A 278,982-nucleotide genomic window follows, 5' to 3' on the forward strand; every position below is an offset into this window, starting at 1 on the left:
TGCAGAAGAAAAGGGTCCAGAGGTCACAGTGGGTGCCAGCAGGGGCTCGGTCTGGGGGACAGGCTCAAGAGGGGAGGCAGGGTTGGGGTCAACATTCGGGGGTGACTATGGGGGCGAGCGTTGGGGTCATGGCGGGGTCAGAGTTGGGGTGACAGTGGGAGCAGGGCTTGGGTCACTGTGGAGTCATGAACTGGGGTCAGGGTGCTGAGGTCAGTTTTGGACACTAACTTCGGGCTGAGCCAGGAGCTGCAGACGCAGGACCCGTCTGTGGCCACTCCTGGGTGCACATGGTGCTGCTGTGGAGCTTCCAGTTCCCCCCAAGATCATTGCCCAGACCAGGGCCCCGTGGGGAGTCAAGGGGACCCCGAGGTGCAGGCTGGCACCCAGTCGCTGCCATCCTCCGTGGGAGCCAGGGGGCAAGCACATGCTCCTGATCTAACCACAGCCCAGATGATTCGGATATTTTGGGGTGGTCTTTCTCTTGCTGCCACACCAGGAAGTTGCTCAAGCAGCTCTGGAAGCATCCGCAGCAGTCCCAGTGGGACATTTCACAACCCAGATCTCCAGATCCCAGGTTCCACAAGGACTGCTGCTCTCTTCCCTGTTGGTTTTTTTCTGGAGGTGGAAGCTGGGTTACAGCTCTGCTGTTTCCAGCTTGGCCAAAGCCAGGGGCACAGCTTGCCCTGACCCCACTGAGCAGCCCCACGGCTGTGTGGGGTCACCCCAGGCTGGGTCCCCTCCCTTTGCCTGCTGGGCACTGGCACATCCAAAGTCACCATCCTGACGCCGTCGCTGTGTTGACGCTCGCTCCAGAGTCAATAAAAGACTTGGGGAAGGTCCAAAGTTCGAGCTGGGCCTGGCAGGCACCTGAAGAGGTGTGAGGAGGGGGCACAGACCGAAGAACACCAGCCCAGGGCTGCAGGGACACCCTGTTTCCTGACAGCATTTGAGCAGAGGGTCGAGGGCTGTGAGGTCACCTGAGTACTGGTGCCACTCCCGTCAGTTTTGGGATTGACCCCGTGGAAGCTCCCTGGCGTGGCTGGTCTGTGACCGTACCCCATGGGGTGAGTGGACATGGGCTGAAGATCCCAGTGGCACTGAGGGGATGGCAGGACAGAGCAGGTCCATGGCTGGGGTCATCCCATCAGGTGCCCAGACTGGCACTATGGCACAGCCTGTCCCCTTCTGTCCCCTCAGGGAAGGGGCTGGGAGCTCATCACACCCAGCCCAAACCCCCCAGGGGGAAGCAGCAGAGTCCTGCAGCCTACAGATACTTGTTTGGTCAGCACTTTGTCTCTCTACCTATTTCTCCCACCTCTCCAGCTCTCCTCTGTTCCCAGCACAGTTTGAGGCTGAACTTTTGGCCACAGAACCCTCACAGTGCCAGCAAACAACAGGAGACACCATGGCACAGCCATGGAGGTGGTGTTTGGCAGTGTCCTGGCCCTGGCACAGGGAACCTGGCCCCAGTCAGGATGTCTGCATGGGTGTGCTTGGCCAAAAGTTAATGACAGGCAAACAAAGAAACACAGACCTGTTTTCCTTCCAGCATCAATGTCCCCTGCCAGGCCTCCCCACTTTGTGAGTCCCCTCTCACCCCTGCATGGGGCAGCAGTGGAGGTCCAAGTCAGTTCTGCTTTCCTTGTGTGTCCCTGATTCCTTTTCCCTTGCACCATGGTGGGAGCTGAAGAGCAGAGGGGATGGACTTGGACTTCCAGAGAATCCTTCCCACGGCAGGACCACTTCTCCAAGGACAAGGAACAGTTGGCTCTGCTCCCAGCGCTGTGCCCAGATTGTCACTCTGCAGTGACCCTCTGAGGACATGGGAGCAACCCAAGAGGCTTTCTGGACTCTGCACACCCTGTGGACAGACACAATCCTGGCATGGAATGCAGTGGCAGTTTTACTAGGAATGAGCCAGAGGCACAGAGTAACAAACCTCCAGGGACAGCACGTTCCCAGGGGCAGCCACCCCAAGGGCAGCCATCCCAGGCTGAACTGGGAGATTATTGATTTTTTTTTCTTTTCTTTTTTTTTGTTTTTTTTTCCTGCTTTAGGAACTTTAATTCTCTGTCTCCCCGCCAAGGAAATGAGCGGGTACTGCAATGTGTGATGAGTAACATTACTGTGAGCTTAGTTAGGCAGATGCCAAAGCCCAGCAAGCTGATGACTTTTACCTCCCTTCCAAATTTAAATCCTCTTCTCAGCCTTAGGCACCTTTACAAATGTCTCATCCCAACCTGTTTCCTCCCTCTCCGCAACTTCACTTCCTTGGGTGATGAGTTCTGAATTCACCCCCAGCCCTGAGGAACTGGGACTCGTTGGACTCCACTTGTCCAAGAGCATTTCACTGTGGAATGGATGCCCTCAGAAAAGCAGGGAACAGAAAATAAATCTCCACAAACATCCATCTGAAGGGTACTGAAGAAAAGTCCATCGTATTACACGTGACCAGTAGGTGCAGCTGGGCTCAGAACACTGGTGGGGACATGGTGGAAGCTGTAGAAATCAGAGAGACCAAGTGATCTGCCACGGTCACCGAGAAGCTCCCAAAAGATCTTTGTGCTCATCCAGCATGTCCTGTGCTCAGGGCTCACCTGGAAGGCTGTGGCAATTGTCTTGTCCCAGCACAGAAAGCTTTGTGGCTGGGACCTGCTCCTTCCCTCTTGGAGGGAGGTTTGCACCAGCTGGGACCGGGGCTGTTCCCGCGGTGACTCTGACAGGGCTTCCTCTACCGCTATAAAGGCAGGAAACTGCTCCCTGGAAACACACCATCCCTCTGACAGCTCTGCGGGGAGAGCGACTCTCACCAGATCGACTGATAAGAGTTGGACAAGGAAAAACAACCGGATTCCAGCGTTTTCCAGCCTGCAGTACCGCTTGTCCCCAGTGCTCGTCCTCAGTGCGCGTCCAAAGCCACCAGCCTGACACGCAGCTGCGCCCATCCCGCCCGCAGCCCGTCCCACTGATCCCGTCCCACTGATCCCATCCTCCTGATCCCACCCCACTGATCCCACCCGATTGATCCCACCCCACTGATCCCATCCTCCTGATCCCACCCCACTGATCCCATCCTCCTGATCCCACCCCATTGATCCCACCCCACTGATCCCATCCTCCTGATCCCACCCCACTGCCCTGATCCCACCCCACTGATCCCATCCCCCTGATCCCACCCCACTGATCCCACCCCATTGATCCCATCCCCCTGATCCCACCCCATTGATCCCACCCCACTGATCCCACCCCACTGATCCCATCCTCCTGATCCCACCCCACTGATCCCATCCTCCTGATCCCACCCCACTGATCCCATCCTCCTGATCCCACCCCACTGATCCCATCCTCCTGATCCCACCCCACTGATCCCATCCTCCTGATCCCACCCCACTGATCCCACCCCATTGATCCCATCCCCCTGATCCCACCCCATTGATCCCGCCCCACCGATCCCATCCCACCCATCTCCCCGGAGGGGCATGCTCCAGCTCCCCACTCATAAACAAACCCAGAGAAAACCAGTCCGACTTTCAGATTCTATTTCAAGTTCACAGTTTGGAGATACCCAACATTTGTGATTGCTATTGATTCTCATCACCCTTCTGGAAAAAATCAGTGGTAAAATTCCTAAGTTTACAGGCAAGGACTACACAAGGAGGAAAATCAAGGCACTAACAGGAGTGGAGTGTCAACATTTCAATGTTATCTCTAGCATTTCTTTCCTGGTATTAAAAACATGCTTTTAAATTTCAAACAAGCTCCTTATCCTGCTCTTGCTCCACACTAAAAGTATAACAATGCAATTGCTGTCAGCAGGAAAAACAGGAGCATGAAATCAAGTCCATTTGTGATCCCACAGAGGAGAGAAATAATCAGGTACAAAACAGTTGCCCCCCAACTCTTAAGTTGGTTCCCAAGTTGCTGCATCCTCCTGCTGAAAGCCCTGCCTGGGGTGCTCACCTTCACAAGAAGAGCTTCTTACTCATGTCTTACTTCTGTGAGGTGCAAGTTCTCAGCATTGACTTTGGTCTCCTCCAAAAGGAAGCCCCTGCATCCCACATGGGACCACGGCAGTCATTCCAGAGGGGCTGCTGGAGAAGTAAAGCAGCTGGATGACAACACAGGGTTTGTTCACACCCTGATGGTGGAAAAATGAAAGAGGCAAGGATGTGGTTTGGAACGTGCAGCTGCCAGAGCTGCCTCTGGCCAGGCTCACCGAGAGCAGGGAGGAGTCCTGAGGCTGTTGAGTTTCTGGGGATGGGTGAGGCACTGCAAGAACATCTCCAAGAGCAGGAATGGCACTTTGTGCTTCATGGAGCACTTTTTAATGCAGCACAGCAAAACTCCAAGTAGAGGCAAGGGCAGTTGTTGAGATCCTGGCTGATTTACAGACACAGAGACAGCAGATTCCTCCTGGCACTGTACAGTGGGCTACACAGCTGGGAATAAAGCTCAAATCCCAGCAACTGGACCAAACTCCTTCATTACAGCCTCAGGCACCAAACAGTGAATCCTATTGTAAATCCCTGGCTGAAAACTCCCCTCTCCCACACACCTGCCCACCAGCTCTGAAAAAAAGAGAGATTGTGCTAATATTGGTAGGTGGGATTTCTAAAGCTGAGCAGTGTGAACACCCCCAACAGCACTGCTACATTCCACTTAATTCTTCTAACCCATTGTTAATGTCCCTCCCAGCTCCTTGGATTTATAAATATTTGCTCCACAAAGGGTCAAAATCCCTTACTGAAAAGTCTCTCACTACTTCACAGGCATTTGAGGTTGCCAAGTGCTGGTGACACAGGCTGAGCTGGTGCAACGCTCTCAGAAAATGAAGGCAATCCACTGATGAAGGCACAGGACCTTCAGCACTTTAGAGCTGTGTTTTGGGACAGAAGAAAGTACTCTGTATTCTATCCTCTTGCCCCAGGTTGGTGCAACAAGCCCCCTGCAAGGCACTCTCTCAAGTGAACAAGTCACCAGTAGAACATTGTCCTCCTCCATTGAATTTTAAGTTACAAACTAAGACTTGTATGATTCCCACTCTTTTGGGTTCTAGATACTTCAAACCTGTAAAAAAAGACAGGAATGTCAATGGGAAGTGCTTATTGCTGCAGCTTAGTTAAACCCCAGATTTGCTCAGTGTTTTGCCACTGAGGTTCCTACCCTGGCCTGGGGAGCTGGTGCACTGGAACTCCAGTGGACTTGTGGAAAAAGGCAGCTGCTAAATGCAGCAAAGAAGAAAGACTTAAAAAGGATGAGAAGTTCACAGAGGTGATACAGTTCCCATCCTCCAGCCACATCAAAAAGTAAAAAAAAAAAAAAAAAATTATAAAGGAAATACAATTCAAGTAGACTGTACCAGGGAGCAGGGGAATGGCCTTCACTGGAGCTACCAACACTCACCCCAGACACAGCAGTCCTGCCCCCGTGTGAGTCCTGCTGCTCTCTGGAGGATCAGTACACCTGGACTCTGGTAAATTCAGCTGGAACAGGGGCCACTGGGGCTGCTGGATACCCAGGTGCTTGCTGAACACCAGCCAGCAGGCCCGTGGCTGTGGGTGGCTGTGGCTGAGCTGGGCACACGCGCTGTGGGACGGAGAATTCGCCCAGCTGGCAGCACTGTCCCGGCGAGGCTCCGGCGTGGGCCTGCCCAGGGCACTCTCCAAAGGCACCTCTGCCTTGGCAGTGGGAAGAACTGAGGCTGTGTCCTGCAGCATGGCCCTGCTGAGGTCCCTGGTGTCCTGGAGCGTGGCTGTGATGAAAGCCCTGGCTCTGAGCACTGGGCTGAGCAGGAAGAGCCAGAGGTGAAGGGCAGTGGTAGCTCTGGGTGGGGTAAGTGCCAGGCACCGCGTTAATCCTGGGCAGGAAGAAAACAGAAGGTTACACTGTGCTCAGAACTGACAATGCCTAATTAGTGCTGGAAATACCCTGGGGGCAGATTTCCTCCTGACCAGCGCTCAGAGAGGTCACTGCAATCCATCAGAGGGATTCACTACAACAGAAGCTCTGATTATAAGCAGCACTTGAGTAAAAAACGGGTTTAGTGACCTCCCAGGACAGCTGTTCCCAATCCCAACCCACTCTCACTCCACACCCACTCTCTCTTGGCCCCAGACTCTTTCTGCAAGGAATACACAAAGCCAAACTGCAACATGCTTTGAGATCCCTGTGCACATCCTCCCTGCCCTGTGAGTGACAAATCATTAATCAGAAGAAGTTACAGTTATTTATCAAGAAAACACAAAGGCTTTTGGTGCGAGTAAGAGCCCAGAGTATGGAGCAAAGATTAAAAAAAAGGAAGGAGGAAAGAGTTAGAAATGAAAGAGTTAGAAATAAAGGAGTTAGAAATAAAATTAATCATTCAGAAGCAAGGGCTAGGAAGTGTTTGCCAGCAGAAGGCATGATTCATCCTGCCAAAACCTATCAGGAGAGAGGTAATCTGCCTGGAAGCCTCAGCCTCTGGGACTTCAGGAGTGCTGCTCAGCCCACGCACATGAGGATGAGAGCTGAGAATCCAGGCAATATTCATGAAGCCATGAGTGCCAAGTTCCCAGCAAGAAAAAGAGACTGGCTCATCCTGGGTTTTTCAGGCTTGGAGATTTCTTTTTAATTATTGGATTTTTTTTTTTATTTGTGGACGCAAACACGATGCCAAGGCCTGGACTTCAAAGAAATATCTCCTGTCTTGCAGCCACTTAATGCCTGAACCTTATGAAAATTTAAAATTAAAACAAATCCCAAACTATTAAGAGCTCTCGCTTGGAAATAAGCATCAAAATAATAAAATTAAACTCCAGAAGCGCTTACAGAAGTTGTATCTAAGACACAGACATGCAAATTCAGCTGCAGCAGTGGAAGCATCCTAGAAACACCTTCCCACGCCCTGCTTGATAGTCAAATGTTCATGTAAATACCTTTGTGTCACAACAGTCTGTGTCACCTCAGCAAAGGAGGCAGGTTTAGACACTGAGGTGCTGTGCACAGCAGGATGGGACTGGTGCTGACACAGGCTCAGCAGGAGCCAGGCTCCCTCTCCTCCCAAAAGCTGCACTTGCACAGGAGGGAGAGAGGGAAAACACAAATTCTGGGTGTGTCTGGCCTCTCCTGCAAGCACTCACACCTTTTGAGTGTCCTGATGGACCTGGGGGACACTCCTGCTGCAGGCAAGGGTTGCTTTTATGGTTTCCCATGGGTGAGGGCAGTGCAAACACCTGGGAATGCTTCCACTTCAAATAAAACTTTACAGCAACCTGTTGGCTTAAACAATACACAGAAAGTAACCCTGAATAGAAAACTATTTTTCCTCTGTGAAACTGAAAGGACACCTTAGAATAAGTAAATATTTGACCTGCATTTTCAAGCTTTTTAGAGTACAAGTGAATTCTCATTGTTTGTGTTAAACTTAAAACCTTTCCTGCACATCAGCTGTGGGCCCCAAGGTTTCTTTTCTGTAAAGCAACATTGCTTTGACACTGAAAACCTGCTGAAAGGTTAAAAGACACCAAAAGGCCTGCACTGAACTTTTTAAGTGCCATCCTTAATTTACAATGCTCTGGTCCTAAGTAGGTTTGGACACAACTCACTTCACAGCATTCCTGGCAGGAGAGGTGGGGCAAATAAAGATAAGGATCATGGCCCAGGGAGCCATATAGCCAGGATCAACTGCCTAAAGCTGGGGCAGAGTTACACAACTTAGCTTTCCTGTCAGCCAGAGCTGCAATACTCCCATGTGTACAGGCTGCCCTTGCAGCAAAGGAGAGGTCTTTAACCTCCATTTAGCTTTCACTAAAAACCAGGTTGAGTTAATGTGTCATTCATTAGTCACACTAATGTCAGCAGTGTAACATCCATGGGTGACTCTGCTCCCCATGGCACCCACGGTGAGAACAGGAGAGGCACAATACAGCTTTTAAGGCCTCTACTCACACCTCAAAATTCCCCTACAAGATGTTTCACAGGAACTCCTGTACTTACGTGCTGTTTTCAGAGGCTCTTCTCTGTGCTAAGGACCCTGGGATGTATTTCAGCCCTGGTATCCTCTTCAGCAGAGTGAAAGGGAACACCCGGTCCAGCTTAGAGCCCACTGACTCTGGAAAATCCAAGCAGAAACAGTAGCCAAGACCATCTGAAGTCAGGAGCTTGTTAAGGAGAGCTGAGGACAAAGCACACTCATTTCTGACACAGCCACACAGAGTCCCCCTCTGCTCCCAAACCACTTTCTCTGGAGAATTCTCCCAGCTCTACCCAGCACCACCCTCAGAGACCATCGTCCTCCTCAGCTCCACGTTCTCTGCATGCACTGAGAAGGGGCAGAGTGAGGTCAAACACAAATGCAGAATGGGATGGGATGAGCATGAGAAAAGCCAGTGAGGGTTTAGTGCAGGGCAAGGAAAAGCCAGTGCACCTCAGCAGTGAGAACTACAGCGCTTCCTTCCCACCACGATCCCCCTCTGGGCCAGGGCTTCCCACTTGGAAAGGATACAGGCTTCCCCAACCAGGAGCCCACACAGGTTCCCCAAGAGAGAAGAGTGAGGGACAAACCACGCTAGGCAGAGCCCAAGCCACGGCACCAGCACCACAGGAACTCTGCACCCAAAAAGCAGAGTCCTCTTCATGCGTGAGCGGGTGGTGGAAACCCCCAGCATGGCAAAAGCCACTGGCATGAACCCCTTGGCATCTCCCACTTCCAGCAGCCCGGAGACAAGGGGCTCGAGGAACAGGTACAGGAGGGCAGAGAGCACGGAGAAAGTGGCAGTGAGGATGCAGTGCTTCACTGTGCCCACGTTCCTCTCAAAGCTGCCAGCAAAGTACCAGATGATAACAGCACCGCAGGCCAGGGAGGCCAGGTCCTCGTAGATGAAGATGTAGGTGATCAACCTGTGAACTGAGCACAGCTGCACCTCAGACAGGCACAGACAGCACCGGGCTTGCTACAAAACAATTGCAGGCTCGAGCAGAGGGAGAGTGAGCCCACGGGATTAATTAACAGCTCTCATTTCTATCCTGGTGTAGAAGAGAAGGAACCTGAGGCCTTTAAAACCAAGCATAAATAACCAGATAGAGTGAAAATGAGTGCTGTCTTGGGTGTCACAAACATATGGGCTGGCTCTTGCTGCTTCCTGGGAAGCTGCCTGGAAAAAAGCAACAGCATCTGTAGTAAATTTCAGTCTCATTAAAAGAGAAGGCAAGAGATATAAAAATAGCTGTTACGATACTGACAATTTTGGCAAAAATATAAACATTTCTTAAGCTGCTGGCAGGCTGATTTTCATCACCAAAAATGTCTGGAGGTTATCACACCTCAGAAGTGCTTCTGGGCCCTCTGTTTAGGTGTTCTCCTAGGCACACTGCTGAGACAGACTTCTCCACATCCCTCCTATCAACCTCAGTTCCACAGCCAGAAAAATACCAGCGAGAAACAAAACAACACAGTGCAACCCCTGGAGAGGAGATGGTGGAATCCACCCATCCACTCAGAGCCCTGTGCTGATCAAGGAAATCACTGCACGGGGGTAAGCTGGAACACGGGAATTAAAAGTGTGATAAAAATCATTCTGGGAAAACCACAGGGACTGAGAAACGCAAATCCCTCAAGCTCTCAGTAGTGTCATCCACTGGGCTGACTGTCAAAGGACAGAGATGAGGGTGCGGGGGAGCAGCCTGACGTCGAGGGACTGAAATGGGTGCCCAGCAGGCTCGGTGCAGGTCAGGGGAAGCGCACGGAAAGCGAGAAGGGACGCGGAGAGCGGGACAGGAGGGGAGCAGCGGGCTCGGAGACGGGCTTGAGGAAATGCACAGAAATGGGCGCTGGGGAGGGACGGGTACCACGGGGTCCAGGGCAGGACAAGGAGAAGGCAGCAGAGAGGGGACACAAAGGCTCCTCTGCGGAAGGCCGGAGAGAGGAGACACAAAGGCTCTGTTGGGATTTAGAGAAGGCCGGAGAGAGGAGACACAAAGGCTCTGTTGGGATTTGGGGAAGGCGCGGATTGGGGTGGGCAGAGGGGCCAAGGAGGCAGCGGCTTGCGCCCGCCGGCAGCCCCGCTCACCTTCCCCGTCGTGCAGGGCTGCGGGGCGCAGCGCGGCGGCGGAGCGGGCGGCGGGGACATGCCGCAGCAGCCCGGGCGCGGAGGCACCGACCGACAGCAGCACCGTGAGGGCAGCGGCAGCCGGCGGGGCTGAGGGCGCCGCCATTGCTGCCCCGCGCGCCCGCCGCTTCCGGGCGCCGCCGGAAGGCCTGGCCGTTACCACGGCAACAGGAGGCGCTGTGGTCGTTACCATGGAGACGGGGCGGTCTTTCTCGCGCGCTCTCTCTCCACCCCCCCCTTTTAAATTTTTATTTAATTATGGTTATCTATTCCCTGTTCAGAAAGGGGAAACCATCCCAGCGAGAGGTGTGAGGTCTCGCTGGGAGCCCGCCCAGGGCTGGGTTACAGCCGGGTGTTCCCGCACGGGGCGCCCCAGGGTGTGGGAGGCCCATCTAGGCCCATGCAGCCACTCTCCCCCGAGCCGCGGGGTCTGGCTGCTGGGAAGCAGAGAATCAATCAGGCCGGAAAAGATCTCTGGGATCATCGAGTCCATCCCGTGACCGATGAACACCACCATGTCAACTAGACCGGAGCACTGTGTGCCACATTCAGTGTTTCTGCAAACACCTCCAGGGATGGGGACTCCACCATTACCCTGAGCAGCCACTTCCAATGTCTTATCACCCCTTCTGTGAAGGAATTGCTCCTCATGTTCAGCCTGAACCCGCCGTGACTAAATCCTCTCACCCTGTCCCTTGAAGCAGAGCACAACTGTCCCCCCCCGGCTACAACCTCGTGTAAGATAATTGTAGAGCACAAGAGGGTCCCCTCTGAGCCTCCTCTTCTCCAGGCTGAGCCCTCCCAGCTCCTTCAACCATTCCTGGTGCTCCAGACCTTTCCCTTCTCTGGATGTGCTCCAGCCCCTCAATGTCCTTCCAGAAGTGAGGGCCCCAGAGTGGACATGGACTCAAAGGCTGAGTGTTTCCCTTCAGGTGGAGAGGAATGTCCACACCACAGCTGCTCCTGCCATGCTGATACCAAAACCTGTGGGAGGTTTGTATTGTCTGCCTTCAGTTCCCCAGAATATTGGCTTAATTGTTTGGCCAGTTCTAGTCAGATCTAGGAGAGGGATCAGCAGCTCAAAAGTGAAGATACCAAACTTCTTGCAGGTCTCGTGGACATAAGGAGATGATGAAATGTGGGAAATAGTAAAGGGAAGTTTGGCTGCTGCTGGTTGTACGTGAGCTTTTGCCATCTTTCTATTGTCTCAACCATGCAATGAGGCTGATGCTGCAATAAAATCTCAAGGAACCCCCCCAGCAGTCCCATCATGTTCGTGGAAAAAAAAACCTCCAAACACAACGAAGCAGGGAGAACTTAATCTGATTCCTTCAGGGTAAAGCTTCCCTGTGATCAAGACCATTGGCTAGCTTTACACACAGTTAGCACTAACCACAGTTGCACCTGTCCTTGAGCTTGTAGCTGGGGATGTGGCTGTGGATATTGTAGTAGGAAAAGAGCATATTTGCACAAAAGGAGAAAATTGTACATCCCACCTGGACGTGTTCCTGTGTCACCTGCTCCAGGTGACCCTGCCTTGGCAGGGGGGCTGGACTGGATGATCTGCAGGGGTCACTTCTAGCCCCAAGTGATCCTGTGAACTCTGCTGTGTGCCCACACAGTCTGGCTGCTGGCCCACAGAATCCCAGAGGGGTTTGGACTGGAAGGGACCTAAAGGCCACCGCCCTGTGAGGTCTCAGTTACACAGGAGGGATCAGAAGAAACCCACCTTCCCACACCACCTCTGATTTTGCAACGTGGAGAAGGATTTGAAGCAGCTGGGATCATTTCCAACCAAGGGGAAAGAGCAGAGGGTTGAAGGGCTGATGTTTTTCCCACATCTCAGCTTCCAAGTTTTTGGCTGGGACCACAGCACAGCTCTATCAGCAGGCAGGCAGACACACAAGCCTGAAACACTCTCTGAATTAATTCCATTTTCCACGTCTGAGAAGCCTTCAGTCCCTGAGGAAAGCACAAACACCAAGAGGCTCTACCCAGAGCAAGACCCCCCTACGGCCCCTGCCTGGGGAGCATTGTTTGGGACCTGCCCTAATCCCAACATGGCACGGGCAGCCTCTGTGAGCTCCCAGGCTGTCACAGAAAGGCCCACGGAGCAGGAGAAGACATCATGGCTGGAGGAGATGAAGTTTCTCAAGGAGAAAGGCAGGGAGCTCAACCCCCTTTTTTTTTTTTTTTTTTTTTTTTTTTTCTTTTTTTTTCCTTTAATTAATCATTCCAGTCACTGCTTGTTTTGCAGAAACTTATTTTCGGCTGTGGCAGTGGGATTTGCCTCCTGCTGCTACGCCCAGGGGGGAAAGAAACAGCCCAATTCCTCTGTAAATCTGCTCAAACCATTCAGCTGAAATCAGAGAGAGCTCCTCACTGCCTTAACCATTAAAAAAAATGTTTTTTTTTACCAGGGTAAAACCTGGTATTCCTGCAGGAATCCTTTCATTCAAGGAGCAGTTATGAACCTATTTACCAGGGTAAAACCTGGTAAAAAAAGTGAGGATAAAACCTCACTGTTCTCTGGATGCATGTGCAGACTGTCCCTAGACAGAAAGGTCCAACTGTTAACTTACCAACTCCTACAAGAAGGCAGTTTGATGTGAAACAAGAAATACAACTTCTAAAAATAATCAGATTAAATAAGCAACGTCACTTTTGCTGTCTTCTCATTTCATCACTCTTTCTCTCTGAAGCAAACCCTCAGGTTTCACAGAAGTGGCTCCCAGGATCATGACCCGTCCCTTTCTTTGGCAAACCATTCTCCAAGTTGATATTTGGCTTTTTAGCATACTCAGAAACGCTGGCAAACCTTTCTTATTTTTCCTGTGGGACCCAGATTTTGGATGTTTTCTCTAACCCCATTTAGCATCCGCTACAAACAGTGATGCACAAGTGGGGTACTGAGGGAAACAGGGGGGCTGCTGCTGCGGAAAGCCGGGCGTGCAGACCCCTCCATTTCCCTCTGCGCACGCCTGCCATGCCCTGCGCGTTTATTAATTAAATTAATTTAATCTTTGACGCCATCCCCGCTGTGCCCGCACAGCCTCGCACCCTCTCCCCTCGGTACAACCCCCCCCTCCGCCCGCTGTACCTTGGCACGGCCCGGCTCACCTCCCCTCCCCCCCCCGCTTCCCCAGCGAGTGGTAGGCGCCGCGAGCTCTGATTGGCCGCCCGGCCCCGCAGTCCGCGCGAGCTGCGGGTGTCTCAGTGTGCGCGCGGCCGGCGCGGCGGGCGGGTCGGTCCCTGCGCTCCTTCCGCTCCCTCCGCCCCTCAGCGCCGCCGCCATGGCTTCGGGTAGGTGCCGCCAGCCCCGCCGGGCTCAGCGGGCAGCGGCGGCTCCGCTTCCCGCCAACGAGCGCGGGCGCGGTGGGGCGCGGGAGGGCGGGCGGAGCGAGCGCCATGTGGCGCATGTGGGAAAGGCCGCGGCCATGTTGCGGGGGACGCGCCCGCTTTTTCCCTCACGCCCCCCCCCCACCCCTGCTCTCGGTGAGGGGGAGGGGAGCCACGCCCCCGCCGGTGGCCCCCGTGGGCACGCCCCCCTCGGCCGAGGCCACGCCCCCTCCCGGGGGAGCCCCGGTGCGCGAGCCGCTTGGGTCACGCCCCTTTAGGCTCGGGGGCGTGGCCTGGCGGGCGCACCCCCCACCCGTGTCGCAATGGGGGGGGGGGCCGTGGGGGCAGGGGCCCTTTGGGGTCTTGTGCTCGGGTGATGCGTGGCGTGCACCCCTCCTTTTGGGGTCTAGAACCCCCACCGCACGTGTGAGCGTCCCCTTTAGGCTGTGCCACAGGCCCCCAGAGCGAGTGTGGACCCCATTTTGGTTCATACTTCCCAGTGGAGACCTCCCGCCTTGGGTCGTGTACCCTCCGTGTTTGGGGTGTGAGCCCCATTTTGGTTCATGTCCCCCACTTTTGGGTTGTGTACTCTCCCCTCCGGTGTGAGATGGAAGCTCCCCCCCTTCTGGGTCACAGCCCTTCCCCTCTGTGGACCCCGACTTTGGCTCGTGGTTCCCCCCCACCCCCATCCCGGTGTGAGATGGGGATCACCTTTGGGTCGTGCCCCTCTCTCTACCATGCTTTGTGTGCTCCCCCTTTGGATCAGCACCCCCCATGGAATGCAGGCACCCCCTCCCCTTCTTTGGCACGGGCAATGCCCTCCCCACGCCTTTGTGTGCTGGTATGTGCTGCCTCTGCTCTGCACTCTGCTCTTCACACAGTGAAGTGGGGGGGCTCACACCCCCTGCCCTGGCTTAAAACCGCCCTGCCTGGGCTTGTTTTCCAGCGGGGCTTCAGTTGAGCAGGGAAGCAGGATCTGCTCTCCCGGCTGAGCTGACACAGCCCAGCTTCTCCTGGGGCCTCTCCAAGCGCAATGTGCTGTTTCTTCATCCCCTTTGAGGTGTGGATGGTTGCTCCCCCGGCAGTGAAGCCTTGGCTAGGTGTGGATCTACCGGTGGGAGGAGGAATTCCAAGGCTGGCCGCGCTTTGTGGAGCGAGCCATGTTTTGTTGTGCTCGAGCCATTTTGGCGTTGTCTCGTGCTGCGTGTGAGTGATAGACAATACAAACAAAGCAAGGTGCAGCAATCCTTTCATTCAAGGAGCAGTTATGAACCTGGAAAAGCAAATGTGTCCAAAGGTACTAAAGTGAGTCCAAATGAGGAATTTTTCTACTAAATGAGTAAAGCATGGCAGTAAATTACATCCACTTTTACCCTGTCAGCTACTGACCAGTCAAGCACCTGTGTGTCTCCTCTGTTTTTAGTGATGTTCAAACATGAGGTTCTTTTTCTTTGGAGGATACTGAGAGGCACTGCTGTTTCTTTATATGAATTACTTAATAAGAAAATCTCAGTTTTCAAATGTACACAGCAGATTGTTCTATCTTGAGAGGAATAAACCCCCTGAGCAGTGCAAGGTGATTAGGCTGCTATGTCCCACTTCGTTAACAGGAAGTCTTTCCATGACCTTTTTAAACATTCAAAGAAAAAAAAAAAGTCAGTAGGAATTTCCTGAATAAACTGTTATTTCCAAAAATCCTTACAGATTCTTGTCCCCATTGAGCCCACAAAAAGAAATTGTTCAGAAGTCTGTAAGAGGTCCAGCAGAGGATGTAGAAAAATATATAAATAAAGGAAATTCCTCTGATTGCATGTTCTCATATTTTACAGGCTCCTTATCTGGTTGCTTTCAATTTTTTTTCCAAAATGTTGTGGTTTGGTGGAAGTTTGTTAAGGAGAAGCTAAGAAGATTAAGTGCAGTTCTTAAATTTATAGCTAGTTACATCCTTACTCAAGAATTTTCTGATACAACCACTAATATTCTTTAATTAGCAGCATTAATGGCATATAAATGTTAGAATTAAACCACAACCGTGTTTCACAATGTGAATAGTAATCTTTGTGATCATTTAAATGGAAACTGTAAAAATTTTACCTTACCCGTTTAAAAAACGCTTGAATTTCACCTCTACCTCGGGTTTTTAATTGCTTTACAATATGAAAAAGCAATGAAATATTTGTGTAGCAGTGCAAAAGGAGGAGAAATTCACGTCTAAGTGAAACTGCTTTATAGGACGTGTGAAATTTAACCTCCTTTCATCCCGTGTTAGCGTTTGGTAAATATTTCTGTTACAGAATGTGAAATTTGATACTTTGTGTTGCCTTGAGGAGATACGTCACCATTAATGCTGCTTGGTGTCCGAATATCTCGGGTGATGCCCCCTCGTGTCACATCCATCACCTCAGGTGATGCCCTCATCAAAGCTCTGGTTAAGTGTCTGTGTAACCACTGGCAGGATTGGATTTATAACCTGCTGAGGGAGGTATAATGAGCAGATTCAGCAATCTGATGAGTGTTTTGATTGGAAAATGGTCACAGTCGTTTATGACATTTACCCTGCCTTGTAATTAATTCTCAGTGTCAGCGTTTTAGGTGCTTCTGGGGATAGAGGCTGGAGAGAGAATGTGGGGGGAAGGGTGAAATTGGGGATGAGATGTTCCTGATAGATTTTATTAGACCATGGCACATGCATATTTATATAAATTCCTGAAGTGATTGGAAGAGAAAAATTGCAGGGCTTATCCAGAATGTTTGGGTTTTCACAAGAAGGTGGGAATTCCAAGCAGATTTCACTCCTGCCTAGGAAGTGAGATGGATGGAGGCTGAGCAGTACAGAGGCTGGAAGGGCAGGGAGCAGAGTGGGATGTGAGGAACCTGTGCAGAGCTGGGGTTGGGATGGATGTGGGGCTGATGGAGTCGTGTGTGTGTGTTCTGTGTGCTGCATCTGTCACGTGCTGCTGAGCTCTCAGCTGGGTTTTTCCTCCTGCAGTATGAGCAAAGGGAAGTGTCGTGGCTCCTCCATCGCTGATTTTTCATCTCCCATTCTGCCTCTGTTTGTGCCCTTTAGCTCGGCAGAGCTTTCTTAGAGCATCCCAAAAAGGGGTTCAGCTGCACTGACCTACTTAGCTTGGATTAATTAAGCTGCTGCATTCTGCTCATTGATGATGGCACTGTACTCTATAGCCACTAGAGGGGTTGTACAGTTCTGGATATTTGAAAAGACTCCTTGAAAACAGAATTCAGATCCTTCAAAAGTGTGTTGTGTCCCCCACACCCTGTGCTGCTGTCATTCCAGTCTTCATATTTTCACTTTTGTTAATGAAGAGGAAGCTTCATTCTGCAGGGATAGTAGTTGTAATATCCAGTAGACTTGAACCTTTCTCCCTCTACCCAGATTTTCTCCTCTAGTAAGTAGAGACTAAAATGTTCATTGGAAATTCTCAATATGACTTATTTATTTTTCTAGATTCTGGAAGTTACAGTCAGTCTGGGGGCCAGCAGAGGTATGTGAGGATTTTTGTTTTGCTGTTAGCAATTACATCTGCAAATGAAAAGACCATTTAATATTCCCAGCATGATGACTGATTGTTCAGGATAGAGTATTGATAGGTTTTTGGAATTAAGGATGCAGAAAGCTTGCACCTGGGCCTTTCTCAGGATGTCTTGTAAAACAAAGAGAAATCAGTCTGTATTCTGAAAAGAAGACAATAGTCATGTAATGTCAATGGATGTAAATTGGAATGACATCTTGTAATAGTAAGAACTTTTGAAATTACATTAATATAGAGAAATACTTTTCATGTGATTGCCTTAAGCTGTTCAGTAAGAAAGCCAAAGCTTATGATATTTATTATATGGCCCAAGGCTGCAGGGCATGTTTTAATCAGTGAGACAAGTGTTTTTATGGAAGTATAAAAATCATGGCTAATGCTGCCTGTGCTAATGAAGATCATGAGGTTTTGTGCTTGTAGCACTGCCTGAGTTTGGGTTTGTATCTCAGTATGATGAGCTTCAGCACATGCTGCTTCTGTCAGTTCATGAAGGCTTAAAGTGGCAGAATGATGAGTAAGTATAATATAAAATTACAGCAAACCCAGCTTTTATGTCCTTAAAATTTATATTTGAAATACAGCAGAAATTAAAATAAGCTCTTCTGGCTTCTGACAGTCAACCATTAATTCATTGATGCAGTATTAATATGCCTGGAACTGCAGTGCTTGGATTAAACACCTATTTTGGAATGAAGAGAAACTTAGAGACACCAAAAATAACTTTACTTTCCAGCTTGTGTGGAGGGTACTCTAAGCATTTCCTAAATGCATTTTTCTCTTCCAGCTACTCATCCTATGGCAATCAGAGCAGTCAGAATTATGGACAAGGACAGGTATGTTGAAAAAAACATTGTGGCTTTCAAAGCAGATGTTCCTTGAGTGAAAGTAATTGTTCATGGGCCAGGAAGAATTCCAGTCTCAGCTGTGCTTGATGTTTGCAGTTGTGTCTAGCCAAGGAAAACTGTAATTTACTGCTGTGGAAGTTACACTTACTTGAACACATTCTTGAAATTACAGGGATATTCTGGTTATGGGCAGAGTGGAGACAATTCCTCCTATGGACAGAACTATGGAAGCTATCATGGGAACTATGGACAAAATCAATCAGGTTTGGCTAGCTTGTTACATTCATTGGCAGGATTTAAAAGGTGAATATTGACTAAAAATTTTCTTCCTCGCTTTCCAGGTTATGGACAAGATTCCCAGGGATATGATGATGAATCTAATTATGAAAATCAGAATCAGAGCTCCTACAACCAGCAGTCCTATGGCAGCCAGGGGCAGCAGAAAGGGTCATCCCGAGGGTAAGGAAGCAGAGTTTACCAGTATCTATTTAAAGTATTGTCTAGTAGTTGTACATTCTTAACTAGAGCTATAACATATTTCTTGCTAACATTGCTGAGAAAAAGACAAATGTTTGAAGATCCACATCCTTGAAACATGTTTAATGTCTGAAAGGAGATACAGGAAGAATATTTCTTTATGTGAGAAGGATGGATGTAGTTGTTTTGAAGTCAAGCTGTATGGGGACATAACACTTTAGAAAGCCTTTGGGTTGTGGCTACAATGAAGAATGGACTTGGCAGAGTGTTTTGATTGGGAGAAAGGCCTATCAAATCCCTCCCAATCACATTCTTTTGTATAAACTTACAGTGCTCTTTTATTAGCTTCAAATAAGCTCTTAGCAAGGGAACTCTCAGCTGCTCTCAGATTGCAGACTGCTTATCTGGCTCAGAATGCCTTTTCTTGAAAGAGAAAGGATTCAGAAATGTCATGTAAGAAATATATTTTGGTTTTCCAACTAAGTAGAGTTCTCAGAACATGGTGGGTTTATATCCTCATCAGGAAATTAAATGTGCCCATGCATGCTGCACTCCGTGCTATTGCAAATGTATTTTACTTGTGATGTTGTATTGGATTCAATTTCAGGAGGATTAATGATACAGCTTTGAAAGTATGTTGGAAAATACAACCTAACTTGCCTTTAATGACTTAAAAGGCCACTTAATGTTAGAATACCTCCACTGTGCTTTACAGGCTTTGTGCCTCCACCCGAGGTCACTGCTTGTGTTAGAGCTTTACTGAGGATCATGTGACCTCTTTGAAATACTCTGTTGAGTACTAAACCTCGTTCTTGTGTCCAAGGTCCAAATGATTCTGTATTTTTTGCAAGGTGATAAAACCTCTACTTGGTTTCTGGTTTTGTAGTTCTTACTGTAAAACATTTTAATATTAAAAAAAAAAATCTTAATCTGCCAGCAATAGGAGCTTTCACTCAGATGTCATTTTTGCTTCCATAACAAAGGCAGGTGCACAGTTAAGTTTTGTTTTGCTGTGTTTTCTGAGTATTTGAGCTGTACAGAAGTAATAATGTAGTTTTTAACATTGTAGATGTCCAGTAGAATAAAAATACAGCACATAGGTTCTCCAAGAAGTTGTTTGTGATGTAGAAAATGAAGAAAAGACCTTGAAGGGAAGCTTCTCAATGTAGGGTTGTAACAAATATGGAGAAACTGAGACATTAAATGGTAGCAGCTTTGAAGAGGGTGGCCACAAAACTGTAGCTGTCACATCCTAGGGGAGGGAAGGGAAGACAGTAAACAGTGGATGCTTTCAACAATGCTTCCTTTGTTGGTAAAGGTGCAAAGGCTAAAGCAGAGCTGACTTTTTTGAAGTGAAGATAATAACAAAAATCTTCACAAGCTGTTTGCCACTGGGATTAGCAAGGTTAAAGCTGAGATCTAGGCTAGAAGTGGGAGAGAGCAGATTAAATGGTATTTACACTGATGGGATATTTTGGGATTGGTTAGACCAAACACACTACTTCTGAAAGTGCTTTGAAAATCTGGTAGAAACTTCCTGGAGGCTCTTGAATGTTTTTTCCTTTTTCTGAGATACTTTGAGTAGCAAGTAGAATTGTCAAAGACTGCAGAGTGGCAGATCTAGTGCCTCATCCTTCAAAAAAGGGTGGAAGCAGGAAGGGGGAAGGGAAGAAAGAATGGCAGAGGTCAGAGATTCTTTTCAGTTACTGAAAAAAATAAGATAGCTAAGGCACAACTAACTACCTGTGAGGAAACATAGGAATGAGTAACAGCCAGTGTTCCCTGTATGCAATTTAGTTCTCATAAATCTATATTATGCCTTGCCATAAAAGGCTAAGAGAACTATTGTCTCATATATCTAGATTTTCAAAATACTTTAGTTTCTACTTCAGATGCTGAAGTAGCTTAGGCAAGTGTGGTGTAGGTGAGATTCCCTTGTGGTTGCTTCAAAGTTATTAATCTTAATCTTAGAGGAGATTTATGACTCCCTCTTGGAATGTAGAGCTGCACTGTGTTGGAGTATCCTGGATGTGATACTGGCCAGTATTTCTGATGAGGGCTGCTGGGATAGTGTAGATGGCACTGAAGTGAGAAGAACCACAGGTATGTTACAGGCCACCAGAACAAAAATTCTTGATAAATTGTAGAATGCCCAGAAGAAGAGAGGTTGCAATTCAGTGAAAGCAAAATTTTGGGGTCTTTTAGGCAGCAAGTCTCAGCTGCACTATACAACATGAGCACTGAGGCTCTGCCCTGCAGGTGCAGGGGAAGGATTTGGTGTTGAGCAGGTCACAGGCTCTCCATCAGCCATTGATGGTACTGGGGAGAGAGGGGAAAGCAAGTGTTGGACTGGGACATGTGAGAGGAGTGATGCTCCTAAGTTATGTAATGAGGTAACTGCAATTAGGAAATTTTAACAATGTCATGAATTTTCAGCCGTTATTTTGCTCTCTATTCTGTGAACATTTAGCTATTAATTCAAATTCTGTTTGTTTTAAGTGGAAGAGGCTCTTATGAACAAAAGTCAAACTATGGTCAGCACCAAAGCTCTTATGACCAGCACTCAAGCTATGGACAAAACCAAGACTCTTATGACCAGCAGTCAAGCTCCTATGACCAGCAGTCGGGCTATGGCCACCAGGGCTCCTATGACCAGCAGTCGGGCTATGGCCACCAGAGCTCTTATGACCAAAAGTCAGGCTATAACCAGCACCAAAGCTCATATGGCCACTCCCAGCAATCCTACCAGTCTCAGAAGGGAAGCTATAGCCACAACAGCCAAGGTAAAATTGACAGCTTGATTTCAGTATTGGCTAATAAAATTGAGCAGAAGCTCTGTGAAATGGTTGGATTTCCTTCTGCAAGCAGTTGATTTGATGATTAGTTAAATTCTTTTCCATGCTGATGTTCATGGGGGATGTTTTATTTGTTAAGATTTTGAGAATATTACAGGGAGATTAAAATCTCTTGAGACCCCAAAATGGTTGCATTTAGGTATGTTAGAACAGCCTTGCAGAGACTCTGTCCCTGAGTTCTGCAAATTCTAGATGGACTTTTTCCCCTGGCTATTTTGAACCCTCTTCCTGCACGAGGGTGACATGTCTTGATCAGTCATGAAGAGCTTCTGCACTTCACATTCCAGCTTTACGCTGTGTAGGTGAATTGTGAGATAGAAGGAGAAGTTTAAGATGAAGCCGTTTTTTGCATTAACTTCACACCAGCAGCACAACCCACTCTATTTATCCTTGTTCTGTCTTCAGTGATGTCTTTTGCAAACTGGGAGGACTGCATGGAAGTCAAATGGAAAGTATATTTTAGACAATATGTGTTCATTGTTTGGAAAGTGGAGTGTAATTACAGAGTGGTTTTTACATTTTGATATACTCAGTGGCCCTGGAAGCCAAGGGAGATAATGGAGCAAAGTTTGGTTTGTTTTTTTTTTTTTTTTTTTCTTTTTGGCACAGAGAATGTCAGGGAGATTTAGGAATTGATACATCTCAGATGTAAATGGCAGAGTTAATGAAGAGGAGGTGGGAATTCCAGGCTGTGAATTTTCACTGTGCTGCAGTTTGCACTACAATTGACTCTGTTTGGTTTGACTCATTCTCCCAGATGATCGCCGTGAAAAGAGCAGGTATGGAGAAGATAATAGAGGATATGGCGGGTCACAGGGAGGAGGTAGAGGGGGATATGACATGGATGGAAGAGGTCATATGTCTGGATATGGGTAAGTGATCTCATTCCAGTGCCTGCAGCTCCTTACCCTTGTTTCCTATTATTTAGCTGGTTTTCATTTTTTGTTATTATATGTCTATTCCTAAGGTGGTTCAGGTTTAGATTTCCAAAACTGGAAGGTTTCTAAAATTAAACCTTTCTGCACTGTACAGAAATGGATTTTGCCTAGGGGACCAGCTTTTAAATTCACATAGATTGAGACCAGGCATTTGATTATTCTGACACACAGCTGCATTTTATTTGCATGAGTTGCAATACAAAAAACTGCCCCAGCCCATTGCTTGTTTTCAATGACAAGAAAACCAGCAGCCAGTGATTGAGGAAAATGTATGAAATTCATACCTAGGGTAGCTCATGTTTTACCAGGCAAGTATTTTGGCCTTGAATAATTTAGTAGTAACATTACTTGTTCTTTGTTTGTTTTTTTTATCAGTTTTAAACTTCTATTAAAATACACATCTTTTATTATTGATTTATTTCTCAGTCTGAACACGTTTATTTTGGGCAATCTGAAATACTAATAATGCTGTCACCCCTTTCCCCATTGCCTTAGGCCCTGTACTGTCAAGAAAATTTATGCACATATTTAATTCTGTGCTTGCAGATGATCTCATGCCAAGGTCTGCAACTGGGACTTTGGCTTTAAAGCCTACTGAATTAAACATATGACATATTATTTATTAATAGCTCACACAACTGGCTCCCCTTTGTGTCCCTCTGGGTGGTTGGAGGTGCAGAGGGCTCACTGATGCAGGGCAGGAATGTTGAAGCTTCCAGAGAGCTTTGAGGTGTTGCTTGTCAGCACCACTTACCCTACAAAAGGCTGCACAGCTCTGGGTTATTCCTAAACTCCAGATGAAAAACTCTATAATTATGCAGTGTTTTCTGTTGGAACTGATCTGATTTAAATAAAATAATCCACTACTTGGTTACTTTTAAAGGTACTTATTTTTAAATCATATTTAAAATCTGTCTGCTTCTGAGATGCTCCTAAATTGTATTTAATCACTTGTTTATAATGATGTAGGAGGATCTTACCTCTTCCAATTAGGTGTGATAGCACAATTAGAAAATCACATTAATGTTATTTTGTGTTTGCTGGGGTTTTATATAATATAAACTGAATGTATATTTTTCTGTAGTATTTTTTATAATAAGCACAAATTTATATACTATAAATAAGCATAAATATAGAAAAACTAATTTTGTAATATATAGTACCTCACATAAAATGAAAATAACAAACAAAATAATTTCTAAGTTAATTTTAATTTTAATCTAAGTTAACTTTTTTTTAATTAGATTTTCTTTGTGGATGAGGACTTTCCATATTGCTGTGATAAAAAAACTTCTATTAAAAAAAATTCCATAGCTTAGCCCATTCCAATAATAGCAATGAATGTGAGCTTCAAAAAAAAACACTGCTGATAGAGTTTGTCACTTTGAAACAAACTTGGGTCTTTGCAAGATAAAGTCAAATGTATTAATGTCTGTGAAAATAAAGCCTCTTGCCATATTTTTCCAAAATGTAAGGAAACTTTTACTGACGCATCCATGTAGATCATGGAACTTCACTGAACTGGGAAGCCAAAAGAAGGGAAAGAGGGAAAGTGAATGAAGAAGTTGAGGAAAATTCAGGGCAGTGGGAAGGCATTTATTAAGAATTCTGTCTGCTTCTGTTAAGTGATGTTGGCTTTAATGGTAATTTTTGTGGAAATTTTCTGGATTTACACTGTCATATATCTCTATTCAGTCTTTTTGCATAATTGTGACAGAGGATTCTCCTTCTGACATACGTATTTTACCAGACATGCTTATTAGAGAAGTCTAAAAGGTTAAATTCAATAACAAACTCTGTAATGAAGGGGAAAATAACTTGTAATAAGGTAAGAAATCATGTTTAGTCCTGTGAAAATGTGGGGTTTTAGGGTAGGGGTCCTTTGCAGAGTTTTACTTTAGGATACTCACCCAAGCTTTTTAGAGTCCTCATCTGAAATCCAAGGAATGGATTGTTACTGTGGCTGTGGGACTGAATTGTTTTGGTTAAGGCTGTAAGTGGGAAACACAGGAGCAAACAAAGCAGGTGAGGAGAGCTTTGCTTTTGGCTCTGCTCACACAGACTGGGCTGGGGGGAACCACAGAGATGCAGTTCAGAAAGGATTTGTCATAGAAATCCTGATTTTGCTCAGCATAGGTTATTTTTTTCTCTCTTGTGCAGATTTATGGTGATCTACTATAAACACAAGCTACCTATGCAGCTTAATTTATCAGTGGGAATTTGTGTGATATAAAGAAACTGCAGCATAGTACAGATGTGTTTTACCAGTGTGGTTTGTGTTCAGCATTAATATTTTGACTTGTAACAGATATGCTTGAGCTTAGCCATAATTATGGATACTTTGGAAAAATGTGAAGAGAGGCAATAAATATAAGCAAGGGAAAAACCCCATCTGTCAGTGACTGTTGGTGCACTAAATATTCCTTTCTTGTTTGTAAAATACACTTTTAGGTGTTGGGACACACTTGGTGAGACAGATACACGTTGCAGGCTGAAATTTGGTCCCTGAATTCTAAGTGCTGCTTCTGCCAGTATCTGATATTTATAAAACTGCATTTCTTGTATGTTGAGCTCCCCATATTACCTGTACTTTAATTTAAGGAGATGTTCCCAGCTGGATTAAGCAATATCCAGATGAAGCCCAGTTACAGTCTAGTAGGGGATGATAAATCTATGATTGAATATGGGAGAAAAGAGCAACTGAGGACTTCTCTTTCATAGCAGCAAGTTCACACACCGAGTGGTGCCTTGTCATTTTCTGGCTGCCTGCAGTTCAGCCTCTTATTTATTATCTTACTTAGTGGCACTGCTGAATTTTAACTGCCTGTTCATGTTTCTAACACAGGATATTAAGACTCCAAAATCCATCTGGTCACCCATCTCTGAGGTCTGTGGGCAGGCCTGGTAAAGCAGTGGGCTGTGAAATGCTGCAGTTGTATTTTCCACATGTTTTCTGCCAATAATGTGGGAACTAATCCAGTTGATGAGGTTGAATTTTGGGTCTCAATGAGGGGCAAATCTGAGACTGTAGCATCAGCTGCTTGCAATTTCTGTGTTTGACTTGCTGCAGGATATCTGCCTGATCCAGGGAATCTTGGCTAGTTTTGAGCAGCAATTGCAGGAAGGTAACAAACTGCAGCTTTATATATCACATATCAAATGCCACATAAAAATGTAGGAAAGCATGAATCCATTGTCAAAGGTGTCTATCAGTAGATTGTTCCAGATTTTTGTTGGGTTGGTCATGTGTGACTAAGCAGAAGACAACATGCTGAGGCATACTTGGGCAAAAATGTATTTCTGTAGACATTAATTAAAAAACTAATTAAAATTATTGGTGACACTCGTTAGTGCAGAGTGCAGAACTGCTGTTTCACAGAATTACGGCATTGGACTGTTACATTTTGTATATTCAACTCCTACTGTTCAGGATTATGGTGCACACATTTTCACCCCAGCATCCTACAAAACCCTCACTTCCAGCAAAATCCCAGATGTGTTGACACAAACTTACTTTGTGTACATTTTTTAATTGTTGGGGTTTTCTAACTGCTTTACACTTCCACATCAGAAAATATATTTGTTCTGGATATTGCTGTCCTGATGAGCTGGGACCATAATCTGGGGTTAGAAAATTTTCATAACATTTAAATGTTTGATATTATTTACTGTTGTTGTTTCTGAGTTAAAATCCCACAAAAACAGGCATCCTACTAAAAATTGTTGTGTCATAATGAAGTTTCTTTTTTAAGCTGAAGTGAATTGGAGGTGGCAGAAAGGTATTTACAGTAAATTTTATCATCACCATTGTGTTTTTAATCATCAGTCCTTGAAAACAGACAGCCTTAAGTAAAGATCAGCCCTGATTCTGCATGCAAAATCTTTAATGAGCAAAGTGAATTAATGAATAAATGACACTGCAATTTAGCATTCAGATTTCTTCTGTGGAACAGCAATAAAATCTGCAGCAAAAATTTATTTTAGGAAAAGTCCCAGTAAAAGTGATACTGTCTGTTGTGCCAAACTGTCCCAGAATGTCAGTCACCCTCCAAAGAGTGTCTCTTAATCCAGGTTTGATAATAACCTGTTGAAACTTTATTTGGTCCTCACTTTGGGCAGATTTCCTCTCATAAATGTTAAGTATTGGCAGCTTCCATTTATGGCTTTCCATTTGCTGTAAAGGAATGACTCCCTAATTTTACTTCATTGCCTCTTGATGGGTGTCTGTGTGCCCTGTTTGGACTGATGTGTGAGCAGACAGATGGAATTAACACCTGCAGTGATTTCTAGTCACAAAGTGCTTTGGTGAAGAGGCACAATAGCTCCAGAGGCTGGAGATATTTCTCTGCAGCAGGGTTTGAGCTCACACTGCCTTTATAAAGAGAAAGCTCTTGGGATTAGTGATCCTGCCTGATTTTGAGGTGGCAGCTGTGTCCCTCAGGACGAGGAGGACAAGCAGACAGTTGTACATGGAAGTATGAGAGAGTCCTTCTGACATTTGGTTATTGACTTTCTAAAAAACCCAGTGGTTTTTTTCTGACAGCTCTGAGTATTGATTATCTTGTGTTCATACCATGGATGCAATTAAAAATGCTATTGTGAAAAATCCTTCCAGTACAAACCTTTCCAGTGAAAAAAGAGTGAGGGTTTATTTTCATGCACATAATTGGAGGCATAACAACCTGTTTTAAATCCCCTTCTAACCTTTGAAAATTGATGTGTGTATTCTCTTAACTTGGTCTACATTTTGTGCCACAGGTTTCAGAATGAATGAAATAAAACTTCACGGCCTCTGCTTTTGAAGCTCACATACACACACACCTTCTCTGTAATGCCAAGTGCTGTAGTACAGTAGGTCCCCACAGACCCTTGCTCAGAGAATGGCTCATTCTGCTAATTTACCCCCTCTATTATTGAATGCATAACAATAGAGATTAATTTTAGCTCTTTTGACTTCTAGGAAAGTACTAAAGTACTAATTATTCCAAAGTAGCAATTATGTCTACAATTAAAGCCCACATTAATCTTCATGAAAATACCATTTTTGTTTTAAACCCCAGTTTTGAATAGCTGTTATTTTGGCTGATGGGATGGGAAAAGGTATTGAACCAACCACATGTGTATGGGTTAGTTTAAAATACTCCTTAGGGCTTGTCTTCTCCAGTGCAGCACCCTGAGAGATTTTTTTCTTTGTAATTTAATCTCTGAACATGAATGGGTAGTGAGGAGAACGTAGACATGGTGCTTTAGCTGCCAGACAGTAATTCTCAACTTGTCATCAGTTAACTGTAGATTGAGCCTTGGGCTCAGCACGTAGAGACTTAAGGAAGAAATCATTTCTTCAATTTTTCCTCTGCAGTGGTGGTGACCGTGGTGGCTTCAAAAATTACGGTGGTAAGTGCCGAGTATCCAAAAATGTTTCAGTGGAAATTCTTTATAAATCTAAAAGCCACCAATATCTTGTTACTATCTAATAGAAGCATTATAGAGTTTTGGTGAGGCTGGTGTGATCACGAGTTTTAATAGCCAAACTTGTAGCAATAAACTGGATTTCTACTTTGTCAAATTGCATGAGAGAATTTGTGGAAACAGTGACGTTCACCGGATTATTTTTTTTTCTTTTCTTTTTTTAATTTTTGTTACAAATGCTTCTTAGAAAGGTACTAGAGGTAGAAAAAAAGTGGGAAACTGCTTGGTGATGTGACAACCAGCATTTGCAAGCAAACACCAGCACAGCATCAGTGTGGCAACTGCCACATGCTGCAAGTTAAAGAACACGTTAACGTCCTACAGACGCCTTCTGTTGAACGTTTAAATCTAAATATTCTCTAAATCTCTGGTGAATGTCTTAGATCTTAGATGCATTGCATACATTCTTTGTATATTTTCTTGTTGCTAAAAAAGTCACTTGGATGTGTTGTGATAAAAATAGTCTGTTTTCTTTCTTTTTATTTTTTTTTTTTTTTTGGTCAAACCCATATCATAGGTCAAAGGGATTATGGACCAAGATCAGATGCTGGTAAGGAAACAAGTAGTGAGTGGGAGTGGATTGTAGCTCTTAGGTCACTGCTTTTTTCTAGACAAACATTTTAAAATGTTTGTCTAGAAATATGGATGTGGCTGCAATTCCCATGGCTCAAAAGAAGCCTAGCTAAAGCATGCCTTCCTTGAAAGAAATATACTTAATTAAAGTGCATGTGAATTTTTGGATGTTAATGCAGCAAGTAAGAATTTCCTTTTGAATTCTGAAAGTGCTTGAGGCAAGCAGCTGCTTTCACTGCCATCACACTTCTGCTAAGCTTGTGTTATTTAAAACACACGCTGCTCTGGTGGGTTGGGATGCACAGCTGCATGAATGTTGGGTATAAGGCAGGTCAGCTGTCCAGTGTACTCAGTTGATGGTGTTAACCTCAAAATTAAACTCCCTGCTCCTCTTTTATTTCACACAAAATGTCTCTGGGATTTAAGAGTCTGCTACTGGGGCAGCACAGAGCTGAGCTCAAAATACTGCTGCAGTTGCTCCCACAAAAACACTTGGTAAATGTAGCTTAATTTTCCACAGATTCAGAGTCTGACAACTCTGATAACAACACCATCTTTGTGCAAGGACTCGGAGAGGATGTTTCAACAGATCAAGTGGCAGACTATTTCAAACAGATTGGTATCATAAAGGTATGTGAAATGAGAAATCATGGGTCAGAAAGAAGGGAACTGGTGGAGCTGGTGTACTGGAAATGTACTGGTATCATTTAAGGCAGAGTTCTCTCTGACTCCCCAGCAGTTGTAGATAATATTTTATCTGAATTCCCCGCTGACAGCTCATTTGTAAGCTGGCAGCACTAGCACCTTTCTCCTAGTGACATTTAGATTGCTTTGTGTCTCTTCTTTAGTCTTTATAGCCCTGACACTCTATCCATTGTGCCACCCTCGTACTGCAGCACGTGTGCCTCTGTTCTGTGGCTGCTGCTCCTGGTTCTGCAATTCTAAATTAGGATTTTGTGCACTTGACCTCATTTTTTTGTTAAAACTGGGCCCATCATTACTTCATGGAGAATGGCCAGTCAGTATCCTTCAGTCAAATCCCTCTTTTTTGCAGGCCAGCTCCAGGAGAATATTCTCACTAAAGATACTTAGTGTTACAGTTTATGCTCTGAACTAATTTCACCACTGTTTCTGCTATGCCAAGTGTACAACCTTTCTTTTCAGACCAACAAAAAGACTGGGAAACCCATGATAAATCTGTACACAGACAAGGATACTGGCAAGCCAAAGGGAGAAGCCACAGTATCTTTTGATGACCCTCCTTCTGCTAAAGCAGCAATCGACTGGTTTGATGGTGGGTGAGAGTTACCTGTTCCTTTGGCCATTCTTGAATCTAACAGGCAGTGGAAGAAGCACATCGATTACCTTTTTGGAGGGCCAATGCTGCTATTTATGTAGCTTTTGGCTTGGGTTTTTTGGTTTTGTTTTTGGTTAGGGTTATAGTTGTTTGTTTTTTTTTTCCTTAAACAAAGACCTATATTTCATGGTTTCTTACGTGTGTTGGATTTCTCTCATTTCATTAAACAGCAGATAGTGATTTAGACCAAAAATGTGCAGTGAAACTGAGGATTTCCTGCTGTACCTCAGTCATCCATGCACAAGGTGTGAGAGGTGGTGTTTGTGTCACTTCTTGTTTAGACCAAGAGAGCTGTAATCTGTGTTAGCAGCTGGAGGGATTCCCTACAGTCTTGCGTTGATATTTTTAGTGGTGTGGAAGCATTCTTAGAGTCTGGGAATGGTTCTGGCAATCCTGTGCTGAGTGCTCTGTATGGACACAGTGAAAAACAAGGGTTTAAAATTATGGATTTATCCCAGAAATATATTGATGTAAAACTCCTCAGACTGCAGAAAATACAGTGACACTCTTGTAGTAGTAAACTCAAGGGGATGAGGGAAAAGTAAAAAGTACCTTTTCCTGCCACCTTGTGTGTTCACAGAATTTTAGTGATGCTGGGTAGAAACAAAAGGTTTCTCTGCATCTTCTGGGAAATTATACTGCTTTAAAAAATTGGCATGGCATGCTTGTCTGATGTTTGTATTTGCTAATAAAATGCAAATTGACTTTGTTTAAGAGGGTAAGGCAAATATGACTATATTAGGCACATGTGCAGTGCTGTTTGTGTGTGATAAACATTGGATCCGTGAAGAATCCAGTCACTGAAAACCATGAACTTTATTTAAATACATTGGGAGTTAGGTTTTGGGCTGGCTATTGGGTGGTACAAAAGCCTTGTTGCCTTGGTGGAATTACAGACAGTTCAAACATCCAAGCTACTTCCTCATGAGCATGGCCAAAAATCTTTTAGACATTCTTACGTCTTTAAGTTGCAACTTACAGATCTCATTTAAACTAAAATATCTGTGGGTTTGTGGAGAGTTTAGCAAGTAGATCAGGGTTTCCATCTCACCTTTGGACCAGTGCTTTCAAAACCAAGAGATTTACTGCAGCTTCCCTGTGTCTCAAGAGTTTTGTGTTCAGACCAGGTTTGCAAATGACTTCTGCTCTGCTGGGCTTGCTGCTGTGTTGTTGGGAGCTGCATTGATCCTTTCTCTTCTCCCACAGGAAAAGAATTCAATGGCAATGTTATCAAAGTTTCTTTTGCAACCAGAAGACCTGAATTCATGAGAGGAGGTGGAGGTGGTGGGCGTCGAGGTGAGATTAAAGTCTGTAGAGTCCTTGGTTTTGCACAATTAAATACCTTTTCACTATGATTGATTTATTAAAGAGAAGTTGACTTTGAAGCAGTGATCCATCAAATATATGAGCATTTGGGATTCTGCCAGGAAAGGGAGTAATAAGGATTGAACCCAGTTAAGTAAACTGAAATCTGTAATCTCTTCTGTACAACACAGAATTTATGCTTTCCTTTAGAACTGGATCTCCACATCTTGTCTCAGCGTTGCTTTTAAAGAGAAAGTATAAGAGGGTTGTTGAGCTGTGCCAGCCCCACATATACAGGGGAGAATATTCCCAGTGAGTATTTGCTTATTGCAGCAAAGCCTTGAGATACTCTGTTCCCAGCTGGGATTAAGCAGGGTACATAATTCAGCTGCTGCTGATTTGGAGCAGCAGTTAGATTTCTGATTCCTTTAATCAAGGCTGTATCAATCTCCCTGATTCTCTGCCTATACAGTTTTGTCAGTAATCCACTGGGTATTCATTACCATTTTCCAGTAATTATGCTTTGGGCAGTGACTGTCAAATTCTGGTTCTGAAATCAGGCAGTTCTGTAGGCTGATGGAAAAAGAACCTTGTTGGCATAAAAGTTCTTATTTTTGTGATGCAGAAAGCAAGAATGTTGTCCCTCTGCCTGTGTCAGAGGCATCCTGGGATTAATCCAGACTTTTATTGTTAAATTTTTCTTCTGTAGCTAAGTCTGGCCATAAGTGACTGATCTTATACCTTGTTAAGTCTTTTTGAAATTTTATTAATGCATGTAGTGGATTTATATTTACCCAAGCAGATCAGGTTTCCCTTTACTGCTGAAAAAGAATTTATAATAAATAGTGGGAATATATTTGCATTAAATACTTCTTCCATCTGAGAAGTCTGTCTGTCACTGGGGGTCTGAAGGCAGTGACAAACTTTGATACCTGTTTGTCATGTGCAGTTCACAGAACTTTATTCTGATTATAATTTTGTCTGCAGGTTCACGAGGTGGCTATGGAAGAGGTGGGGGCTTCCAGGGTAGAAGTGGGGAACCCAAAAATGGTGATTGGGTTTGTCCTAACCCGTAAGTGTCATTTTAATTGGGATGGGAATTTTCATGTGTGCTTCACCATCACAGCTCAGTCTGGGGAATCCTTGTGTGTTCCAGGTCCTGTGGCAACATGAACTTCGCTCGCAGGAATTCCTGCAACCAGTGTGGGGAGCCCAGACCAGAAGATTCACGTCCACCAGGAGGTGTGCAAAACCAGCTACACCTCTTAAATGTTTCAAGTGTTCATATCATCTGCATCTTTCTGAAAAAACTGATGTATTTCCATGTTTTTCCCCAGATTTCCGTGGTAGAGGTGGCTACGGAGGAGAGCGGGGCTATCGAGGGCGCGGCGGCCGAGGCGGGGACCGGGGAGGTGGCTATGGGGGCAAAATGGGAGGAAGGTAAGAGGAGCCTTTGTCCTTGCTTGGCTGTGGGATTGATGGGGACTGTGGGAGAAGCGTTGTTTATTTGTAAGTACAACTGCCATGAAAATATTAACTACAGACAGGAGCATCCAGAGAACCGCTCAGTCTGAGTTGTGTGAATGTTTCTGGGTGAGGCTCTATAAAAACACAGATCAGCACACGGACGTCATTGTAGAAATGTTTGACTGAAGGGACTGTTTGTTATTTCCTTCATCTGTTACTTGCTTAGAACCCTTTCTCTCCCCTACAGAAATGATTTCAGAAATGATCAACGCAACAGACCATACTGAAGACCACTGTGAATGTTTTGTTTGTCTTCTCGATGCATTTGATAGTGAAATTGCCTGCAGCTTCACCCATGGCCTCTTTCGATAGTGGAATTGAGTGAAACTAGATTTTTATTTTGGTGGGAGGGACTGGGGTGGTTTTGGAGGATTTTTTTTTAAAGCAAGACATTGAAATTTAATCCTAATTTCCATATTCTCCTCTTTTCTTCCCCCCATCCCATACCTTTTCAACAGGCCCCAAGAAGGAAAAGGATAAACTGTAAAATATTGCCAAAATATGAAGTGTTTTGTAATACAACAATAAATGCTGATTGTTTTATTTGTGAAATCGTACTGTTTCACAGTTACTTGAGTTGCATGCATTTCCTTACAATATTCCCAGTGTTCCTGTGGGATGGCTTAAGGAGTAAATAGGCACTTGTTTGGAATGGCACTGCAGCTCTGACCCGAGCTCTGTGTGTTCACAGAATCTGCAGGCAGGTCAGTGAGCCTCCTTGCTATCCATGTCCTCTATCCTGGATTTGCAGACTTGTCTCCTGCTCCTTTCCTTTTCCCTCCTGTGGTGCTTGCAAACCTGCTTTGGTTGCCCTGCACCCTGAGGGGAGCAGGCAGAAGCAGTGTGAGTGTGTTCTGCTGCTGCCAGGGGGCAGAACAGCTCAACATCCAGTTGGTGCATTGTGAGCTTTTGGGATTCAGCTCTGCAGCCAAGGGAGAGGAAAGAAGGGAGGTTAATCATCCCTCCTGCTCTGATAGGTCACTGCAGGGGTGAGCAGTCTGACCCCAGTCAGGTCATGGCAGTGCTGCGTCTGCATCACAGGCCTTTGAGAGAGAACTGTCCAGTATTCCAGTGGGCAACACTATAAATACAAGTCTTGGGGTCTGTGGTTACAACTGGGCATAGAGCTGGGCCATATCTCACTGAGGAATGAACAGAAATGGCTTTTGTTAAGGTTTATGAGCTGTCGCTGTTGAGCAGGACGGAACAGAGAACTCCAGATCAGAAGGCTAAGAAAATTAACTCTCTCTCCTTATTTCAAATGTACCACTCTATATATAGAGAACATCGAGAAGACTCATTTCATTGGTCTTAGAGTAAAAACATGTCACACCATTGGTGTGCAGTGAATAACACACAGTAGCAGAACATATCTATAAACAATGTGAATAACAAGATAGATTAGAGAATTATTTATATTCTTTCCCAACTGTTTCCCAGGCTCTTGTCTGGTTAGAAAACCTTTCTCTTTCTCTCTGACTGAGCTGAGAATATCCACATTGAGCCACCTCCCCAGCTTGGTGTGTATTGATGGTCATGGTAACAAAGTTCAAACCAGCATTACACAGGGTTGTAAATGTGAGAACTGGGCCTTTTTCAGGTTTCTCCTGGAAAGCATCTGCTCTGTTAGGAAAGATATTTGTCACAAATTATAGACAGCTTGTTCCTCTAAACAGTGGAATTTGATTATATATGTACTAGTGACAGTATAATCCAAAGTATGGCATGTGAGGGTTCAGAAAGTCGATGAATTCAGTATCTGTTGTTTTACTGGCCTAGAAGAGTTGGATGCTGATGGTTTTGAAGCTGGGGTTACTGTTTGGAGGGAAGAGGCTAGAGGGTGCTCTTGCCCACTGCTGTTCTGGCTGATGCAGAAATGGTGCCAGCTGGATGGGATGGAAGGAAAGCAGGAATCAGCCACTGAGAACAGCCTCAGTATCCCTGCTGAGGTTTGTTCCCCAGCAGAGCTGACACCTTGCACTGCACAAACAGCTCCTGAGGATGCAGCTGGAGCCCTCAGAGGTGAGCACAGAATTGGGCATGGCTGAGCTGAGCTGAGCAAAACCCAGGGCTGGTGCAGCACTGCCCCTCTGCTCCCTGCAGTTCCCTGGTGGGGCTCTGGCTTTTTCCCTCCTGGAGAAGGGCTTGGTGCTTCAAACAGCTGGTGCTTCCAGTATTGGGAGCAACAGTTGTAGCTGCCTTTAATGCCAGCTCGGCTTCCAACCCTGCTTTCTCCCCCAGGCTAAGAGTACTTTCCTCTTCAGTCCCTGGCAGGATTACCAAGTAGATGAGTCTTCAAGTGAGCCACAAAACTGGAGCTGTCACCACCTTCTCAGCTTTTCCAGCCTGGCAATTATGCTGAGCACTTCTTGTTTATGTTCTGTTCTGCTCTGGGGAAAAACCACCTGAGTTCTTGCATGGTTTTAAGACACCTTCAGCAGCTGCTTGATCTTTCAGAAAATCAGCAGGACAGAGAAACTGTACTGGCTTTTGATGGGTTGTTTTACTTGCCTTTGGTGCAGTGAGTTAAATTAGCTCAGAGAGGCTTGGGAAGATGTTCTGTAAAAAACAAACCTCGATGATTTAACTATGTCATTGCCCTCCAACTGCTTCTGCCAAGTCCTTTGGTACTGCAGGTTTTCTCCACAGCTGCCTAAAGTTTGCCAGGACAACCTTTAATTGAAGTTAAAAGGAAAGTAAAAAATTTTTAAATTTAGTGTATTAAGGATTGAATTAATTGTAGTTCTTCCCAGTGCTGTGTGAGGATTTGGTAGGACTTCCTATAATAAAATTCCAGACTAATGAGGGATAGGACAGTAGATCTGTCCTGTCAGGAGGTGGAAAACCGGGAGAATCTTTCTCAGCAGAAAGGAGCAGTTTGGGTTGTTCTCAGCATAGCTGGGAGTAGCTCTGCTCTGCTGCCTTCATCTCTCTTTATGCTCCATCTTCCAGTACTACATTTTCTTAGTGGCGAGGGTTTCATTTTGGAAATCAGTCCTGTGTGGAATGCTGGTGGTTTATTTATAAAAACAGGTCTAGCACTTGCCAAGCTCAACAAGGACTTGGTGGAGAAAAGAGGGATGCCAATGCAGGAGTGGCACGTGATCCTTACAGAGCTGAAATGCCACTCCTATACAAAATAATAGCTAAACATTTTCAGAGACAGACAAATAGTTTCCATGCCTTTGCAGCCAAACCCACCTCACCCTGAGAAGAAATGCAACTTTAAGTTGCTCAAATACCACAGTCCTAAAGAGAGATATGGGGGCAGTGACTGAAGCCAATCTCTCATGTCTCCAGGGGTTTGAGGCCAGGATCCAGCCAGTGCTGCTTTGCCTAATCTAGAACTGATAATTCCCATTTCCAGGGTAACAGAGCCTGTGTGATGATGTCCCGGTAGATGATGTTGCTAATGCTGCTGTAGCAGTTGCTTGTAAAGCTGTTGTAATAAAATACAGCTGTCAGAATGCACTCAAAACTGCTTAAAACTCCCCTTTTCATACCAAGGTGCTGATGTTTGCTGGAACTCGGGTGCCACCCTGATCCTAGAAAGAGATGCATGGTTTTGGCTGTTAGCCAAGCAAATAGCAGTGAGATTCAAACTGCTCCAGCAAATTGGTGTGTTCGTGGGAGGGCTCATCAGCTGGATGCAGCTTCTTGACCTCATCGACTTCCAGGAACTCCACACACAAAAGGTAAAGCCAAGGGAAGTCTGTGCAGACTTTGCATTTTGTCTTTAACATCCTTGTGGTAAGTGTCTGTTCTTGGCTCTGAGACAGGATGCTGGGCAAAACGGGCTTTCTAACACATTTTAAGGACACAGGAAAGTCCTTTGACCTGTAAGAACTTAATGTGCACGAATGAAGTACCCAGAAAAGAGTTTCTGAGCAGAAAAGCTTCGCTCCTGTGACAGCCCAAGGAACGTTAAGCTGCTCATGCCTTGGTAAAGAATTTGACTCTTGCAGGCTGGGGTTGGGAGGGAAAGCTGTGACTGTACCCATCTGATCTGATCTGAAGTCCTGGCTCTGGCCACTTTCCAGCAGCAGGATGAGGATTCTGGACATTTCCTGGCACAGCACACACTGAGCCAGTGTACACACACACTGTACAGCAGCAAACATCTGAAGAACGGCTGTTCTCGGGAGGATGAAAGGGAACAACCTGAACCTGCTCTCAGTGCAGAGCTTTAAAGGTTTTTGATGGTAGCTTCTTGTGCATCACACCCATCTTGGGTAGGAACTGCCACAGAGGAGTAATGGGGTTGCTATTTGCTTATCTGTTACGATAAACACTCAGAGCTGCTCTGTGAAAGCTCACGTCACCAGAACTGTTTCATAATGTTGGTTTATGAGCTCTTGGATCTCCCCTCAGACAGGGATCCACTGGTGCTTCAGCTCTTCTCTCTGCAATGCTCAGCTGCTCTTGATGTGCCCCTATGGACAAACCAGCCTCCCCCACTTCAGGCTCCACGCCTGTGGTAATGGCATTCAGTTCTCTGTGATGTTTACAGGTCAATATGCAAATGGTATTAAATTAGGAACACTCTGGATCTGGAGCTGGGACGTGTCCTTAGGGAAGGGTTTGGAAATTGAGCTCAGTGAGTGTGCTGAGATCTTTTGAGTTAAACTCAAGGGAGGAGGGATTTTCTCTAGAAACCCAAGAAATCAAGAATGATTAGGCAACCAGACCTTGTAGAGATCTGTTTATCATGCTCTTTGTGAATGTTTTACTAAAAGACTTCGTTCGTTCTCTGCCACAGGCTTGTCAGGTTTCAGTTTTGGGGTAGAAGTTACACGGATTGAAACTCTTTTTTTTTTTGCCCCATTTCTGATCTTTCACCTAACACCGTAAAAACCAGAAATCTGTTCACCTTTCCATGAGATAATATTTCTGTTCCTGATACCGCTCTGATTACAGCAGCTGCATAAACATCTTTATACTTCCAGCCAAAAGTCTGCAGAGAACTATGATTTGGCATCCCCAAGGCTGGGCTGAATTCTTCTCCATCTGAATGCCAAACCCCCGAGGACTAAGGCAGCAGCCCCGGGAAATGCCCGGTCGGAAAGCTGGCGGCTCCGGGGGCTGCAGGTGCCCTCCCAGACACTTCCCCACATTACAATGAGCAGAGGAGGGAGTTTCCTGCTCCTCCTGGAGCCCAGCCAGTCACTTTCTCATCATCCATACTCTTAAGTGGAAGAGCAGATGGATCAGTTGCTTCCTAGATACGACGCAAACACGGATGCATTTGCAGACAGAGCTGTTCTTGTTTTGAAAGGAAGCGTGAAGCTGACCTGTGTGAGGAGCGGCCATCCCTTGGCTCTCCCTCCTGCCAGGGCCAAGTATTCCCCTCACACCATCCCTCAGGCTGTGCCAACTGCCCACTGTGCTCTGCAGCAGCTCCTCAGTCAGTTCTTACTGGCCCAGCCACAAAACCTTCGTTTCTCCCATATTTTTTATCTTGTAGCTTAGTGCCTTCCCTATTTTTCTGTGTTATGTGGATCACTTTTTCCCTCCTTCAAATTCTACTTCCCTTCCCTGCATCCCTGTCTAGCTGTAAAGCAAAGTGTCACGGGCTCTCTGCAACTCTTTTCCAGTTGCTCTCAACAGATGCTTCTGTAACTTCAGGTTTTGGCATGATTAAAAAGTGGAGGAAGGAGCCTGGGAGCTTTAAAATAGGTGTGGGGTTGAAGCTGGCATGAAAACAAAAGCAGATACAAGTCACATCCTATTTTTTTTCCCCTTGAACCAAAGCAGAATCAAAACATCCTTTTGCTTTAGTCAAATTAAAACAAAATAGTCAAACAAAACACTGCTGTGAGTAAACAGAGCTGTTGACTTGTCACTGCAACCCTCAACATCATCAGCTGTGTGTGAGCTGCAGGAGAGCTGTGACACTGACGGTGCAGCAAACAGCCCCTCCTTGCCCACGGGCCACCATGTCCCGTGCCTGGGAGGGAAATTTAAGCGGAAAGAGTGTAAACCACAACGATGAGGGTGTAAACCACAACCCGGAGTGTGTGGTTATTGTGTAAAGCTTGAGAGAGCACTGCTCTGATGTGTGGATTTTGCCAGAGCCCTGAAGAGGGGCTGCACTGCTGGCCCAGCCTTCCGCGCTGCCGAGCTCATGGCAAGTGCTGGCCCCGGCCTCCAAACCCTGCACCCGCGTGTGCTGGGCCGTGGGTGAACACCGGGTTAGGAAAACCTGAAATCGCCTTCTCCTCTCCTCCACAGCTTCAAACCGGGCAGAGCCACTGTCCCACCTGGCGGAAGGAGACACGCACGGGCAGCGGGATGCTCCCGGGGCACAGGGCACGCACGGGGTCATTCCCTGCTGGCAGCTCCGGGCTGGGTGGCACGGCTGGGGGGGGGCCCCGAGCAGGGACAGCCCCAAGGAGGGACAGCCCCTCCGCTCGGTGCTGCTAGCGGAGCCCGGCCCCCGGCCGGAGCCGGGGCTGGGGCCGCCCCCGGGGCCGGGGCGGGGAGAGGCGGCTGGGGCGGCGGCGCCCGGCGCCGAGCGGAGCGGCGGGAGCGGAGCCGGGATGGCAGGACCGCTGCGGGCCGCCCTGGCGCTGGGGCTGCTGGCGGCCGCTCAGCCCGCCCCGGCCGCGGGGCAGCGGCGGCAGGCAGAGGTAGGAGCGGCACCGGCAGCGGGGAGGGGCGGGAGCGCGTCCTGGGTGTGCGTGTCCCTGGTGTGCGTATCCCTGGTGTGCGTGTCCCTGGTGTGCGTGTCCCTGGTGTGCCCACGTCCCCGTGCCCCGGCTGTGTGTGTCCATGCCCTAGCTGTGCCCTATGCTTGTGCCGTAGGTGTGCCCACGATCCAGATGTGACTGTCCCAGGTGTGCCATAGGTGTGCCCGTGTCCCGCCAGGTGTGTGCATATCCCTGTGTGCCCATGCCATGGGTGTGTCTTTGCCCTGGGTGTGCATGTCCTGGTGTGTCTGCGCCATAGGTGTGTCCATGTCCCTGGTGTCACTATGCCCCTGGTGTGTCTGTGCCATAGGTTGTCCATGCCCCAGGTGTCACTATGTCCCTGGTGTGTCCATGCCCCAGGTGTCACTATGCCCCTGGTGTGTCTGTGCCATAGGTGTGTCCGTGCCCCAGGTGTCACTATGTCCCTGGTGTGTCCATGCCCCAGGTGTCACTATGTCCCTGGTGTGCCCATGTCCCTGGTGTGCCCATGCCATAGGTATGAGTGTGTCCCCTACGTACACGCTCACCACAGGTGAGTGTCCCTGAGCTCCTGACGCCTGTGTGTGCACGTGTGCCCTGGGTACACGCCGTGTGTGTGGCTGTGCCAGCTTGGAGATGGGGCTGTGCCACAGGATTGTGTTGGAATGCCAGGGTGTGTGGCCACCTGTGCTGTGTGGAGCTGTGGCAGTGAATCACAGACTGGTTTGGGTTCGAATGGACCTAAACCTCATCCCATTTCACCCCTGGCCTTGGACACTTCCAGGGATGGGGCAGCCACAGCTGCTCTGGGCACCCTGTGCCAGGGCCTCACCATCATCACAGGGAAGAATTCCTTCCCAATATCTAATCTAAGTCTGCCCTACTTCAGCTTAAAGCCATTCTTCCTTGTCCTCTCTCTCCTTGCCCTTGTCCAAAGTCCCTCTTGAGCTCTCTGGGAACCCCTTTGGGCACTGGGTGGGGCTCTGTGTGTCCCTGGAGCCTTCCCTTGTCCAGGATGAACACCCCCAGCTCTCTCAGCGTGTGTCCAGGTGTCCCCACAGGTGATGTGCATCTGCAAACCTTCCCATCTCCCAGCATTTTGTCCCCAGGAGGGGACAAAAGCCAGTCCTTCCCTTGCCTGCCTCTGCCCAGGGCTGTCCCCATCACCTCTGTTTGGATTTCTTCTGTTTGTCCTGCTGTCATTGTCACCCCCTGCCACTGTCCACTCCTGTTTGTTTTGGGAGGACAAGGTATGAGATTTGGCTGGTGAACAAAGGTTCATATTGGGGATTTTTTCTTATTTAGGCCTCGATCCAGTGTACATTTGCACAAATGCTTAATTTTCAACCCCAGCCAGCAAGTCCTGGTGAATTAATTGGGATTTTGAACACATGCTCTGAGAGGAAAAGGACACAGGAGTGCTCAGAGGCTTGTTTTGATGTGCAGGCTCTTTCTGCTGAGAGATGCTGCTTCAGAGAGGTCATTAATAGTTGTGCTTTTCCCACTGTGCACAAACCTCAGCCCAGCCCCTCATGCCACCTGGAGAAAATAAATTTACAAATATTTTAATGCTGAGAAAACCAATAATTTAAAATTCACTTTAAAAGAAAATCAACTGATTGGGAAGGACTGGTTTAACAACACGAACTGCCTTTCCACCCCTCACTGGTGACTTCTGAGTTCTTTTCCCTTGAAGCTTCAGAACAGATCCCAGGATTGTGGCAGGTCCCTCGTGAGGGGGTGCTGGGTAAGTGGCTTTCCTGTTTCCCTGCCTCAGTTTCCCCAAAGGGATGTGCTGTGCTGACCAGGGGCTTTGGGACAACACGCACAATGGAAGTGCGGAGACTGGGCTGTGGAACTTGTCTAAATAAGCTGAGCAGTTAATTTTCTTTTAGGAGGAAACTGAAATTCTCACATAACATCAAATAGTTCTGGTGATTTGTGGCTTTCGGAGCACTTCCAGGCTTTGCTTCTAAAGCTTTTTTTTTTTTTTTTTTTTTAATTCTTTTTAAAAAGCCACAGTTAGCAACAATATGTTGTGTAAACTTAGATGCATAAGACTGTGAAATGTCCAGTTGTGTGCTTTTCCTGGCTGCTGTCCATGTTTTCACTGCATCTGTATCAATTGCAGCTAAAAAAAAAAAAAATAAAAAAGGAAAATTCGAAAATTTAATTTGAAACATTTGTATGTGAAATCATCTTATCATCTACAGATAGGAGAGGGCTCAATGTGAGAGAGCACATTGTTTGGCAGAGCTGGTGTCTGGCTGGGATGTGCTCAGACAGCAGCTGGGGGGTGGTAATGCCCGAAATTCCCTGATCCCGGGGGAATTGTGTAAAATACCCGGGGCATGTGAGATCTCAGCCCGTGGTGGGAGTGAGGAGCAGGGTGAGGTGCTGGTGCAGCCAAGGACAAAGGACAATTAAGTCCTTGCAGAGATTTGTGTGAGAAGCTCCAGGTCTGTTTTGGTGGAAATAAAAACTGAGGAGAAATTTGAGAGAAACAGAATGGGAACAGAGAGCTGGACTAACAGACTGAATAATTCTCATTTTGGATTTTTTTTCCGATTTTTTCCCCCTGTCCTGCCCTTCTCCTTCCCATCTTGCAGTATCTGGTGCACACTGACTTCTCCCCCTTATCAAACCACATTTTGGGCTCTGGGCTGTTTGTGCTGGGAAATGCTCCAGCATTTCTGAGCTGCTTTAGGAGCGGGATGCTGTTGGGATGCAGGATGCTGAGCACAGCTGGATGGGGGGAGGCTCCCGGCTACCACGCACACACAGTGGGGCTCGGAGCTCGGCCGGGGCACAGAGCATCCCACATTTTCCTTCTGAAACAAGGCGGAGAAATCCTCCTTCCTGCACAAAATCCCTGCTGCTCAGCCTCAGCACGATGGAAGGCGAGGTGGAGAGGAGGAGGAATTACCCCTTTGAGGCATCGCTGGGCTCTGCAACACCCCCGAGACCGCGTCTCTGAGCCGCTGCCGCCGGCGCGGATGTGGCGAGCGGCTCCGGGTGTCCCGGCGATCCCCCGGTGTGATTTACACCCCGTGAGTCACCGCAGCACAAACAGCCCGGCTTTCTTCCTGCTTCTCCCCCAAAACAATCCCCACTTGTTAGGGCAAATCTCGCCCGCCGGGCAAGGGGCCGCGGCCGCCGGCAGCGGGGACGGCGCCTTCCCCCGGCTCCCACCCCGGTGGAGGGCAAGACTCGTTTCCTTTCTCTCCTTAGACACGAAAACACAACCAGTCTGCGTGACCAAACTGGTTTGTCAGCCGCTCTGGTATTCGCAGGGGAAGGTTTGGCCAAGCCCAGTGTTCTTCCCTGTTTTCCCCGAGTGCTTTGGGTCGCGTTCAGCAGTTTTGGTGCTGCGGGTGATGAAGCGCATCGGGGTCTGGGGTGCTGGGGGAGCCGGGGCAAAGTTGCTGGCTGCTCCCCAGCGAGTTAGCACGGATTCATGCATTGGTTTGGGTTGGAAGGACCTTAAAGCTCATCTCATTCCACCCCCTGCCACGGGCAGGGACACCTTCCACTAGACCAAGTTGCTCCAAGCCACAAACGATTAGTGAAACCAGGAGGGGTTTTAATTAGACCAGGCTTACTGCCTCTCAGCTTCAGAAGATCCAGTGTGCAAATAAAAGGAGTTTAGAAGACCCCAACTCCACATCTTTAGTGGCAAATGGATTATTTGCTGCTAAAGTAGATTTTAGGAGTGGTAGGTGGGACAGGAGGTTCCTCCAGGAGTGGGTCAGGCACAGCAGGGGAACATCCCAGCAGCCAGGCAGTGCCTGGGGCTTTAACCACGCTCCATCCCCAGTGCAGAGAATCAGCTGAGGTTTCCTTGCCTTCCCAGCGGGAGGACAGCCAGGCTCTGTGCTCACTAATGCCCCTTCTCGTGTGTCTCCCTGTGTCCATAGATATAATATTTATAGAGATACTTATACACACACTTAAACAAAAGCGGCGCCGGGGCTCTGCCTGAGGCTTTGCAGGGATGAGCGGAGGCAAATGAGCGTTTTTAATTGATGTGACATCTTCTGGGGGCAGCTCGCAGGCAGCAGGGACCCGATGGGCAGGAGGAGCCGCTGCTCCTTCTGTGACCACGCCAAAACAGGCCCCGGGCCAGCTCCCCTTGTGTGTGCGCTGGGGGAAACTGGGGCTGAAAGGCAGGAGCCACTGTGTCCATTTTGGTGGTGAGATGATGTGGGATGAGCCTGCGGATGCTGGAACCAGGGTTTAGGATCCACCTGGGCTGTCTCATGTTTTCAAAAGACTTTAAAGGTGCAGCTTGTGGTGGCAGCACCTGTAAACGTGACACAGAACACCTGTGTCGGATTAAGCCCTTTTCAACTGAGAGGTGTTTTAAAAACTTTTATTCCATTTTCAGTCTCATGTGAAGGGTGAGACGATACAGATGTTATAATCCACAGCATCACAATCAGAAGCCAACTATTTCTTAATTACAATACATTTTAAGCATTTCTTGGCCTTTGGCAGGATGGGATGGAGGGGAGGGATGGGGTTTGTACCCGGCAGAGCAGAGGGACCACGGTCAGCAGGAGCTCAGTGTGAGGCTTCTCCAGTACTCAGCTGGTGGAAAGGAGCCAGAATGGGCGTGTCTGGAGGGGAGAGCAGGCAGGAGCCGAGCCTGCTGTCTCGGCACTCTCGTTATCCCAGTTTCCAGGCAGGGAGGGCTAATTGTGTTTGCCGCTGGCTGTCGTCCACCCGGGATGCCTGTGGTGGAGGGCAAGGTGTTTCCTTGGCTTTAGCCAAGGCAGAGATGATTTCCAGGGTTGTAGCAGGCTTCACATCAGAGCCCTGAGATGGGAAGGGCTGCTCTGTCTCCCCCGCGACTCCTCCTGCTGTCCCTGCTGCAGTCCCCGAGGTTCTCTGCCCCAGCACTGGCTCCAGGGCAGCCAGATCCATCCTCCTCTCCCTCCCTCCCTCCCTCCCTCCCTCATGCAGAGGGGGAGCTGGGCATATTTCATATTAATGCTTCTCTTGGTTTCCTGCTGTTTTTCTTTTCCCATTGTATGGAAAAGAGCATTTCCCCGTCTGGGGCAGGAGGGAGGGGGTTTTCCCAGCACGGCCAGACTTTGCATTGCAGCCTCTGGAGAGGTTTAATGGGCTGGTGCCAGATTCCAGCCAGCCCTGCCAGAGCCTGCCTGGCCTCTGGGGGGTTGTGCAGTGCTGGGGGAGCCTTGAGCACTGGTTTGGGCCCAGGACATTGTAGCATGGGGCTCTTGGGTTCCCTGGACCCCAAAAACTCCCTGCATTTGTATGCTGTGTGCTCGGATAAATTCCTGACAGAGATCAGCACACCCCTCTCCTGCAGCTCTGTGTTTCCAGGACCACCATCACCCTTAGCTGACAGTAGCTGTGTCTAGAAAATGTAATCAATTTTCTCCTGATGGTTTTGCAGCTGGAGAATTGGTGCCTGTGTGTGAGAACCTCCATGTGGCACAGGCCAGAAACCACAGAGAAAATGCTGCTTTGCTTGGACTTGCAAAGCTCTGGGCAGGAATGATAAAGCAGTGGCCTCTGTGCCTTCTGGTGCTGCTCAAGAGCAGCTGCTGGGACAGGGGCTGCTTTCTTCACTGCACTCTGATGTGTCCAGATGGGGTTTCAAGCCTTCATGAGATCATGGTGAGGAAAAACCATTTTCATGCTTTAAGGATGGGATTGTGTTGGGTTACAGGCAAGGAAAGAGCTTCAGGTTGTGCTGAGTGAATGCAAAATCGTGTTAGAAAAGGTTCAGACCATGATGTGAGAGCCAGGACTTTCCATCCAGGTGTTCTCAGCTCACATTTATCTGCAGTGATGTCACCACTGGCATCTTCACCCTGCACCCTCACATGTAACTGGTGATTTTGTGCTTCTGGAGGAGAACTTTATAAAAATACAAGCACAGGGGGAAACATTTCTTCTCCTCTCCAGATATTCTCAGAGGGCTCCAAGGCTCCCCATCCTGAGGATGCTCCTTCATCCCTGCATGCTCATCCTGAGCTGCTGCTGGATTTTTCCTCCTGGTACCTCTGTAAAGGTGGGGTTATCCCGGTGTGGCTGGGGAATGGCAAGTCCAGGCTGGATGGTAAACCCAGGGCAGAGGTGTGGTGGCTTCTGACAAACCTGTGGCACCTGCCTGATGTCTCCTGACTCACTGACCACTCTGGGGTGTCTGGGGGACTCTGGCCATGCTCAGGCTCTTGCTGCTGCAGCCTGGCACTGCCAGGATGAGCTGCTGCTGCCTCCAGCTGAGACAGGCAGCTTTGGTGGGAAAACCAGCCAAATTCTTTGTGTGGGGCTGAGTAAAGAGCGTGTCCAGGCAGGAATCTGTGCTGCTCCTCTGCCAGAGGGGGATGCTCCAGGTAGAAGGGGTGTAAAGGAGGAGATGAAACTGGAGGAGATGAAACTGGAGGAGATGAGGTCTGCAGAGCACACGTGGATGTGCCTGCCCACACGTGGGGTGATGTGTTTGGGGATGACATGAGGATGACTGTTCATGGCAAGCAGAAGGTTTGGGCAGGAGGAGGAGAGGGAGAGGCCCTGGCACACCTCGGGACTGCCACATCCACCAACCATTCCTGCTCCTTGCCAGGTGACAAGGCCCAGGAAGTGCTGCTGCCTCCTCTGCAGGGACATAAAGGAGAACTGGGTCACCCACAGTCAGGAGCAGCACTGAGAGGACGTCAACCCTCCAACCCCCTCCTTTTCCCGGCTCGAGATGAGCCGGGAGGGAAACAGCTTTAAAAACACCCAGAGGGCACCAGCCGTGCTATCTGGGCCAGCCCGTGGCATTCCTGGAGCTCAGCACACCTCTCCTCTGGGATGCGGGGAAGGGAAGCCGCCACTTTCACTTTTTATTCTGATTATTTTTCATTGCTGTAACTGCGGCTCTGCTGCACTAACAGGATGCTGGGCAGCTTGTTTGTCTCCCGCAGACATCCCTGGCGGCGGGGCAGGCGGGCGTGGAGCATTCCTGTGACCCCGGCTATTAACTCCTCCGAGAGCCGGGGAGCAGCCCGAGCCGTTTATTTTCTTTAACATACAATTTAATGCTGGAGCAAGTTCAGAGAGGCAATCTCCGTCCGTGTCAACGGCCGATAAGAAGAAGAATGGTTTGGCAAAGCAAATTACGCCCGGAGCGTCCCCGCTTTGCAGCAGCGCATCCTGCGTGGGAATGGGGGAGGCTGAGCCTGACCCCATCTCACCCCGCCCTACTCGTGGCCACGGCACTTCGGCCTTTGTTTGAATCCCTGCGCTGAGCCGGGGCCATCAGAGCTGTGGGTTTGGTCGCCTCCGGCTGCGGATGAGATGGCAGCAGAGGTTTTTGATCTCTGTCTTTCCTCCATCGTGTCGTGGCCAAAAACCCCAAGAGCCATCCAAAATGATGGGGAGGAGACACACAGGAGCCTGTACGGGCACAGGAGGTGCAGAGCCCTCAGGAGCAAAACAAGTGGGCACTTTGGGTTTGCAGCACTGTTTGCCACCTCATCTCCTTTCTCCCCCCTTCCCAAGCCAACACGTGCTCTGAGCTGCGCCTTTCCCATTTTTTCTTGCAGCTCTTCCTGGAGAAATACGGCTACTTCAGCGAGCCGGGGGCCGGCACACACAGCCCCGCCGAGTTCACCGAGGCGCTGAGGTAGGAGCCTTTTATTCAACGCTGCGCTCCAAACTCGGCAGCTCCAGCTGCAGGGATGCTGCCAGCGCTCCGAGGGTCTTTTTTTTGCAGCCAGAGGGGTCTTTGTGCAGCTGGAGGTTCGCTGTCTCACGGTCTGATGCTAAAGCACAGCCAGTCCTTTTCGGAAAGGCGGGTCCGTGCCCGGCTCCCGCAGCTGGGTGCCGGCTGCTGGCACCCGGCTCTCGCTGGTTTATTTGCCTTTTATGGCCCGCTGCTCGCCTCGCAATAAAATCTGCGGGGAGGCCGAGTTTGGGGACGGCTGGGAGATGTCAGGGGGGGTGAGCTGCCAGCTCCTGCCTGGGCTTCTCCTAAGGACATCACCTCGGCTCTGGGAGCATCCCGGGCTTCACCGTGCGCAAAGCCAAATACAAAATTAAATGCGACGTCAAATAGCTGGGGTTAAAAGCTGGAAAAGGCACTTTCAGGCTCTATTTTTAAGCTCCTTTACCCTGCTAAGAGGTGACTTGCAGGTCAGCTGTGGTTGCAGAGCCAAATCCTTCTTGTTTCACCACCTGAAGTTCTGACGCTGGGGTGTGAAGCTTGCGGGGTGAAAATCCTGGCTCGGGTCAAACCCCCGGCACAAACATACCCAAACCCTGCCACGGGGGGGTCTGGATGTGGCTGCTGCTACCTCCCTTCCTTTCGCAGGGATTTCCAGCGGGTGACCCACCTCCCGCTCAGCGGGGTGCTGGATGCCCCCACCCTCCATCAGATGGCTCTGCCGCGGTGTGGCACCGACGACGGGGACAGCCGCGCTGCCGGGGCACGCCGGGCACCGCTCGCCCGGCGCCGCAGGCGCACGGCACAGCACGGTGAGCACCGGCGCCGAGGCTCCCGGTGGGGTTTGGGGTCTGGGGTGCTCGGCTCTGCCGTCCTGGACTCGTGGGGAAGCTGCTGTGCGTGGGAGGTGCAGCCCCACTGGGCCCCCACACAATTGGAGGTTATTTTTAAATCTCTTTATTTTCAGTTGGTCTCTGTGGCTTGATGTCAGCGGTGATTAGAGATTCGACTCCCAGTTTTGGAAGAATTCAGCTCTCTGGGGTGGTTTTACTGCTGTGGGAGCCAGGACATCTCCCAGAGAGTGCTCAGGTCACCATGGCCCCACACCCAGCTGTGCTGGCATGATCTGGAGGGCAGGGGCTGGCACACAGTGAAGTTATCTCCAGGTTTTGCTGACCTTTGGGACTTCTAATGCATATTAAGGACACAGCAGTAACCAAAAACCTGCCAGCACTTGGCAGCCTGACCCGAGAGTCATTTCACCCATGTTAAGGGGGTTAACTCTGCTCCAAGCATCCTTCTGTGCTCCTGTGTGTCCAAGACTGGGCCTCTCATCCCTTGTGAGCTCTCTTTGGGCTTGCAGATGAGTAACTGGATTCCTAGAGAGCAAGAGGGCCAGGGCCAGCTGTGCTTAGGACATGGGAAAAACGAAGGGGAGATTAAGAAAAGGCTCTGTGCCGTGTCAGGCTGTCTGTGCATCTGGCAGGGCTGGCCATGGACAGCCCCAGGAGAGCCCTGTCATCCTCCTCCAGCCTCTGGATTTCCTTCCAAAGCCCCAGCATGTGTCCCTTGAAGGAGCCACCCTGTGCCCAGGACACGTGGGCAGTGAGCAGAGGAGTAAGGACAAGAAGCAGGGGGTGGGCAAGCAGAAGTAGCCCGTGCCCTGTGGCTCATGGGGCTCCTTTTTGGGGATCACAAAAGTGGGTGGGTGGCAAGAGATGCCCAGAGTCTCAAGGAAAGGGCAGGAAAGGGCCCAGTGTGGCACTGGTTTTTGCTCTGGAGATCTGATGCCACAGGCAGCAGGGATGGGACAGCAGCACATCTGTACCCATGGGCTGGATGGGAGACAGGGGGTGCCTGCAGGGCTGGTGGCACTGGCCAGGAAGGCTGGGGGAGGCTTTGTGCTGTTTATCCTGCTTGAAGCAGGAAACCATGGCAGCTGAGCCAGCAAAGTGCTTTGTTATCCAGCCTTTCCCAGCGGGATCTTCCTGGGGCAGCCCCTGTGTCCCTCATCCCGCTGCCTTGGGCACACTCAGAGCCCAGCACGGGGGCAAAGCCAAGCCCTGCTCTTCCCAAGAGCCAGCCCAGCTAAGCCAGCCTTGCCCATCTTCCTCTGCTGGTGGTTGCTCTGCTCCTGTGGAGGGAAGGATGGGATGCCAGGCTTTGTTTTAGGGCTGCTTTGAGCTTTTAGCTCTTGCTGTGCAGAGTGGAAGCTCATCTGTGTCCCTTTGGAGCTGGAGGCCATCACTGCACTGACAGTGGGAACTGATTCTGTCCCCAGGAGTGTGACCAGCCAGCCCAGAGTGTCCCCAGCCATGGGGAGAAGGAGGCAGAGCTGGGGTGGGATGTGTGCCAGGTTTGCTGGGAGGCTCAGCTCAGAGCCAGAGCAGTGAGCCCCGGCGTGCTGCCGGCTCTGTTCCCCCTGTTTTCCTGCACATCTGGAGCAGAGGCAGATGCTGGAGTTCTTCACCACTCCCACGCCTCAGCACTGCCTCTGGCACCCACATCCCCCCAGGGCCCCACGGCTTTTTTCCTGCTCCCAGATGCCTCCAGATAAATCTAATCCCAGGGCTCTGGGGTCCCACAGCTGCTGAAGGGTGCTGGAGGAGGAGGAGGAGGAGGAGGGGGCTGTAATGCTGCTTAGCAACTATGTGAACTCTCATCTTTGCCCTCCTGTGTGGTAGGGGGGATGGGGAGCTTAGAGGGAGTCACAGCGCTTGTCCCCTTCATCCTTGTCCCCAGCTGTCCTGGTAGCATCAGGGCTCTGTCTCCCCTGACAGCTTTTAAGGAGGCCTTGGGCACTAAGCTGTGCCCCACAAGTGCTGCTGAGAGCCCTTCCCACTCCTTTACCTTTGTCCCACCTTTTCAGAGGTGGCTTCGATTGCTCTCCCTGAAATCCAGCCCTTGGGCTGCACCTTCTGGACTTGAAGCTGCCATCAGGCAGAAGACCTCCTAGCAGGGACCCATGCTGGATTTGGCTCTGGGAGCCAAAGGCTGAGTTCAAACTTGGTGCCACAGCTTCTCATCTCCTCACAGAGGTTTCAGGGTTTGGTTGCAACTCCAGCCTTGGGTGATCTCTAGTGGTGGCACCTTCAGAAGGATTTAATGGTGGTGCTGCAGCTGCCTCAACTTCCAGGTTTGCCTTGGGAAAACCACAACATTTCCATGAAGTTTTCTTCCACTCAGGCAGCCCCTGGGTGGAAGGAGAAGCCCAGGCTGCCACGCTGAGCGTGTCCTGTTGCAGGTGGGCGCTGGTACAAGCGGCACCTGACGTACCGGGTGGTGAACTGGCCGTCCTACCTGCCGCAGCACGAGGTGCGCCTGGCCGTGAGAGCCGCCTTCGAGCTCTGGAGCAACGTGTCCTCGCTGCGCTTCTGGGAGGCGCAGCACGGCCCCGCTGACATCCGCCTGACCTTCTTCCACGGGGACCACAACGATGGACTCAACAACGCCTTCGATGGGCCAGGTGCTGGTCGCTTCCCCCTCGTAAGCTTCTCTTTTACAACGTGGGCTCTTCCCCGGCAGGGAGGAGGGCTGGGCTTGTGAGGAGGGGGTGATGGAGGCTCTCTAGCCCAGTTTGCGCCAGTTTGCTGTCTGATTTGGGGTCCCTCCTCCTGACTCTGCAGCTGAGGTCTGCCAGCAAGGTGGCCGAGACGTTCCCTATGGGCCCGCAAGGAGCCCTACAACACCCTCCAAACACGGGCTCCTCCAAAAACACCTAAAACTGACGCACATTTAGGCAAACCAGAGCTGCGTGTGCCGTGGTCCCTGATGGCTCTCGTGTCCCCAGGAGGTGCCCTGGCTCACGCCTTCTTCCCCCGGCGAGGAGAAGCCCACTTTGACAGCGCCGAGCGCTGGTCCCTGCACAGCGGCAAAGGGCGCAACCTCTTCATCGTGGTGGCCCACGAGGTCGGGCACACGCTGGGGCTGCAGCACTCGCCCGTCAAGAGCGCCCTGATGTCCCCCTACTACAAGAAGCTCAGCAAGGACTTTGTCCTCAGCTGGGATGACATCCTGGCCATCCAGAACTTGTACGGTGAGCCTGGCTTCCCTGAGCATCCCTTGGTTCCTCCAGGGTTGTTCTCTGGGATGGAGAGCGGGCAGTAGGGATGGGAGCAGGTCCCTGAAAGGGGAGAGGACTACAGTCACATGGGCCCCATCCCTGTGTGTGGCTGGGGAGGAAAATGCAGGAGGGGTGGGACAGGTAGCAGGGCCTCCAGGGCAGGGAAGGTTGGATTTGCTGCCCATTTGTCTGCTGGTGCATGTTTTTTGGGGTACCAAGGGATTTTTGTCACTATCATGTAGAGTGGGATAGGAGCCCAACAGTGGGACAAGGAGTCTTTGGAATCTTTGGAGTCCCAGCCCTGTGCTTTGGGAGAAGTTGTTTCTCTGTCCCTTCTCCGGGCCCACCACCCCTTGTTCCATCCCAGGAAAGCCCTCCAAGGGCTCGGCTATCCAGCTCCCCGGAAAGGTCTTCACTCACTTCCAGGACTGGAACACGGACTTTTACAGCAGGGACCGACAGCAGAGGAGCCTCAGCACCTACTACTGCCACTCCTTCTTCGATGCCATAACCGCTGGTGGGTGTTGGCCAGTGTGACCCTCTCCCAAAACGTGCACCCCTACCCCTTGTCCCAGTGCTGGGAAAGGTGGGTTTGGCTGATCCACAGCTCCTGGCACTGGTGGCATCACTGATGGACAGTGAAGCAGTGCACCTTGAGGGCACAGTGGTGTGTCAGGAGCAGGGAAAACACCCTAAAACTTGGGCCATGGCAAGGATTAATCACTGCAGGAGCTCAGCTGTGCAAGATAAGCCTTGAACTGTGGCCAGCATTTGTCTTCCCATGCCTGGAGGGGAGGCAATGAATTCTGGATGCTGAGGGGGTGGCTGGAAAGGCAGGAGGAAGCATCCAAACCCTGAGGATCCCCAAAGCACCGCGGGGCTGCACGGGGAGGAGAGGGGCTGTGGGTAGCAGTGAAGGGTGGCTCAATAACATTTCTCACCCGGGGCACCCTCCCTCTGCCTCACAGACGGGGATCACAACCTCTACATCTTCAAGGGCAGCCACTACTGGGTGGTGTCAGCCAGTGGCAACGCCAGTGACCCACGGCCACTGCAGCCACGCTGGCCCGGCCTCCCCGCCGGCATCGACGCCTGCGCCTGCTCCCAGCTCAGTGGAAAGTTCTACTTCTTCAAAGGTGGGTGAGGCCCGGGCAGGGGACTCCCCTCGGGGCTGCCACTGCTCCTGCCTGGGTCTGGCTGGAGCCACACAATTCTTGTTTGTGTCCCCTCCCGCTGGTCCCCTCCCAGTGCAGAGCTGGGGCATTGCTGGGCCATTGCTGCATCCTGGGTGTGCAAAACCCTGGGCTGGGTGCCCTGTCATGGGTGAAGCACATGGCCCTGGCAGCCACATCACCTCCTTGTGCCTCGGTTTCCCTATCAGGAGAGCAGCACTCACTGGTGTGCAAAGCAAATCCAGGTGCAGCTGTGGGTCTTGGGGAGAAATTGCTCCCCAAAACAGGAGGTGCAGGGGAGTCCGTGGGTGTTTCATGGTGCACATGGATCCCTGTGCTGTGCCTGGAGGCTGAGCTGCCCCAGGAGCTGGGATACAACCCCTCAACTGCCCCAGGAGCTGGGATACAATCCATGAGGAGCCCCAGGAGCTGGGATACCATCCCTGAACTGCCCCAGGAGCTGGGATAGCATCCATGAGCTGGGATACCATCCATGAGCTGCCCGGCAGCCAGATGGGGAGAGGAAGGTCAAACCAGGCAGCCTGGCTGCCAGGGTCAGCCCCAGCTTTTAATGGAAACCAGTCACTGGTTGTTCAGAAAAGGGGCTTTGTGCTGCAGCTGGGTGGGAGCCAAAGCCCCTCTGCCTCCCCAGCCCTCGCTGCTCCCTCCGTCCTCCCCAGGGCTGCGTCAGGCTGTGCCTCATGAGCAGAAAGGGGCTTTTGTCTGCCCTGTTGTGGGGACAGGGCGCTGTGGGGACAGCCAAGCCACGGGTCCCCATGGCAGTTCCTGCTGCACTGCTGGTTTTGGATGTCCCAGCCTCGGCTGGATCTGTTTCTGTCTGTCCCATTCGCTGTGAAGGGTCAGGGGGGAGGTTTGACAGAAGCAGCATGGTGGTGGCCTTGCTCTGTCCCTGGTGGTCCCTTTCCATGCCTTCAAGTCCCTGAGCTGCCGTGCCTCAGTTTCCCCCCAGCCTGGTCCTTGGGGCCGCCCCACAGTGGTTCCAGTTGGGTCACCAGTGGGATGGATGTCACTGGCCACCACAAGGCTGGTCCCGTGGCCGAGCCTGTCCTCATCTCCTGCAGCTCGTGCTGCCGCGGACCCCACTGGGGTGTGCTCTAACCCCCCCCGTTCCCCGTTCCCCGCAGGTGGCCGATGCTGGCGCTACGCGGGCTCCAAGCTGGAGGCGGGATTTCCCCGAAAATGCAGCGCCCTGGGGCTGCCTCGGCACCCGGACACCGCCCTCTACTTCCAGCAGCTCCGGCGGCTCGTCCTCTTCAAAGGCCCCAAGTACTTCGTGGTGGGCGAGGAGCCCCTGGGCGTGGAGCCCTACTACCCGCGCAGCCTGCGGGACTGGGCAGGGCTGCCCCCGGCCACGGCCGGGGCTCTCACCCACCGCGACGGCTCCGTCTACTTCTTTCGGGATGACCAGTACTGGAAGTTTGACCAGGCCAAGCTGCAAGTGGTGGCCACCGGCAAATGGGCCACGCAGCTCGCCTGGATGGGCTGCTGGGATGCCAACAGTGAGCAGGGGCTGTTCTGAGCACGGCGTGACGGGACGAAACGGGGGTCTGGACCTCACCTCGCTCGCTGCTGCTGCCTGGATCCCTCTAGGTGTGACTCTGGGGTCCTGTCTGAGGGTGGTTAGGCAGGGACTGGCTGCCCCGAGGGCAGCTGGAGCCGTGGGATGGTGGAGCAGTGACCCAGCAGAGCTTGGATGCAGCTGGGACAGGTGTGCCACAGCCAGGTGGCCTGCAGGCTTTGGGACAGTATTTTTTATAACAGACCACAGAAAAATGTATCAGCCATGGAGACTGCAAACACACCCATTTCTCTTAACTTCCAGGATATTGTTACACACGTTTTTCAAACCAGGACTGGGGTTTGGTGATACTTTTTGATATCTTTGTTGATACTTGTTGATATCTGTCATTTTCCCACAATCAGGAGGAGAAGTGTCTTGCTGCTTGCTTTGGGGTTTGGGTGGTTTTCAAGAACAGACTGACAGCATCTGCTTAAAACTAAAAGAAAAGAGACATTTGGGCAAAAATTTGGGTCCATGTGGAGCTTTGCCCCTGCTGTTTGTTCAGACCCTGGGGTATGGAGGCTTGGGGATGCTTTGCTGGGCTGTGCTCACATGCCAGTGCTCTGCTGAGGCACCACCACGGTGGGATTTTGGGGCTGAAAGCAGCGGGGTTTGGTGCAGGAGCCTCTTTGGGGTGGAGAGAAAGGCGGGGCTCAGCTGAGCTCTGGCCCTGTCACTGTGCAGCTCACAGGCAGCAGGAGCATTGCCTTGCAGATGGGTTTGGGGTGCCTGGGTGGGTTCTCCCGTGTCTGACAGGGGCCATGCTCACCTGGCAGCCCTCACTGTGTGCACAGAAAGTGCCTGTGCTCCGCTGTCTCTGCAAGGGACAGGATCCGTGAATTTCTGAGTCCCTGGGCCCCACCCGGATGAACGGGAGTGACAAATCACTGGGGGAGGAGGGCAAGAGGAGAGGGTGAGCAGGACAGAGGGACGTGTCTGTGCCTGCAGGCCCACAGGGACAGTGTGGCTGCATACTCCTCATTCCTTTCCCAAGGCAGACTCCCCACCTGGAAACGCTGCAGGCTCCTGGGCAGGGCCACCAGTCCTGTCTGCAAAGGGCCATCGTGTCCCAGGGCTGGGGGATGGACTCAGCTTCCCAGGGCTGGAGTTCTGAGGCATTGGTGCTGAACAAGACAGGGCTCAGCTTTATTAAATGATTTATTGAAACCACTTATGCAGGTTCTGCCAGGACTCAGAGCCCAGCACCTCTCTGCTCCTGCTGTGCCATGACAGGGTGCTGTGCTGGGGTGCCACGTCAGGGTACCCTCCTGATGCCAGCAGCTTCAAGGATTCCTCTTTTCCCCATCTTTGCCCTTTCCAGACCTTCCCTGCAGAGCAGGGTTTGCCCTAAGCAGGGTGCCAGGGCTGGTGCTTCCCGAGGGCTTTCGGTGCTGCCAGATGCCAGCTGAGCTGTGGGTTTGGCAGGATGGGGAGCCAGCACTCTTCCCATTCTCCAAAACACTTGTGAATGAGCCCTTCATGTGCAGACACAGACACAGGGTCTTCATCTGCCCAAAACCTCAGGGGACTATCCACATTGCCAAAGAAACACACATTTTCATAGGAATTGAATGACAATAGGGTGAGGTGGCCTGCAGGGAGTCCCAAGGGCTTGGAGACCTGACAGCAAATAGAACCAACCTCTGGATCTGTGGCATTGGGATTTGTGCTTGTTTTTATGTCACACTTTGGGTTTGGGTTGTTTTTCTCCAAAGCAAATCTCCAGTTTCCTGACAGGGCTGTGTTTAAGATGCCTGTGGGTGTTTGGGGTTGGAGAGGGGATTGCTGAATTTGGCCGCAGCTTACATGCTGGCAGGATCAAAGAGGGGAGATGGATCGCACTGAAAACTCACTGATGGCGATGAAAACATGGAAATTCTCTTCCTTTCTTCATCCCCAAATTACTGAGGATTTTTCCACATTTTGTGATGTATTAATAGGTTTTTTCCCTAGGCTGAATTAATTCCTTATCCCTTTTCCTGTCCCCTTAGGAGAAAGCTAGGCATCCCATCTGCTGTGTGACTGGAGGCTGAGGATGGGGCTACCTCAAATCCTCTCCCCTTTTTGGGTTTTCCATCTCTTCCCTGGCTTACTGCCATGTGTTTCCTGGGGCTGTGTCCCGTGGGATGTTTTGGGGCCCTGTGATGCTGCCAGGGCTGGGCTGAGCTCAGCATTGCTGGCAGAGGCAGCAGGGATCACTCTACTGTGTCCCCTGTACCCCGTCAGTCTGGGGGGGTCTAGGGGAGGTGAACTCACACCCTGAGCCTTTCAATCCACTCCCCTGGGTGCCCTGGATGGAAATCCAGCTTCTCAGGGGTTCTTTTCTCCTGCTGGGCTCCCTGGCTGGGCACATCAGGCGCAGACTCCTCCAGCCTGCCACACATTCCCCAAACAGAATAGCTGGGATTCCTGCATTCCCTCCCCCAAAATGACCCCGGCTGGACAGTGATCTGCAGTGACATCAGCAGCTGGCTCCTGCGACAGGATGGGTCCCCCACCACAGCAAGGAGCCCCACAAAGCCCAGGAGAGGCTCTGTGTTGGTCTCAAGGCATGAATACTTCCCTGGTAGATTTGTTTTTTGCAGAAGTAGCTGGGTGCTGTGGCAGCTCTGCAAGGCCCGGGTTAGGGAGGGAGTATCCCACATTCCCAGAGGTGCCCACTCATGTGCAGTTATTTCCTTAAAGCCCCAACTCCTGGAGTCACTCCATCCCTGCAGGAGCTTGGCTTTTCCCAAAGACCTCACTGTTGTGGGCAATGAGGGAAGGAGTTTGCAGAGGAGCAGAGAGCTGAGAAAGCCCAAAGGTGGGTGTGAAAATAAACCCTTCTCACCCTGAGGTTGCCCTGAACATGCACCTTGTGGCCCTCAGGTCACCTCACCTGTGGTGGAGATCGGCGTAGGGGTTTTGGGAAGGGTGAAAATCTCCCTTGTGTTGTTGGGAGCAACTTGGGTGCTGAGGAGCTGCTCTCTAACTCCTTCCTGCCCCAGAGCCAGGGCCCCTGGGGGGAAAATCCACCCCTGGCATGGCTGGGGAGGGGCAGGGCTGTGAGAGAAGAGCAGGTGCTGAAGGGTTAACGGGGAGTGTTTGCAGCCAGTCCCTTGTCACCAAGGAGAAGCCATCAGCACTTGGGAAGGAAACAAAACACCCTCTGCCCAGGAGGGTGATTTCCTCTCGCCGGCAGCATTACAGCCCTGGGACCCCAGAAGGGCTCTGGACACCACCAGGACACTGTCACCACGCCGTGTGGCAGGGAGCAGGTGGCACCAGGTGAGTGTGGCTGCCGGGGAAGCGTGCTGGGGACAGGGCTGGGGCAGCTCCCCATGGCCCCATCATCCTTTTCCCTCAACCTCCTCTCAGTCTTATGGCAGAATGTGGGGGACACCGGGCACGGGGGCGCGGAGCATCCGTCCCTACCAGTCCAGCGGGCAGTACCTGTACGCCATGAAGGAGGACCTGGCAGAGTGGCTGAAGGAGCTCTACGGCCTTGACATCGAGGTGGGCACCTTCTTGGAGGTGCTGGAGACGGGGGCTGTGCTGTGCTCCCACGCCAACCACGTCACCCAGGTGGCCGGGGAGTTTGCCCGTGCCTGCCCCGAAGTGGCCCGGCACCTCCACCTGCCCGCCGCCGGTGTCACCTGCAACCTCACAGCACAGCCAGGCACCTTCCAGGCCAGGGACAACGTCTCCAACTTCATCCAGTGGTGCAGGAAGGAAATGGATATCAAAGGTAGGATGCCAGGCTCCAGCTGTCCCATGTCTCCGTGTTCAAGTCCCCTCCAGCCACTCCATGTTTTGCCATGTGTCCCCCAAACCCAGCGCCACCCCGTGTGCAAGCATCCCTGAGCTGGCATCCCTTGTACAAGGTCCTCCAGGCTTGGCAGCAGCTTTGCAGGGTGCTGGCACGTGGCTGGAGTGTTTGCTTGGGTGCAAATATGCACAGGAGGAATGGAAAAGGAAAGGGTGGATGGCACAGCGTGTCCCTGCCAGGCACGGCATGATCCCAGCCCTAAGGACAGCAGGAGAAATCCTGGCTCTGAGCAAAGCATCTGTCACCCTTGTCCTACCACCATGGGTGCCCAGGAAGGGGAGTGGCACAGAGCAAGACGTCCTCAGGGCTCTCAGACACTGAGTTTTGTGGCTTTGGGGTGCCATGAAACAGTTGTAGATACCCAAAAGGAAAGGCTCTTCCTCCTTTATAATTTCTCCCAACTCTTGTTGAACCCAGCCATATTCCTGGTGGGATGGCTCCAGTGAACCCACCCTTTTGGGTGGGTTTTGACTCCATCTGTGCCCCCCATCCCCATTGTCCCCATCCCCACGTGCCAGCCCTGGCTCAGCCATGCCCTGCCCTGCCCAGACGTCCTGATGTTCGAGACAGAGGACCTGGTGCTGAGGAAGAACGAGAAGAACTTCGTGCTGTGCCTGCTGGAGCTGGCACGCCACGCTTCCCGCTTCGGAATGCGCGCCCCGACCCTGGTGCAGATGGAGGAGGAGATCGAGGAGGAGCTTCGGCAGGAGCTGGACCTGCCTCCCACAGACCCCGCCCTGCCCCGGCCCCCCAGGAGACCACGGGACCTCAACAACCTCGACCAGATGGTACCGAGGGGCATGGGGTGGCATGGAGACGGGCATGGAGATGGAAGGGGATGGATGGGGATGGGCATGGAGATGGATGGGGATGGGCATGGAGATGGGTAGGGATGGGCATGGAGATGGGTAGGGATGGGCATGGAGATGGATGGGGATGGGCATGGAGATGGGTAGGGATGGGCATGGAGATGGATGGGGATGGGCATGGAGATGGATGGGGATGGATGGGGATGGGCATGGAGATGGATGGGGATGGGCATGGAGATGGGTAGGGATGGGCATGGAGATGGAAGGGGATGGGCATGGAGATGGATATGGAGATGGATGGGGATGGCATGGCCAGCACAGGACCTTTCCCAGCAGCCCTGGTGAGGACCCATCCCTGCCACCCACAGGTCCAGCACCTGGTGAGCCGCTGTACCTGCCCTGTCCAGTTCCCCATGATCAAGATCTCCGAAGGGAAATACCGTGTGGGGGACTCTGACACCCTCATCTTTGTCCGGGTGAGTCTGCTTCACCCCTGCTTTTGGGGGAAAGGCATCAGGAATTCTGCTCTGCTGCCATGACCCCTTTTCCATAATCCCCCAAAGTGGCCCGTGTGGGAGTTTTGACCATTATTCCCAAAGCAGGGCAGCAGGGGAGCTCAGCCCTGTGATAGATGGTGGTATGGATTTAACCATCCATGTGTGTGGGACAAAACCTGACATCCCACAGATCCACAGCTTGGTGTCACCCAGCAATGGGAACACTGGGATGCTCTGAATCCATCCCCAAGCCTGGCCAAAGAATTCAGCACGCGAAGGACAGGGGTTTTCCGAAAGGGTCCCCCACCCTCCTTGTGTAATAAATAATATAAATATATTTATAATAAAGCTGTCGGGATGGCCGCAGGAGCTGAGCCAGGGGCGCAGCCGTCCTTTGGGACAGCTGGTGGCACTTAGGGCAAGCCCACCGCTCTCGAAGCCCGGCCGAGCGTGCCACCCCCAGGCTGCTGGTGTCCCCTGGCATGGACATTCCCGTGCAGATCCTGCGGGAGCACGTCATGGTACGGGTCGGGGGCGGCTGGGACACGCTGGAGCACTACCTGGACAAGCACGATCCGTGTCGCTGCACGTCGCTCTGTGAGTCCCCGCGTCCCCAAACCCCGCGGCTGGCTGAGGGTGGGTGGTGGCGTCTGTGGCTGGTCTCGATGCTTCTCGGGGACATTTTCATTAGCGGAAGGCTTTGGTACAGCCATGCCTCGTTGTTTTGCTGGGGAATGTCGGGTTTTGGGGAATTTCTTTGGCTTTGGTGGCCACTAGAGGTCATGGAAGACTTTTGGATGGAGCCGGACCCCAAAAGCCACTTTACAGGGAGCGCAGCTTTCTGCCGGCACCCTCGGGGGGCTGGATGCTGAGCGACGGCTGGGTGGGCTGCACCCGGGGGTGGGTGCAGGGGACAGGGGTGCTGAGCCCCCCTCGTTGTCCCCACAGCTCACAAACAAGCCTGGAAAGCGCGGAGCCCGCAGCAGCCAGTGCAGCACGAGGTGCGGCTGTGCCCGGCCCCGAGGGCGGCCGCCCGCAGCCCCCAGCCCGCGCTGCTGGTCAGCCGCTCCCAGAGCCCCCTGCCCCCCGTCACCTGGGGGGCTCGTGTCCCCCCTGGCCCCCGGTCCCCTGCCACCCCCTCGCCAGAGGGCTCGGGTCTCCAGCCGGGTGCCAGCCCTCACCCGGAGCCGGCGCAGCCCCGGCGGGTCCCTTCGGGCAGGTAAGTGGTGCAGAGATGCTTCGTGCCCCAAACTGCCTGGCTTCAGAGCAGTTTTTCTCACATCCTTGGAATTTCCCCCCCACTTTCCTTCTGGAGGTGCCCAGCACCAGGCGGGATGGGGGGGATGCAGCAGCTCCCTGGCCCCTCTCCGCTGTCTCTCCCTGCAGGATGCGGGAGCCACCCGCTGTCCCTTTGGGGAGGCAGCCGCCACCATCCCGGTCACCTGCTCGATCCAGCTCCCCTGGGCACGGGGCGAGGGGCCGGGCACCCGTCCCTTCCCGGCTCAGCTTCCCGAACGGCGCGGGGGTCCCGCAAGGGACCAGCCCAGGGAAATCCACCCCTGTGGCAGCGGCACGGGGCAGGTCCGCAGCACCCAGCCCGCGGACGGTACCGGCACCTCCGAGAAGCACCCAGCAAGGAGGAAAATCATCTGGGCTGGCTGCCAGGCCACAGGAAACGGGGACACCCACCACAGCGACACCCCGAGCCCCCAGTCCCTTAAAAGTCCGTGCCCCCAGTCCCCTAAAGCTCTGTGCCTCCTCCTCGCAGCGGGATGCTCCGGGAGACTCCCAGAGCCTGAAGAGCCCACGAGAAGGGAGGCAGGGAGCCCTTGGCCGGGGCCGACAGCCCTCACCCCGAAATTCCTCCAGCCACCCCCCGAAACTGGACAGCAGCGTTAAACCCCGCAGCAAAGCCAGCCCGGCCGCCTCCCGGCCCCCCACCCCTCTGGGCCGTTCTGCAGGGGGGTGCAAGGTCTGTGCTGCTGGGGACGGTCCCCAGGGGACACGGCAGTGCCACCCAGCCCCCAACCCAGCGGCTGGGGGTGCTGAGGGACCTCGGGTGCCAGAGGATGAAGCCGGGGGAGCCTGTGGCCCTGGCAATGAGGCCGAGGGGCTCCGGGGGTGCTGTAGGAGCACGCAGCCCCCCGGCTACGACAGGGTGCTGGAGGAGCTCTCCCGCGGGCGGCAGCCCCTGCGCCCCGTGGGGATGCGGAGCCAGGTCCCCAAAACACCCGCAGGAGCTGCCCCGCAGCTCCCAGCCCCGGGGGAGGCAGAGCAGCCGGGGGTGGGGGGCCAGACCCCGCGGGCACCCAGGGCCAGCAACGTGGCCAAGCCCCGGCGGTGCCTGAAGAAGCCCGAGCGTGTGCCCTCCATCTACAAGCTGAAGCTGCGGCCCAAGGCGCGTCCCCGGCGGGACCACAGGCCGGGCAAGCGCCCCTCGCGCATCCCCACCCCGCTGGGGCATCGCCCCCCTGCCCCCCGGGGCCAGCACCGCCCCCCGGGGCCCCCCCGAGCCCCCCAGACCGGCAGCACACGCCCCACGGCCAAGTCATCCCTGGGCGACAGCGGCACCTGCCTGACCGAGGATGATGAGGAGTCGTGGGTCTGAGCCCACCCCGAGAGTCGGTGGGACAGACGGACGGACAGACCCCTCCCTCCAAAGGTGGGAGCGATGCTGAAGCTGAAGCTGGAGCTGCAGTGCCCGAGGTTTCCCGGGGCAGCACGATGGAATCGCTCCCGCACAACCCGGGGGGTTCCACCTCACTTTTCAGAGCTGCACCCCCTCCTTCCCAATGGATTTTGTCTGTACTGGTAATCCTGCTAAGCAGACACTTTTGTACTGGTTTGGGTGGAAAAAATCCAGCCCCAGATTGAGAGAATGGGATATTTTCTGCAGGGGGAAGGGTTTAGCACCCCTGAAGTGGGGACACCCCATCCTTGACATCCATAAAAAACATCTCATACCTCAGTGCTCCCCATCTGCACCATGGGACCAGTGAGCCTCGTGTCTGACAGCTCCAAGAGCCTTCATGAGCCCCTCAGGTGGGGGGGTCACGGGAGGGGACCCTTGCTGACCCCCGTGGTCGGGGGGGAGGTGATGGATGTCACTGAGGGTCACAGCAGGCACTGCTGCACCCCCAGCCCCCGGCCACGGACCCAGCAGTGCTGTTTGTGCAATAGAGATGTGCCAAAGCTCTTCCATTTCCACATCTTTTCTGTGTGGGTGGGGAGGGAGAGAGGATAATCCTGATGTGGGCACAGCAAACGTCCCTCTGAGAACCCCACGATGCCCAAGAGAGTCTCATTTTCCATGAGAGGATGAAGTCAGCCCCACTTCCCCGCTGAGGAGCAGCAAATGTGAGCGCTGGGACTGCGGGAATGCAAAACCTGCTGGCAAAAACACTCCTGAGGCTGGTACAGAACAAGGGGGACAGACCTGATTTTTAATTCAATTTCAAAGAAGGAGGTGCAGGGCGTCACAGGCGGTGTAGACACCTCGGGAATCTCCGACAAGGAGTCCAGGGGGGAAAGGAAAGCCAAGTCCAGGCAACTGGGGTGCTCACTGGAGCAGGAGGAGAGGGACAGGGAAGCATCCTTGGTGGGGCCGAACCGAACCCAGGCATCACCTCCACGAGCACGGGGGCAGAAACCTGGCACTGCCCTGGGCACAGCAGTGGGGACACCCCAGCCCGTGCCAGGCCCAGGTTGCTCTCAGCAGGAGCAGGGTGGCGTTGGGTGAGTGGTAAATCTGTAGTAAGGTGTGAGTAGGGCCGCAGGGCGCTCGTGGCTGCTGCCGTGCTCCCGTGTGCTCCAACCCCTGTGCCTGGACACCTCGGATCTTCCTGCCTGGGATTCCCTGCCTGCACCCAGGGTGCCACCACCACCTCCTACCCCTTCCTGGGCTCGTGGGAAAGTAACTCTTTGTAGCCCTCGTTTTCCCGGGAGCTGGGAAATGCTGTCGAAGCAGTGAGAGTTGTTATTATTACTAATATAACTTCCTCTGTCTATAAAGTACAATAGAATATAACAATTATATTTATAACTTTTTTTTCTTCAAAATACTAAATAGATGCTATAAAAACCTGTAACTAATTGTGCTATAAACTGCAGGCTACAGGGTTATAACAAACAATGTATTGGCTTAGTCGTTGATATGTGTACGTCGGAGCACTTCATAAATGCTTTATTATTAGCATTTACCAAGGAATTTCCTTCTCAGACAATTTGGAGGGATAAAGCTCTAGCCAGAGATCGATAAGTGGACTTACATGTGTTAATAAATCCTGACAGGGTGAGCTTGGATGGGGGAGGCAGGTTTGCCATGAAGGCGAGGGATGGTGACAAGTGCCACTGCCCTTCCTGGCTGAGATGGACCCGTGCCCCCCCCCCCCGCCTTTTGCCTTTCCTATTTTTTTTTCCCTTTTTTTAAATTTTGGAGCAAGGAGTTTGATTCCCTAAGCAGGGAGGGAGGAGCAGGATGTACCCCCAGCCCTGGCACAGGGATGGGGCAGTGAGAGGCACTGGAGCTCAGCTGGAGCTGCCTTTAATGGGAAGCATTTCCAAGAGCACAGTGGAGCTGCTGGGCCATGGACACCTGGCTGTGGTGGCAGAGAGGGCTGGGTGTCCTGTTTTGCTGCCCAGAGCAGTGCTGAACCCCTTCAGCTCCTTGTGACAGCGGGAATCACGGAGATGGTTTTGCTGGAGGATGGGTCAGACACAGATCCTGCCTCAGGAGATGAGGATGGTGTTTCCCTGTGTCTCACAGGGATCAGCCATGGAGAAACCACGACCCTCTTGGCATCTTGCTCTCCCTTCACCACCCCATCATCACTTCCTAACAGGGGCTGCCCTTTGCCAACCCGCCCTGCAGGGCAGGATGCAGGTGAGCTGCAGCTCTGGTGCAAACATAAACCAGAAGATTAAAAAATAATAATTAAAAAAATATGGAGGGCTCACTTTCCTATTAGTGATATGCAGAGAGAAAAAAAAAAAAAAAAAAAAAACAAGAATGCAACTGGAAGTGCTGCTCCAGCTCCCTGTTGCTGCCGAGGCAACATCCCTGTGGGAAAACCTGGCAGGGTCGGACCTGGTGGCGCTGCCGGGGGCTGCGGGGGCACAGGGGCTGCCCACCTGCCCGGGACACCCCAGGGACACCCCGGGGGCACAGGGGCTGCCCACCTGCCCGGGACACCCCGGGGACACCCCGGGGGCACAGGGGCTGCCCACCTGCCCGGGACACCCCGGGGGCTGGGGTGAAGCCATCACCTGCTGAGCCCAGGACGAGAGGTAGCAAAGGGGTGACCTGCCCGGCAAGGAGTGTTCCCGGATTATTTGGTGTTCACAGGCTTGGGGGAGAAGAAACCTTCCTGTGCTGGGGCTGTGCTGGGGCAGAGGGGAGCTCAGAGCCCTGGGAAGGCAGAACCCAGCTCCCGGGGATATCAGGAGCAGGACTGGGACTTAGGTTTTTCCCCCTTTCTTGCTTTCATCCAGAAATTCCACCTGGAACTCTGACCCGACCGAGCCAAAAGACAGCCACGTAACCTGGCTGCTCTGCCCTCCACAGGGCGAAATCCCAGCTCCACAAGGGGAAAAGCAGAACTCCTGTTTCCCTCTGCCCCAGAGACAGAACCAGCCCCAGAACACCGGGATACAGGTGCTGGATAATTCCCTTCCAGGAGCAGGCGACGGCAGGCAGGCAGCACCAAGCACTGCCCCTGTGCTGCCAGGGCAGGAACTGGCAAGGATGAACCGACAGCCAAAATCTGGCACCCTCTGAGGGTACCCCGCTGTACAACCCCCTGGGATGGCTTTGGCCTCAAGCACTGGAGGCTTGGAGAGAGCTCAGGGGTTTAGCCAAGGCCATCCCTCACCCCTCAGCCTGGCCACCCCCTGCACCACCCCGCCCAAGGCGCCCCGTCCCCAAATGTCACCTCAGCAACCCCCGAGGTGCCTCCAGCACAGCTCCCACCGCCCGGGGAGCAGAACCATCCCCGAGTTTGGGCGGCCCCAGCGGCGGCCCCGGGGTCCCTGGGGGCAGGGGGCTCACATGATGGTGCAGCGGTTCCTGCGCAGCGCGCCCTGGAAGCGGATGGTGGTGTGGACGTGCTTGCAGCGGGCGCAGCCCACGCTCTTGAGCAGCTCGCTGAAGAGCAGCAGGATGTGCCAGTTGTACTTGGCCGAGCACTCGATGTAGCCGCACTTCCACGTCTTCTTCACCAGGTTGGAGACGTTCCAGCGCGGGATCACCCGGCCCCGCTGCAGGTCCCGCTTGTTGCCCACGATGATGATGGGCGTCTCCGAGGTGCCGATGACCCTGCGGAGGGCGGGCGGTGACAGAGGGTGGCAGGGGACGGAGCACAGAGTGACAGCCCGCCGGCCACAGAGCTCAACCCATCCCAAATGGGCTCTCTCGGCTGTGGCTCGCCAAGGGGAGCGTGCCTTGTCCCCTTATCCCCCTCCACAGCCAGCCACCCCTCACGCATCTCCAGGGCTCACCCACAGGGGTACCTGCCTGGCACACTAATGCACAAATCCATAGCCAGAATTAAAGCCAGTTCCCAGGCAGGCTCCTCAAAGCTCTGCCAACCTTAACCCTATTTTTCCTCTCTTGGAGTAAGAGTGAAAGGTGTGGATGTGAAGTGAAGGGTGTTGGATGTGCTGCTGGTGTGGAATCTCATAGAGGGCAGCTAATCCTGTTTTCCTGGGAATTCTGTCAGGAATGAGGCAGGAATTGTGACCCTTTGCTGGGCATTTTGCAGCTCATTTTGGAGGCTGGCAGCAGAGAATCCTCCAGCCCTCCCTGGGTTCAGAGGAGCCTGCTTGGGGTCCTGCTCCTCTCCTGGTGTTTGGGCTCCCATCCCTGCAAAGGGGCTTTGTGCCAGTCTGGTACCCCATCTCTGATGCCAAGATGTACCCCCTTGGTGCCAAGCTCCCTTGCCAGGAGCCACGGGGCTCTGCCACCGTGGGGATGCACCATCCCAACCCATCCCTACCTTGTTTCCAGGATCTGCTGGCGGATGGTTTTGATGTACTCGAAGCTGTCAAAGCAACAGATGTCATAGACCAGGATGTAGGCATGGACACTCCGGAGCCCCCTGCAACACACGTCTGCCCACTCCTGCAAGGTGCAGAGAGGGATCAGTCCTGGCTCAGCCCCGCGGCTGTGCCTGGGGGATGCCCTGCCCTGCCCTGTTCTGGGGGTGGGCACCCCAAGGAGGCTGCTGTGGCAGCAGGGGGCTGCACATTCCCCAGCCCTGCCACCCAGCACCCACCTCTGCTCTGCCCTGGCCCATCTGTGTGTGCCCCCACAGCTCTGCAGCCGTCCCCCCATCTCCAGAGATCCCTTATCCCCCCCTGTCAGTCCAGGGGAGAGGTAATGGGATTTGTCAGCCCCAATTCCACTCCTGAGGGAGGATTGCAGCCTAATTACAGCACAGAGCTGAGCTGGGAGTGGGGCTGAATGCAGCCCCCTGCCCTGGCTGTAAGAGCTTCATCCTCCAGAGCTGCTAACTAGCTGTGTTAATTAGTGATGCACCCCGGGTTTTGGGGCAGGGCAGGTGAGGAGGATGCTGAGCCCCATCTGAGGTCTGAGGGTGATGCACCAGCAGCTCTGTGGGTCAGAGGAGGAAGGTGACAGCAGGTCTGTCTGGAGGGGACACAGGGACAGAAGAGGAGCAGAGGCTGCTCAGGAACTGAGTCTGTGAGAGCAAGATGCGGATCCAGGGCAGAGGCAGGCAGGAGTGGCCTCTCTGCAGCCAAAATCTGGAGCTGTGAGAAATTCATGCTGTTAGGAAGCCCTTGGGTTTATGGGAACAACTGGATTTTTTTTTTTTTTTTTTCATGCTATGAGTGAAAGTCTGCCTCACTTCAGGCACTTTCCCATCCCAGCAGTGAGTCTGGGAACGGCAGCCCCTGCAGGCAGCACTGCAAAACCCTCCTGGGTGCCTCTGGAAAGGAGAAAGACTCTCCAGGGAGGAAAGGCATCACTTCTCCCTGAGCAAACCCCTTCAGAGCCATGATTCAGCCCTTCCCGAGTTTATCATCAGAATGAGACGGGGAAAGGGGAGTTTTGGGATGTGGGTTGATCTCCATCACAGAGGGCAGCAGGGGAAGGAGCTGGGAGGGAGCAGAGTGGCACAGAGTGACACAGCCCCTCCCTGTCCACCGAGGGGAGATGCTGGGGAAATCCTCGGGCTCAGAGATGCAGGGGGATGGAGCAGCAGCCTCTGGGTTCCTCTGAGTCCTGATACATCTGGGAGACAAGGAACTGCAGCTATTCCACCGTGCTGGGGGGCAGCTTGCTCAGGCCCTGCGATGTCAGGATGGTTTTCCTCACGCAGTGCAGGTTCCCTGGGATGCTTGAGCTGGAGAAGTGTTGCACTGCAGGAGCAGGACGTCAGAGAGCCACTGGCTCCAGCTCCTCTTCCAGGACAGCACTGCAGGGATGCTTCTCCTGGCACGGAGCTGAGTCCACGATGTTTCCCGGCAGACAGAGCCGTATCCCTCACCATGGCCCTCTCCTTTCCTCTCAGAGCCATCCCTCTGATCACCCTCTCTTCCCTGGAAACCTCCATCTGTTCCCAGAGGCCGCCTCCTCTGGAGTGCAGCAAGGCAGGGAGTTAATGGAGTGTGTGAGCATCGGCTGCCGTGTCAATAAATTACCCTTTGCTATTTCAGACTGCTTCTCATGCTGACCTTTCGTTCCCTGCACTCACCCATTAATTTTTAAACCTTCTCCTCGCCCCTGGAGTGCTCATTTCACCTCCTGCCTGATGGTACAGGGACTTTTGGAGCACTTCATGGCCCCTGTGACTCTGGCCCTGTTGGGGACAGGGACACTGTAACTAATTGAGGTGCCCCCACTGGTGGCACTGCCCTCCAGAGTGGCTGCAGCCACAGCTGGGAACCTCCAGCTCCTTTCCCCACGGTGGTGACACAACTTGTGCTCCTGGGAGTGGGGTTATAGCATGAGCTTAACACCCCCTTTTCCCCATTAACTCCATCCAGAAGTTGTTGGCACTGGTGGCAACACTCCCCAACCCCACACTGCCTTTTGGGGGTGCTTTGGAAGCGCCTGAGGGGGTAGAGGAGGAGTGGTGGGTTCAGAGCTCCAGGAACAAGCCCAGGCAATGCTGGAGGGGGTGATGGCCACTCCCAGGAGTGGACAAGCTCTGCCTGGCTTGGGCAGTGGGTACATCAGGGCTCTGGCTCTCCAGGAACCCCTGGGTTTCACCCAAATGTTCTGCTGTTGGCTCTGAGAGCCACGGAACCAGATCCCAGTGCTCCAGGGCCCCAGCTGGACATGGCTGTGGGCAATGCCAGAGCCACACTCCTTGGAGTGGGATGCCACCTTTCTTGTGTTGTCACCAGACTTCAAAACACACTTTATCCTGGACCTGCTCAGCCAGTATCCATGAGGACACAATCCCTCATTTAGCAACCAAACCCTGACGTGGAGGGAGAAGCATCCCCACAAAAGGCAGAACTGGAACCCCACAGATTTTAACAGCAAAACCCCACCACAGGGGGGGGGGGGTCACCGCAGACCCCCAGAGGTGGAAGCCCCTCGGGTGCCCCCCTACCTGCAGGGTGTTGACAGGGAAGGCGGTGATGGGGGGAAAGTCCATGATCTGCAGGTCGTGGACGTGGCCGTTCATGACCACGGCGGGCAGGTAGACGCGGCGGGCCGTGGTGGGCACGCAGACCTCGCTGAACTCGTTGTACAGGAACTGCCGGACTATGGCGCTCTTGCCCACGCCCTGGGCTCCCAGCACGGCGATCTTGAAGGTTGCCACCATCCCGCCGCACGCCGGCCGCTGCCCTGGTGCTGCCTCCGCGGTGCCGAGGCTGCATATTCCCGAGCAGGGGGCCTCAGCCCCATTCAGGATGCATTTCCCCTCCGGGGCTCCCCGTCACTGCAAGGCCAAGGAGAAGCTGGTCAGGTCCCAGAGACACCCCGGAGTTACACTGGTGGTGCTTCAGGGGATGTTTTTCCGAGCAGGAGCTGACAATGTACCCAGGGGCCTTGGCACTGCAGGACCTCAGGGTTTCCCTTGGAGCCTCCCACCCCAGCAGCCAAGGAGAGCCAGGATTTGAGTGAACTTTGTTCCAGGAAGGTTCTCACAGGCTCATTCAGCTCGTTCAGTACCAGAACAAGGAAAGGCTCTGTCTGCGGCTCAGGGTTTGCTCAGCCCGGCAGCAGCAGGGTCCCGGGCTGTGCTGCGGACTCAACCCACGGCCACTGTCACCAGCTGCTCCTTCCCGGTGCTGTCCCAAGCCGGGGAATCCATCTTCCCTCCGCCTGGACAGCCGGAATTGCCTTCTGCCGGGCGGGGGGAGATCGCTGTGCGCCTGCGAGCGACAGCTTGAACGTTTCGTTTCAGGCTTTGAGCGGCTGGGCAATTAACTTGATGGGAACTCATTTGCAAGCCAGCTGACAGGGTGAGCCCAGAGCCACCGCGTGTGCTGAGGCCGGAGGGGCCCCGGGGCAGGGCCCACGCGTGGGGGGACACGGGGGGACAACCCACATACAGGGATGTGGGAACTGAGTCCGAGGAGTCCAAACACCTGCTGGCACGGGCTCCCGAGCAGGAGCTGTGATGGGGATGGCACAGGCGAGGGGATGGGTCCCACTTTCACTCGCTCTCATCCCCAGGAAGCAGCTTGTGCTTTGTCCCAAAGTGTGGATGCTTTGACCAATTTCTGATGCTCTGGCCCATTTTCCCTGAAAACCATCCCCGAAGTGCAGGGCGGCAGCTGGAAGTGTCAGGTTCAAACACCCTGTAGTGCTTGTTTGATGGAGGTTATTTACCCCAGGGGGAGCCTGGGCACAGCGGTTCCCACTGCTGGGTGCTGGAGTGGCCAAGCTGCCCGGGGTCCCTTCGGCTGGGCCATGGCTCACACCATCCTCACCCCCCTCACGCCAGGACCGGAGACCCTGTCCCCCCGTCCTGCTGGCACTGTCCCCCGGGGTGCTGGCTGTCCCCAGCCCCGGCAGTGGGAACATTTCTGTGCCGGATGCAGGGAAATGGGGGGTGCGGGAGCCCCCAGGCCCGACCCTGCCAGGGCCTTTCTCCGCCAGCAGACAGCACCGTCACTGCAGGTCCCGGGGGGCCACTCTGCTGCAGGGACAACCCCGTCCCCACAAAGCCTCCCTCCTCACAGCAGCGTCCCCAGCTCCTCTGCGGGGCTGGAGGGTGATGGAGCGACACAACTGGAAACCCAGTGCCCGCAGGCGTCCCTGGAACGCGGGCACAGGCTGAGCCCGCTCTGCCTCCGCCAGAACCTCATCGCCCTCTGTGCTGGCACGCGGGGACGGCGCACCCCAAAAACATCAGAGCCCGACCTGATGGTCCCCGGCCCTACAAGCAGCTACTGTGGGAAACTGAGGCACAGCTGGGGGACCGTTCGGGGCACCCCACGGTGGGGTGGAGGAGCAGGGACCAGCCGCGGGTCCTCGGGCGCTCAGCACCAGGCCGGGCTCCGCGGGCTGCAGGGCCGGGCGGGGGCTCGCAGGGGGCTCCCGGGAAAGGTGGCTCCGGTCCCCGCCGCGACCTTGGCCACGCTGCCACGCCTGGGGCACTGGAAGGAGCAACCCCTGAGCCCCGTAGGGCGGGGGCGGGGGCAGCTTCCCTCACCCCACATCCCGCACCCCTCGCTCCCCGCACCCCCCGCATCCAGACCCTCCCGGCGATGCTCCGGCCGCGCCGGGCAGCGCAGCACCCCCGGCCCCGCGGGGTCGCTGGAGGGGATCGGGGGATGCCGAGGGGGGACGACACCCGCACCCGCCGTGCCGGCGGGCGAAGGGGAGCGGAGAGCACCGGCGCTCAACTTTCCCCCTTGTCCCCTCACGGCAGCCACCCCCGGCCCTGCCCGGCGGTAACTTTGCCCCCCCACCCCGTCCTGCCCTTGCCGGCGGATCCCCCGTACCTGGCAGCGGCGGCCCGGGCCGGCGGCGCCCCGGCGGGCGGCGGAGCCATGCGGCGAGCCCGGCGCGGGGCGGGCGGCCCCGCTGCAGAGCCCCGGCCCGGCCCGGCCCCCGCCCGGCGCGGCCACACCGGGGGGCGGCGGCGGGGAGCGGGGAGCCCGGCCGGGGCACGGCGGGGGGGCCGGCGGTGTCCGGGCAGGGATGGAGGCGGCAGCGCCCGGTGGGATGGCGGGGATGCCCAGGCGGGAGGCGGGCAGCGCCTGGGGAGGGATGGAGGGAGGGATGGAGGGAGGGAGGCAGGCAGAGCTCAGGCAGGGATGCAGGCAGCGCCCGGGGAGGGAAGGAGGCTCTGCCCAGGCGGGGATGCAGAGGATGCCCGGGGAAGGATGCGGGCAGTGCCCTGGAGGGAAGGAGACAGCACCCGGGAAAGGAGGCAGGGAATGCACAGAGCGAGCCGCAGGAATCCAGCAGAGACACCGGTTTCTCCCGGGGCTCTGGGGAGGCGCCGATGGGAAAAGACCCTCCCATGTCCCCCCTGCAGTGTGCTGGGTGCAGCGGCGTCACCCCTTCCCTCCCCGGCGCCCAGCGGCATCTGGGCTCTCATGCCCACCCCGGACGAGTCCCACGGGCCAGACTCCGGGGGAGGTGGGCAGGAGCCCTCCCAGGGAGTCTTTCCCTCCTCCGACACTGCTGCTCGCTGTGCTCTTGGGCACATCGCTTCACCTCCTCCCATGCCGGCCCCTGGCCCGCGGGCGGGGCTGGGGGTTTCTCTGTGCCCGGGGGGACCCTGAGCCCAGGCTGGTCGCGGGCCCCACCAAAGGAGGGACATTTCTGTTGCAGTGTCTGCATTTCTGGGTCACCCCGCACGGAGCGTTTACCTGCGTGCTGGACAGAGGGAAGATGCTGGCTGAACCTCCAGGAACATGGTCCAGGCCCCCGGGACACGCTGCTGATGGACTCCCTGCACCCCTCTGCTCCTCGGAACAGCCCCCAAACCCCACTCCGGCTGCCTGTGACACCAGCGAGCACCGAGGTGTCTGCACAGGTCTGGCTGCGATCACACGGGCTTGGCTGAGCCCGAGCACCGGTGACAGCTCGGCCGGGCTCCCCCCAGCCTCGTCAGCACCTTGGGCTGGGAAAAGACATCATCTCCGGGGTGAGGAGGGGGTGCAGGGGGAAACACAATGCCACATCCCTCCTGCGGGACAAGGGGACGGCAGACACAGCCCCACGGCTGGGGGGCACAGGGCAGCTGGTGCAGCCTTTGTGCCACCCTGGCACCAGCACCAGGCAAAGGGGGTCACAGCCCCCTGCCCGTGTCCCACGCTGCACCCGGGCTGGCAGAGATCTGGGCGTTATCTCCCTGCAGAGCTGCCCGATGCTCGCGGCAGGGGAATATTTCTGTGTCCCTGGGGTTATCACCAGCCCGAGACGCTGCTCCCCTTCCCCGCATCGCCTATAGCAGCGCCGAGCCCTGGAATGTTTCTGGGAGAGCGCAGGGATCGGGCTGCACATGAACTCTCCTGCACAATTCAGGTTCCAGCCTCGTGGCTATTTTTAGCAGTTCCCTCCGAGATGCTCTTCAGTTGCAGTTTTATGTGTGAAATTTAATATATGAGGAGGGGGGGGAGGGGAGTGGGGCTGAATCCTGGCATGTCCCTGCTGGCTGGGAGGTTTATCCCAGCCTCAGCGACACGAGTCCAAGGCAAACCAAAAATCATCCATCCAAGAGTTCCTGTGTCCTGATGTGCAGGTGGCAGCAGGGGACAGCCAGAGCTGTGGCTATGGTCAGCTCCTGCCTCAGCCAGATCCAAAATCCTCCCCTGAGTCCCTGTCTCCCCCACAGCCCATCAAGGGCTCAGGGACCTGCTGTCCCTGGCACGGAGCAGGATGGGTGTGAGGCCAGTGGGAGCAGCAGGGATTTTGGGAAGCCCACCCAGCACAGTAGGATTTGCCCCAGCTCCAGCCAGAGCAGCAAGGAACAACTCAGGAGGTCCCTGTCCCACAGCGTGGCCTCAGGAACAGGGAAGGCTGTGGGGACCAATTCCCCCCGGCAGTTCCCAGCTCAGGGAGCATCACCTGCGTCCCCTGAGCCCCACGGGTGACACTGCTAATGACAAATGCAGCTCCCAGGGGGCTGGTGTGTCCCTGCTGACAGGGCACAGTGTCTGCAAGTCCACAGCAGAGCAAAGACCAGTTTGTTCTCGAGGAGTCTCTGGCAGAACAGGGAGGGAGGATGAAACCTTTCCCTTTGCCACAGGACATGAAGGGACAGCAGCTGACAGGGCAGAGCCCTGAACATCCCACAGCAGCTTTTGCTCCTGTTGGGCCAAATGCTGCTCCAGGCTCACCCCAGCAGGGAATGATGATCCCATCCCAGGCATCCCAGGGATGCATGAAGGGACACAACAGCAAGATCAGGGACCCCAAGCCAGCCTGTCATTGTTGTTACTTGACAGGTGCACCTGCTTCTAAAACAAAACCATCCCAGGGCAGGGCAACACTGGTTGATATGGTACCTGCCCTCCACAGAGGGTAGAAGTTCCCAAAATCCAGGTGCTGCTAAGCCAAGGCTGGGCAGGGTGAGGGAAAAGGTTACCCTGCTCCAGAGCAACACCCCCCCAAACCTGCTGCTTGTTCTGTTGGATTTCTGGCCACTTCAAGTACTGAGTTTGGGGCTGCCCAAGCTTGGCTCTGGCCTGGCACAGAGGTTTTGCAGCCCAACCCATCTTGCTTGACATGGGACCAGAGATGGCAAAGCCCTCTTAAAAACAACAGCAGCACTGCAAAGCAATCCAAACACATCACTGACTCCCAGGATTTTATCATTTCTCCACAGGGAAAACAGGTCACACTACACAGAGCCCCCCTGGAGCCCCAAAAGGGCTAAATGGGTACATCTATCATCTGCTCCTCATCTGAATCTGTCCCTGCTGCCCTTTGAGATGAGAAGCAGCTGTTGGGGCACCAAGGAAACTTGCTGGGTCCTCCTCTTTGGGGAGGTCTGTGTTGTAGAAGTGGCTGGTGGAAAAATAAGCCTGGTGAGCAAAGAGTCTCCTTCCCACCAAACGCAGCCTTCAGCCCTGCTGCTCCCCTGGGCAGAGCCAGCATCAGGGGAATGGCTCCTCTCCCCATTCCCACAGAGCCACACGCAGCCAGAGCCTCGTGGAAATGAGTTTATTGACACGGAGGGCAGGCAAAGCCTGAAGAGCAACACGAACGGGAACACTCGAACGAGCAGGGGCGGAGGGAACGCCACCAGGAGCCCCGGCTCAGCCCCGGGGTGAGACACCCATCCCAAAAGCTGGGAAGGAATTTAGCAAGAGAAGGGGGTGCTCAGCAACCCCTCCCCACCTCTAAGCTGCTCTCTCCTCCCTACCCCACACAGCACCGAACTCAGTGCCACTGGTGCTTCCTTAATTGCTCTGTTAATGATTTTTACACTCCACCCGCAGGGCTTGGAGCAAATCACCTCCCAGCACAAGGCAAGGCTCAAGGGCTGGGTTGCTCCAGCTCTGCCCCACTTTCTTACCCCCAGCCAGAGCACAGGGGTTCCTACACAGGGACACCACCTTCCTCAGGATTGTGCAGCTCCTGGGTCCTGCTGGAGCCTCTCCCAGGACACTGTGACCTTTTCCCAGCACTGGTTTCTTGGCTGCAATCAGTGCCAAAGCCCTGATGAACGATCTCCCACCGTGAAACGTTTACTGACTGTGAAAGTGGCATCTAAAAGGACAACAGGGGGGTTGCTACACGCAAGAGCTTTGTTAGCTGGGGAGGAGATGTCCAAGCATGCTGGGGAGGGAGAGGCTGCTCTGGATTGGGGCTTGGATTAAGCAGGACAAGCTATGGATGGAGCAGGGACATGCAAGAGGCTTTGCTTTCACTGCTGTTGCTGCAGCACTGAGTGGTTGCAATGGGGCGACTCCACAGCTGTGGACTGGAAGGGAAACAATCCTGGCTCTAAGGGAGAGCTTGGAAAAAAGGGTCCAGGGCATGGGGCTGCTTGGGACAGGGACTCGAAGCAGGAACCTGGCTGGCTCTGGCCACCGTGTGTCTCTGGGCACAAAGAGTGGAGCTGCCAACGGGAGAAACCCTTCCATGAGCTGCTCCACCCAGCCCAGCTGGAAGCTGAGTGCCCCACTGCCAAGCCCAAACCATCTCCCACCATGCCCAGCCTGGGGTCTGGGGGCAGCATGGCAACAGGGAGAGTCACTCCACTCCCCTGGCATCCTGGGGCACTGCCAGCAGCAGCCCCTGTCTGTGGGGGCCGGGCTGACACTGCAGCCCCGCCGGGGAAGTGGCAGTGCCACATCTGGATGTGCCACCACGAGCCTGGGAATTGCCAGGGCCAGCGCTGGGACAGGGGGGCACAGCTCAGGGATGGCTGAGGAGGCAGCTTGGCCTCAGCAGGCACAGAAAGAACAGGAGGAAGAGGGGCTGCACATGGGTGAGGATGCAGAGACCACACCTGGAGCTCTGGCACGAGCCTTTTGCTCTAAGAACAGGCTCATTTCCTTCATTTCATCCACCCCTGCCCTGTTACCCATCCAGGCCTGCTGCTCCTCCCCACACAAAAGCAGCCTCACTCCTCAAATCACCAGCTCATGAGGCAGGGAGATGGCTGGAGTGAAAACACCATGGAAGCCAGCACAGGAGTAATAAAAACCCCTCCTTAGGGCTCCATCCCCCTCCTAGGACCCAACTGATGGCTCTGTTCCTAATTCCCCGAGGCCGTGCTCACCCTGCTAGAGCCCCATGTCCCTGCAGGGCTCCCAAAACTTCCTTGCAATCACCTTCCCTTTCAGCCAATTACAATAGAAAAACTCAAAAAAAAAAAAAAGTATAAAAATATAAAATAAAGTGCAGTGTTATGTTTTCGACACTTTTGCCTTGTTTTAATGAGCAGACGTGTGGTTTTTGCTCGGTGTTTTTTTGTTTTTCCAACGAGCAGTTATTTTACAAAATCCAAACTACACCTAAAGCCATTTAGAAAACACTGAACATTGGCACAAAATGGAGAGAAGCCCACGAGAACGGATGAGTGAGGGGCGAGGGGGACACGGGAGTTGTTTGAAGCAGTGGTTACAAACTCCATGGATGCTAAAAATACCAAAGGGGCTTGTTCCCTATCATCGTTAGCACGTGGATACTAATTGCTACCTTGTTTAATCAGTGCCTTTGACTGAAATCCTACACATGAATACAGCTGCTTCCAGTTACGAGTGCTCTTCCCCTGCGCTGGCGGTGAAGGAGGTTCTGGGGACCCCTTTTCCCCCCCTCCTTCTGCAGGGTGAGGCACAGGCTCCACCTCCTGTTAGTTTTTCAAGATGGCATCGTAGGCCTGGTAGATGTACTGGGACACTTCTGGAGCTCGGCATTTCAGGGAGAGCTGTGGAGAGGAGAGGAGAGGTTAGTGCTGGGGCTCCTGCCACGGCCACAAGGGCAGCTGGGAATGGCTTGGACGTGGCTGCTGACAATCACACAGAATATTCCTCCTGCTTTCTTCATCACCGACCTCAAACTGCCCTTTCAGAGCTTGCTGTAAGCAGGAGGAAAACAAAAGCAAACTCCCACTGTGGGGTTCCCACATTCTCAGCAAATGTAGGCGGCCCCACAGGCAGGAGGAAACTGAGGAAACTGGTCCCAAACTGAGACAAGGGACCTGTGCTTGTCCTCAGGCTGCAAATCACAGCACTAAACCCAAGGGCTTCTAAGGATCTGCTGCTCCGTCCTGATGGACACAAACTTGGCTGTCACTCCTCTCTAAAGCAAAGATCAGGCTGAGACCAGGCTTGCAGCATCAAACCTTGTGCAAACACTTTAAATCACCTTCCAACGCTCACACTCACCCCGCAGCTCCCCAGACCACAGACTTCTCTCGAAACTCCTGGCACAGCTTCCAACAGGAGATAAATCCTCTAATACCAGAGACACACAGGTCCCTCAGAAGGGCAGTGAAGTCAAAGAGAAGAGTCACAGGGGTGCATGAAGCAGGACAGAGAGCAGCTTCCCACCAGCCCCGGGCTGGTGCCAGCACAGGGCCACAGACAGCCGGAACACGGCGGGGCATAAATTTCCCCTTGTCTCTAAGAGGGGGAAGGGCACCCTGGCAATGCTTCCTTGCTAATATCTCTTGGCTTTATCTCTGGGTAACCTTGGCAAGTCACTGCTCATTGCTGAGCGGGCACTGTCCCAGCTCACTGGTGACAGAGCAGGGGAATTCTGTTGCTCCTCACTCTTCCCGTGTTAGGCACTCCTCAGCCCTGCAGCCAAATTAACAGCATCTCCCTCAACACCGAGCGAGCAGGGAGGGAGGAAGGGCAGGGAGGAAGAGCTCAGTGTGTGGGTGAGGCAGCAGGAGCCCAGGCTGTGCCCTGCCCTCTGCTGTGACCCCTCACCGTGTAGTTGGGGTTCCCGGGCTGGATGCGCAGCTCGGCCAGGATCCAGATGCCGTTGGTGAGCTTCAGGGACTGGTAGAGCATGTCCTGCCCCTCCACGTTCCTCTTGGCAATGGTGTAGACATTGTTGTTCTGCAGCTTGCTGGAGACAGTGTCTTTGGAGGGAAGGGAGAAAAAAGACGTCTGTTAGTTCAGATCCATCATCTGCAGAGACAGGAGAGCCCTGGGGAGCATTCCCAGGATGCAAGGGCACAGGGAAATGCTGGCTCCTTCCCTGGGGACAGGAGCACACGTGACACAAGGAGAAAAGAATTCCAGTTCTCTCCACGGACCCACCTCAGTCCCTTCAGGCTGTGATCTCTTGGTAAGTATCTGCCCATTTTGCAGGGCTCTCACTGCCCTGGGTCACTCAGGACTTCATCAAGGTGAGACTTTAAAGGCTGCTCAGAGGGGAAGAGGACTCTGCTTTCTCTACAACCCCCATCCACCTACAGGCAGCCAAAAAGTCAGAAGATGAAGGTGGAAAAGAACAAAGACAACAGCCTGAGGCTTGCTCAGGTTCTGAAGTCCTGTCCCAGCCACAAGAGCTCCCTCCTACGACTCACACACAGACACTTCTGGCCAAGTCAATGTCCTACAAGGCAGTAAAAATACTTTCCCTTTTTTAAAAAGCAATTAATTGAAAGGGTAAACCTTCCTCCCCCAGACACTGTCTCTAGACATCACAGGGCTGTGGTATAGTTTTAACACACAGCCTGACCTCAGCCCTTGCAGAGGAGGTGTGATTTCACCTGCACACCTGGATGGGTGTCATTGCCACACGCATTATTTCTAAGGGACTTTTTGAGGAAACCAGAACAGGCAAATACACAGAACACCAGGACCCAAACCAGCAGCCCCTGGATGCCAAGGGATTCCTCAGCACAGAGCAAACATCAGGCTGTGGATGTCTGTAAAGGGGCACAGTCACACTTTGGGTGGAAGATGCCAAAGCATCATTGGCAAATTCCCATTCCTGGTGCCCAACAGGAGAAATTGAACTCCCTGCTGGGGCAGGTGGAACACTTTATCTATGCTGGGTCTTTCAGAGCAGGTTGGGCACTACTGACAAAAAATGAGGGAGAGAAACAGTCTTAAACCAACTTGCACTGAAAGGCCAGAGACTGGAAATGTGGGATCCACCTGAAGGAGCACAGGGAGCAGGACAGCAGCAGAGGAGCAGCACAAAGTGACCATGCAGCTCTAATCCATCCCTGCACCTACAGACACGGAGATCCACGGGGTGCCAGACCTGTCAGTGGACACCAGTCTGTGCTGAGGGACTGGAGAGAGGACAGCAGAGCCTGTTCATGCCCCAGGGAATGGAGGGAGGAGGAAGCAAAGGGCAAATCCACATCCTGATGCAGACACCTGGATCCACTGCCTCTCCCCAGGGCAGCCTGGACCCTTTGCTGCACCCCTTGCTCCCTGGGCTCCAGAGCAGCTCCCTGCAGGTCCAGGATGGTTCAGGCATGCAGCTACCCAGACTCACTCAGATTTAGGCTTCCTCTCTTTCCCAGTTACTATGGAAACTGGCAGATATATGTAACTAATGAGATCTTTTGCTTAAAACCCCTCATTGCCTGTCTCCTCCTCCCACCCATACTCCTCCTCTCCACAATAAACTCAGCCAGACTTGGGAAATGGACAGTGCAGAGCAGTCCCCTGCTCACAGGGAGCCTGGCTGGGATTAATCCATGCTGCAAGGACATCACCCACCAGGAATGAAGCCCCAATTCCCATATTCTCATGCTCCCAAGCCATCAGCAGGAGCCTCCAGGCCTTTGGGAAGGCACAGAGTCCAACACGAGCACAGGTTCAGACAGGACATCCTTGTCTGAGAGGGTTGTTGGCATTAAATGGGATTTTGTTGCCCCATTTTGACAGGCTGTGGTTAAACCTCACCCCTTTGAACGTGCATCCTGAAGATGGAACTACTGGCAAGGACTTGCTCCAGCAACACTGACACCTGCCACAGCAGCCTCCCCTCTGCTGGGAGATGCTGTCAGAGTAAAGGCATTCCCTGGGGAGCAGGGATGCAGGATTGGAATGAGAAGCTGCAATTTTGGCTGCTACCCCATATCACAGGGTGTGATGGCACAGCAGGGGAGCTGTGTCTAGGGAGCTCAGCAGGTGAGACACAGCCACAGAGAAGCTGCTCTTACACCACAATCTCCATGTGATGGCTCCTCTTGCCATGGAAACATCCCCAGCCTCTGCTGAGGAGCAGATTTCAGAGCAGGAACGTGCTTGTAGGGGGATACAGGGAGGGAAAGTGAGGCAGGGCAAGCCCTAGGAAGCCTGTTTTCTGCTCCCCTGACCTCAGTTATTCTCCAAAGAGCACAAAAAGCCCCACCAAAAGATGCCCTGCCTCAGCCAGAGCAATGGTGAGCAGGCTGGAGCTGATGCTTGGCTTGCCTGACCCTCCTGCCCCCTCTTCAAGCACAGATTTGGGGCCTGGTGAGAACTGAGCCCCTCTCCCCCCAGGTAGCAGCTCCCATCCCTCCTGTGCTCTGGAGTATCAGCAATTTGGATTTTGGAGATCATCAGAGTTGCTAAGCAACAGTGGCAGGCTGTGGCTGGCTGAAGGCAGGACCACTAATGCCATGTGACAGCACAGCCTTTATTAAAAAAAAAATAAATAAAATAAACCCAGGCAGATCTTGCTGGGAGCAGGGAGCTGAGCCTGGGCCCCCAGAGCCCAGGGAGGCAGGAGCAGGGCTGGGTGACTCTGGGGACTCTGCAAAGCAGAGCACACAAGTCCTTCAGCAAAGCAGCACAAGCCACACCTGGCCCTGCACAGCAACCTTCTTTGCTCTCAAGTTTATTCTCAGAACCCTCCTGAAGCACAAAAGAAGGACACAGGCAGGTCTGGCCATCACCAAGACCAGGGAAACCTCTGACATCAGCCCAGCTTTCAGGGCTGGTTTGTTTTCCTTGTATTTTCCTTTCTAAACAGAATTCTTGACCTCAGTCCCACAACCAAGCAGTGCACATGGAAACACAGGCACACAGGGAGGAACAGCTCACAAGGTCTCCTCCTTGGCACTGAAGGGACCCAATCCCTTTTTAACAGCACTTTTCTCCTGGGTAAAGCAAAGGATGAGCTTCAATCTTCTGCTCACCAGCTTAAGAACTTCGCATCTGAACTCAGAGAGCCAAGATGAGCACCTGGCAGGGAGTGTGCACAAAGGACAGGCACAACTCAGAGCCAACACTGACCACACACCTTGTCTGACCTTTGTGGCAATCTGCAACAAGCACTCCGTATCAGAAAGCACCACTTAATGCTTATATTTTATGCTGTGATAACCCAGAACATCCCTGTGCCATTTCTAGCAGCACCTGAGTGGTTCTGAGCATCATCCAGCCAAGAACTGCATTCAAATACCAAGCACAGGCTGATCCAGTGGGGAGGCACTTGGGGCAATGTTCTGACAGTACATTCATTTCCAAGACATGCAATATGCACCAGTTCTGTAATTTATTAAACTATCAGCTACAAGATTTGCACATAGAGAAAAAAATAAACATACCATGCAAGCTTGTGTATGGATTGTCCCCCAGGTTGTTTCATCAAAATAAAATCCAATTTCTCCTTGTTCTGGCATTAGCAAATTATTTGGGGGAGAAAAACAAAGTGACCACTGCATACCAATAAAGCCATGTTCAACTCCAAACATGAAAGCTGCTGCTTTACACCAAATTGTGGACCAGTAATGAACAAGTAAAACCAAAATTCCTGTGCTGGACAGCACAGCAACTGATGGAGTACCATTAAATGGGAGGCAATCTCCATGTGCAAGTCAGCTCATCCTCTTTCACTCTGTGGGTTTGGGTAAGCAGTGTTGAGGAAAAAGAAAAACATTTAGCTCATCTGATTTGCATATCCTAATGTAGTGATCCTTTAGAATTTAGTCAAATTTAGCATGTTGAATAAAACCCAGTGTAAACAAGGCAAACTGAGCTTCAGTGCACACTCAGTTACGGGGGAAACCTCAGTTGCACCAACAGCACCCAGAATATTTGAGCTATAACAGTTAAGGAATCTATTTTCATGCACTACATTAATGTATTCTCATTAAAAAACCCCAAATCAATTAATTTAGCACTGGATTAATAAGAGAGAGAATGCTAGGCTATAACCATGACCTTGTGTTTTCATTATTTCTGAATGAGGTTTTCTCCAGGGAACTTTCCCAACCTCTTCCTAAGAGGCTGATGCACAGAACAGCTCTGATGAATTCAAGATGTGCAGGGCATCCCAAGCACACCTTGGCCCCATGATACAGCTCCAGAGGGACTTGTTCCTCCACAGCCAGAGAGCTGCAGCCCTCAGGAACAGACTCACACCAGGTCCATCTCTCACCACTGGGAACCTGAGCCCCAAATCCAGAATTAAGCACTCCTCTCTCCCTGAGTCACTGGGGAATGGTGGAAATACCTTCAAAGGTCCAGGATTTGCTTTTTTGGGAAGCAAAGATGGTGGAGACGCCCACAGATCAGACCCCACTTCCCACTTAGAGGTACCTGCTCCTCATCCCACAGCCTGGCACCTTCTCCCTGGCTTCACTTGCCATGCTCTGGGCTACCTGCAGCAGCCAAGACTTTCTGGTCGCTCAGTGCTTTGGGATGAGCTGCCAGGGACAGGAGCGTTTTTTGCCATCCCTGTTGCAAGCCACCAAAGCTCAAAGCAATCCTATTTGGCTTGCCCTGTGGGCACAGGATGGGTCTTTCACCTACAAAGGCCTGGGAGCACAGACTCCCACAGAAGCTTCTCTGCTGTCTGTGTTTATCTCGTTTTTGTTTGAAGGAGGAAAAGCAATAACCTGAGAAGTCTGCAGTTTGCACAGGAGGTGCTGTAAGGTGATGTTGCACTGTGACAGACAGCTCTGATGCACAAGAAACTCACACACTGCTTTTCTGACAGATCAAATCCCAGCCTCCAACAAATCCCTGTTCCAACAAATCCCTGTTCCAAGCCTAACTCACTTCAGAGCCAGTTCCACTCAGGGGCTCACAGCAGCATCCTGGCTCTTTCCTGCTCTTGTCCAGCCCTTCCCTCTCCCCATTTCCTAACACCTCCCAGGCACATCCCAACCTCTTGGTTGCACACAGCTGCTATCATGTCTGTCATATCGACCATCAGCTTCTTCATCACCCACTCTTGTAATTCCCCAGCTCCAAACCCCTGAACAGCATTCTTCATTTTCACCTTCATTTTCTTATTTCTTCACCTGTTTGATTAATCCTGTCTCAGTCCAGACACTTTCTAGAAAGCCTCAAGTGGGTCCATTGCCTGCATCTTCCTTGCAGCATCTCCCAGGATTCCTGCCTTTCCCTCAGTAAAATCTACATAGGGAATATGTGCAGGGTGTTTATAGAGAAAGAAATTCAAATTTCAGTTTCTCAACTGAGGAAGAGCAGCACCCCCTGCTTGACTGCTCTGCAGGGCCTCCAGGATATCTGCACAGAACTTCAGCCCTGCTCCTCACACAGCACAGATGTGAGAACTCTGGGCTACCTGCAGCAGCCAAGACTTTCTGGTTGCTCAGTGCTTTGGGAATGAGAACTCGGGAAAGCAAAGGCTGTTTGCAGCTGGGAGAAGGAGAGCCAGGCTCTGAGGGTGCAGGGATCACATTCCTGACCAGCCTCTCCCAGCACAGCAGCTGCACACAGCTCCCAGTGGCTGCTGGAGCTGTGTTAGGGCACAGCTCTGGGAGCAGAGTATTTTTAGCTCCAGCTCTACTCACGTCACTGGGCTGGGATCAGTGAGGCTGAGGCATGAATGGTGTCTCTGAGCACTCACCACCTGGTGGGTTGGCTCAGGCTAGAGATGAATGACTGATCCCAGCAGATCCCAGCAGGGATAACAGCTCATTCCAAGGAGCCAGCAGTGCTCCAGAGCTGTTCCCTGTGCTGGAGGGCTGCACAAACCCAGCCTCTGCTCAGGTTTGGTGAGGAGCTGCTGAAATCTGCAGAGTTTTGTGCATTGCAAACCTGCAAAGAGCACCACAACCACTGACAGCCTAAATGGAAAGCTTTATTGGGGTTACACATCTCCTACAGGAGAAGAATCAGCCCTTCCTCCACAAGGATCAAGTTCCTAAAGATTTTATATCCAGACTTGCTCTTCTTGGAAGAATGGATAGTTAAGACTATTTTCACTGGATTTAAACAATCAAGATTGTGAATCTTGAAGAATTATCACCCTACTGAGGCACATGGCCAGGCACACACCCTTGCTCTGGTGTAAACTGGAAGATGGACTCAGCTCCTGCCAGATATCACCCAGCCTGTTCTGCCTCTGCCCTAGTGCCTCACTTGCCATGCTGTGAGAAGTCTGCACCCCTGAGGATGCTGGAATCCCAGCACTCCAAGGGGTTTGGATTTGGCTGACCCTTGTGCAAGCAAGGCTTGGTGCTCTAAGGATGGTCTGAGCTAGAAAAGGTTACTGCCTGTAGGAAATCAAGGTGACCAGGCTGAGTCAGGGCTGCACTGGTAGAAAAAATACAATGGGCAAGCACACAAGATTTCCCTGGTTTCCCCTCCTGCCAAGCTCTTGGCCTGCCCCGTGCCCAAGCCCAGCTGGTCAAGCAGGAGTTGCAGGAGGGAGGAGGTGCCAGCAGTGGAAACACAGAAACAGAAGCCTCAGTGGCTGGAAGTGTTTGGAATCTGTTTATGAGGCGAGACCCACCTTCTGCCAAAGAGACTGGCAGGTCCTGGCAGATCCTGGCAGGTCCTGCACTCCCCCGAGCACCCCAAGGGATGGATTGTGCTCTGGAGAGGCTCTGCAGCCACGTTCCTCCCTGGGAAAGGCTGCAGATCCCACTGAGAGGAACTGCCTGGTGTTCCTGAGAGCTGGTAACTTGCTCTCCTCTGAGCATCCCAGACCCTGAGCAGTCTGGCCCTGAGCTGGCAAACCCCTTTGGAATGGGGAGCATTCTGTCACTCCACGTTTCATAACATCCTCTTCCAGAGGGAGGAGGGGGAGGTCAGGCTGCAGGACCACCAATCTTCCCAACCACATCCCCTTCCAGGCAGCACCTCAACACCAAAATGAGCAGCTTCCAGCGTTTCTGATTGGAGATAAAGAGCCCTGCATGCAGCCAGGGCATGGCCAGGGCAGAAGGCAGCAGCAGCTCTGCAGTGCAGGGAGAGAGGCAATGCCAGGCTCGGTCAGGAGCAGAGGCAGGACTGGGGGAGGCACAGAGGTTGTTCTTATTTGAAACCCCACAGTGAAATCAAGTCATAAGGTCCAACAGCTGCTATTATTCCCCTCCTCTTGCGTGCTCCAGCTTTTATACTCCAAAATAGTAATAATTATGAGTACAAAGAGACCCATGGTTTCTGTCTGCTATTGAAGCACGAGGGTGTTCATTGTGTAATAGCAGGCATGAGAGAATAAAAAGGTTACAGGGTTGGTAATCAATAGGGACACTTTCATCTGTGAAACAGAGCAGCTTTTGGTAGAATCACCTGGCTCCTGTCCAGAACCTCCAGAACAGGAGCAGAGCTGCTGAGCTGGCCCCATTCCACTCTTTTACACTCCCTTATCCTTCAGCAGTAGTAAGGTCACACGTACAAGATGCTCACAGAGGCAACTCTACAGCCAACCAAACATGATGAAAATGCATCAAGATCTCAGCTAACAACAACAGACCCTTCCCATATGGCCTGTCCTCCTCAAACACCCAACACCCTCTGGTATCTGTAGGGTTAAAACTTTCATAACAGAAAGAAGAAAGAAGCTGCCAAAAGGTGAAGTGAGTGGCCCAGGGTGATGCAGTAGGGCTGGAACACTTTGATCAAAACTCACAGCAGCAGGACAGGGTTGCTGAACAGCCCCAACACCATATTCAGTTCCATTTAAAGAGCAGATTTGCAGGGAAGCAAAGTATAAAAGGGAAAACAAGAATACAAGGCCCAGAATGAAAGGAAGACACACATCAGTCAAATCAAAGACTTGGGATTTTAGATGTGCTTTTATGGAGACCCAGCTAAAGTTTTTGACTGAAACAAGCCCTAGGATCCCAGGCTGTTCTAGTGAAAAGTGCAATACTTACCTCTTCATTAGCCATCAGCCTGTTTTATTAAGGTGATATTAATAAGGTGATTTTTAATGGCAATACATCAAAAGTGCTCTCAGCATGGCAGAATGAAGCTACTCACCAGCATTCAGGTGACAGTCCTTAATCTGGAACTGAAGCTCATTTTCATTTGGAATATCTTTCCATGTTGCAAGGAAGACCTGGCGCTCTAGAAACAAAAAAAAAAAACCCCTCAGCACTCTGGGATCCTCACAGGACCCCAGCAATAATTAACACACCACAATTGTTTCAAGCTAGACACACAAAAGGGCTTTTGGTAAATTTTTGCCCTGATGGGGACAGATCCAGGATTTATTACTGAATTTACCTCAGTCTCTTTGTAAAAGCAGCAAAGCTTTGATGGATTTTGGCCTCCCCCAAAAGAGAGATAGTCTTTGCTATATGAGCTGTTTACAAGCCAAGAACATGCAGGATTTGACAAGAAGGAAGGAGATCTACACATTTAGGATTATGTTAGTGAAAGCTGCTTTTCTGGCAACTTCCAGCTAATTCAAACAAAAATGTAATAAAGGTGACTAGGAATACACAAATTCCAGTGAAAATGGTATGGGGCAAATTCTAGACCCATTCAAGTGAATCAAACCATCAAAAAATCCCAAAACTACAACAACCCCAACCCAAACAAATACCAAAAAAAAATCAGCTTCAAATAAAACAGATCCACCCCTTGTCTGGCAGAGAGAATGAGAGGAGGGGACTTGGGTTCTGGCAGTATTGGAGCTGGAGGACAACAGGGACAGGCCATCAGAGCAGAGCTGCTGAGGTGCAATGGCTTGAAGGTTAAGGCACAGGTGAAACTGAGTCAGGAGACAGCTGCAGCCAGCTGGGCACTGGGAGCACAGCCTGGCTGAAGGAGGCTCACCACACACCCCAGAGCACTCACCCATTTTGCCATCCTCCACAAAGAGCACGTTGAGAGGGATTAGGCAGCTGAAGTAAAAGACATCAATGTTGTTTTTCACAGCCACCTGTCACAGAAAAAACAGGGAGGTTAAAGAGTCTCTCTCAGCTGGAACACCAAAGGGATCACACACAATCTCATCAGCCTGGAGTGCTCTCTGAGCAGAGGCCAGCTCTGAATGGGATGGTACTGAACTCCTGGGCAATTTCAGACAAGGACCAGTCCCTGCTCCATTTTCACTGAAAGCTGCCCAATCTTCTCCTGTGAACCTTTCATTGTGCTGCTTCAGAGCCAGTTCCACTCAGGGGCTCACAGCAGCATCCTGGCTCTTTCCTGCTCTTGTCCAGTCTCTCCCTCTCCTCATTTCTAACAGGCACATCCCAACCTCTTGGTTGCACACAGCTGCTATCATGTCTGTCATATTGACCATCAGCTTCTTCATCACCCCTCCTTGCCATTCACTCTTGTAATTCCCCAGCTCCAAACCCCTGAGCAGCATTCTTCATTTTCACCTTCATTTCCTTATTTCTTCACCTGTTTGATTAATCCTGTCTCAGTCCAGACACTTTCTAGAAAGCCTCAAGTGGGTCCATTGCCTGCATCTTCCTTGCAGCATCTCCCAGGATTCCTGCCTTTCCCTCAGTAAAATCTAAATAGGGAATATGTGCAGGGTGCTGATTCCTGGAAGAAGAAAGCCCTGCTACAGAGCAATCAGGTAACAAAAGATCACTTGACAAAAGACTTAATTCTCAGTGTCATTAAACTCCACCAGCCAGGGAGTTTGCCCTTATCTGGTTTGCCTTTATCACACACACTTGCCACGTTCCCGACTCATCTCTGCTAATAGTTTTCCCCAGGCTGAGAGCTGCTGGGACAAGCAGGAGCAAACGGGAGGTCTGAGAGGTGCACTGTCACAACACAGCACAGGAAAAGGCAGCTCTGGGCTTTATCTCCATGCCTCTCATGCCCTCCCCACGTCAGCCCACACAGTGGGAGCCTGTCATGGGAGCACAGCTCAGCAGACACCAGCCATTGCTGCAAGGAAGGAATCTTAAGCCTTGTAAGGAAGACCCAGAATTGAGGCTGTGTGGGGAATTTCAGGAGCCATTTGAGCTCCTACTTTGTTTGAAAAACCTCAGAGGGAGTTCTCTAATTTGTCACCCTGAAACACAAACCAGACCATGCTAAATGCTGAGCCAAAGGAATAAATTTGCTGCTACAAAGATTTATGGCAAGACAAACCTCACTGACATTAATAATTACATATACTGATGTCCTACTGGGAAAATCTATTGTCCCACAGGGGCAAGTTGAGAAGGACACCCACAAATGTTGGTAAAAACCAGCTGTGGATAGACAAGGAAGGGGAATAAAGCAGTCAGCTGATCAAACACGCATGCAAGCCAGAAACAAGTGGAAAGAGATCAAGTTCCCAAACAAACTTCTGGCAATTGCAAAGTCTCAGAAGTGCAAAGAACTGCAGAAAGGTAAATGTGACAATCTGTGGCGTTCCTACTTTTCAGCCATCACTAAAGGTAGCAGCTTATATTTAATTCCCACAGTGCAAACCAGCTTAAGAAGGGATTAGTCTAAAGCCCACTAAAACCACGTAAATGATGGTGCAACTGAGGAAAAAGCTGGGATTGGCTCTCTGTAGCAGGGAGCTGTTACATGCTCTGATTGCTGGCGTCATGCTCACAAGTTGGAGTGTTCAGTGTTTGAACCAGAGGGGTAAAAGCAGATTGGTGGGTGGACTTCAATGATTCACCACTGCAAAATATGATGGAACACATTGGGTGAGGAGCCAAAAATGCACCTTGGAGTCTGGGAGGGGAGAGCTGGGGGAGGGACAGCAGTGTAGCCATTCCAGATGCTGTGCTTGGATATAAGTCATGGAGATGAGCCAGAAGAGGGAAAATTTAGGCTAAATGTCTGGGAAAACCAACAGTGAGAATTATTAAGCAGCACTAAATTCCTCTGAGGAAGAGAGAAGCTCCAGTGCTTGGACTACCTAAAATCAGCCTTGACAATGCTCTCAGTAAGAGGAACTGTAGGAAAACAACAAAGCATAGCAGGGACTACACTGCACGACCCAAGATCTTTTCCAAGTCTGATTTAATGATTAATTGCCTTGCCTCAGAACAACAGAGATTACTTAGCTTTTGTAGCTAATTGTTGTTGCCATACAACAGCAGTTTCTTACAAGAGGGGCTGGAAGGCAGCTCCTTCTCTCCAGTCACGGTTCTAGAGGCACACTCCAAATTAATATGCCAGCCCTGTCCCTGCAGTTACAAGGATGCTATAAAAAGGTATCTGCTGACCTGCTTCTCAACTCTGCAGAAACACACTGAGTAAGCTGCTTTGGCTATCTCTGGAGAACTACCCAATTAAGATGCTCTGAAGTGCAATTTCTTCCCGGTAAAGAAAAATCAAGCCACATGGCAGCCTTCCTCCCAAACTGCATCTCTGGGTTCAGGAATGGCATCACGTGTCACCTTGCAAGCAGCTGTAATCATGCAGGAATCAGCTGTCACAAATAACTTTTGCACACAGGGTGGAAAAAGCTCTCCTTAACCTACAGCACTGGGACATGACTGGGGAGCTCCTCAAAATGAGCTTCTGTTGTTCACCAGCACACACTTCCCCCAAACTGTGCTCCACAAGATCTGGTCCATCAAAAGGCACCTGCAGACACCTGGATGGGGAAACTCACACCAAGAAGAGGCCCCCTGAGTTGGTAACAGCTTCCCAAGGTCATGCTCCACATCAGGAGCATCCAATGCCATCTGACAGGCTACAAAAGCAGCCACAGGCAGAGAGCAGATCCACAGCAAGAAGCTGAGCAGGTAATAACAGTGACTTTCCAAAAAAATCCAGTGCTCCTCAGGTGGGAACATTGTCCTGAGACAGGCAATGACATTTGATGTGATAGCAGGAGCCGAGGAGGTTTGACATGCCTGTAAAGGAACTTCTGCTTGCATTCAACAAATCCTCCTGTCCAGACTAACTTTGCTCATGGCTCTGCTTTAACCTGTTGACCTGGACATGAACGATTAAATCTCTAGCTAGACCTTTAGCTTCAGACATTTCAGAGTTGAAACAGAAGCAGTTTTAATAAAAATGGCTTTCCATCTGTGATATTTTAGAGAGGGAAAAAATATTGGTACCTTGTGAATTTAGTCAAGCAGCCTACAAAGCTCTGAGGGATAGAAGTCAAAAGGTGTCAGATTTTCTTGTGATGCTTGACTGTTGAAAAGGTGTGAGCCCATTAAAAATTGGCTCAGGGTCACAAGTTACTTATGTCTTGTTCATGATCTGACTAGAGGAAGCAGCACCTCTAGAAATAACCCCTGGAATATATTTGCTCACCTCCCAGCACGAGCACCCTTCTGAAGAGCTTTCTTGCAGTCCAGCCCTCTAACAGCCCAAACATGGTATTTTAGGGAAGAAGCACCTCATAAGAACAATGTCAAGTTATTTTCTTCAGTAGTGTAGGTTTCTGATGCTTTAAATCTCAGACTTGAGCAATAGAACTGACTTTCAAAGTCAAGTCTGAAAGCAACACAGATGCTTTCCATCAGCAGCAAGTACACAACATACCCACTTGGAATCCCATTAGCACCTACACTAAATTAAGGATTTACTTAAGTTGAGTTTTGCTTTAGAGCCTGGTAACAGCCAGACTGTTAAGTCAAGAACAACTTTCCTCTGCAGAGCCTTTTTTACCTCAGCAGGTCATGGCTTGCTGTGTGACAGTCTGCTGCTCTGCCCCCAGGGAATGCTGCTCCTCCATTTCATTTGGTGTGACAGGCAGGGTTCTCAGGATCCCAGGGGTGCTTGCAGCCTCTGCCAGCCGTGTGCTCTTCCCACAGGGATGAGCCTGGAGCTGTGCAGGCACAGCAAGGGTTACATCAATGGTCAGGGAACACAGACTTACTGGGAAGGTTGTGCTCCCCTGTGCCTTGCTGCACTTCAAGTTCAAAATGTACAATTTATAAATGTGCTGTACCATGTGGCAGACGTGCTCTTAACCTCCAAACCAACAGCTTTCCACAGCTGAGTGAGGAACTGGCCACAGATGCCAAGCTGTGATCCAAGTCCTTAATTCAGAGTGTTCCCAGGAGGATTCTTCGCTGAAATAAGACTCTCACAAGCAGAGACTGTTGAAGAATAACCCAGGCAACAAACCCAAGCAGAATCTTCCCCATCTAGCTACCCACAGGTGTTCTGTGGTGGCTGGTCAGGGATTCTGACACCGCTCACACACGGGCAGATATTGTGTCATTTATCAAGCAGGCTCTGGAGGGTGAACATCTGCTGGCTGGAATTGCTGCTCACTACCATTCCCACAGAGAGCTGGATGTGTGAAATCTGTCTCCAAGTTCTGAGTGGTGTGTTTGTGACCTGAGATACATTAACAGCTCTGATGAATGAGAGCTCCAGTGGTTCTGCACCGCGAGACGCCGGAGCGTGGAGGAGCACAGGTGATGAGTTAGAGCAGAGCTGAGAGTGGAAGGATAAGCATCATCCACTGCATCAGCAACACTGATATTTCCTCAGTGAAGAAGCTACAGCTTCCTCCTCTGTCTCTATTAAAAGGTTTTGCCAAAGTGTCCTGCACCTCATGCTGCCCAGCAGCAAGTCTGTGTTTCCAAGTGCCCCTCCTCAGGGAGAAATGCGGCTGGCAGATCTTTCCTTTCCACACTCAGATGATTTTACTGAATTAAATAAAAAACCAGTTTGAAACATTCCAGCTTTTTTCAGCTGCATGCTCTGTAGCTGCAGCAAGCAGGGCTGGCAGCTGACAGCAGGATGTGACACACTGATGGTGCATTCTGAACGTGGATCCCAAGAGAGTGGCTCCAGCCTCAGGCAGACTTGCTGCTACTCCAGGAGTGCCTACAGCTCATTTTCACCTGCATTGTCTCCTGCAAGGGGCTATAATCTCACAGAAGAGATGATCATATTTGTGCCATGACAGGCCAGGCCTGAGCTCTGAAACTCTGGCTGCAGGTTGGGTCCACTTCAGCCATTTCCAGGATTAGGGGAGCAACTCTCGTGTGCTCCAATGGCTATTCCAATTTCACATAGCTGTTAAAATGCCAATTCTTAGGAACAGTGGTTCTCTTTAGCATAGAAAGGCATTTTCTAATTCCAAATTCGACTTGAAGAACTATCTGGAAAGACTTAATATTCTCACCAGTGCAAATCTCTGTTTTAGGAGGCACCTTCCTCTTTGAGAGCTGAAGGTCTCACACACGTGGTGGCAAAGATACCTCACCCAGCCACCTCTCCCACCTGGTATGGCCCTAGCAGCCCACACGTCACCAGCAGTGTCACCACTGCTTTGACTGTAAAAAGGCAACAGTGCAGGAGCCAGGGAGACCTGTACAGCTCCCAGAGGTGTCTCCATGGCTATCAAACACCCAGAAAGGTCAACACAGCCTCTCACAGACCTTTGGGCAAGGGCTTGTTGTTATTTACTGGTGCCATGTTCTGAGCACAGCACCCACAATCACCAAGCAGCCCCAAAAATGCTGACAAGGCACTGCAAGGGTGTCCCCCACCAGAAATTAGAAGCACACAAATAACTATGTCAGATTTTCTTTAGCAACAGGCACACTCCCAAGGCAGCTTTTTAATCTGACAGCAGCTTTTTAATCTAACAGAAGTGAAAAAGATAAACCAGAGAGCAGGGATTGGGGTTTGTTCAGCCCTACAGTGCTGTGTCCAGTCTAGCTTTACCCTTTGGGTAAATCTCTGCTTGACTGGGAGTTAAAGCTGAGTCAACAAGTCATGAAAATGATCATGATTATTTTGGGATGCAAGAGAGAAGCCTGGCATTCAGTATCACAAGATGCAAGGTGACTAGCAAACACAAGATTCTTCAGCTATATTTTACCTAAGTAAGCCTCTGAAAATATTTCAGTCCTCCTCATTTTCTTGCAAAAATGTCTTTTTTGTTACCTTGTCAAATATTTTAGTTTCTCTCCATGATTACAAATGTCAAGATTAAGTGAGCTGTATTGGGTGAAAGATTAGAAATGGTAATAAAAATAACCTGAACAAGACATGAATTCATTACCTCTGAAGTAGTTGCCTAAGGAATGTATAACTAGTCTTTGAAGTGTATAATTAACATGACAAAAAGTTGAAAGCTATCAGTTTGGTTACTTTAGGACTTATTTTTCTTGTTACTAAAAACAAAAAACTCCCACCAGAATAGGAGATGAACATAAGGTCCTCAGGTTGAAACCAGCCCTACATCTGCTTCAATGTTCCCTAGCTGAGGAAAAAAACACATTAAATAAATTCAACCTGATGAGTGTTTTGGTTCTTCAATGAATACAGGAACATTTGTATTCTCTACTCCTATATTATGCTATAAATTGTTCCCTATGTAGGTCACCAAGGCGATTTCTGAACATTTCAAGACAAATCCTTTCCACATGAACCCACAAAACAAAACCAGAGCCTTGCCTGTCAGGGCATTGATAGATCTCCATCAAGCCCACTGCTGTCAAAAAAGTAAGGGGAGTGCTCTTTTTAACTTGGCATCTGCTATCATGATTCAACTCTTTGCAGAGAAATATACTATTACTCCATATGGCAGCTTCCCCAATTGTAAAAGGGCAGCCAACTTCTATGGCAATGAGAGCGTTAGCAAATTAACAACTGAGTCTGGCACTAATGAATGCTCCACTGTCTCAATAGAAGGTAGCTGGAGGTTTCCTCACATGTTTTCTCTTAGCTTTGTTCTAGCAGGAGATGCTACAAGAAACAAACTGTGTTCCAAACCCTTCAGAGATTTAATAACCCAAATACTTCACTTCCCTCCTGATCAAAGGAAGCAGCAACTTGAGAGTGCCTTGTTGAGAGTCCTCAGTGCTGCGGAGGCTGACTGGGACTGTCACCTCCACATTCCCCTCAGAGCAGGAGCCAGATTTTACCACAGCTGACCCAAATGCCTTCATGAGCTGGTTGCAGAGGGAAGCCAGCTCTTCCAGAGGCTGGAAGGGCCAGTTGTGGAAGGCAGCCCATGGAATTCATTCACTGTCTGTGCTCCCCCATCGCATGACTGCGCCTGGAGCCCGAGTGTGGGACTGCTCCTTTGAGTGCCAGAGGAGCTATTTCAAGCTGTTAGCCCTAAGACTCATCAATAAGTCATAAGGCCCAGAAAGGAAGTCAAAAGAAGGGGAAAAAACAGTTGCTGAAGCAGAATAAATAGTAACTTCCATTGCATTCTGTTAAACTAAAAGGAGAATGAGCTGCTTAAAAATATTCCTCTCTATGGGCTGCTACAATGCAGGAATCCAACCCAGTTCCACCTCCTGGAGACCTGAGGTGAGAGAGGCAGCTGCAGTGCAAGTTTAACTGCATTTTGGGACACTGGGAAAATCATCCTGGAAGACTCAGAGCAGAAGCAGGAGTTGCTGACCTCCACTCCACAGCATGGCAACAGTGGGGAAGAGCCTCCTTCCAGGGAGAATTGTCTGCCTGATGATTTCCAGACCACCGGAGACAGTCTCTGGTCCAAAGCAGAGAGGAACATCTCCCTGGATCTGTCCTGCCTTTATCAGATTGACAGCCCAATCTGATAAAGAGGCTCCCCCAGGGAGTGCTGTCCCTGCTATGCACCAACACTCTCATTAATGAAACATTAGCTGCTCGTATCATTTCTCCTCTGCCTTTCCTGGAACACACAGTCTGCCTTGGATTAAGCTATCTGGGGCAGGGATGTGCCTCTGTGAAACACCCTGGAATTTAAGAGCACTAGAGAATATTAATCACTCAGCAGTTGCCATATTTCCTGCAATTCCTTTAATTGCCTCAATTCTTACTGACAGCTCTCTCTGCCTGCTCCACCACAGGTACTTTTTCTGTTCAGATCTGCTCCAGTTAAGTCCAGCTAAACCTCATGCCCAGTTTACAGAACAGTGTTACTGCAACAAAGCCCTTAGTCTACACAGATGCAAGCAGTTGGTTTGAGGTGTTTGAAAAGTCATACATTTCAACAATTTCAGTTTTTCTGGGAAAAGCTTGGAAAAGGAAGAGGACAAAGTTTTGGCCAGACTTGAGGCCAAAGTTTACACGTGGTATTGTGTGATTAGAGCCTTACCACACGGTGTTGGGCACCTGCTGAGCTCCCCCCTGCCCAGAACGAGACAATCCTCACCTGGAGGTTGTTCAGAGGCTCCATTTTCATGACTGGTCCCAGAGTGTTGAGGGGCAGGGAGACATCAATACTTTGGTTTGGCATCAGAGGTGTGTGAATGGCCAGGGGGGTGCTTGGGATGACTCCAAAGCTGGGCAAGAGAAAAACAGAGGTGATGAGAGCAGCCTTGCATTGTCTAAAATATGTCCAAAATATAATGTTCCTTTTGGCAAGCACCACCTGCCCCATCTTCCCACTACTCCTGAGGTGCCCCTGCTGCTGCTCCAGGGAGGGAACACAGCTCAAATGAGCAGACAAAGTAGGATAAGACATGGCAAACTCAGTCATTTGCTGACAAATTCACCACGCTGCCCCAGGGACCAGCTCCTGGGAACTCTCCCATTTCCCACGTGGCACTGGTCTGTGTGCTGAGCACCAGCCTGCCCAGCAAGGAATGACCTGCACTCAGAGCCAGGTGCTGTTTCTCTGCTCCTGAGCTCCAGAGCACTGCAGGTAGGGTGCATCACACACTGCATGGCTGCTGCAGTGGCAGAGGGACCTGGAGCCAACCCAGAGCAAGCAGCCAGCCAAGGAGGAACATGTGGCTTGGAACAGCACTGCAGAACAAATGAATCAACACATGCAGCTGCCTGGTCCTGAATGACAGCACCTGGCCCAGCTGCCTGGTTGGAGGCTCCTTCACTGGGAATGTGTCCCAGCAATGTTTACTTGCCTCTTCAGTCCAAGGAACACTGAATTCCACAGGCACCTCTGCTGAGCATGGATAAGAGAGAAAGCATCTCACATTTAACACAGCACTCCTGTACTACAGACCAGCTGCTTTCCAAAAGCAGATGGAAGCCCAGATGTTTTGGTGTCCACTCATAAATGCATTTCTCTTTAGCAGAATTCACATTAGCTCAGAGGTCTCAGGGTGTTTGCAGGATGGATAGGTGTTTATTTTTATTTTACTTGCTAAAAGCCTGATGCTGTCTCTGTACAGTCAGCCACATTTATCAGGTTTGTCACTCTCTCAGAAACCATTCTTGGTTCTCCTTAGTTTTCAGCTCTAGGAAGTTGAAATAGGAATATTCCTAGCAAGGGCTAGGATCAATCAACCCACATGATTTGCCTTCTGCAGCCATTTCACCTTGGAGGACACAAACCCTCGTGTTTTCCCTAAGACTCAGGGGCTGTGATATTACAGCACACCAGAGCTTTAGCTTTCTTTTAATTTTTTTTAATGCTTTATCCCAAGACTGCAGTGAATACCATTAGCAGCAGCAGGAAAGGAGGGAAAAACAATAGAAACTTCCCAATCACAACCTTCATATTTACACTTAAAGAACCAGCCCTCTGCAGCTCTTTCTAATGCACCAGGCACAGTGGAAAACATTGACAGGAGAACAGCATTTGTAAAAGAGTAAATAAATAGTAGTAGGTTGTGTATGGAGCTTGTGCTGCAAGATGAAAAACTGCTGGTTTATTGTACAGTGTTTAAACTTTTTACATCCTCAGAGTAGGTGTGGCTAAAACACAGCTTGATGTATGGGGGGGGAAAAATCACAAAAATAATGCCTGTTCTTCCAGGTTAATTTGCATGAAACATTCACATACAGCAGCTTAGAAAAACTCTCTAGAAAAGATGGCAGTCCAGGGAGAACATTTACTAAGACTTATTCAGCATAATGACTTTTCTAAGTAAATCTTATTCGTCCCAAGAAATCCTGAATTTGCAACAGTGAAATTAAAGAGATGGTTTCAGTGGATCTTCAGCAGAGAGAAGCCTTTTCCAGTGAAGTGATATTAAGGAATATAGAGAACATGTCAGTCACAAGATACTCTTTGCAGTCTTGATAAGAAGTAGCCTGGTCCTTGCTGAAGAGAACACACAGCAAACCACAGGATAAGCTCTCTGCATAGGGTATTTGTGGGAAGACACCGTGGCTGTGCTGCCATGTCATGTACTTTGGCTGAGATGGGCTTCCAAGAACAATCTGAATTCTATCATCCAGGCTCTGAACTTTCAAGTGGCTGCTGCTTCTGACAGAATTGTTCTGCTGCCTATTACAGGGAGAACATGTGCCACAGGCTCCAAACTTGCAGCTCCTTCAGAGACAAGCAGCTTTATTAAAGAATCTTGTGCTTCCAGACAGTCTGAGGGGCAGCAGAGCAATTAAGTCAGGAGGCAGAGGCATCATGGGTTGATACTTGTGCAGCTCAGATCCTGCCTCTGTGCTCCTACTTTGCCCAGGGCACTTACAGGCTATAAACCCACCAACCTGCCTAACAACTCATGAGGCTGCTGGAGAACTCCACCGAGGTTAAATGGGGCAGATGCTGTTTCAGAGCTGGGAGAAGGATGGCATTGTCTGCTGCCTGTTTCCTCCCAGATTTATCAGTCTGTGTTTTCAGCCCTTTCACACAATTTTGGTGTGATGGAGAGGTCAGGCTGTATCATCCAAGCTATTTCCATAACTGCATTATACACCTAAGCACAAGCCCTCCTCAAATTTAGCAGCGTAGGCACAAACTCCTTTCCCAGGAGAGTTCAATCTGTTGAACACAGTGCATTGCTAATTACTTCTTACCTGTTCTTATTGAACTGAATGGCAAAGTCAGTCATGTGCTGCAAAGCCTTATTGGTAAAGTTCATCTCCATGTAGATGTGTCCCTGCCTGTGGCTGAATGTGCCTGAGATCTCCAATCCTTTAGCCTTCACTGCAGGCAGCCAAACCTTGAACACAAGAGATGTCATTCAGCGTGAGCAGCCTGGCCTGAAGACAACAAACAAGCAGAGTTTTCCAATAAACACAAGTCCTGAGCTCAGAAATCCACCTAGACTGGCACACTGAGCCCACAAAGGCTAAAGAAACACTGCAGGGAAGATGGGACATGGGGTGTTGAAAGGATGGAGCTCACCACTGAGGAATAACCTTGCTGCTCCCAATCCATATTTGTTCACAGCACCCACAGAAGAAATCAAATTATTACAGCATTCATGTGCACAAGAGCAGGGACAGCTTGTGTTCATCACAGCAATGTGAGACTCACCCAGTCTGCTGCTGGACTTCTCTGAGGGCTGGTTGGGCTATTAGAGGCAGGACAACACTAAAGTTTGAACCAAATAAAATCACAGGGCTGATACTATTATCTGTTGGGTTCTGGATTCCCAGATCTGAGTGGTGCAAAATGAGGCACTACTTAACTGAAAATTACTGAATTACTGTGGGTTTTTTTATATAAGCTGCAATAATTGCAAGGACCAAAATCTTTGAGTACAGTCTGCTGTACCTTGAGATCCTCAATTTCAGAGGATGGTTTAAAATTATCCACCCATGGAGTGCTAATTTTTGTTTATTCCCTTTCAGGAACCTGAGCTCCCTGTGGCTGCTCCACAGCCAGTTTCCAGAACCACGTTCTGTGTTTCATGATCTCTCCCAACTCCATGCTTCAGCCAAAGCCTCTGTGATCTCTGTCAGAACATTTCTCTGCATTCCACTGCAGCACCATCATCCCAACCACGTGATTTTATCTCCACTGTCACATTGGATTCCTCCAAATAAACAAACAGACCTGTGCTAGGGAAGTTGATGCAAATTCTGTCTTGCCCTCAGTTTTCTGGGGAAGCTTGTTAAGAGGTAGGTCTGCAGGAAAGCTGCTCTGACACAACAGAAAGTCTCGGATCTTATCTAAGCCATTCTTTAGAGAAATGCTGTCACAGGTAAAATGAGGAACTGCTAAAATGCCAGAAGTCTGTAACTAATAACTAACATGGTCTCCAACACGTGGTTACCCTACTTGGGAAAAGCCCAGGGCACTCCTAATGGGACCGAGTTGAAGTTTTAGCACCAGAAACCCACAATAAATGGGACAAGTGAGCAATGTCAGATTTGTAGCTCAAGGGGAGGCAAGAAACTGGGGATGATTGTTTTTCCTTACGTACAGACTTGGGAGCCACGTATCCTCCAGGAGCCATCCCTATGCCAGATGAGAGCTCAAAGAGATCGTTGAGTCCACTGCTGACCACTGCTGGGGTGGGAGAAGGGGCAAAGGTGGCTGGCACAGAGGAGGGAATGTAGGTCTGTCCCACCTGGAGGAGTCAGAAAGAACAGGCACTCATTAACATCACGTGTAGCACTGCTTATTAAATAAACCATGAACTTGGGCAGTATCCTAAATATTTTAAAGCCATTTGCAGCTTCCCCACTGATTTATCAATAGTGCTAAATTATGCATTTGAATTCCAAAGCTCTTGGCAGCTAATCCCTACACTCGGCTGTCACCTCCACCAAGCTTCCACATCATTTTTTATAGCTCCAGTTATCTGTTCCCACTGTAGAGGAATCTTCTCCATATCTCCTTCTCATAAGACAATATGCTTTGTGGATCTACAGAAACCCAGGGAAAAGAGGAAATGCTTCAAACCTACTACGTCAGTCTTGAGGAATCTGCAAGATTTTGCATATCCAGAGATAGCAAGGGAGTCATGACCGTGTTGTGTACTCCCACCCAAAGCCAGAGCTCTGCATTCTCAGCACTCAGGCCCTAAAGGTTCGTTACATGAAGCAGAGTCTGCCAGAGGACAACCTTCCTGCAAGAAGGGCAATCAGTCCCTCCCAGGACTTAAATGAGGGCATCAAAGCTGGAATATTAACCTTTAGGTGCCCAGCTTCAGATGGGACAGTCACACTCAAGTTACACTCCCAAATTCTCTTCCTAGCAGGATGAATGCCGTGCTTGAGAACGGGATTCTCCAGCCAGCAGCCCAAAAACAGGCAGAGTGACCAGGACAGAACTGCCTGGTGGGTTTTTGCTGGCCCAGGAGGGCAGAGACCTGGCTTTGTAGGTATGATCACCACAGGGAAGCATCTCCCATGTCCTGCTGTGGGCTGCCTGGGTGTACAGGTGTTCTGTGCCACCAGCTCTCCTCTACCCTGTGCTGAAGGAAGGAAGGAATGCCAGATTTGCAGGGAAAGGAGGAGAGAGAATGACTGCAGCCATAACAAGGGTCTCTGAAAAGCCCTCCTTCCAGAACTGAGCATGCTTTCCTCACTGAATTACTGGATACAGAGTCCTGGGAAGAGGGATTGGAGCGTTCTAGGGGACACCACTTCTGGCTGTGGCTTGGAAGCACACTCCCTCCTGCCCACTGCATCTCCAAGCCATGTTTCATTCCCTTTCCACGCTCTTCTGGAAGAAGCTGCTATGAGCTTGAAGCCAAGGCTACTTTAAGAGCAGGCTGAAACTGTCCCATGTCCTGGCAAGAGCTGTAGGCAGGAGGACACCCCCAAAGCACAGGCACAGAGGAGATGGCCGGTGGCAGCACTGACCACACGTAGTAGGAAAGCTCAGAGCACCTGACCCTGATGTCCAGGCAAAAATCTTACGTGGAGTGTGGGAGGAGAAAGCACTGAGTTCAGGCAAGTCTGTGGTGACACTGGGTTAGGGTTACAGACCAGGCTTTGTGAGTAGGGATAAGCATCCTTGGCCTTTCAGCTGCTAAAGCAGTTGCACAAGGATGAGGCACTGCCAGGGTTAACGCTGGTGCTCCAACTAAAAGCTCTGAGGAAGAAGAGCTAAGCAGAGAGAGTGAACAGCTCTGGCCCTGGGTGCTCTTAGGAAAGCCCAGGTGGCAGCTGGACTCAAATCGACATAGGTGGAGACTTGTGTGTTTCAGTTGCATTTAACCATTTTCCAACATCTTCAGGGCTTTAAAAAGCACCTTCCAGCACGCAATGGGTGAGCTTACACTGAAAAACCCTGAGCTTTGAGCAGCTTTGGAAATTGGGGAAAAAAATGGAATGGCACTTACTGCCGGGCTTCCTCCAATGCCCCCGCCAAGGTCACTGCCAAGCTGAAAGAGAGAAGGAGAGAGAGGAGAGGAAGACCGAGATCATTTCAGCCAAGGGTCAGACAGCCAGGGCGGAGCCCGGGCACTGCGAGCTCCTGCAGGATGGCTCCTGCACAGGACAGATGGAAATGCAGTGCTGGGAAAGCACAGGGAACAGAGGGGCTGCTTGCTGCTGTGTGAGCAGAGCTACTTAGAGAACTACCCCATGCCTTCACTGTGGTTAATAAGAACCAAAATCCATCCCTTCTTGTGCCTGTTGTCTGCACCAAAACCTCCCTTCTTCACGTTTCATGCATCGGTGCTTTCCCCTCAGCCCTGCTGCTGCCAGCAGGCCCCAAGCAGCTCCACAAAACCCAGTGGGGTAACTGTGAAATGGCATAAAAATAAAGCTGACAGGAAGGCTCACTTCCTGAAAGCTTTAGTTTTCTAGGGAACGGCTACGAACCACGGGCAAACACAAAGCATCTTGGCTGTGTTCCTCCGATACGCGGCTCCTTTCAACAACGAGGAAGAAAGAGAAGGGGATCTGTGCTGGCTCTGACAACAGCTCAGAGAGGGGGGCTTTGAAGATGCTCCCCTCCCTCAGACAGGGAAAAAACAGCTTCATCATCTAATGGGCATTCCAACAGCAAAGAGACCTCACAGTGCACCAGGCTATTTCAGTACCAATTTCTGCCAAGCTACACAGACACATCTGAGGTGACCCAAACAGCCCTCCAGAAACACTAAATCCTCTCTGGGGCCCTTCTGCAGCCCACCTAGAAGCTCTGCCCACACAAGTTCCCTTTACAAAACACCCAGACCACATTCCCGGTGACAAAGCCCATGTTTCAAACCTCCACATCATTCTACACGCTCAGGAGGATTCAGAGATCAGGACAGGCTCCAAGGCTTGGCTACAAGCGCTGTTTGCAAGTACAACATCACTCCTGTGAACATTTAAAATGCACTTAACTGATAACCAGGAGGAAACAAGCACAGATCTGCAGTGGTTAATTCACTGCAGAACCATCTCCAGGCTTATCTGTGTCCCAGGCTTTTCTTCTGAAGACCAGGGTAATTTCTTTTTGCTTAGAACAGGGGTTTTTTGGGGTCAAATTCAGACAAGGAACATGAACTGACAACATTCACAGAGGATGATGCAAGGGTGAGGTAAGAGCCAGCCCCATTAGGAAAAGGCTGGACTGGCAGAGTAGAACATCACAGCTCACCAGAGATTGTTTTACTCTTCCATTTGATTTGGGTTTGGGGAGTTTGTTTTTTAAAAAGCATGTGACAAACTGGGTCAACGAAGGCTCTGGATATGTTGTTCAAATAAGTGCTGGTGTGTCAGAATATTGAACAAATACACCATATAGGTGATGCAAAAGCTTCCAGGATTGCCTGTGCTTAGAGCCAAAAAGGCTCTGACCTTTTTCCTCTGCACAAAGAACTTGGAAATTAACTTTGCTCTGATCCCCTCCAGCCTGTTCCCTGAGAGATCTCACAGCAAATGTGTTTTATGCTGGTCAAGAAATACCATAAAGCTTCATACCTCTCTCCATCAGAGCACAGATAAAAAGGATAAATAGCCCTGAGAAGAGCAGCAAAGGTAAGACAGTGACTTGCCAGATGATAACTAGCCTCCATAAAACCTGTAAAATGTGACAAATCCCTGTGCTTCCTTGGGTCTCTCTCCTATTCCCAGGCACCCCTCCTTCCCCTAGTCCTCACAGGAGCAACATTAACCACTCTAAGTAGGTGTTAGAAAAGAACAAATCACACACAATTTGATTTTTGTTGAGAGGCCTTAAGAGCTTTTTTCCTGGGTGGGACTCAGTTTATCCCTACTTGAGGCCATGGCAGAAGCTGAGGAAATTCCTCATCTTTTTCAACAGCCACCTCTCCATACAGCAACCCAGTCTCTGGCTGTCCAGTTTTGCTTAGCTGACTTAAGAAATAACAGATTAAAGTGAGTGATTCCAAAGTCAAAAGAAGGATCAGTCAGAGACCAAAGGAAGCCAGCCAGAGGATGCAAATCCAATTAATATTGAGCTTATAAAATAAGGCTTATTACACTGTCAAGTCTCCCCCACTGAAACAGCCTGACAGAGGAGAGTTTTGTTCTATTGACTTCCCTCTAAGCCAAGGCATGGTTTAGATTAATATATCAGATCATTTACATCTTGTTAGTGGCTCACTGAGGAGTAATAAATGCAACTATTACACCTCATCCCTATTCATAGTCTTGCATGCAGATGAACTTCATGCTTTATATTGACAGGCAAAGAAGTCTGGGGGAAAAAAAAGAAACCAGTTCATTCCCAGATATTATTGTATGCACAGAGGATTTCTGGTTCTGTTGTCTGCAGCAGCAGAAAGGCTGGTTTATCAAGCAGCAAGCATTTTACAAAGGGTGTTATGGAAATGACTGAATAATTCTGCATAATCAAGCCAGATGTTAACTATTCTACCATTTCCTACTACACTCATCAGAAGGAGCTGCAGGGCAGTAGGAACCCAACAAGCAGCTCATACACTGATGTTGGCTGCAAGGGACAGGGAATGACACATTGGGGTTCCTTGAGCTATCCACAAGTCTTCCATTTTCCCTAAATGTCAGGCCTTGGGGGGGAGAAGTAGAATGTGGATTTATTGCTTTAGTTAAGACTCCAGCTCTCACAAAAAAAGGAGAAAAAAACCCTGACTGGCTCAGAGAATTTACCAGGAGCCCCTGTGTGTTTTCAGATTGGACCCATCATCTCTTCTCCATGCCAGGAAGCTCTGAGCTGCTGCAGCCCCTCTGTAGTGGCTGGAGGGCTCTGCAGAGCACAGCCTGAGCCTCTCCTGGTTCCTGTGCTCGGGCCCAAGCGCTGCAGACGTGCTCCAGAGCTGCAGAGCCAGTGCCAAGGAGCTGCAGCTCCTCCAGGTCCCTACAGGCAGAGCTGGCTCTGCCCTGACTGAAGAGAGAAGCAACAGCATTTCTACTGCACCAGAAGTTACAGGGGGGGAGTTAATAAAGAACTGATCAATTCTGGGCTGCATTTCCCATTGCAGCAGCACAAAGTCTCTTTTTCTGTTTTTCCTGCCTGTCACCCTCCCATGGCACTGATGCTTTCCCCATTCAGGAACTGTAGGTCTGGTTTTCCTCCTGTGGGATGCCCAAACCATAACTTTATTCCAAACTCAGAGTGATGGAAGGGACTGTAACAGTGATGTGTGTGAGTAAGAGGGAAGGAGGAAGACAGAGGGAACAGGAACCAATTACCCACAGAGTGTCCTCTCCCATCTGGAGTGACAGGCAGAGTGCAGAAGGAAAGAAACAGATATTAGTCAGGAGTGAAGTGCTGCTGAAGCAATTCCTCAGGATTGGCAGCTCTGATTAACCATTTCCATTTGTCTCATGGGCAGACAGACACTCCTGCCTGGATCTGCCTTACAGGAGAGTCAGGAACAGCCCCACAGAGGAGAGGACCACGTTAATACAGCAGTCAGCCCCACTCACTGTGAAGGTGGGTGGACAAGGGCTGGCTCTTGATGGTCCAAAGGAGTTTGTGGCACTGCAAACTCCTGATCCTGATCCTACAGTTGGCAGCTTTGCCTCCTGCTGAAGAGCACAAAGCCTCTGGTTCAGGATGAAGAGCTGCCAGCTTCAGGAGATGAGCAGAGGATGGACAGGGAGTCTCGGCCTCCAGAGGCACTAAAGTTCTTCAAACAGGAATTCTCTTTATTCTCTCCAAACCTATCCTGCCATTACAGCACCCAAGCAGCCATATGGGTTTAAAGAAGAGGCTGTATCAATAAAAGCAGTGCCAGCCCCTTTTCCCAAACTGCATCAGCACCTTTACTTTGCACAAGTTGGCTTGGATGGTGCCGCAGCTGCTCTGCAGTTGGAGAGCCTTTGCCCTGCAATTCCAGCCCTGTGGAAGCAGTTATGCTGACTTATGAAGTGTAGCAGTGCTGGAGTTACTGCATTAGGAGGGTTTATTTGCATCTTAAGAGCAGCTTGTAATGAAGTGACTTTGCTGAAGTGTTCATGTGATCCTGAGGGGCTACAATCACTTCTGCAAAATGACGTGAGGCTTTTGGAGCACCAAAAAATAACAGGGAGGGTGGAGCCAGGGACAGAAGCTTCAACAACCACTGCTCAGCAACTGCCTTGCCTTGTGCCTACAGCATAATCAGGGCTTCCAGGGCAGCTGTGCATATTTCCTGGACCACAACTCATGGGTTAACAGGGGCCAATTGCCTTCTCGCTGCCTCACACCACAAAGCAGGAGTCAAGCACCAGCTCAAGGTGCTGCCTGCACCCAGTAAGACAGCAGCAAGGAACACAAGGCATCTACCCAGCAGAAATGGGGTGAGATGCTGAGAGCAGGGCTGCTGGCAGCCCCCCTGGGGCAGGCTAACCCTGTGAGAGAGCCCTGGGCTGCAGGGATCTCACTGCACACACCACTGTGGCTCACACAGAGGCAGTTCAGTGCCTGTTTTGTGTCTGTTTGCACACCAAGCCAGGATGGCAGAGCACAAGGGCTGCTCTCCAAACCAGGGACAGCTGTGTCAAAGCTGCTGGAGGACAGGTCACACTGCCAATACCACAGTCACCAGTTTCATGCACTTGCTGCTAATGCTTTGCCCTGCTGAGAGACTTCCATCAGCAAGCAAAACTGAGTCCTAACCATTTTCATTCTCCAAAGTATAAAAAAACCAAGCTGCTCACAAAGCTCTAGCAGTCCTATGACTGCCACAACAGCTTTGAATCAGCTATGAATGAGTGACCCACCAAAATAGCTCCTTTTCCACACCAGCCCTGCCCCAGCAATGGATTTGTGTCCTTTGTCAGAAATCTTAACAGATTCCTTTATAGCTCATCAAACCTCCACAGCCCAGATGAAAGGAGTCACTCAGCTCCTTGTCAAAGGCTGGAGGAGCACTCTGGGAAAGGATCATCACATCCACTGCATAAATGGATGTTGGGGCTGACCTGGCACAGCATTGTGCACTCACATTGTACTTCCAGGAAAAGGTAAATGAAGTAACTTTCCTAAGATTATACACAGCAAATCACTTGCAGAGCCAGGAGAGGAATGTGGCACCCCAGGGCAGATTGAAGGTCACTTTGGGGCTTTTTTATAAAACATTGCTGAGTCCCTTATCAACCCCAGCACTCCAGGATGTTGTCCATTGAGGCCAGACTTTGAATTCTCCACTTGAAAGCAGTCAGACAGGGAGGGAGGGAGGGACAGCAGCAGCCCCTGCTCACAGCCTTGTGGATGAGGCAGGCACTTCAGACTGCTGGAATAGGGGTTTCCTCCCAGGCTGCTGAGCCTGTGGTGCCTGGAGCTCAGGGTGAGCTGGTGCTCAGCTCCCACCCTCCATGCCACTGCAGTGATGGGACACAGCCCTGAATGGTGTGGAACAGACCTTGGGGTCTTGGGGTCAGACCCCCCCTAAATCCATCCAGATTACACAGAGGGGCACAGCCCCACCTGTGACAGCCCAAACCAGTGCAGGCATTACAGAAAACTGAGGATATTCAGTGTTTATCAAACAGCTTTTCAATTTAGGACATAAATCAACCTGACCAGCTGCCAGTCTCGAATCAATAATATTCTTGTAGATGAGTGGCTAGAGCATTAAATAAAATCCTTACATAACAGACAATCCAAGCCTGTCCATTCCTGCAGATTTACTGCTCTGCCCCCGGGTTTCAAGCCAGCCTTCCTGGCTCCTGGCCACAGTGCCCTGCTCCCAGACAGTGCAGGAGCTCCCAGGAAGCACAGAGCCCTCGTGCTCTGGGGATTTGCAGAACAAATGAACGCACAGAAAGGTTTAAAGGCAAAAATGTCATGTCAGCACAGACAGACATCCTGCAAAGCACTGCACCATTGCACAGGAGTTGGGAGAGTGACTGTAACCTGCATGAAATTCAGCCACTTGAGGAAAAATAACATCAAACTCCAGCTCTTGGGATGAACAGCTCTGCACCCAGCAATCTGCTCTCCCACATGTTTTGTTTCTCCCCCATTAGTGACTGCTATGGCTACTTTACAGTGTGGAGCTGGAGATCCTAAGTAGTTTTGTAAAGTGGGTTTAGTCACCATTTTATAGAAAAAGAAAATTGAGCAGAGAAGAACAAGATCTGCCCATGGTGGCAAAACAGGGCACAACCTGTTCCCTAGAAAAAAGCTCTCCAGAAGTCCTACAGCAAGTCTGCTCTGCTTACAAGCAATGCTCTTGTACCAAAGGTCCTTTTTCTCCTCTTTTTAATTGTTAACACATGCTCAGCATCTGTGCATGCATGTTACATTTAATGCCAATTACAGAACTCACTATGGAGCTAAGATTTACTCACTAAGGAAATTAACCTCACAAGCAGCTGGAGTCTCACTAGTCATGGGCATAAATATCTGGCAGTGCTGAGGACAATTCAAATGAACAATATTAATTTGGTGTTTGTGCAGCTTTACACCATTCAGTCTCTATTTAAATAAGAAGAAAAAGAAAAGCCCACAGTTTAAGGAATGGAAATAGAATGGCATTTTCCATGGAAGTTAATGCTGCTGTTGGTCTTTCTGGGTCAGTCCCATTGGGATTTTCACTGCAAGAACATCCCTCTGATGAGACAACCCCTCCAAAGGCAAGGGGGCAGAAGAGGGGATCAGCAGATGACACTGAGTGGGTGTGACAAACTGGCTGAGATCCTGCCAGCAGCCTCTTGCAGAGCTCCAGGTACCTTTGAGGCACTCACAGGACTGAGGCAATGTCACCATCACAGTGTCTGTCAGTCTGCCCAACAAAGCAGGAGAAGAAATGCACTAAAAAAAACCTTAAGGGTAACAGAAAGGGAAATTTCAAAGCAGAACAATTCAGACATTGCTGGCCCCCGGGTGTTTTTGATCCCTGGTCAAGGGTGAAGAGCTCAGCCCTTCTTCAAGGGGCACACTGGGATGTGTCTCACCTCCTTCCCACCCACAGCAATCAGGCCTGTGGGATCTGCAGTTTGAGACTGATTTTGGCATGGCACAAACATGGTTTAATATTAGCCTGAGATCCAAATGCCAATCCTCTTGGCAAGCCCTGCAGCCCAGGGCACTTCCCAGCAATTTGGGTAATACCAGGTTAGGGTTAACCCAGCTTGAGACTTGTTAAACACATGCCCACAGCAACAAACACACAGATCACATTCACTCACTAATTAAGCTTATTATCCTAGGCTCATTTAGGTTGGAAAAGACCTCCACAGCATTCCACCAACACTGCCAAGGCCACCACTAAACCATGTCCCCAAGTGCCACATCTAGATGATTTTTAAGTGACCCCAGCACTGCCCTAGGGCCCATTCCAGTGCTTGAAAACCCTTTTGGTGAAGACAGATCTCCCAATATTCAATTTAAACCTCCCTTGGCACAAGTAGAGGCCATTCCCTCTTATCCTGTCACTTGTTACCTGACAAGAGAGACTGACCAAGAGAAGGAAAAGCTGGAGCTGAGCAACAGCCCTCCAATAGAAAGCATCCACCTTCAAAAACCACACCAGGATTCAGATTTTGTTTTTTAGTGCTTCCCCATTTACTCAGCTTAGAGAGCACTGGCCATGCAGCCCCAGGCACTCCCCATCCAGACAGGATCATTTTGTCAGATCACACTCCATAACCCCATGGATGTGCTTAAGGCTTGAGAAAAATATTAAGTGAAAGCCTGCTACCATTTCAACTAACAGCTCCACTGTCAGAGCAGGTCACTAAATTAAGCCCATTAATGCCAGCTGTGAGACAGCTCTTCTCCCAAAACCAAGTTTTACTTCTACTGTGTCCATTTATTTGTGTGACACTAATGAGGAACAAAGGGTTACTGTGAGAGGCCTGGAAGGCAGCAGAGAGGAACTGAGGTGCAAATCATGCTGTAGTACCACAGGCAGCACCACCTTCTGCAGTGCCTTCATTCCTTAATTCCCAGTGCCAGGTTTTTAGAGGCACGACTTGCAGTGCAGGGAAAGGCTGCACAGCTCACTGCTCTGGCCTCACTGCTGCTTTCCCAGCAAGTCCAGCTTGACCATTTTGTTAATCCCCAGTAAGAGCAGTGTCCCTGCTAGCCAAACACCTGTGGTTAGAGAGTGCAGAGCCTACAGCACCTCTGCCCTCTGTGAGAGCCAGTGCCATTAAGGGTTAATTGTTTCCAGCTCATTAGGCCATGAAACACTGGAGCTGGAAATGTGTTTAACTTTTGCTTTAGTAAGCTTATGGTGGTTTAAAAAAATAAATATTTGACCAATAAGGATTTGTTGAATTGGAGGATTGGTTCATCCAGCTGCCTCCTACCTCTGTTATTCAGAGCTTGACTCAGAACTGAAAGTGCACCTGAACCAGGCAGAGAAAACCCAGCCCAACTTATCACAAGCCAAACCTCAAGCAAGATAAACCCACTCCAAGTCTGAGAAACACCCAACTATGCCTGTCCCCTGGGGCAGTCTTACTTGATTTACATGGTGCAAATACACCCAGGAGAGCTTCTTCCCCCTGTGGGGAAGCCAGCAGGGAGCTGGGCACGTGTGTGCTGTGCTCCCAGGCTGACCCTTACAGTCAGCACTCCTCACTGCCTGCCTGCCATCAGCCTCAAAGCACAGCACTGACCTCTGCCCTGCTGCTGGCTCCCTGCTAAGTGATTTTCTCACTGCAGCTCATGCCCAGCTCCCTCCCCAGAGCAGAGGGGAGGTGTGATTGCTCCCACTGGAGCCTGACCCTGTTAGTGCCAGGGCAGGTGCCTGGTGAGCAGCTCTGGCACAGGGAGGACTGCACAGAGAGCTCCCTCTTGACCTCACTGCAATTAAAATGTCACTGATATTAAACCATGGCATGCTCTGGAGAATACACAAATGGGAAGACACAGGGTTACAGCCTGAGAGCTTTAGCACTGAAATTCAGGAGGGCTGGGAATCGGGTGGAATAAATGCCTTCTTGAAAGGGAGCCTGATTCAAACAGAAAGCAGAGAAACACCTTTACAGCCTTAAAGCAACTTTTTGGTTTTCTTCTACAGACAGAAAAAGCACAGAGCAAATATATCCACTGACCATGGGGATGCTACAGCATGCAGCAACATTCACTGTAGAGCAGGAAAAGCCTGCTGAAAGTTAGTACAATAACTCTGGTTAAATCCTCCTGGAGTTTCAGGACTCAGCACTGGGAGCTCAGCTCACTGAGCATTAAAAATGATCAAGGCTTTGCAGAGATAAGCACAGCTCTAATTATCTCCCACCAGCTAAAGAGGATGTGCTGCTTACCAAGCTGTCTAGCCCTCCTCCCAGGAGGTCCACAGCACCCATCTGCATGGAGGACACTTGGGGCACATTCACAGGGGGCCCCAGGTCCAGGTTGAGGAGGTCCCCCAGGAGGTCACCCTGGGATGGGATGACCTGTGGCTGCTCCAGGTTTGTGGTGGTCGTGGTGCCCACGGGGCTGTCACCAGCATCGGTGCTGTGGGGGGAGAAAAAGAAACAGAAAAGACAAATATCAGTCACCTCTGGTCTCCAGCTCCAGGTTCCCAGCATGGGGAAACACAGCAAGAGGTGGCTCAGCAGCAGAAGCCAGGCAAAAGGTGGTGCTCTGGCCACTGTCCTGCACCAGGCTCTTCAGCGCTTTGAGCACAAAGATTTTCCCTGCACTGGATGTGGTTTTCAGCCCAGCAAAGGAAATCTTGCAAGGGGTGAATCCTACCCACCCTGAGAATCAGAGACCCCCTCCAAAACAGAGAGCCATGGGTACCACATGGGCTACAGAACTGAAAAGAAGCATTTCCTACCTCACATTAAACCTACAGATATGATTTTCAGCCCACTAAGCCTGAGAATGACATGAAAACAGGGAAAAATAAATAATCCAGATTTTCTCAGAGATCTAACACTGATAAAACCCTTGAGCCCTTACTCTAACCAGTGCAAACTCCACCACTTCCCTCAGATCTAGATTAATCACCTTCTCCTGACCAGCAGCAAGGTCCATCAGTCTTTCCTAATTGAAAAACTCAATCTAAAATTGATTCTTCCCTTCTATCAATAATTTCCTTTCCTCTGAGTTAGCAGGCATGCTAATTACTAGTCTAGAAACACTCATTATACAGCTTCCAAAATTTATCATCATATGCAGTCTGGCTACCTTTTCTATCTTTTATATTCACTTGTCACTGAAATTGATAACAAGGAGAGGGTAAAAAAATAACTGTAGCTCCTGGAGAACTCACCACAATGTATTTATTCTTTAAATCCAGAGATGCTCATATTTTAGATAATTAAAATCCATTTTATATTCTGTTTCCAGCAGAAACAGAATAAAAATTCCACTGATAAAATGATTTCTAGCTGAGGTTACTGCAGCCAGCAGGTAAGTGCCCACAATTGCTGTGGGAATTAGTGTCCTGACAAGGTGTTAAACACTGGGGCTGCTCTGCAAACACTGCAGCTTCTGATTTTGAGTAGCCAAAATTCTCTTATCCTTATTCAGCTATTGAGGGGAAAGATTCAGTGACAGAGGATAAGCTGCTCCCAATGCCAGTGCCAGGAGGAGAAGATGGAGCATAAGGAGTGCAGAATGAATTAGTTACCAGGCAGCAGCAGGAAGGCTTGAGAGCTTCTTTGCATTAAAAGCTTTAGAGCCCCAATAGCACTAATATTAGCTGTCCTTTCTGCTGCTGCCTTCAGCAGGGAGAGTGCTGAGTGTGCTGAAGTGCTCACTGAAGCATTCCTGAGGAGAGGTGGTGACTGTGATCCACCCCCAGCCTGGGAACAGGAACAGCCTCTCTGAGAGAGGCACATCACAAACCACTCGGCTCCCTCCCAGGATATAATCCCTCTAACACTCCACCCCTTCAACACTTACTCATCCTTCTCCTGATGGAGACACAGAAGTCCCTCCATGTCTTGTGTAACTGCTGCTGCCCCAAAGCCCAGCAAGAAATTGGGGAAGGACAAAGCTCAGTTGGTTTGTTTGAAAAAAGCAAAACCCCAGACTTCCATTTGTAAAGAATCTCTTTAAGGAGATTCCTATAAACAACTCTGCATTTTCTTTGAAAGAAAATAAATTGATAAAGAGTATGTGGGTTAAAAAGGGCAAAAAGACTTGATATAAGCTTTCCCCCTAACAGTCTTGGGTTTGGCCATGGGAATTGGAGATTTGGGCCTGTGAGTTCAGCCTCCAGCAGCTCCCAGATGTTGGAGTCACAAGAGACGCACAGCCTGAATCAGAATCAAAATTTTTCTGCAGCCACCTGTGAAACGGAAACAGAGACTCCTGCCCAAGTCTAATCAGACTTGCTTCTCCCAGGAGCCCTGTTAACATCTTCCCAAATTTCCCTGCTGAATTATGGCTGAGCAGAGGTGGTGGGAGCCACCACAGGAGGAAACATTGCCAAGCTATCAGATTTCTCCCCCACCCTCAGGACACATCTGCAGCTCTGTGACACTGGGGCTCGCTGGAGAGGCAGGAACATTTCACCATTTGTGAGCTGTCCAATGGGTGCCCCCATCAGCTGAGAGCTGCAAGAAACCTGCCCTACAGTGCTCTGAATGGAAAATGAATGAATCAAAATGCCATGTAGTGTGTTCTGCCAACCAGAACTCCTGGGTTTATACCCAGGGAAGCACCACTCAAGGCAGTGCTGTCTTGACCCTCTTAAACCACATTCACTGTGGACATCTCCCCATTCCCATCAGTCTCTACCACAAGGATCAGCCACCACAATGGTCACTGGAGTGCAGGACTTGTACAGAAAATCACCTCACCTCACTGTTTGGACTTAACTTTCACTGGGAACCCTTTGCTTGCCTTAAACTGATGCAGAAAACCCCAATAATGGGGCCTCTTGAGGTGAGCTCCCATCAGAGAAGCCTGGTGTGCCATTAACTAACCCCACTCATTTTTAAATTTATCACTGCATCAGTGTGATCAGTGTGCAGCACGCTCTGCTGAGCATCCCTCAATCCTTCCCCCAGCTTGCACTGCTGACTGAGGCCTGGAGGTTTGTTTTTTTTTGAGGTTTTTTTTAAGCAATGGTTCTGCCAAAGTCAGAAAATACTTAAGGTCAGCAGACTGAGCATGAGCAACCAGAGTCACGCACACAGACACTACATGCAAGAAGATAATAAACTGCTCCTTCAAAAAGCTGAATTCTCTGAGCTAAATCCCCATAAATGCTATTTGCTGTAGTGACCTGGAACAACAGCATACAGGAAGGCTGGTAACACCAAAAACCAGCTCATTTTGAGACAAATCTTTGATTAGGAGAACTAGGAAAGTGGTCACTGCTTTTCCTGTCCAACTGGTACATTTGTACTTGCTGATTCTAGGTCAGTGCAGCCAGACTTGATTTCAGGCAGGGAGAAAACAACTCAGCTTCCCAAAGCCAGCCACCACAGAAATAGCTTTAGTTGCTAAGAATAGCAGAGAAGTGGTATCAGAAAATAGAAAAGAAGCAGCATCGCACACTGATTTATCAGTGCAACAGCAAAAAATAGCACTCCAAATGTCACTTTGGGAATATTATTAAGAGGTAAGCCTGGCTACTCTGCCTCTTGCTGCAAAATACACTCATTTTTGTAATTAATACCGTTAGTGCAAATAGCAAACTGCTCACCTGAATGAGGGACCATGGGAACAGGCCCAACAGCAACACGGCCCCAGCTGGGACTGAGGCACTGCCTGCTCTTGCAGAACTAACCTGCTGCCAGAACTGAGATCCCAGGGAGGCACTGAAGCACCAGGCAATGAGCCAAAGCATTTCCCCCACCTCACAAAGGTCAGACAGACCATGTCAGTCCAGCCATCTTTTTTTGAGCCCTAACAGGCTTAGATGGATTTTGCACTTCCCTTGCTTTACAGGCACCAAGTGAGAAAGGGAGTTTTACTAATCTTTCTCCGTTTCATGTTCCAGCAGTGAAGGATCCCTGTGCTTGCCTGTTCTAGGAAAGTGATACTGCATTCCAGGAGACAGGCTCGTAAAGCTGAGCTGCTGCTGAAGCAAAGCTCCTACAAAATCTTCTTCTGAAAGATGCCTGTTCTCACTCTAGCCCTCCTTGCACCAGTCATCCAAAGCTTCTGCTTTTGTACTCAAATTCATATCAAGAGCACTTATAACCAATGTCTTCTCAAAAAACATCCCAGCTTCTCCTCACACAGGAACTTTGATACGTGTTGTGTCTTTTGATCCAGGAACTTGGACAACTCCATAGCCAGGATGGCATTCTGCAATGAAACAGCCCCTTGAATGACCTGCAAACTATCAACAAAATCCCTCTAGGGTCTTCTAAAAGATCTTGGCATCCTTTGGACTGTTTGCTAGAAAGAAACAACCAACCCTGCCCATGACCCCCAGGGCTGCCTGAGCTCACCTGCCATGGTGGATTGGCAGGTGCTTGCGGTGGATGCCGTGGCTGCCCTCCACGAAAGCGTTGGGTGGTTTGTGGTACACAGAAGCCAGAGACCCAATGTGGCAGATCAGCTCATCCAGCAGGGTTGGCTCAATCAGATCAGTCTCCTCAGAAATCAGTGGCTTTTCTGAGAGCACCACTTCCTTGGCAGTCACTGGATCCGTGGAAAGAAGGCGCCAGTAGATGTAGCCACGATCCCGCAGGTCTGGGTTGTCAGAATCCTGAGACAAAGCAATGCATCACTCACAGGTCTCAAGTCAACTAATGCCTGTAATCATTTTATTCTTCTGGATTAAAAAACCCCAACCACCCAGCAGCCACAGCCACCAATTTCAAAATGATGTTACAAACTGCTTGTTGAGATGAACATCTTAAAATTAAGAACAAGAACCAAAGTATTAATGCCTGGCTTCCTGCTCAGGGAGGAAAAATTCCAGAATTTACATCCCACAATTGCCCCAAACCACAGAGCTGCCAACTGTTTTCCAAACTTCCCTGCCACTGAGTGTTAGGAGAAATCCAGAGAAAAGAGCATGAGTGGCAATGACTGGTGCACACTAAGAGCAGACACACAGCACTGCATAATGTCCAAGATTCCTGGAAATATGACATACCCAAGGCACTGCTGGACAAAAAAGATGCTGTAGAGCCACATCTTAATAAGCCATATTCTTTATAGCAAAAGAGATCTTAATTTACCCTGCCTTTTAGTTATCTAATGAAGTATGGAGAGATGCTAATGATACACACTTAGGGTACTTCATCAGTTCTCCAGCTGTCAATAATACTTTGTTTTATTGCAGATACTTTTGCCTCTGCACGAAGTGCTAATTATTTCTCTCGTCTTTGAGCAGCTCTGCCCAGAGCAGCAAAGTGAGTGGGGATGGTTTGCTGATAACGTTCTAGGGAGAGGAAGGTGCTGTGACTTTATGTTGTAGTGAACTGTTCATGGAAACAAGAGCTTGGAGTTTTAATCCTCACATTAGCAGAATAATAGGGTTAGAAGGTTTTTCCCCCGATAAAATTCCAGCAAAATATCGCTAGCCCTCCTCTTGGCATTTCTTTTTCTCTTCTGTGCTCTCATTACTGCCCTGTCAAAATCTGCATCTGCCATCTGCCTCAAGACATTCTCAAACCTCTTCTTGGAATGAGACTCAGCTCATTTTGCTTGTAAGGACCTAAATTAATCTCTCTGTTGTCTCACACATTATCTCTGCAGAGCTGGTTTCGTGTGATGGTAGAATTGTGGACTCTTTACACTTTAACAATCCCTCCCAGACTCTGCACTCAGGATCAGGCAGGGCTTCTGCAAGGGCACACATGAAAGGCTACACTCTCCTACTGCAGGCACCTACAGATTCAAGGCTGACTGTTTCTTCTCACAGCCAAAAAACCACACTGGAAACTGGTAAACCTACTGAAACAAGAGGCTCAAATCTCTTCCAGTTTCTCTCCCAATTCTCCCCTCTCCAGGGTCTGCATGCACACCTGTGGAGCAACACCAGTGAACCCTGGCCAGCCCAGCTCCCCACCCATGCAACAGCAATGGGGATGCAGAGGCCTGAGACCTCAATTCCTGTGTTTCTTCCAGCCCCAGCTGCTCCAGTGCTATTTTTACCAGAGCTGGCTGGATGAAGCTGGCTCCTGCTACAACCACACCTGCAGTCTGCTGTGCAGACAAGCTCTGAGACACTCAAAGTGCAACAATACCTAAGCTAGGGAAAGAAACACACATGTAATTACTCTCCCACTCAAGTGAAGAACACCATCTCTACCTAGAAATTAGACCTTGAAGCATAAGGTTTTTCAATATTTTACAGCCAGTTATCCTACATTGACTTATTATTCATATAAAATACAAAAAGCCAGACTGAATCAACATTTGTGACAAACAGAGAAACAAACCCAGACACCTGTTATATTCTGAGGGTGCCATTAAATGTTTTGTGAGTCAGCACAGTGGGTTTCAGCACTTAGTACCTTTCTTCTGTTGGCTCAGGCAAATGATACAGCATGCCCATGGCCCACTCCTCTCTGAAAAGCAGCTCAGATCCTGCCTAACAGCAGGTTTTGAAGCAAGAAAAGCAGGTCATGGGTTTGTTGCTGCTGACCAATGCAACTCCCCAAAGGAATGAATAAAAGTTTTAAGTGCAGTAAATCCACAGCTGTGATTTCTTGCAGCAAAGAGGATCAAAAAGGCCAGCTGATGATTGACTCCAGGTTTTCTGCTCAGAAACAATCACAGCCCATTCAGCTGGCAGACTATTTTTATCACTTGACACAGCAGGTCTGGAGAGGAGCTGGTTTTTTTGGGCACTTTACCCCAGTCACTGCAGCCAAGGAGTGTAGGAAGATCAGCTGAGCTCTTACCCACCCCTGCCACCAGGACATCACCTCTGTCCTCTAGAACTACAGCAGTTGTGTCTGCCAGCTCAAGCCCAGCCTTGCCTGCAGTGATCTGAGCTCATAACTCAGCACCTCATGCATAATGAATCCATGATCTTAACTCACTGCTACAGCCTCCAGCAAAGCTGCCACATTGGTTGACAGCATCCAAGCACAAGGAAAAAACCCCAAACCTCAGTTCTTTCTTTTTTAAAGCACTGCTTAAACTTTGCTGTTCACAGAACCAAGTCTTTGCCAGGCCTCTATTATAGCTCCAGATATTTAACTGCAAACCACCTTCAAGGAGAAAGAATTTTGGTTTCTTGATAATTCTACACTGTCCCTAACTTCCATTTAGTGTAGTGCATGGGGAAGGAATTCAGATAAAGCAAAAGCTAAGAAGGAGAAAGCAGATTCCAGATGGTAACAGGCACAGAGCAGTTTTTAAATAGAGTCTCTCTGGGAGAGAATGAAACACCCTTGAATCTGATCTACTGCAAAGCTGCCTGGCCTGGCAGCTAGGAGACATCACACAGCAGGACAGCAGAGTGTCTGCAGGGCTCTGGGTCACTGGATACCTGTGTGGCCAGGCTGAGGACCTGCTGCACCAGCTCCTGTGTCTCAGAAGGCTTTTTCAAGAACAGCTTCACTATTGCAGTCAGGAGGGTGAGCTGCACCTAAGAGAGAGGGGCACAGGAGAGATTAGAAATCTCTTTACTGATGTAAAACATGGCTTCAGTTTTCTCACAACATGACACTATTCTTTGCCAGTGAAACCCAGTATAATGAGACTCAGACTCTTGCCTGCTGCAAAACACCTTCACAGAGAAGTTCCTGAGCAGCAGGCTAAGGTTTGTGTCATACCCCATCACTGTCTAAGTTCTGGTCCCCAGTACAGCCATCCCCCCAAGAAATGTGCAACCTCTGGAACCCCCTCCAGTTCTGTCTTGTCCTTCCAAGAAGGGAATTTTTGGAGACACAGACAGCAATGCAAAACTGCAGTTTCCCAAGAGTTTTATTCTAGCCTAATATTGAAGCTTTTATTGACAAGTATTGTCTGACCACTGCAATAACATTTACTGTCCATCCCATAAACACACTGCACGAAACACTACAGATAAAATGCACACTGCAACTTTACCTGAGTGCTTTCATCATGGAAACCCTCCAGGAAACTCTCCAGCAGCTCATCTGCATTGTCAATTCTTTCAGCATATTCACCCACTATCCAAATCATGGCAGCTCTGGCATCTGGCTCATCCAGGGAATCCAGGTTCTCACACAGAGTGGCAATGATGCTCTCATACCTGGTTTGTCAGAGTACAGGTGGATTACTGGGGTGAACTGGATTTGTTTCACTCTGTTTCTGCCCACGTCATTCTGCAGAGAATCCTGCACTGAAGTCATGTCTTGGATTTCTACACAACAAGCAGCATTTCATTCAACTATTTTTTTCCCCTCCCAAAGCTGAGCGCTGAGATCTCACAGGGTCTCTGCAGTTTAATCCATCAGCAAGGCCACCCAGATGTGGAGTTCAAAATAAAGCTGCCTTCTGTTCTGTTTGCTGATGGGAATATTTGATCCAACAGTTCAAACCATGAGTCTGAATCAGATCCTGCAGCCTTTCTGGAGACTCCAGCCTACTAACTCTAAACTGGGTATTAATACTCCCCCCAAAGCTTTACTGTAAACCAGACAATGTCCCACACTAATTTAATTTCCCCTATTCCCACGTGTGGGTATTCCCACAAGCAGAGACTGACAGCAGAAATTGCCAGGGAAGCCTGCAGATGTCCCACATTAGTTTTTGGGTGATCATGAAGTCTGTGCTGAAATACATTGCTGCAATTCTGTGGCTGAGGAGACAAAATCTTACTGCAGAACCAAGAGAAGCTGAGTTCTGCCCAAGCCAGAGGGAACACTTGGTGGGAAAAGCCAGCAGTGCTTTGTTCAGCACAACCTCCCTGGATCTCAGACCATGGGAACCATGAACTTTCACAGCCCTGTATGAGGAGACTTGTACACTTCATGGATTTTTAGAGGGGATTAAAACCAGGATAGCCTGATGCTGTAAACTTGGCAAAATTTTCCTTCTTCATCCTGTGCAAGAGCTTTACTGGCTGTTGATCCAGGCTTCAGTATGGAGTGGTGGGGCAGGAAAACCTTTCAATTCAAGCTAATAACAAGCCAGGCTGACCCCTCATCTAGAGCCAACACCTGAATCCTACCAAACCAGGAGTGGGATCACTGCTTCCACCTTTGCTTCAGAGCCCTGGGGAGCTGAGGTCTATTCTGATGATGGCAGCCAAGTGCTCCCAAAGAAACTTCCACCTACTTGTTGGGGTACTTGCGGAAGATGTCCCTGATGACCACGATGGCCTCCTGCACCACGTAGTTCACCTTGGTCTGGATGAGGTCCAGCAGTGTGCTCACACAGCGCTCTGCAGATTGCTGGAGAGAGCAGAAAAACACTATTTAAAAAGCTGAAGAAACACTCCTGCTCCCACAGCACTGAGGAACATGGTATGTGTATGAGAAAAGGTGCAGAGGACAAGAACTACAAACTCTGTCCAGAAATGAACAACAGAGTAACAAAAGGTTGGTTGTTACAGTGGGGACACCAGCTGGCTCCAGCTCCTCTAGAAAGTAAGAAAAGCAACTGTGCCAGCAGAAAGTTGGGTCACCACATGAGAGAGCTTGAGAACATCACCTACACTGCTATTTGTACCACCCTGGGGGTGGTACAGGCCACTGAATGAGCTCTCTGGGGCTTCCCATGCCAGGCAATCAGAGCTGGGAAAGTTCTGATAGGGACTGCAGGAAAGTTTCTAGCAAAGCCAGAAGGCAGGAGAAAACAGTGTTGTCAAAACCAGAAACAAAAAGCAGCTCCCAGCAGCAACAGGTTCAGTATTTTTGGGATGAGGTCACTAACAACATGTGAAATGTACAGCTAAAAACAGAAATTCAGCTGCTCCTAATGCAGCCTTCAATTAATTAGTTCAATTCACAGGCACTGCAAGATAACAAGGACTGGACACTGTCATGCTCCAGGAACCAGGAGTGGAATTAGAGGCAGATAACTCAGGGAGGTCTATTCCCAAATAGCACAGCAAGGCAGGACATCACAGGAGCAACCAACACCAGCAGCAGAGAGTCTCAAATAAGGGCAGTGATTTGGTTATTAGCAGAGCACACATGAAGCCTCATTACACAGCTGGTGATTAATGTGAGAAGCAGACTGCTCCCAACACTGCCTTCGGAACACTCATAAAGGATTCGGGCTGGAGACAAACACTGTGGGGCACAAACAACAGCAATGTAGGTGGATTTTTCAATTCCAGTGAGTTAACAGCTCCCTCGACTTACAGAGCACTTAAAGGTTGGGCAGAAGGAGGAGGAGTGAAATGGCATTTTAGTCACAGGAATCAGTTCTTTGAGAATGGGCAAGAGTCTCAAGGACAAACCTCAGGAATTTGGGTCAGAGACTAAAACCTTCTGGCAGTTTCTTCCCCTCCTGGGTATCTCACACAGGGCCTGTCAGCACAAACAGGCTGACATGAGGATCAGCCAAGGGAGGATCACCACAAACCAGCACTTGCTCTGTCTTTGCAAACTGGCAGTAAGTCATAAAACTCTCCCCTGAAATTCACACCAAACAGAAAAAAAAATCCAATACAACTGGTGTCAGAGAGGCATCACATAAAAATGGGTGATTGCTGTAATATTTTTTTATGATACCTCTCCCTCCTCAGCTCAGCTTTATGGGTACTATGGCACTACAGGGGCACTGAATGGCAACCTGACCATGTCCTGCTCTGATCCCTTCTGCTCCAGAAGGGATTTGAGGCTGTGACCTGGAAGACACTTCCACTTCATGGGGACTGACCACAGACCTGGCTCCACACACTGACCTGGCTCACAGTGAGAGCCCTGCTCAAAGTCCAAGAGAGATGCTTCAGAGCTTCAAATTTCATCTCTTCATCTCAGTAACTTTCACCTGATATTTTAACAAGTGACCTGATGGGGGTAAATCTGCCCCACATCCATTCTACAGAATCTACAGCACCAGTCACTGCTGGCAACAAGCAGTGCAGCCCTGTCAAAGCCTACAACTAACAGAGCTTTAAGAGCTGTACAATTCAAGGAAAAGCAAATTAAAGTTTAGTTTTCTTTTCTTCAGATGCTTTGAAGAGTAATTTTTTCCAGGAAAAGCACAACATCTACTTTAAAATACACAGCAATGATTTTTAGCCAAAGAGTCCCTTGGAGAGTGAGCAGTGGTGGGCACATGCCCAGAAGAGCAGTCCCTCTAACAAAAGCCATCTCAGCTCACCCCATCCCTTGTAAACACACTGCTTTTTGAAGGTGGACATCCTTGGGGACAGCAAAGCTCTGCAAACTGATGGAGTGCCCCAACTCAAACAGCTTTCAAGTTGCAGTGAGAAAGGACAAGCAATCAATGTCAAAATTGCTTTGTTTTTCTGCAGAAACCAAATCAAAGCCCACAAGATTACTGAAGTAGCACATATCACACTCAGCCATAAGCCTCAATGATTTCTAAGAACCAGGCTGCTGGCAGAATCTCTTGGAAACCAGACAAATATCCCTGTAAGATGGCTCCTCCTGCTTCTCCTTTGCTCCAGAGAAATCCCTATCTTTACTGCATCCACTGCATTTCCTTTTCCCACAGGAGAGGTGCTTGTTTTCCTTAAAACCAAAGCATGGCACGATGGTTTCTTGTGATGCTGCAACTGGAGCAAACCAATTCAGAAGGCAGACAAGTGTAGCTGCACCAGAGTTTGCTGTAGGTAAACCCAAATTAGCTCTGAGCTCAGCTATCAATAACCCAGCCCTATCCATGCAAAATGATGATGTTCTGACATCCCCCAAAACAATGTGACTGCTCAAGCCTGGGCAAAATCTGGCTACTCAGTGTGGGTGTCAGTTCCATATCCCCACCCAGCACCAGGAGCAAAGGGAACACCACATTTGCTTTGTTGTGCACCTCTCAGCAGACAAATTTATTTCTGTCTCATTCTCCTAGGAGTGACAATTAGACAAAAAATAGGATCCCTAAAGGCAGAGCTGAGGTGCTCTGTGAATCCTCATCCATCAACAGCTCCCACTGGCTGTGTCCTCTGTCAAAAAGCAGGTTTCTGAGCTTTGGGAACCTGGACACTGATGGCTGTGAGGATGCTCTCCCATTAGTCATAAGTCACAGTGTGAACAGCCTCTAGTAAACACAGATGCACTGGGGACAGGGGTTAACCTAGGGATGAGGAACAACTCTCATGAGTTGTATCTCTTTAAATCTGGTTCTTGTCAGAGCAGGAAACAGACCTCACCCTTAGCAGCAGCATCCTCAATGGAGCAGTGCCAAAAATCAAGGTTAAAATGGCTAATGGAGAGGCACAATTACAATTAGAGGGTCACTGGGGCATTATTACTAGTCCTTTGCTTATCAAATATGACTGTTGTGGTACCAGGGGTGGGGATAAATGTGGGGCATGAGGGCAGGAAAGGGTAAAAACTTCTAAAAACACCTTGGTGCTGCAGGAATACACCACCCTCCATGTGCAACTAGAACAGGCACAGGGCCAAATACTAGTGAGAAAGTCCCTGCTGAGAACTAAAACAAATTCCCACCCTGCCAGTACAGCAGTGCTACAAAAAGCACTGTCACCAGCTCCTTTTAAACTTCTCTGTAGCCCTTCTCCATGCTCAGGGGGGTTTTTCTTCTGTCACTGCTGTGGCTCCATCTAGACAGGTACCTGCTTGGATGCAGCATGGAAGGAGTGCTCTGGTATTTTGAAGTGCAGATATGAAATAGAAGCAGCAGCCCCTGTTCCATGGGGCAATGCTTCAAAGAAAGCCCCTGGCAGTGACAAACCTTTGAGGGCTGAAGGAAAGAAGAGAGAGCTGCACAAAAGGGCAGCTGATTCTCTCCAGAGGACAGAAGTTGGTGTCCTCTGTGCACAGGCTTGCAGGAGTTTAGCTGAAACAAGAGAATCCTGTGCACTGACACCACACTAAGCCAGCCATGATTAGGTTATTATTTAAATCTGCTGTCAGGCAATGCTCATGGGAACACACTTGAGCAAAAGCTAAATGAGCTCAGCTGAAATTAGAGCACTTTATGTGACATTTTGCACTCAGTCATCAGTTTACTGAAAAGTACCAACACCACAGCACAAATCTTCCTCCTCTTCACAGGATTTCTGAGCTCCTCACAGGCATTTCAGATTCACTTACAGTGAAATTAACAGAGACATCACTAAAAAAACAGTATTCTATTATGAGCACTTAGGTGGATGTTCCATTGGCAGAGGACATTTCAGACCTGTTTTGGATAACTGCAGAGGTTCCTGGGAACTTGTTTGCATAAGCACTCAGGTAAAAGAGAGCACACTCCAAATGAAGCTACAAGTTATATGGATTTACATAAGTAGAGTCACTCTGTTTGTATAAATTGCATTTAAGTGCCCCAAATCTCTGCAATTCTCTGTCTCTGTGTTCTGTTCTTCAGAAATGGAGGGGAGGGATGACACAAAATGCTTCATAATACTGAGTTTCTCTATACAGTATCTTATTCTTCCCCCTTCAAAAGGCCAGGCCACAGCTATTAAAGGATTTGGATGGATACGTGGTCATTGTTCCACTAAAGTAAATGCAGTAAAATACTCCATCAAGAGTAAATGACCTGCCTTGCTCTGCCTGCAAGATGAGAGGAGCACCCCACCCTCCCATGATGTCCTCAAGTTCACACCCTGCTCAGTGCTGCTCTGCCCATAACCAGGATGTATCCAGGCCACTTGAGGGCCACCACTGAAATTCCAGCAACGTGGAAATGAGGTGGGAAAAGCCCATCATTGGTTCTGAAGACAGGGAACCACAGAGAGCCTCCAGGATGAGATACTTGCCTCCACCTTGATGGCACAGCGGCCGATGGCTCGCACGGCCTTGCGCACGAAGTCGACGTCCACCTCGGTGGCGTATTCCTTGAGCTCTGCCAGGACCTGTGGGGACACCACACCAATGTCAGCCCCTGGGGACACTCAGAGAACAGCCCACCCTCACAGGTGATGCTGCCTGGACATCAGAAGATGAGCAGGATATTCTTTCACAGCTACCACCCACATCCAGCCAAACTCTGCCATCAGCCTCACCCTCCAAAGCCCACTGGGCTGGTTAGACTGGTGTCTAATCCAAACTGGTGTGGGTTACACTTGGTGTAGGCTGGACAAAGTCAAAAGGTGGCCTGGTCTCGATTATTTTCAATCCCCCTGAACAAGAGCTGAATAAAAAAATCAGCCCTGCCAAATGTAAAGGTTTCTATTCCTTCCTACGCTGAGAAGATATTTGCTGCACGCAAAGCTCTCGGCAACAACCATTTTTGATCTCTCCTTTTCTGTGCTGAGATGAACCTTTGGATCCCTGGTGAATCCAAACAGAAGATGCAGAGGAGATCTGAGGACACTCTGGAACATCTATACACAGATTAATAACAGCATGAAGATACTTCCCCTTGTAAAACTATGATTTATTATTTTGTCTCAGTGTTTTTGCTAATGGAAACCGATGAAGGGCTAAACCCAGGATCTGCTGGGATCTTACAGACCTTTAACTAAAAAGCTTTGTCTTAAATCACTTAGCTGACAAAAAATTATTTCAAGAAAAGACCATATGTAATTTATATTCCCTCAAAAGCTCAATTTATTTCAGTTTCTCATGCCAAACATGACATCAGGGATTTAATCGTGATGTCACAAATAGATGGCGAGGGAGAGGGGAGCAGCACAAAGCCAGACAGTCCTTTGGAAAATCTCTCATCCAAGCAAATTGCTCAGATGAATGACAAGATAAAGAGGCCATGAAGGGCCAGACTGCAGACAGATAAATCTGCAAGGAGGAGACAGGACATCTGTGTTTTGAAGTTTTATTATTTCCTTGGATGATCTACATTGCACAGCGCTTGGAGCACCTGCCTTTAGCAGCTGATGCTTCCCAAACACTGCCCAAGGCCTGGGCTGGGTCCACCCTGGTGCCTTGGTCCAGGATGGGCACGGGGATGGAGAATCTCCAGCAGCAGCACAGGAGGACGTGGCTGGAAGCTGCTCTCAGGTCTCATTCCAGGACATATTCCTGCTAACGCTTGTGTTGCTTTATGAACGCCTCCTCAGAAGCTGCAGAGATTCATTCATTAGTCTGCAGATCTCAGACTGCCCTCCAGACACCATTGCCTTTCATGCAAACAGCCCATATTATTGGAACATTATAAATTCAAATTGGTGTGGAGCCTACCAAGAGTAAAGAGAAAATTCTGAATATGTTCACATAGAAACTGATTTTTAAAATATTTTCCATGCCCCCAGCACAAAAAGAGCATGAATTACCTTGCTCAGTTCCAAAAACCATCAGGAAAGAGCTGGAGGAGCTGCTTCAAAATGTCACATGAAATGGAATTGTTCCGTGACAATTAGGATAGGACAATAATAGCACTAACCAGAGGCATTAATCATTCTGCATTAGTGTTAGGCCTCATGGCCAGGGGTGCACTCGAGAACACCTCCTCCAAGGAAGGGATCTGCATGAAACCACCATCAAATACAAGAAGAATCTACACTGTAAAGCGAATCTCAATTCAGTTCAGCTTCAGCTTTGTGCTATTTCCACTCTGGAAGCAAGTTAAGCAAAATCAGGATTTTTTTAGCTCTGAAGAGTGCCTGTGCAAGCGTTATAACAATTTTACTAACTTGAAATTCACACTTCAATAATGTTTGGCCTTTCTGATTGCCTCCCTTACAGGCACACCCCTCTCACTTGAAACAAGGCTCTCATTCCAACCTCAGCACTGGCAGTGACTCATTTGACAGGATCCACGAGTTCTCCTGGAATTGTCATCTGTGAATCAAGATCCACCTCATGGTCATGATGCATCCATGCCACGCTATTAACATTTAAATTCTGGGGGAAACTCCAGCACCTCCCATTAATGAACTGCATAGAGCACTCCACCAGGCACAGTGATGCCTAAAAGTGATGCTAACTCCAGGAGTAGCTGCAAACACCCTCCCACAAGGAGCAGGGAAGGGTTTTCCCCTCCCAGAGCACAGCAGGAGTGCCCCAGCTGACCTGGGCAATGTTTGCTTGGGAGGCCAGGCGGATCATGATGTCCAGTTTCTCCAGTTTGACATAGATGGGGTCGTTGTACTTCACAAAGAACACTTTGATCTCCTGCTTCAGGATTTCAGGCCTGCAGGGAACATAATGCTGTCACACAAGAGTGGCAAAAAACCCAAACTATTGTAATAACAGGCATCTTTTCTTTAGAAATCTCCCCAAATATCCACTGAGAAACAGAACGATGTCATTTTGCCCTGGGTGACCAGGGAGGTCATGGACTCCCCATCCCTGGAAGTGTTCAAGAGCAGGCTGGACAGGGCTCTCAGTAATTTGGAGGGTGAAACCTGCAGAGGAAGTTGGAACTGGATGATCTTTAAGGTCCCTCTCAACCCAAACCATTCTCTGACTATGATTTTGTGTCTAGGATGTGCAAACACCAATTTGAAGAGAGAAGTCAGGTCAAAAAGATTATTTAGATACAAAAATGCATAATTCAAGTCTTTCTATGGCCACATCTCTGCTTCCTCTATTTGAGCTGCTGAACCAACCACGACAGGCAGTGAACATTTTCAGTGAAAGAATAACATCCTTATCTCAATGCAAAACCTACAAATTCATTTCCACTTTCACCTGCAAGATGCCAGTGCACAGTAACTCTCCCCCAGTATAATCACTAAGTGCTATCCAAGCTTCCTCACCTTTCCAGCAAGGATCAGCAGCAATAAAACATGAACATGGGAGCAAAGTGTACACCACAACCCACTGTACACCAGGATGTCACCAGCCTGGTGCTTCTGTGCTGAACTGAGTAACACAGGCACAGTGAGATCCTGCAGATCACTATGAACTCTTCCTGTTTGCTATTATGATTTTTTTTATGCTATTATTTTATTTTTATGCTTTTTAAAAAAAAATAATGCTTTTTTTTTAATGCTGTTTTTTAATTTATTTTGAGGGCAATTCTGACTACTCATAAAGAGAAGGTGAAGAGAAGCAGGTAAAGAAATACTGCATGAAACTGGAATCACAAGTATGCTGTAAAGGAAATCAGTTCAGTCTACCAGAGTCATGAGACTGTTTAACCTGGCTCTCAAGGGATCTGAGCCTGAATTAAAAGAAATTCTGTGCATGTGGCAATATCTGGAGATCTGAGATAACCAGATGGCCTTTGACAACAGAAGAATTAAACCCCCTGAGCCTTTACCTCTTCTGCACAATCAAGTTGATGTTCCTCAGGGCAACATACTGCACTTCAGGCTCTCCAGACAGCAGGGTCACCAGAGGAGGGGCAAGTTTCTTCAGCAGCATGTTGTAATAATCAGAGTCCTTGGGAAGGAGCTCCAGGAACTTCATCAGGACCTTCACTGCTGACAGCACCACTGCTGAGTTGGCGTGAGACAGCCGGGGGGTCACCCGCTCACAGATGCTGGGGACAGAGGCACAAGAAAGGGTTCAAATGGATTTCAGGGTGCCAAATACTTCAAATCTAAATTTAGGAGATGGCACATAGCTTCTCAGACACTGCTTGGATTTGGTTTTGCTCACAATGAATGGGCAAAGTCCTGTTTTCCTGAATGCAGCAGGAAACAAACAGGGACTTCTCTCACAGCTTCAAGTTTCTCTCCTGCCACAGTCAGCTCAGGAACAATTCCACACTTCCTGCTTTTTCCTGGTGGTATTTTCTATTTGTGTGATCTTGTCTGTCACTTACAAACATAACTTTAACAAAAACAGCTACTGGAAAAACACTTTAGCCTCCATATAACCATTCAGAAGTGATACACGCTTCTGGCTTGCTTGGGGGGTTGCTGTCATTTCAACAGAAAAAGAAACAGAAAAATTTCTGTTCCTCTGAATACACAAGAGAAGAGTGACCTAAATATCCTCCCAAATCCCACTTGCCATAATGGATCCTGTAATCAAACAGCATCCTAAACAGCCCATCCCAAAAAGAAAGGAAGTTTGGGTTCATATGGTCTTTCTTACAGCATCTGTCAAGTTTCTTCCCACTCCCTCCTGCACATTGCTAACCCAGAACAATCTTATTCCCATCTGTGCCTCCTGAAGTTTCTTTCCCTGCAAGATTTGCTTTCAGCCATGCTGGAAGGGAAGCAGCACAGCTCAGTGAAGAGCAGAGAAATCCATGTCAGGGTTGGGGCACCCCCACCTGCATACCCCAGCTGCTTCCTCTCTCTGTGCCTCAGTTTCCCCATGCACAGGGGAGTGACACTTTGCTGGAAAAAGAGGGTGGCTTTCCCAGTGCTGTCTGACTCCAGGAAATAAACTCCACACAAAGGAGCAAAAGGATAAATCACTCTTCAGAGGAATTGCAGCTGAGGAACTGGGACATGTTCACAGGTGCTCAGAGCAGTGGTCCCTCTGACAGAGCTGGCATAACACCAGGCTCACACCCTGAAGATCTCTGCAGGTTTCTAGCACTCATTAAGAGCTCTTTCTGGCACAGAAACAGAACACAAGGGAAAAAAAAAAAAACCAGCAAGACTACTGGGAGGTTTCTTAGAGACAGTGCCTCAAAAAAAGAGTCAATGAAGAAACCCATCAAATTCCAACTGGCCTGGCCAGGATTTTCCATGTGGGCTTGTGATCCTTCCTCCCCCTCCATCCCCACATCAGCTGCATTAAATACATCATCTCAGAGTCTCCCTGTTCCAAGTTACTTTTCTGGCTGAATCCTTGTTTTCTTGGGAACACAATCTGGCTTTTTGTGATTCTGGAGACAGATGAGGAAGAGGCTTGAAGTGCACAAACTAACAGCCCACTACCCAAACCCTAAAGTCTTTCTATTTAGGGTTTAGTCATTGCAGTTAAAGGTAAAAGCACAAAGGTGAATTTGGAACAATAGGAAAGGTAATTTCTTACCTTTATTTTCACTTCTATCATATCACAGACTAGATTTCAGTTGGAAAATATTCCAGCCTCAGACCTGCAGTACTTTGGAAACCCACACACCTATAAAGGCTTCTTGCCTCTCAAAGCAGCAAAACCAAATAGGAAAGTTCTGCTTTAAACCAAAAAACAAATAGGAAAGTTCTGCTTTAAACCACAAAATCCTCCAAACAGTGCTTCCACTGTTACAGGTTTGGTCTTGGGCTGATCCCTTCTTAGTAGTGCCAGTCCCCACAAGAACCAGCTTTTTAAATAGAAAAAAAAAAGGTTTAAAAAAGATAAAACAGAGAAAACGGTTCTGCAGAGGGAAGGGGCAGGTTTCCAGCATCAGCTCCAGCTACCAAAAGTAGCTTTGCTTTTAAATCTAATTTATCAAGTCTTGTTTGTGCTGCCACAGTGCCCTGTTATCAGAAGTCCTTTCAGAGCTGTACCACCCTCAGCAGCCCCCAAGAGCCACCAAAAAGCCACCGCACCTCTGAGCTTCCCGGTCATCCTTGGGGTTGTAGTTGGACAGACAGTCCAGGATGAAGATCTGCCCCCACTCTGTGCACTCATTTAAAGCTGTCAGCAGCTTGTTGATGTTCTGGGGGTTCAGATCCAGCAGGTTGCTGTTGGGGTGGGACTCACTGATCTCCGACAGGGCGGCCACAGCGTTCGCTACCACCTGGGGGGAGAAGAGTTCCTTGTTAGCAGAGCATGAGGGGCTGGGCAGGGATTGATCCGGGGCTGGGGACACACAGGGAGCAAACTGGAGCTCTCTCAGCTGCCACAGCAGTTATCTGAGCCTTCTGGGATGCAGCACAACCTCACAACCAACCTGCAGAGCCCAAAGCTTCACTGCGAGGAACGGGGACATCACAAGAGACTCTGCTGTGGAAGGAGCTGGAGATGGCACCCACAGGGAACACCACCCTGCCTCCCTGCAGGCTCCACATCCTCCCCTGGTTCCAGGGGATGCTCAGCTTTACAGTCAGGGTGCCCAAACCTCCAGCTGCCCTATTTATTCAGGAATGTGTGCCTCTTGCCCAATTTCCCCATGGCACATGGCTTAACAGTGATCCAGAAATGAACTGGCAGGTGCCTGGCAGCCTCCAGCTCTGCAGCAGCACTGGCAGGTCACACAGTTTGAGAGCAAACAAACAATTTCTCTGAAATGGGCAGCTCCTGCTAAATTTTTAATAACCCATATTTCAGTTTCAGTTTCTAGAATATCCTTTTGCTTTATGGAGCCATGTAAAGCAAGCACTCCAGCACAACTCATGCCTGAAAATATTCCTGCTGCATTTTGGACTATAAAAAGTCTTCTCTTTTCTAAGCACAGATGAAAAGAAGCACAGAGAGGAGGTCCAGGGTCCAGATTGACACAAACAGAAGTGGGAGTGCAGCATACATTTCTAATTCTAAACTCCATACTCAAATTCAATAGATATTCCAACAGACTCCATGGGAAGATATTTTTAAATTGAAGAGTCACAGAATATAGAGACAAAATAGAAAATTTGCAGATGAGACTAAAGTCTTATTTGTTTAACTAACAGGAAAAGGGATTTAAGCTGAGTTTGACACAGAAAACTGAATTCCCCTGTGAAAAGGTATTTTCAGGACATTTTACAATGTACATCATGTCCAGCCCAACTCCCAATAAATACCTGCTCAAATGGAGATTTATAGTGTTATTTTCTATGAGATAAAGGCAAAGAAACATCTTATCTAAAATTATCTGATTGTCTGGATGGCTAAAGATGCTTTTGATGCAGTACAATGAAAACAAGAACAGCACAACCAGAACTTCCCCTGCCTTGTTCCCATCCCTGCTTGTCATTAAACCAATATATTCCAAAGTCATTGCACAGGCACAGTAATGTTGATTGTTCTGCATTTCACACCTAGAGGTCAGAGATAGGATTTTGATCCAAGATTTTATGAATTTCATTAGTTGAATGAGCCTTCTGTCACCAAAATCATTAGCAATCAGTGCTGCTGTCTTCTTGCACTGTTTTAATGAGGAACTTATTAAGATAGGCTGCTTATCCTTCTCATTATTTAATTTGCCTAATTCTTGAATGGTTAATGTGACACAGCATAAAACTGAAGTAAAAGATTTTTAATATCACTGTATTTTTGAAGTTACCAGTGAAGACAAATCACAAAAGCTACTGAAAAGTTCAAAATCCTTATGAAAAAGTACTTATAAAAAGACAGTACTTTGGGAAAAAAAAATTGAATTGACAAAAAAATTGACATAGCCAAAGCATCAGAGAAAGGGACCTGTCAGTCATACAGAGGGACAGGAGCTCTGGCAACTGCACTCACTCTGCCAGGCACTTTGTTGCAGTAATTGATAAATTAGTAACTAATAGAGAATTTTAGAATAGAACTGAGATTGCAGAAGAACTCCAAGATCACTGGATCCAACCATTAACCCAGGACTGCCAAGCCCACCACTAAATCATGTCTCCAGGTGCCATATTCTGATTTTTTTGGCCAGTTCCAGGATATCCTAAACCCTGTGCTTACATTTCCTTCCTTGCAGGGTCCATGGAGTCTATCCCTGTGCTTGCCATGGGCAAAAGGTGCACAGAAATGCTGCTCCCATGGGTGGAGAGCAGCAGCTCCAAGCCAGAGACCAAACTGTGAATGAGCTTTTCCTCTCAGGATCTTTTGGGTCTGCGTCAGCAAAAAATGCAAGTGTCCATTTCAAAGCTGAGGATGGGACAGCACGTGGCAATCCACTCATAATTCCATTCAAATCTTCATTCATAATTCATTCAAATTCCTCATTTCACATGAGGAAGTGGCAGAAGGCCAGAGGGGCTTAGGAACATGGGCTGTGGTCTCCTTGAGTGTTAGAAAAAGGACTGGGAGGGGTTATGAAACATCTGGTGGCAGCTCAGTCCTGCCAGAGGAGCTGGGATCTACAATCTACAGTCCACAATTAAAGCTGGTCCTCACCTCCCACCTCAGCACCAGTGACAAGGAGATAACTGAAGCAAAAGGGGATAAGGGAAAGGGTGGGGGATAAATTCAAACTTTAAACAATATTTATTAAAAAAGGACTTGCTGGCGATTTGCACCGAACATATTGATGTGTTATGGTGTTGTGCTATGCCAACAAAAACAATCAGCATCTTCAAGGCTTTTCACAGAGCCCCAGCACAGCTGAAAGGCAAACAGCTCCGAGGAAACAGTCCAACACAAACACTGGCTGGAGCACACAGCCTCACCTCTTCCCTGGCACTGCCACTGCCTCAGGCAGCCACAGGAACACGGAGCAGCAGGAGCCAGCACTGCACAATTCCAGCACTCAGCTCCTGCTCTGCCAACTGCTCCCACCAAGTGAGAGGTCAGGTCAAGGACTGAAGCATTCCCCGCTAGGAGTTCTCACTCAGGTATGGCAAAAACTCCATAAAGAACCACTCCATACCAATTCTGGTACTACATCACCTGCTAATCCACTTGGCACTCATGGAAGTGCCACTGGAAATATTTAGAAAGATGGTTTTTGGCCAAAAAAATTTTTTTAAAAGATCTGCAACATCAAAGCTGAACGTTAAGTCTTCAGCTCGGTTAACACTTCTTCCTTAACGCAGCAGCACAACATCATGAAGTCCAACTACATTAAACAGCAAGAACAAAGTGGTAAGTTACAAGAAGTTATTTTCTCTTTAAAATAAAAGATGATAGAATTGCTGGAGGACATAAAAGTAAGCTAAAGGTTTACAATTGGTGTAGGACCAAGGAACTAGACAAGTTTCAGAGGCTGATGGAAAAAAACCCCTAAGTTTCTTTAGCAGACAAAGTGTTCTCTGCTTTTCAAAACATGTCCCATTTTTATTTTGATGAGAAACCAACCAGTTGTATACTTTATCCCATAGACTGGAAGAAGCAGACTTAAAGTACATAAAACTAACAGCTGGTGTAGTATTGAGCTCTCAAAAATAATGAAAAAATGTAAATCAACCCAGTAGCCACAGATATGTAAGTGTAAACAGCCAATGAACAGGAAAAACTTTTAAAATTCCAAGTGAACTCCACTGCAAAATGCCTCATTTGACTCACAATTAAGAATACCAACTTTAAGCTAAGAGCTACCAAATTATGATCTGCCTAAAAATCCCCCAGAAAATAAAAATGCAGAGCAGATTGAAGAATTAATAATAATTACTAACAATAACAGGTCCCTGGCTTGCTGATGTAAATCAGCTTACCCTGGGTACACGATGACTTTATTCAAATGCAGCCACAGCAACATCCCTTTGGAGCACAGATGAGCCGAATGACAATAAACCTCTTTTGGCTGGAGGAATTTTGACAAATTTGGAAGAATTTATTGGAGGAATTTTACTGGAATTTATTGACAAATTTGGAAGAATTTATTGGAGGAAATTTACTGGAATTTATTGACAAATTTGGAAGAATTTATTGGAATTTCCCAATAATTTTAGACTCTTGGAGAAGAGTGACTGGGATGAGGATAATCAAAATCTCCCAGGCTCTTATTAAAAAAAAAAACAAAACAAAAACAACCAAACAAACAACAAGCCCAAACCTCTACACTTAGAGCTACATCACAGCTTTAAGAAGAACCCAACAGTTTTAAATCCACCTCCAGACAAACTCCCTCTGCAGCCAGGCAGAGCAGACCCGACCTCGCGGGGAAGCTGCAGAGGTAGGAGCGCTGTGATTTCCAAGTGATTCCTTCTGGCAGCTCAAAGCTTCAGCTCAGAGCAAATGCTATCAAACAGCACCAGGGAGGGAAGGGGGTGGGTGAAAACCTGCGTGTCTGCCTGGCAGCCCACATGGAAAAGCTTTGCAGGGGCTGGGGGGGACAGGAGGGAAGCTCGGCACAACCAGAACACCAACCAGTCAAAGCAATCAGATCATTTCCCTAGCATCCCAAGCTAATTGGAAATCAAACCAAGTGTGTAATGGAGTTAATGAAATACAATGTTCTGCTGCTTGAAACAGGAACCTCTGGCTCGCCACGCCGCTAAAGTGAAGCAAAAATGAAGAAAAGGAGGAAAAATGAAGGGGCTCGGAGAAGGTGCTGAGGGAAGGCAGCGTTCCCTCCACAGCTCCTCAAGGGAGCCAGGCTCCAGGAGATGATTCTGAGGATGGAGAGGTGTTGACATTTCACAGAGCACTCTGGGCTTGCAGGGTACATCTGTGTCATTAAGCACAGACTCCCAGGTGGGAGATTCAGAGCATCCATGGATGGCTGTTTCATTTTTATGACCACGCTGTGTGCCCAGAAGGTCCCTACCAGGTGCTCTCCAGAGAACACAACCCCTCATCCTGTTCACATCCTAACTTTTATCTCCAAGCCCTCCTTACTTTGCTTCCCTAGAAACAGCCCAGGAACCATTAACAATTCTTATTTTACAAAAGTAATTCTTCCCTGTGAGGGTGGTGAGGCCCTGGCTCAGGTTGCCCAGAGAAGCTGTGGCTGCCCCATCCCTGGAAGTGTTGAATGGAGCTTGGAACAATATGGGATAGTGGAAGGTGTCCCTGATCATGGCAGGGGATGGAACAAATTGAGCATTAAGGTCCCTCCCAGCCCAAACCTTTCTATGATTCAGTGATTCTACAAAATGGCTCAACCATGCAAGTCAGAGAGCCCTCATGAGCCTCTCAAACTGTCAATGCTTGTTTATATGTACAGATATAAATTAAATCTCTGGAAGACTCACACATTCCTAGTTCCTGATCACATCCCAAAAACTGCCTGAGTGGGGAAGACCTCCTGGCTTGCTTTTTGCAAGTAGGCTGAAATTTTATGGAGGTGGCAATAGAAGGGAAGTGTTATACTTCCCACAGTGTGCTTGCCCTAACTGGGTTTTGCACTTCCCTGCAGAAAAATGGCACTTTGTGGCAGACTGGAACATCACTCCTGCTCTCATATCCTTGCAAAAATCAGGATGTGTGAGCTGTAAGGCAGGAAAACAAGCTTCCCCCAGCTGTTGAAACTCTTGTGGTAGGTGGGCAAGAAGCTGCTCAGGGATGGCTCCATCACAAGGGGCTTCTCCCTTGGCACAGCTGAGCCCTCAGTGCAGGAAATTAAACTCCATAGGAAGACACAGAGGGTCTGCAACTCCCTGCTCTCCTTCCAAAAATCACTGTGATGTGATCCCAGTCTGGATCAGGCACCTAACAGACACATCAGAAAGGCTTTGCTTTATTTTTTGCAATTTTCCTTGCACAGGTTCTCGCTGGCACCATCCAGTGGCAAATGGGCTGTCTCTAATCTGAGCTGAGAAAAAAGGACCAGCTAAGCACCAAATTCCTTACAGAGCCCTAAAAAGGGGGGTGCAGAGTTACAAAACATCATGACCACAACATTATCTGACAAATGGTACTTGTCAATAGCTAGAAGTGTCTGTTCCAATGGAAAATAACATGTAGACACATGTCAACAAAATTCCCAGCACACTGATTGATGCTAGAGATCCTGGAATGACCTGTTCAGCAAGACTAATACTTTGGAAATTAGGCACATACTGGTGACTGTAATTGGAAGGGGACAAGTCTCTGATAGATGAATTTGTCAATTAAGCTTTATAAATGAGGGATCTGGGAAGACAAACTCTGGAGCCACGGAAATTCACTAATTATCAAACTCCTCACCTCTCTGCCAGTACTGAAAACACAGGGAAAAAGCACAGCTTCGAGGGAAGATGCTCAAGAGCTGCATCCTTCATACCAAAACCCAACCAAACAAAAATTAAAGTCCCACATGCATGCTTGAAATTCCCTCAGACCTCTTTAGGATGAAAACACCTGCTCAGTAAGTGAGATTCCCCTGCTCATTCCAAAGCCAAAGTGGTTTCACCAGCAGAACAAAGGGGTCAGAGTGGGAAACCAGAAGCTGTGCCACCAGTCACAGGTGGCAGCTCTGCCTTTCTCCCTACTTTAAGTCTTTGCTGTGCCTGCTGCCACACACACAGCTGGTTTCTGCACTGCCAGGCAAGCCCCCACATTTCCTCTCTCCAGCATCCCACCACACATGAACACAGCCACTGTTCAGACAGGCTCCTCCATAGCTTCTCCCATCTTGCTGCTGCTTTTGGCTGCATTGTTTACCTAAAGAGCTGCTCTTCCTCCTGGGCAGCCTCATGTAAACAGCACAAGCATCCCTTAGAGAGCTCCAAAGTGCCACCACCACTCTTCAACAGCCCCAAGCAACATTCTCCTTCACTGCAACATATCCATCAACTGGGTAAAAGAAATTCCACCCACAAATGCCATCAAGTGTCTCCCAGAAGGAAATATTGTCTCTACTTGCAGCACAAACATTATTTAAAAACCCCAAACCACACACAGGACCAATTCAGACATGGTTGGAGGACTTCAAGACCCAGCCTGCATCTGCAGTACTTGGCTAGAAAAGAAGAGGGATATTTTTTGGCCCACAGGACAGAAAGGGTATCCTGGAGCAGCCCCAGGCTGATGAGATGCTGCAGAGCCCACAGCTCCCAGTAATATTCAGCTCCATAGTGGGATATGGATTTTCAAGTCCTTACAATGTTCATGAGCAAGAATCATGAATTCATCCAGCTCACTCCTCCCACCAGAAAAAACCACCAGCTTCAGAGGGAAAACACAGGGCTGGGAGAGTCCCCATGAGGAACAAGTGACCTCCTGTGCCCAGGGAGAAGGTGGTGTTCCACTCCCTGTTGGATAAGACAATTCCCACATCCCTGACTGCCTCCCACAAAGTCCTTTTGGGACTCAGGGGATCACCAGTTTCTCACCAAGGGGTTCTTTTCGCAGCTTTACTGCACAGAGAGGGATAAAATTCCTGCAGAGGATAGGCCCAGGAGGCAAAAGCTCCTTTTGTTTCTAAACAGGATCATTCCTCAGGACATCATCTCAGAGACATTCTGCTTGCTAGCTAGTAGGAAAAATAAAAGGAAGAACATCTTCCTCCATAGGGTCATCCAGGAAGCTCCCACACACACACTGAAGTTCTGGCAAACTTCAGTGAGACTTCAAACTGAGAAGGAACCCACATCCCTTGCAGGCACAGCAGGAGAACACTCTGATTTATCTCTACAGGTTTTTTGTCTCGTCTGTGAGCTGTGGAAACTCAATACTGCTGGAGGGAATTTGGATTAGATCAAGCTGGACCTCACCACCTCCAGCTGTCAGATCTTAGATTCCCTTCTTAGTGTGGTTAATGCTAAAGGCAAAAAAACTCCCAGCTACAAGAGAGTTTAATTAACTCCACACACTTGGTACATTTACTAATCAGTTATGTGATCTCAGGTTACTCTGTGCTGAGTCACAACAGGGTTTCTCCCAATAAATAGTGATGTAGAAGGTATAAAACACAGCACAAAAAGTCTGTATAGTCCACAAAAACACAGGAGCAGAACAGTCACACCTGAAAAACCTTGGATCCAGCATGAGGAAGGAGAAATGCTACAGGAAGGAATTAAATACTGAACAGGAAAAACCTAGAAAATAACAGGGAGAAGGTGACATCAGTTAACTTAAGCCATGTAGATAACAGAGAGATTGGCAGGGAATCTATTCCATGGGTTAAAAGTTACCTTAGAAGGTCAAGGATTGAAAATATTTGGAGAGAAAGGTTGTTCCATTCAAATATTAAAAGACCAGAAAGGTTTTAGATGGATTTCCTCTCATGTTTTTCTGCTAATATTTACATTCCTGAAGAAAACCAAGTGCAGGGATAAAAACCAGGAGGGAAGTAGTTACAAAATAAAGTGTCTAAAGATAGTCAGCTTTGGTTCTGCTTTCAGCTGCTGCCATCTCGTGGTCTGCTCTCCCTCTCCTGGGCTCAGCACTTCCAATGCTCCAAGGAGGAGCAGTCATGGGATTCACAAAGGCCAGAACACGACAGCAGCAGGAAAAAAAAAATAACAAAAGCAGGTTTTTCCATGACTTCAGAGAAGCTCTGGCCACCAGTAGGTGTGAAACACTCCCACCTCCCTCCCCTCATGGTTACCCATTGCTGGTGTGAACAGCGTTCTGCAGTAATGGAGTGCACAGAAATCTCATTTTGCAACCACATTTTTGTTAGAACATGAGGATTACAGAAGAGGCTTCTGAGTTGCATTTTAGCCAGGTTACCAGCAAGAGAAGTGCTGAGGGCTGAGCAAGTGCAGCAGCCCAAGGCAGCCAGGCCCCAGCTTTATATTCCTCCAGTCCTGCTTCTGCTTAGCTCCATGTGCAGAAATGCAGGGTGAAAAAAAGAAGGATTTGCCTTAAGATAGCTCTGGGAAGAAACGAGGGCTCCCTCTCTATGGAAGGATCCTCTTCAGCAGGATCCCAACTGCCAAAGTGCAGCCACAGGCACTCCAGACCCATCTGTAAAATGAGATTAAAGATTTCTTCACAATCAAACTTCTGCAGGGCAACTGAACCGTGCCCTTGTAAGGGGTTTTGGGGCATGGCCTGCACAACACAACTCAGATAACCCTGCTGTCATGCCAAAAGCCACCAGCCCACCTCACCAGATGCATCCCTAGCAATATATCTGCAATTAGAAGTTTGAATTAATTCACCCAGGGGATGCACCTGCACAAAAGATCACTTCATGTGAACTAAGGCCATGTCCTGACAACAAAACACTCAGATAAAGGGGAAAGAACCTTGGCTGTGCACCCACAGCACCTCAACAGGACTTCAATGCCCTGAATATCCCCTATCACAGAATAGTGCCATTAATCCAAAAATATAAGGAAAAAAAACCCCAAAATGTTTCTGACAAGGTCACCTCCAACTTAGACATCCTTATGAAGGTGATCTGAGCTCACAGAAATATGCACCCTGATCCCTGCACAATAATGAAGCAATTAGTGAGCCACAGATGGAGATGTTCCTCTACCAACACCCAGCTAAAATGCTTAGAGCTTGCTCATGTGCTAGAGGCAACCAATTACAAAGCCACAATAAAACCCTTCTTGAAGACTATTTTTCAGCTGCAGCCTTTTTTAGCTCCTGCTCGAAATCCTCATTTCTCAGAAGAGAGAACAAGGGTGGATTTCCCATCTCAAAAATTCTGCTTCATTAAGTATCTAATGTTGCCCATTTCCACAAGTCATCAAAAGAGGAGAAACATTTATAATATAAATATGAATGAGCTTGGCTAACAGGTTGCAATGATTGAGATGTACCATTTACAGAGGAATAGGCCATCAGAATAGATCCATCTGTACCATTCCTTCCAGCAATCTTTTTTTTTTTTTTTTTTGATAGCCAATACTGATACAAACATTTTACTTAAAAAGACCTTCCAGGCAGGACTGCATTCCAAGGAAAAATACCTTAATAAATATCAACTTGCACACGAATATAACTTATTTGGCAAACACTATTCAAGGTCATCAGGAAGTTTCACATGGAGAAAGCAGCAGTGAGGTGGATGGTTTGACCAGGAAGATGAACCTGAATTAGGGGTGGATAATTCCTGTACTTTTGAGGGAACCACTGTGCCACAAAGGAAGGAATTTCAAAGAGGATCAACTTAAGTAAAAGGTTAGTTGATCTAACTACTAAAATTTCTTTCTTTCTTCTAAAATTTCTTTTCCTTTTCTACTAGAATTGTAACCAGATTAAATATTGTATTAAATCAGCAGCTCTAAGAGCATCAAGCCTTTGATAAAATCTCTCCCCATGCACCCTTAAAAAGCAGCAATATTGTGCCCCATCTACAGTAAAACCTGGGAAACCAATACATAGAACACCAGCCACAGAATCCTCTCAAAGCCTGCAGATCTGAAAACACACCCCAGGCCTCTCCTTCATCACCACTCTTCCAAACTGCATTTTCCAGCTCTGAATCCTCAGTTTTGGAAAGAGCAGTGAATACAGCATGAGGCAGGTATTGAGACCTGCACAGCTTCAGGAGAGGTGTCCCAGCCCACCCTCATTACCCCCCAGGAGCTCATGAGTTTTCCTGATGCTTTATTAAGAAGCCGTGTGCTACTTTTGGAGGTTTATTTAGCAAATGGAACACACACTGCCCTTTGGTATTTTTCTTCTCACCATTCATTTAAGTCTATATTAAGTTAATGCACTTTTAAAATACATATCTGTGCTCTCCTGTCAGCCAGTGGTTCATTTACCAAACCACTGAGCTCCACAGAGATCAGCAAGCACAAAGGACAAGCAAAACCTTGTTATTTCTCCTGAAGCACCACATCTTTTCAGCCAGAGCTCTTCACCTCATATCCATGTGGCTGTAATCAGAACAAAATCAGAGTTGGAAGCAAGGCTGGGAGAAGAGGAGGTTCTGTCCCTGACCTCCACTGCTGCCTGGGAGCTGCTGAACACCAGGGCAGAGCACTGAGGTGGAACTAAAGAAGCCCAAGCAAGTCCCTTCAGAGGCTGCAAGGCACACCCTCCACACTGAACTGGAACAGCAGGTGTTTGTCTACCAGCCTCAGAGTTGCCTAGACAAAGAAAGCACCTTCAAGTAGTCATCAATATTCACACAGAAGCCTGGCATAAGAAAAAACAGCCAGGGAGGCAGATAAAAAGAACAACTTGTAAAAGAGCTGGATATCAGAGAAAAGAGGTGTCTGTATCTCCTGAGAGACACCACCACTCAGACTGCTGTCTGTGACAGTCAGACACCTCGAGTTTTACTGTCTCTACAAAGTCTTACAAAGAGCAATCAGCAGCCTTCACTCTCCTGCTAAAGGGGATGGCACCTTATCACCTGCACTTGGTTTATCTCAGGTGCCCAAATACTACAGCAGGACTGAAATTCTGTGGTTTGAGTCATGCACCACAGAAAGAGCTGTTAAACCTGCCCTAATAATGTGAGACTATTTCTTTAACCAGAGTCCATTCTCTAAAAGAACTAAAAAAGTAGCAGTTACATTCTTAAACTCTGAGTTAAAACTGAGTTTAACTGACTTAAACTGAGCTGCAGAAGTTTTCTTCCCTGCTAAGGGTCAGGCTGATATTGGTATGCTCCCTGGATTCCAGAAGGAAACAGTATTAAATTAAAAGAATGATGCAGTGGGGCACTCCAATTCCTTGGCCACCACCTTTTAGTCACAAGATAATAGCAAGAGACACCTGGCTTGGAAGTGGACCCTTCATCAAGCATAATTAAATGCTGATTTAGTAGGTAATTTACTCCTTTGAAATTCTCAGTCATGATCTCCACCTCTCCTCTGACGACTCATTTAACTTTATTAAAAACATTAGCATTGATTTTCTCCACTCATTACAAGCCAGTGGATTTATCTGCATTAGCAAATTAATTCATCCAAACTCTTATTCCAAGAAAAGCCAAAGCCTGCAGGAAAGCAAGAGCTACAAGCTGTCACCAAGGCAGCAGCATCACGTATTTCTTGCTCTTCTGACTCACCTGGCCTAGAAGTTACACTTCTGCAGCATTCAAAACAGGCAGAAGCCCAAACAGATCAAACAACAGAAGATGTTCCCTGTTTTCTGAGGCAACAAGTGTTCCCTAACCAAAATCATCCCAGTGCAGCAGCTGCAGTGAAGAACCTTTCACATGTGTGATTTCCAAACAACACAAACTCAAGCAACGTGCTGGGAATACATTACCATGGGATTGGAGTCTGCAATCAGGTCCCGCAGGGAATCCAGGAACCCTTGGTCCTCCACCATCTGGGCGTTGATGTCGTGCAGCTTGGCCACGCAGACAGCTGCAGTTTTCCTCACGTAGGGGTCCTCATCCTTCAGGCACTTGCGCAGGGGCTCACACAGGTACTCGGTGATTTTATCCACGCGGATGCAGCCCATGGTGCGCACGGCCAGCGCGCGGATCAGCGGGTTCGGGTCCTCACAGTCCTGCACCAGAGCACCAACAAATCTGCACCAGCACATCCCCTGCAGCCAGGCTGCTCTTACTTAAGCAGCATCTCTCTGATTACATGCTAAGAGCCAGGCAATTATTTCAGATCAGGGATAAAAGGGCACTCGGTGCTTCGTGGAAACGTTTTATATTGTCTCAAGATGTTTCCATCCTGTAAAATTGTTGTCTGGGTGTCCCTTCATTCTCCCAGCAAAGCTGCCTTCAATGTGATCCAACAGCTAAGCTGGAGAGGCAGCATCCAAATTGTTACCACAAAGTAATTTACTGATTTCCAACCTTCCTGGTTTAAAGGAGTAAGAAATAAAATGGGGGAAATCAACAACTAAACACAATGTAACAGTCATCAAGGCCTACTTCTTAAAGGCCAAACACAAACATCCCTCAAGTTACAACACATGAAGCACTAAGCAAAGGCTACTCTAGAGCTGCTTTTCTAAAGAGGAAAAAGAAAAGGCAGACAGGAATACAACATTTCTTACTCCAAGCCTACATAGTTTTCCATGCATCCAGTCCATCTACATCTCTGAGCTCCCCCAAAATCAACCTGTAAAAGGATGGCTGCAGAATGACCTACAAAAGCATTTACCTTTCACTGCTCAAACTTCCTGCAGCTAAAAACTAATTTAAAGTCTGCAAGAGAAGTGACACATCCTACCAGTGCATTCCCCACCTTGAACTGGGAAGTGCTGAGTTAGTGCAGACCAGTGCCAACACTTGCTCTTCACTAACACCTGTCCCCTCAAGTTGCCAAAAGGGACACCAGGCTTTCCTCTGCAGGGCATGAGATGGAAAATATCATTTTGTTAGTCCATTCTAACAGAATTGCACTTTACAGACAGACAATAGTCTTTCCAGAGAGGAAGACAGGGACATCCTCTCTGACCAGAAGAGCAGATCTCTCAGCTTAGGTCTTCTCACCTCCTTCTGCCTCAAGAACCACAACAGAAACTTGGAACTCAATCCCATTCCCCAGTGTCTCAGATTTTATAACACTCTGCAAGGAGTCTCAAACTTCTAAGCACTGGGTTTTATCTTGCACAACATGGGACTGAAATAACATTTCCTAGATAAGGAGAGGCAACCTGACAACAGAACTAAAGGCAACCCAGCAATCAGGCTGTTGTTTTCCCAGTGAGCTGTCTCTCAGTTTAACCAGAGATAAATGTTTTCCACATAGAACACAGCTGGAACATTCAAACAGGCAGTTTGATACCCATGTCTCAGATACTACAAAGGCTGGAAGATGAAACAGATAAAATCTGTTTTCCAATACCAGAAGTTGGTAAAACAACAGAAGCAGCTTTCCCTGGAGCAGACTCTCTCACAGCCACTTACAGGCTGCTGAAGTCATCTCCTCTGCAATAACCAGGAGGAACAAATGAGAGAAATGACCCAAATCTAGTGGATTCAGCACCCTCCTCTACGAGCCCAACCCCAAAGCAGAGATAAAGCTCCCAAAGACTGATGGACAAAGAGATGTGCTGGCAGCCACTGTGCTGGACCCTTTCCTGATGTGCCAGGGGAGCAGGTTACCTTCACAAAGCTGTTGACAGCCATGATGGCCATGTCTGGCTGGCTTTTGGCATAGTTCATCAGGTACAGGTAGACCAGCTTCTTCAGCTCCAGGTTGTCAGTCTGCATGCAGTTGACAACATCAGGGAACAGAGAGCTGGATACACAACACAAAGATAAGCAAGGATGGAATCAGAGAATTGTTTAGGTTAGGAAATGCCAGCAGTTCCCCCAGCACTGCCACAACCACGTCCCCAAGTGCCACATCTGAACACCTTTTAATCCAGGGATGGTGACTCCACCACTGTCTGTTTCAATCCCATCTGAACCTCCCTGGCAGAACCTGAGGTTATTTCCTCTCATCCTGTAACTGGTCACCTGGGAGAAGGGACTGACCACCCTCCTGGCAGGGAGTTTAGTGAGAAGGTCCCCCTCGAGCCTCCTTTTCTTCAGACTGAGCCCCACCAGGTGCTCCTCATCAGACCTGTGCTCCAGCCCATCCCCTCCTCTGGACATGCTCCAGCCCCCCAATGTTCTTCTTGTCATGAGGAGCCCCAAACTGACCCCAGGATTTGAGGTGTGGCCTCACCAGTGCCCAGCAAAGAGGGACAATCACTGCCCTGCTCCTGCTGGCCACACTATTCCTGATACAGGCCAGGTGCCATTGGCTCTCTTGGACACACAGCAGCTCATGTTCAGCCACATCTGACCAGCACCCCTGGTCCTCTTCCTTCTTTCCAGCTGCTCTTCCCCATGCCTGGAGTATTCCACGGGTTGTTGTGACCCAACCTCATATCACTGAGCCTCACACCACTGGCCTGAGCCCATGGACTCAGCCTGTCCAGATCCCCTGCAGAGCATTCCTGCCCTCCAGCAGATCCACACTCCCACCCACAAAATAAAAAACAGAGGTTGCATGGCGTGCAAAGGGGATAGTAATAATATCCAGGAAGCCAGAAAGACTAGAGTTCCACTTTAAGCACCCTGCTGTTTAATGAAAGGTCACCTTCCCTTTCAAAGCAGTTTGCAATGCTTTTATAATAATAATTTAATCTCTTCTACAGCTTTAACATAGGAGGAGGTGAAAACTAATGTCATTTCCTAAATGTGTTTTAACTGGGGAGTTCACCAAACAAGAAAATTTTACCATGCCAGGCCTGGAAATGAACTCACAAGAGGAAAAACGTTGCTTTAAAATGTTTTGGTCATGCAGGACACTTATGAAGAACCTGCCAAATTTCAGACTAGCAAAGTCCAGAGTGATCAGAAGCTTAAACACTGACAAGCTGGGCTTCACTCAAATGTCAAGCAGCCATCTGTAAACAGCACTGCAGAATAACACAGGAAGTTACACAAAGGTTCTGCAGCTCCCAGGTTTGCTGTGGGGATCTAAAGGTGACAGGTAAATGCTGCTGGCAGAAAAGATTAGAGTTTTTTTTTTCCTCTTTCAGTTTATGTGTTCCTTCATTCTATGATGAAGTCATGATGCTGAATTTGCAAGCTTATATTGATTTCCGTGGCAACAGACCAGGCTGCTGTGAATTCAGAATTACTGACTCTCTGCCAGGTTCCAGGAATAAGAGGGAGAAAGGAAGAAAGCATTCATTCCAACAGGTTTTTCTGGTTCCCTCAGAAAACACTACTGGGGACAGTAAATGCCAGTGTCCATCAGCTACACTAAGACACAGGTTCAATTTCAATATCAGCCATTTTAAAATGTAGCTTTAATTTATGCTGTGGCAGATAAAGCTAAGAAAAAGTTGGAATTACCTTTGTAACACTAAAATCCAGGACAGCAAGCAGCAAGAAAACATCACCTAAGGTGACATACAAAATGGCTGAATTCTGGGCATGCTTTAAATAAAAAGTGTTCTTGGCACTGAGCTAAACCCACACTGAAAACAGTTGTTTCTCTTGCTTTCAGTGACAGCAAGGAGTTTGAGAAAGCTGTGACTCAGGCACAGCACAGGCAGGGACACAGCCATCCTCACCAAGGTGCCAAGGAGCTGTTCCATGGCCATGTGTCACCACACGAGTCCCAGGAGAACCTGAGCTGCTTTTACCTGACATCCTTCCCCACAGTCATGGCTGCAATAACCTTCTTTACAGCTTCTTTCCTCTTCTCTTTCTTTTCATTGTTGAGTTCAGCCTTCAGCTCAAAAATCTCTCCTGGCAGAAGACAAAAAAAAAAAAAACCAAAAAAACAGATTAAATCTCTCAGGAGAAGAAAAGGGTCTTGTTCTAGGGATAATTCAAGAGTGACTTTTTGCTTTCTTGGCCTGTTGTTCCCATAAAACTGGCCCAGCTGCACTTGGAAGCTGTCAGACCTTGTGCAGAACATGGTTCTCTGAGAAGCAAAGCTGCAACACTCAAGGGACTGATATGACTCCACCTTGTAGAGGAAAATGCCACGAACAAGAACCACGCTGTGTGTGGCAGCTCTCCCACTTCCAGGACACCAAATCACATCCCTGGAGCATCTGTTTCTCTGAGGCAACCATTACATAACCAGCATAAAAAGATACTTGAAGATGCCAGATTCGTGCCTGAGAGAAACAAACTAAGCCAGGAATTTTGCCCAGACTTTTTAAAGTTTTGCTCATCATTGAAAGCTTCCTCAGAAAGCTGGAGTGGAGTCCAAGTGCTGTGGTTCCTGAAACAAGACACCATGTGTTTAGTCCAGTGGAAAAGAGCTAAAAAGCTAACAAAAGCTGCATGTAACACAGCTTGTCTGGATTCCAAGGCTCCCAAAGCAGCCTTTTCCACAGCATTAATTCTTCCAGATATGACTGTGCAGAAAGCCAGCTCAGGCTGGGTCACCAAAGTGGCAGTCAAGTTATAAAATAAACCAACATGTGCAAAATGCTGCTTATCAGGCCTGTTCCAGACAGAGTCAGAGGTATGAGAAGGATAATGCTCCCAACAGACAGACAGCTTTCCTCAGGAAGGACAGCCAGCAGCATTCCCACTGGGAGCCACAGCCTGAGCACATGTCACAAGTATCCAAATATCCCTGACACATTCTAGCACCAACTTTCCATTCCTACACTTGCTCAGAGGAGCAGCACTAATTAAAATCTGACACAGAGAGACTGCCAGGGACTCCAAAAGAGAAGAGAAGCTGCTGCAGTGCAGAGACCACTGTCATCCCTCCTGCCTGAGGAAGAGCCTGGCATTACTCACCCAGAGCTTGTGCCCTGGGGCAGAGCCCAGAGAGCTCCAGCTCTCACCCAGCCCTGCAGCCAGCCCACAAAAACCTGCCTTCAGCTCTGAACTGTCAGAGCTGCTCCTTGGAAAGATGTCAACTGCATTAGCTCCATTTATGAGCTCATTGTGAAGCTTAATGACACATAAATACATCAACAGTGTGGGTTTTTTCACTGGCAGGCATTCAGAGGGAGCACTCAGCCATTTTGCAAAGGAGAGGTTAATGCAAACCATTTTCCACATCTGCTGGAGAATGATCAGGCTTAAATTGCACTCAGCAACAGTGTTTTGTTCAAGAACAGGTTAGAAAATCTGCCTGGGATAGTCTCAGCAGAACAAGCCCTGTTCTGAAACAGCTGAATAAATAAAGTGACCCCAAAAATCCTTTCCAGGCTTCCCATTTTTAAGGGCAGCAGTTTGTCCTGAGGTGAGGTAACCACCACACCTGCAAAAAAGGCAGAGGAAAGTCCAACAGTGCACCTGCAGCTTTGGAGAAAATGGCAGCAGGAAAACCCATTATGTTTGCTTGATGTATATAACCAAAATATTAAATTCCTCACATCAGCTTAATCCTGTGATGCCCAAATTAACAACCATCCCTAGTCTGGCACTTGTTAGCCCATAACCAAAACTTTGTCTCTGCCTAGATCTGCACTCAAATCCCATTGCTTTGCTTTCTGATCCTTGAAAGAGCAGCAATTTGGGTTATTTTGTGAATCATAAAAACGTGTAATACCCCAGTTTTGTCTTTTGTCACCATGTGACCTACTTTGGAAGTTTCTCCCTGGATGATTAAGAAGAGAAACAGGGACAGAGCTACCAGAAAAGCACAAGTTCTCCTGCATGCAGTTAAAAAAGCTGTGTAAAAATAGCCACCCACCACCTCCAATCCACTGCACCAGCTCAACACCAACCTTTTTTATTGGTCGTGAAGTATTTGGAGTCCGTCATGGTTCCAGTTCCTTAAAACACCTGAGAATATGAAGAATAAAAAAAGAACAAGTCAGCTCCAAATGCTGTTTGGTGGCAACAGCCAGTTTGTGAGGCAGGAACTCGAGCAAGGACGCTTGGTGAGTGAAGGAGGAAGCAAAAGCTTCACATCCACAGGCACGAGTTCCCCAATCTTCATCCTGCACCTGCTGCTGGGATTACTTGGCAAAGCCAGGGATTTAAAGGGCTTGGTAAAAACACAACATTGATGCTCAGCCCAGCTTCCTAAATTCTCAGTCTCAGCAGGCAAGAGGCATTTTTTGAACTCCTTACAACCAGCAGACGCTGGTATGCTCTGCAGCTGCCTTTCCTGGGTACACAGATTCATTTTCCAAGGAAAAGCACATCCAGAGTCTTGCCTGGCAGTGAGAAGTCCATGTTTCAGACAAAGGAAACTGTCATCTCATCTCCCCCTAACGATATCTGCCTGTGCTTGCATCTGATGGAAGGCACAATTAACCCCACTTGCAACACCCACCCCCAGGCCTTTCATCCCTTTCCCTCCTTTTGTTCCCAGCAGATGCAAAACAGTGTTTTTTTTTCTTTTTTAAAGAGAAGCCATTACTTTTCAGGTCTCTCAGGCTTGAAACTGAAATATTTCTCTGCCAAGATCTGACATCCCACCTCTGAGACACACACACAAAGCTTGTTATTGCAGTGCTGCTTCTGGTTTTTTTTTTTGTTTTTTTTTTTTTTCCTGTGGACAGGATGGAAAAATGCTATTGGAGCAGCAAGTGCTCAGCAGAGCCACGAGAGTGGTCTCACCAGCACTTCTCTTGCTCTACAGAACTAAATTAATGCCTTGGAATACAGGGATTGCCCAAATGGGATATATGTGGATATCCATAATTTTATTCTTACAATTGTTAGCTCTGTGACAAATATGAAACAATTTTCAAAACAAGCAGAGGAGTGGGTACTTTTACTGCTCTTGATGAAAGTCTGTATCAATGCTAGGAACTATGACCCTAAAATCACCTCAAAAAGGATTTTATAATTTCTTTCCTCCTTTTTCTATCTTTTTGGCCCCAATTCCCCTTTTCTTACACATCCTTCCATGACCTCAAAGGCTGCCAGCAAAGCAGTAAATCATCTGTTCTCTAAATGCTGCCTGTCTTGCCTCTAAACCCTGCAGGTCGTGCTGGCTCAGCAACAAAAGGACCAGCACAGCTTTGAACTCCAGGAGTGCCCAGCACTGCAATCAGATTGTTCTTCCTTAACCCTTTCCTGCCTCACCCCTTCACCAACCCCAATGCCATCACCATTCCATCTTCCCCCATCTACCTGGACCAGCTGGACACCCCAGCAGTTGAATTCCCAGCAGTTGCTGAGGGGCAATGCCCCAATTTCCCCCCCTTTCTCGTGGGGTCATCCTGTCCAATTGCCAAACATCTGCATGAGGACCAACCTGTTGCTTTTCCCAGTTTCCTGGAGCTGCTGCCTGCCCTGTGCCTGCCTGGTTTCCACCTCATCCAATTAGGCTGAATTACTGGGTTTGGTTTGATTTCTCTCCCTCTCTGCTCCTGCCAAGCCTGGAGACAGCTCTGGAAACACATTCCTCGTGCAGAGGAGGTTTAACCTCCTTCCAGAACAGAGGCTGGGTTGGGAAAGCCACACAAGCCACAATGAGTGCAATTCTTCCAGCAAAAATCTCACAAAAATTTCACCCTGAAAGCAGAGGCTGCAGTGGAGCTTGTTTTGTAATTAAAATCAGAGCCTGTGTTCAGCTGCAATATTACTGCTGACAGAGTCCTTCAGGTTTGAGCTCAGCTTAAAAGGAAGACTTAAAATGTTTTTCTCTGTGAGAGTATTTGGCACAGTGCCATGCAAAAAGCACTGAACGTGGCCTTGATGTTCTTTGTTTGCAATATGTGGGGATTTGTCATCCAGGGTCACATCTCAGCTGAGCTGCTCTAATACAGCTTTAACTGGGGCCAGAGCAGCAGATTAGAGAGAAAATGGAGGGGGGGGGAACCCAACCCAAACACCATAAACATCAACCCAGTTGAATAAAGCTACACAGAGAGAGAGGAAGGAACTCTGCTGGATTTCAGAGATGGTCGTTAAACCTCAGGTGCAGCGTATCTTGCTGTTCTTCTCCTTCAAATATTGCTTTTCTCCTTTCATATACTTGGAAACATGAAGAATCCTAGAAACACTCAGACAGGGCCAGGCACAGCTCATGCCTTTCCAACCTCCTTTGATGGATCTAAATGAGAGCTTAGGCCAATAACCAACCTGCCCTATTCCATGTAAAGCTCCTTTTCTCACGAGCACACAGATTGCTGCTTCATGTGTGTCAGAGCTTGCTTTGCACACTGTTCAGAGACAGCCTGCCAGCAGCACTGGGTATTATCTCATCACTAACAATCTCAGCATGCTTTACAGCAAATGGAACCAGATATTTAAAACACTGCTGTTTGTGTGACTGCAGAAAACACCAGCTCCTTGGACACAAATCTAAACCCAGGAGAGCCAAGGTAAATTAGAACATCATGAACAGACTTGCATTTTCAGAAGAAAAATCTACTTTAGACTGCCCCCTCCTCACTATTGTTCTGTGCCCAGCACTTGCTGAGATGGAAACAGGTAAGAGGTGTTCAAAGCTGACAGCAAAATGCTCCTCCTGATGCAACCCCAGCAAAGGAGAAGAGATGAGAATGAGGAATAGCTCCAGAAAGCTCCAGCAATGCTTAATGCTACAAACAGTGGCTTGACATTTCAATGCAGACTGAAGCAAAGCAAGATAAGCCTCCTCGGCCCAAACCCACACAGAAAACCTGAGCCTGTGTCTGACCAACACCTGCTTGAGCCCACACACGACCCCAGTCAGCCTGACCCGCTCCCAGCACTGATCCCACACGGGAGGGTGGCAGGTTTAAGGGCCTTGGGATTAAGGCAAGCTCCTGGACATTGAAACCATCAATCCCTAAATCTCTCAAGTGATCCCTGGTTTAACTCCAGTGTAAGTGGTGCCACCCATTTTTCCTGGAAAGCCTCTCAAGGAGCTGTGTGACAGCCCAAGTGTGGCCCAGGGCCACTGGAGAACCAGGAAGATAAACAGAACAATGGAACATGGATGGCAGAGGGAGAGCTGTGCCTGCAGCCCTGGACTTGTGCTGGCACAAGGATTTTGTTCCCATCCTGGGGACCCAACACCCCCTTGGTGTTCCCCATTCCACCTGCTCCTCCTACCACCTCCCCATTCCCTGGAAGCCCCATCCCAGCTTTGCTGCCAGCCCCTCCCACACCTCCAGCAGGAGTCCCAGGACCCACCCACACTCCAGACTGGCATCCCAGTACCCCCCTTGCCCACCAGCCCTTCCCCAGATCTCTCCCAGGATCCCCCAGCTGCAGGCCTATTCCCCACAAATCCCAGTTCCCCTCCCAGCAGTGCCTGCCAGTCCAGCACCCAGCCCTTACCCTGCCTGCTCCCACCAGTATCCCAGTAGCTTGCTGTGCTCATTCCCATCCCAGTCCATCCCCCAGCACCCACTGACCCCACTCCTCACCCCTCCATCTCCTCTGCCCACTCCTCCCATCCTCTTCCAGTCCATCACCAGAGCCACTCCCAGTGCCTCACCAGCGACTCTCCCCGCGCCATTCCAGATCCCCCTCCCAATGCCCCCCCTGGTGTCCCTCCCAGTGCCCCTCACCTCTCCCAGTATCCCCTTCCCACCTATACCAGTGCCTCTCCCGGAATCCCCTCCCATCGTCCCCCAGCCCCTCCCTGAGCAGCACCTCTCTCTCCCCGCCCTATCCCAGTACCCCACCAGTACCTCGCAGCTTCTCCCAGTATCCCCTCCCACCACCCCTGCCCACCCTATGGCAGCACCCCACCACCGCCCTCACCTCTCCCAACATCCCCTCCCAGCCCCTCCTAATTCTCCACCAGTGCCCCAAGCCGCCCTGTCGCAGCACCCCACCGGTGACCCTCCCCGCTCCCCGGACCCGCTCCCCGCGCCCCCCGCGCCCCTCCCAGCGCCCTCAGCCCCGGCCCCGCTCACGGACCGGACTCACCGCTGCGGGGGCGGCGGCGGAACCGGAAGCGGAGGGGCCGGGCGGACTCGCGAGCAGCGAGATCAAACCCTCCCCCGCCCAGAGCGGCCGCGCCCCGCCACCATAGAGCGGCGGCAGCGGGCGGAGCGCCGGCGGCCCGCGCTTCCGGGGGGACGGGGCGGAGCGGCGCTCAGCGGGGCCGGGCCGAGGCGCCCCCTGGCGGCGGGGCGGTGTGGCGGTGTCATGGCGGAGGTGGGCGCGCACCTCACGGCCGCCCCGGCCGGCGAGGACCGGCCCTCCGTGTTCGAGGCGGTGGCCCAGGACAGCCTGATGGCCGCCGTGAAACCCGCCCTGCAGCACCTGGTCAAGGTGAGGGCGAGGCGGGCCGCGGGTGAAGGGAGAGGAGGGGGGCCGGCGTGTAACTCCGGCCGCACTCACAGGCAGCGGGACAGTTGTGAGCCACCTGGCTTGTGTTGAGAATTAGAGGCGTCGTTTATAGCTGCTGTGATTTATAATTTAGCACTTTACTCCGCTTTTAGATCCTTCCCTGTGAGGGTGGGGAGGCCCTGGCACGGGCTGCCCAGAGAAGCTGTGGCTGCCCCATCCCTGGGAGTGTTCAAATCCAGGCTGGACGGGGCTTGGAGCAGCCTGGGGTAGTAAAAAGTGTCTGGCTGGAACCACATGATCTATAATGCTCCTTCCAGCCCAAACCACTCTGATTCCTCCTGTTTTGTGTCCCTTTTGCAACAGATGCTTACTGAATCTAATCCTGCCCGGTACGGTTTCCTCTGGCACTGGTTTGATGAGATCTACGTCCTTCTGGATTTGCTGCTCCAGCAGCACTGCCTGGCCAGCTGCAGTGCATCCTTCTCTGAGAACTTCTATAGCATGAAGAGGATCCCCATGGGAGATGGCAGACAGCAACCTCTGGCCACAGCTGGCCTGCCAAAGAGGCAGCACTGGAAGTCTCTGCTCCTGCTGGTTTTTGTTCCTTATCTGAAAGGAAAGCTGGAGAAACTGGTGTCCAGCCTGAGGGAGGAGGATGAGTACTCCATCCACCCTCCCTCGTCATCCTGGAAGCGTTTCTACAGAGCCTTTCTAGCTGCCTACCCCTATGTAAACATGACCTGGGAGGGCTGGTTTCTTATCCAGCAACTGTGCTACATCCTGGGCAAGGCTGAGCATCATTCCCCCATGCTGAAGCTGGCTGGTGTCCGCCTGGTCAGGCTGAGTGCAGAGGATATCCAGGCCCTGGAGAAGAAATGGGCTGAAACCACCTCAAGTCAAACACATAGGTATGGCAGAACCTGGCTCAGGTGTTGCTCTCCAGGGGGTTCTGTGGGTGTGTAAATTTAGAGGTGATGCTGCAAGTAAAAGTGCCTTTTTCTCCAAAAATTCGCTCTGACAAAATGTGCTCCAGAAGGGTGTATTGTGAGCGAAAATAAGGAAACCAGTAGCAGGGATTAGCTTGAAACGATTTTGTGGTAATAAAATTTCAGTTTGGTGGTGTTTTTGGGCATGCAAGCCTTTATTCTGTTCAGTCTTCTCCTGCACTTTTCCAGCAAAGGGGGTGTAGCAGTTGCAGCAATGTTGCTGAAAGGATTGAAACTTCATTCTTTGATTTTCCCAAGCAGCAGCTAGTCATGTGCACACTCAATACCCTGTGATCTAGGAGTGAAACACTCTGTGGTCCAGGATCCTTTAATCCAAATTCTTCTGATTTAGCATTCTGAAAAAAAAAGCAGGATTTGGATCTTCCTTAAGATAAAAAAAGAATCTGAAACATCCTAATAAGTGCAAACACGGGACACACTGACCAACTAACTTAGCATTAAGGAGCTGTGTGAAGCAGTCACTCCCCAGGTGCTTTTCCCCATGGTTTCTAGATGGATAAATGAGCAGTAGTAACCATCTCTCCCTGCTTCTCTCTGCTACAGCTTTACCTCACGAGTGCAGTCGGCCCTGAGGAAAGCTCTGGGTGGCATTGCCTTCTCCCTGTCCACCGGCCTGTCCGTCAGCGTGTTCTTCCTCCAGTTCCTGGACTGGTGGTACTCCTCGGAAAACCAGGAGGCCATCAAGTCCCTGACAGCGCTGCCCACGCCGCCACCCCCCGTGCACCTGGAGCAGGAGCCCAGCTCAGCTCTCCTGCCCAGCCTGAAGACCGTGTGCCCTCTGTGCCGCAAGGTCCGCGTGAACGCCACGGCCCTGGCCACCTCCGGCTTCGTGTTCTGCTACCGCTGCGCCCACGGCTTCGTGAAGGCTCACCAGCGCTGCCCCGTCACGGGCTATGCCACAGAGCTGCAGCACCTGGTCAAACTCTACTCCCCTGAGAGCTGAAGGGCTCCCAGGAGCCTCCAGCACCTCTTTGTGCATCCCATGGAAGGCTTAAGACTGCCACAGCTCCTCGGTGAGCTCTGCAGCACCCTTGAACTCGGTGGTTCGTCAGCTTTGCTGCCTTTTCACGCTCTGGCAATGCTCTGCCCTTTGTTGATAAGCTCTTCAAACATCCTGGCAGTTGCAGAGGGATCACACAGCCCCAGCCTGTCAGAGCCAGCACAGAAATGCCTTAAAAGACCAGCTGAAAGGGAGGAAACATTGATCCTCACATCTGCATTCCTCTTACCCAAATCAAAGACCAGCACTGGTGCTGCTTGAGGGCATGAGCCAGCAAATTAAAGAGGTAGGGAAATTCTCTAGGCAGGTTTTTCTTCCCTGTGCAGCTTCCCAGGCCCTTGTGCTGCCCAGGGTGAGCTCTGGCTTTGTCAGAGGTGGAGACAGGCTTAAACCTCTGCTCTTCAGCCTCCTGCATTTTCAGGCTCTTCACCTTGGAACTGAGAACATCACCCTCTGAATTCCCATCAACGGTTTTAAATTAAGACTTTTGACTGCTTAAAGAACAAGATGGATAAGAGGAACGTGATATTTTCTGCACAGGAGAGAAAATGACAAACCAGATTAAAACAACTCCCAACTGTTGAGAGTGGTTTATTGTTAAAGTCTTTGCAATTCATTATTATCTGCTTTTATAAAGCAAAATTCTTTCTTGATTGAGAACCTAATTTAATTCTTTTCTGGTTATTGGAAAAACAGCTTGCTCCTCTGGGGGCTCTATTTACATAAGAGAGAGACAAGACTAAAGCTGCTTTCATCTCCATGTGATGGTAGTGGATGTAAGATTAGCATTTTGTAGGCTGAGAATCTTTAATGTCTGAGCATTACATTGCAATTATTCCAGTCCCAGCCATGTAGCACATTCATATCAGAACACAACATCCTTCCACTGAACAGAGGAAAGAAAACCTGTGTGACGTGGCTGGCTCTTGCCTGACACCTGATTTTTCAGATGGAAGGTTGTTTTCCTGGCTCTAGGGAGCAGCAGTGCTCCAGATATCACGGTGACAGTGTTTAGAGAATACAAGAGCAAAGTTTGCTGCACAGAGTCCAGGACCCCACTCTGGACTTTCCAGATTTAGAGACATTTTCTAATATTTAATCCACTGAACCAGGCATCTCATTTTCTCTCCACTTTAGCTCTGCTTCAGAAGAGAAAAATCCCCAATATCCTCCTTCACCTGTAAGCAAGAGAGTAAGGTTATTGAATAATGTGGAAAATGCAGTAATTTGAATCTTCCCCAAACACCTAATAAATGAGATTTGTTCCTGATGCCTTATTTTCTCTGTACACCTCCCTGACCCTTCTACCTGTGCCACTGGGGAGTAATAATAAAAACTCTAATTTCTCTCTTCTCCAGTAGCTATGGGGTCCATGAAGATACTTCTCTTCCCTTTAGAGAGTCAGTAAGAACACACACACACGTCTTACTGGAATACAGATCACATCGAGGTGTGAGATTTTCTGAGGTTCCACATCACTTTTTACTTTTTGTTAATGTCCTGGTGACTCCAGTGCAACAGCTCATTTAAATAAGCATTTGACTGATGATTGCTTTTCAGGATAGGTTTATTTTCCTTTTATCCTTCCTATACTTTCCAAGTGATTTGTCTGCTGCTCAGGGCGAAGCTGGGCAGGCGTGGGACACTCACCCCCAGCACTGCAGGGCTCTTGGGGAGGTTCATCCTCCCTCTAATGTAGGATTCACTAACACACAACAGTTATCTGATCCCACACTGCTCTCCAGCTCCATCTCCCAGGATTAATGCCTCTTCCTCTCCCCAAAATGCCCACCAGATGCCCACCTGCCAGGCTCTGGCTGCTTTCCACTCCTGCACAACACCCTGGCCCTGCCAAACTTGGATTTGGCCAACTCCAAGAACTTCCCAGAACCACCCACATCGAAGCCTCCCAGTTCTGAGCAGCTGTAATTACTCTTTTACACAACAAATTGTCCTTCAAAGCTTAGCTGAGTAACAAGTATCAAACCCACCGTGGTGACAGGCTCAGCAGTTACCTGGCAGATTTTGTGTGATCCTGGAGATGGCAGCAGGATACCAACTTGGATTTGACTCCTTTGAAACCTCCTGACCTTAGCAGCCAATTAATACTCATTTGTCAGGTTTCTTGCTCTAAAACTAAGCTACAAAGCCAATTTGGGTTATAGAAAAATTCCCATTTATCTGCTTTTTAACAGTATTCTTAAAACCATGACAGGCTAAAGATTGACAAGAGAAGTTTTTTTCAGGGAGCACCAATTTTATTAAACCAACCTTTGGACTTACATACTAGTTTGTGATTTCTATAGAGTCATGTACCCTAAGGATGCTTTGGTGTTGCTCAGTACAATTTCATCAACATTAACAGCAGCACTGGAGTTGTTCAGTATCCCATAGCCAGGACTCGACTTTGCAAGTCCTTTAAAAAATATTTTGTGAACTTAAGGCACATTCACAGCTCATCTAGGCAGTGTTCAAAAATCAGAGCATGAAGCAACTGAGTTTTTGCTACTTCCTTAACAGAAATAAAGTAGCTTCTCCTGTTAAGGGAAAACCACTTGAAACATACTCCTAGGTATATATTCCACATATGTGCTTCCTTCTCCAAAGGAATAGAGAAACCAATATAAAGATTTCATCAGGACCTGGAAAAGAACAAAAAAACTGAATTAGAGAATAGTCCCACCTCTTTTCCTGGGCCCTTCCCTCAACCCCAAAGGGATTGCACTTCGTGAGGATTATTCCAAAAATACTCCTGGCTCCCTGCTGGCAAGCACTAAATGAGAATACTCAATGAACTGCTAATGAGCTTCTACAGGACAGACAGCTCGGAGTCTGCATTGCACTTTCAGAGGAGACACAGTGGCACAGTATCTGGAGTTTCATGATCCATGGCACACACAGGAGATAAACCCACATCCCCCACCTCACTGCAAGCTCACACAATGCTGCAGCAACAAGAATTTGGGTTACTTTTCAAATCAAGGCTTTTTCTGCCGTTAAATTTCTAAAAACTCTTAGTATTTTTTTTTTTTTTAGGGTGCATCAAAGTTTCAAAAACAGCAAAACTGTTTCCTGCAGTCGAGCTTAGCCTAAAGTAGCTCAGAGAGAAGATTAGGTGATCATGCCCTGGTCAGAGCAGAGACACGGAGTCTCGGCAATACCAGTTCAGACTATACTTCGCTCATCATTGCTTCTGGGCAAATCTATTTGCCTTCAATAAGAAGCTCGCTCCCAACCCAGGGCTTGGGAGGTTTCCTCCTCCCTAGGAGGATGGAAACCTCCTTGGGTTTCCTCCCCCTAGGAGGATGAAGCACGTGGAGCAGGGGAGCACAGGGATGGAGGTGACATCTCTTCTGCAGCCGAGCAGAAGCTGAGGAAGACAGGTCACAAACTGGCATTCCAAGGTCAGCAGAGCAGTACCAGGCAAACAGAAAAGGAAAAAAACGTGTCATACCTATAAATGCTGCTGCAGTCAGCGTCCCTCCAAGGCTCCAGAGGCCTGTTTGGATCCCTCCCTTCCCTCATGCCACACATTTACACTCTCTTCCCATCTCCTTCCCTGTACCGTCCCCACCAGGTCCCTGCAGCTCTTCAGTCCCCAGCCGCCCTACCCCAGCCTCACACCCCTTGAGCTCCCAGATATCCTCCCCGCATCTCAGCAAGCCCCACATGCCCTACACCTCGGTCGGCTTCACGCTCCTCAGCCAACCCCCAGAGCCGCTTCCGCGTCCGCTCACCCTCCCTGTCCCGGTCCCCACACACTCCGAGCCCTCAGCTGCCCCACCGCGGTCCCGCATCCCCTGGGCGCCCGGTGTCCCCTGTCCATGTCCCCTGGCCGTGTCCCCTGCCCCGCACCCCTCACGCCGCTCCGCTCCCGCAGGCCCGGCCGCGCCGGGGCGGAGCCGCCCTCTCCGCCCCACCCCTCCGCTAGTAACAACCAATCACAGCGCGCGGCTCTGCTGGTGGGAGCCAATAGGGCGGCGCGTTAGAGGAGCAGGGGGCGGTGCGAGCGTTTCCCGCCCTGAGGAAGCCTGAGGGGGGCTGAGGGAGCGGGTGTCCCCGTAAGTGTAAAACGCGTGTTCTGTCCGTGTTTAGCTAAAAGAAATGCCAGTAAATGGCTTTTACAAAAGTTATTTCCGCACTCAACTTCAGCAACAGTCAGTTAGTAGAACGCAGTTGCTCCAAAGAGGAGCTTTAGTAGGAGAAGGAAAACTTCGCCCTTCAATACCAATTGTCTTGGTGTCAGGGATCCTGGCTAGGTAAACCTATATAGAGCTAATGTAAAGTACTTTCGAAAGTCACATTCAAAAGCCCTAAAAATGGGTATCCAAAAAGTGAAGGCTGATAGAAAACAAACCATATTTCCCACCACAGAAAGTGGCTCCCTCGGTTTGGAAGAAGAGCCTGATATACCCAGCTGTGATTATAAATCTGGAATCACCCTCCAAATAAATTTGCCTTCAGGTCATCAAAGCTATTAGCTCAAAATTTTCAATCTTTTCCAAATTCAGGACACTAGAGGCACTTTATTTTTTTTCCTTAACATGCAAGAAAAGACTATCCTCATGGTTCCTTTCATAATCCAAAACCTCAACATTTCATCATGCTATGCCTATTGTGAACATCACTAATATTTAGTATGATCAGAAATATTTTAATGCGTTTGAATTAATATTTAAATAATTATTGAGTAAAATGATATTTATTACATGCTTAGGGACTTTTCCCCAGGAACTAAAACAACAGTCTGTGATTTTTGTGCTGTCCACAGCCTGCATTAAGAATCTGTGCATGAATGAAAATATTTATGTAATGAAGTTTAATGTGATGATGACTGGTGGATTGCTTCTCATTCTGCTTTTTTCATAAATGGGATATTTTCAACATGCCCTGTGCCTTGGTGTGACACCTTTGTGGTGACTGCTGCATTTGGGAGCACTGGATAGTTTGCAAGGAGTGAAAATTCAACCTGTGTAACCAGTTACTCTGTTTTTCCAGGTGTGATGCAGACTTGCCTTAAATTCTCCTTTAGCTTAATAAATTCAGAACAGGAACTCCACATGGAACAAAGTAGTGAATTTATTAAGAGTTCACCCACCATCCTCACACTTTGGCACACAGATTCCAATAAATGAACAAAAAAGCACACAGCCAAAATCCTATTTTCTGACTAGAGAATAGAAGGCACTTAACCCTCCCTGTTCCACCATTGCTGGGAATTCCAGAAGTACCAGGAGTTGGAGGTGGTGGCAGAACCAATTTCAGCTTTGTTGAGTTTCCTTCCAACAGCCTCCTGACACATCTCCAACACAACCAATTCTTTTACAGCTGAAGCTTTCATCATTATCAGCTGAATGGGGGCAGAGAAAGGATTTACACCATCTGGGAATTACTCAGATGGACACTTCCCAAATTTCCCAGGCAAATCCCCTCCTTTTCCTCATACAGCTTATGATCCTCCAAAGCTGTCCCCAGACTATTCAGTGCCTTGACAATGGCACTAGATTCTCCTCATGGCTCTCACTTTTCCATATTTCTCCATTTTTTCCCCCCACACTCAGCCTTTTTTTGGTGCTTTTCATTCCCTCACTGAGAGAGAGGTTTGATCAGCCCGTAATCCATGCACTTGGTGAGGCAGTCACGTGCCACACTAATGATGTGCTGCTTCTTGGGGTGATCCTCCTGCTTCCCGACGTACGTCAGGATCTCCAGGAGCTCTGACTCCACCAGCTTCTTCGCCAGCTCTTTGTCACAGCTGATTAAGTTGAAAGCAATGACCAGTCCTCGGTGCTGGACCTCCATGTTGTCATGCAAGCAGAGCCTCTGCAGGATTTCAAGCCACTGCGTGGTCTGCAAGGGAAAGAGAGATCATTAGTACTGATCTGAAGAATATCTCAACCAAGAACATGACTTTTGCTTCCTTCAGCAGAAGGAAGAGCAATACTCATATCATTTATGGTTATTTCATTTTTAAACTAAGGAAACCTTACTCCAAACATCTTAACCCAATTTTTGTAACACCTAAGTCAGAATTTTCCACAGCACTGGGACAACATGGAACATGTTTCATATTCAGGCTGCTGCATAATCTCTGTGAAAAGAATCTGACCAGAGTCTTGACACAGCTGAGATGACCAGGACACTCCTCCACCCCAACCTGCTTGAGCTTCTCTGTTGGCTTGATTAATAATTTTATCTTAATGAGCTCCAGAGTCCAATCATGTGTGCAACACGATAGGGTTCAGGGGTTCTCAACCACAGCTCTTCAGACACTCAGCCATGCAGGCTCTGGGTTTTCAGGGTCTACAGATCTGTGCAGGGAAGGGACATCCTTTGGGATCTCTAAAGCTTAGTAGGTTATCAGTCAAGCTCTTCTCATTTCCAGGTAGAACAAGGTTTGGATTTCAGGTTATTTATCAGAATGGACTAAAAGCATGCACATCGAGGTCCCAGCTTCTCTAGGTTCCTCAGTATCAAACTAGTAAACTGCATATTCCTTTGGAGAGACTTTCACATCTGAGCCCCACACACTGCCCACAGTCAGAGTTATGGCCTCACCACTTGAGTCATCTTCGAGCAGAGTTTCTTTTGTGCTGCCGTAAGCATGGCCAGGGCTCCTGCTGCTGCAACCTGAACCTTCTCATCATCCTCGCCACACAGCAACACCACCAACTTCAGCCGATCGTTGCCATCAGCCACAAACCGCTCCTGAACCTAAAGAAAACCCCAGAGATACCCAGAGGTAACACAATTAGGGACAGCTCCTCACAGGGCCAGGTGCATGCAGTCAGGATGGACATGCCCAGGGGTTACCTCCTTGTTGACCACCAGGTTGCACATGCACTCTGTGGCTGCCTGTCGAAGTTGGTCGTGGTTCTCAAACATGTAGTTTTCGATATCTGGCAGGGCCTTCTCTTTGACTATCTTCAACCTGTGGCAAAGAGCAGTAAAAACCCCACATTATAGGTCAAGCAGTAGTCAACTTATCAAATATTAACTGCAGGGAAGGTCTTGAAACAAATCAGTGTCTGGAGCTCATGATGTGGTTCGTTCCCCATCTAATGCAGATGAAGTTCATATCTTTGCTGTTTCTAGAGGAAAATATGCCACTCTCCTTTTCTTATTTCATCAGTCTTTTAGTTCTGAGACCTTTGTAGCTCTGCCAGAGGTAGCTCAAACTGACCCGTCTTCATAGTCCAACAAGTAACTCACATTCACTCCTGGGGATGAAGGAAGGCTAGAAAGCAGTAAAGCTCACCTAAGTTTATCACTTCTTCCTGAAAAGTTTGTGAGCCCTAACAGAGCCTCGTAGTTCTGGAGGCCATCTCTCTCTGTGTTCAGCAGGCTGACAAGGGGCCTCACCACCTCGTACACCTGGAAGAGAAGGCCTGTATTAGCAATTTTAGTTTGCTAAACGAAGTATCAATGCTTTTGTTTTTATTATTATTTTTTTAAGCTTACCCTCTCCCCTGGGAATGCAATGTCTGGATTGGAGATAGCAGCAATTTTTGCCAGAGCATGAGAAGCCTTTATCTTGCCAACATCTGTGCCTTCCACAGCCAGAGGTATCAGGGCCTGGAGAAACACAGGAAAAAGCATTCAGCGTTCTGAGAAGATTTACAGGATTGCCTTAACAGACTAAAACAAGTTAAAAAATATCCCATAGCTCTCTGTGATGTCTTGCTTTTGTTCTCAAATAGGCACCACAAGCTCACACCGTCACTCCATGAACATCACTTCTTTGGAGCCTTGCAGAGATGGGACTGCAGTGTCAGTATGGCCCCGGTGGGGACAACTTGTGCTCTTCTGTCACTGTCCCTCACCAGACACCCCAGGCTCCCAGCAGACATTAACAGCACATCAGGAGCTGGGAATATAAAAGTAATCACCTTCCCACCACCTTGAGCGACAATGGTCCCGCGGTCCTTGGGGTCTTCACACAAGGCAAGAAACACCCTGCAGGGGCACAGAACACTCAGTAAAACAGCCACAGGGGACAGCAACAGCCAACAGCCCTCATGGAACAGGAGCTGAGGTTTTGCAGGAGTGCTAGAGCCACCAGGTAAATTCCAGGTGGCTTAACCCCATGCACACAGCACTCTATGAGGAAGCAACAAATGGCAGACAAGTTTCCAGGTCTGTAAAATGAACTCTATTCCAGCCAGAACCAATACAGAGAACTCAAAAATACATTCCAGCAAGGCAGTTTGAAGGTCAGAACATGGATTTTTATGACACTGCCAAACAAAAACTTTGGTTTCAAATCTTTGCTTCACACACGCCCCCACAGGCAGAATGCCCCACCCCAGGTGTCCCTCCCCATGGCACAGGGGCTGCCCAACACTCCCAGCTCCCAGGACTGCAGTGAAGGCACCTGGCAATGAGTTCCTTGGTCTGGTCAGTCAAAATGGCACTGTCAGCCTTCACCATGCAGGCCAAGGCAGAGACAACCCCAGCCTTCAGCAACCGCTTCACCCGCTTCACCACAAAGTCCTTCTTGTCCTGAGGAGGAAACATTGGGAAAGGATTAGCCCTTAGCAGCTGCCATTCTGCCATTCAGCCACCTAAGAGCCAAGCCTGGCTGGAGAGCAAGGCAATTTCAGACTGGAGACAGGAGACCTGAAGTCTGTGACAATGGATACACCAAAGAAAGTATTTCTGAACAGCATCTCCAGCTGGACACAACCCACCTTTGGATGCTCCTCAGGCACGTGCTGTTTGGAGAATTTTGCCAGCTGCACCAGCTCTGGGACCAGCTCCTTGGTATCATAGCTGTTGGTACAGTTCACCAGCGCAGAAGCCACGGAATACAAGATTGTCTTGTCACTTGCCTGCACAGGAAAATAAAGCTTGTGTGAGGGTGAGAAGGGCACAGCAGGGAAATAGGTCCCTTTGGACTGCCATGATGGTGTTTCCATTGGTGGAAATGTTCTTAGCTTTATCCCCAGTTTCATAGCCCATGAAAGCTTTCATGGTCATACAAAGTGTTGGACATCATCAGGTGCTGTCAACACCTTGGTGCCTTTGGTTTTCATGCAGTTGCTGACAGTGAAGGTAGGAGCAACCTCCCTCAGCCTAGGGAGAAGAGCAGGATGGTGGCAGCCCTGAGATGTCTCTGGGGCACAGGCAAAACTGAAGTTCTGCTGAACCAGAGGTGAGGGGTTGGGGTCACAGCTCCTTCCCACTGGGGCTGGAGAGCTGGGAGAACTTGATGCTACCAGAGGAATCAGGGAACAAGGAAAGGAGATGGACCTTGGCTAAATCAAACATAGCTTTCAGGGCTGGCTCATCTTCAACAAAGTCATCTTTCACATCTGCATCGAGGGTGAGGTACGAGAGCCCTTCCACAGCCCATTTCCTGGTGCGGGCATCAATGCTGGTGTTGCACAACCACCTGGAAGAGAGAAAAACACTCACATTTCTATCTCGGGAGCCAGAACTAACTTATCTGGAAAAAGAGGGAGAAAAAACAGATATTGAGGCTGATTCAGGCCCAAATATGTCCTCAGGTTCTGCTGCAGCTCCTCAGACCGGGGATGCTTCCCCTTGAGACATAACCTTCCTCCCCATGGCCTTGTGGGATCTAAATGCTGCAGGGAATGACAGACCAGGACAGCTACTCAGCACTGCTTTGCCTTTTCCATCACATGAAACACGAGATGCCTGCAGGAATGACCACCCATTCAGTCACTTCCTGACTTGATCCCACCTCCTTGGTTACTCCACCTGGCAAATTCACCTTCAGAGGGGACTTGTGCATATTCAAGGTAAGCATTAATTAGGCTGTGACACTCTGGCAAAGAGGGAGGCACCAGGTTTGGTGTCTCCCACGGGCAGTGAGGGAGGGAGAAGGCTCCTCTGGATATTGAGGCAGGAGGAACACATGGCTGCCTCAGGCACAGAGGAGCTCCATGTCCCAGTGCAATGGCTCTGGGGGCACTGTCAGCTGGCAGGCAGCACAGGAAATGAAGGCAACGTGTGGGCAGGATCTCATGGGAGAGGAACATATTGTGCTTTGCAAAGACTGGAATAACTGAAGGAAGAAGTGAAGTCACTCACTTTCGGCACTGCTTGGCTAACTTCTCAGTGGAGCCCTCAGCAAACTGCCGCAGGCCATAGTCCGTGCCTCCTGCTGAGCCCAGCTTGCAGAGACCCTGAGGAGGACAAAAAGGATGTACCTCTGAGAAAGGCTCATTAATCCTCTTGTGTTGCTGCCCCAAAAGAGCCTAAGCCCATCTCTCATCCCCAGAGCCTTCCTCCTCTCCCAAGTCTGGGATTAAGCTGCTGAGTGTGGCAGGCAATAAAGGCAGGGCTGCATCCTTACCACCAGAGCTCGGATTTTGATCTTCTCATTCTTGGTCTTCTTGTAGATCTCCTTCAGGAGTGTCACCCCATTGGTGATGATGAAGGTGGCTCGGCTCAGCTTGGTGGAAGCATGGATGAGGGCTTCCACAGCCACCAGCTGGTCAATCTCCCTCTCGGACCCACACAGGGCAACCATCATCTCCATCACTCCCTTCATGCCAAGCAGCTTGTTGCCCAAGTCAAAGGGCCCTTGCAGAACACCAGACACAATCTGGACAGCATGAAGTGTCTTATCCATGTCTTGTGGGTCGATTTTGCTCCTGCATGGGATAGAGGGAGTAGGGTATTGAACAATAGTGGGGAGGGGTTGTCCTCCCTCAGCTGTGCTGCTGAATCACATTGGATATTTGGGAGTGCAAATTCCTGCAAAGCTGTGATCCAGCAGGATCTCAAGCAGGTCATAAACTCCCAGAGCCCCAGTTTTGAACCCAAGCAGACTTCAAGTGCCTGATCTCACCCTCAAGAAGCCCTGCTCCTGCCCTCTGGGCCAGCTCAGCCCTGACTCACTTGATGTACTCCTCGCAGATCAGCCGGTAGTTGTCCCGCTCCGGGTCGCAGCGCAGGTCATCGTAGAGCTTATTTAGGAGGACAGAGGCAGTCAGCTGGGTGTTCTCTGTCAGTGGCAGGCAGTCAGGCATCTCAGGAATCTGGCCCACCACTTTCAGTATCTTTTTTAAGCCTGGAAACGATAGAGTGATATGGCTGTCAGAGGGGAGAGGGTCTGTGCAAAATTCAAGATACCATTTGTTACTTTCTTGCTGTGGAATAGCCAGCTTGGATGGTTTTCAATTATTTTGCAGCCTAATCACATAACTCTTAAGCAAAAAAGACACTCAGATATTTACTAGGGAGGAGCTTCTGCTGGTGAGATTACAGGTTTGCAGCATCAGGCTTTTTTCCAGTTCTCAGAGATAAGCAGAACTGCATTAGGCCCCTGGCTGGATCTGTTATTTTTGTCAGGAGACATTAAACCTACTGACCTCCAAGGCTGGAGGCTCTGACTGAGGAAAACCCAGCCACTTTCAAGTGATTCTGGATGACTTAACTCTCCTTTTGCTGAATTATTATTAAATAAGTTCCATCAAAATGGTAACACACACATGCATTTGAATTACTATAAAAACACACAGCACACATTTTCCTCACCCTCATCCAGTTTTATAGTTGATCAATTTATGAGTCCACCAAGCTCAGCAGGTGCTCATCTCATCCTGTCTAAACCAGACAATTTATCCAAGCCAAATCCTCCTTACATTACTAAATACATTGGAGAAACTAACCAGAGATACTAGGCAGTCCTTTAGAAATTCAAAGATTCTTGCTCTCATACAAAGTTGATTTTCTCTTAGTACTGTTCCCTGCTAATAAGTCTAACTTTGCTCCAGGCTAGCATGCACCAAAAAAAGCCAGAGAGGATTTATTTTATAGGAAGGACCAGTTCTACAGGTATTCAGGAAAGAACACACAGCTCCACATCTCCCAAATCAGAACATGGGCTCACCATTGTCGATGACAAAGATGCTCCTGCTGTTGTCATGGTCTTTCAGGTCCTTCCTTGGTATGTTCTTGTTGAGGAGGTTGAGGGCTCGGTCTCGCCCTTGCCCAGACACTTTCTTACTGACCAGCATATCCAGCAAACGCATTGTGATCATCCTCAAATCCTTCTTAGTGTCTACACAGAAGCAAAACAGTAGTAGGCAGTTACAAGAAGTTACCTCTGAAAGCAGGTGAGCTCAGTCAAAACCATTCAAAGCCATTGTGTGGCTGGAACAGAAGTATTTAAGCTATCCATGAGGATAAGAGCTGTGTGCAGGTTGTCCTCCTGTACAGCTGAAGGGTAAAGTTCCCACTTCAGCAAAGAACAAGGAATAAGGAGGAATAGAGCCCTCCCTGCTGTGCCCACTCCTCCTGCAGGCAGAGGGAATGAAGAGCAGGTGATGTGCTCTTACCTAGCACTAGAGCCTCCTCCTTGCCGTGGTGCTCCTCCTTCCCCTGGCCCAGCAGGCAGTCGGTGATGGTCTGCAGGAGGTTGCAGACAGCCAGGGAGATTTCTTCATTGTCCACCGACATCCACATGCAAATGCTGTCGATGCCCAGGTAATGGAGAATGGCAGTGGCCTGGGCCCAGGAAGGAGAGAGCAGGACAGTGTTAGCAAAAGCCTTTCCTCCCTGTGTCCTCTAGGCTCAGCTGGGACAAAGAAACTACTTTCCTCAGTGAATCTTGAATCAATACAAGTCAGAGTTTTAATCTTCTCCCACAGCTCACAAACAACACAAACTATTTCAATCTCCCCCTCCCCAGGTGCAAAAGGCAGTAGCAGTGAAGGTCCAAGCACCCTGTCCTTACCCGAGCCTTATGTCCTGTGCACATTCCTGAAAGTGTCCTCACGGCTGCCAGGATCAGCTCAGGATTTTTGGTTTCTATCAGCTGCAGCAGCAAGTTGACCCCATTATTCTGGAAAATCCTCTCGGCACCTGCTTCCTCCCGCCCCAGGACTATGAGGTTGTTTGCAGCCTAGGTGGGAGGCAGAAGAACCAGGGGTCAGTGGCACAGCCCAGCCTCCAGAACATCCCCATGCAGCTCTGGGAGATCCTGGTGGGAACCATCTCCTGACAGATGCAGCAGATCAGCTCAGACTCCACCAGACAGTTTATCCAGGTGCATTTAGGGATCGGCTCTGCTCTGCTCTGCCCAAGAAGAGTGGGTCACTGCTTGGAGGGAATATCTGGAGGGTGGCAGGACCTGAGCAGAAGTCCAGGCTGGTCCCATCTTTGGTATTTTGGGAGGTTGGGTCACCTTCCCTTGGCACAGGGGTGATTTTCCCTCTCTCTGAGTGCAGTTCACCTTCCAGCTCCTTCCCTCATCCTCCATCCAGGGGAGGTGGGGAAGGGAACGCAGGGCTCTGCTCCCTGGAGCAGCCTCTGACATCAAGCAGCCATTTTGCCAAGTCCAGGGCAGTTCTCACCTTTTCTCGCTTTTCTTTGTCGCTGTTCTCATCCAGCAGGATCTCAAACATCTTCTGCACCCTCGAGTCCGTGGAGAACTGAATGCGCAGCTGTGCCAAGAGAGAGAGCACAGAGCATCAGGAGGAGAAAATCGAGGAGCAGCTTTCCTTTTTTGCTTCAAGAATACCCCGTGCCCTCAAACCACAGGCAATTTAAGCTGAATAACAGGAGATAGAATTTCTCAGCAATCAGTATCCATTACCCATCTCAGAGTCACAGGCAGAGCCAGTCCTAAACTTTAATTTCTGAGACTTCACAGTAGGTAGTAGTGCAAGGATTTCTTCACAGCACCCCTGTAAAGGTAACTCTAGCAATGTGGCAACTGCCAGACCCAGCCCAAAGCTGGTCCAGACCCTTGCCAAGACCCTTCCAAGACACTCAGGACCAGGCCAGCCTCAGGAGGGAGCCGCCACACTTTTTAATTTAACCAAACAACCCACTCCTCATATTTACAACATCAAGTATGAACTTCCAGTCAATGGAGCCTATTTATCCCCCTATATTGCCATGAGTTTCCAGTATGACCAACAACCCATTGATGCAACCCAGAGCAAGGATTTCCCACCCCTGGTCTGTGAATCCAGCACTGTTCCCCTGGCATTTACCTTCTCCTGGATGTTGGCCCCCAGTCTCCTCAGGGTCTCCTGGAAGTTTTTGTTGCGGGGTTCAAGGGTGGCACATTTCTGAGCATCTTTGAATGCTTGATCTAACTTCCCCAGCTTTTCCAGGGCTTGGCTGCGCCGGTACAAGGCTTTGATATCTGAAGCATTGATGTCAATAGCTGGGAAAGGGATCCAAAACACCAGGTATCAGAGCTTGCTGCTTGGAAGTGGCCTGTGCAAACTGTGATTTGCTTTCTTATTAGCATCAATCAGTGCTTGATTAGCACTGATTGGACCAGCACACCAAACTGGAGCATCACTTGAACTTCCAGGAATTCCCTTGTGGCCTCAGCACTCAGGTGTTAGTGGACATCAAGGAATAAGGCCACAGTGTCCCAAAAGCAGATGTGAGAGGAGGCTGAGGAAATGCATTCAGCTCTCCTCATAACAGCCCTCTCCTTACCTCTAGATGCATCCGAGGCTGCCTTGGCATATTCCTCCTGTTAAACCAGAAAGGAGAGATTTGTTCACTGTGGAATAGTAGGGCAAGTCCCCATTGCTGATGGACATTGGGACCTCTCTGTTCCCATTTCCCAGGGGGACGCCCCAGTGAAGCTCCAGCACAAGCCCAGAACATTTCATTTCAGACCAGCTGGAAACACCCTGTTCAATAAATGGACAAACCACCCAGTCCACAGCCAGTGAGTGCCCTTGGCTGCCCTCCTGCTCTTCTCCCCTTGAGCACTGCCCAGGTGAGGGGAGCTTTTCTCACCTTTTTGAGGAAACAGGCTGCCCTGTTCCTGTACAGCACCCCCTGCAGCGCCTTGTCCTTGTTGAGCTTTATGGCTTGAGTGTAGCTTTGAAGGGCTTTCTCGTAGTCACTGGCCTGAAAATATTTATTGCCCTCCTCTTTCAGCTGAATGGGATCCTCCATCTGGAGAGCTTGAAGGAAAAACATCAATTTGTGTCCCATTTTCAACTGCCTGGGTTGCCTGCCTAGTGCCCCAAGCCGAGAGTTCCACCATGAGACTGACATATAATTAACACACATTAATAAAAGCAGCTTACCAAGCCAAAGAGTTTTGAAAATGAAGACCTAAATTGCTCTTCAAGGCTGTCACTTCTCAGAAGCTTTTCCCACCAAAGTAAATCCTTAGGAGTCAATTAAAAAAAACAAAAAAACAAACAAACAAACAAAAAAAACCACAACAACAAAAAAAAGGAATTAAAGAAATCTGCCAGCACTACGGAGAGTCTGTGTGGCTCAGGAAAGAGCTCACTTCCCACTCCAAGTTTGGGCAGGACCTGGCAGCTCCTGCTGCCTGTCAGCATCACCTGTCACCACAGCCTGTCCCCTCCTTGTCCCCTCGTGCTTTATACGCCTGGGGAGGGCTGGGAGCCAGGGCCAGCTCGGGGGGCACCTGCCTGCAAGCAGGCAGCACTCCTCTGCAGCAAGAGGGAATCCTCTCCCACCTGCCAGGGCAAATCCCGGCTCCCCTCTGCCTGCAGAGCTGCAGAGGGTGTGGGGAGCAGGAAGGGGGAGGTTCATGCCAAAAAAGACCACGGCTGGAATGGCTGACCCCTGTCACAATGCTCAGACCCTTTTCCCTTTCTATTTAGGGAAGCATGAGACAGCTGAGCCTCGGGGACAAGTGGCCCCAGGCCAGCAGCTGCAGCAGTGCCCAGCACCTTCCAGAATTCCCTGGGATGGAAAGCTGACTGACACCCAGCGCTGCCTCCTCTTCCTTGCAGGGCATTTGGGAGCCTGTCCCACTGGAAATCCCACCCCAGTCTGGTGCTGCCACCCACCCCACACGTGGTCATTCAGCGACACACTGAGATGGGCTAACACAGAGGTCTGGGCTGGAACATACTGGAAGTGCTGTGAAGAGTGGCTCAATTTGAGTGGCACCAGGAGACAGAGCAGCACTGAGCTCCAAGAGAACTGAGCCTTTCAACCCACTCTGTTCCCCAGCAGTCACAATCAGGAATTCTGCTTTTTGATTTATCTCCCCCCAAACACAGGCCTTGCCTTCCCCTACCAGCATCCCAGCTATAAAGCAAAGCGGGGACTGGCAGGATGGGGAAATGACTGAGGAGAGCATGGGCTGACCCAGACACTGCCAGGAGCAAAAATATCATTGTCTTTAATTGTGTGATCTGTGTTGTGGCTTGTGGCTCTTATGCAGCAAGAATTAGCACAGAACTTCCCTGTCCAGGGCTCCTGTTTTATTCACCAACCACCAGCAGCACCGCCTGGTCCCTGGTGTACAGGCAGGAGGTGATTCCAAATCCATTTGTAAATCCTTTCACAGCAAATCATCAACACCACAGCTGCAGGCAGCTTCATCAAGAGCAGCTCCCACATCTATACCTGTTGGAGAATAGGTCCAAGGTACAAGGACAACAGCTGTGGAAAGTGCACGATGCCATCCCTGCCTTGGACAGACTCAGTGCAGTGGCTTTTCCAGCATTCATTTGGATTAACACACCAGAAACTCCTTCCAGCATGGCTTTAGGTACTGGGCAAGGCTCAGCTGGCTGAAATATCAGCACTCGTGGGCTATAGCGCTGCCTTTCTCACGTCAGCCAGACTACAGCTCCATTGTCACAAGCGGCAGCACTGCAGGTAAACTGAGTTACAAAATCAAAGGGTGTTGGGTGCAGCCGCTGCTCAAGGCAGAGCTGAGAGTGCAGGGCAGGCTCAGCAGCGAGTGCCGAGAGCCCTCTTCAGGCCTCGGCTGGAAGGGAAAACATAATAATAACCCCAAAAAATAGCTTTCCCAGGAGAAATTCAAGCCTCCGAGGCAGCCAGGGAGGGACACATAGATCCCAACACTTGTATGGCAGCAAAACTCCCCAGCCCTTCGTGCGCCTGCATTTCCCAGCGGGCAGCACTGGCTGATGAGCCGGGACAAAGCCAGTCCCGGGAGTGTCACAGAGCCGGCATGGTTTGGGTGGGAAGGGACCTTAGCGCTCTGCTGATCCCGGCGAGCGGCCGGGGCAGGGGAACCGGAGCGGGATGGGAGAGCCGGGCCGGGGAAGGGGAAAGGGAACCCCGGCGGGATGGGACAGCCGGGCCGGGGAAGGGAAACCCCGGCGGGATGGAAGAGCCGGGCCGGGGAAGGAGAACCCCGGTGGGATGGAAGAGCCGGGCCGGGAAGGGGAGCGGCCCCGGCCCTTCCGCCGGCGGCAGGAAGCAGGAAGGGAGCAGGCAGGGCTGCGGGGAGCGCGGGCGGTGGGTAACCATCGTGGGGCTCTGATGGAGGTGCCTCGGGATGGATGGTCCTCTTGCCCCGGGAGGGAGTCCCCCCGCCCGCTGTGCTCCCCCAGCATAGCGATGCCCCCGTGCAGGATTTTGGGCTGTTTGGCCTCAAAGAAGGATTAATTACCCACCGTAATCACCCATCCCAAACACAGTTTGGGTGGCTTCTTCCCCGCTTCAGGGGCAGGCGGCATCCGTGGCTCAGTGTTGGACCTGGCGGTGCAGGGTTGAGGGTTGGACTTGATGATCTTGGATGTCTTTTCCAGCCTTAATGATTCTATGAATCCCACTCTCCCGTCTCCTCTGTAGGTCTCTGCTCCTCTCCCTCCCTGTGGAGATGGTGGTCCTGCGGGCTGGGCTCTGCCCTGGTCTCACTGAAGACATGATCCAGCTTCTCAGGGCCAATGGCATCAGAACGGGTAACAGGGTGGCATCGGGGTCTTGGCTTGGCATCATTCCTCGTGCATTTGGTGGACTTGTGTCATCCCACATCTTGGGAGGGTGGTGGTGGTGGAATATCCTTCTGTGTCCTCCTTACTAGATGTCTTCTAGGTCCTCCTGGGTGGATACTGTGAGTAAGGACTTATTCAAAGGAGCAGGAGAGTGTAAGGACATGGTAAGAGATGCCTGCAGAGGCTCATTGAGGATTGATCAATTTTGGCTTTTTTGTGGTATTTCAGGAGGGTTTATGCAGTTTTCCCTCTGAAAAATGCCCGACTTCTTGGAATGCTGTACCCTGGGCACCTCCTGCCCTTAGAGGGGAAGGAAAAGGTGCTGGGCAGCTCTTGAGCAGCTCTTGAGCTCTTGAGGGAAAATTTTTACCAGCTTCTCTCTCTGCTCTGTTTTGCAAGAAACAATTTGTTCTGTGATGAGTGATGGGGCCATCTCAGAGGACAAACTCCTCCACTCACAGTGTTGACAGAGGGCACAGCCACTTTGCTTGTTGGTGCAGGTTTTGTCTAAGCTGATTGTCTTCTGGTGTTTGTGGTCTGATCATGTTTGGCTTCCAACCTCTTGTCCCTCATGTTATTTGCAGTGGTGGACTTTGTGTCGTCAGACCTGGAGGATGTTGCCCAAAAGTGTTCCCTGTCTTACAAGGTAGAAGGGACTACTCCTCACTCCTGGTACATTAACCAGGGAGCTCAGAGCTGTCTGGCTCATGGACAAGGATGGGCTTGTCTGGGAGGCCCTTCTGCAGCAGTTGCTGGCTGTTGATCAGTCCCATTTCCAGACATCCCTCTACCCCCAGGCGCTGGTCGCAGTCAGACGTGTGCTCCTGGCCCAGTTCTCTGCCTTCCCTGCCAACGGAGCAGACCTCTACGAGGAGCTCAAGAGTTCCACTGCCATCTTGCCCACTGGCAGCCCAAGGTGGGGACCTCACCCACCCACCAGCTCTGCCTGGGGCTGGGTTTGCTGCACAAGGCTGTGGTTGCCAGCACAAGCTTTGAATTTCATTCTCCAAACCATCCCCATGCACTTTTGTGCATTTGGGAAGGGGACTCTGAGGACAAAAATCTGGGGACTGCTGCCTCCCAGTGCTCCTACCATTCTGGCTGAAGGGGTGTTGGTAATCCCACCTTGTGTCCATCCCACAGCCTGGACCAGCTGCTGGACTCAGGGCTGTACACAGGGGAAGTGACAGAGCTCATGGGAGCAGCGGGCACTGGGAAGACGCAGGTGAGTGGGGTGGAGGACAGAGGAGAGGACAGGTAGGGTGAAGATGTCGCACAGAGGGACACGTGAGGGCTGGCTGACACCCTGTCCCTGTCCCCCCAGGTGTGCCTGGGCATTGCAGCCAGTGTGTCCCTGGGGCTCAAGCAGCATGTCCTGTTTCTCGACTCCACGGGGGGTTTCACTGCCTCCCGTCTCTACCAGATGCTCCGAGCCCAGACAGAGGATGAGGAAGAGCAGGCAAGTTCCCCTGGAGCTGGTCCCTCTGCTTGCTCTGAAACTCACTTTGCTCTTGCCTGCAAGAAACCCCAGAGATGGTTTGTCTTTCCAGCTCTGCCTTTGTCCTCATGGGCTTTTTTGAGTCCAAACCCTTCCTTCCATGGCCTGGTTGGTGACATGCTGAAGACAGACTGTGCTCTTTGTTATTTTTCTTGGGAGAAGGGAGGGACTTACAGGACTTGCAGGACTTTGGTCCCTGAGCTCAGTCCATGTTGCTTTTCCATCAGTGCCGTAGGGGCAGTGGTGTTAATGGGGTGGAGGCAAATGTGGAAGAACAAGGCTCTGTGGCATGGTGTGAGTGCAGAGAGCTGGGGGCAGCTGGGGCAGGAGGAATAGGCCAAGTCCTGGGGAGACTGAGGCTGGATTTTGTGCTGCAGCTGGAGGCTCTGCAGCGGGTCCAGGTAGAACGTGTGTTCAACATCTACGAGGTGCTGAGTGCCTTGCAGGAGCTGCGGGATCGCCTCTGCCAGCAGGTAGGAGCGAGCCTTGGGGCCCCTCTCCCCTCCCCAGAGCTGCAGGGAGGCCAGCAGGGCTTGTGTGCCTGACAGGTGACTCCAGATTGCCTCGTCCGGGGGATGTTGGAGCCTCTGTGCAGCTCACAGCCTCCAGAACTGCTGGATTTGTGACTCCACGTTGCACCTGGTGCCTCCTTGCAGGTTGTGAGCTCCATGGGACCTCTCAAGGTGGTGGTGCTGGACTCGGTGTCGGCTGTGATTTACCCTCTGCTGGGTGGCAGGCAGTCAGAGGGTGAGCCGGGTCACTGTGTGAGCTGTTCTTGGAGTGGGGACTGGGGCAGGACAGATGTGGATGTGACTGCTCCCAGCTTTTCCCTTGGGAGTGGATAAAAGGGGGGGTCTGTTTGCAGTGTTAGCAGCAAGCACTCCACCTGGCTGTGGCTGCTCATGGCAATGGTCTGAAACCCATCTGGGGAGGCACTGGAGTCTTTGCCCATAAACTAAAACTTCTCTTACAGTGTCAGAAATATATCATGGCACAGTTTGCAGAGCTCCTCTGAGGCCCTTTATGCCAGAAAGGACATAAATCAGAAGTGAGGATGCCAAGGAGCCCCCTCAAACACTTTCCAGAGGGTCTTGCACAGTTGGGTGGCAGCCAGTGCTATCACAGGAGATCCCCTCACAGCTGTGGGCTGTAGGAAATGCAGCTGTGAGCTGCAGAGATGGGTCCTGTGCCTGCTAAATCAACCTGGCCAGCTTTGTCTGCAGCTCCTGATGCTTTTGTAGGATTTTTTTGCCTTGGCCCTTCTAAGATAGGAAAGGATGGGGAATGGTCCAGTGAAGGCGTCCGTGAACACAAGTGCTGACCCTGAATCCAGTGCTCATGCAAATCCAGATGTCAGCTGCTTCCAGGGTGCACTTTGGGGGCTGATCCCCAGACAGCCTAAATGCTTTGTCCTGCTCCAGGTTTGGCCCTCATGATGCAGCTCTCCAGGGAGCTGAAGACCTTGGCCAGGGAGTTCAGCCTTGCTGTTGTGGTGAGTGTTGCTGTGCTTTGTCCTTCGTGTGCTGGTGTATGGCAAGGAGCCATGGGGAGGCTCTGGAGCATGTGGGAGAGGGAGCCAGAGGCCTGAACTCCCCAGTGCTCTGCTCCCTGACATCTCTGCAGCCTGCAGATGTCTTGTTCCAAGCATGGGGCAGGACCTGGGCTGATGTGCTGCCTCCTGCTCTTGCCGTCCTCAGCCATTCACTGGTTTGAGCAAGGCAGAGTTAAGTACAGGCAGGTTGAAAGGCTGGTTGTGTTTATTTTTGATATAACACCATTCATTTAAGGGGCTGGCCAGCTTCCTGGGTAACCTCTTGGTCACCTTGCAGGAGCTGCAGGGCATTGCATCATCCCACAGGAGCTGCAAGGGCCCTGCTCTAGCCTTCCCCAGCTCTTGGCCAATGCACCAGACAGGTGGGTGGGACCACAATCAGTGTGTCTGAACAGGGAGGGCCACACCAGAACACGGTGGTCTGCTGAACAGATCTGCCTTGCATTCTGATCAAGTGACAAGGACAGCGTGTCTGGAAGGACACTTGGAGGCCCCAAGTTAAACTTTGTGGTGACTTCAGCACCAGGAGTGATGCAGCTTGCAGATATCAGAGAACTCCCTGAGCACTGCTCTGGGTCAATTACCTGGGCTATGCTCAGAGGGGATGGCAGAGGAGCTGAAGGAGAAGGAAAAACCTTCCTAGAAGTAGCAGCCTGGCCAGGATTTCCTGGTGACCTCCAGTGTGTCACTACATTGAGTGGCACTGCTGATCCCAGGCACTGCTAAGTCTGTTTGTGCTGCAGGTGACCAACCAGGTGACAAGGGACAGCAGCACTGGCCCACTGAAGCCAGCCCTCGGCCGCTCCTGGAGTTTCGTGCCCAGCACCCGGGTGCTGCTGGAGAGCAAAGAAGCCACGTGGGAGAAATCCAGCACACAACGTGCTGCTTCCCTGGCAAAGTCACCCCGGCAGGTGAGGCTGCCTGGATCCGTCCCTGGGAGCTCAGGAGCAGCTGTGGGATTGGCTCTGTGGGAGTGGGGCAGGACCCAGCCTGGCAGCAGGAGAGCAGCTTGTGCAGCCTGGCTGGATGCTGCAGAGGAAAGAGAAGAGCATCTGTTCCCAACAGCCTGGGCTGGTGTTTATAGGCAGGATAAATGAGTGGCACCACTTCCAATCCAGGTCACTGTGTTCCTGGTGTTGGTTTCATCTCCTGATGGTGTGTGGGCAGTGAGGGTCCTGTGGAAATGGCTCTGACACCTTCAAAGGTGACTTCAGCTTGAGGCCTGCCTGTGCACAGGCAGCACTGCCTGAGCCTCCTGGCTCTGAGCCTGCTCTGCTGCTTGATCCAAACAAATTTGGGTATGGTGGTGTGCTAGGCAGTGAAATGCATTCTGGATGTGCTAAATGATGGTGTGTCTGGGGATGTCTCAGAACAAGATGTTCTTTCTTTGCTAAATTGCATTGTCTGTTTGTATCTCTGCATTCAGCAGACCCAGTTAAAACAGGGGCACCAGCAGCAGGAAATCCTCAGGGGGATTTAACTGGGACTTTTGGCTCTGAGACAGGAGAGGGAGCGATGTAGAGTCCAACAGTGTGAGGATAAGCTTTGCTCTGTTCCTCCTTGCAGCCAACAGGGATCCAGGTGGAGCTGGACATTAGAAATGGTGACGTGTTGGAACCGAGCCTGGTGACACCCACACAGGGACTCTGATGGCATGGAAAAGCAAATGTCACAAGGTTCAAGAGAGCTGCACAAAAGCAGGCAAGCACTGAAGGTTTTACAAACTGACTGAGAATCCTGCAGCCCTGGGAAGGAGCAAAAAGAAAAATCTTTTGTTCTGCCCAATGGAAAAACTCACTGTGGGGTTCCTTGGAGCCCTCTGTGCCTGCAGTGGCTGGGCTGTGAGGGCAGCAGGACAGCCAGGTTCTGCCCTCTGCTGCAGGCTTGTGTTCACCCCCCAGAGCCAGCCCTGTGCTCAGGTGTTGTTGGGATCAGCTGCCCTGTCCCTGCACAACCCCACAACTCCTCCTCGTGCTGGTTGAGTTCCCCCCGTGGCTCCCTGCCCTCTGCTCCTGGAGTTCTGCTCATCCTTGGGCCCACAGTGGGCTTGGTTCAGAAATAAAAGAAAAAAAAGCTGTTGTACATTGCTGTGGTTGTTGAGAGCTGGAATTCAATTAATGACAGCTGCTCTGAACTTAATTAAAATGTTGAGCAGGACTGAGGAGGGACAGGCTGCTGATGAGCAGGGACTTAATGAGATGCTTGATCTTCCCTTCTCCCCAGAGTACCACCAAGCCCTGTGGGGACCTGCTGGTGTTTTTGGGGCACAGCTGGACTGTGTAAAGGCTTGCTGATAACTGATGGAGGTTCTGATCTGGATCAGCTGAGGCAGATGGGTCCTGGCTGGCACCAGCTGGCCCTGCTGGATGCTCAAGGACCTATTCAATTGCATGTGGTGATGTTTAAAATAATCTTCCCGTGCTCCAGTGCTTTCCAGCTGCTCTTGTGTGCTCTTGGCAACCTCCTGAGGAGAGGGGAGGCTTGGATGTGGAGTTTCCTCTTGATCCCAGATGTTTCAGATACCCTCAATTTAAGAGACTTCCTTGGCAGGTGAGCTGAGCCATGGCTTGCACTTCAAGGCAGCTGATGGAGAATTTGGGGGCTGGGACTAATTAGGGTATGCTCATTAAACTAATGACACAGCACCACAGCTGCTGGAGCCCTCTAAGGCTGTGCTTGGCACATTAAATACATAATTTTTACTGCAAACTTTCTAAAGTTGTGTGTTTATTTGCATTTCTGGGCTCTCCAAGCTCAGGAGGGGAGGTTTGGCTCTAGGGTTTGCAGCCTGCTTGGTTGGGGTGAGGAGGAAGAGGATGGTTTTCCTGTCTGCTGGAGAGTTGTGCTGACGTGGCTGGAACTTGCAAGCAGAAATTTACCTTATTAGCTAATTTCTTGGTAGTTAATTCCTTGCTAGCTCCTCTCTCGGAGCTGTGGGTGAAGGGGTGGTGTACACGTTTCAGCTACTAATTCATCTCTCTGCCTGAGGTTCTGCAGGGGAAGCAAAGCTCTTGTGGGGGGAGTGTGGAGCAGGGAAGAACCAAATAGAAACCTCTGGGGTTATATTTGAACCAAGAGAGCTTTCCAGATGTTTCCTTCCCCTAACCAGCAGGATGAGAAGAGGAGCAACATGCTCTGAACCCTCGTTAGAGTCAGCATGAGACCAACCATGTGTGCATCATCCCTGTGATCCCTGAGAAATGACAGAAGAAATTCCAGCCTTGCACTCGTTCACCAGGGAGTCACGGGGTGGTGACTCAACAGGGACACTGCCAGTCTGTCAGGAAAGGTGATGGTGTGAAGTCTGGGCTCCTTCAGAGCTTCCCATCCCAGTTTCATTGGCATAATCGTGGCTGGGGGGGGGATTTTCTCTCCTTGGCATTCAGCTAATTGCAGCTGTTTCCCTTTTGGGAAACATTTGGGGAGGGTGGTGTGATTTGGGGCCTGGCTGGGCTTTGTGTGGCAGCTCTTCTGCTGCCAGGTGTGCTCCGAGGTCCCAGGGGTGTGCTGAGTTTCTGGCTGTGCTGCTGCAGGGAAGGTGTCCCTGTGCCTGCTGGCTGTTTCCCTGTGTGGGGACAGCAGGAGCGTTCAGGCCATGGGAATCTCTCACCTCATCTGGAAAAACCTGACTTCCTGCTCAAGCTGATTTGCCCTAAATTTGCATAGTAAGATCAGTTTCTGACCTAAATATCCTCATTCAGTCTTTCCCCTCCCTGCTCAGGCAGGCACTCCTGCAGCTCTGTAACGCAGAGCTCAGGACGTTTTTTCCCCCTGCCTCTTCCCAATGCCCAAAACAGCTGGAAAACCTCTGGAAAGGCTTGGAGCAGGGCAGTGAATCCCATCCCAGGCCAGGCAGGGCATCTCTCACTCCAAACAGCAGGGATGCCTTTTGGCACTAAGGGCTTATTTGCCCTTGATACATATAAAATACACATATAAATGTGTGTTTACACGAATTGTGTGCACACGAGTGTGTCTGTATGGGATTGTGTGTCCATCTATCTCATGATGAGAGGACAGGAGTCTCAAGCTGTGCCAGGGGAGGTTCAGGTTGGACATTAGAAGGAAGAAAAGGGTAATAAAACATCGGAATGGGCTGCCCAGGGCGGTGGTGGAGTCCCCATCCGCGGGGTGTTCAAGGAGAGGCTGGATGGCTGGACAATGAGAGGTTTTCCATCCCGATAGATTCTGTGATCTCTCGCTGTGTGTTCACTTCCCGTGCAATGCTGACCAGCCCCGTGCGCACCCAAGGGACTCCCCCAGCGCACAGGAACCCCGCAGTGTCCTCCCTTCTTCCTCCTCCTCCTCCCCCCACCTGCCCGGGCCGGGTCTCGAACCAGCGGATCTCGGAGCTGCCGCGGAGTCCTCCCGGCCGCCAGGGGGCGGCGCTGCCCCGCCCGGCTGCCCTGGGGCCGCTCCGGCCGCCGGGCCCCGCGGGCAGTTGCCATAGCGCCGCCGCCGCCGAGCGCAGGCACCGGGACGGGACCGCCCGCTGCAGGCCCCGCCGCCGGCCGGGACGCGGCTCCTCAGGGGGAAGGTGAGGCGGCTGGGGCTCCGCTGGGGCCGGGGGGCTGCCAGGTGTGAGGGGGTGTGTGGGGCTGTGAGGCCTCGGCGGGGCTGACAGGGTCTGGGGTGTGTGGAGACTGAGGGGAGCTGGCAGGTTTGGGGAGTGGGGAGCACTGGGGTACAGAGGGGGCTGGCAGGTTTGGGGAGCACTGGGGTACAGAGGGGCTGGCAGGTTTGGGGAGCACTGGGGTACAGAGGGGCTGGCAGGTTTGGGGAGCAATGGGGTACAGAGGGGGCTGGCAGGTTTGGGGAGCAATGGGGTACAGAGGGGAGCTGGCAGCTTTGGGGACATATGTGGGGCTTTGGGGGGGGTGTGTTTCAGGGTTTTGGAGAAGCTGCCAGGGTTTTGGGGTGTGGGGCAGTGAGGATGCTGCCGGGTTTGGGGGGTGTGTGAGGCTCTGAGGGTGCTGCCAAGGTTTGGGGTGTGGGACAATGGGGGCTGCCAGGGCAGAGAAGGGTGGATGGGATAGGGGAGAAGAGGCAGGTGAATGTGGGGTCCATGGAGTTGTCCCTGAGGGTTATCCAGGGGCTGTGGGGTGAGGGAATGGCTCTGGATTGGGGTGTTGGCAGGTGTAGGGGACAGAGGGCAGGAGGGGCTGCCAGGACTTGGGGGGCACAGGGGAATGGGGTGCTTGGGTTGGGACAGGTGCAGCACCTGGGTTTTGTTTTGGGGAAATGGGGTCAAGGGCCTCCCTCACAGGGTTTCCCTGATGAGGGGGAGTGGGACTCTGGTGCAGCCTCTTTTTTTGTGTTTAAAAGTGGTGACGAGTAACTCTTCCCTCTCTGAGTTCTGCTCCCAAAGGGTCTCTGGGGTTCAGTAGGTTGTTCTGCTCAAATTGCTGTGAGAGCTGAGGAATTCTGGATAAGCACCAACCTTCTGTAGAGCTCTCTACTTAAATTATTGTCTCTTTGCATTTTAGCAGGTCCAAAGTGTAATTTGGTGTTAAGGACCTAAATAATTTCCTTCTCTGCTCAAAACTGGGGGCGTGCTGCAGACTGAAAGCTGAGGAAGTCCTTCCTTTGTTGCAGAAAGCAAAAGTTGTTCAGAAAAAAAAAGTCCTCGAGTGTCCTTCCGAGCAGTTTGTTCCTGTAAGCAGGTCAAGGTGTTTCCTGTGGGGAAAGTATTGACTCATCCTCGGGTTTCTTAGCAGTATTTTGTTGTCTGCAGGTTAATAAATGTCAGCTCTGCAGTGAGAGCAGAGTCCTGCCTGAGTTCTCCTCAGGTAAAAAGGCTGAGGATGGACAGGCTCAGTGTTTGACCCAGTGGTAAAGAAGCAGTTACACTCCCAAAAACACTCAGGTGTTTTCCAACACTGCAAGGACAGCTGGGCGTGCTTAGTCAAGTGTAGCATTAAAGGTAGATAGGAAGGGTTTCATTTTGTGCTTCTTGGATTAAGCTGTGCCCAGGCTAATGTTTAATTGGCTGAGACAGAAGGGGTTTATTTGTGTGTTTCATTTGAGCTCACTTCCTCCTCTCTGACACACAGCGTGCTTTCTGTGGGGAGCACAGGATGTAACCTCACATGCTGGTTTGGGAGGACTGTTCCACAGCAGTGCAGGGACCTGTGGCACTTTTCTGTCCTTTCTAGCCTCGCTGTGGAGTTGGTGAAGGGCTTAGTGGATCTACAAGAAGCTCTTTTAGCTCTCTGTATCATTAGGATGGGAGATGATGGGTTCAGTTTGAGTTGGTATTTTATTGTGTTTACACTTTGGTGGGTTGTATGTCAACACTTCGAAGTGTTTATTTTAAGATAGATGATCATTGAGGCATATTCATGATTGCATAAACAAAAAGAGTTTTAATCCTTTGTTTTCCTACTCTTCCCTCATTTTTCCAGATCTGAGGAATGGAGCAGAAAGCTGTGATGAGCTTTAAATGTTTCTTACAAATTCCAGATCCTTGGTTTTACCTATCTCCACCCACTGAATGCTGAATTTCCTTAACTCTTTTGTGCCCACAGTGATGGAGAGGGAGATCTTGAAGTCCTTCTCTGTAATCACAGTTGTTTTTGGTGGCACAGCTGGGTCTAATGAACCAAACCAATCACCTTTGCCTGTTGTGTTTCCCACTGGGGGCTGGGAATCCTGGAGCAGGGTTAGCCAGCTGCAGCTCTCTGTGACTGCACATCCACTCAGCTGTAGCAACCTAACTTTTAATTAGAGGCTGATGGCCTTGACAGTGGTGCTCATGGGTTAATGCTTAATTGCTCAAGTTTTTGCTGAATTGGAATAGTTTTCAAGTCATCACATAAGTATTGTGTTTAATTGTAGGGTAGAGAAAGTAGGATGGCTTCCAGTGAGGCTCAGTCTTTCTCACTGGCAGGTATCATGTGATTTGGCTCCTAAAATGAGAGCTGAATGCACTACTCTGCACTGAGAGCACAAAGGAATAACATCTGTGAGTTTTTGGGAGATTAGTGGTCACTAGTTGAGCTTATGACTGAAATCTTCTTCACATCTTCAGTTTACTGTTGTTGACTTCCGTGTGGGTTTGTGTTGTTTTGTTTGTTTGTTAAATTGTGTAATTTTCACTTCTTGTGCAACTTTGCACCACAGTTTGTTGTTAATAACATCTGAGATTGTAAACTCTTCAATTAGGCTGGAGCATGAGCTGGGCTGAGCTGCCAGTGCTGTTATTAAACCTGTAGTTTGGACTTTGAACCAGTTTTTGCCTGGAGGGGTGGAAGCAGATTTCCATGGTCTGTCTGCTCTGTGTGCCTCTCCTCTGGCTCTCCTGGGCCAGCTTGGAGGGGTCAGTGGAGCTGGGCAGGCTGTGTCTGACCCAGCACTGCAGTTTGTGTCCTCAGGTCTGGCTGGGTAAAATGCTCTCCTCACCGAGGCTGTGTTGTTGTCACTGTAGGAAAAATGGTGTTTAATTAGGGTTAGGCTACTTTCCTGTCTCTCCCAGTGGGTTTTCATAGGATATGGAGTCAGAGTGGATTGGGTTGGAAGGACCTTAAAGATCACCTAATTAAAGATCTCCTGGCTCCATCTCTTCTCTAAACCTTCTGACCAGTCCTGATTTGAAGATAAGAAATAAAAATACATTGAAGCAAGTTCTTGTGCTTGATGAAACACGCTGTGGGCAGCAGGATGGTGTGAACTGCAGGAAAGTGTGTGCATGTGGCCCTTTTTTGGACACAGCTGTGTGTGACCTGCTGCTGAGCAGGGAGAGGGGAGCTCTGGGTACCTGGCAGTGAAGAGAAATTGGTTCTGCTCTCTAGTCCCAGCTGACTACAGACATAACCCAGCTTTACCTGGATATTGCTGGCACTGTGGATGCTGGACTCTGGATTGAGCTCTGGAAGTGGTGCAGCCACAGCCCTGCTGAGGTCTCTGATGCTGCTGTTCACTGCCTGTGCCTTGTGCTCTGCACTTCCATGGATTTACCTGGAGCAAATGTTCCCCCAGCTCTGCCCTGACTGCCCATTGTGAAACCCCAGCCTGGCTCCTGCTCCCCAGAGTGATTCCAGTCAATATCCCTGACAGTCCCTCTCTGTGGTTTCCCAAGCCTGTTTTCCTCCCCTTCCCAGGGACTGTCCTTACAAAAGCCAGGGGCTGGGAGTGTGAACTTCCCTGAGCTGGCATTCAGGGAGCAGGGAATGCTTTGCAGGGGTGAGCAAGTGGCATCTCTGTTTCACAGGTGGGGACAATCCAGTCGTGTCACTGCTGGGCTGATGTCAGGACAAGGACTCACCTGCATGCAAAAGTTCCTAACCCCCTGCTGGTAGGTGCCTCTAAAGTTGATTATTTAGTCTTCAAAAAACACTGCAAGGTTGAAAAATCACCCTCTTTAATAAACCCAAGAGTGGGACTGTCAGCTCAGCAATTCAGATTTTGTATTAGGTTTTTCTGTCTTTCTCAGCTGGTTTCCTCAGAACTGAGGTGGCTCATTCTAACCTCTGAAAGGCCTTTTTGGCTTGTTCAGTTTATGCTCCCATAAGGGACTTTCTTTAGGAAGAATTGTTGTTCTGAGATGCTGTTAATTCTTCTCAGTGTCTGTAAAATCTACAGCTTCTTCACATTAATTGCTCTTGAGGTTTTCAGTTTACTCAAAAATATTAACCAGGCTTCTTTCTCTAATGCCCTCTGGCTCCTCTGCCAAATAGTCTTGGAATAGAAATTCCCACATTTTATTTCGGTGGAGACTAAAATATTCATTAAACATCAGCTTTTTTTAATGCTGCCACCTTTTTATTTATATTCAGAAGGTTGTGGGATGTGCTTATAAGAATATATTTAAGGAGCATATGCTTTGAATCTTTTAGTTTAGGCTGATGTTAAGTGAGATTTGAAACTCATTAAATGTAATTTAAATTTAAAATACTCTTTTTTGGGAGTAGCTTGTTGCATGGTAACCTCTGCTGCAAGAAGGATGGTTCCTTTGGGCATTATATATTCTATATATACACATGGGTGACTTCAAATTGCAGTGTCACAAGTGACATCACTGAATCCACACCACTTGAACATTTATTGCTTTGGCTTTTGCCCAGATGAGTCAGGAACTGCATCCCACAGAATTCCAGACTGAAACTCATGTGATGCTACTTTTGTTGATGTCAAAATACCTTGCTCAGAGCAAAATGACTGCTGGCACCAGAGTATGGCTGCCAGGTGTCCTTCCCCCAGAGACTTGGCTTGCTGGCATCATTCAGATGAACAATTCCTGTGTTTGAGGTCATCCTCCACAGGGTTGCATCATGCAATAATAAATTTGGAAGTGTTGGAAGTCCATGGAAGTGTTGGTGCTTCCCAGGACTTTGCCTGGGCCATGATTACTTGGAAAACTGCCCAGCAGTGCTGTCCCTGGCCATGGAGGGTGATAAGCAGCAGCTTCATGCTCTGCTGTAGTTTGGTGTTCAAATAATTGTGGCCAGGCTGGAAGCACAACTGGTGCTGCAGCTCTGAGGCAGTGAGCAGTTCCTTCTCTGTGGGATTGCCTTTGAATTTGTTTTATATGTATCTTAAAAAGGAGCTTTTATTCATCTGCTGGAATAGATTTCTTTACAGACACTTGAATTTGATAATCTGAGGAAAAACAGGCCTCTGGGTTCCTGAACGATTTTTAAAATTACAAATTAATGTTTAAAAGAAGGGAAATTTCTGTTTAGATTAACAAAATAATTTTTTTCTTACTGAATCCATGAACCTCTTCCTATATATACGCCCAGCAGTCTGGGCTAGCAGCAGAGATGGATAGAATGTCAAGCTTGATAGATTGCTGGAGCTGGTTTTTGGTAGTTAAACAATAATGGAGCCGTTGTGTGCTTGCAGGGAAACACTGAGCTCTGTGTGCAGACTTCAGCCTGGAGAAAGTTCCAATTGTTCCAGAGAAGGGCGAGTTCTAAAATGCAGCTTCTGTGGCTGGTGGCACAGCTGGCCAGATCCCTGCCTGTCCTGAGGCCCTTGCACAAGCATTGCAGGAGAGTTTGGAAACAGTTTATTTTTCAGATTCCAAGGAAAATGTAGATTTCCAAGTCCCCTTTGACTGTATAATCCAAAGAGTAGAAATTAAAGCTGGTTTTTATGTAGGGGCTGTTTCATGCTCTTGGAGTTCAGGGCCCAGGTTCCTGCCAGTCAGACAGAGGCTGATATTGCATAATCCATGCTTTATGTCTCTCAGATGGAAAGGCTGATCAGTTGTTGCAGGGGATCATGGAGTTCCCTGTCAGCTCAGTCAAACCTGATCTGTCACTGTGCATCTTCTTGTGCAGAGGGCTCAAGATTTTCTCTTATGCAGAAGAGAAACAAGAGAGAGTTGAACCATGAATTTAATAAAAATAAATCCTAAACCCTCAGTGTCCTTTTTGGCAAATACTTTTCTATTCCTGCTGTTATTTATACTATTTGATGCTTGCACCTTTGACCTGAATACAGATCACAGACAGATTTTTGCAATGGAAATACCTAAGGAATTCATTCTTCATTCTGAGTGAAGGGATTCCTGGAAAGAATTGAAATATGTTGTTCAGCTTGCTGCCAGCCTTCAGGAGCAGCTTGGAATGCCTACAAGGTGTGCAGGGAGAGTGCAGCTGGAATTCAAAGCACCTCTAAATGACTGCTTGTGTATGGCAAAATAACACACTTAGAAACAAAGCACTTGCAGCATTTCTTTTTATCTGCCTTCAGAGTCACCATAAATCTGCAGATAACCTTATCTGATCACCCTGATACCATCTCTGAACTCTGCCAAGGGTGAAAACCTATTTTAGGGTTTAAGCTGTGTTATTTAGAGAGAACACACAACACATTTAACACAGTTTTGCCATTTTGGTCCCTTGGAACCCTCAACATTGCATGATTTCAGTTTGTTCAGCTCTTGCTGTGGTAAAGGCCATTTATATCAGGTTTTCAAACAATGTGTTCAACTGCATATAATGAAGCCTTTTCATCCAACAGAATGTAGGCCAGAGCCCAGCCTGGGTCATGAAAGGCTTTACTTTGTGTGAGGGAAGTAAGATGATCATTCTTGGAATGAGGCCTGTCTCCCTCAGTGCTGCTCTGCCCAAAGCCAAACTCGCTTGGTCAGACATTGTTCTGGAGGCCTGAGCTTGCTTTTTTACTTCTGGATGTGGCTCTTAATAACATGAGCTAAAGCTTTCACTGCTCTGGCAGGAATAAGAGATGCAGGCTTGACATTAAATCTAATACATGGTGGTATTTCCTAAAAATTCCCCTAATGAAAGAAAATGTGAATATAAGGGTATAAACTGTTAATGTCCACTGTGTGCTTGACTGATCAGCCTTAATCCTTGATATTGCAGGAAACAGTCTAAATGTATTGACCTCAACTTCTAAGGAAAAGGGTTTTTTTACAACATGTATAAAAGATTTAAGATCTAAAATCCTTGTTTTTGTAGCCAGCAGTTTGACAGCATACTGCCTCCATCACACCTTAAGTCCCAAGAATGTTTGTCTTTTTTGTTTTGTAGTGTTTTTTTTTAAAGGCCACATTTGTCAGTAACACTTTTAAGTTGAAATGTCCCTTTAAGTAAAAACAAGCTTCCTTGTTCTGCATGTTGACCATAAATTTCATTGTGAACTGGGAAAGAGTTCAAACAAACAAAAAAAAAGCCACAAAAAAGGAACAGGACTTGCATTGTCTTTTGCACTTGTGTCAAACATGAATTTGGCCTAAAAACCATCTTGTTTTGTCCTGGTTTTTTTTTTATATTCTGTGTTGTAAAGCTGTTAGGATGTGCTGCAGAATTGCAAGGAGGTTGTTCGCTCACATTTCTTCCCTTAAGTGCCTCATTTCTATAAGCTCTGTAGTTCTCTGAAAGTATTTAATTCCATTATGAATACAGTACTGCTTTAAAGAAATGAAATATTGATTCCATTCCCTGATGGGGCATTATCTGTATTTTGCTTATGGAAAACTCAAGCACAGAGAACTGAAGTGGCCCAGACTCACAGAGCTGGAAATTGAAACTAAAAAATCCTCACCCTGAATTGTCCCACATTATTTATTTCATTACTAATCTGAAAATAACTACCCAATGATATTTTTTGAACTTTGGAGTTTAATTTTTTTTTTAATAGGAATATGTGGTATCTGACTTTGTTTGTGTAATCAAAAATGGGTCAGTTTCTGCTGAACTATTGAACTGAGAAGAGTAGAGTTTAAAAGAGAAGAAAGGTCATGCTGATGTTATCAGGTCAGTGGTGGAAAAGATTGTGTCATAGGGAGCCTCTTACTGACAGCAGTCCTGTCTGGTTGTGCTGAAATGTCAGATAAGTTGTTTGTTTGGGATCTGAGGACAGAAGTGAAGATGTTTTGAGTTTTTTTTTTAAAAAGTAAGTACTCTGTGTTGTTAGAGGGCTATGTGAAAGTACAAGACTGCTTAGTATGTTCCCAACCTCCACGATAGGTGATCTGGTTTTATTCTTCGTGCCCCAACACCAGGACTTTGTCTAATATAAAAATCTTGTCTGTCATTTTACAAAGCAAAAAACCTCCAGAATGGAAAGAAATGCTCCTGCCAGTTACAGAGAAGCAAAATGAAACTGACGGTGACGGTGCCTGCGTACTGCAAAGGTTGAAGAAAAAACCCCAATAGAAGGTGAATTAAAAAAACCCAACCAAAATGAAATAGATTTATTGGTTTCTAAACTCCAGTGATTTCTGGAGAACTGACTCACAATGTCTGAATGTCTGGGCTTGCCAGAAGCCTGCACTGTGACCCTGCTGGCTTGGGCCATATATGGGAAATTTTCCCTGTGTGACAAAGGTAGGGAATCCAGGAGATGCAGGTCCCTGGCTGAAGCTTTCCTTACCTGCTGTCCTCTCAGTCGTCAGTGAAAATACATTTTCTGGGTTGGATCCCACTGGGGTTCCACGTTCAGCACTTTCTGTTTGATCCCATGAATTGGGTGGGTTTAGGTGAGCTCTGCCATCAAAGGATGCCCGTCCTGCCTCTGCTGGTGCTGCACACAGGTGATTAAAAGGCTTGACAAAGAACTTAAATGTTCTGCCATAACTGATGTATAGAGATGTGGCAATAAAGGAGAATTACCTTTTTTGGATCATGGCTTTAGTTCCTAGAGACAAATGTTTACTTGAATGGTTTGTGAGCCCCTGTGTGAGCTCTTGCACAATCTCCTCAGGATGTACCCCCTCAACTCAGCAACCAAACCATGGGACCAGATGGCTGTTGGGTTTGTTCATGTTTCTGTTTGAATAAAGGCCAGATTTCAGGCTGCTTTGTTTTGGATTTCTCAGTCCTTAATGTTCCTGCAGAGATTGAGGCTGGAGGGGGAGAGGCACAGCAGTGGAACAAAGATGGTGGTGAAGGAACCCGTGTAGAAATTTCCAGCTCTAGAAATAAACACTGCAGATGGTTGGAAATGGACTTTTCCAAAACATCTGTCCCATTAATTCTGTAGAGAGTTCATGCTTGTCCTGCTGGCACACACTGGGTGCTAAGGCTTGAACTTTCCCTCAGTTTTCAAGCTCTTCTCCAGGCTGCATGTAAGCAATTCTGAATTTCAAATGCTTCCGTGCTAAATGGAGATTGGCACAAGAATAATATTTATGGAAATGCTTTAAGTGTGCAACTTCAAAGTCCTTCTCAAAGTTCCACCTGTATTAACTTCCTTCAGATGAGAGTGGGGTATTTTCCCTTGACCACAGATAGGTGACTAACCCATAAACAAACTCACTTTTTATCACACTATCTTTAGTTATCTCAAGAACAAAACCAGTCCTCAGGTTTGTATTCAACATCCTGGACCTTTTTTTAACTGCTGACTAATTTCTAACTATTTCTGCAGCCTGGGAGGGCAGAGCTTCCCACACCATGTCAGATGTGACGTGTGAGCTGGTCTGTGTATGTGTGTGCTGAAGGAGAAGATCTGCAGCTGCATTTTATTCTATTTCAGCACCTAGTTTGGATTTGAATTCAGACTAATTTGGAATAGGCATAGCTATGAAATGAGTCTGCAGTGTTTGTACTTGTTACAATGTGCCTCAGTTATATACATCCAGATCTGTTTCAGTCTAGCCAAATAAAAATTATCTTTTTTCAGGCTCCAGTTAAATAGGTTAGAGGTTGCCTGCCAGTCTGCACAGAGCTGTGGTGCATCCAGTCCTTCTGCATGTACACTTTTCCACTTGTATAAATTCCATGGGGTTTAGGTACATTTTCTACCAGCAGCTCCTGGAATAAGGTGGGGAGAAGAGTAGGTTTGGCATGTGAGGAATTTTGAGACTATATTTTGATTTTAGAAGTTTACTGGTTAAAAATAAACCCGTAGCTTGGCGTGACAAGTAATTTCCAGGATTTCCAACTGGTGTTGTAATTTATCAGCAAACACTCTCAATTCTGGGTACCTGAGACACAGTGATAGCCCAGAGTCTGTGGAGTTTTAGGGCCAATTGTAATCCCAGTTTCAGAGAAATTTAATGTGATTCTGGCTAGTCTTGTCCAATCCTGAGTTTGAGGAGCTGTCTCTGGATGATGCACCTCTCTCTTATCCTTTCAACTGCCTCCATATGCTTGTGCTGCATTCCAAAGCTGAACTGTTGTTGAATATGTAATTTATGTAGTTGTCATAATGAAACAAGATGTGTGACTGTAACCATAGGGATTCCAATGGAAATAGCTTGATCTCTTTTTACCTGAAGTAGGGAACTTGAGATGTGATAAAAATACAAATTAATATCCTTTCTCCTCCCCTTTTTTCCTCCAGCTCCCTGAATTCCCCCATTTAGGAGAAGGGTATAATTAAACCATCTGACAGTGGTTACCTTCTCCCATGGTGAAATCACCTTCCAGCAGAGGGGATTCCAAGCTGTTCCCTGGTTAAACTGTGGATCTGCTCCTGTTTGTTTGCAATACCCAACCACTGAAGTCACTGAGTCCACAGCAGTGTTTTACAGCACAGCAGAAACTTATTTTCAGCAAGGTTCTATTCTGGGCATTGTAAAATTTGCTGAGAGAGGGAGGTATTTGTAGTGTGGAGAGGAGGAGGAGGACTCCCTGAAAAGCTCCTGCTGTGCCTTTGGAGCCTCTTTCTGACTTCCAGGTGGGCACAGATCCAGGAAACCTCCCCCAGCTGTTGCCACGTGGCTGTCATGGAAGAGTGGTTGAGGTGGGTTTTGAGATGAAATCTGGATAGGATGGACCCTTCCTGGAGTAGGGCTGGTTAGGGAAGCTGCACAGTTATTTAAAAGTTCAGGTTTTCATTGAGAATTTATTGCTGTCTATTGGAATTACAGTTTTAGCAGTGACCCAGGCAGCTGAATCCAAGAAAACCTGTGAGGAAGGGAATGAATGGAGAGAAAAATCCAGCATGGAGCTTTTTTTCCATAATGTAAAGGACTGGTTGAGCTGGGAGGGGATAGTCTAGGATTCCTGGACTTCTCCTTGCTGAGGTTTTGGTGGAGAGATTCCACTTTCAGTGATACTTTTGGGTGTGAGGCTAAGGATAGAGACACATCCAGCCATGCAGGATGCTGGGAATGGTAACAAAACAGTACTCTGGAATCTTGCTTCTCCAGAGTCTCCTTTCTTCTCCTCCTGACTTGGTTCATGCTATAATTACAACTAACTTAATTCAGCCTTGCTGATGAATATCAAACCAGTGTGAAAGAGCACAGCAGCTTTTTGAATTGTTTTTCAGCATAAGAGGAGAGTGGAAGGGAGATAAGCCCGAGGTCACAGTATGTCCCTTGGGAACAGGTATGGGACTAAGGAATTGAGATAGACTGGGTAAGAAAAATAATTTTCTAAAATCACAATATTTCATTAATCACTTTGTTTTGGTTTCTGTTAACTTGCTGGGAGAATGTTACTGACTTGCAAAAGAAAAAGGCAGTTGACTTTCCATCTTGGCAGATGTCTCGAGACCTAATTACAATTAATAGCAAAAAGAGCTTTTTATCTAAGTATTTTTCAATATATAAAATGCAACTTCTGGTCAAAATAAACAGTTTATATTAAAATAATACTCACCCCAGGTATCCAGTTCCTTACAAAACAGGATTGCCAAGCTTCTCATGTTAAAATGGGGGAAATTTGGTGTTACTTGTGCTACAGAGGAGAGGGAAAGTGGGCAAGAATTGTATTTGCAATTCCAGGTGCAAAGCTGGGAGTCAAGTGAGAAGGTGTCTGTTTTGGAATTAGCTTTCTGAGCAATGCTCTATAAATCCCACAGCTTTCTGAAACCGTTTTCTCCATTTCAAATGGGAATTGCAGCTCTCTAGTTTCAAAGAGGTGCTTGAAGCTGAGATCCTTCATGCTTGTAACAGTGCTGGTGGGATTTCAGGTGGAGATCTGTCTGTAAACCTCCTGAACAGCATCAAGTGTTACTGGCAGTACTGATAAGCACTGCTGCAGCTGCAAAATGCTCTTGGAATACCTACTGGATTTTTTTCATGTATATAAGAGCTCATAATTTTCCTCTCAGCTAAGCCAATTTTCCAAGGGCTTACCTGGCAAATGGTCTGCTCAATGTAAACCAGGTTATAGCAGCATAAAAGGGGCTTTGTCTGCACGATGGTTTCCTCTGTACCACGCAAGTGGGAAGTGATTTTTGGTGCTACTCTGGGCTCAGCAGCAGTTGAAGGTGCTGGCGTTTCAGCAGAGCTGTGTGTGGCTGTGCTGAACGCCTGTGGCCCCATTCCAGCTTTTTTTTCCTGCTCTGCCTTGCACCCTGCCCCAGCAGGCTGCCCTGTTTACTCTCTGCTCTGTGGTAAATGGATGTCACTTCCTTCATTAAAATGCTGGTGCGTGGCCAGGTTCCCTTCCTCTGGGCTCGCACGCTCGGAGCAGCGGCGCTGCCGAATCCAGCTGTGTGCCACACTCCGGGATCTGCTCCTGCCTGGACTGTTGGGATCTGCTCAGCCTGCCGAGGTTCCCGAGCACACACACAGAGGAGGCTTTTGGAGACATCTCCAGGGTGGAGAAGCACAGGTGCAGCTGTGTTGAAGAGGGGCTGAAGATGGATTATTGCTGCTGGGCACAAGCTGCGCTTCCAGCCAGGGACTGCGCGCGTCCCATGGGGAAGGTGTAGGCAGCGTTTGGAATGGGGTGCCAGTGCCAGCCTGCTCTGGCCAGCCTCTGGACATGAGGATGTGGGTACTGTTCAAGGGCATCCCCTGATGTGCCTGGCAGTACAGGCACTCCTGGATGCACAGGATCACAACTAAAGGGACACAGAAGTCCTGGACACCCTGTTCTGAGCACTTGGTGCGGACTGACCTGAGCTCTCTGCTGTCAGTAGCTGACCAGGGCCTCACCTGAAGAGTTTTAAACTGACATCAAAGTTGCTGATCAGACTGGTGAGCAATTAAATGTTTGTCTTTGTTGCATATTTAGATGATTAGAGACGGGAAATATCTCCAGGCTTTTGAAAGGCACAGAACAAAATGGAAAAGTGTTTCCTCCTTCCATAACACAATTTCTTGTGTCTCTCCCACCTGAACACTCCTGTTTCTAGCTGTGATCCAGTGCTGGTATTTATTTACTCATTTTTTCAAGGTGTGCATGCTGTCACCTTGGGCAGGTGAATTAGTACCTTTAGTCATAAACATATTTTTTACCTATCCCTACATAAAAATCTGACAGTTTCAGTCCAGTTATTTTATACAGTAAATTAGATGTACATTCCTCATGACAGATTTGTGTCCCATCTCTTCCTTTTCTCCTGCTCTGTACTGGCTGAGACACCATGTCTGCAAATGTCATGCTCAGACTGGCAACCTGCTTCCTTCCCTTGTCCCTTCTGCAGGTGGCTCATTTGCTGACTTTTCCAGCTGTCCCAACATATGGCTGCTCCCATTTATCATAATTCAGGTCTGTGCCTGGGACAAAGGCTGATAAAAATAATACTTTGTGCATAAGTGGCATTTGAGCAGATTATTCTGTAGCTCTGTTATCAAGCAAGTACTGTTTTTTTGACCTTACTGTGAATTCATTTTGGAAGTGGTAGGTCATTAGTGAAACTAATTTTAGCAAGGCATTTCTTATCAGTGCAGGTTTGTTGAAATAAAAAAAAAAGTAGTAAATTATAACAATGAGCAATTGTGCAACACTATTAATGGGGCACCAATGTGGTTAACTCATTGAATACTTCAACCATTTCAAACAGCTTTCATCAAAATGAGATCTGATTCATTTTACAGGGGTTACAGCATGGATAAATAACAAAAATAGAAATTTTAAAAGAGACCTATCAATACATGAGTATTTTAAAGCCACAACATCTCTTTCTGGCCTCCTCAACAATTTCCTTGATCTTCAAGCTTCTAGAAGTGTCAGGAACTAATGATGTGATCAGCATTATTCCAGGGTTGGTGTGTTGTGTTGAAAGTTGTCTTACTGGTGTTGTGGAGGACACACAATCTGTTGTTGTAGAGCATCTGTAGCTGCTCACTGCAGGTCCTGAAGGCCCTAAGAAGGTTCTGAAGGGGGAAGGAAAGGAGGGTGTCTCTCGATGGATGAGGGGCAGAGAGGAGCTGGGTGGTTCAGGGAGGTGGAAAAGCAGCTCACTGTGGTGAGCAGAGGAGGTGTGAGGGCAGCTGTTGGGGCTGATGAGCAAAGAGCACTGCAGGGAAGCCAGCCCTGGCAGAGCTGTTCTCTTGCATCTCCCTCCCTTTTTGGCACCCAGCTCCATCTGCAGTAGCCTCAAGGGTCATCAGCCCTGTTGTTCCAGTGGTTAAAGGCCTCTCAGGAGCAGAACTACTTGCTGCTGTGGTTTCTTCTCGTGTGGGAGGAGAATCAGCTGCTTCTGGGAGCTCAGTTCCTTTTGATCCCTTGATTCAAGTGTCTCCTTGGTGCTGCTGCATTCCAGCTGCTGAATTCCTGAGCAGTCATGAAAAGCAGCCAGACCCAGTCCTCAAGAGCTTTATTATACAGAGCTGGAAGCTCATTGATTCTGAGATGTTCCTTTGCTTGCTCTAGTCCCTTGTTGTTTGTACTCTTAGGAAAATAAAGGGAGATTTTATATTCAAACACAGTTTCCTTCTGCAGCCACAGCCTATCCTTTGATGAAATCCAGGCAGCATGTGTAATAAATCCTGTGTGGAGGCTGTGATCCCTGATACTCCAGCTAGCAAGGTTATGGCAGTGATACTGCATATGGAGTGAGAACCTGAGTTCAAACACTTTTTTAAATGAAGATGGTAAGTCTAAGAATCCAAGCCTGCATTTTGAATCCTCTCTTCAACTATGTATGGGAGGAAAACTTTGACATCACTGGTATTTCCTTCAGAATTAAATTAATACAGAACTTGTGGTGTTGTGTAGAACGTGTTAATGAACTGGTGATGAAATGAATTTCACTCTCCTGTTTAAATCCAGTCAAGAGAGTCATGGCATGCACAGCTTCATACTGGAAAATATAAATAATCAAATCAATGAAAGCAGTCCAGCAGAGCATGGTGGAGTGCTGGCACCACTTTGTCCATGGGAAGCACCTCCCTGCCATTTATTTGATTTCTTCTGGCTTTCCTTAAAGCAACTGAACAAAGAGGATGAAACAGCCCCTTCCCAGGGTGCTGATTGCCATGTGGGTGGATGTGTTTGCAGGTCTGGGGTAGACTGTTTGATCTTGTGTCTCCACCCTTGATTAAACTCCCTCTCCCTTTGCCCTGGCAGATGCTCCAAGCACACCATGCACTTAGGATTTAGGGCAGGTGCTTTTTGGCTGCCAGCAGTCACTGTTGGGTGTCTGCCATGGAGCTTCCAGTTTGCCAAACCCAACTCAGCTGCGTGGCTCAAGCAGTTGTTTCTGTGGCTCCATGAGGCAGTACAGGCACCTTGTCCAAGGATAATGCTGCTATCAGTAGTGCCTGTAATGTCAGCTGTGCCAGTAAGTCCACATCTTTTATTCAAGATATTCCTGAAATCCATGCTGTCATTAAGTTTTCCAAGCTGTCACACTGTTATTAGCCAAGTTACTGTAAGTATTTTCCCAACCCTGGAGCACAACACATAAGTAGCTTTTTCTGCTGGGTTTTCTTTTGTCTGGGCATTAATTTGTCACTTTGGTGTAGCTGTGGAGCTCTTTGGGTGCAGAACAGCAGCTCCTTTGCAGGGAATTGACAGGATTTAGACAGGGCAGGACTCTCTGGTTCTGATCCTCAGACTGCCACATCTGTAACATCCATCCAATCCATCCATCCAATCCATCCATCCATCATCCATCCACCCATCCATCCATCCATCCATCATCCATCCATCCATCCAATCCATCCATCCAATCCATCCATCCATCCAATCCATCCATTCCATCCATTCCATCCAATCCATCCATCCAATCCATCCATCCATCATCCACCCATCCATCCATCCATCCATCCATCCATCCATCCATCCATCCATCCATCCATCCATCCATCCATCATCCATCATCCATCCATCCATCCATCCAATCCATCCCTCCATCCATCCATCCAATCCATCCATCCAATCCATCCATCCAATCCATCCCATCCATCCATCCATCCATCATCCATCCATCCAATCCATCCATCATCCATCCATCCATCCAATCCATCCAATCCATCCATCCATCCATCCATCCATCCATCCATCCATCCATCCATCCATCTCCTGGGGAAATGAGCAATTCCTGGACTGTGCTGACCATGTGCCTCCAGATGGGTAAGAAAATAAATAAGAAAATAATTTTGCTGTACAAACATTGTAGAGTTATCAAGGAAATTGTCATCCTGAAATTCCACTGAGGCATTCTGCTTGTAACTTGGAGTCCTCTGTCAGTGGCAGTGCTCATTTCCTTGGCTCTAAAGCTGATCCTGTCCAGAACAATGGAAAATCCCTCTTGAAGCAGCTACTGAATCTTACCTGTATTTCTTGCTGCTGTCTTAGTGCAGCTGTAGGCAGCTACAGAGGTGTTTTACATGTGTGCTCATTTTTATACCTTTGGAAAGATATTATGGATCAGAGGACAGTCCTGGTTGTTGTTTGTTTATGGGCATTTCCCTTCTATGCTTTTGTAGTTGAGCAGGATTAAGGTTCTTCTAAAGCAACATCTGAGCTTTTTGTTGGCCTTTTAATTCCTGGCAATCACAGAGCTCAAACCCCAGCTGAATGCTGAACTCTGTTTTATTTTATCCCAGTTTGTGCACTGCCTTGTGTTTTTCTTCCCAATGTTTGACATGTTGCAATGTTCCAGAGTGAATTAGTAGGCTGTCTTTTTTTAGGAAAATGAAGTTTTTGGGGGCAGGCAGTAGCATTTGTGTACTCTGTTATCGTGGGTGGCCTTCAGCTTGCAGGGGTCCTTGAAACAGGAAGGGAGCTTGAACTCTGGATGCAGTTTTCCACTGCTGTGGAGGCTGTGAATGCTTGTTGGACTGTGCAGCTTTCATGTTGTTTAGATTTGTGATTCCTAGGAACAAATTAAACCTCCAAAGAATGTGATTTCAAGTAGAAATTTTGTATTTGTGCAAAAGAAAGGCTCTGTTAACCTCTGAGTGGGACAGAGAGCTTGGAAATTAACATGCAGAGAGAAAAAGGGTAATTGTTTCTTTTATCTGTGCCATATAAAATTCGTGTTTGATTGCAGGGCAAAGCTAATAGAGATGGATGATAGATTATTTCTGTTTGTGCAGTGATTTCCTCCATGTATTTATTGGGATCTCATTGCCAGCCTAAGTGCAATCTGCACTGTTTATTGAGATGTGGGTGCCAGCCCAAGTGTCATTTCCACTGCAGCAATGAGCACATCAGCTCCAGCACGAATCCATGGTGTGAATGTGTAGATTTGCATTTAAACTCTGCAATGTGCTGAGCCTGCAGGGAGGGCTCCTGGCTGAGCTCACACTGTGGGCTTTGAAAGGCATCCCCAGGACAGCAGGGACTCTGACAGTCAAATTCAGCCAGGTTCTGAAAGGCTCAAAGATGCCACTAAAGCAGCAGATACTGGAACAGCACCAGAGTGCAAAAGCTTCCCAATTCAAGTACATCAGCCCCAAAGTTTCAGCACAGCTTAAAAAAGAACATATTATACCCAATAACCTTTAGGATTCCCTTCCTAGCCCCGTTCCCTTGGGAATCTGGAGTTTCACAGTGGCAATACTTACTGAGTAAAGAGCAATGAATTGGCTGTGTAGCTGAGAGATGTTTTATTTCCAGAAGTTTATAAAAATCAAGCAGTTGCTGAACGCTATCAGGGAGCTGATTTTTAAGACATAAAAGAAACAGTTCAGGAGCTCCCATGTGAGAGCAGAAATGCAGAGGAGGCAATTTGCATTCAGTTTACCCATACGTGATGACACATGGTGTGTGCTCCAGAAACTGAATGCCCAGATGAATTCAGATTTCTTTGTAAACTCCCAAAAGCAAGTTTATAGCAGTGTGTTTCTGGAATATTGCAGCAGAGGTGGTCTAAGAAGACTTTGGAACTGAGTATTTTGCACTGGACTGCGTTAGGATTTTTGGTAAGAGTGTGTGTGTGTAATGTGTGTATACATATAAAATTTAACTTGAAAAAATACACAATTTGATTTTGCGTCTCAGCTGCAGTTGTTTTCCCAAGCAAGTTACCAAAGCCATTATTTGATTTTCTTACATTACTGACATTGACCTGCTGTGTGATGTTAGCCTTGTAATGCTGTAAATTCAGTCTAGAACTGCAGTGTGTGAAATCAGTGGCTGGGCTGTCCTTGCTTTTATTTTATCTTTCTGGATTTGTAGCTGTAAATCTGTAGAGGGATATAGGATAAAGCTGAGGAATAGCCATCTATGATCCTGCTGCTGATTTTATTTAACTGTTCTGTGCCATACAATTTGAGGTTTTATGTTCTTTTCCTGATGCATTATTACATCCTGATAAGTGTTACAGCTTATGTGAAATAGAAACAGCCTGTTACAGCAAACTCGGAATCTGATATAGCCAAGTGGAACATAAATGTTATCTTATCTTCACTGTAGTCTCTTAACTCTATGAAGTTCCAGTAATAAAGTTCTTTTGATCTTTATTTGTCCCTTTTCACCAAGCTGCATCGTGCTGGACCCCACAGGTGTGGGGTTTGTGTGCACTTGTCAGAGGAAGGATCAAAGCTGACAAACGTGCTGTTGAAAATGACCCATGGGTGGGCACTGACCTGCATTTCCTGCTTTGTTGTCACCTCAGCTGCCAGCCTGTGTCCCTGCCAGCTCTGACAGGTGTTTTCCCTGGCAGGTACTATGTGGGCGAGCTGCTGTAACTGGTTCTGTGTGGATGGCTCCCCTGAGGAGATGCAGCCGCCGGCGGCAGCCCGAGCCCAGGCCTATTCCAACCCTGGCTACAGCTCCTTCCCCTCTCCCACTGCTTCTGAGCAGAGCTGCAAAGCCTGTGGGATGCACTTCGACAGCTCCTCCAGCAAGGTGAGTCCTGAGCCTGCCCTGCCAGGCCAGCTGCCTTCATTTAGTTACAGACACACATTTTAGACACATATCCTCAGATCTGGACATTCCCTATGGGAGAAGACAGCTCACCTTGGTTCTGGGTCTTCAGTCATTCTGTCACAATTAACAGGCATCATTAATGGGACTGGAAATCCTTCAGCAGACTTCCTCAATGAGAAAGCCAAACTTTCTGACATGCTGACAATCACTTAGAGAAGCATTAACATGAGCATAAGTTATTAAATTTCTTATTTAAAAGCACTAATGTCCTTTAAAAATAAATATTGTGGCAAGAAGTTTAATAATGTTTGTGCTTTCAGTACAGGAAGATCTTCCTGCCTGTTTTGCAAACTATTATTGCTCAAACTAAAAGCCAGTGAAGTTTTTTGAGGGTGTGTGTAGAACTGCTGAGCAAAAATAGCCCCAGACCAAACCCAGATCAATTTTATTTTACTTGTAAACTTGATTTGTGGGTATATAAATGCCAAAATAATTGGTACCACAAGACTTAATTTGACAGCAAACCCTGCCTGGGGCATATAAAGGACATGGTGGGTCCTTTAATGCTGCTTGAAAATGTTCCAGTGAGGAAAATTGTTCTGTGTCCACACTCTGTGGCTTAAGTAGTGTCTGATCTATAGTTACTGAACTTAAGTATGTGAGAATTTAAAAATAATGGTGAATTCTGACCACAGCCCTTTTAGATTATATGGGAAAGTTCATAAATTGGTTTTCCTTGCACTTTTTATTTATGCACGAGCACACACATCTGAGGAATGGTGGGTCTTGGCAGAGCTGCTGCTTTCTACTCCCAGGGCAACAGGGATGGTGATGCATTTTTGCACTGAGAAGTGCAGTTGCTTCAGGAATCAAACTCTGGTGATAAATTGTGGGGTGTGTGAGTGTGCTGAGACTTCTCCTGGTGCTGGGTCAGCTGCAGTGGGGCCCTCCCTGCTCGTGACTCTGTAATGTTGTCTTTGACATTGTCCTCATTAAGTCACATGTCCTCACAAATACTTGTGGAGAGAATTACCCTGGACCCAGCACTTGCTATTGGACATGGTTGCAAACAATGGATGGAGATAATTCTGAAATGAAACCATTTCAGGCAGTTGTGAGCTCAACAGCAGAAGCACAGCCCTGTTTTCCCCAGTATCTAGCTCCTAAATACCTGTTCTGTATGAGCTGCCCTTAGAGCAGTGTCTTGTACAGAGCCATCAATGGCTCCAGCTGAGCTCTCTGGCTCAGAGAGGAGAGGGAATGCTCTGGTGCACAAATTGTAGAGGATCTGCTGAAGCTGTTGAAAACATTCCTGCCCTCAGCAGCTTCCCCCTTTTCCTGTGGGATCTGGTGGCTGTAGCTGTGCTCGTGTCCAGCTGCTCCTGCTCCAGGCTGTCAGGGAAACTGAAGTTTATATTCTGTATTCAAATGGGGGCTCCCAAACCTCCTCCCACCTTCCTGCTGCCCCAGCTCCTGAGCAGTGATCTCTGGGGGTGACTGGAGCCCCGTGCTGCAGGTGGGAATGCTGGAACAGCTGCAGGAGGGGCTGCCAGAGCTCTCCCATCAGGTCTGTGAGGGAGTGAAAACATCCCTTAGAACACACTGGTGTGTTTGTCAGCCACAGGAATTCCTCAGTGCTGTTCCTCTGGAGGGAGCAGGGTAAGAAATCTCACTGTGCTGCAAGGACAGCATGGAAAACTGCATTCTCTCATGGGAGGGGCAGCACCTTTGAACTCCAGTGTCCAGTTAATGTTTATTCTGAAATACAGGGGATAAAAATTAAATCTTTCTGCTATCCTTGGTGACCATCAGGATAGCCTAGATTGCTTTAAAAAAGCCCAAACCCAACAAACCAACAAAAACTCCCCACATAAAGCATTTCAGGGCTGTCTGACCATGCTGACTGTGCTGTCAGTGAGCAGCAGTCAGATGTGGCCTGACCTTTTAGGAAAGTTTTAATGTACAACAACATTTGAAACTAATCCTTCTGAAGAACACAGTGCCTTGAATTAATGCCCTTTCAGTCAGAGCTCAGTGAAGCTGTAAGAGCTGCATGATGCTGAGATGTAGCCAAAATGTCCATGTTTAAACACTTGGTGCTCAGATACAGGCTGGGGAGGTTGTTCTTTCCCTCTGAAGATAAATCCTAGTGCTGAGCTGCTAAGTCAGAGACATGCCTGGCTTTATTTTCACTTCCCAAATGTATTTTTTGATAACTGAGGCAGGATTACTGTTAATTACAAGGACGTGTTTGATAGAAGAGCCCTTGTGCTGTGTTTGCTTTGTGGCACCTCAGGATGGGAGTGCTCAAGTAGGGCTTTTCTGGCTGGTGGAAGGTCCTTGGCAATACAGGGGCTCCCTTTGGAGCCAGTTTGGCAACCTGCAGGTCATGGAGAGACTTCCCCTGCCAGAGAAAAGTGGGGCTGCTTCAGGGTTTTGGGTTGTTTTGTGCATTTTTGTGTTGTTGGGTGTTGGGGTTTTTAAATCTCAATTAATCTGATTTCTCCCATGTCAGAGATGGGGGATTCAGAGGACAAGTGTTACCAACAGGGTGATTTCCACTTCTCTGCCTTTGTGGATTTGTTTTGTTCCCCTGCTCTAGGCATGCAAAGCTATCAGTTCCTGTCTCTGCCCTGAAAATTTCCTGAGGAACAGGATTGCTCCTGCAATCACAGGGTCGCAAAAAGTCAATTACATATTAATTTTTTTATGGTGATGAAGTTAAGGAAAACTCCTCCAAACTGGATGTTCTGTGGAAATTGCCCTTCCTGCCTTGCTTTGTGATTAGTGAAAGTTGCTTTTCCTTGGCAGGCCCCCAAACAGCAGTTTTGAGATAAGTTTCAAGAGTTTCTCTCTGTGGTAGAAATGTTCATGTCTTAAAATGCTTGAGCAGGAAATTGGGATTCTTTCCAGTAAGTGTCACTGTGAGTGTAGTACAGGCTCTAAATGAGAGGCCTGGAGGTGTTAACTGGGGAGCAGGGAGGGTTTCAGGCTGAAAAGGGGATCAGAAAGAGCTTTTGTAAGCAAGTGGTATATTTACACCCTGTAAAACATCTGCTTTCTTTCAGCTGGGATGTTCTTCATTCACTAGAGCAGTTCATAAACCAGTTTTTTGTCTTTGAGTTTGTATTTATTACTTCTCCAACTCCACCTTGTGTGTTTTTTCTTGCACAGCTCTGAAGGATCAGGATGTCAGGATTTCACAGAGGTGCTTGGCTTCTCTGAGGCTGTGAATTGTCATTTTCAACCAGCACCGAAACCACTTCTTTCTTCCCTCAGGACTTTTTAACAGGCACGGAATGTGGCTGTTCTGCTGCTATTCCTATTGGGAAATGTAGAATTTGCCTTCCAAAGGGTTGAACAGTCAATTTTCTGCAGAAGTCAACATGGACTGTGAGTGCTGAGTGACAAGATCAGAGCCAGTATCAAATAGAAACATTTAACAACAGAATTCAGTCTGTAAAGTTTTTAACTGTCTGGGGCATAATATTTCCAAAACTTCCAACACTTGCTGTCCAGCACTAACTGGTATGAAGTGTGCATATTGTTTTCAAAATAAGCTATTTTTGTATAAATAAATGTCAGATTCTTTGATGTCTGTGAGATCTGGCTGTTCCCTGTCCCTCTTATGGTGATACCAAGATTCATTCTGTGATTGCAGCAAATTGGAGGGAAAAAAAAAAGGAGGGAGGAATGTCATTCATAGAAGGTATTTATGAAAGAGAAATGTTTTTAACTAGTTCCTTCAGTGCTGGAGCTTCTTAATGCACAGAGCAATGTGCACAACTAGCTGGAATTCACTCACAAGTCTGCTGCCTCCATCTCCTGATTTCCTCTGGCTTAAACTGCATGAGCAGGTGCAGAAAATTCCTGTCGTGTGAGGGAATCTTGTCAGGATATCACATTTCATTCTGGGTAAATGGAGTTGGAATGGAACTGAGAAACCTGGTGATTGCTCAGGGATCAATCCTTTTCCTCCTCTAGGAACACGGGTGACCACTTGGCACTTTTTCGTGCATTGGAGGGTTTTGGGTGTGCTTTAAGAGCAGCGGCTCGGCCGGGAGGGGAGCGCTGCCTGCAGCGCCGTGTGCTGCTGGCACAGGGCACGGGCTGGCTCTGACTCCTTCCCCTCTCTTTCCCAGCACATCTGCTTGGACTGTAAGAAGAACTTTTGCACGTCCTGCTCAAACCAGCCCGAGGATGGGCCCCTGCTCTGCCACCTCTGCCAGCGCTTCCGAGCCACGGCTTTTCAGCGGGAGGAGCTGATCAAGATGAAGGTGAAGGATCTGCGAGATTACTTGGCCCTCCGAGAGATTTCCACAGAGTTCTGTCGTGAAAAAGAGGACCTGGTATTCCTGATCCTTGGCCAGCAGCCTGCAATTACCCAGGAAGATCAGATAAGAACAAACACATTTAATACCAGTGAACAGCAAGGCTTTGTGAGTCACCCCCCAACCAACCTGGCCTCTCCTACCTCACACGATGAGTCCTCAGTGTCTGCAGATCCCATCTCAAGTTCAGAAGCTCAGGAACACCAACAGGTACAATCTCTGGCCAGAACCATCTTTTGCAAACTCATTCATCTCCATTTTTGCATTAACTACTAGGATGTTGCATGTGGTTTTGCTGTGTAAAGCTGTGACTTGCTGTCAGTAACTTTGATGTGCTGTTCATTATGGAATTTAATTTGGTGGGCAGTGCTGAGTATCTCGAGCATTCACTCTCAGAACATCATCACTGCTCTGGGATGTGTTTTCTCTGGTGCTCTGGTCCACACTTCCATTGCCACAAGATGCTCCTGTGATTGCTTCCTTTGGTGCTTGCTGATGGCTTCTGGCACATGTTTGTAGGTGTAATTAAGTAGTTGATACTGTTCTTTAATTCCTGTGCCAGATAACAAGGACAGCCTAAAGCAGTTTCGGATCTGGAACTGATCAGAGGTGATGGGGGATGGGTGAGGTTTGTGGTGGCTCCTGCACTCAGATCAATAGAAGACAAACCCTGAGTCTGTTGCCAAGTCTTGGTTTATGATGAACCTGCAGTTCTGATGAACCTCGGCAGGGGCATTTGAGTTTAATTATTTTTTATTGACCTAGCTTTGTTTGTCTTTCTGCTCTCTGCTAAGGAAAGTTTACTCAGTGTTTGACATCTGCTCCTTGTCCTGTTACAAAGTTAATGGATGTATTCAGTTCCCTGTGGGCCAGAGCTGTGAAAATGTGTGTACCTTCTGCTTCCTCAGCAGATTTATCTAGTTCAAAAGAAGAGCTTTCCTGGGAGAATGTTTTTCACAAATCATTAAAAGGCATTTTCATTCCCTGGTTTTCTGGATATTGCCATTCCAGTTTTTACCAGCTCTGCTGTCTTCCCTCACTGCCCCATGATACATTTCAGCTTCTTGTCTTGACTTGCATGACATGGTGCTGCAGTTCAGGCTCTTTGATCCTGATTGTTATTCTTGGGCTCTGTAAATATTAACAAGTCCCCAGTTGGATAAGTGGGATGGTAACGTTACAGTCTCTTTGTCAGAGGGAACAGTGGCTGCTGGGGGTGAGTCAGCTGAAATTACACTGCTCATTTGATCAAGTTCAAAGCAACTGCCCAGCTTTTCTCCTCCAGCTCTGTTGCTGCTGCTCCCTCACTCGGTGTCTCCTGTTTGCCCACTCCAGACCCCACCTGAGGAGGTGTTTGCCTGGTTACTGTGAAGCTCTGAGCTGTTAGAGGAGGGTTCTGCAGAGCCTTGCACTGAGAGCTCTGCCTTCACACCACAGCACCCTGTGACCCCCAGGGAAGGACTGCACATACACACTTAAAACTTGGTGTATACATTTGGTCTCCTCCTGATCCAGCCTGGAGTTCTGTACTGGGGCTTTAAAGGCTTTTAAAGGCTCAGCTTCAGCGAGTGTTACTTTGTGGGAGTGCTGCACAGGGAAAACCCTCTGTGAGTGTGCCTGGCTTGTGCCTTGTCCTGCCTGTGTCCTTCCAGAGGTCAGGGACTGCAGTGACACTCTCCTGGAGTTGATTTCCCTCCAGAAACCCACAGCTGGTGAAAGCTTCATTTCCTCTTCCAGGCCAATGGCCATGTGCCTCCGAGCCCAGCCTGTGGAACAGCAGCTGAGAATGCAGCAGAAGAAGCAGCAGCAGAGGATGAGATACAGGTTTGTGTGTCCTGGAACTGGATGGCAGGGAATATCAGGTTTGGATATATACCAGGGCTGGATTTGCTACCAGACATGAACAGTAACTGAGACTGACCTAACCAAATCAACCCCTTCTGTAGCATCATCTTGTCCTCCACATACAGAAAGAACTGGTGTCACTTGGACACCATGGCAGAAATTATTAAGTTCTATCTCAAGATTTGTGTTTCTGGTAGATGAATTCAGAGTAGCCACTTCTCTGTACATCCAAACCTGAACTCCTGCTAACACACATGCTGGAAGCTGATTGATATCATAGTTCAAGGTGTTGAGGGCAGGAATGATTCCCTCTTTGCTCCCTCCCAGTCGAGTGACTCCGAGGATAACCTGGTGCTGGGCAGGAAGGCCTCCCTGTCTGACCTGACGAGCGTCGGGGACATCAACGCGCTCTCCGTGCGGCAGCTGAAGGAAATCCTCGCCCGCAACTTCGTCAACTACAAAGGCTGCTGTGAGAAGTGGGAGCTGCTGGAGAGGGTCACTCGCCTCTACAGAGAGAAGGACCTTCAACATCTAGGTGAGAGACTTGGCAAATGTGGGCCTGTTTTCCAGGTGTAGCCTTTTATGGACAGCTGTACAAGGAAATAGAACTTACCTGACATTTCTGGTGCAGCAGAGTAAGGAGAGAGTGTTTTGTCCAGAGTGAAAGGAGCTGAGCTCTGCTCACCACTCCTTCTTGTTGTTTGAGGAGAGAGTTCTGGGAGCCCTGCAGCAGCAGCACAAGGGCTGTGCATCCTTCACCCTTGGTGTTGTGCATGCCCCCAACAGATCCCACTGGGATCACCCTCACAGCAGCTGGTGGGTGGCTGTACACGACTGGATATGCTGAGCTCTTATCTCCTGGCTTGTGGTACCTGGCAAAGCCAGCAGGGAAATGCCCTGCCCAGGCAGGAAACTGCCACCAAAGAGCAGCTGGGAGATTCAGGGCATGTGCTCAGAGCAGTGGCTCCAAGGGCTGCCCAGCTGTGGGTAGCTGGGGTTTCACTCTCTTACCACCAGAATGTTCCTGGGCCTGCACAGGTGGCTGTGAGGGGACACAGGTGTGTAGAGAATACATCTGGCTTGATTTTTCAGGTGCCAGTTTGCACTTTGAGGGGATTCCTTAAAAAATACACATATTTGTAAGTTACATGAGAAACTTACTTTAACACTTAGATTTCATACATTTGTTTCTCAGTGCTGTCCAAAACAGTGTTGTTTTCTTAAACATGTCTCTCTAGGCTTTGTCTTCTATGGATGATCCAAGATTTAAGACAGCAATTTTGGGGTTACATTCTCTCTTGTGCTTTTGATGCAATATATCCTTTTCTTTCACTCACTCTGTGTCTGTGTTCAATCACTTGGTGATTGTGTAGCAGCAGAGGTACTGGCACTGGCACGAGGGGCTGCTGCAGGTGCAGCACTGGGAAGCCAAACTCTGCACACATTCCAAGGCTGTCTTAAAAATGGAGAGATCCCTTTGGATCCTTTATCTCTGAGAAGCTTTAACAGTTCTGTAAGCTCAGTATTGGAGAAAGTTCTTGTCAGTTGAACCTCTCTTGATCAGAGCCCAGCCTGAACCTGCCATGGTGATCAGCAAAAAGCAGTTTTGGTTTAGCAACTCCCTCAAGGTTTTCAGCCCCTGCCTGGTATCACTGGTCTCCCAGCTTTTCAGATTCTCACCAAATCCCTCTCTTCTTCTGTTGCAGTTTTGGACACTGATGATCAAACTGGTGAGTGAGATCCTTAATCATGGAGTTGTTTATTGGGAAAAACCCTCCAAGATCCAGTCCAACCAGCACTGCCAAGGCCACCCCTAAACCATGTCCCCAAATGCCACATCTGGCATGGCTGTTAAATCCCCCACTTCCTGCCAGGGTTGTTTATGCCACCACTGCCCTGAGCAGCCTTTTCCAGAGCTTGACAACCCTTTTGCAAATGGATATCAGGAAAAATTTCTATCTAAACCTCCCTGGCACAACTTGAGGTCATTCCCTCTTGTGCTGTTACTTGGGAAGAGATCCATGTTGCTTCATTTGCCTCATCATTTGGAATCTCAGTGGTATTTATTTCCATCTCACAGAAATTACTGTGTAAAAGCTAAAACTTCTGCTCCTTGCCAGCTGACGGAGCAGCCCCAAGGAGAATTCCTTTGCACACCTTGTCCCTTGGGGAATCCCTTCAGCAGAGCCAACTGGGATTGCACAAACCCACCACACCTCCCTTTGTCTGACCCCCGCGTGCTCTCCTGTCCCCTCAGGTGGTGCCGGGCCCCCCAGCACCGAGGACAACCTGTGCAGGATCTGCATGGATGCTCCCATCGACTGTGTGCTGCTGGAGTGTGGGCACATGGTGACGTGCACCAAGTGCGGGAAGCGCATGAGCGAGTGCCCCATCTGCCGCCAGTACGTGATCAGGGCCGTGCACGTCTTCAGGACATAGAGGTGCCTCTGGGCTCAGGGCTGCTGTGCCTTAAAGCCTCAGTGCTCTTAGGGAAAGGGCCAACAGCTCCCTTGGAGATCAGCATGGACTCTGCTGCAGGAGAGGCAAGGAGGAAGCCTGGGGAAAGCGCTCTGCTCAAGCCATGCCCGACTCTGCTCATCCCACCATCGTGCTTTACACCACAGTGCCTGGACTCCTTGGAGCTCATTGCCAGCAATCATTAACCACCTCCATCCTAGGAAAACGTGAGGACAGATGGATGCCCAGCTTTCCACCAGGAAGATCCGCTCCAGAGGCTTTGTATTTTCCTCTGAATAAAAAAAGTGAACTGGGGTCTCAAAAAGTGTCCTTTGTTTTGCTGCTCAGGCTACGCCCAGCAACAACTTGATTTTCAAAGATTAAAATGTCACTGTGCTTGTTTATTTTATTTTTAATTTAATGTAAAATTGTTATGCTTGCAGGACAGGCAGACCATCCCTGCTTTCCCCAATTCCAGCCTAGTGCAATTGTGGAAAAATGTGTAATTTTATATCAAGGTTGTCTTTGTATTATTGAAAACTGTTGGGGAGGGAGGCTGGGAAGGCTCAGTCTTTCCCTATGTGCTGGGTTTTGTTTCTGTGCCAGAGAGAAGGTTCTAGTTTGATTTTGTCAACTTTGACTTCACAGCACGTGCCAGAGGTGGGGCTCAAACTGAACTGCCCTCACTTGCTGAGGGAGCTACAAATCCAAGGCTTGAGTCTTCCCCAGGGTTTAGTGAGGAAACCACAGAGCTGCAGAGGAGTGAGGACTCCACTGCTACACAATCATATTTAAGTACAGGTAACTTTGTCTTTTTTTAGAAGGGAATCATGGAAGAAAGCCTTCGTATCCCTTGGATCCAGGAGCAATCTCCACTGCAGATCAGCTTGCCCATCCTCCCCAGGGCTCAGTTTTACAGTTCTGTTACCTTCCACTGCTTGTCAAAAGCAGTTTTGTCCTTTCTGCTGGTGAGGGTGGGGAGAGAGGCTGTGTCCTGATCCCTGACAGCTCTCCTGGGCAGCGTGTTCAGCTGGAAGAGATTTGCTAGAGCAGTCTGGCAGTTCTTGCTGGAGGTGATTGTAACTGGTGTATTCTCTCCTCAGTGGCCTGCAGGCATCCAGGGCTTCAGGACTGACTTCAGCATCCTGCTGCCCTCAGTGCCCACGAGCAGGGGACTGTGCCCTCACTGCAGGGCAGCTGAGGCTGAGCCCCTCTGTGCAGAGCTGTCCTGGGGACAGGGGATGGCTCCGTGTTCCAGCCTGGCTGCCAGCAGAGAACAGCACAAACCCAGGGGGGCTCTGCAGAGACTCCCCTCAGCTCCTGGGGCACTGAAGTGCAGCTGCAGGGACAGCACCAGAGCTCCTGTGCAGTGGCAATGATGCCAACAGCACATGCACCTGGTGTGCTCTGCACAGGGCAGTTCCAGGAGCTGCAGCCAGTGCAGGGACTTTGCTCTGGGCACTGCAGCCAAAACAGCACCTGGGATGAGAAATCCATGGCTCAGGAGGCAGCAGGAGAGGGCCAGGGATTTCTCACTGAGGTGCTCCCAGAACTCCACACATTGACTGAACTCAGCATTCTGAGTTCTACCTCTGTCCCAGGTCAGGCTGCTCTGTAATCTCTGACTTAAGATCCAGCATGAGAACAAACTGAACAAGTCAGTGCACCACGACAGAGAAAAGGGCAGGTAAGAAGTGACTGTTTGCTCTGGAGAGAGCACAGGGACCTCGAAGAGCTGCAGGAATAAACAACAGCCTCATTTAGCAAATCCACTGTGAAAATTCATGTTGTCATGTTTTTCAGTGAACTCAGGGCTGGGGGAATTTAGCAGGATGATTCCCCTATGGATAGATGTACTTTTCCTTGTAGAAGGTAGGCTTAATTTTCTACAGCAATTAAATCAAGCTGCAGATCAATGCCTGAAATTTTAGGGATGAGAAGATCCACCCACCCTGTGACTTCAAAATGTGCTTTGTGAAGGGAGGACTCTTCTTGTTTCCCCTGTAAAAATGGAATCTCTACTTATGGATATGAGTGAGTTGTTTTTAAAGGAAAATCAAAACCTGGAGGAAACTGATTAATGATCCAAAGGAATATAATGGTCTGAACTAATAAAGTAAATGGAAATATTTATGTGCTTTATGTACACTGTACATTGTTTAAAGATTTTAAAACTTAATATTCTACTTGAAAGGGCATGTTATTCACTATTAAATTCTCTGGTACTATGACAGTTCAACTTACTAGTTTTGGTACAGAAGTTTGGTTTATAATTTTATAATAAAGTTGAATTGTGTTTAGTTAACTTTGCTTCTGACTCTGTTACAAGCAGAGATCCTACAGCTACTGCTGAACCTCAGCCAGAAATTGGGATCCCAGGTGCTGAAATGCTGTTAGTTGAGGGGGGGGTACAGAAGAGGTGGAGGGGAAAAAAATTACCTGACAACACCAATGACCTTGGCACCACAGCCAAGAGTCCCATGGAGCTGCTGCTCTGTTTTCCTGAACAGGAAGAGAAGAACCTTTGGAAATTAAGTCCTGACAGCAAAGGAGAAGCTGCTTCAGTTTTATTTATCTATAAAAATACCCAAACTTTAAAAACCCAAGGAGACTAAACCAGCACCTGGATAAGGGCGGTGGTCTACAGTATGGGCAGGAAAATGGGATTCAGCAGTGACATTTCTTCAGAGAACTTTTTAAATTCATTCCGTAGGGCTGCTCTGGATCTTTGTAACTACTCCTTCCATGGAAGGATCTCCCCGTTCCCTCCACCTCCCTATTCCCAGCTGTTCTGTGCCAGCACTGCCCCCTGTGCTAGCACGGGGCCACCAGCCTGCGCTTCCGGATGCACTCCCAGATCCACCTGGGAGTCACCCGCTGTGCCCCGGGGTTGTCATCAATGTCCCCAATCACGTGGGTGGCCGAGGCCGTGTCCAACTCTGCCACCAGGTCCCCGTCAAAGGCGATGAAGTAGCGGCGGATTCGGTCAAAGTCCTTCACGGAGGGCGCCAGGTAGAGCTTCACCCCCGTGAAAATGTCCAGCAGCGGCTGCTGAGGGGGGAAGGAGAAACAGCTTGGGCAAAGCATTCCTTGGAATGGAAGTGAACAGACCACAACTGCCCCAGCCTCCCCCCACCCTCCTGTGGGTGCTGTCTGTACCTTCTTCCCGTTGTCCTCCATCTCAGATGCTTTTCTCTTCTCCCCTCGTTTCTCCTCGGATTTTTGAGGTGATCCAATGATTCCTTCGCTGTCTAAAAACAAAAATTTGGCTCGTGCATGTGCTCTGTCCAGATACTGGTTGTGTATTAATGTTGGGGGAAAGAGTAAAGAGCAGAGGGGAAAAGTTTCCTCCCCTCTTTCTGGAAAATCCATGAATTACTGTCCCTAGTGAGACGCATTTTTGTACTGGCAATGGTGTGGGGCAGCCTCCTGCCCCATTCCCAGGCTGCTGCCGCCACCTGCCCTCCATGCTGTCACCACTCTGGCCTCTGTGAAACTGCTCAACAATCTGCTTCATGTTCCAGCTCAATTCACCAGGAAATCACCTCCAGCCTCCACCTCCCTTTATCCACATGAATTCCATCCAAATCAAATTAAATACTGGCTCATGGCCAACAATCTCTAACCAAAGGGATGTGACCTGCAGAGATGGCAGCAGTGAACACCAACCTGAACAGCATCATCAGAGCTGTTTCCATCCCTCTTTTCCCAATCCCAGGACATCTCAGAGCTGTGGCTACTAAATTCATACAGGGCCAAACCAAGGATCTGAACAACTTTGACCATTAACCCTGAGATCCACGTGAAAGGTGGGACCATCAAGTCTCTGACAGAAGGCAAGGACCCAGAGCCAGCCTGCCCCAAGCACAGAGGACTCTTCCTGAAAGCACCATCATCTTACCTTCTGCCTTCTGGGCTTTTGCAGGTGACTTGCTTGGGGGACTCTTAATACTGCTGTGAGGTGTGGAAGACCTGGAATTCCCATCATTCTCTCCACTGCTGCCAGCTGTGGACTCATCTTCCTCCCCAGCTGTAACACTGAAATCAGCCTTCTCCTTGGAGAGCTGGTACAGCTCCTGCCCAGAGAAACAGCACTGATCATGTCTGACACTGGACACGAGCTGTGATGCACAGACTGCTCTGGTGTTCTCCTCCCTGAAGTGTTTGCTCAAAAGCCTTTTTTCTTCCTGCACCTCTCTGCAGTCATTTTGCTGTCACCTCTGTCCCAGCTCCCTGCATTCCACCCCTCTCCTGGCATTAAGGGAAGTCACACAGGGAGGAGCAAAAGCCACATTCACATCATCTGCAACAGAGCAAGAGCCTGAAGGATGAGCAGCGCCCAGTGCTCACTGTGGGAAGGGCCCATCTGCAGAGGGGTCTGTTCCTCTCTCCTCCCTACAGGGATCCTGGCAGGCCCTGGGGGCTGCATCACTCCTGCTTTCCATGGCACAGCAGCCCTGGCAGCTGCTGCCAGCCCCAAACTGCAGCAGCTCCCTCGAGCACAGAGCTCCCCAGCTCTCCCACTGCCAGGGCTGGCACTGGCGTGGCTGCAGCCCAGGGGTCCTGGCTGGTGCCACTTGGCCCCTGTGCCCCAGGATACCCACAGGCAGTTCCCAAATGCCTCTGCCAATCTCAGCAAGTGATGGGAAACTGAGTGAGCATGAAGAGAACAAAGGTCTCCAAGGAGGTGGTGGAGTCACCGTCCTTGGACGTATTTAAAAAAAGCCTGGACGTGGCACTCAGTGCCATGGTTTAGTTGCTGAGGAGGTGTTAGGTCACAGGTTGGACTTGTATCTCAAAAGGTCTTTTTTCCAACCAAGTTCATTCTGTGATTCTGTGGTCACCTCTGAGGAAGGCAATTCCTCACCCTGCCACAAGAGCTGATGGAACCAACTGCCCACAGAGACTTCTCTGACAGGGCGCAACAGCTCAAAGGACCAACAACCCAGCCCGAGCCTGGCATGAAGGGAGAACAGAAGGTGCCATGACAGGCAGCAGGTGCCTTCAGTGCATGCTGTGATTTGTCTGAAGCTCAGCCTGGTGCCAGAAGCCGCAGGGCCCCGCGCTGCCCCACCTTGAGCTGCTGCAGGTTGGTGGCTGTCTGCCAGTCCTTGTCGTCGCGGATGCGGGTGCAGCGCGGGAAGCGGATGGAGATCCCGTCCGCAGTGTGCGCCTCGGCCTTGGAGAACTCGGCCCCCGTGATCTCCCACACCGGGGCTTTCTAAACACACGGGGAGGAAGCCACGTCACACCCCTGAGCTCTCTCAGGAGCCAGCTCAAAGTGTCTCACCCTCCCTCACTCTCCACCCCAGCACAGCTCCATATACACAAAGTGACCTTGCTGGTCACCTTCATTATTAAAACCTACTTTTTCTCTAAGCCAGAGATCCTTCACTAACACAAAATGCCAATTTCTAAGTGACACCTTCTCCTTCAGGCGTACAGAGCATACTGACACACTCCCTACAACAACAGCAACCTGTGGGTTGCAGCTGTGTTTCAACCCTTTTAAGTCAGATTTCTCATATCTCAAATTTAAAGCAAGCTCACTTCTGGAAGGGATTTAATGCACAAGAATATTTCCCAAAACTGCTGCAGGTGTGATTTCTTCATGAAGCTCTTAGCCTCAAATGCACCTGCAAGATTGAGAGATAAAAACTTGTGCTTAATTTCCCATTCCAAGTATGAAGATTTATTTTGTAACAGAGACAACTTCTAAGTTGTCCTTCTAAAGGATTTATAGAAGATTGCAATTAAGGGCTGGGAAATGTTAAATGATTATGAGAGCACTTACCTTTGGATCTGGGACAATGAAGTCTGGGTAGTAGATTTTGTTAATTTTTAGCCACCTTGGAATTTTACTTGGATCCTATTAATTAAAAGCACAAAATTCAAATCACTGACACTTATCATCATATACAAACCTCATTCTACAGCAGAAGCTTCTGAAACACAACCTAGAGTAGATCAGCATAGAGGTATTACATTGCCTTTGCATGGATGGAACTTGCACTGATCTGCAGCCATTTCTCTCATCTAGAAAATCACAAGTATTGCCTGAAACACAGCCCTCAATTTCTGTCATTTTGTGTGTGAAACAAGAGCAGTTGATCCAATTGTGATTAATGTAAAACTACCCTTTTTTAAAAAAGATTCTACAACCTCAATGCAAATGGCCTTCAGGATGTCAAGGTGATATTAATATTCAGCTCTCTGTTTATTTGTCCAGCCTTGAAAAGCAAGATAAATCACTGACAGAAATCTTAACTCCAACCCCAGGTTATGGAGCCACCAGACCAGAACCTGACTGAGCATTTCCCTCCCACAGCCCCATCTAGTGACTGCCTGTGCCAATCACAACGTGCCCAAAAATCCAGATTAAAAATTGCTATCTTCCCAACAAAACCTTGTCCTAGCAGGAAACAGATGGTGCCTGGCTTCCCACTCAGTGTCTGGGTACAGATGCCAGGCAGTGCCTCCTCCAGGAGCTGGCTGCTCTGACACCTCACTTGTGTCATGTGGTTGATGAGCTTTAACTCTGATTCATTCCTGGCAGGGCACTCCCACCCTGCAGTGAAGCAGCACCTCAAGGGCAGCTGAGCCCTTGGCTGAGCATCCCTGGGCTCCCCCCTCTCACCTTGCTGATCTTCACCATGTCCAGCTCTGTCTGCAGACGTGCCAGGGTGGCATCATCGTGGCCACCAGAGCACTTGGTCACCGTGCACCACTTCTCACTCTTGGGGTCATAGCAGCCCATGAGGAAGATGGACATCATCCCACCTGCACAGGGACAGCAGGGTTCACACCTTGCACAGGACAAGCCACAGCTTTTCTGAGCCAAAACCCTTTTGTATCTTTGGGAGTCAAAGGGGCCTGGGCTTGTGATGGTTGCAGGGCCACTCACAAAGCTGAACAGAGCCCCTGCACTGTGCAACAGCCCAGCCCAGCAGCTCCAGCTCTGCTGTGCCAAGCAGCCCACAGCAAGGACACAATGGGCTGCAGCAGGTAACCACTGCTCCAGCCACCCTCATTCTGGAGGCCTGGAACAGGAAAACCTTGTGAGTTCCTGACTTAAGCCAACTCCAGACCTACCTTTACTGCCTTGTCCATAGAAAGCCCCCAGCACCACCAGGTCAGCAGTGTCAGCCATTGCCCCCTCGTTGAGATAATCCTTCTTCACCTTCAGCCAGTGGCGTTTCCCTGGCTCATAATTACCCTGTGCAAAGGAAGGCAGAGCCCCCTCAGAGATCCCCTGGTGGGCAGCAGCTCCTCAGACAGCCCTGGCCTTTATCCAGCTCAGCAGCTCCTGAGCACAGCAGGAGGAGCAGCTTGGACTGGATGTCAGCATTGAGAGGAACCCAGAGATGTTTCTAGAATGCTCAGTGTGTGATTCTGCCTCAGAGCTGGCTCTGTTGTCATTCCCAAACTCCCAGCTGACAGCAGTACAGAGTGAAGGGGAACTTGCCTTTATATCCTTCAGCACCAGCCCTTCCAGCCCCTCCCGGATGACCCGGGTGATCATGTCTGCCAGATCTGAAGCTTTCTGCAAAGGAGAGGGATCATGGTTAGCTCAGGACTGTAAAAAGGGCTGAGCTCTTCAGGCTTTGTGTTTGGAGCAGTGGTGCACTAAACCCAGAGCAACTGCACAGAGAGGAAGAGGTACTTTCACAATAGTTTTCCAAAAGGGATCCTGTACATGTTCTCTTTGCTGCACACCCAGTGACTAAGCTAGGAATATGTCCTCAGAAGAGAAGGTTTGTCTGGTTAAAAAATTCCCCTCAGAGACGTGGCTGTCCCACTGGCTGTGTTCCAGTATGTCCCAAGTCAGATTTGGTCAGCCAGCAGTGCCTGCTTCCTTCTCCATCCAACTGCCTTGGGATCTAAGAACCTTCTGCCCAAAATGTCCAAGCATTCTCCACCAAAGCCAAGGTGCCACAGAAATCAGCAGCAATGGGGAAAAATAATGGAACATCAGGTTGTGCATAATCTAAGGAAAATCCCAGCATGCTGCTGCCTGAATGTAGGTTTTAGCAGCCAGCATGTCTCAAGGCTGTGTGGCACTTGAAGCTGCCAGTTTGGGAAGTGGCACAGTCTGGCTCCCTTCAATCAGGCTGCAGTTGCAGCTCTGCACTGCACAGCACACACCGAGTGGCAGCAGGATTGAACTCCTCCTAACAGGGTCAGAGTGGCAGTGGCTACAAAATCATTAACAAGCCATAAAACCTGAGGTATGCAAGTTAAGATTATACCGAAGGGGTTGGGGCCAGGAAAAGATGGGCCAATGCTGGCTCAAGAAGTCTTGCACACCAAGCAGAAGGAGAACCATTTTGCCAGGGTGAATTTGCAGAGTTAATCATAAAAAAGCCAAGTGCTGGAGGAGCAGGGTGAGGGTTGTAGGGGCACACTGGACTCACTGTGACATGTTTCATCTCTGAGAACAGGATCCTGTTGGGGATCTCCACCATGTTGTCGTGGAGGAACTTGCGCCGTTCACACAGGGGCCTAGAGCAGGGCATGGACAGTGAGGGACAAGCAGCAATCCCAACAGAAACACTGAAAACACATTAAATCATTCATCCTAGAGAGCTCCAGAGAGGACAACTAGTTCTTACTTTCCTCCAGGAAGTGATAGAATGGCAATTCCAATGTTAACAGAGGATGTGAGGTGAGCAGCTGGGATGCAGCTAATCCCAGTGTTTTGGAGAGCAAGAGGAGCTCCAGAGAAAAACTCCTTGGCACAGCAAGGTCCCTCCCATGCTGCCCTGATTTCCCAGTGAGTGGCCAGTCTGACAGCCCAGCTGAACTGGTCTGTCTGCATTCGTGGGGTTTTCCAGCCAGTTCATCCCAGGAAACCAGCCCAGCCACTCTCCCCTGGCAGCCACACCTGTCCATCAGGCTGATGTCATTGAAGTAGATGCAGTCAAACACAAACAGGCAAACGTTGGCATCCTGGAAAGCAGCTTTCTGAAACACAATTAACAGGATTCTGTAGTCACAGCAAATAGTTTTAGCAAAGTAATAAAAGGATGGATTTTTATCTCTGTAATATTTTAGGTATGAGAAGCTTATGCCTCTTCTAAAAGAAGCATTCAGAGAATTAAGATTTTACACTGAATGTGTCCAAGCACAAGCTAAGAACATAAAAAATATTCATTTCCTAGGAATGGAAAATAATGCTAAAAATATTAATGGTTTTGGGCAATGCAACATCTGTCAGTACTGCTGCAAAAAACCCACCACATTTCTATAGACAGCAGATTAATGGCTACTTTTAACTTAAGCACTTATAGATTCATTTTCATTTTCCTGTCCTTTTCCTCACCCCCATTCAGTCTAGACACAAGCAGTACATAACATTTGCATGGAATAATCTCTGCATCCCTGTGGTCTCCCAGGCTGCCATACATTGCTCAAGCCATGAGAAACAATGACAGAATTGCAAGATTTTCCAAAGATTTTTTTCAGTATTATTGTAATATTATTTTAAAATTAGTATTTTAATGTTGGTACCCTGAAATTAAGTTCTGTTAATGTCCTGCCAGTGACCAGTTCAATATCAAATCTACTGTATTACAGCAGTAGCTTTTCAATATCAGCCTTCTCAATAATCTTATTTTTTCCCCCAGATTCTCTAACAAGCATCAGAGCTCTGAAATTATCCTGTGATAACAGAATGTTTAAGTCAGCAGAGTAATAGCCTCCAAACACAAAAACAATTTTATTTCATTTTTTTTACCTTGTGCACACCAAGAGTCCCAAAAGGAAGTGGCTTGCCAGTTTTATTGTCAATCAGGAGAACTTCTGAATCCAGAATCATACTTTGTCCACCAGGGAAAGCCTGGGGGATGAAATCCTTAAAATGGGCTACCTTGAGAAAAGAAAAAAAAACCAAAAGAAAAATAACTGGCTGAAGAGAGAGATTCACTCCAATGCAGGTGTTTTCTCCACAAGTATGAGGCACATGTGGCACATCTGCACTTCTATGGTACCCACAGTAGTTTACAAATAGAAAAATGAGGCTTTAATAAACAGAACCAAGTCACCCAACTGGCACCAAGGCTCCCAAAATGCAGTGCATAGAGAGGATTCTACAGCAGCCAGATGAAATTTAATTTCAAGCTCTTAACGTGCACCAGAATGAAATGATTACGGTTTTAAGTGTTGCTTTTCCACATTCTACACATCATTATAAATTAGGAATGAGAAGGAAACTATAGAAGGTAACTATTGGGAATGCAGTGGAGGAGCTGGCACAAGGGGTGAGGCAGTGCCCAGGTGCTTACTTTGTGGGGGAGCACAGGCTTGAGGCTCCTGCTGAAGTAGCTGAAGTGATCCCCGTTCTTGTGCACCTGCACGCGCTCGCCGTCGTACTTGATCTCGGCGTACATCCCGTTGGGACACTTCTTCATGGCGTACTCGATGGACTTGCAGGCCTCAGCCTGGGGGCAGAGGGGCCAAAACCCAGGTGACACGTGGAAAATAAAGCTACTCTTACCTAAGTTCATGAATGAGCTACAATGAATCCTCTTGTAGAGCTTTTTGTCCAGAACATCTGTTAGTGAGTCCAAGTTTTCCTTAATTATTCACTAATATCTGCATATGCCCAGATAATTACAGCTTTTCAGTGCTTATCCCCTCCAAATGCTTTAAAATGTGCACTGTGCCTTCTGTAGGAGTGTGCTCAGCCCAGAAGTAAATATTTAACTCTGCTTTGTTCACACAAAAAGCCAGACTTATTTGAATCTCTAATCCACTGGAAAGCTTACACTCTTTCCAGAGAAAGGATCAACTTCTGCAATGACAGCAAACAAATACAAAAGACTGAGAGCAAGGCAAGGTTTTAGCTTGGCAGTGGTGCAGGTACTGAGTTTATCAAACTGGTGGTAGGAGATGCTTTCTAAACTGGCCTTAAACAACACTGAGCCCTGCAGAGCCAGCCCACACCGCACAGCCACTGCCCTGGCTCCTGACCCTTCCAGGTGGGGGTCTCTGTTCCGTGCCTGGCTGCCAGGAGGGGCCCAACCTACCAGCATGGGCTGCACTGGGGTCATGAGTGAGGCCTGCACGCTCAGGGTCCTCTTCAGCCCCGGCACCTTCTCTGCCTCCTGCTGGTTCTGCAGCACCCGCTCCACCACGTCCTGCAGGTTCCGCGAGGCCTTGAACGCCTCGTAGGCGTTGGGATCCAGAGCGTCCAACCTGCAGCATGTGGGGAGAGGGGGAACACTGATCAGCCTCAGGGCTGCTGCTGCTGCCACCTCGGGTCATGAGCACTGCTGGGTTTGTGTCACTTACACGTGCTTTGCTCCAGCATTCATTTTCAAGTCATGTTTAATTAGCCTGATGATGCACTTCAGGTCGTTGCCTGTACACCTGAAGAAGAGAAGATTCAGCAAAGGTGTCAGCTGAACTTTCCAGCTGAAAAGGAGAAACTCATCCAGGTGTCTTTATAAAAAAGCCCTCCCTTTGCAGACGGTTTAACCAATCATGTTAACAGTGACACCTCAGAGACACAAGGGAATATCCAAAAAGCTTTCCAGCGTCTTGATGCCAACATTAACTCAGCCTCAGTGTTGATGTACCTTGCAAAATTTACTTAATTAATGCATCAAGAGTAACTGATTGGAAAATCCTCAGGCTCAGATCAACACAAACTGAGCCAGACCAAAAATCTTTGTGTAAATTACTTGAAGGCTTTTTCCAAAATGCTTAAGAACAGCAACTTAATTAACAGCTAAGCACCATTAGGGTGTAATTGCAAATCACTTGTCTGACTGAAGTGTCCTGACAGGCAGTGACAATTTCTCTAGCATGAACAAGAGCCATAAATGCTCTTCATTGCTGTCAAGGTGTCTCAATCACACCACTAACAGCAGCTTACAGATCCTAATTAAGTTCAGTGGTGGCTCATGATTAATTTTTCACCTACTCCAGCTTGTAAAGAACCACTCCAGTGTTTGGGCAAACATTCAGAGGCTGATTCCTTCCCTCACCTGCGACTGATCTGCTGCAGGACACTCTGCTGGTCATCCTCCTTGGTGAGCTTGGACAGCTGGATGAGGAACTCATCGACCTCCTGGATGGTCAGGAGGCTCTTGGCTGCTGGAGGACAGGTCTTGCTCTGCTCGAAGAAGATCCGTATGGTCTCAGAAACATCTCCCTGTCTCCAAAAAGAACACCGGGTGTGGATGAGAGACATGGCCAGAGAATGGGGGTGCCACTGGGGATTCTGCATGGTTCCAGTGAGGATTAAGGATAGGAGTGATGCTGGGATTGCATGAAGAAACCAGAATCAAACACTTAAGGAAGCTGCCACTACACATAAAGCTGCTCAGCTGTTTAATTTGCCAAGAAAGGTAATTAAGAGTACCAGCATCATCTCATGGCTCTATTTTTCACTGCTGCAGCAGCATAGACCCTTTATTTCCTCAGGATGAATCCACTTGTAAATCCAAGGACATGGGACAGGCTAGTGATGTCACTAGAAGGCACTAGAAGGCAGTACACAGCAAGGCAATGAACAGAGATGAAAGAATTACTTTTTTAAATCTAATTCACCCCTTTTTTGCACCTTGCAGTGAATCAGAGGGTGCACAGTCAATCACCAGCTCCTGTGCACAGGGACTCAATGCACAACTGAGCACCTGCAATTGTAGCAGCTTAATTGTATTAACCACCTGCAGCTGCCAGTGACAGGTCTCTTAATTGAATCCCAGGTTTTGATATGTGATGGTACAAAAAGAGTAATATAACTCAGTTCTGTAGCAATGTGCCAGACAAAGGAATTTAGACAAACAGATGCAGCCCACCTCGCCTAGGTAATTTTAGTCTTGCTTTCTAAAGCTTTACCAGGTGAATTCTTATCCTGCTTTCCATTCAAACACGGTTTTCTACAGGTTCCAGATGGCAGAAAATGCTATGAAAACTGCTAAAGCCAAGGAAAACCAAAATAAATCACCAGCTCCCATCCTAACAGTCAAGCTAAGGAGTAAAAAACCTAAACCATTACAGAATTTCTGTAAGCAAACAGCTGAGCAGCAGAAATTGAGAGCTGCTGTCTGCACTCACCTGCTCCAGGTCCCGGACCATTTCTTCCTGGTTGCAGTTAAAAATCCTGCTGAACAGCTTTACAATCTGCTTATCATTCAAGTTGTAAACTATTTTAATGACACCTGGTAACAGCATCTTAATGGTCAGGTATACATCACCATGGAAACCATCTGGGGAAAAAAAGCACATGATAACAGCGAGGATTTATTTTCATGTCCAGGCTCTGGTTGGTTGTGTCCAAACCCACAGCTGGGATAAAACCCACTGTTGGGGCTTGGAATTCTTAGGGAAAATAGCCACAATTTGCCTCTAAATCTGACCTCAGCACTAAATTTGGCACCTACAACACCTGAACAAGACATTTTTGTCTGAATTTGATATTTAAAGAGTTCACTTTATAAAGATTACCTCCACAGTTCAGAAATCACCACAGCACAAGGCCAGAACCACACAACAATCAGATTTGAATTTCCCCTTTCCTTTTGAGATCAGCCTTTGAAGCTGATTCTGAGAGAGCTGAGAATTCCCAGCTGGAGCCATACCTCCTGCAGATCCCTTCCTGAGGAAGTCCTGGATGATCTGAGTTTTCACATTGTAGCTTGGCTTTTCAGCCACCATGGCGCAGAGCTTGCGGAATTCCCGCAGCAGGCAGTCCTTGTGCTTGGGATCACACCTGGCTGCAGACAGGCTGGGCTTCTGGGCAGAGTTTGCAGGGGCATCTTCTGAATTCTTTGGCTTAGCTGCATCAAACACACCACAAGTTGTTTTTTTTAAAGACATGGAGCAAATGTTGAAGTTACTTCTGCCTGGCAAGCTGGGAACGATCCCAGGGTGCTGGTGAAGCTTCAGAGCTAAAAGTTATGACTTTTATAAAAACCTTCCAACTATTTTTACCCTTCACATCACACCAGAATTTCCTAGATCTTAATTATACCAGAAAAATATGGCTAAACCATGGTGAAAAATAATTTCTCCTTCCAGATGCCTCTGTTTTATCTATTTTTTTTTCTACTTTTGGCCTTCAAAGCAAGACATTTCTCTAAGGTAATTTCTAAAATTGGGAAATACATCCCCATCTTCTCCCAACACCAATCCCCTAAGGAGCTGATGTCTTTGGCTGTGTTGTGGCTCTGGGCTGTCTGGAGCTCCAGGTGGGTGTCAGGTCAGTCAGAGCTCACACATGGACTGTCCTGCTGGCAGCTGCTCCTCAGGACAAGTTTTCCTTTCCACGAACACAACTGAGAATCCCTCAGCAGTTTTTTCCACATTTTGAGCTCCACATGGGATAACTTTAGTCTACATCTTCAGTTTGCAATGAGCCAATGGATGCAGGGAGATGGAGTCAGCCTGACAATGTCAGTTATGGCAGAATCTTTGTTTCCTTGGGAAAACTGGAAATCCAAACATCTTTCAAGATGTTCTTTCAAGACTGACAGCCTAAGAAAGCACTGACAAATGAGAATTAAAACCCCCTAAGTCATCTACAGATAAAAACCTACCGATCTGAGCCAAGCTAAAACACCTCCTGATGTCAAGATTAAAAGAAATTAATTTCCCAGAACCAGTTTCTTCATTCTTACCACTGAATCCAGAGAACTTCTTTGGTGGATCTTTTGTGGTCAGCTGTCCTGTGGCAGTGAGTTTTGCCTGCACTATCACCTTTTTCTTTGGGGTACCTCCAGTCTTAGAATTGGCTTCTGGAAAGCAGAAAGGTTCAAAGAGGCAGTCAGGAATAATCTCATACATCCCCCACCATATTATGTGGCTTACAAAGCAAAAAGCCTTAAAAGAAATGGCAATTGGAAGAGGAAATAAAAAATTGGTTTTTCAGATAAGCAAAGTTAGAAGAATATGTAATTTATTAAAGATCACAGAAAAATGTGGAAATGGAAAATAACTGATGCTTCCTCATGGGTTTTATTTTGCCTATGAATTAAATCACCTAGGCCTTGTCCACAACCAGTTGTGACAAATGAACTGAGGAGTGTCACTGCAGAATTGACCAATTCTTCCCTTTCCTACACAGCTGAGGCAGGGATTGGAGCAGCACCACACACTTTGTCCCTAAGCCACACAAAAATAAATCCATGAGGATTTCATGGCAAAGGCACAGCTGGGTGACAACCTCTGGCATAACTTGAAAATAAGGAGAAAAGTGACCCTGGCACTGCCTCGTGCCTCACCTGAGATGTACTTGTTGATTGTTTCTTTCTCCTCATCCTGCAGCTCTTCCCAACCCTCCAAATCTGTGATGTCTTCAATTTTCTTGGTGGTGGCCCGGGCCTTGTCCAGCTTCTCAAAGATGCACTTGACATGGTACCACTCCTTCATGTCCCCTCCGGACTCGGTGAAAGGATTGGGAACAATCTTCCCGATGCGCACCATCCCCTTCACGATCTTCTCCTTGCACTTCTTGCAGCCCGCGGTGCCTCGCTTGGCATAGTCCACGCAGTAGCGCTGCTCTGCCATGTCCCCCGCGGCCGCGCAGGCTGAGCGCAGCCAGCCGCCCAACAGCAGGGACACAGGGAACGCGCCGGCAGCACCGCGCTGCTTCGGGGGTGGCACAGGGACGGGCAGGAACAGCAGCTGGCACCAGCGCCCGGGGCTGGCTCCGGCGGAGCAGGAGAACGGCCTGGCCAAGGGGAGCTGCGTGCGAGGGCAGAACAGCGCCGTGCCCCTGCCGAGAGCGCGGGCAGCGTGTGACAGCGCCCTGCCGCCCGTGGGCATCCAGTCCGTGCTGAGGGTGCTGCGAGCGACACGGGGCACACTGAGCACCCTCTGCCCGCCGGCACCCCCTCGGCGGCCCCAGCCCTCATCCCCCGGCCCGGCACCCGCTCCGCGGCGGCCTCCATCGCCCCCGCTCCGCTGCCCCGCACCCCGACCCCTCACGGCCCCCTCCTGGCTCCCAGGCCCTCTCCCGGCCCCGGCCTCGCCCCGAGGCCGCTTTCCCGCCCTGCCCGCCCCGGCCCGACCACCGGCTCCCGCCGCCGCCGCAACCCCCAGGCCGCCCCTCCGCCGCTCACCGAGCTCCTCACGGTGCCGCCATCCCGTCCCCCGCCCCGTCCGGACCCCCGGGACGCCCCCAACCCCTCAGGCCGGGGCCGCCGCCTCAGCCGCCGCCGGGACACGAGCGCGCCGGCCCGGCCTCCGTAGAGCCCCGCGCGCGCGCGCGCGGCACGCCGGGCCCCGCCCCTTCCTGCCCGAACAGCGGCCGAGGGGCCGGGCGCGCGCAGGCCACGCCCCATCGGCCCGACTAGCCCCGCCCCCAGCACGCGCCGGGAGCGTTTTCCCGCCTCGGGCGCGGCTGAGGCGGCGTCGGGAGCGCGCCTGGGGCCAGGGAGGGTCCGCGCCCTGAGGCGGCACCGGGAGCGCGCCTGGGGCCAGGGAGGGTCCGCGCCCTGAGGCGGCACCGGGAGCGCGCCTGGGGCCAGGGAGGGTCCGCGCCCTGAGGCGGCACCGGGATCGAGTCCGTGCCCTGAGGCGATACCGGATCCGTGCCTGGGGCCAGGGAGAGTCCCGCACCCTGAGGCGGCACCGGATCCGTGCCTCGGGCCAGGGAGGATTTGTGCCCTAGATTGGCACTGGGCCCCTGCCCTGAGGCCGTGGAGGATCTGTGCCCTGGGACGGGACTAGGACCAGGACCAGAGGTGGCACCGGGTCCTCGCCCTGGGACAATGGAGAGTTCCCCCTCCATGAGGCGATGGAGGGACTGTGCCCTGCGCTGGCACCGGGTCCCCGCTCTGAGGTGGGGAAGGGTCTGTGCCGTAGGGTGGCACGGGGACAGTGCCCGGGCGATGGAGGGTTTGTGCCCTGCGGTAGCCCCTGCTCTGTGCCATGAGGCAGTGGGGGTTCTGCACCCTGTGGCAATGGAGGGTCTCCACCCTCAGGCAGTCCCAGGTCTGTGCCCTGAGGTGATGGTTCATCCCCACCACAGGGCTGACCACTGCAGCAGTGTCCCCTGCCCTGAGGTGATGATGAATTCCCGACCTCCTAAAGTTGGCTTTTCCAGAGCACTGCACCAAGCTGGGGCAGGTGTGAGGGGTGCCCTGTTCCTGGCTGAGGCACACTGGCTCTCCAAGAGTGCTGTGCTGCATTAAGACAGCTTTGAGGTGCTGATGGATCACCTGGCCATAGAATTGGTCCCTCTAAGGGTTCTAACACCGTGTTTGTGCACTGAGCCACTGCCTTATCCCCAGCCTCATGAAGCTGTCCCTTCAGGGGTGCTGTGCCATGTTGGTGCAGGTTTGAGATGCTGCCATGTCACCTGGGCCCTCAGTACCTGCACAGGCCTGAAGCGCTGCCCTATAACCTCCTGAAATTGTCCTTTGCACTCTGTTTGTGGTGCTGCTGTACCACCCCAGGCTCCTGAGAACAGCCCTTCATCCCAGGACAGGTAAACACACACCTGCAGCCCAGCTGTTTGCTCTCTGCTGGGGGCAGCCACCCCTGTTCCTCTGATGGAAGTGCTGTTGTGCTGTGCCAGAAGGCTGCTGGGGAGGCTGGAATGGATGCAGTACACAGCTCCACTGGATTCCTGCCTTCATCCATGGAAAGGATGCTGTGTGGGTTGACATGGCCAAGTCTCTGACCTGCTTTGCTGTACCTCAAAGGCAGAGTATGAGACATAAGGTACAGAATTTGCTTCCCCAGCCACATACCTGTCTTTTTGCTGGCCTCCAGCTGGTTGCAAAGCAAGCTACAGGCAGTCTTCTCCCCAGCATATCAAACAAACCACACTGTGTGGAGCTAGGAGTGAGTGTAACAATTGTGCCTGGTCACAAAACTGGGATGAAATCTGACACAGGCATTTCTGATCACAGGGATCTGGCTGGGAACAGGCAGCCTGCATTCATTTGCAATATTTTACATTGCAATATTTACTCTCAGACAATGCATTCAATCCATAATCTCAGGATGGAAATGCACCTTCCTGTCCCTCACGGCCCAGAAGTGGAGGAAACCCCAAAACAAAGACAGAAACAAGCTCCCCCAACCAAATCCAACTGGGAGCTTTGAGTCACAGAAGAGGAATTGCAGAAGGATTCACAGAAGTCTTCCTGCTATGGACTTTATGTGGAAGGCAACCAGACCACCACCACACTCCAGATTTTTGGCTGAGTGCATTCAGCTCCAAAACCATGCATTTGGCTGACTTGGATTAAAATTTTAATGTGTGACTCCAATATGATTTGATTTTTAATAGTTCAGATTGCTTTGAAAAATGATTTACAGAACCAGCAGTGACCACGTGCAAGAGTTTGTATGAACACAAGGATTTTAGAGGGGAAGAAGACAAAACCCAGGTAAAGATGAGGTGAGTGCAGTGTTCAGAGAGAGCTTGCTGGGAGCACAGAGTTCGTGGCACCATGGTGAGATCTCCCATTGTGAGCCTGGTGAAAGAGATGGAAAGGCAAGGGCTGACACTGCAGCACATCATGATCAGGTTTCAATAATATATAATAAATAAGGCAGCTGAGCAAGCTGGCAGGGGTGGGATCTGCTGCCCTAACTCTGTCTAAAAGTCACCTAAATGAGCTAAAAAAGCAGAGCCTTCAGCCAGCAGAGAAACGTTTCAGAGGCCTCAGTGAGGGTGAGATGAATTGCTCCTGGCTCTTTTCAGCCGGGAGGGGGTTTGGATGGCAGCAGGGACAGGAGGGGAGTAGGAGCCTGCCCCTCTGCAGAGTGGTGCAGGGACTGGAGATTGATGGCCCGGCAGTGAGAGATGCAGTGAGCACAGGCAGGTGGCAGAAGGCTGCCATGAGAAACGAGGAGTTTTAGATAAATTTCCTCTCCGAGAAACACACACAACTGCTGTTTGGTTGTTTTGGAGAGGCCTGGGAACAACAGCAGCAAAGCTGGTGCACTCTTAATGCCAGCTCTCCTCCTCTTGAGCAGGAGATGAAGACTCTGCAGCCCAGAGCATTAATTCTGCTGATTTTCTAAGGTGCCTCCACAGGAATTGGTGGAAAGTTGAACCTTGCTTCTTCACAGAATCACAGAAGGGTTTGGGTTGGAAAGGACCTTATAGCTCATCTCACTCCACCCCCTGCCACGGGCAGGGACACCTTCCACTATCCCAGGTTGCTCCAACCCAGCCTGGAATGCTTCCAGGGATGAGGCAGCAACAGCTTCTGTGGGCAGCCTGTGCCAGGGCCTCCCCACCCTCACAGGGAACAATTTCTTCCCAATATCTTCTGTAAATCTACCCTCTTTCGCTTTGATCTTGTCATCTGTTTTGTGGCTAACAGATCTGAGATGGCATTAAGAAGTGATAAGAAAGTTTCAAGAGGCCTATCAGGCCCTGATTTTGGTCACTGCTCCTAAATGTTTCTGCAAGCACTTTCTTCCCCTGAAATCAATGTGGATCCACTGTTCTTATTGTGGGTGGGAAGGTTTGTGTGCAAGGGGAATAATTAACATTACTTCATGGTTCATGGTTCATACTTCATGGTTGGGGCATGGGTTGGACTCGATGATCTTGAAGGTGTTTTCCAATCTAGTTATTCTGTGAATTCTGTGAATACTTTGGGTTTTAGAGTCTTATTAGAATAAACTCCTTCAACTCCCCCTTTGGCTGGATGTGAGTGGAACAATATATCCAGTGAATATATCCACAAAAACACAGGACACTGAGTTCACTGAGGGAAAACCAGGAGACAAATCCCTGCTGCTTCACCAAGGATCAGGGAGAAATCACTGCTGGAGTCTCCCTTGGTAGCAAATACTGGAATTGCTGAGCTGAGCCTCTTAACATAATGTGCTCTCTATGCAAAAGGCAGCAGTGACAGAGCAGTAGAGAGGCCCCCAGGGAAGCAGAACTCTGTTTTAAGTAGTTTATTCCACTTGTACAGGAAGATAACGCCCAAAAAGTCAGATTTAAATGTTTAAGTCTGTCCTTGCTTAAGCAAAGTGGCCATCAGGAGTTCTGTCAGGAATTAAGATATAGATGAAAGCAAAATAATGGTCTCAAGTTTTGCTTTTAGGGTTTTTCCTCAGTGTTAAGAAGGAAAAAAAGAAATAGCTTCATCCTAAACTAGGGTTGAAAATAGTTCATAGAAAAAGGTTCACCTTATCAAGATCTTCTAGGGATATCTTAAATTAATGGAGTTCGGACTAAAATGAAAGTTTCCTTGCAAGACTTCTGTCAGAGTTATATTCCGATGAATCCAATCTTCTTCGTATTGAGAAAATGTCTGGAATCTCACTAAAATCAAATAAAAGGAGGGAGATATTTAGAATTTTAATAACCCCAATGAACAAATATATCTCCCTCTCTGGCTGCTAAAGAAGATACTGAATCTGTACATGTGGTTTTATTAAAATACAAGCGATAAGAGAAATGGAAAAGATTATAGGAAACAGACATATATACACGAAATACATTTGGCAAAAGGGGAAGGCATGTCAGTTAAATAACAGATCAAGAAGCCATGTAAAATGGATTTGTAGAGCTCAGTATTAGTCACTTATTTGCATTTATGTTCGTTGGTAAGTCTGACTTTAGGGAGGGCTTGGAAAGGAAAAGCTCCATGGTCCAGTCTGAAGGGATTTGCATTGTTTTGGTTGGAGAAGTGGCTTGCAAGGCTTTCTTCTGTCTTTTGTGGGGGGTGAAAAGTGGAAGCTGGGTATAACAGGAGTGAAATCTCTTACAAGCCTCAGTTTGGTGGGGAAAGGGGAGAATATAATCTGCTGTCAGTTTAAAAAATAATTTGCTGTTTTTCAGTTCCCATTTTCTTCTTCGTGTTTCCTGGAACAGTGAGAGCGACTGGATGTGATCTAAGGTGTAACAGTGAAAATTTGAGGAAATCTCAGAGGAACAGCTGTTCCCTGCTGCAGGGCATGGACCAGGTGTTCCCAAAGAGGTTCACCTTTCCTTCCCTCCTGTTCTGTTCTCCAGGGCCTGCCTGGTTCAGCGCCTGTGACACAGAGCCATGGAGCTCCTCTGCATCCCTACTCCCATTGCAGTGACATCCCTGCCTAGGGCAGTGACAAAAAGATGACAATGAATGTGGTGTTATCCTAAAATTGGTCTGTGCAGCCCTCTGTGGAGGAGACAGTTTTGGAATGTGAACTTTGTCCTTTAATCCAAACACGGCAAAAGTCTGTCTCTGCCATCCCTCTCACCGCATCTCAGCTGTCTTTTTGAGGGAAAATGTTGACATTTGGTACATGGACATTAGGAATATCTGAGTGCAGAAAAACAAATAGGAAATTTGTCATTTCTAGTGCAGATTGCCCAAAGAGTCATTTAACAGCCACCAAAATAAAAATGTGTCAGAGATTTCCAAAGGCACTGAGGAGATGCTCATGCTCATTTGCTATTAATACTAATGAGAAGTGAGTGTCCAAATCACTTGGACAGGTTTTGGAAAATCTCAGCTCGATACATGTCTTCCTGGAGGAAATTACATTTGACAGGAGGCTTCTGATGCAGGGAGAAGAAGGGCATTGGAGGCCACGCTCTGAATCCATTCTATTTCAGTTCAGAAATCTGTCAAACGTGTGTTACACACAGAGCTGGTACCTCCACCTCTATGCTGCTGGCACCTAATAGAATATCCTTTATTTTTCTGCTTGCTGCATATGCTGTTAAATTAGATAGAGGTATTTGCAAGGTGAATGACAAGTGTAATTGGCTATAAATGCTCCATTTAGAGAGATTGCAAACTATGTTTAAGTTACACCCAAGTGCACCTGTACTTGAGATGCAAAGTCATTCAGCTCCCACAGCACCTTCATTATAACCATACTTCATCCTCCCACACAAATAGATTCTCAGGAAAATAATTTCTCCCCAAATGTACATCTGCTGCGAATTATCCTGGCATCATTACACATGCCAGGGTAGTGAACACAAATCTCATCCTCTGGGGTGGTGCTGATTGAAAGATGACACCTCATTTTGGAAAACAAAGGAAATCTAAAATAAAAGCTTGGCTGATATTTTTTGGGGGAGTTTGTTTCAGAGCATTTCCCAAATTAATTTGTCATTTCTGCTTGCTGGAAGAGGACTTTTTTCAAAATTTTAATTGAAAATTTTAGCTGTGAGTACTTTAGAATGAAATTGAAACCACAGTTGATTTTTTTAAGTGAACTTGTCAGGCAATGACTGTTGTTAAAACCAGAGATCATTGTGATACCATTCTTTGAGACATCCAAAATAATTTCAGAAAATCATAGATGTTTTCAAGACAGACTATAAAAGGTTTTTTTTTTTATTTTGGAAAGTCTTCAAGGCTACTGATTAAAAGGCTATTTTTGAATGCAAACAGCATTTTATTATGTGCTGTTTATTTAAATATAATTTATTTAAATATAATTTATTTAAATATAAAACATTTTCAGTCCTGCAAAGGAACACTTGTGACCAGGAAGAAAATGATGCAATTAACCGATGCCTACCTTGCATTGTCCCTTTGGATCTGGGCTTGGTTGTGGGGTCCAAATCACTGTTTATTCTCTTAACAGCCAGGAACCTTGCAGGCTTCAAATTCCCAGTTTCTCTTCTCTGTTTGTTCCTGGTTCTAAGTGGTGGCTGGGTATGACTGGAGAACAGACAGGGCCGAGCAGCTTTAACTTCTTTTTGTGTCCCAGAGAATCTCTGTTCTTCAGTACAAAGCAGTCCCAGGTGCTGTGCACTTTCCCCAGGTTCTTTCAAGCCACATCTGTCATATCTGCACTCCACAGCTGCTCTGGCCTGGTGTCACACATCCAAAGTGAAATGAAAGAAACTCCTCCACGAATCCAATATCGGTTGTGCCCTGCTGCCTGCAGTGTGGGGCTGAGCTGTGCCTGATTGCAGATCTAATCTCACCCTGATACCTGAGGTGCAATAATGACACTGCTCCATTCCCTGGTCCTGCTCAGGGAAGCTGAGGGATCTTTATAGCTAAATGAAATATTTGCTAAATTAAATATTAGCACTTCTTGGGCTTTCCACAGCCCAAAACCATGTTTTGGAAGACAAATGGAAATTCAGTTACAAGGTGATTTCTGCAGACCCCAGCTCTTGGCCTGGGCGCTTCAGCACATTCAGGAGTTGTCATCTCTGGGGGCTCAGGAGGCACAGACAAACCTCTGCTTGGGGAGAAATTCTGCTTTTTAATGTCACAGGACCTTTCTAACTTTAGTGCTAAACTGTCTTATTTCTCTTTGAATCTTCCCTGAAGTAGTTCTGTGATGTTCCTCATTGCTGCACTGAGGGCTGGATGTGTAATTAGTGACTTGTATGACTCCCAAAAGCTGCAGACTAAACCTTAATCCAACCTTCACGTTGATCACCCTGCCATATCACTTGAAAGCACTTATGATCAAGGAACTGCAATCCTCTGAGCCAATTCCACATTGGAGATGACTTTTATTGGGGAGACGGGATGTTAAAAAAAAATTAAACTGGTGCTCATTAGAAACTGGAGATATAAAAGTCTCCAGAGCCAGACTGTGAGTGCCACTGCAGAGCTGTTTATGCAGCTATTTATGCAGGGAATGGTTCCCCTGGGATGGGCTTTTTGCTGTTGCCTCTGCTCAAAGACCCTGCACCTCGATGCCAGTGCTGGAACCAGGGGTTTGGGTTCCTGCAGGAATGATGGCAAAGTGCTGCCTTCCCCTCTCTGGAGGGTGCAGGGGTTGTCACAACTGCCTCTGTCTCACTTGTGTCACCCCAGGGTATGGGAAATGGGATATAAACAAAGCCAAAGCTAATGCAGAACCTCTGACCTATCTGCAAATGTTTCTTCTGGGGCTATTTGTTTCTCTAATTCCTCAAAGCACGTTGAGGGAGACCAATTTATTGCTGCCTGAGTTATCTTATCCCTGTCCTTTCTGTGAAATGGAGCTCCTTTTTCTTTCTGAAGGGTTTTGGGGATGAACTGAGGAGCTGCCACTCAGCTTTGGTGTGTCTCCAGCCACATAACTCCACATTCTCTCTGTTGCTGTAAGGACCACCAGGTGTTTTCCTGCAGAAAGAAAAATCAGGGCCCAGCCTGCCCCTGTCCATGGGGTGCAGCTGTTCCAAGTAGAGGGGCTTTGCTGAACTCAGGAGGTTCCTGCTGGCCCCTTTCTCCAGAGAATTGAGGCCCCTTGACAAAGCCCAGGCATCCCTTCCCTTCCCTTCCCTTCCCTTCCCTTCCCTTCCCTTCCCTTCCCTTCCCTTCCCTTCCCTTCCCTTCCCTTCCCTTCCCTTCCCTTCCCTTCCCTTCCCTTCCCTTCCCTTCCCTTCCCTTCCCTTCCCTTCCCTTCCCTTCCCTTCCCTTCCCTTCCCCCAGATTTCCCCCTTCATTATTCCAAGTCTGGAATCTCATTGAAATGCACAGGAGTGAAAACAGCAGCACATTGATATAAATACATTTAAACCACCTTTTTAAAGAGCTTTTTTTTGCCTTGGTTGGCATCTGCTCTTGGTGTTTTGGGGAAACCACTCCATGTGCACCATCCCCTCCACACAGGGTCACATTTCCTGTCTGACCCACCTGCTGCAGGTGAAACCAAATTAACCCAATTAAGGGCCTCATGCTGTTCTAAATCCCGCAAGCAGCTCTGCTGGTTCTTTGCCTGGAGAGAGGGGTGTGGTTGTGCTTAGGTCAGAACTGGGAGTTCTGTTCCTGAAGATGTTTACCCCTTAGGATGGGGATGCTGAGTGGTGCTGTCATAGAACCACACCTCTCTGATCAGTGAGTTTTCTCTAAGCCAGCTCTAATGGTCTTATTTAGATCAGGATCTTTCCCTCCTCACTTCCAGGGGTATTTTTAGGCTAGTTGGTAAGTCAGTGCTGTGCCAGGACCCCTGAAAAGCTCTAGGCTTGGAGAGTCTAGAGGGGAGGGGAATGGGATCTGCCTTGTGAAGGGGCTGACAGCTCTTCTGAGGTGCTTAGATCTATTCCATCCTAATGAGAGTTTCTTATCTGATTGAGCTGCAACTTTGATTAACTGCTGTCCTCTTTTGAAAACCTATGTGTTAAATTACTGTGAGACAATAGTTCCTAAAAGGCACTCCCCTAACCTTAGTTTCTTCACTAAATTGGATGAATCTAGTGAAATGTCTCTAGTGAAACAAATCTTTTCTAAGCCTGCACTCTATTCTTCTTAACCTCTCTGCCCTAAACAATTTCTGAGACAAGATGAATGCCAGCCTGTGATGATCATTGTACATATATTCCACTTAAGCATTCACTTGGCTGATAGCCTGGAATAAGTCACTGTTGGGGGTTAAACAACTTCTGGGACTATAGATGGGACCTCATTATGTAAAGTGAGGAGAGTTATCATCTCTGGAAGCAGCTGTGTTCACTCCACAGAAAGTACAAGAGCTGAGGTACCTGATGTTGGAACCTCTCAGCTGAAAACTGAAACAAGTGGGGTAACCTCTCTCCCACGGGGACCTTCCACACTTTGTCTTGGTTTTGCTAATTTAGGATACATTTTCTGCTAGGAAATGTAGGAAAGGAAGGTTTCCATTCCCTGTAAGGATTATGTCGTTACCTTGAGATGCTTTGAATTACAAATGCTACCTTAAATCTGGTCAGTACTAAGGCACTGCTGAGAGCCACGCCAAGGCTTTGACAAACCTTTCAAATCAGAGGCTTCCCATTTGAATTTCAGATGCGCCCAAGGCTCTGGAGCACCAGAAGGCAGTGCCTAAACACGTGAGGCCTTTGTACTTCTCTGGGATAACCAGCATGGCTGTTTCCCTAGGAGTGTGTTCCTAAAGTATCTCCACCTCCCAGTGCACTCTCCATTACTTGGTATAATTGAACCAGCTTTGGAAACTCCCATCTCTTTTAGGAGTGTTCTAAACTGAAACTCTCTTTGGATTCAGGATCCAGGGCTTTAGCAGACTCTGCTATGGGCTATCAACAAAGACTTGCTTAGGAAATAATAGAACCAAGAAAATCAACTAAAAGCAGTTCTATTAATTCATTAAATTTTTTTTTTTTTTTTTTTGCTGATAAGAAGTTCCTTTCCAAAGGCAGATAAAAAGTGTGCCTAGCCAAGTTTATCCTCAAGTGGGACTGGGTGAGAAGTCTGGATTGCTGGTTTGGATTTCCACAGTGAGGGGGAGCTGCTTTGTCATGCTCAAAGAACCACAAAATGATTAAAGATTCTAAACTTTTATGCTGCATACTTAAGTGTCTGTGTCCTAGAAAAATCACTAAACCAAGTGACTTCTTTTTGGACCCATTTGAAATGCTGAGGTCTACAGGCTGGATTTTGAAATCTCAGTGAAATGCATAAAGTCAGCTTAGATTAAGAATTTAACTCACCTGTACTGCGAGCTTAGAGTTGGCTGGGATGAATAATGAAATGATTGGATCACTCTTCCCACACAACAAATGACACTCTCATGTCTGTGCTTGGAATTCAAAGTGGAATAGGAAACTTTGGAAAAGGAAAAAAGGAAACTTTTTTAGCTGAGCTTTGGTCTGCTCTGGCTCTCTGCATTTCTCTGTGAGCTGTCTTCCTTCTGAATTAATTTGAATTCCCAGCAGATTTCCAAGCTGGTGGGGTTGTGGCATCCTGGGTTTGCTTTCAGATATCCACATGTTGGATTAAGCCCTTTTCTGACCCAGAGATGGACAACTAGGGCAACTGAGAGGCATTTTAAAAACTTTTATTCTATTTTCAATCTCATGAGAAGGATGAAACAATACAGATGTTATAATCCACACCACCACAATCAGAAGCCAACTATTTCCTAATTACAATACATTATAAGCATTTCTTGGCCTATCAGCTTTTGCTACACCATGTTGTAAATGTCTTAAATACAATTATCTAAAATTACCCCATGTGGGTCCCACTACAATGCATTTTCATAGTTCTATTTCTCTAAAGTATCCAGTCTTATTTGCAAGGCCATCCTTTGAAACTTGTTTCTAGTTCCATTTCTCTCTCTCCCGTGTTGTAGTTACTGTGCTGGGCTGCTCCTTCCTCCTCTGCATGCAGAACGAGCCCTGGAAAGCCATTGACCAAATGCTTCCAAACAGTGCCAGATTCTCTCAGGACTGGTATGGAGCAGAATGTCACTGTGTGCTCAGGGCTTTGCTCATAAACACGCTGAGCTGTGTGCTGGAAATGGAGGATTCATTCACTGATGGATTGCTCACTGCCTGCATGTAAAGAGAGACGTGGAGGGTGCTGCCAGGACCCTCCAAAGGGTTGGGTACTGTCGGGGATGTTTCCCTACAAATGCTGGGACTCTCCTGCAGATGGAGTGGCTGCCAGGGCTGTTCTGTTTCCCACCCCTAATGGGATCCTTCTGCAAGTCCTCCTCAGCCTGTCCTTGCTTCAGGGCAAGTCCCTTTTTGATCAAGGTGTCCTTTACCCTTTTAGGACCCTACAAAGGTTGCTACCTGCTTCTCACCTGTCCCTGGAGCTGCTGCATAACTGAAATCATCAAGTTGTTCTTGCAAACTGTTCCCCCATTTCACTTTAATACTTCAAAGAATTACTGGACCTCGTAATATTGATCTATTCACTTCCTATCCTTTTACAGCTGCCTATATAATTTCTGATCCTTAAATCTGACAACTGTGTCCCCAAGATGACTGTTCTTAATGTTTAAATGATTGCTACCTTCCATCAAAACAATCTAGCATTAAAACTGGAAATACAGTGCAAAAGCAGTAAAATAGTGTGTCTATGGATTAATTTCTGACTACCCTCTCAGTATAAAACCAATGTCTGGAATATAACTTGATTTTAAACTAAAAGTAGATCAAAGCTCTCTAAGCATGAACAAGAAATCACCTGGAAATAGTGCAGCTACAAGGGAAAGTGCCCAGATTTTGTACATTTCATGTATCTGAAATGGCATTGAAAGGATTATTTCAGAAAGAAGGAGAGGTTTATGCTTTTATGTAGATATCAAAGACACAGAGGATTCCGAGAGTGCTAGAAAGAGCAATTAATGCACCACATTTTTCAGTGATGCCATTTCTTTTCTGTTGAGCAATACAGTGTTTAAACATGATTTTAAAAATTGTTAGTGGATATGTGTTTCCATGCTAAAGCATTGCATATAATTTGGGGATACAACTCCTTATAAATGCAAAGAAAATTTCCAATCTCCCTCTCCTGCCTGCTCTGCAGACCACCAAAGAAACTACTAATGCAATTTTAATTTATAGCTCTACCTTTTCCTCAAGCTCTGGGACAAAGATTCCCTAAAGTGCTTTAGAACAGAGGTCAGGCTGCATTTCTAACAGAGCTGTGAGGAGTCTCTGCTCTGTAATGTAAACCCCACGCTCTCCATCTGCACAGCCTAATCCAGCTGGGAAGCTGCTGCTTTGGGAGGATGTGCACGTGGCAGCTGTGCACATCACATCTTCATAGGAGTGCTAGATGCTTAGGAGAGCCAAATTTCCAATTTTCCCCTGTTGCCATGTCCTTTTGCTGCAGAGCCATCCCTCCCACATGGGAGGTGCCATGATATGGAGCCCTCTGCCAGGGCTGTGCTCCATGTGAAACTCTCACAGCCTCTCTCCCTCCATCTATTAAGAGCTGCAGCCTCTCCCAGTGCACTTCCCAGAGTTTCTGGCTTTTGGCTTGACATGTTTGTCCATTTCTTTGTTAGCTCACCCCACAGAGATGCCCTTATCCAGCCTTGGCTGTTTGCTCAGGCTTCTCAGAGCAAATGTCAAGCGGCTTGGAACTGGCTGTCTTCTAAGTAATGGTAAAACAGGCATGAAAATCAAATGCAGCAGCTTTTGAATCTGGGCAGCTTCCTGAGCATGAGCTTCTCAGAGCTTTCCCTGCTCTGAGGCAGGTGCTTTTTAGCAGTGTTCCTGTTTAGCTGCTAGTCAAATCTCCAGTCAGTTATGTGATAAATACCTGCCAGTCCTGCATCTATCATCCCAAATATGCTTGGATTATTTGCTTGTGCAGATGGAGCGTGTTGGGTGTTTGCATTTGGTTCAGACCACATATGTCACTTGTCTGATGCTTATATTCTATGCAAAGAAATGAGATTTGAACCATTTGTATTTCCATGGCACCTTCTCCCAATTCCTTCTTTTCCTCCCTCTTTTCTTTCCAAGATGCATGACCTCTATACACTTCCATTTTCCCTCTGTTTTCACCCCATTCCACCAAAGGTGCACCACCTGTACAGACAAATGTTTCAAGGACAGAAAAGTGAGGTACTGTAATTCACAATTTTAAATGGAATTCAGTGCAATGTCTGAAGAATCACTTACTGAGACATCTTTCTTGAGATTAAGATGAACTTTTAGTGAACAATCTGGAATGTATCTGGCTCACCTAGCGGGGCCAGGTGTTACAGTAGCACAGAGATTTTGGAAACTGAAGAGCTGAGACAATAGTGGGAGTTGTTCACTGCCAGTCAGTCACAAAAAGTGTAATTTTGTTACCAAGCCTACTACTTAAAATGTTATAAAAACCCCTTTTCTAAGTGCTTAATGATTTTGGGAGCTTAAGCTCACACCATGCTGAGTTTACAAACAATCTTTTGATTAATCTCTTTCAGGCGAAGCACTGATGGGTAAAGCTGAGAAACATCCAACAGGCAGATCTCAGATTTAGGACTGATGGTTTAAAATGTGTCAGGGCAGGAAGGTGCCCTGTTTGTGCTGCCCTCTTGCAGCATAAACAGCATGCTCAGCTTTTCCAGAGGAGGGCTCAGTGGGAATTTCTGTAATGCAAAGAAGAATGAATTTTACAGGTTCTCCCTTACAACAAAAAGGAGTTCATTGAGATTTATCAAATGTCAGGTGAGTAATTCAGCTTGGAAAAACTGGTTAAGAAGGCTGCAGCTTTGAAGCAGAGAGTCAGTGTGCCAAACACAGTTCTGCTGGCAGATTTCAGTGACCCTGCCTGAAACTTCAGCTACTGGTGGCCACTCAAGTTCTGCAGGGATCAAACTCTGCCTGCACCAGAGCTTTGCAGTGTGGCAGAGAAAGCCAACTTCAGAAAAGCTCCTCACTTGCCACCTACTCTCCTTTTCCACTGCTACAACTTTCCTGGCAGGGTTTCCAGGGGATCAGTGCAACAGGGCTGTGCACGCAGCAGCACTAACAGGGCTCTTTTCCCACTGCAGGGCTTTTTTTGCACCCCATTTTGGCATCCTGGCTCACCCTGCGAGGGCCAACACTGAATCTCAGTCACCCACTTATCTGAGCTACTGAGAGCTCCTGCAAAGTTCTCCTTAGGGCAGACTGGCAAAATAAAATCCTCTCTCATCTCTCAGCTAACTTATAGACGTCGTGTTGTTGGGGCTGCCCTGTTGTTGTCAATCTTGTTTGAAGCAAAACATGAAAAATTGTTCTTTGCTTTGCTGCTGAGGGGGCTGCAGGATAGAAAAGGGCAATTCAGCAGCTCGTCTCCTGCCTTCCATGTGTAACCTGCCTCTTGGAAGTGTCAGAGTGGTGCTAAATCAATATTCTCAGCCATTATTTCTTCCTTGTGCTGGTGGTAGGAGAAGATTTTGCAAGAAACTGCCACTTGAGCCTTCAGTTTGCAAGAACAGAAATGCCTTTATATAAGGTATATAAAAACCTTTATATGAGGAGGGAAGGGAACCTGCACTCACTTTCTGATGGAAGAAATTTGCCCTTCCAGCAGCCTTGCCTGGGCTCTTATAACAAGATAATTATTTCAGTGCTGTACTTCAGCTGTGGCTACTTCTTGCCTCTTCAGATTTTATCTTCTTCCTTTTGTATTTTTTCCCTATCACTCTTTAACGTGTTAGAGAAGATTTTAATTTCTTTGTTAGTCTGAGAATGAGGAATGGCACAGAAGGAGTTGGTAGCAGAGAGGAAAACTGGGCTGTGGTCACATCTTTCATCAGATGAGTTTCAGGTGCTGAGCAGTAATGTGGTGTCAAAATACTGAGCAGTGAAGCATTAGGATGATGCATCTCAATTTGTTTCAATCCTCTGGAAGCTGAAAGGAAATCCCCTACTACTTTAGATCCCATCATGAAATAATGGCATTCTCCTCTTCTGCCTCCCTCCCTGCTCCCTGGGGGAGAGATCATGCAGGATTTAGATAACCTTCATTCACATGGCATAATGATATTGTAAGGGAGAAGATTTTTAAAACAAGCAGCAGACAGGCTTGGGATCAGGCTCAGCTCAGTCTCCTTGTGGTTGATGGGTTGGGAAGATGGTTCTGTTTTTGGAGAAGTGCTCCCCATTTCTGCTGCTTTCCCTACTCAGTTCAGCTCCCTCAAGGCCTGTGATGCCCAGTTTCTCCCATCCCCTTGGTTCCTGGCTTCTGAGTGACTGAAATGTGGAGGAAGAGAGAAAAGAGCAGCATGATTGGGTGACCTGACAGGCTCCCAGCCCAAGGAGCTCTGTGAAAGCCCTGAGCTCTGTTCCTCTGTGTGACCATTCCTTCCTGGACTCCTCCACTTGCTCCCTGACCTCACTGTTCAGCACATGAGATGCCCTTCTCTCACAGCCTGTTCTCTCTCCTGCTTCCCTGGGATGTGGCCAGGAATGAAAAACAGGCTCTCCTGGGGTTTTGAGGCTGGCAGATGAGTCTGTAGCCTGCAGTGCTCTGGGCAAGAAGAAGTTCCTTTTGATTAAAGCTGGGCTGTGTTGGTAAACCAGCAGTGGATGAGGGACAGCTTGAAACACTCGGATCCTCCAGGACTAGATAAGCATAATTGAGTATTTGGAATTAGCAAAACTGCAAGGATCAAAGCAATCTCCTGGATGGATGACTAGATCAAAGGAGAGACTTTAAAAGGAGAAAACATGGATGTTAAGTTCTCCATCTACACTCTATAAATACAAGATGCCAGCGGTAAAGAGGATATAGGAATAAAGGGAGATTTTGCACATTTCTCAGTGGGAAATAATTTAGTGTCTGACTAGTTTGATTTTAAATTATGATAAAATAACAGGCACAAAACTCCAGCACAAACAAGGTTCTCCTTTTAAAAGCTAAGGCTGAATCCTTATTAGGATATAGGATGAAATCATAACTTCTTCCATAAATTTACATGAAAGAGCAATATTGTGTTTCTGCTTGAAGAACAGAAGTTATCTGACCACACAACAAACTGCAACATAACAAAAATCTATCAAGAACTGTTACTTGGTCTCCACTTAAATCACTCCTGACATCCAGATAGAATCAGAAAATACAGATTTCTCTACAAGCACAAGGGGCCCAGCAAAGCACACGACAGATTGGAAACGTGTCTGCTGCTTGTTTTGTGTGTGGCTCTTCAAGGAATGTGGCATTCTGGGTGAAAAATCGAGATGAGAATCTGCCAGATTTGCCTTATCTTTCCAAGGGGAAGATGCTGGCATTTTAATATTGGTTGGTCTTATCTGGAGCAGCCTGTGAATGTGGTTGTCCTGCTTGTGGATTGCCTGTGATGTGAACAGGCTGTTTGTCCTGCTTGTTATGCTTTGAGCAGGGTGTTTGTCCTTCTTGTGGATTGCCTGTGATGTGAACAGGCTGTTTGTCCTACCTGTGATGCTTTGAGCAGGGTGTTTGTCCTTCTTGTGGATTGCCTGTGATGCTTTGAGCAGGGTGTTTGTCCTTCTTGTGGATTGCCTGTGATGTGAGCAGGGTGTTTGTCCTTCTTGTGGATTGCCTGTGATGTGAGCAGGGTGTTTGTCCTGCTTGTGGATTGCCTGTGATGTGAGCAGGGTGTTTGTCCTTCTTGTGAATTGCCTGTGATGTGAACAGGCTGTTTGTCCTACCTGTGATGCTTTGAGCAGGGTGTTTGTCCTGCTTGTGGATTGCCTGTGATGTGAGCAGGGTGTTTGTCCTGCTTGTGATGCTTTGAGCAGGGTGTTTGTCCTGCTTGTGGGTTGCCTGTGATGTGAGCATGGTGGAACTGGGATGAGAGCTGAGCTGCAGCCTCAGAGCAGGAGTGTCTGCAGAGTCCCTGTGCTGTGGAATGAATTCTCCTGTCATATCCTGGGGGATTGAACTCCCACGCTGACATGTGCTTCCTGCTGCAAGGAGTGCTAATGAACAAATACTTCTGCAGTTAAATGAGGTGTTTCAGAGGCTTGTAAAAGCAGCTTTCTGGGAGGAGAAAATGAGCTGAGCAGTGCTTTGTGCAAGAAGGAAGTGCAAATGGTACATGTCTCCTGTCATCCTTACCTCACTGTGTGTGTAGATCTGGGGGTATTTAAAGGATTAGGCAGCTCTGAGGATCCCAGTGATGGACTGGACTGGAGGTTCTTCCCTAAAATCCTTTTGTCAGGCTGACCTCTCAGGCCTATCCCATACAGGTGTGAAAATCCCCTGAGAGTGAAATACAGAAGAGCTGGGTGTTAGGAATAAGATTGACTTAACTTTTGTGAAGAGGCATTTAGAACAGCATTAATGTTACCTCTTGCTACAACTGAGCTCTCTGCCTGAGGCTTTCCTTCATTACACTTTGGATGGGAGACAGGAAAGCAGCATCCAAAAGAACAGCCAGCACTGCCGTGCTTGGCTCCTCTTCTTTTCTGAGCAGATAAAGCTGTGAGGAAAGAAAACATCTTTTATTGTGCTCTGCTCTTTCTCCAAATTCTGTGATCAGTTAACTGCCAAGCACTTTCCAATCCAACCAAATCAATTTGCAAACTTTCACTAATACTATCAGGTAATCTGCAAGCTGTTTGCTCCCTGCCTTCTTGGAAGGGCCATTAATACACAGGATAATGGATACCTCAGGGAAACCAAACATTAAGTTTAATTATTAATGTTTACAGAGGCCTTGAGGCAACTGAGTGCATTTACCTCCGTGAGGATATTGAAATTGCATTACTGTAATTTCAGCTATCTCCCCATAGCTGGCAGTCAGAGTTGGGCTGGAGCCTGGCTCCAGATGAGCTGTTCTTAGCCTGGATTGCAATAAATAAAGTGTTCCTGGGAATTGCTGGGCTTCCCATGCTGTCCTGTTAGTTTGTGCTGATGCTGAGGGAGGCATGTGGGACTGATCCCTCCTGACAGGCTCCTGTGGTCTCTGCTGGATGTGCTGTGGGTGCTGAGTGCAGGGGGACCAGGCTGGTGTCACATGAAGTGCTGATCCTGCTCTGTCTTCTGAGGACACCACAGAGAGTTTGTACAACCCCCAAAGAGCCTCTGTGAGTGGAAAGGGTGGATCCTAAAGGGACATGCAACCCAAATTCCAGCTCTGGTCTTCAGCCAGCCAAGGAGAGGGTATTCACTGGAGATATCTCACAGACACGGTGACAGTGAATTCAGAACAGCCTCAATCCAATCAGGGTCTGGGATATGGATGGATCAGCCTCCACCTATAAACCTGAGAAGCTGGGATTTCGGTTGGCAGGTCTTGGGGAGCAGTGTGCATGCTTTACCTCTGCAGCCCACAAATTAATTGTGTGTGTTCCTTGAAGAACCTCCCCTTTTCATAGGTTTGCCTCTAACTTTTCTTCCCTCCTTTCTGCACATGCTGCAGTTTGACCATTCTCTCCAGAAGCCCTGGCTCCGCTTTGTCCCATACCCAGTGTGTGTTCCCTGTTCTCTCAGCCCATGTGTCTGCTGCCTCTGAGATTTTCCTTCTCTGCTGATTTTGTCCCATTCCCCTCAGAGTCTGTTTTCCAGAAGAGATTTCTCCTGTTCCAGGCCCAAGCTACATCTCTTTGGGGTCAGACTGCTGGGCTGGGGCTGACCCTACTGCTGCTTCAGGACAACACTGAGCACATCCTTGTGCTGGGACAGTCCTGGCACATTTGGGCACAAAGGCTTTAGCACAGGCATCCTCACATGTCAGGGAAAACTGGGTTGGGTATAAGTCACATTTGTTGGCCCCAACTCCCATGTTTGGAAAAATTTTTACCAAGTACTGGAATGTTTAAAATAGCATTAAACCTTCTCTTCAATCTATGAGCGTTCATGCCCAAAGAGTCTGGTTGGGAAATATGTTTAATTCCTAAATCCATTGTTTTCCACTCAGAACCTCTTCTGGTTTGGACAGGTGAACAACTATGCTGAGCTGCTTGTCTTTCATCCACTCTCCTGAAGATAGGTTTTATCTGGCTGCAAGGTGTAATTTGTTTGAAACTGCCCTCACCCATCAATCCCAACGATGTTAGCTCAGTGCTTAAACCAGTCCTTTTATTAAGTTCCAGGGGTTTTGTATTCCACAATCCAATTGTGCATTATTGATAAAGTCTTGAGCAGGGGGTTACTTGAGCCATGAGCTTTCTGGCACATTAGTCATACCTGAGCTGTGTTTTTCAGAGGGAGCTGCTCTCCTCTTCAGGCCTGCCTGGCTCTCCTGCTCCTCTGGAGCTCAGGGCTTACTGACTCCAGGCAGAACTGCAGGATCACAGCAGGGAGGTGACAATGACAACAGGGCAAGCAGAGCTGTGACCTTGCTGATGAGTGCTGCAGTGCCACAGCAACCCCCAGCAAGAAGAGCAGAGCAGCTCCAGTGACAAGGACCAGGGCCTGAAATCGTGCTCCAAGTGCACAGTGCCAGGGCAGGTCTGGGATTGTGGAAGGGGCTCACAGCTGGTCTGTGAGTCAGAAACAGTCAGTTGGAGAAGCTGATAAGAGTTGCCTTTGACCCTGAAAGGAGTTCCACCAAGGCTGTTGGTGTGGAAACTGAGAAGAGATAAACGAGGGGCCTGCAGTTGAATTTTGGCAGAAAACAATGGTGGAAACCACCTTGCTCCAATAAACATTATGTGTATTTATTGTGGCCAATGAATAGGTATAAACTTTGTGAGAGGGTATAAAAAGACAGCATGCTGCTAAAATAAAGAAAGAGAAGCCTTCTGAAATCCATGGTGTTCTTCTGTTTGTTATCACTGTCTCCACAACAACACAGGATCACGCTGGGAAGTGACTCCAGCAGGTCAGGATGGGACAGGGCCAGGCAGGGCCACTCTGCTGGACCCATGGTGGCACCTCAGCAGTCCCTCAGCTTGTCCCTTCCCCATCCTGTGGGGTGGGGAGGGCTGCCAGGTCCCTGCTGTGCCAGGAATGGGGTGTTTGCCATGGCTGCAGAGCACCAAAGACAGCTCATCCCTTTTCTGTGGCTGGACTGAGGCGGCTTGGAGAGAGGAGAAAGGAGAGAGGAGAAAGGAGAAAGGAGAAAGGAGAAAGGAGAAAGGAGAAAGGAGAAAGGAGAAAGGAGAAAGGAAAAAGGAGACAGGAGAAAGGAGGCAGGGATGTGCTGCATGAGCCTGCAGGGCCACAGGTCTGTGCCAAGGTGTGGAAATCTACCTGGAGCTGTGGAGGAATCCTAAAGGTTCATGTGTGGGGAGGATTGCAAGGTCTTTGATGCACCTAAGGCGCTGATGTGTGACTCTTAAATGACATTTTCCCTGTGGAAATGGAGGCTTTGGAGTCTTGGAATCACTCTGATTTTCACATATCAGTTAATTATAAGTCTAAGGAAATGGGAAACCAGATCTTTAACCCCCAGATTTCAGCAAAATGACCATAAAGACATTGAAACTAGTGAGAGCCTTAATCTGCCAGCATGACTGGGAGATGTGTGTGGGCTGGTTAAAACCAGGCTATGTGCAGCCTTGCACCTTCCCAGCAGGGCAGGGCACATCCTTCTGGAATCATCTTCACAAGCACAGATCTGCCATTACAGACTTGCTCACAAAACAGCATCAGCCAGAAAATGGAAACCAAATTAAAGCACTGGTTTTCTTTGTTTCAGAAGAAAAGAGACCTTTCTGCAATAAATTTATGTCTTGGGTTTTCCATGACTACTTGATATATTTTTTAACCACTGTAGAACTGCCAGAAACAAGGTATTTACAACCCCACTGTGCAACTCAGAATAGACTTGGAACTAGTTGGTTCTTTCCTCTGAGGGTTTCTTAGCATGGTTTGCAAAAGTGTGCAGTGAAGTGTGACCTGTGCTGGCTGGTTTTGCTTTCCCTGCCTCGTGTATCATCACTTGGGCAGGACAGTGATGATGGAGGGATGGTGCTCAGAGGATGTGCTCCTGCAGGGGATGTTAAAGCACGTTTTACAGTCACACTCCCCGTCCTGTTCATGTTTCTTGTCACACACTCATTGCTGCAGCATTGCCTTCCAGACACACCATAAAGGCTGGAATAAAAATGGCCCCTCTGTTTTTCCTTCAGGCTCTCTCCTCTCCTGTCAGTGAAATAAAATAATTTTTAAATTGCATTCTTCTGTGCAATGTCTCAATGGGCAGGATCAAGGCACAGCTTCTTTTTAGAAACCATAGGGAAGGGTGGGGTTGGTGTGACAGGAGAGCTTCCCACTTCACTTGGGGGGCACCTTCTGAGCTGACCCAGCAGAGCTGTGCCCTGTGGACTGAGAGCGTGTCCTGCACGTGTGGCTGAGCCCCAGACAGTGGGATGTGACAGGGCTGAGGGTGCTGCCTGGTCCCACACCACACCCCACCCTGGCTGCCCAGTCTGGGGCTGGATCCCAGCTGCCCCACCTGTTCTCCAAGAACCTCTGCACTTGCAACTCCTGCGGATCCCCTGGGAGCTTCTGGAGCCTTTGTTAGCTGCAGCTTTGACAGGCTGACATTGCTGTCACAATTCACATGCTAAAAGGCCTTTTACTCCCCCTCCCTGCCCAGCCTCTGTTATAGAGGGCTGGTTTTATAAACCTTATTAGAGGCTCGTCTTGCAAAGCACTTGGGGGCTATTTGGCTTGATAAAACACCATATAAATTGGAGTGGCTGTTGATTTTGGAGCCCTTCTTACGAGACAATTGTGTTTCCAATTAGGGATTTCCTTCTCTTACATGCACAACATGTTTTTTTTTTTCCTTTGCGAGATGGCTGAAAATGCCTGCCATGTGCTGATAAGCTCTGTGCTAGACCTTTTGTCTTCTCCTGCTGCATGTGTGCAGGCCAAGGTGCACAGTGGTGAGCTAGAAACAACTCCCCAAATCCACTGCCAGTCATAAAAAAAAGCTGATCCAGACAGTGCTTGTTCCCTCTCCCCAGGAGCTGTGGGGATGTACAGAAAATTCAGTGATTCAGATGCTTGTTGAACACTGCCAAATGTGGAATTATTTGGTTTATAGATGGCCTCAGGAGGCTGAGAAGGTAGATTAGCAAGGTAGAGGGCAATGCCAGCTGGCTGCTGTGGGCATGGGATCTCCTTGGGAAGAGGCCAGGCTTGGGGAGGATCCCACAGAGCAGGAGTGAGGGACAGGAGGCACTGAAAGGCTCCCAGGCCAGAACCACCCTCGTCAGAAATAACTGCAGGAGCACAATGAGGTTTCTGCTTGCCCTTTCTTTACTTCTCTCTGCCTCTTCATTTCCATCATGAATTAGACTTGATCATAATGGGGTTGCAGAGTTCCCCCATCCCCTCACCACAAAAAGGTACAAGAGAAATAAAAAAAAAGCCCAGCTTATCAGAGGATATCATCTCTTGGGATAACCTGAGTTGTGACTTGGGGGGCTGAAGTGATTTCTTATCTGTTAAAAGCCTACAGCTGCCTGGGAAGCAGGGCTTGCTGATGCTTGCAGATTTTGAAGGGTGGAGGAGAGGTGGGTAATGTTCTGATCCTTTTTAAAAAAGAGCAGGAGATAAAGTTTACTCTGGAGTCTGTAACATGCTCCAGCACTCTTGTCCTCTGGTAGTGGCCTGTGCTAAAAGCACATCAATAAAATTGCTGATGCTGCTGGTAAGTAACAAGATAATTACCAAGGATGGGGAGGGGAACAGAACTAAAAATCTGAAATGGTAGTTAATGCCTTTCCCATTAAGTTACCAACCTTAAATACATGGCTTACTGCATCTCTAGCTTTCACTGCTATAAAATGGCACAAATTGCAGACTTAAGAGATCATTAGAAAAATACACAACGGATTTATCTTCATGAATAAAAATGATGCAGCACAGAGCTTTTTCTTTTGTGGGGAGGCAGATGCAAGTCAAGACAAGAAGGACCCTGTTCCCAGGTAGTGTTTAAGAACAGCAAATCCAAAGGTTTGTGCTGTCTGTGTGGTTAAAGTTGTGTCTTAACCTCCTTGATGTAAACAGTTCTTAAGATAAAAGATGAAGCTCTTCCGAGAATATTTTGCCATTCCCTGGTGACAAATCAAGGAAATGTTTTGTGCTGATTAAGTCACTGTCAGCAGGTCAGCCATCTCGGGGAACTGATTTAGAAGCCTCTTAAATAAATCAGCTCTTCTTCTCTTCACCCCTGCCCATCCCTCACTCAGCTCTGCACCTGCCCTGAGGTGCTGGTGGGGCTCTGGGTGCTGTAACCTCTGCTGTGACCCTCCCCTCACCTCTGGGCAAGCTCAGTCTGCAGGAGCTGCTGTCTCCCAGCTCCACTGCAGAATGAAAAGGGAAGAAAATGTGTTCCCATAGTGGAGGTTTGGGTTTTTCTGCCCTTATGTTGCTTGTGGCTGTTCAGGTTTCAGACTGCATCCAGATTTCTGATGCAGGGAAACGGTGCAGGTTCTCATTCCAGAATGGTTGGAAAAGTATCCTGGTTATCCTTCGAGTGTCTTGTTCTCCCTGGCATGTCTGGAAGCCACGTGCCTCACTTCTGTGCCTTATTTCCACTCTGCTAGTGACAGAATGTGTGTGAGCCCCACGTGTACTCAGCTGGGCTGTCTGCAGGATGGCTTTTCCAGGCTGGAATTTCACAGCTACCCTGGGCCTGGCTGCCCTGCTTGTGACTCCTGGGCTGTGCTTGTCTTCCTGTCATCCCAGGGCAGGCACAGCAAGCATTTGCTGGCAGTAAAACCCGCCTGGCTCCTGCCAAAGGACACTCAGAGCTTCAGTCTTAAGGCTGAGGGGGCTGTGCAGTCACCTACAGCGACCTCAGGCAGCATCAGGAGAGGGAAGGGTGGAGGAAGGACTGTCAGAGACCTGGGGGATTTTATTACAAGACATTAACCAAGCATAAATTCTTTTATCATCATTAACGTTTTCAGTGCAAAGCTGATCAGACCCAGGAGCTTTAGACCAGATCAGGGCTCTGGATCATCTGGCCATTACAGCTTTTGATACTGAGCCAACTTCATCCTATCTCTTTGGCTAACAAGAATCTGAGAGGCTTTTGCTCTGTTTCCAAAGCGGATGAGATGTATCACCAGTGCTCCAGCTTTCCTTTTCTCCCATTTCCTAAACCAATAAATATTTCTCATAGATGGGCCTAATGGTCTAAGCATAACCTGGCAGCTCATGAAATATTTCCTTGCTTTAATCAGAATCCTGAAGCAAACAAGGAGGGAAATAAAAAGCCAATAATATGCTTGGTTGTGTGCACAAAAGTAGAATGAAATATATGAAGCTGGTAATGGCTCTGCTGTCACATCTTAAAAACATTTGCTTTGACTTGCATAAGTGTCAATTCAGCTTCCACTTGACACATTATACCATGGATAAAGCTGCTGGCTTTTAAAATCAGGTCTTAAATGAACGTAGAGATACTCTAAGTAGCTACTCTGTATTGTTGGGTAATGATGTATGTAGCAGAGAAAGCTTTTTCTCTAAAAGCACAACTTTTAGGCTGCAATTTTTTTTTTCTGCTGTGTCTCTGCATTAGGAAAGGAGCCCGGAGCTCATCCACTGTCATGATTAAAGGCAGATCTCTTTAGCCAAGGACACAACAAGTTGGACCTCTTGGCCATTTGCTGGGGAGGTGTGTTCAGCCAGGCTTTCCTCCCAGCTCCTGGGCAGCCTGGCTGGGAGGGGAGCAGAGGAGTTGGGGGCTCTGCCCTGGGGGAACAATTGCAAATCTGTTAAACCTGTTCACTGAGCAGGTGCTTAGATCTCCTGAAAAGCAAATTTCACTCCCTGCCCCAAGCCCCAGGTCATAGAAATCTGGTATTCTTACCCAGAAATGTCTTTTAGTTCCTCCACTGGGATTCAAATTGACCAGCAGCCTCCTACTACCCAGAGAACTTTCTTAACTCTCTCCCCAAGATGACTGAGTCAATCAAAAGCCTCCTGTCTTCATCCTCCACCCTGTCTGCCCTCTTTACCTGCCATCCTCTCATGCTCCACCTTTGCCTCCTTTTGGTCCTGAACCCTCTGCATTTCCTTTCTGTCATCAAATCTGACAGATCAACAGAACTTGTCTCACACTGAGGTCACATCTGTCCTAGGCTTGTTCATGTTTTTGTGCCAGCCCTTTCTCTCTTTGTCATCAGAGCACGTGGTAGGCCTAAGATCCCTGCCTAAATGCACCACTGGCCCTTCTCTGGCTCTGCTGCTCATTTCCTTCACAGTTTCACTCTCTTTGCTCTCTAAGTTTTTCCTTTATCCCTTCCTAGAACCTTTCAGGTTTTCTAGTCCTCTTCCCATTTCACTCCCTCTGCATAACAAGCAGTGGTCTCTGTGCTGATGCTCTACTTCCATTTCTGCTTTTGCATTGCTCCTCCCCTGAGCTGAGTCCCTCCTGGAGGAACAATCCTCCTTCCAGAGGAGCTCCAGACCTTCATTCCAGCTCCTTCCTGGAGCTTCCACAGCTCCAGACCTTCATTCCAGCTCCAGACCTTCATTCCAGCTCCTTCCTGGAGCTTCCACAGCTCCAGACCTTCATTCCAGCACTCCTCTTTGAGCCACCTCTGCTTTCCTTCTCTCTGGGCTGGAGAAATCCTACTAAAGGGCACTCAGGTGCTGTGTCCTTTGTGTCCCCACCTGTCAGGGTTGCAGTATCCACATCCATGTGCAGCTGGGTGACTTCTGTGCTATCCCAGATCTCTCCTGAGCAAAAACTCCAGGCAGGGAGCTGCAAGTTAATGCACCTTGCTCTGGGCAAGGCAGTTTACCTTACAGCTGCTTCTCACGACTTCACAGCCTCTAATTTTCTTGCCCTAGTGCCTTGAACTTTATTTACTCTGGGGACAATTGGAGGAGATGGCTTTGAGTGTTTCTCAAACACTGAGCAGCAAGAGCTGGGCTGGAATGTGTGAATTGCTGAGAGCCTTAAGTGACAGCTGCTGTACTTGTGACCCTTGGGTGAGGAAATTAGAGGCTATGAAACCTCTGGAAAGGCTTTCTGCCACATTATTTACTTTGCCCAAGTTCCCTAAGGCTCACTCAGAAATGTGCTTCTGAGCACTGTTCACTGCTCACATGTTTACAGTGCAATGGAGTTAAAGGCACTGGGGATTTGCCTTGCTGCTGGAAAAGCTGGGTGGGAAGCCAGGCTGCCTTGAAGGCTTTTTAAACGGGATTAGAGCTTTTCGTACTCGGAGAATAGGAATGGGAGGGCTTTTGCCACACTTTTGTTTGATCAGTGGGAAGGGGTTTCCATGCCCAGGATTAGCTGTTATCCCACTCGAGGGGCAGCCTCATGACGTGTGGGAGCATAAATAGATCTGGACTTTTCCGGTGATATTTTTCTCTGTAGGCAGCTTTAGGATTTCCAAACTGAGCCCTCTCCTCTCAGAGAGGGCAGCAGTCCCTAGATAAAAAAGAGGGACCAAGTTCAGAGAGGTTTTAAACAGGAATTTTGTCTTCATAATACCAGTCCTCCTCCCTCTGCAGATTTTTGCATCTTCTTGGAGGGCTCCAGGTAACTTTTATCACTTTCCTGTGGGTGGAGAGGATATTTCTCTTCCCAGTCAGAAATCCTGGGGAGGATCTTCTTTTCCTCCATGCTGAGAAATGTCTTTGCACTCAGCATCATGTTCCAGCCTCCTTGGGAAGAAGCTTTCCTTGGGGAATGTGCTGGTAACTAATTCCAAGGTCCAAAGCCCTTTCTGAACATCAAGGTGGTTTTTGAGTCTTTTTCCAAATCAGCTCTGAGGGAGGGAGTTTGGGATATTCCTGGTGCCAGATTTATAAAATAAAATCTGGGAGGTGGAGGCTGATTCCCTGCCCTGCCAGTGGCTCTGTGACCTTGGAGCAGTCCTGGTCATAATGGAGGTGGCTGAGATGCGAGTTTGAAATGTTTTTGTCAACAAAAAGTGATTACATAGGCATAGGAAAAATAAATAAATAAGTGATCCAGGAAATTTTGTAATTTTTTTTTAAGCTACCAGTACCTGGAAGGAAAAAAAAAATCAAGGAAACTTGGCTGGAGTCCCTATTCACTTAATCCTTTTCTCCTTGACAAATGCTGCAGATTCTGTATGCTGGAGGATATTCTTCAAGAGAAGCCTGGCTGTTAGTACATTAAGAGGCAATTTAATATTGAATGCACGCTGAAGAAGCAGAGCTCTTGACTAGAAAGCAAACAGGACCAGAAAGGGGATACAAATAAATAGAACAAGCACCAACCTTTTCCCAAGTCTCACCTTAAATTCCCTTTTAAATAAAGGTAAAGCTGATTCCAGCATTTCCTGCTCGAGGAACTCTGCTACTTTATCACTGCAGAGATGCAAAACAAGCTGAGCTCTGGAACAATCCTCAGGTGCTCTGGTGTGTTGCTGACATCCCTGTGACCAGGATCCTCCTCCTCTCAGCACGAGCACAGCTGGGTGGGATTTTTGCTGTCCTGCAAAGCCAAATGCCTCAGGTTTTCCCCACGATTTTCTGCTGCCTAATTCATGCAGGGATAGCTGGGATTTGCTGTTTTACCTTAGAGCACCTATTTCCTGTGAGATGGTTTTCAAACAGGGTGGGGTGAGCGTTTGCAGCACAAATATTGAAGCTGGCTGTGTCAGCTTCAGAGATAAGGGAGCATCTTGGCGTTGCTGAGCTGTCTTGGTTTGGAAAGACAGGTGTCTGCTAAGGAAGGCAGCCTCTGTGAAGTGCAGGAGAGTTGTGTCCTATCCAAAGTTGTGTTCCAGCACTGCAGAGCCTGAGGGCACGGTGAGATTTGAGCAGTGCACGTCAGGGTGTGAGGGCTGGGGACAGGTTCTGGCTTCTCTGCCACTCACTGTGACCCTGTGGCTCTGCAGCTGCCTCGAGCTTTTCCATCTGTTCCCTGTCCCCTTCGTTGTTAGGCTGTAGCTGAGAAAGGGTGGACAAGCTTGGGGAGACTGGATCGACCTCTGCTTGTGATGGGAACAGGTAGAGAAATGGGCCTTCCCTCCAGAATTCCTTTAGTGCCAGAAAACTCCTCTGAGGACAATGCCTTTCCCTCTCTCCTCCTGCCTGGGAGCGGGAACAAATTGTCCCACCGTGTTCTGTGGGTTTAACTTCATTACAAAAAGTGTTCCTGCTGAAAGCCAATGTCCTTCACAGGTGCTTGGGGAGAAAAATGCCTCTGGAATAGCCCATCTGGTGCGTGGGCTTTGATTAGTTCCCTCTCCCCTCTCCCTGCCCTCATTACTAAGAAATGCCCAGATGCTGTTAACAGTCCATTCCCATAATAACACTGCTGCTTCATCAGGGGCAGCCTCCAGCACAGCAGAAAGCAAAGAGGCTTTTTTTCCCCTTTCTGTGAAGATGGGGAAGGAGGAAATCACGTTGGGAAATTGTGTTTGGATGCAGAGGAGGGCTTGGGAAGGCAGGAAGAGCCCTGGGCCAGCAGGTTCAGAGCAGAACCACTGAGATAACACCACTGCCCTTGGTCACACACATGCCCCAGATCAGTGTCCTCTGCCTGGACAGAACTCCCAGCTGTTCTGGGGACATGACATGACCTCTTCATCAGAGAAATGTAGTGCTGGCCTTGAAAAAATCCAGTTATGTTTGAGTCTGGAATAGCAGATATTTGAAAGCCACTTAGATGGGCCAGCAGTGATTTTGAAACTAGCAGAAGTGAAGATATGACTGAGAGAGGGCTAAATGAGGAAATTAGTTGTCCTGCAAAATATGCTAAAAAATCAGATGTCAGTTAAATTGCTGCTTTCTTTGCTTGTGTTCCAAAATTTCAGTTTCTTCCTGCTCACTCCTCATGTTCCCAGCATGACCAGACCATACCCTTTTGCTTGGCACTGTGACCTTTTATCCCTGGCCTCTGTCTTGAAACATAAATTGCACTGTCTGGACATTTTTGCTGCACAATAAATCTGTCTCTTGGTCAAGGAGAACTTCAGTGTAGGGAGAAGGAAATAGTAAATTGTGGGGAGATATTTCTGGGTTTTTTTCTCCTGATTTGCTGCTCTTTTGGATAGCCATTGAGACAACTTGGCCTCTTCTCTTCATGAATTACCAATAAAATAAAAGGGGCTTTTCCCTGTGTCCTTACTGTCTCTTGTTCTTACTCCACAGCAGAAGGGGGTGTCTTTCAGGAGCCTTGTTCCCTCTACAGATAAGTTATCAGTACCACTTGCATCCCAGGCACTCAGCAGCATGGACAATGGACTCACATTGGTAGTTCAAAAAGCAGCTTCTGCAGTTGATTTGATGTCTTTATGGAGGAGGCAACAGAGACAGAACTGGTGAGGAGCCTTTGGAGTCAAATTGTGCTTGTCAGGAAAACATGCTAAATTTCTCTCCCACTGTGCCATCATTCTTTGGTTTATGAGGAGCTCTCTGAGTTGGCTCTCCCTTGCCTGGCTGGCAGGAATCTTTATTTCACTGGCTCTCCTCTTTGGTGCTCAGCCCTTGCTAATGCTCCACAGCTGCTTTAGGGCTCCGTGTCCCCTCACACCTGGACTTCAGCACAGCTTTTTTAAGCTCTAACAGCCAGATGTGGCACACAAAGCTGGATTTTAGCTGTTGCTATGTCCAAGGGTTACCTCAGGGAGCCCTGCCATTCTTGCTCCCCTGCAGCAGAGTGATTCTCAGGTCAGCCTGGTGTGGGTGCCACGTCCCCACCTCAGAGCTGTCACACAGCTGCAATGGCACCAGCCTGAGGTGTGTGGCTGTTCCACTCACAAACCCAGCAGCAGCCACCTCCCAAGGCCAGGAGCTGTTTGGAGGCTTCTGTGCAATCCACCACCACCTCCACTTCCACCAGTGCAGCTTCCTCATGGATTTCAAAGCCCATTTGGGCACTTTCTCCAGGCAGGATCAGTGCCTGGTAAGCAGTGCTGGAAGAGGAGCAGCCTGAGCCACCCAGCCCAGGGAATGTCCCTGTGAGGGACATTCAGCCCAGCAGGGCACAGCTCAGTTCCTCCTGTGGTAAAGGTTCAGCTCTGCCTTCAGCCCCTGCTGGGGGTCCTGTGCTCTCAGAACTGCCCCAGAAAGGCAAAGGCAGCTCCAAGAAAAGCTGTTGGTGATGAGGATGAGGAAGGAGAAAGCTGGGCTTGAGAAAATCCTGGCATGTTCAGCTCTTTCCATAACGGGCAGGATGGAGGTGCAGGGCCAGGAGTACCCCTGGCAGGTCTCTTGATGCATTCAGAGGCACCATCAGGGGATTTCCTGCTTTTCTTGCAGGTGGGCCATGTTTCTGGCATTCTCTTCACAGGCACGGCTGGGCAGAGCCAGCTGCACACCCAGCCAGAGGAAATCTCCTGTTTTGGAGTGGTGTGATGTCATTACACAATGGGCAGGTCAATGTGTGGACAGCAGCTGAGATGTGCTGGAAAGGAGAGCAGAGCAAATATTTGAGAGAGCTGTTCTCTAACACAGCCTCTCAGGGCCAGGGCTGGCACTTACCTTGAGTACTGCAGGGTTCAAGTTTATCCATTGGCAAGCTAATCCAGCCAGGAGGAGAAGAGCTGGGATATGTGAAAATTAAAAAATCAGCCGTTATTTTCTAAAGGAGCCTGCAAACTTGTTACATGCTTAGGTGCACAAAAGGGCTCAGACCCTTTCCAGCTAAAAATCAGTAGAACCACCACTCATCAGGGGAGAAAACTTTATTTTATTCCTGCCCTGCTTTCCACAGCTGCTGTCCTGTGGCCAGCTGGTGATAAATTCCAGGTCCTGGTGTGCCAGCTCCCACATCTGAATCCACATAACGTGTCCCTGTGCTCTGGGAGAGGTCAGTGGGGCAGGGAAAGGACAGCAGGAGGAGTGGAAGGAAGGCTCCTTAACAGAACAGAAACAGTGATAAACTCTTTCTGTAGAAAGAGTGACAAAGTTCTGGAATGGCTGCCCGGGGAGGTGGTGCAGTCACCATCCCTGGGTGTGTTTAAAACAAGCCTGGATGTGGCACTGGGTGCCAGGGTTGAGTTGAGGTGTTGGGGCTGGGTTGGACTCGATGACCTTGAAGGTCTCTTCCAACCCAGTGAATTCTGTGAATTCTGTGAACTGCCAGAAACCACCAGGAAATCCCAATTCCTCTCAGGCAGCTGCACCTGGGAGCACTGCTCACTGCCCTGTTCCCTCCCAGGGCTTTCCCAGGAGGAGGCAGCTCCAAGGGCACCTGGCACACGCTGTCCCTGTTTGATGGCTGTCACTGCAGTGAAACAAATCTCCTTGTTTTGGTTCCCTGACCTTCAGCAGCCAAATCATTGACTGGCATTTCCTACTCTCCCTCTTCCCTACACTGGCAATAACTGTGTGCACATAAAAGCTTAGGGAATGCTAATCAGGATAAATGGAATGGTATTTCTAGCCCTGTGAACACATGCTTTATGACTATTGTGGGTTTTGGGCTTTTATATATATATTTTTTTGGTGGCTTTTGTTTTCTAGAAAGAAAAAAGTCCCACAGGGTTTTTGTTCATGTAATTGTGTTGAACAAATTTGAAATATTTGAAAGCTTTTAAGTGCCTGTTATATATACATCCAAGGTTTGTCTTGGAACATGCTAGGTTGCAATAGACATTTTCCAATTAAGTGAAACAGCAGTGAGGATAATGGGTTTATGGAAATGGAAGAGCCATGCTGGAGGGAGATGGAAAGCCAGAAAGCATTAATCTTAATAGGATACTTTTTCTTTTCTAGCTCTGCTTTTTTCTAAAAACTTTTTTTAAATTTCCCTAGGCATGTCCCTGGTTCTGCAGTGGCACGTTATGTATCTAGAGAATCTCTTCCCCTTTTTTTCCTCATTTACTCCAAATTACTCTCTTTCTTTTTTTTTTTTTTTTTTTATCCTTTTCTTTCCAAGAAATCATCTGCACTACCCTTTCTCCAGTGATGGAGGCTGGTGCACACATCCAGTCATCTGTCACTTTAACTGAGCATGCAGTGTGGGAATGGGAATTCACAGCCTTCTGCTCTGGAAGGCAGAGTAACCCTCCAAAGAGCCAAACCCTCCCTCCCTCCCTCTGCCTCTCAGAAAACCTCTGGGAGAGCTCTGGGCTCTGCTCCAGTCCTGCAGCCCAGTCACCTTGGGCCAGGCTCCTCCCTTCTCTAGGGTGAATAAACATCTTTTCCAGGAGGCTTCCAGGGAAATGAGCAGGATCCAGGGTGGGATCAGTGCCTGGGACTGGAATCTTTCTGTGCTCTCTGATTTTCAGGCGGTCCCTGGGGGCTGGAGCAGCCCAGTGGCTGCTGAGCCTGGCCCAGGAAGGTGGTGCTGAGCTCTGCTTTCCCTCTTTGGGAGGAGTCTCTGTCAGAGGAAGGTGGGATCAAAGGGGAATTTGGTAACTTACAGCCAGAAACCAGGACTCAGTCCCCAGCCGAATCTCCTGGCAGTAACTGGAGCTTGAAGAAAGGAGGCAACCTGTGGGTTGTACATGACACATCGTCAGAGGGATGGCTGTGCTGACACATCCCAGGAGGGGTGCTGGGCTTAACCCACCCCTTCCCTGTGCCTGTCACCCCTCCCACCATTTCTAGCCTGATCTGTGACACAATCCCATGCCAGCTCTCCCTCCTGGTTCACTCCCATTGTGTGAACACCAGCCCAGATTCCTGTGAGGTGCTGATTTTGGACCATCTCTGCAGGAACAACCACCTTGAGTCTGGCACGGATGTTTTCACTTCCCTTCCTACCCCTGGCTGTAAAAGTGGGCTGTGTTTCTTTAAATCCACTCACTCCTTTACAACTGCTGCTTTGCAGGAAACAATGCTTAGATCTTTAATCTGGAAAAAAAAAAAAAAAAAAAAAAAAAGGGCTTAGGCTCTCCTACTGTATTTATCTCTGCCCAAATCAGAAGGGTTGGAGCCTTAGATACCTCAAAGGTCTCCCTAGGGGTAGGTGCATTTCAATGGTGGATGAAGGGATATATATATATAAACCATTCAGGTTAGATAGGCTTCTGCATGGGAAGAGCCCCGAAGGAACCACATAATTCCACTCTATTGAGGTTCTAATGCTGCACCTGTCAAGGCAGTGTCAGTGTGATCTCAGAGCAGGGCACTGGGGAGAGAATATTGATCCCATCTGGATACAGAGCACAGCATCCTCTGCATCCTTTATGTCCAACACAGCAGTCCTTGCCCAGCTTCCCCCCCTCCTCTAACAGCAAAATCTTTCATCCATGAGCCAAAGCAAAACGACTTCACCAGCTCTGATGTCCTGGGGAAATGTGTTGGGCCTCTGCCATGAGTACAGAGACTCCTTCCACACCCAGAAGCTTTCAGGCAGCGAGCAGGATTAAGACACACAGCCCTAGGCTTTGCTGTGACCTTTGGGTATTTAAAGACTCTTGGCCTGGCTTCACGAATATGAGCAGACTCCTGTCTGCTTTCCAGCCCTGCACGGATATACTTGAAAAAGCAGCTCTTAAATGGCTTTCTTGGAAAAGTAAAAAATAGTACTGCAATTGATAATCAGACTTTATGACTTTATTTCCCCAAGATATTCAGTTTCCCTCTGTTTTTAAGCCCATTTTTATGGTTACTCTCAATGCAGTTTTTCTTTAGCTCTAACCCCCCTGCATGTGAGTGTGCGTGATGGTTTGGGAGGCTTTCTCCAGGCTCTTCTCCCACTAGAGGGTACTCCTGCTACACCAACCATGGACACGCCGGGCTGGACCGGCTTCGCAATGCGTCCCTCTCTGTTCACTGTCAGCACAGCCTGCCCCTGCTCGGTCCTGCTGCTCCCCTGCTCCAGCAGCCTCGCAGCTGCCTTGGTTTTGGCTGTGCAGGGGCCCAGAAATGCTGGAGGACCTCTCCTGTTTTCACCTCCATGGCTACACAACTCTCTGTAATGTATAATTTGGGGAGTGTGACTCACTGGGAGTCTGAGGTTGGTGTCAGCTCCAGGGATGTTGTGGAGACTCCCCCCACACCACACCACACCACAACATTTTGATTTGGAAATGCTCCCATGGCTACGTGGAGCTGAGGGGTAGAGTTTGGGTGCTCTTGTTTTTAGGGCTTGCTGTTGGGGTGAGGAAACAGAGAAATTTTCCTGGCCACCCTCTTTTAGGCAGGAGATCAGACCCTGTGCTCTATTCCGGCCTTGAACTCTGTGTGTGTGTCGCTGTTGATGGATGGGAGGCTCCCTTAAGAGCAGACTTATTTGGCTTTCATGTTGTGAGACTGCAAAAGCAGCTTTGGGTATGGCTGGACTCCTCCTTTCCCCTCCATGCCCGAGTGCCCCTCTGCATTTGCAGCAGGCAGGCAGGATGCAGCACATGCTGTGCTTGATGTGGCTCTGGGGGCTGCAGTCTCTGGAATGGCACAGCCAGCAGGCTGCATTTTAGCTCTTCACCCAAGGAAAAGCCCCAGGTTCCTTGCCTGGGATGAGAACTCTCCCTGCCCTGTCCCCTTCACAGCTCCCTGCTCTGCAGAGCCGCTGGGATTTCCAGCCCTGCCTGCTGCTCTCTCTTTGAGCATGCCCGTGCTGCTGCCTGTTCTTGCTGATTAAATGAGCAGGAATTACAGTCAACCATCCATCACCGGAGCCACGGTTCCCTTGACCCAGTCAGGATGAAAGAGGTCAACATTTTTCTTTCCCAAGCCAACTTCTAGCAGTGAGAAACCCAGCAAGAATTTTCTGGCAGGGTGGTTCTCCTTCCTGAAAGAACCAGCCACACAAAGTGGTGTCTTCAGAGCAACGAGAGCCACAACTCAGTACCAGTGGTTGGTTGAAAGGCCTTCTATTCTGGGGAGAATAAAACATCATCTTCTGCCTTGTGTTGGCATTTGGAGCCATAAATCCCTAATGTGGACCATGAAAGGAAGTGTCACTGTCCCATGAAAGGGAGTGTCACTGTCCCATGAAAGGGAGTGTCACTGTCCCATCCAGTCTATCTCAGGCCTGTCCACAGCAGCTCTTTGTATGTGCTGCCCACAGGTGTCTCCTGTGTGTGCTGCCCAACACAGAGGAGGAGATAATCCAAGACATGGAATGCTCAAAGCATTTGATCCTCTTTGGCTGGATCCATGGGCTGAGGATCTTGCAAAAAGCCTGGTGGTGGTTGGGATAGAGCTCCTGGAGGCATCAGAAGAGCTGGCTCCTCTTCAGAAAGTGGTTAAGGAAGGACATCCATGAAGCTGGAGAGGAAGTTATACCCTAAAATCCAGCAAAACCTTCTCTCTTCTCACAGACTGAGAGCACTGAGGTAGCAGAGGCTCTGATGGGAGGCTGGAACAGCACTCTCTGCTCTCCAGGAGTGGAAAGGAAGTTGGGGTGATAATTAAGAAGGGGGAAAACAGTAAAAAGAGCCTTCAAAGGGGAGCAACTCACCACTGTGACTAACTGTTCCTCTTGGAAAACTGGAGAAAAAAACATAGCAGCTTGGAATTACAGTAAATGACAGACCTGGCTTAGTCTGGCTGCTGAGTGCTCCCAGCCTGCATTGATTTCAGAACCAGGCTATGAATTGCTGCCAGGCAATGAGCTGGCTGTGGCTGAACCCTTACATCCTGCCCTGGACCCGATCCCTGTCTTTGTCCCAGTTCCCATCAGAGGCTGTCAGTCAGTCCAGCTGAGTGCAGAATCGACTCCGTTTCACCCCTGTGTAAATCCAGAGGAATTTCACTCTAACAACCCTTCCAAGCTTGCCTCAGGAGCTCCTTTTTCTCTGCCACTCCTGGTCATTATTCCAAATGTTCCTGAGAGCAGCAGGGCATCTTGGAGCTCTGCTGGAAGGAGGAATGTTGATGTCCTTCAGGCAGCCCCAGACACGCACGCCGCGGGCAGCCTGCTGAGCATCTCCGCTCCACACCACGGTCCCCTTGTTCCTCCAGCTGGGAACCCATCAGTCTGGGAGCTGGAGAGGAACATCCCAGCCCACCTTTCTGTGAGGCCTCTCCTGGGAGCTGGTGTGCAAACAAAGGGCTGTTTGTTTGTTTGTTTGTTTGTCTGTGCAGCCCGGAGCAATTAGGACGAGCTGAACCCTGTGTTTGTCAGGCAGCTCCCCAGGACAGGGCCCTGCTTGAATCCTCCCCAGCCAGAGCTGGGGCAGCCGGGTCTGTATCGGAAAAAACGCGATGAACCCTGGATCCAGGGAAGAAATGCTGATGTCTGGCTCCAGATCAGGAGGCTGAAGGATCTGCTTTATTAAAACTATACTATATTACATTAATATACTATTTAAAGAGAGACTATCCTCTTCTACATACTTACTTCTTACTTACCTATCAACTAACAAACAAACTCGTGACTCTGCTGAGAGCCCGAGCCACAGCTGGATCCCACTGGTCACTGACCCCAAACAACCTTCACCAGAATCCAACCCAGCAATCCCTGCAGGTGAACAATCTCCATACCACATTCCACATGGGGAAAAGAAAGGAGCAGAGATAAAGATTGTTCTCTCTTCTTCTCTCTGTGCTTCTCCAAGAAATCCTGAGAGACAGAATTATATCTCTCTGTCCAGAGAATGTGGCTGTCACAGGTCTGACAGCCCCAGATCAGAAGCTGCTGCTTCTCAAACCTGGAGCTCCCTGATGGAGAGGTTTGGAGAGGGAGGATTAGACTTGCTAATCAGGAGGTGTCTGCTGCCCGTGTTGGGGTGGCTGAGTGCTCTGTGAGTCATTCCTGCTCAGGTTAGCAGCCTCGGGGGCAGGCAGTGCAAACAGACAGGACGCTCTCCTAATAATGCTTCATCCCTCTCATGGAGGCAGCTCCAGCCCATGAGTTGTTCCCAGCCTCCAGCTGCACTTTGTTCAGCTACAAGTCTGCAGGATTGGCTCTGTCCTCCTCTGTTTTCTCCTCTGATTCTCCCTTGTTCTCTCCAAATCATGCTGTGCCATGCAGACATTTCACTTCCCTGTTTTATGTGCCTTTGCTTAACCTGTGGTGCTTATTTTGGGACTTCTGGTGTGACAATCTCTGAGCTGGAAAGCTCTTTGCTGCAGGTAAGGAAGTTAATGATAAAACGCACAGAGCAAAATAGGAGGGAACCCCTGAGAAAGAGCAGCTCTTGTGGGTGATCAGTGAAGGACTCAGGATGTGCTCTCCAGGGATCACAGGAGACCAGCACTGGTGGCTGGGCTTTGCTGGAGGTCTGGATGAGCCAGCTTGGAGGTCTGGAGTGGGAACAAGGCTGGAGTGTGGCTGGAGAGTGGGGCCAGCAAGGACAGATGGAGCAGGGAGGGAGCCAGGGGGAAGCCAAGCTGCTGCTTCATTGGGTTGGGCCAGTGGGGCTTTGGAGGGGGACATCAAAGAGTAAGTTTAGGACTAGGGGATAATCATGGGAGAACAGCATTTGGGAGTCTAAATCTAAATCCCAGAGGGTGGACAGATCCTGTAAGGAAATCCTCCTTAGGAAAAAGCACCGGAGGGAAGGGGAGCTGAAACTACTGGAGATGGATGTTGTACCTGCAGGGATGTTTGCTCCTGCTTCCATTAGGTGCTGAGCCATGAGAGAAGAGGGAGCAGCCTCACAGACCCACGGGAACCCTGGCAGCTCTGTCAGGACCTGTGCCTGTGGTTCCCTCCACGTGGGCTGACAGAAATGAAGCGACTCGTGATAGTTCCTCCAATTACCAGAGAACAGCTTAAAAATGGAGCTGTGTCAAATCCAGCGTGTGCTGTCGCTGTGTCTGCAGAGCTGTTTGTTTGCCTGATGAAGGGGAAAAATAATGTGAAGCTGGAGATGAAGCTAAACTGCGAAAATGTTTAATTTTTTCTTCTCAGTCTCAGCCTTTCCAGGATCATTCCAGTAGGTGCCAGTCTCACCTTGTGGAGCAGGGGAGGATGGAAACTGCCAGTAATTCTTCACAGAAATATGAAAAAATACAGCACAAGAGGGGGTGGGTGGAGAAATGGAAGCCTGTAGGAAAGATCTCTGCTCTCTGGGATGCTCACTTCATTTCTTCCTCCCTACTCAGCAAAGTTTATCTTGGGCTCGGCAGCAGGACCAGTCTCCCCCTCCCCTTGTTCTTTAATTAGTGTGCAGTAAAGGAGAAGGTGTTGGGGGAAGGAAAGGGAAATGGGATATTGTGTTTGGATGCCCCAATGGGTAGAAAACTGCATGACTTCCAAATATGATAGTTAATGTTTAATCTGACAGGCTGTCTCTTATCAACAGACTGGATGTGACTCCCCATTACATGATAATGGAATTCTATATGGGGACCACAGGAGACCCAGTTCCATTCAATTAACTCACAAAACAGCAAACCTCTGAAAGCATCATTGTCTTCTGTCTTCTCTTCTCCCCACCTCTTCCTCTCCTTTTTTTTTTTTTTTTACCCTGAGAAAATGACAGAGTGAATATTTCCATTTTGTTTTGCAAAGGATTAGTACCAACTAATAGGATTAATATCCCAAGTTGTGTGGCAAATGGAACATTGTTAATAGGGTGATTATTAGAGAATTATATGGAGGGGCAAAAAAAAAAATTAGAAGTAGTTGAAAGAAAAGCATCCCTGTGTTGGAGAGAGTGCCATTTCTGTGCAATATCCAGCTGCTGACCTGCCTGTTCTGGGTCAGACTTCTTTTATTTCTCAGGCTTGCTCTGCCTCTGGGATTGACTTCCTCATCAGCACAGGAAGCAATTTCAGAGGCTGGAAATGCTGGATGCAAAGAGCATCTCCTCCAGTGACAGCTCCAGAAACCCTGAGGGAAAAGGGAAGGTGGAGGAGAGTCACCATTGCACTGGCATCCCAGGGGTGTGAACTGGCTTCTGCTCAGGGGGGACAACTCCATCTCTCCAAAACCTCACTCTGGTTTCATGGCTTTGCCCATGGGCTCTGCCTCTCATGAGTCTGAGGGGCTGTGTCCTCTGGGAATGTTTGGTTTGAGCACTGGTGGCTCTGTGGGACGTGCTGGAGAACTTTATATGGGATTGCAGAGCCAAATAGAACTGGCAAAAATCCTGTGGAGGCTGAGTGCCAGAGGTGAGCTGGTTGTGTGCCATTGCCAGCAGGTGTAGGACAGGCACCTTCTGCAAACCAAGAGTGGAGAGGCCCGGGGCTCTGCTTGGAAAGCACGGAGTCCTCAGGAAATTAAAGCACTTTTTTTTGTTTCCCAGGCCCTCGAGGAGGGACTCTTTTGGCAGACAGGTTGCAGCAGCACAGTTGATGCATGGAGATTTTTTCTGACATCTGTCTGAGAGAGTCTCCTTATGCTCTGCATAAATCCATCTCTCCTGGGCCACAAACCAGAGGCATCCACAGCACTGGATGCTTCCTGGACAGGGGACTGGCACAAAGGGCTTCCTGCCTGAGAGGTATTATCCCAAACTCTGTGTTTCCAAATCCCTGGAGGTATTTAGGCCTGCTCCTTTGGAGGTGTTTGCTGTAGGAGGCTTTGTCTGAGCCACTGACAGGGATTTGTTCCCCTGAACTGGATCCCCATTACACCATGAGTCACTACTATTTATATCAGCTGTCGATCTCCCTCTCTGTCAGGTATTTCTGGCTACCTGCGTTGTATTCAGGGGAAATTTGGCACCTTTTTTATTTCTATTTCTTTTACCGAACCTGCTTTTAATTCTTTTTCAAACGTCTTTTGTCATAGTTTGTTTTTCAGCAGCTGTTGAGCTGTCTGCGGCTGAGCTGCCCTCACCTGCTGTTGTTCTGCTGAAAAAAAAAGGATTTCCAGTGCTACTTTCAGCAGATTCAGCTTTGTCTGAAGGAGTACTTTGCCTCAGAGTGAGAGTGTTGTGCCATCTAGAAATGAAAGGCTACAACAGGAACCAAAGCACTTTGCATCAAACAGGACTCTAAACGCTGTTGAACTGCAATCCAGGGTAGCAGGTTCTGCTTTGTTTGTAGCTCTTGTTACCCTAGGAACTCTTCAAGCAAACAATGAGTAACCCATTCTTGCAAGTGGATCAAACAGAACCGACCCCTTTTATTGCAAAGAGAAGGGAAATGGGCCATGAGAAGGGCTCAGCCTCAGCTGCACCGAGCAAAGTGGTAGCAGAGCTGAGAGTCCAACCAAAATCTCCCGAGGCCTGTTTGGATGCTCTACCCACAAGGCTGAGCTTTCTGCTCTGCTCTGGTTTCCCTTCCAAAAGTGCACACTCAGAATTTCCAGTCCATCACAATCAGTTAAAAAACCCACTGTCACTCTCCTGTCTTTTATCAGGACCAGGATTTTCCTTTTTTCCTCCACATCCCAGTCAACCAAGAGATCTCCTGCCTGCCTTGGGCTCTGTCTGGAGCAGATCAAAGGCTGAGGCTGGAAGCAGTTTGGAGCAGCTGTGTGCACTTCTAAGAAGGAGAAGATGCTCTGGGAGCTGCTGGGAGGATTTAGAGCACGGCTGGTTTTGTGTTGCACGAGGCAGGGGCACAATTCCCTGCTGAGCTCCCTGGTTTACAGCTGGCTCAGCTGAGGGCAGGCACTGGGAAAACAGGAACGTTCTGAGGGGCTCACATTCAGGATTGTGTGCCCTGGTCCTGGCACACAGGGGCTGAGGAACCACGGCTGCTCCTGCACAGAGCCAGCTGCTCTGAGGCAGGACGTGCAGGAGCAGCAGGATGGTGTTTTACCTTCACCTCCGTGAAAGGTAAAAGTCTCCGTAATTTAAAGGTGAGTTCCCTTATGCCAGGCCATGAAAAAAAGTCTTCAGAACACCCCCAAGGTTTCCATTTAATTACCAATTGCTGCTGATTTCACAGAGCAATTTCTAAGCCTCCAGCAAGGCCTTGTGGCAGTTCTTTCATCTCTCAGGCTTATTGGAAAAAGCTGTATTAAACGTCTTTTAATCCTGCCTTGGATGCACTACCTTTGATCACCTACAATTTTGTACATCTGTGCTCAGGCTCACGTTCTTACGTACGTGCCTCCCCATCCAAAATGCTTTAAACTGTGTCAGTTGATTAGAAAGTCTCTCCTGACTGATATAAAGCATCTTGCAAACTTGACTGAAACACCCTGAGCTGATGATCATCCAGAGGGTCTGGGTGATCCAAGGGGATGGTTTAGCATTTCTATTTTACTCCATCTTCTCCTTCCTGAGAGAAACTTGTTACCAGAGAACAAGTTTCTGCTGGGGGAAAGGAAGCACTCAATGTCCTTGCATGAAAAAAGGAGAGCTTTAACCAGATCTGGGGTGAGATAATTTCATTTATTGATACAACATCTCAGTTGCGTTTGGGACTCAAGAAGGTGGGACATTCCCAGAGAAGATGCAGAAATCCACACCCTAAACCCTAAGATTTCTGCAGTTCCCTGAGGGAAGGAGCTCTGATCTCTCAGTCTGATGTCCCAGGTACAGGACACTGTCCCTCCTGTCCGATCTCTTTCCTGGGAGGAACACAGTGGTGACAATACCAGATTTCACTTGGGATTCAACTGCACTCCCAGTGCTCCTGAGCATGGAAATGTGCCCCAGGACTTGTGCCACTGGCCTGCCAGAAATCCCCACAAAGCTCTGGTGGGATTGGCTGCCTGGGAAAGGGGAAGGAGCTGTGCCCTAGAACTGCCAGGGTCTAAAGTGGGGACATCTGCCTGCACCAACAGCTCCGTGTGGCCACCTGGACAGGGACTGCAGTCAGGGCTGTTTGAACATATGTTTCTTTCAACTGCAACAAGGAACGCGAGTGTGGGGTCGTGTTGTGGAGGCCTTGGGTGTGCTCACTGGAGCAGGAACAATCTCTTTCCCGGGAAGTCATTATCTCCACGCTCAAAGAGAGAGAGCAGCCGGAGAGCTCTGTGCTCTGAGCAGCCAGAATGGCTCAGCTCTGCAGGAAAAGCCAGCTCAGCTGCCAGATGGGGCAACTCCAACCTTTTGCTCTGCCAAGACCAGCCCGTGTTGCACTTTGCAGCTTTTCCACGGGATCTCCAGGCTGTGGCAGAGCCCCTTTAGGTGTGTGCCCACCCCATCCCCAGGGCCTGTCTCCTCGGGAGCCTTCTGCTGCCAGTTACAACAGGATGTGTTTCCTGCTGCTCTTTTCTTGGAGTCCTGGTGCTGCTGCTCTCCCCTGCCCTGGAAGGAGTGAGTGGCTGCCTGTGGCTCTGCCTCTTGGGCAGTGGCAATGTCAGCAGGTCACCCCTGAGCTCCTCTTCCTGCACAGCAGCTGAGCCTGGGGGTTTGGCTGGGGTGGGGCTCATTCCCCAGGCTCATTTCTTTCCTCTTGCTCTGTCAGAGAAGAGGGTGAATCCTAAAGGAGTCAGATCCAAGAGTTCGATGTGAGGATCCAGCACTGGCACGCCTTCCAGGTCTGATGGAACTGTGATCTGATGTGTCAAATGCATTTTAGGGTCTCAGTTCTGTGACAGCTTGCTAATGACTCTGAGCTTCAGCAAGCTTTGACTGATCCCTCGGGGAGCTGGCAGAAAAAACTGCAGCAAAACTTTTCTTTTTTTTTTTTTTAATTTTTTTTTTTTGGAAACATTTTTTGTCAAAATCAAAACATTGAATGGAAACATGTCTCTTCCAGCATACTTTTAAACTGGAATGTGTCAAAACAAATGCTTTCATTTTGATTTGAGTGAGACATTTATAATTTTTACTTTATCTTGTGATAAGGAAACAACACATTTCCCATATTTTTATTTAGATCTTTGCTTTTTTGGATAATTATCAGAAATGAGGAACAAACCACATGCTTCCAAAGTGAATTCTTGGCATTCCTATTCAGAGATTTTCAATTTCTTGTTGATTATGGAAGCAGATGTGGATGTTCAGCCAGAACTACCAACAGGTCAGGGCAGAACACGTCTTCAGGTAGAAGAATCAGGAATTGGAGCCATTCAATGAGGCTGGCAGAGGAAGCATGCCCTGCTGCTTGCTTACTTGTTTCTTGTAACCTGTTCTCTGCGTTTCAGGCCCCAGAATTTCAAAACTGTGTGAATAAATCATGGTCCTGTATCACCCTGAACTGAGCTTGGTCAGACTGAGCCAAACCTTGTTCGTGTTCCTGTGCTCTGGAGGGCTCAGCCTGGGCTTCAAAGGGGCTGCTCTGGGTTGGAGGGAGCTTTTCCCCCTCTGTTTTCCTTGCCTTGGGCTACAAATGCCTTGTGGATTTTCTTTCCCCCAGGCTAATGGTGATTCTTGTCTTGCCTTAATTGCTTTTTAAAGCACGCAGAGCTCCAGGTCTGTCCCAGACAGTGCTGAGCTCCGTGGTGCATTTGTCATTTTCCCAAATACCTTTTTAATTAAATTGGAGCAGAACACTGCACTTTGTTGAGCTATCCATCTCAGCAAGTTTCTTACTTCTGCTGGGCAGGCATTATCTTAATAATCACTGGCAAAATTTGGTGACTCTTCCTCAGGCTTTGTGATTTGCAGGGAAATTTTCCTTGGGCAGGCAGAGAGCTGCTCACACTAAGGTTGCTCAGGCTGGTTGCTGTGGGCTGAGGGTGTGCTGCATCCATCCAGGGAGGGTTTTTGCAAGGCTTAGGGAGAAAAATGTGGTGTCTGTGATGGAAAAAAAAATTAGGTTTGACACTACTGCCCATCAATTCTGCAAATCTGTGCAGGATATTTTTTTTTTCTGGCCAAGATATGGGTTTGGACATTTGGCTAAAAGGGTAACCCCAACCCTGTGAATTCAGGAAAGGAGCATCTGTCCTGCTCCATCACAGGCACCTGCAGTACCACTGATCTCTTCTGCTCAACACACAAAATCTCTTGTCCTTTGAAAATCCACTGCACCTTTTGGCTTTTGTGCTGTGCCTTTTCACATCTCCATCCCTGCGTGGGGCCGGTGCTCAGCCCCCTCCTGCCCCACACACTGCAGAGCTGTAAACCCCAAACCCTGCAGAGGTGAAGGGCAGCGGGGTGACTGTGTGGAGTGACCCTTTCTTCCCTGACAGCAAACAGTCACCACCTGAGTTACGTTTGCTCTGTTGGAGGAGGAAAAAACAGAGGTGATTTTCAGTGTTTTCACCACCACTCTGCAGGATCAGCTCAGCTTTGGAGAGCAATTCCACCTTCTCTGCCTGGAAAAGCGATGGAATGATGAACTTCCCTCTGCTCCACCTTCTGTCTGTGCCTTGAGCTCCAGCTGTGCAATCCTTCCACAGGAAAGGGGTTGTGGATATGTCTGACATGAGCAGCATGAGGTCCTGGGAATCTTATTACAGCTGGTGATGATGACTGAGCCAAAGCCAAAATGATTTGTTCTCCCCGAGCTCGTTCCTGGGCATTTTCTCCTGGCAGAGGAGTCATTTCGACAGGTGAATTGAGCAGATTTGTTGCTGACAGTGAGAAAATGGAGGTGGTGCCCCACAGCAGAGCTTTGTAAACAGCTTTTGGAAACTCCAGCACTGTGTGACAGCTGGAATGTTCCTGTGGTGAACTGACTTTGATAGAGACAAGGCAGCTGTTGGCACATCTCATGTCCAGCAGAGGAGATCAGGTGGGAACTGAGAGTTGGTGCCTGGTGGGGGCAGGAGAACACAGATTGAAGTGCAAATTGCACCAAAACTCGTGGAAGGAGCTCCAACACCAAATCCTGCCTTGGTGCAGAACCCAGAGGTCAGTGCTCACCTCCAGAGATGGACAAAGCTTCCGTGTTCTTGTCCTCACATTCTAAGGCTGGAACATGGAATTTCCTCTTTAGAAGAGTGAAGATGCTGTAAGAATTGCAGTTCAGGAAGTCTCCACTTGGCTCTGAACATATTTGAAGGTACCTCTGGCCCCTGAGGTTCAGGTTGTTTCATTTTTCTTTGGTTGTCACCTAAGAGGAACTTGCATGTTCAACCTGGATGTGTCAGACCGATGTTCTGGGACTCACCCAGGGAGAGGTTTTGCATCTTTGAGACATTCTCTTTTTGTCAAAGACAATTGGATCAGAGATGTTCCGTTTTGTTGAGTTTAGGTTTTGACTTTTTTTTTTTTTTTTTTTTTTTTTTTTTTTGTCACAACAGTTTTGTCTGGAAAAATGTCATTTTGATGAAACAGAAATTGCTGAAGAAATCTTACCAATTTTGACAATTCTGCTTGGAAGGGAGCTGGGGAGGAATATCTTGAAAGTGCTGGAGCTCCCAGTTATGACATTTTCTGAATGGAAAGGAGTTTTGATTTATTTCTTCTTCTTCTCTTTTCAAAGTGATGTTTCAAAATGTGCTGTGTGGAACAAAATGGTTGCATTAAAGGCCTGGAAAAAAAAAAGGAAATAAAATATTTTGACTGATCTGAGGCAGTTTCTCAGCATTTTATTTTGCAACTCTGTTGGCTTTTCGGACAACATTGGATGATTTAAAATTGGTGGTTCTTCTGTTCTGATATCCAGGCTCACTGATGTGTTTCTCAGTTGAGCCAATGATGTATGAACCATACTTGGGTTTGTGGTGATAAATTACCTGGTTTCATAGCTGAAAAATACCTGTTTTAATCCATTAACTATAGAGAACAAAATACCCCAAGTCTCTCAATTCAAGGAACCATGCAAGGATCTTCCACTGTATGAATTATTCAGGAGCAGTGGTGGAAATGAAGCACCCATTACATTTACAAATATTCCACAAAGAGTTCAAGGCTGAGCAGGAATAGATCAGACAGCATTTATTGTAAAGCCTTGCTGAGTATTACTGGAGATGTAATTTCCCGTAGTAATTAACACAGGATCTGCAATCCAGCTTTGAAAAGGCGATTGAACCTTTCCCTGTGAATTTAGGAATCATCTGAGTTATTCCATGCTATAGGTGACTGGGAGCATTGAGCCTTTGTCTGAAATTAGTCCTCAGCGTGGTGGATGATTAAAGAGGGTTCATTCCTTCAGGCTACTTGGGATTGATGTTTTCTATTAAAAAATGCACTGCTAAGGATTTGTGAAATACAGAGAGCTTCTCTGGGTGTGTGCCACTTATTATGCAGATGTGCTTAAGCCATCAGATCAATGATAAATGATTTCTCCAAGTTGGATGGGGTAGCACGACCCAAAGGGGATGGAGGGGGGGTTGTTATTGTTCTTCCCTTCCAAGAATCAGAGAGAATCATTTGTCAGCTGAGCCCAGCCAGGTGCCCAAAGATCAGATGGCAAAGGCTGCTCTGTCTGCAGAGGGAGCAAGGGGAGTTAATAGTGGTGCCCCTCCTCAGACCTCTGAATTTCTACTCCATTTCCCTGTCCTTTCCCTTGCTCTCACCTCCACTTTCTTCTGGTTTCTGAGGCTGTGACTGGCTCCGAGTGCTGCCTGCTGGAAAAAAAGTGGAATTTTGGGATTTTTTTTTTTTTTGAGGAATAATACACAGAGTTTCTTCTTGGTGGATGGAGTTCAAACATCTCTAGCACCATCCAGTCTTAAATCAGAGTTTAAAAAAAACAAAGCTTTTTCTAATTACTCCCAGAAGATTAATTCACTGCTGGAAACTGGGATTCTGTTGAGTTGAAGTCCAAACATAGACTATAAGAGTCACTGGCCTGAAGATTTATCTACTTAAAAAACAGAGTAGAGGAAAAGTTATTAGAGCTGTTCCCACCTTTGATATGTGTGAAATCTTTTAAAATCGAAAATTTCAGTGGAAGAAAGGGGAACTCTTTTGAAAATACAGTTCTTACTTTTCAGTTAACTCTGAGTCTTCTTATCTCAATCATGAAGAATGGAGATAGTGATTCTCAAGGAATATTGAATTTCACAATAGAGAAAAATGACAGTTTATCAAAAATGACCCTTTACTGTAGGAATCCATTTCACTGGAGGTCTTCCTGGACTCTTTTGTGTTGCAAAAATAACAATTAAATCTCTTCCCAACAGTTTTACCCTTTGAAAATCAGGTTTCTTTTGTAAACTTGAAATATCTTACATCAGCAAAACAATTTAGCAGTGTTCCCTGAGAAATAAAATACTTTGTAGGAATTCCTGTTGAGCTGTGTGGTGTCTCATCAAAGGGGGATTAGAAGGCCTGAGAGACATCTGTGCCATTGAGGCAGGGCATGTCCCACTCCACATTTTTATAGCACCAACAGGGCTGTGATCAAGGCCAGGGCACCCTGATACCACTGTAAAACTCCTTATTGTGGCTTTAAGCTAGTCTGGAATTACAGCAGAGTCTGGATTTTATTTGGCTTTCCCTGGAACATTTTCTTTTCCTAAATATAATGTAAGCAGCCTAGGATCTTCTCAGAAGAGAAGGTGTAGGGATTTGAACAAATTGTGCTGGGTTTGGGTGGCAGGAGATAATCCCCAGCCTGTGGAACACCTTTAGCTCGCTGTGTGAGTTCTGCAGACAGCAATCACTTCACTGCACGCTGAGCTGGCTGTGACAGCATCCCTGGGCATTGCTCCTGCCCCAGCCAGGAGTGTGGCAGGGGTTTCACTGCTGCAGTGCTCTGTGTGGAACGGAAATCAGGCAACCCTGACTCAGGGAAGAAATGCTGATGTCTGGCTCCAGATCAGGAGGCTGAAGGATCTGCTTTATTAAAACTATACTATATTACATTAATATACTATTTAAAGAGATACTACCCTATTCTACATGCTTACTTCTTACTTACCTATCTAACAAACCTGTGACTTTGTGCTGCGAGTCCAACACAGCTGGATCCCATTGGTCACTGAACCCAAACAACCTTCACCAGAATCCAGCCCAGCAATCCCTGCAGGTGAACAATCTCCATACCACATTCCACATGGGGAAAAGAAAGGAGCAGAGATAAAGATTGTTCTCTCTTCTTCTCTCTGTGCTTCTCCTGAGAGACAGAATGATGTCTCTCTGTCCAGAGAATGTGACTGTCACATGTGTGTGCTGCATCCAAACGGGGAGAACATTGAGAGAGGAGCGAGCAACAGGCACAGAAAAGCTCTGCTCAAGTCCTGACACTGCCACCCTGGAGCACCACGGGCTCCAGGAGCTGTTGTCACCTCCCTTCTCAGGGGGCTGCTTCCCTTCCCCTTCTCCAGGCACATCATCTGCTTTCCTGGGCATCAGCTGCTTCAGAGCTCCACTTGCTAATGCTGAAGGACAAGGGAGACTCTGCTGCCAGGGTTGATACAAATATGCAATAATTTGGTTTTAATCAGTATTAACAGTGCTGAGATTACAAAGTCAGATCCATTCATATCACAGAGTTGGGGTAACGAGGAGAGATCAGTGCCATGTTGGTCAAATTCAGCTTCTTCCTAACAAAGCACGGAGACAATCTGAGTACAGCTCATGCATGCAAAATCAAACCCAGCTTCTTGGGGAAACTTCCTCTCCAACATCTTTGTCAACATGTGAGTCTCACTGTGCACACGAGTTCTGAGGGCTCACAGAGCCCAGCAGCTCAGCTGTTTGCAGAGGGAACTGCCTCATGTGTGCTGACAATTTGCTTCCATTAAAAGAATAAAAGGAGGCAATTAAATGAAGCAACACGTTGTTTTCCTAACTCTGGCAGGTGATATCTGATTGCACAGGTAGGCTCAGGGCTGCTCTTTGTCCCTTAATGGATTTGATGAGTTTCCAAATCAAATCAGGACAGGCAGGAGCCCACAGAGGTGCCTTTTGCATTTGTTCACGGTGCAAATTCCTCCTTGGAGTCTGCAGCTTGCCCTGAGGGTGGTAGTTTGGAGTCCATCTTTAGGCTAAAACACCCACTGGGTGGGTGTGGTTGTGGATTTGTGGTGGATTTCTTTGGGATGGGATGGGATGGGATGGGATGGGATGGGATGGGATGAATGAGTGACCTCACTGCCCATCCATCACCAGTGTCTTTTCCCTGCTGAGACCCCCAGGAACCTGAGTGTTTCTAAATGCTGGCAGCCAAACCCTGCTGCAGCTGACTGACCCTTTGCTGCTTCATTTTGACAGTTCAGACCCCCCTGTGCAGACCCAAGCAGTGCTGCAGTGACAGGGGACAGGGAACCTGCAGCCCTTTCTCCCACACTCTCCACTCTGATCACCTCTACAATCAGAGCCTGCAATTCATTGGCCAAAGAAGGATCTTGCCCCAGATCATCTGGAGGGAAGCCCCTTGGAGGTGCCTCCAGCCCCTCTCTTGTCCCCTGAGGCTGCTGTGGGGCAATTCTCTGCAGAATGTGGGGTGCCCCAGCTCTGCAGGACTGCACAGCTCCCCTGGTCATGGTCCACAGCTGGGCTCTGCCCGCCCTCTTCAAGAAATGGAAAGAAATGAACGCTTTTGTGGGCAGGGAAGGAGCTTGGACTCCAAGCATTTGGCCTTTAAAAACCTCTCCTCAACAGCTGCTCCTTTCTCAGCAAAACAAAAGCACAGCAGCTGAGAGCCCTGGGCAGCAGCCCCTGGCTGGAGCAGTGGCCAGGGGTCAGCACTGCCCAGCCAGGCTCCTCACAGCTTTGGGGCTGATTCCTGCCTTCACTTCCAGGATTCTCCATGGAATGAGCCCCACTTTTACCCCCAAATTTGCCCAGCAGCTGGAAGTGGCTGAAGCAGGGCTGCAATTTCTCTCCTCTGAGAGCTTTCACCTTTTTTTTTTGTTTGTTTGTTTTGTTTTTGTGGGTTTTTTTTTTGTTTAGTGGCCATCTCAGGAGTGTTTCAAATTATCAGGGCTGTGGCCTGCTGAGCACAGACCAGATCCCTCCCTTCCTTCTCTTTCCCTGCATTCCCCAGTGCAGTGAGAAATTTGCCCTCTTTGGCCCTTCAGTGGTTTTTGGGTGACTGAAAAGGAACTGGCTCTCATGTTTAGGAGCCTCACGGATTCCTGTAAAAATATCCTTGTTGAAGAATTTCTGTCCTTTCACATCTGTCTCTGCATTTTTAGGATTTCACAAGCTGCGCTTCTTCTTCTTTTTACTGCTACATTTTTCTTGGGTTTAGCAAAGTTATTGTTATTTTATTGAGGTTTTTTTTGGTAAAGAATAACAGCTTTCTTCCTGAGACTTTTCCTTCTTTCCTCAGAAAATATTTATGATTTTCAGAAATAACTAAATAACTAAATTGGATTTTTTTTTTGTTTTGTTTTTTGAAGAGGTGGGCCCACATTATCTTCCAAGCTGGCTCCATCCACCTGGAGCTGCTGCTCCTTTGTGATCCCAGCTCTCTCGTGTCCTGTCCTGCCTCTCCTCACAGCCAGGCCTGCTCCTCTCTCTTTACACAGTGAGTAACAAGATGTCTCAGCAAGGCATCAAAGTCTGTGCTGCGTGTTCAGACTCCAAATCCCTGCCAATAACACAGAGATAGGAGAGGATTATAATGGTGCATAACAAATAACAAGGGTTTAAAGTGTCTTAAGAACACTGTGCTCAGAAAAAGAGGGATTGTTGGCGGGGGGAAGCCTGCAGGTATGAGGAAAGGTTTTATTTCATGCTGTAATAAGGAACTCTGGTGTGTGAGATGGGTTATTATAAAGAAATTATCCTGGACTTAGGAGTTCCTCTCACTCTAATGCCTCTGGGCTTGGTCACTTTCTTCTTCCTTCTAAGGTGTCCAGCCTTAGGAACAAAGCCAAGGAGAATGAGCAGGTACTGGGGGCTAAAGCAAAGTGGAAATCTGCCCTTCCTGCCTTTTTTCCCATCCTTTTCTCCTTGGACCACCTCTCTTGGTTTGCAGCCCCTCACAGCCCACGTGGGCTGCGTTCCTGGGCTGAGGAGGGCGATCCCAAACGTGATCCCAAACGTGATCCCAAATGTGATCCCAAACACGATCCCAAACGCGATCCCAAAGGTCCTGGCTGCGCTGAGCTGCCTGCCCACAGGAGCTCAGGTCTCCCTGAACAGCCCTGCAGCCATGGATGCTTCTGTCCCTTCATGCAGGCAGGGCCTGAGCGTTCCAAAAATCAGTGTAAAACAAGGCTGTTGTATGGGAAACAGAAGCGAGGGTGTCAGAACACGTTAGTGCTGCTTTGAGCTCCTGCCTACCTGACAAATCCCCCCTTCCCTCTGAAATCCCACACAGGCCCTGCTTTGCACAAAGGGAACTGCCAAATGCTTGTTTGTTTTGTGTTAAACAAAGCTGCCTTCTTTCCCCTCATGTTTTTGAGAAAATAGGGAGGAGGAACCTTGTTTTTTGAAGAAGAAAAACAAAACCCCCAAAAATGAGTAAATCTGAAACATCTAAGGGAGGCATTTACTGAAGCTGGCGCCTGGTTTGCTTTATGTGTTCCCTTTTTTTACAAGCTGAGACATCTGGATTTGTCTCATTTACCAGATGAGAATGGCAGGCAGCAGCCGTGGAGGTGATTACACACAGGTTTAAAGCAAACAAGGAGAACAAACCAGTTGCTATTTAAGTGCCATTTCCAAGCCAAAGGTGGCCGTGCTGTAAACACAGATTACTGTGGTGCAGACACTGTCACCAGCTGTCTCCTGGAGCAAGCCTGGCTTTGTGACACACTCTGAGTTTTACTCACTGCCTTCCAAAAAAAGTGACTTTTTTTTTTTTTTCACTCTTCTCCTCCTAAATTCAACTGCAGGTTGATTTTTTCCAATTTTTAGGTGCAAGAACACTGAGGTCCAGGTCAGCTCCTCTGTCTTGGCCGGCCATTTGGGCTGGCTTTGCTGCAGTCCAGTGGTGCCCACCACTGCAGCTGTGACAGTGACACTGCCCCAGAGGCACCCAATTAGAGATGGAAGTGGCCCAGCTGCCTGCACAGATTAGACAGAAGCAAACAAGATTTGCCATCCCTGTAGATCTTCTGACACACGATGTTCACAAAGGGCACGGTGTCAAAATGCTTTGGCTCGAAATAAGAGAAGGGGGAAAAAAAAAAAAAGAGCCAGAAAATGGGTCATAATGGAAAGCACTGGGCGGAGAGGGAGAAGGGTTTAGAGATGCTGCAAAGTTTTGTGCTGCTCTGCTGGTTGTTGTGTTGTGCTGTGTAAAGTGGCAAGTTTCTGCACACTCTTAAATACTCAAAAAAAGCAACTTCCTTGTGTAACTTTACCTCTAGAAGTGTGTCTGTTTCCACTGAGTGTGGAAAGAATCTCTTGTGTCCTGCACAGGAGGACTCAGGGAAGTTCCCAAGTGGGCAGGTGTACAAGAGCCATTGTTGGTAGCAGGACTCTAACTCACCTTCCTAAATCCAAAACAACTTTCTATCCCAAACCCATAAAAAGTTTGCATCCCAAAGAAGTGCAAAACACATCACACCCTCCACACACAGTGCATGGTCTCCAGCTGCTAAATCTGGGCAGGAGATGCTGCAATCCATTGCAGAGTGAAGGTGAAGAGGCAAAGAGGCTGAACAAGGCACAGCTCTCCCAGGCTGACCCTCCTGGCACAGAAAACAGCTCAGGACTTGGGAAATGCTGGGAATGCCTCGTGAGGGGTTCACAAGCTCAGACATGCTCAGCACGAGGCGTTTCCAAGAGCTCTCCAGACCGTGTGACCACTTGGCCAAAATCTGCAAAGGTGGAGGTTGTAATCCATGAGTTTGGAGGCACGTTGGGTCCTCATCTCCTTTCTCCCTCTTTCCCTCATGGTTTTGGTGCTGACAGGCTCCTTGGGAGCTTCCAAGGATTGATTTGCTCTCCAAAGGTGGAGGTTGTATATCCACGAGTTTGGAGGCATGTTTGGTCCCCATCTCCTTTTCTCCCTGTTTCCCTCATGGTTTTGGTGCTGACCAAAACCACGGCTCCTTGGAGGCTCCTTGGGAGCGTCCAAGGATTGATCTGCCAACAGCCTTGCCCAGACAAGCTGCAGTGTTGGGTTTGTGCAGAGCTTTAACTTTTATTTTTTTGTTAGGGTGGGGATTAAATGTGTGAGATGGTATTTCTTGTTCGGATTTAGATGTTTATAAGTTCTTACCTATATTATTGCATCACAAACTGTGAGTTTTATAGTACTTTAATAAACTAAAAAGTGGAGCTGTATCTCTCTTTTTATAAGGTTTTTTAAGGATAGACTGTTTAATTAAGAAATGACACTTAAATAATTTTTAACTCAATAACTAACTACTTGTGGCCTGTAATGTGGACTTTTTAATCAAATTACATAATACTACATAAATCTATGAAGAAGAAGGACTAGCTTCTCCTCTAAAACTTTTATCTTGTTTTATGTATATTATTATACTTTAAAACTTTAAGTTTTCTACCATGTGATATTAACACATTTTTGTTCAAACTACACACTTAGAATCCCAGTTCTGTCATTCAATTTTGGAAGCTTCTCCACTGCTTCAATGGTCAAATGCAGTGTTCTCTTGGGGGTCAGTGCCTGGCAGCACAGAAAGTCTGAAATTCTCAGCAGCCAGGGTTCCAACAGGTTTGTGTGGCTGTTGAATGGCTGTGTGCTTGCCTTTAGCAGGTTTCACAGGGGAGGACAGAGCCCCTCAGCTGCTCCTCCAGCTTTTTTTACATCCATCCTTCCTGTTCAGGCTCCCCTTTTCCCCCCAAAGCTGTCCTTTGTGTTGCAGAAAAGCCGTTCAGCTGGCAGGAGATCTCTGCAGGCATTCTGAGGATTGTCATCACTCTGTGTTCCAGCCAGGCAGCTTTTGGCCATTGTTAGCTGGATCCACAGTTCAGCTCGTTTTCATCTTCATCCAAAACAGGGAACTAAACCCAGAAGTGCAGCTCCTCTGTTGATATCTCTGTGCTGTGCTAGGACCATGCTGCCAGGTGCTCTGCTTCGTGCTCAGGGAGGGGCTCTATTGTTCCACTGAGCTCGAAGCAGAGGCACAGAGAGAAGCCAGATTACTTGGGAGAGCTGAAAAATCAGCTTTGGTTTCCTAAGCCTCAATCCAATCTTTGATCCATCAGGCTATGCTGACTGGTAGTTTGAAATTGCTCACTTCCACGAGGGCTGAATCTGCCCCCCTGCTCTAAAATGTGAGGCTATTGATGTCTGACTCCAAACTTTCAGTGCCTCAGGCCTCTCCTGAGGGTGTCTCTATTCCAGCAACCCAGAGCCACTGGTTTGTAATTTTTTTGCACACATTTATTACCAGCCAGAGGAATCCACTCTGCTTTCAGCTTCATGCTTCAAGGGCAAACATCCTAATTACTTTTGGGCTCCATGGAAGGATGGGGCTTCATAGAAGTGCCTCAATCACAGATTTATTTGCCAATTACATGCCCAATCATCTTCCTTATCTGAACTGTTACGGGGTTGGGGTTGGTTTAAATTTGTTGGCATTGTTCTGTTCCATGGTGCAAGTTCTCACTTGGCATCAGCCACACTGGGCATGGGCCCAGTGGGGAATGCCTGCAAATTTCCTTACTAATTCCTGAAGAAAAGAACCTCTTAGAGATGCACAGCCCTGAGCAGTCTCCCTGCTCATGGACTCCCAGCCTTGTGGAGTTGTAGGCTGGGAAATCTCTTCAGTTCCCCTCTGCTGCATGGAGGAGCTCAAGCAGCACTTTGTGTCCTGAAATGCTCCATGGATGCTTCAGACTGAAGGGGCTCCCTCCAGCAGCAGGGCTTGGATCTGTTGAGCAGCTCCCAAAGGTGCCTGAGAGGGATTTAAGAAGGAAACAGAGGTGTAGTCCTTTAAAGCAGGGTGAGGGGGGATGGAGCTCAGCAGCTCCTAATGGCCTCCAATCAGCTGTGCAGTTTCTGCTGGCTGAAAATTATCTTTTCCCCTGATAAGATGAGAAACAAGCCAACAGAAGAACACCCCCAGCATTAACAATCATAATCCTGAATTCACTCAGAGAGCACACTCTGATTTGAGCACGCTGGAACAATACTAGAACTTTTTTAGGTTAATAATTAATTGCGTGTTTTTAATTAGAAATTACTGTTGCATCCGCATGGACTTCTAGCACATTGCATCTTATTAAAGCTGTAATTGGAATACGTTATTTATTTGTTTCCTTTGTTAATGTTCATATTTCTGGCTTCTCAGGTCACTAGAGCTGTAAAAGCAACTTGTTTAAAATGAAATGCAGCAAACTCCCAACAGTAAATGTTGCTGTGTGATAGTAATTCTTGTTCCTCCGTGTTCCAGCGTGGTGCTTTGGGATGCAGGGGACATTTATGTGGTGTCTGCTCGTGGCTCAGGCTCAGCTGCTCACCAGGCACTTCAGGAGCCTGTGGCTTGTCCCCCACGGAGGGCTGGGTGCGCTGTGCTGCCCTGGCTCTCAGACTGCAGTGTGGATGGATGATGGGTGAGGATGGAAGGATTTAAAGCATTCCCAGGAGCCATCCTGGGAGCAAACCTGGTGCAGCTGGGGGTGCTGCTGGATGGGTCTGTTTGGGGCTCACTTGTGAGAAATGCTACTCACTTCCAAGAATTTAAAAGGTTTATTAAAACCTTATCAAAAACACAACAGAAGACTGAATAGAGAAAATATTAAGGTGCCGGGAGCAGAGGATTTTCCCCACCATGTGCTCATCCACACAATGGAGGTTTCACCTTTTAACCCTTTAACCCTCCCAAAGTTCTGCCCATCTCCTCCTTTGCTGTCCAGTGGTGGAGAGATCACTTCATTAAATCTTGATTGGAGGTTAGGTGCTGTCATAGTAACAAACTATGTCCCAAACCCAGGCCACCCCCTGATAACAACACAAGGGGGGTAAAACATAACTATAAATCAATAAAACCCCTCTTAACATATATACATGATATTTGCCTTTAATTGTGAGAGTCAACCATCACATTGCTCATCTATCACATACTCATTCCTGTCCACACAGTGGGAAGATTTCCTTTGCTCATCATCCTCACTGTTCCTTCTGCATCCCCTCCCCTCGTTTCACTTTCTGGAGATAATCCTGGATGAAGAGCAGAGACTCTGCAAGGAAAGCTCTGCTTTGTGTCCAGCCAGGCAGTCTGGACAGCTCCTGTGCTGGGGAATGGAACAGCCTGGGAAGGACTTGTGTGACTCAAAGCAGCTGCTGAGCTTAGCCCTAAGGATCAGGTGGATACAGCATGAAAATTGAGATAAGGAACAGAGTTAGAGACCTCCATAGGCTTTGGAAACATTTAAAGAAGTAAATCAGGATAAGTATGGCAGGGAAGGCTTCAGTGAGGGGCAGTCTGGTCTTTCAGGGAGTGATGGGCTGGAAACTCCTTTGGGTCAGTCCAGTAAAGGTCTGGGTAAAAAATAACAGAGCTTATCAGAAAAAAACCAGGTTCTCTCTCAGTTCCAAACAAAATTGCATTTCCTTCCACTTGTTCCATTTGTTTCATTATCCGCTGAGAGAATTGACTCAGAAATCCTGTGTTGTGTAAGAGATAATTCTGAGGACCCTTTGTAGCCTTTTAATCAAAAGTCTGCATGGAAGCTGACACCTAAAATCTGCCCTCATTAAGGCAGTTGAGAGATTACCAGTTGCAGGCTACCCAATTTGCCTGTAAATATTCAAGGAGCCGAGGTAAACTCCACAGATGTGAAGAGCCACCGTGTCAAAGCAACAGCAAAACCTTTGGCACCCGTTCAGATAATCTTTGGAACACCAGGATTTGAGCTGATTAGAAGAGAAAACCAAAGCAATTTGAGGAAGAGTCGGGGGGGAGGAGAAAGGAGAAAATTTAGACAAGAGAAAGCAATTACAGGCTTAAAAGGAATAATAAGCATCAATTAGCAGCAAATATCTCTGCCTACAATGAAAGCTTTTTCTAATACATGCACGGTGGAATAGAGAAAGAGAAAAGACAGCTCCGTCAATGAATTGCAGCAGGGATCCCGAGATAAAGGGGAGCAAATGCTGGGGAGATATTAAACAATTACTTAGCATCAGCCTTTTAGAAATTAAAAAGGTGGAGGCTGCCCTGAGCTGAGGAGCTTCCCAAAGACACTCGATAAGGCTGCAGATGCCAGCTGATAATGGCACGTGGCTGATCCTCCTCAGAGAGCCTCTTGTGCTTGGCCAAGCAGCAGCTTCCAGGGAGAGGCACGGCAGGAGCAGGCAATGGAGCAAAGGGCTGGGCAGGAGATGGGGAACGAAGTGCCAGCTCCGTGCTGGCACTGCCAGGCTGCCTGTGTGCCACTGCTTCCCGTGGAAAAAGGGCTGGGGGAAAGGTTTGGCTTCTCCATCTGCTCCTTGCTGCTGGTGGTCCGTGTGGGTGATTGTGCTGCCTGCTCTGCCAGCCAGGATTCCACGCTTGGTTGTGCCTGGTGGGGAGCTGAGTGATGGGCAGCTGTGCTGAGGAGTCCAGACTTGGCATCCATGGTGAAAGGAGGACAGGATTTAGTTGGCTTCACCTCCCCTTAGCTGTGTCCATGTTCCTAGAACAGGCCTCTAATTGGATCACGCCAGTTACTCAGCTGAGCGTAGCTAATCCATTTCTGTCTCTCTCCTCCTCTCCTGCCCCAAAATAATGGAGGCTGGGGCTGGGCCCAGGATTGTGAGGACTTGTTTTGTGTCTGGGACATTGATTTTTTCAGCCTTTGTTTAGGAAGATCTTGTCCAGCCCGTTTTTCTGAATGGCAGCAACTGGCAGGGCTCAGCTACATCTCCCACTTCGATCCCTTCTCTTCCTAGCAAAGGCGTGTCAGGAGGGATCCCAGTGAGGAGCAGGGATGTGGGAACTGCTGCCAGGTCAGCTCATTCTGGCAGCCCACCTGCCCTGTGCAGTTCTGGGCTTCCCAGTTCCAAAAGGAACCAGGATAACTGGGAGAAATTCAGAATTCTGTGACATCCCCTGTGCGAGGGGTGAGCAGGAAGCTCTGGCTGCTGCATGTGAGAGAGTTCTGATGGCAGGGGTGTGTGAGGAAGGGCTGTGGACTCAGGAAAAGCCTGTGGAGGGTGGG

General features: G+C 48.8%; 11 protein-coding genes and 1 non-coding gene across 31 annotated transcripts; 6 read left to right on the top strand and 6 right to left on the bottom strand.

Moving 5' to 3' along the window:
- Positions 1–3,522: 3,522 nt before the first annotated feature.
- On the bottom strand, positions 3,523–10,197 carry RHBDD2 (rhomboid domain containing 2). 2 transcript variants are annotated; one of them, XR_008434346.1, is made up of 5 exons: positions 10,047–10,197; positions 8,483–8,884; positions 7,975–8,125; positions 5,404–5,857; positions 3,523–5,067 (listed from the first exon to the last, which is right to left on the bottom strand). XR_008434346.1 is itself a non-coding variant. In XM_053961462.1 (4 exons), the coding sequence occupies exons 1-4, from the start codon at positions 10,189–10,191 to the stop codon at positions 5,455–5,457; spliced, it is 1,101 nt and encodes a 366-aa protein (XP_053817437.1). In that variant the 5' UTR covers positions 10,192–10,197; the 3' UTR covers positions 3,523–5,454. The 2 variants fall into 2 exon arrangements, 1 of the variants encoding a protein (XP_053817437.1); XM_053961462.1 differs by having other exon boundaries at positions 3,523–5,857.
- A 3,080-nt stretch (positions 10,198–13,277) lies between these two features.
- On the top strand, positions 13,278–32,873 carry TAF15 (TATA-box binding protein associated factor 15). The gene is made up of 16 exons (XM_053961370.1): positions 13,278–13,388; positions 16,891–16,927; positions 17,760–17,808; positions 17,993–18,083; positions 18,162–18,279; positions 20,797–21,080; positions 21,910–22,024; positions 27,450–27,484; positions 28,077–28,109; positions 28,653–28,762; positions 29,297–29,426; positions 30,696–30,785; positions 31,782–31,866; positions 31,951–32,036; positions 32,132–32,234; positions 32,509–32,873. The coding sequence occupies exons 1-16, from the start codon at positions 13,379–13,381 to the stop codon at positions 32,546–32,548; spliced, it is 1,416 nt and encodes a 471-aa protein (XP_053817345.1). The 5' UTR covers positions 13,278–13,378; the 3' UTR covers positions 32,549–32,873.
- Positions 32,874–38,860: 5,987 nt separating this feature from the next.
- MMP28 (matrix metallopeptidase 28) lies at positions 38,861–55,292 on the top strand. The gene is made up of 8 exons (XM_053961256.1): positions 38,861–38,950; positions 46,552–46,631; positions 47,319–47,482; positions 49,915–50,136; positions 50,461–50,706; positions 51,101–51,250; positions 51,702–51,869; positions 53,051–55,292. The coding sequence occupies exons 1-8, from the start codon at positions 38,861–38,863 to the stop codon at positions 53,443–53,445; spliced, it is 1,515 nt and encodes a 504-aa protein (XP_053817231.1). The 3' UTR covers positions 53,446–55,292.
- A 1,306-nt stretch (positions 55,293–56,598) lies between these two features.
- On the top strand, positions 56,599–61,950 carry GAS2L2 (growth arrest specific 2 like 2). The gene is made up of 7 exons (XM_053961537.1): positions 56,599–56,754; positions 56,845–57,214; positions 57,845–58,083; positions 58,473–58,580; positions 59,102–59,198; positions 59,550–59,820; positions 59,988–61,950. The coding sequence occupies exons 2-7, from the start codon at positions 56,857–56,859 to the stop codon at positions 61,207–61,209; spliced, it is 2,295 nt and encodes a 764-aa protein (XP_053817512.1). The 5' UTR covers positions 56,599–56,754; positions 56,845–56,856; the 3' UTR covers positions 61,210–61,950.
- Positions 61,951–62,016: 66 nt separating this feature from the next.
- On the bottom strand, positions 62,017–71,591 carry RASL10B (RAS like family 10 member B). 2 transcript variants are annotated; one of them, XM_053961539.1, is made up of 4 exons: positions 71,406–71,591; positions 68,183–68,515; positions 65,594–65,718; positions 62,017–64,914 (listed from the first exon to the last, which is right to left on the bottom strand). In XM_053961539.1, exons 2-4 carry the CDS (start codon positions 68,396–68,398, stop codon positions 64,644–64,646), a joined length of 612 nt encoding a protein of 203 aa, XP_053817514.1. In that variant the 5' UTR covers positions 68,399–68,515; positions 71,406–71,591; the 3' UTR covers positions 62,017–64,643. The 2 variants fall into 2 exon arrangements, with proteins under 2 accessions (XP_053817514.1, XP_053817513.1); XM_053961538.1 differs by lacking the exon at positions 71,406–71,591 and adding an exon at positions 70,530–70,603.
- A 2,098-nt stretch (positions 71,592–73,689) lies between these two features.
- Positions 73,690–150,443, bottom strand: AP2B1 (adaptor related protein complex 2 subunit beta 1). 4 transcript variants are annotated; one of them, XM_053961199.1, is made up of 22 exons: positions 150,349–150,443; positions 146,253–146,310; positions 144,195–144,300; positions 142,153–142,288; positions 140,349–140,594; positions 128,273–128,463; positions 126,097–126,318; positions 124,902–125,022; positions 122,690–122,785; positions 118,105–118,220; positions 116,911–117,076; positions 116,348–116,446; positions 113,346–113,605; positions 109,248–109,440; positions 99,950–99,991; positions 98,081–98,227; positions 96,726–96,871; positions 94,156–94,285; positions 85,962–86,046; positions 85,140–85,226; positions 76,929–77,083; positions 73,690–75,919 (listed from the first exon to the last, which is right to left on the bottom strand). In XM_053961199.1, the coding sequence occupies exons 2-22, from the start codon at positions 146,287–146,289 to the stop codon at positions 75,845–75,847; spliced, it is 2,856 nt and encodes a 951-aa protein (XP_053817174.1). In that variant the 5' UTR covers positions 146,290–146,310; positions 150,349–150,443; the 3' UTR covers positions 73,690–75,844. The 4 variants fall into 4 exon arrangements, with proteins under 4 accessions (XP_053817174.1, XP_053817175.1, XP_053817176.1 ...); XM_053961200.1 differs by having other exon boundaries at positions 150,340–150,426; XM_053961201.1 differs by lacking the exon at positions 150,349–150,443 and adding an exon at positions 147,737–149,492.
- A 74-nt stretch (positions 150,444–150,517) lies between these two features.
- On the top strand, positions 150,518–153,991 carry PEX12 (peroxisomal biogenesis factor 12). Its single transcript, XM_053961275.1, has 3 exons — positions 150,518–150,696; positions 151,078–151,622; positions 152,265–153,991. The coding sequence occupies exons 1-3, from the start codon at positions 150,571–150,573 to the stop codon at positions 152,662–152,664; spliced, it is 1,071 nt and encodes a 356-aa protein (XP_053817250.1). The 5' UTR covers positions 150,518–150,570; the 3' UTR covers positions 152,665–153,991.
- Positions 153,992–155,816: 1,825 nt separating this feature from the next.
- Positions 155,817–155,914, bottom strand: LOC128798340 (Z30 small nucleolar RNA). Its single transcript, XR_008434395.1, has one exon. It is a non-coding gene; the product is annotated as a Z30 small nucleolar RNA (small nucleolar RNA).
- Positions 155,915–157,828: 1,914 nt separating this feature from the next.
- Positions 157,829–168,965, bottom strand: UNC45B (unc-45 myosin chaperone B). Its single transcript, XM_053961377.1, has 19 exons — positions 167,467–168,965; positions 167,158–167,194; positions 166,698–166,873; positions 166,053–166,142; positions 165,434–165,601; positions 165,036–165,204; positions 164,588–164,758; positions 163,594–163,765; positions 163,046–163,346; positions 162,781–162,875; positions 161,974–162,115; positions 161,412–161,552; positions 161,096–161,223; positions 160,611–160,677; positions 160,183–160,296; positions 159,980–160,095; positions 159,535–159,652; positions 159,280–159,435; positions 157,829–158,571 (listed from the first exon to the last, which is right to left on the bottom strand). Exons 1-19 carry the CDS (start codon positions 167,743–167,745, stop codon positions 158,308–158,310), a joined length of 2,904 nt encoding a protein of 967 aa, XP_053817352.1. The 5' UTR covers positions 167,746–168,965; the 3' UTR covers positions 157,829–158,307.
- A 281-nt stretch (positions 168,966–169,246) lies between these two features.
- RAD51D (RAD51 paralog D) lies at positions 169,247–176,730 on the top strand. Of its 8 annotated transcripts, none has more exons than XR_008434332.1 (12): positions 169,792–169,932; positions 170,269–170,378; positions 170,996–171,057; positions 171,209–171,327; positions 171,555–171,636; positions 171,736–171,870; positions 172,287–172,382; positions 172,566–172,656; positions 173,331–173,401; positions 174,205–174,372; positions 175,028–176,011; positions 176,571–176,730. XR_008434332.1 is itself a non-coding variant. In XM_053961373.1 (11 exons), the coding sequence occupies exons 2-11, from the start codon at positions 170,297–170,299 to the stop codon at positions 175,109–175,111; spliced, it is 990 nt and encodes a 329-aa protein (XP_053817348.1). In that variant the 5' UTR covers positions 169,247–169,323; positions 170,269–170,296; the 3' UTR covers positions 175,112–176,163. The 8 variants fall into 8 exon arrangements, 5 of the variants coding, with proteins under 5 accessions (XP_053817348.1, XP_053817346.1, XP_053817349.1 ...); XR_008434333.1 differs by having other exon boundaries at positions 176,574–176,730; XR_008434334.1 differs by lacking the exon at positions 176,571–176,730 and having other exon boundaries at positions 175,028–175,162; positions 175,685–176,163.
- A 1,161-nt stretch (positions 176,731–177,891) lies between these two features.
- On the top strand, positions 177,892–207,822 carry RFFL (ring finger and FYVE like domain containing E3 ubiquitin protein ligase). 7 transcript variants are annotated; one of them, XM_053961067.1, is made up of 11 exons: positions 177,924–177,998; positions 178,948–179,116; positions 181,671–181,754; positions 185,979–186,093; positions 192,505–192,656; positions 196,679–196,863; positions 201,027–201,425; positions 202,953–203,039; positions 203,388–203,595; positions 204,767–204,790; positions 205,318–207,822. In XM_053961067.1, the coding sequence occupies exons 6-11, from the start codon at positions 196,684–196,686 to the stop codon at positions 205,497–205,499; spliced, it is 1,080 nt and encodes a 359-aa protein (XP_053817042.1). In that variant the 5' UTR covers positions 177,924–177,998; positions 178,948–179,116; positions 181,671–181,754; positions 185,979–186,093; positions 192,505–192,656; positions 196,679–196,683; the 3' UTR covers positions 205,500–207,822. The 7 variants fall into 7 exon arrangements, with proteins under 7 accessions (XP_053817045.1, XP_053817040.1, XP_053817042.1 ...); XM_053961068.1 differs by lacking the exon at positions 185,979–186,093; XM_053961064.1 differs by lacking the exon at positions 192,505–192,656 and having other exon boundaries at positions 177,925–177,998.
- A 245-nt stretch (positions 207,823–208,067) lies between these two features.
- LIG3 (DNA ligase 3) lies at positions 208,068–221,681 on the bottom strand. Of its 2 annotated transcripts, none has more exons than XM_053961063.1 (20): positions 221,588–221,681; positions 220,748–221,310; positions 220,145–220,261; positions 219,107–219,304; positions 218,583–218,734; positions 217,508–217,674; positions 216,810–216,887; positions 216,545–216,713; positions 215,801–215,956; positions 215,254–215,385; positions 214,402–214,481; positions 213,932–214,019; positions 212,983–213,060; positions 212,610–212,733; positions 212,155–212,297; positions 211,312–211,386; positions 210,592–210,738; positions 209,419–209,593; positions 208,677–208,768; positions 208,068–208,565 (listed from the first exon to the last, which is right to left on the bottom strand). In XM_053961063.1, exons 2-20 carry the CDS (start codon positions 221,289–221,291, stop codon positions 208,332–208,334), a joined length of 2,949 nt encoding a protein of 982 aa, XP_053817038.1. In that variant the 5' UTR covers positions 221,292–221,310; positions 221,588–221,681; the 3' UTR covers positions 208,068–208,331. The 2 variants fall into 2 exon arrangements, with proteins under 2 accessions (XP_053817038.1, XP_053817037.1); XM_053961062.1 differs by having other exon boundaries at positions 208,068–208,568.
- Between the last annotated feature and the right edge of the window lie 57,301 nt (positions 221,682–278,982).

Source organism: Vidua chalybeata, chromosome 20 (genome assembly GCF_026979565.1).
Source record: "Vidua chalybeata isolate OUT-0048 chromosome 20, bVidCha1 merged haplotype, whole genome shotgun sequence".
Classification (NCBI taxonomy): domain Eukaryota; kingdom Metazoa; phylum Chordata; class Aves; order Passeriformes; family Viduidae; genus Vidua; species Vidua chalybeata.

Excerpts from the sequence above, each read along its gene's own strand:
- RHBDD2 (XM_053961462.1), bottom strand. The coding sequence starts at position 10,191 with ATGGCGGCGCCCTCAGCCCCGCCGGCTGCCGCTGCCCTCACGGTGCTG. Across the intron at positions 8,885-10,046 it reads AGCCCTGCACGACGGGGAAG|TTCACAGGTTGATCACCTAC; the intron begins GTGAGCGGGGCT and ends AGCTGTGCTCAG. Across the intron at positions 8,126-8,482 it reads GCTCCTGGTTGGGGAAGCCT|ATGGTCTTGGCTACTGTTTC; the intron begins GTATCCTTTCCA and ends TCCTGACTTCAG.
- TAF15 (XM_053961370.1), top strand. Across the intron at positions 17,809-17,992 it reads AGAATTATGGACAAGGACAG|GGATATTCTGGTTATGGGCA; the intron begins GTATGTTGAAAA and ends TTGAAATTACAG. Across the intron at positions 28,110-28,652 it reads TGGACCAAGATCAGATGCTG|ATTCAGAGTCTGACAACTCT; the intron begins GTAAGGAAACAA and ends AATTTTCCACAG.
- MMP28 (XM_053961256.1), top strand. The coding sequence starts at position 38,861 with ATGGCAGGACCGCTGCGGGCCGCCCTGGCGCTGGGGCTGCTGGCGGCC. Across the intron at positions 38,951-46,551 it reads GGCAGCGGCGGCAGGCAGAG|CTCTTCCTGGAGAAATACGG; the intron begins GTAGGAGCGGCA and ends TTTTTCTTGCAG. Across the intron at positions 50,707-51,100 it reads GGCCATCCAGAACTTGTACG|GAAAGCCCTCCAAGGGCTCG; the intron begins GTGAGCCTGGCT and ends GTTCCATCCCAG.
- GAS2L2 (XM_053961537.1), top strand. The coding sequence starts at position 56,857 with ATGTGGGGGACACCGGGCACGGGGGCGCGGAGCATCCGTCCCTACCAG. Across the intron at positions 57,215-57,844 it reads GAAGGAAATGGATATCAAAG|ACGTCCTGATGTTCGAGACA; the intron begins GTAGGATGCCAG and ends TGCCCTGCCCAG. Across the intron at positions 58,581-59,101 it reads ACACCCTCATCTTTGTCCGG|ATCCTGCGGGAGCACGTCAT; the intron begins GTGAGTCTGCTT and ends ATTCCCGTGCAG.
- RASL10B (XM_053961539.1), bottom strand. The coding sequence starts at position 68,398 with ATGGTGGCAACCTTCAAGATCGCCGTGCTGGGAGCCCAGGGCGTGGGC. Across the intron at positions 65,719-68,182 it reads TCCCTGTCAACACCCTGCAG|GAGTGGGCAGACGTGTGTTG; the intron begins GTAGGGGGGCAC and ends TGCACCTTGCAG. Across the intron at positions 64,915-65,593 it reads CAGCAGATCCTGGAAACAAG|GGTCATCGGCACCTCGGAGA; the intron begins GTAGGGATGGGT and ends CGCCCTCCGCAG.
- AP2B1 (XM_053961199.1), bottom strand. The coding sequence starts at position 146,289 with ATGACGGACTCCAAATACTTCACGACCAATAAAAAAG. Across the intron at positions 118,221-122,689 it reads GCTGTGCCATCAAGGTGGAG|CAATCTGCAGAGCGCTGTGT; the intron begins GCAAGTATCTCA and ends TGCTCTCTCCAG. Across the intron at positions 113,606-116,347 it reads TCCTCAGCCTGGCCACACAG|GATTCTGACAACCCAGACCT; the intron begins GTATCCAGTGAC and ends GCTTTGTCTCAG.
- PEX12 (XM_053961275.1), top strand. The coding sequence starts at position 150,571 with ATGGCGGAGGTGGGCGCGCACCTCACGGCCGCCCCGGCCGGCGAGGAC. Across the intron at positions 150,697-151,077 it reads CCCTGCAGCACCTGGTCAAG|ATGCTTACTGAATCTAATCC; the intron begins GTGAGGGCGAGG and ends CTTTTGCAACAG. Across the intron at positions 151,623-152,264 it reads ACCTCAAGTCAAACACATAG|CTTTACCTCACGAGTGCAGT; the intron begins GTATGGCAGAAC and ends TCTCTGCTACAG.
- UNC45B (XM_053961377.1), bottom strand. The coding sequence starts at position 167,745 with ATGTGTGTTAATTATATGTCAGTCTCATGGTGGAACTCTCGGCTTGGG. Across the intron at positions 164,759-165,035 it reads GGAGGAGGCTCTAGTGCTAG|ACACTAAGAAGGATTTGAGG; the intron begins GTAAGAGCACAT and ends GCTTCTGTGTAG. Across the intron at positions 162,116-162,780 it reads TTAGCCAAGCAGTGCCGAAA|GTGGTTGTGCAACACCAGCA; the intron begins GTGAGTGACTTC and ends TCTCTCTTCCAG.
- RAD51D (XM_053961371.1), top strand. The coding sequence starts at position 169,799 with ATGGAAGAGCCGGGCCGGGGAAGGAGAACCCCGGTGGGATGGAAGAGC. Across the intron at positions 172,383-172,565 it reads GGGATCGCCTCTGCCAGCAG|GTTGTGAGCTCCATGGGACC; the intron begins GTAGGAGCGAGC and ends GCCTCCTTGCAG. Across the intron at positions 172,657-173,330 it reads GGGTGGCAGGCAGTCAGAGG|GTTTGGCCCTCATGATGCAG; the intron begins GTGAGCCGGGTC and ends GTCCTGCTCCAG.
- RFFL (XM_053961070.1), top strand. The coding sequence starts at position 196,684 with ATGTGGGCGAGCTGCTGTAACTGGTTCTGTGTGGATGGCTCCCCTGAG. Across the intron at positions 203,596-204,766 it reads GAAGGACCTTCAACATCTAG|TTTTGGACACTGATGATCAA; the intron begins GTGAGAGACTTG and ends CTTCTGTTGCAG. Across the intron at positions 204,791-205,317 it reads GGACACTGATGATCAAACTG|GTGGTGCCGGGCCCCCCAGC; the intron begins GTGAGTGAGATC and ends CTGTCCCCTCAG.
- LIG3 (XM_053961062.1), bottom strand. The coding sequence starts at position 221,291 with ATGCCCACGGGCGGCAGGGCGCTGTCACACGCTGCCCGCGCTCTCGGC. Across the intron at positions 218,735-219,106 it reads CAGGAAGGGATCTGCAGGAG|ATGGTTTCCATGGTGATGTA; the intron begins GTATGGCTCCAG and ends TTTTTTCCCCAG. Across the intron at positions 217,675-218,582 it reads TGGTCCGGGACCTGGAGCAG|GGAGATGTTTCTGAGACCAT; the intron begins GTGAGTGCAGAC and ends TTTTGGAGACAG.